The sequence below is a fragment of the Balaenoptera acutorostrata genome, chromosome 3, assembly GCF_949987535.1.
Source record: "Balaenoptera acutorostrata chromosome 3, mBalAcu1.1, whole genome shotgun sequence".
NCBI lineage: Eukaryota > Metazoa > Chordata > Mammalia > Artiodactyla > Balaenopteridae > Balaenoptera > Balaenoptera acutorostrata.
In genome coordinates this window covers 67,915,872-68,149,244 of record NC_080066.1, presented here as the reverse complement: position 1 = coordinate 68,149,244, position 233,373 = coordinate 67,915,872, and the positions used below count along the sequence as shown (strand labels likewise).

The 233,373-nt window shown below is 41.6% G+C and overlaps 1 protein-coding gene across 2 annotated transcripts; it reads left to right on the top strand.

Moving 5' to 3' along the window:
• The first annotated feature begins 112,334 nt into the window (after positions 1-112,334).
• On the top strand, positions 112,335-232,597 carry GLCE (glucuronic acid epimerase). Of its 2 annotated transcripts, XM_057544053.1 has the most exons (5): positions 112,335-112,512; positions 173,664-173,844; positions 218,064-218,662; positions 222,293-222,538; positions 228,622-232,597. In XM_057544053.1, exons 3-5 carry the CDS (start codon positions 218,077-218,079, stop codon positions 229,644-229,646), a joined length of 1,857 nt encoding a protein of 618 aa, XP_057400036.1. In that variant the 5' UTR covers positions 112,335-112,512; positions 173,664-173,844; positions 218,064-218,076; the 3' UTR covers positions 229,647-232,597. The 2 variants fall into 2 exon arrangements, with proteins under 2 accessions (XP_057400036.1, XP_057400035.1); XM_057544052.1 differs by lacking the exon at positions 173,664-173,844.
• The last annotated feature ends 776 nt before the right edge of the window (positions 232,598-233,373 follow it).

The window sequence follows — 233,373 nt, the reverse complement described above, 5'->3', positions numbered from 1 at the left end:
CCTAAGTGTAAAGGGGCCTTGAACTCAAAAAGTGAGAAAACCACTGTGGTTTATCCCCAGCTGTGATGGGTCCATTTCTTGCTCTGACCTCATAGTGCACCACTGTGATGTACTTCACAAAGCCCTATAAGAGAGAAAGCTGGGCCCAGGTTTTTGGTCCTTAGAGCCCAGGAAGCTGCTTTTGGTGACCTGACGGCCTTGGACCTACAGTTAGCTTGTTTTTTCCTTGTTTCTGCCATTTTGTTGATTTTTTTTTCTCTTTTCTCTACTCTTTTTTATTTGTCTCATTTTTCTTTCTACAGTTAGCATAGTGAGTATTGTTGGTATAGTTAGCACAGTTGGTATAGTTAATAGTTTATTAGCGTAGTTAGTGTAGTTAGTACTAGTTAGCACTGTTGGCATAGTGAGTATTGTTGGTATAGTTAATAGTTTATTAGCGTAGTTAGTGTAGTTAGTACTAGTTAGCGCTGTTGGCATAGTGAGTATTGTTGGTATAGTTAATAGTTTATTAGCGTAGTTAGTGTAGTTAGTACTAGTTAGCGCTGTTGGTACAGTTAGCATTGTTAGTTAGCGTTGCTAGGTAGTGCTGTCAGTCAGTGTAGTTAGCAGATCACCATGATGCAGGGCCTCACAGCCAACTCTGCTGACAAGGAGATTCATATTGATGACTTCGAGATCCTCCGCACCATTGGTGAAGGCACCTATGGTAAAGTGAAGTTGGCCTGGCACATTCTAACCGGGACACAGGTGGCTCTCAAGGTCGTCAAGAAAAGGCATCAGAGCTTCTCAAGTGTCCAGGCACTTTTCCGGGACGTGTGCGGTATGAAGGCTCTCGATCACCCCAATATTGTAAAACTGCTGGGGGTGATTGACACAGAGAAGACTTTTTTCGTGGTTATGGAGTACCTCAGTGGGGGGGACATGTACCGCTATTTGAAGACCCATGGCCGTATGACAGAGGTGGAGGCCCGAGGCCTGTTCCGGCAGCTGCTCTCCGCCCTGCAGCACTGCCACCAGAGGGGCATCGTGCACCGGGACCTGAAGCCAATGAACCTCCTCTTTGATTCCAACATGAACATCAAACTTACAGACTTTGGCCTCAGCAACAAGTGTGATGACACTGACCAACTGGACATGATCTGCGGCACAGCCCCTTATGCTGCCCCGGAACTCTTGCTGGGGCAGAGGTACAGCGGCCCTGCGGTGGACGTGTGGAGCCTGGGAGTAGTGCTCTACACCATGGTAACTGGGTCCCAGCCCTTTGTGGGAAAAGACTTCCAGGAGCTGCAGAAGCAAATCCTACGAGGGCGATACCCCATCCCACCTTATCTGTCTTTGGAGATAAGGGATCTATTACAAAAAATGATTGCCCTCAACCCCAGTGACAGAGGCACCTTACCTGACCTCATGAGGCATCCATGGGTCAACATGGGCCAGAAGGAGCCACTCCAGCCACCCTGTGAAAAGGACCTGAAGGTGACAATGGTGAGGACTCTGGGCTTGACTTGCGACCAGATCCAGGACACTGGAACAGGCAGTGTGAGCTCCATGAAACCCAAGGTGGGGGTCTCCATCATAACTGTGAAGCCCTTCTCTTGCGGGGACCTCTGTGGCAGTGAACTTGAGCCTTCTCCAAGCCCTGTGGTGTCCTCCCTGCAAACCAGGTCACTCTACCAGAGAAAAAATGTGCAGCTGCAGGAAGACCAGCAGGCAGGGCAGAAGACCGGTGAGTCTGCCTGTCCCCCACCCAGCCTGGAGTCGAGGACTGCCACCCCCAGCCCAGCCCCCCAGTGTGGCACTGGGACATCCCCCTCCAGCAGCAGCAGGATTGGAGCCCCAGAGGAAACCAGCTGCCCCCTGGGTGTGTCCAACACTGGAAGGTCCTCCCACACTGGGCAGCCTGAGAGTGTGTCCTCATCCACTCTCTCTGGCCACAGCCAGGAAAAGCAAGGGGTGGCTGGGAGAATCTGGAACTTTATTTTGAAACATCTTTGTTGCAAGCTGCCCAGCATGAGGCGTCATAATAAAGTGAGCCCATGTGAACCCCATGGATGACCGAGGCAGGAAGGTCAGGCCGCCGCGCTCCCTGGGGCCCAGTCCAGTGGAAGATGAGTGTGTTCTCTGCACGGCCTTCAGAAGCATCGTATCCAAGACCCTGGCCAGCTCAGAGGATGGTCCGGAGCAGCCCGGGCGACCGAAAACGAGGCCACCGTGGCTGCAGGTCTGCCCCTCAACCCCCACCTGGGTGAAACTTCAGAGACTGGACTGTCATTCCTGGGGCACGTCTCCCCTCCCCTACTCTTCTGTCTTCCGTGTTGGTGGGGGAGGGGGATAGTTCTTGTTCCAAGAACTCCTTGGTTCTTCCAATTCTAGTTAATAAATTTGATGCTCCAGAAAGATGTATCACACTCTGCTTTGCGTCGTCCCTGCACAGAATTGGGGCTGTGCATTTTCCAGTTAGACAAGTGTGTAGCCATGTAGTGCCTGGAGTTAATCAGAACAACTGGTTCCCTGGTTCAATAAGCCCTTGAACACACGGGTAACTGTAGGGCCCGGGAAGGTACATTTTAACCTGATTCTGAGATGATTTGTAGTCACACTTTTTTTTTTTAAGTTTTTTTGAGGGATAATTTACATACAATAAAATTCATCAATTTAAGTGTCCAATAAATACAATGGCATGTTGATAAGTGTGTCCAGTTGTATAACCATCACCATAATCAAAACATGGGACATTTCTATTACCCCCAAAATCTCCCTCATCTCACTTTGCATCAATACCCTCTCTCCACTTGCAGCTCCTGGCAACCACTGATCTGCTTTCGATCACTATAGTTTTTCCTTTTCTAGAATTTCATAAAAATGGAATCATATAATATGTATGTAGTCTTTTCTAACTTCTTTTACTAAACATAATACCTTTGAGATTTATCCATGCTGTTGCATGTTTCAGTAAGTACTTAATTCCTTTTTGTTGCTGAGAAGTGTTCCACTTTCTGGATATACCAAATCTGTTTTTCCACTCAGTTGCTGATGGATGTTAGAGTTATTTCCACTTTTTAGCCATTTTTGACTATGAAAGTCTCTGTGTGGACATATGTTTCCTCTTCTCTTGGGTAAATACTTAGAATTGGGATTGCTGGGTAGTATGGTATGTGCTAAGTTTTATAAACTGTCGAATTATTTTTCCCAAATGACTGTACCACTTTGTATTTCCATCAGCAGTGGAGTTCCAGTTGCTCCACAACCTCATCAACGTTTTTTTCTTTACATCTTTATTGGAGTATAATTGCTTTACAATGTTGTATTAGTTTCTGCTGCATAACAAAGTGAATCAGCTATACATATACATATATCCCATATTCCCTCCCTCTTGAGCCTCCCTCCCACCCTCCCTATCCCATCCCTCTAGGTGGTCACAAAGCACCAAGTCATCAACACTTGATGTTGGCAGTCTTTTTAATTTTAACCATTCTAGTGGGTGTATAGGGATATCTCAATATGCTCTTAATTTGCAGTTCCCTAATTAATTATGATGTTGAAGATATTTTCATGGTCTTATTTGCTGTTTGTATGCCTTCTTTGTAAAGTGTCTGTTCAAATATTTTGTCTGCTCTTTAAATCCAGATATTTTTCTTCTTTTTATTAAATTATAAGAGTTCTTCATATATTCTGGAAACAGGTCCATTACCAGGTGTACATTTTATAAATATATTCTCCCAGTCTGTGGTTTGTCTTTTCATTTACTTAAACTGTCTTTTGAAGAACAAAATTTTGAAATTTTAATGATGTCCAATTTATCAGATTTCTTTCTCTTATTCTTCATGCTTTTTGTGTCCTAACTAAAACCTTTGCCTCACCTAAAGTCATGAGTATTTACTCTTATGTTTTCTCCCGGAAGTTTTATAGTTCTAGCTCTTTATTTAGATCAGTCTCATGGTGAGTTCAACAAGGTCCAGGTTATAAGGTCAATATGCAAAAGTCAATTCTATTTCTATTTACAAACAACAAATAATTAGTATTTGAAAACCTTTAAATAGAATTTTAAGAACCATGAAATACTTAAGGATAAATTTAGCAAAATGTGGGCAAGATCTGTATACTAAAAACTACAAAACATTTCTGAGAAACAGTTTTTTTATATTTCTTGTACTTGAAGTTCATCAAACTTCTTGGACATCTGGGCTTATAGTTACCATCAAATTTGGATAAATTTCAGCCATTCTTTCTTTACATATTTTTTTTCTGTCTCCACTTCTCCTTCCTGTCACTTCAATTACACAGATCTTAGACTGTTTGATATCTCACAGGTTATTGTGAGTATGGTTGTTGTTGTTTTTTCCTCTCAATCTGTGCCTCATTTCAGATAGTTTCTATTGCTATGTCTTCAAGTTCACTCATCTTTTCTTCTGCAGTAACTTATCTATCCTTCCCATCCTAATAAAAGTCCCAGCAGGTTTTTAAAAATAGATATCAAGAAGCTTATTCTAAAATTTATAGGGAAAAACCAAAGGACCTAGAATAGCTATTAATCCTATCCATTGTATTTTTCATTTCTTTTATTGTGTTGTTCTTCTCTAGAAGTTCCATTTGGGTATCTTTTATGTCTTCCATTCCTCTTCTCATCATAGCTGCTTTGTTTTGTTTTTACATTCTCAAGCACATTTATAATGTTTGCTGTAACATCTTTGTCTAAGTCCATCATCTCTGTCATTTCTGGGTCTGTTTCTAATTACTAATTTTCTCCTAGTTATGAATCATATGTTCCTGTTTCTTTACATGCTTGATAATCTTTTACTGGGTGGCAGGTACTGTGAATTGCATGTTGTGTTCTGGATTTTGTGGTATTTCTTTAAATAGTACTGTACTTTGCTCTGGTGCACAGTGACATTGTTTAGGATGATTTGGATACTTTCAAGACTTGCTTTTAACTTCTGTTAGGGTGAGTCCAGAGCAGCCTTTATTGTGGGGCTAATTCAGCCCCAGGGCTAAGGTGCTGCACCTCTGAGGACTCATCCTACTGCCTTGTATATTAGAAGGTCTCTGCACTCTGATGGTGGAACACAAACTATTGCCAGCTCTGTTTGAGCTCCAGGTACTGTGAAGCCTCATGTTTTCTGGTAATTTTCTTTCACATGTGTACAGATTAACACTCAGCCAAAGACTGAGGGGGAACTTTATGCAGATTTCCAGAGCTAGTGAGCCCTCATCCTCCCTTCCTCTTTCTCTTCTTCCTTCAGTCTCTCTTCCTCTCTGCAGTTGCCCTTTTTCTAGTTTTGTGCCTGGCACATTCTAGCTGTCCTGGCTCCCTGATCTCCAATTCCCATCTCCTCAATTCAGTGAGGCTGACACCAGGCAATTGTAAGGCTCACATCAGTGTTTCCTCCCTCAGTACTGACAGTCCTACATGACCTGTTGACCAATGTCTGGAAACCATTGTTTTATATATCTTGCTTATATTTCTAGTTGTTCAAGGTGAGAGAGTAATATGGTTCCTTTTACTCAAGCATAGATTTTTAATAGACGTAATCTGTAAGTAGAAACGAACATGTGAACAAACATATATATTTATTGGGGGGTGTGTGCTCAATATGTTTCCTGATGAGGTAGCAATCAAAAAGTTTAGAAAGTGGTCTAAGATAAAGATTATACAGCTTGGCATGTATGAATTCTTTTGCTGATTGTCCCTTCTTTTATGCATTCATTAAATTGGAATGTTTAAACATCCTCCCCCCAGTCCCTGCAGTCTCCCCTCCCCACCCAGCAAGTGTTGTATCCTACATTTTTTACTAAGCATTGCATGATAACATGTTTCTCTGGGTTATTTAATAGTCCTCATGGGACATCTCTGTGGAATACTGAGGTTTTGTACTATGTTTAAAGTTAATCTGTTAGTCATTATTTTGTTTTGTTATGTTTTACTTGCGGAAGATCTTATATAAGGAGGAATACCTCTAGATATGTTTCTAACTTCAAGAGAATTGGTGAGGTTTTTTTTATACTGTTGAGTTCACTGGAACTAGATCTTATTTGGCTGGTTAATTATCACAAGGTTGCCATGAGTAAATTCAAATTCCTATGCTAAACATAGTTTATAAGTTCAAGTAATCAGACACAGTTTTCTACAAAAAACATTCAAACACATATAGTTTACTATAAGAAACATCCAAAGCCTTAAAGCACCAGTCAACAGTCTTTGGAAGAGAACAATTAAACCCTAGAATGTTGTAGTAAAGCTTCTTGCCCTTTCTTGTAAATAACAATTAAAGCAAATATTTATAAAGCATTGACTTTGTTCTAAATGCTTTTAAGTATATTAATTTATAAGAAACTTGCTTTTATGATGACAGCCTAAGGGAAAAGTTTAGATTTAATTTAAATTTTCTAGTTACTGGTATATAAATATTTGCTGTTTGCTTATTCCTAATCTGTGTAAGCAAAGGGTAACAGCTAACCCACTGCTTTGCATTCTCAAAGCCACTTGAGTCAACAACTTTGTTACCTCAAATTTCTTCCAAGGTTTCTCATTGCAGCTGAAGCACATGGCCTCTGATTTCAACTTTAATCGTATACCGAGGTTTGAGTTAAAGAATTTGTGGTTTATAATTTTTAATTTCTATAGCTTAAGCTTCAATTGTGCTGTTTGAGTTGAGTCTTTTACTCTATCCCATAATAGCTATAGAACCTTGGGCACATTGCTTTGCTTCTATCTCCTCATCTGAAAAATATGGATACTACTAAGTGCCTACCTCATAGGATTGTTGTGAGGATTGGGTGAGAGATCATCTGTACAGCACTTAGAACAAGGGCTGGAGCTTAATAACTGCTCAGTAAATTTAGCAGTAGTAGAAGTCGTACTAATAATAGTAGAGGTGGTAGTAGTGGTAGTAGTAGTAACTGCTCAATAAATTTAATAGTAGTAGCAGAAGTAGTAATAGTAGTAGTAGTAATTGCACCATAAATTTAATAGTAGTAGTAGTACCAGTACTAGTAGTATTTAATGGCTACGTAATGAATGATACAGCGGTTTGCCGTAAATTATTTAACCATGCCCCTACTACTGGACATTTTGTTTATTCCCAATTCTCCACTATCATAAGTAAAGCCGCAATTAATATGCATGAGCACATAGTTTTGTTTTCCCCTTCCTTTGGATGATTTCCTTAAGAGAGTGTCCCAGAAATGGGAGGACTGTCTGGAACACGCTGTCTTGGAGAGAGCGAAAACCTCCACAGTGCCTCCTTCTCCCTCCCACTCTGATGTCTCATTCTCTCCTTTCTTACCCCTGTGTGGGGGAAGGGGGGGGCAGTGACTCTGAGGAAGAAGGGCCAGGGCTCTCTCAGGTGGGCATCCCTTACGGAACCTCTCCTTCCCTCCTGCACCACCACACTACTCAAGTTCAGTGATGTGTGAAATAAAATGTGGTGTCCCTCCTAGGGCCATTTGCATTTTAACAGTGGCTGAGATCTTGAGCCAAAGGAAAAGTGGGCTAATTGTGGCATATGAAACAATAGAGAACAAGCTGGTATGGCCTGAATCCTTTAGGGACAGAGAATCCTTTAAGGATAAAGGATTGTCAGCTCATGAATCCAACATGGTAGATCAGGCCCCGCCGTTTCTGGCCTGCATTGTGGCAGGGGTGTGGGGCAGAACTGGCCAGTCTTCTCCCCATCACGGCACACCGGGAAAATGACAACATTTTTTTGCCACCTCTGGGAGAATGGAGGAAACTTCTTGAGCACAGAGGTGCCCAACTGGATGTACCAATTGCCCTAGAGCTGGCGGGATCAGTATCTCACAAACCTGTCCCATTGCAGGCACAGAGCTGTGGACGCTCAGGCCTCATGGGTCTCCTAGATGCCAGTCTCTGCCCTGTCCCTTCAGTCCTCTGACTCCCCTCCCTGAAATGCTCTTTTCATCTCATCATGCCCTGCTTCAGTACCCTCTCCCTGCCCCCATTCCCTAGCTGGGCATTCCAGATTCTTCACATTCTGGCCTCAGTGCGTATCCAGTCCTACCCGCTGTTGCACCCATTCAAGGATGCTCTGCTCCAGCCGGGCAGTCACATCATGCCCCACAAACTCCAGCCTCCCACCTTTGTCTCATGCTACTCCCTTCTTAGGGTGACTTCCTTCACCTCCCCTTTGAGTCTCACCCCTCTTCCAAGACCTCGCCCAATCCCCACCGTCCCAGGAAGCGGCTCCGTGTGCTCCAGCCTTCCCTGTATATCAGTAGCATTTGCCATCTGATCCACTCACTCAACCCTTGACTCTTTGGTCTCAGTGGTCTTTCCATGTGTGCATGGCTTGTGTCCCCAACTAGGCTGAGCAGACACCGTGAGGCACAGAAGGGCGTGAGTTCAGAGACCAAGGACAGCCATGCTGCCCTGGGATTCATTTACCTTCTGTAAATATAAGGTCCAGCTCCTGGGGTGGTTGTGAGACTTACATTAGACGATGGCTATACAATAACTCGTCTATGCCGTGCACAGGGCCTACCCAGCTCGAGCAGCTCAAGATAGCCATCTTTCCTCTCTACGGCGCTGGTCAGATGGAGGTACTGGGTGAATACGGCTGGCTGACAGTGTGAGTGCCCCTTCAAGCCCCAGGACAAGGTGGCTGGCATCCTGCCCTGTCCCCATCGTGGGCGCTGGCCCCTCAACCCTGCCCTCTCCTCTGCTCGAGTCTGGGATTGTAGATTGCACCTTTCTTTTCTGTGGGTTGGAAGTACTTGGCGTAGAACAAGGTAAAGAAGCTGGTGACAACCATGATGGTGACACCCGTTATAAAGGGCTGGGGGGCTTCCCTGGTGGCGCAGTGGTTGGGAATCTGCCTGCCAATGCAGGGGACGCGGGTTCGAGCCCTGGTCTGGAAAGATCCCACATGCCGCGGAGCAACTAAGCCCGTGAGCCACAACTACTGAGCCTGCGCGTCTGGAGCCTGTGCTCCGCAACGGAAAAGGCCACGACGGTGAGAGGCCCGCGCACCGCGATGAAGAGTGGTCCCTGCTCTCCGCAACTGGAGAAAGCCCTCGCACATAAACGAAGACCCAACACAGCCAAAAATAAATAAATAAATAAATTAAAAATAAAGGGCTAGGCATCCAAGGGGGAGGGCGGCTGGGATGCAGCCGGTGAGGAGAGTGCAGAGGACGAGCAGAGAGGGCCCTTGGAGTCATCTTGTGGATGACAATGAAACAAAGTCGGTGGCAGAAGTTCTCTTCAAAAAGAAGCAGCAAGCAAAGGGGATGGTGGATGAGGATGTTGAAGTGCATCTTGGGGCAGAGGGTGCAACGCAGAGTGAGGACTGAGACAGAGAAAAGACGGGACACAGGACGTCGTATTCAAGATGTGGGAGGACCAGGGGGAAGAATACAAGAGGAAGAGTGGGACCCAGCTGTCAGCTCTGGGGTGAAGGAGGCAACCACGTACCGTATGGAGGGCAGGAAGACGGAGAACTGGGCTCAGGGAGCCTCTCCTGGGGCTGGGAGCCAGCATATCTGGGAGGCCTTGTGTTGGGGCACTTGTGCATGATCGTGTTTAATTTCCAACAAGCCTGGGATAGGCGCCCAACTCACGTGGAGAAACTCAGACCAAGAGAAGTTGTTACCAGCTTAACTGGCAACACTCTTGGAACCCATTTCCTCCTGTTGAGTGTGTGTTTTCCCCTCGTAATCAGACTTGGGAAGGCTTGGAAAAACAAAAACAAGAACAAGAACAAAAAACAACTGTCACTCTATGGAGGGTAGAGAGAGGTAAGCTAAGGGGTCCTGATGGGCTGGGGTATCTAAAGAGGATATAGCAAAGTCACGGGGGGGAGTTGGCAGGGCAGAGTCTGTTTAGCACAGGACTTCACACACACACACACACACACACACACACACACACACACACACGAGTCACCATTATTTTACATTTCGCCCCATCTCTGTCCACACTGCCCTAAAACACTGATGCCCCTGTCCTCAGTCCCTCGCTCTCTCTTTACAGACTTCTACCGGTCTCCCACTCCTCTATACAAACAGCCAACTGTTCATTTAGAACCTAACCTTCCAAAGGGCGTGCAAGCACGTGGAGGAACTTGAACCTCGATTCTAAAATGCCTGAAGGATCCACACGTGTGACTTGTGACCACATGTGGCAAAGGCTTTCTCTCCAGACAAAGGCTTTCTCTCTTTCTTTCCTTCTGCTTGCCCACTGGAGGGCACTGCGGAACCAGCGATCTCGGGAGGTTTTGTTTTGCTGGGAGGGACACTGGTTGCTGAATGGTAGTGAATCAGGAAGAGCCAGGGAAGACCGTGCCCCACCCCAAAGCTCCCGGCCCCAGGCAACACCTCCAGCCCCAGACTTGAGCAGCACCGTGAAGTCCAGAGACTTAGTTTTCTAGATCAGAGTTTCTCTAGCCGCCAGCCCCTTACCCCAACACACAAATGCATGCACAACCCATGCCTCCCAACCCCCTGCCCCCATACACACACACACACACACACCACACACACACACACACACACACACACCTCCCATCCCTGTACCCAGTGTCCGGGTTCTGGGCTTCCCTCTTTTCTGTCTGCAAGGTCAGAACAGGCCTGGCTTGGCTGGAGGGATGGAGTTTGTTGGTCCAGGCTCTGCCACCTCACATTATCATAGGTGGCAGGGTCAAATATGTGGGTATACAGATTACTCAGGCCGTCCGTCTGGATGTTTCCTAGATGCCCAGATGGGGGCCATCCTGCCATCAACCAGAAACAAACGCATCCCGATGGCTGGCTGACTTTTCTCCTTCCACCCAGATGTTGGCAATGCTGTAGGCACATCTGGGCCCAAGATGGCCAAGGTCGACACACACACACACACACACACACACAACACACACACACACACACACACACACACACACAGAACAGAGAGGGAACACAGGCGAACTGCAGATCAGCGGTGGGGCTATCAGCGGTGGGGCTATCAGGGTGTGTGCTGCCCTCCTCCACCAAGCTGTGAGCTCCTGGGGGTCAGGCCTGTGGCCCCATAGCCTCCTGTAGAGGGAGGGGCACGAGTCCTAACCGGCTACCAGCTCCCACCAGGGCAAGGAGTTACTTAAATGGAATCATCCTCGGGAAGGGTCTTCTGCCTGTAACTGTCACTTGTAATCTGGGGAACAAAAGCGCAGGCACAAGCCCACTGAACGAATCGCTTTGCCAGGAGGCTCCACGACGCTGTTCTGCTGTGACGACAGCTCTGGCACAGACAGCAGTGTTAGTGAAACAAACCGTTAGGCCCCGCCCCGGCCAAGCCGCACAAGTGCAGTCCGTTAATACACTGCGAGGCAGCAGCGCTGTGGGGACGGGGCGGGGGGGGGGGGGGGGACGTGGGCGGGATGGAGAAGTGTCACCGCCTGGCAGACAAGGTGGAGGTTAGGGAGGGATTAGCCACACCAGCTGAGACTGGCTCTGGGCAAACTCCCTGGAGATGTGCTGTGGAAAGGCCTTTGCCCTCTGAAGTTGGGGCTCCCGGCTCTGCATTTGCTTCTGCCCCAGTCAGCTGTGTGACCTTGGATCTGCCCTGTGACCTCTCCGAGCTCTCACTTCCTCAATGAACAGATAAAGGATGTGTGTTTAAACGCCTGTACATGCAGAGTCATTTCCAGAAAGATACACAAAAATATATTTTATCTGTTTGCTCTGGGGAGTGGGAATGAAGAGAACGGAAGGAAAGGCTTTTCTTTTTTGGGTTTTAGGGTTCTTTCTTACTTTTTATTTTCTACTCCTCTATCGATTTTGAAGTTTCTATGATAAACATATATTAGTTTTATAGCTTTATTTTTAAAAAGAAACCCAAAGTAGAATGTTAATTTTTAAAAAAATTCAAGTACCAAGTTTTGATATGTTTCTATTCCATCTAACAAAACCCAAACAGTGTATGTGTATCATGCAGGAGACAAATAGATAGAAATGTATTGGAAGACATTGAGAAGGATGGACACCAAACAGTTCACAGTGGTCAACTGTGGAGAAGGCAAAGGCACTTTTGTGGTTTTCTCTGTTCTGTTTCATGTGTTTATGTGTTACCCATGTAATGTTTCACAGCATAGAATTTTTATACCATGCACTTCATATATTACTCGTTTTTTATCTACATGCTTATGGCCTATGTCATTTTTTAAAGAATGAAACAAAATGGAGAGATTGTCTGAGGTGTCTTCTAAAGATCCCTCATATTGATTAGTTCTCGAATGGAAGTGTTTGGGGCATGGCTGGGACTGAGGGAGCCGTCCCTCCAGCTTGGGGGGGCCTCTCGCGGCCTCTTCTGCAGAGTGTGACTGCTACAGTGCCCGTATTCAGAATGCAAAGCTGCCGGCCCTAGATGCTCTAAGTATTCAAATAAAAGGCCCCTTCCAGGCCCAGGGCTGGTCCAGAAAGGCTGCCTCGGGTGCACTGTCTCAGCTAAACAAATACTCATATTAACCAGTCTCCCTGACACACTGATGCGTCTTTTTATGATCTGTCTTTACAATATGATGACTTTCTCCTTTTAAAAATAAGATTAATTCAGACAAGACATTTATTTTATGGGGAAATCCATCCCAGGGGGAAGAAGACTCCAGCTGAAAGGCAGAGATGGCTAGAGAAAGACTTGACTCTCCAGGAAGCTTCCCGCTCCCAACCTCAGCCACATGGCAGTGGCCCCAAATGAGCTGCCCTGATCCTACCCCGGGACAAATGGGGCCACCTGGAATCATCCCAGTTGTGTGAGTGTCACCTCCTGGAGAAAACAGAATAAAATAGGGAGGGAGTTTCAGTGTGGTGGAGGGGAAAGGGTGCATTATTCTTCTGGTAAAAGAAAAAAGTTCTGAGATTCCCCCAAACTTGGTTGGATGTCTGTGTATACAGATTAAGCTTGTCTTTAAAAAACCGTGAAGTACGTCCAAGGGACATGAATTATTTGTCTCTGTGTCTCTGTGCCTGGAATAGCGCTACCATCTAATAGGTGCTTGGCAGTTGTTCGTGAATGTTTCTGTGCTATGATCCCTGTTTCAGCTGGTGGCCTATGAGGTACCCTTGACTCCTCTATCTCCCCATCCTCAGCCTTCAGCCAACCACCAAGCACTGTCAACATGTTTCTCAAATCCATTCCCTCCTGCATCGGCCCAGCCTTGGTTCAGTCCTTCAATCGCCTCTCGCCTGGACTATTACATCTACCTCCTGGCTGTCTTCCTTTCTCCAGTCTCTCCGGGTCTGGTCCATCCTCTGCACTGTTGCAGATCTGATTACACCCCTTCCTGTTGGATAACTGTCCTATCGCAGTCATAGAACTCCTGAGACCGGCACACGGGCCTCCCCGCATGAGCACTCGATTAAGATCTGCAGCCGGTATCGTTACTGGCCCTTCCTCCTGTGTCTTGCCAACATCCCTCTCACCTTCATACTCTAAAAACGCCATATAACTCAGGGTTTCCCCGACCACCGTGCAATTTCACACCTTTAAGCCTTCGCTTCTGCGGCGCCTAACATTTGGAGCCTGCTTCCCCGCCTTCAGATTGAGATCCCAGAACACTTTATCAGCTCATCTGTGAAGACTTCTTTGCTGGTCCCTCTCAGCGCAGAAGAATAGCCTCCTCTGTGTGATTGCATGGGACCTACTTCCACGAGAGCATCTGTCGCAGGCCTTGGCTTCACCTATGCATGTCTGTGAACTCCTTGAGAGCAGGAACAGGGTTTATGCATCTTTGCATCACACCCGTGCCTAGCACATAGTAGGTGATCAAGCGTTGGTGTTGGTGAGCTGTCATAACTCACTTGAACGAACCCCCGTGTCTCCTTCCTTTCCCTACCTGCTCTGCCTGTGCCCCCTCAAGGATGAGCAAACTGCAATATCCCTGCAGGCAGACTGGACCAGCCTTACATGTGGATAGAGTGGGCAGCTGCCTTCAAGGTGCAACTTCAGGGGCCCTAGAAAGATCCCTGCCTCCCCCACCTCCCATCCCTCCCACACTTGCTTCTCTTCTACAAGCGGAGGTCAGGATTAATATAGAAATCCTAACGGCAGAGGTGGGCTCCACCTCCAGCTCCCCCTGTAGAATGAGGAGGTGGGGCTCAGGGTCCCTTGTGCCTCTGGGACACGTCCTTCTCTTCCTCATTCTTCTTTCTTCCTCTAACTCAAAAGAGATGAATGACTTAGAGCCAATGAATCAGAAATAGGGAAAGAAAAAAAAAAAGAGAGAGAGAGAGTAATTTTGCCAAGTTATTATTCAAAGGAGCTCTCTGGGACCAGGAGCAGAGTAGCCCCATCAATCACCCCGCAGAGCTCTGGGGGCCGGCGGGGAGAGATGGCCGCGCTGCGTGTGGATGGCTCAGTGCATGAGTGAGTGGTCCAGCCGGGAGCCTGAGGCCCTCTGCCAGGCACCACGGGAGGGAGGGAGGGAGGCCAGAGGGACACTGAAAGGGGACAGTCAGCCCAAAGCCTGGGGACAAGTCTTACTGACCTGCTTTTCTCGACAGGCCACAGCCCTGGAGCCTGCACTCTGGGCTGGGCCAGCTCTGGGGAAAGCGCCCCTTGGAGCAGAGCAGAGATAGATGGAGGGGGCAGACCTCAAGCCTGGAGCCTGCTCTCCTCAGCTGCTCTCCCCAAGCCTTTGCTTCCCTGAGGGAGGCAGCCGCGACCTCACCCACCAGAAGGGGGACCTACATCACATTCATCCCCGCATCCCAGGGCTTAGCTCAATGCATGCTCCTTGGATAAGTGAATGGATGGATGGATGGATGACAAACTTGTTACAGCACATTGTTTGCTTCTCTTTGTGTTTTTTATTACTTTACTGGAATTTTTCTGCCTAGGTTATTGCTGCTTATTACACTGTAATTATAACCCACTTGGGGGCAGAAGGGAAATCTGATTCCTCTCTGTGCACATGTTCTACATATAGGAAGCCCTTGAAAAATAAGTATAGAAGGAAAGAGGGCAGGAGGGAGGGGCAGAGCCTCTTGAATGGCAGCAGAGCCTCTTGAATGGCATCAGAGCCTCCGTGCATCTCCAAGGTCCCACTACATCATCATCTGGGAGATTGTTGGCCCCCAGGCTCCACATTAGAGCGCATTTTGGTGTTGTTTAGTGGATGAGTTTGTTGAATTCCTGCCGTTCTGGGTGCTGGAGTTGAACAGTGGACAAAAGAGTCAAAGTCCCTGCTCTCAGTTTCCTCATCTGTAAAATGGGAACACCAAGAATAATGGTACCTATTAGATAGAGAAATGGTAAAATGATTAAATAAATAAATGTGCACGAGGTGCTTAAGACAGTGCTCGGCAGGTAGTAAGTTTTAACAGATGCTGGTTATTTCTGTCTTAGTCCGTTGGGACTACTATAGCATGATACCATAGAATGGGGGGCTCATAAACAACAGGATTTATTTCTCACAGTTCAGGAGGCTGCAGTCTGAGATCGGGGGGCCAGTGTGGTCGGGTCCTAGTGAGGACTCTCTTCCAAGTTGCCCCTCTGCCATCAGAAGGGGTCTGCAGCCCTTCGTCTTCAGGTCCTTTATGACCAGACATATGTGGGGGCCTGATAAATGCCCTCCCCTTCCAGGAAGGACCACCCGGCTCCCAGGAGTCCCCACACATCGCCCTGACACGTCCCCGGGGAAGCCCTGGCTAGCTGTGTAGACATCACTGCATCCTTTCCCAAACTGGCTAATCCTGGGCTGCAGGAGACACGGGAAAGATGGGAAGATCAAATCACAGGTGCTCCAGCTTGTTAGGGCTGCATTGTGAACTCGGGGGATAATGTAGGTTCTTTTCTCCCCTGATTGCTTCTGACATCTCCTGCCTGTTTCTCAGATCTGAGTGCTTCGTCGCATTCTGCTCTTGGGCTCTGTCTGTGTGCCTCTTCTCCAGAAGAGGAAAACAGAGAAGTGCTCCTGGGGAATTTCTGTTCAGTGTTGAGGACAAGAAGGCCAGTTTCAGTGAGGCTGTCCCCGCATCACCAGGGGAGCAGGCAAGTGGGGTGGTCTTTAAGGGCAGGAGGCAGGAGGGCCTCAAGAAACAACCTGACTCCCCGGTCCAGGCAATACCGAGGCTAATCTCCCAGGAAGGAAAGCCCCCTCCTCACACCCAAATCTCCCAACAAAATCCTATCAAGTCGGCTGAGGTTTATTATTAGAGAATCACTCACTCATTCATTCATTCATTCATTCATCCACCCCACAAGCACAGTGCCAGGTGACAAGGGCACAAAGTGTGGTGCTAACACAATGAAGTAGATGTCAGCACAGGGCCTCATGAACTGCTGGCATGGCCAAAGGAGAGGGGAATCAAGGTCAGGGTGGGGGTGAGATGTTCCCTGACCTTGACCTTGGAGGAGACATGGGAAGCAGGGGTGGAGGGTTTATCTGTACGCACAAGTCTGGGCATGTGCAAAGGCACAGAGGTGTGACTGTCTAATCTCAGGGTGGCTGGAGGGCAGGTCAGGAACCTAGCCAGGGAGGGAGTGCCCGGTGGAGACAGGCCTGGAGGCTGAGCTATGAGGGGCCAAAGATGTAAAGCAAGGGCATGGCAGGGTCATGTTGGAAAGACCACTGTCCACAGTGTGGACAGTGAAATGAAGGGGAGAGCAAACGCAGGGGGAGCACCTGGTGGAAGGGCACCTGGACTAAGGCAGAGGCGGGGGATGGATTGGGGAACGGGTAAGAGGGGGAGGCAGGGATGAGGGGTGAGGACAAAGCCTTCCCACACCGTACCATTCAAGCCGAGACGCAAACCTGTTCAAAGCAGCCCTAGTAAAAGGAATGTTGATGGTCAGGATGGAAGGGGCAACACCAACTCCAGTTCAGGATGGACCCAAGTCAGGAGTGAGGCTGCCCTTTCCTTTTTTTTTTTTTTTTAACTTTTTTTGACGTGAACCATTTTTTAAAAGTCTTTATTGAATTTGTTACAATATTGCTTCTGTTTTATGTTTTGGTCACGAGGCATGTGGGATCTTAGCTCCCCGACCAGGGATCAAACCCACACCTACTGCATTGGAAGGTGAAGTCTTTTTTTTTTTTTTTTTAATTAATAGCTACTTTATTTATTTATTTATTTATTTATTTATTTAGCTGTGTTGGGTCTTCGTTTCATGCGAGGGCTTTCTCTAGTTGCGGCAAGCGGGGGCCACTCTTCATCGTGGTGCGGGGGCCACTCTTCATCGCGATGAGCGGGCCTCTCACTATCGCAGCCCCTCCTGTTGCGGGGCACAGGCTCCAGAAGCGCAGGCTCAGCAGTTGTGGCTCACAGGCCCAGTTGCTCCGCGGCATGTGGGATCTTCCCAGACCAGGGCTCGAACCCGTGTCCCCTGCATTAGCAGGCAGATTCTCAACCACTGCGCCACCAGGGAAGCCCCCGGAAGGTGAAGTCTTAACCACTGGACCGCCAGGGAAGTCCCTGCCCTTCCCTTCTTGAGGTCCTTTGTGGTCTCTTGACACGTCCTGCTGGGTGTCAGGACTTCTCACCCTGGGCAGTAATCTCTGCATCTCTTACTTCAGATTCTCAAGAGGGAACATCTGAGTGGCTCAGCTCACATGTCCCTGCTGCCAGGCAGTGGATTGGCTGCCTTGGGCTCAGGGTCCACGTCTGGTCCCATCAGCCATGGCTGGGGTTGGGGAAGGGCCTGGACATCATAGGACTACACGATTAGGAGCTGTGACAGGTTCCCCAGAAGGGGTGTGGGCAGGGCAGGCAGTGATCGTGCTTCCTACCGTGACAGCATTTACTTGTGCCTCTATTCGATACTGTGCATTCAGATCCAACCAAAGCCTTTTCACTCTCTTGTGGTCCCAGGTTGTTTCGTCTGTGTGGTTGTCATCTCCAGCTAGCCTGAAAGCTCCCTGAGGCTGGATCCTTTCTCTCCCACCCCTCACATTTCCTACAGAGCACTTGGAAAAGAGCTTAGTAAACAGCAGTAAATAAAGACTTTTTGCCTGATCTTGGATTGCATCCAATGTCATTTTTAATTGTTTTACTATTTACTTAAGATTTGCAATAGGATATTTGTCCCTTTGTCAGGGCCTCGCCCTGTGAACAGCAAGGAACAAGACAACCTGACCCCGACATCCTTCCCTCTTCTCTGCAAACTGACCCCTGATGTTGTTCTGGGCAACCCCAGGTGAAAATAATGACCAGATTAATTAGTCCTGAGAACTCGTGTAGCCATGTGCCTGTTCTCCCCAGTGATGATGAGAATCTGCTGGGGGTTTTGGGAAAGTTTTCATTTTCCTGATAAAAGGAACAGGAGAGGCTGGTGCCCCCTCTATCTCCTGCTTCCTGTCTTGGCCGAGATTCCTGGACATCCAAGGGATCCTATGACCAGGAGGCAGAAAGCAATACACAGGGTGAATGGAGGACAAAGGTAGAGAGCCCTGGGCACTCCAGGCAGTGTCAAGCCTCTGCCCTCACCCACTGCCTTCTTGCTCTAGGACAGGAAGTTTGCTTTCCTCTGCTGTGTCCCCAACTCCTAGAACAGTGCTGGGCATGAGGTCACCTCTCAATAGTTCTCTGTGGATTGAGGGAATGTCTTTATTTTTATAGGCCACTGTTAGGAGTTGTGTTACTTACAACTAAACATATTCCTAACTGATTCAGTATCTGTAAAAATCTGTGTATGCTAAGATTATCAATGGAGTAGGCTGGGTGGACCCACAATCTCAGGTGGCACCCTAAAATTTGAAAAAAGATGCTGTGATGAGCCAGCTGCCTCCCTGGCCCTCAACCTTTCTCTTCCTAGAGTGGGGACCACTTACCCCTCTCCCCCCTCCAACCTGCACTTGCACCCCTCCTTTTCTTCAAGGGAAGGACAGTCACTCATTTTTTTGTGAGTCAGTGTCTTGGTGCTACACATCACCTTCTGACCTTGTCCTGACCCCCAGAGCTGAGGAGGCAAACAGGACCCAGCCCTTCCCAGGCAGGAGACCTGAAAGCCCCACCAAACATTAGAGGGGAGGTGAGCAAAGTGGGGGGAGACTTTAAAGTCATTTCCTGCCCCATGGCTCCAGCCTTGCATTATCCCCGATGTGAGCCATTAACCTGCTAATTACCAACCAATTAGCTCTGGTGATGTTGCTGCTTCCACAGTCTTTATACTCGCCTATGTGCCATCTTCTTGCCCAAACTAAGTTCCTGAGGGTGGTTTCTCCGTATCTCTCATAGTGAGACACCATGGTGTAGTACAGAGTGAAAGTTCAAAAATATCACTGATTGCTTCAATTATCTATTGCTGTGTAATTCACTGCTCCAAAAGTTAATGGCTTAGACAACCATTTTATTGTCTCATGAGTTTGTAGGTTGATTGGGATCGCAGGGTAGCTCTGTTGCCTATGATATCGGCTGGGACTGCAGCCATCTGGGGGCTGGACTGGGCTGGGGCATCCAAGATGGGTCACTCACGTGGCTGGTGCCTTGGAGGTGAGAAATGGAATATTGCCTGCCACATCAGTAAGAAAGGATGTCACAGTCATCAGAGATTGCATGAGCTTGTGAGCCCTGAGGGAACTCAGGAAGGAAACAAAGAATACCTGCCATCTAGCAGCCATCAAACTGCAGTCACTCCCCACGGTGAGCCTTGAGGAAACTCAGGATATGAAAACACAGGACACTGGCCCCAGATAGCTGAGGTGCATATCAAAGGAATGATTTCCATGAGCCCAGACTCTTGCATCTTCCCATGCATAGAAAAGTGCTAAATTTCTTAACTTGAGATATCTGGTTTTCTTTAATTAACAATAATCTTTTCATATTCAGACTACCTGCCTTTTGTTGCAAAACTCCTATATAACCTGGCTCCCCCCTCACCTCCTCGGAGCAGTTCTCTCAGGGTTATTTCAGATGCCGCCTATGTGGCTCGAAGTCCTAAAAATTTCCTCCAAGTAAAACATAACTCTGAACTTTTAGGTTGTGCATATTTTTTAAGTCGACAGAGGGGTGGCTGGAAGGCTGGCCTCAGTTGGGATCGCTGGGCCTCTCTCTCTCTTCCTCTCTTTCTTTCTCTCCTCCCATAGATTCTCAGGGTCTCTCCTTTTCCACCAGCTCTCTCTATACTGTCTCTGTAATGGAGCAGGACCCTATGGGGCCTTCCCGGGACAGGCCTTCCCCCATATCCTCTGCTTTAACTCCTCTCCAGGTACTTCAGTACCTAGATAACAGTATTTAATGTACATTTCCTGAGTTGTTTTACAGATGTGAAGAACGCCCACTAAATGGAAAATGTTAACTACTTGATGGCCCAGGCCTCCCGGAACCTAAGGATTGATAATGTTAACCCCTGTGACAGCGCCCTGTTACCTCACCATCAACCAATCAGAGAATTGTGCATGAGCTGATCACATACCTTGCAACGCCCCTCCCTCACCTGGCCTTCAAAAATGCTTTGCCGGAGCCCCTTAGGGGAGCCTCTTTGGGGAGCTCGGGGTTTTGGGGGGCCTGAGCTGCCCAGAGCATGAGCCACCCATTTCCTTGCATGGCCCTGCAATAAACCTTTCTCTGCTCCAAATTGCGACATTTTGGTTTGGCCTAACATCTCTACAGTACAGAGAGACCAAATTTCTTATACATTGGCTCAAGGCCTCCCCCAGAGCACAAAGGTGGAAGCTTCCAGTGCTTCTTAAGGCTTAGGCCCAGTGTCACTTCCACCATATTTTATTGTTCAAAGCAAGTCACAGACCAGCCCAGATCCAATGTGGAAGGACACCACACAGGGCATGACCATGGGGAGGCCTGGTTCACTGGGAGGTGTCTTCTACACTCTGCCTGCTGACGGAATGCCCAATGGCGTTTCATCGAGGCGGGGTTCTGGTTTTCTAAAGCACCAAGATTGCTACAAAAGACTCAGCTCTCTCTCCCTCAGACTGTCTTTTTATCAAGAATAAGAAACACACGCACACACACAGAGCTCTGGGAACATTGCCATCCTAACCTGTAAAAATAAAAATCTCTAAGAGGGTGAAGTTGTATGTTATGAAGGAGAGATTAAACACTATCATTTTTAGCTGCCTATTTATGAGGTATCTTAAATATATTATTTCATTCAATCCTGATCTTCATCCCCATTTTAGAGATGAAGAAACTGAGGCTCAGAAGTGTTAGGTCATCTGCTCACAGTGGTGGAGCTACATCTGTCTAACCCCAAGACCCTTCCATCATACCAAACAGAATCATTGGAGAATGATGTAATGCTTCTAGTCTGCAGAAACAAGACCCTGAAAGGTGAAATTGGCCAGGGTCCCTCAACCAGGATCCTGATCCCCCCTTGGAAGAAAACAGATACAAAAGCAAGCACAGGGCCTGGTACATAGTAGGTGTCCAGTAAGCACAGGGCCTGGCACACGGTAGATTTTCAGTAACATACGAGCGCCACCTCTCCACCCCAAACCTATTTCTTCCACAGCTCGCCATCATGGGTCCCCAGCAGCAGCCACGACGCTGAGTTGTTGGCATAATTGCAGGCATAACTGATTGACTCTCTGATTAGATGTGAAGTCGGATGGCCGGCTTGGAAGGGCTCTGTCCACTCCACCTCACTCCTTTCCCCGCTCGCATTTCACCCAACAGTCCTGTGCTTTTTGAGCAGTCTGTCCCTGGAAAGCAGAGAAAAGTAACAGATTGACTGTGTGTGGCCAAGTGATTTATTTTTAATGTGACTAAACAAGACACACACCTGCCTATGGAAACGCAATCACACTGAATCATCAGAGACTCAGATGGCCATTTAGGCAAGAAAAAGACAGGAGACAGAGGAGAGAAGGAGAGAGGGGAGCAGAAGAGAGAGGAGGGGAGGAGAGGAGAGGAGAGGAGGTCGGGGCCATCTCCTAAAAGTTATGATTTCAACAGCATCAGTGAAGCACCTCCAATTGGGCCCGGTGTCCCCATTTAGCTTGACTGATGCCAAAAATTTCATAATTAGACTTTCATTCCTCTGGTTTAATCAAACACAGGATGTCCCCCACTAAAGTGTAAATGTAACAGGATCAGTGCATAAAACCACACCAACTATTTCTCAGTGAGAAAGATCTTTTACGAAAGCAGGGTTGTTGTTTTTTTTTTCCTAGGCGGGGATGGGCATTAATGCAAAGTTTACGGGAGTCACCAGTGAGGGAACGAAAGGTCACAGAGGGGAAATTTGGGGGTCCTGGAGACTTCATGGAAGGGTTCTCTCCTTCATGGCTTTTAAAAAAAATTGAAATATAGTTGATTTACAATGTTGTGTTAGCTTCAGGGGTACAGGAAAGTGATTCAGATATATATATGTATAGATATACATATATATTCTTTTGCAGATTCTTTTCCCTTATAGGTTATTACAAAATATTGAGTATAGTTCCCTGTGCTATACAGTAGGTCCTTGCGGGTTATCTATTTTATATACAATAGTGTGTATATATTAATCCCAAACTCCTAATTTATCCCTCCCCCTGCTTCCCCCTTTGGTAACCATAAGTTTGTTTTCTATGTCTGTGAGTCTATTTCTGTTTTGTAAATAAGTTCATTTGTATAATTTTTTTAGATTCGACATATAAGTGATATCATATGATCTTTCACGGCTTTTCTTAATTATAGCAGCTGCCCGTACCGAGCCTTTGCTACGCAGGTGCCGTGGGCACAATCTCACACACGTGTTATTTCCTTCAGTCTTCCCAGCAGCCCTCTCACTCTGCAGGCGAGGGATCCGTGGCCCAGCCTGGCTTGTCCATCTCAGCACTCTAAAGGTAAGCTCTGGATACGGCAGAGTTTCTCATGGGACTCCCAGCACCACCGACAGTGCCTGGGTCTCAGGAGGCACTCAGTGCGTCCCTATCCACAGAGTGAAGGGCCAGGCATGGGACATGATGCAGGCACTCTAAATCCAGAGCCCGTGCTCTTCGCCATTTGCCGTAGCTTTCCCCCAGGTAACCCACTCCCTCCTCCCCACTTCTGGCCAGAGTAGCATGAGAAATTCGTGAACCATGGCCCCGGGGGAGGCTAATGTCCTCCATCATAGCTCCCTCCCCGAGGTCCCTGGGTCAGCCCCGATAACTGGACAGCCAGACCCCTCCACTTTGCACAACTAGTTGTCTCTTTCCAGGTGCTTCCTCTCCCCGGTTCGGCTATAATGCCTTTGAGGGCAGGCACAGCATCTCTGCGGAGACTTATTTGGTGATGGATGTGTACTTTTAGAGTTGTACGAGGAGAGCAACATTGTATCTTTGTGTTTTCTGTTAACCCAGATTGTGGTGGGCTTTCTGATCAGTATGCCTCCTCTTGTTCCTAGCATTGGGTCCAGCAGCAAAGGAGGGAACTGATAAAGTCGTAAGAAAAGAGGGGAGTCCATCAGATTGGTAAATTTTTAAAGATTGATAATACTGTGTGTGGGCAAGGATGGGGGAATGGATACTCATATACTGTTGATGAGGCCTTTTTAGAAGGCAAATCATCAGTAAACAACAGTGGCTTAAAAAAGACAGAAGTTTTATTTTTTTCTCAAAAATCTAAGCTGGTAGGAAGTCCTGAGAAGAAGGGTGGCTTGGCTGCATGGGGTTATCCAGACGCCCAGGTTCTTTCTATACATCACCCCACCATCTCCAAAAGTACTGTCTTCATCGCCTGGTAGAAGCTGGTTCTCACTGCCACCACATCTGATCTCCAAACAGCCTTCTCCATGGAGAAAGAGGAAGCAGGCCGACAGCTTCTTTTAAGAGCATGACCCAGAAATTTCACACAATACTTCCCATTGGCCAGAACTTAGTTACCTGTCCCCATGCAGCAAGGGAGCCTGGGAAATCCATTCTCAAGCTGTGCCCAGCTAAAACTCAGGAGATTCATTGCTAAAGGAAGAAGCGAGAAAATATTTACTGGGGGAAAATAAGCAGTTTTGACACATACAGGAATTACCCAAATTAAAAGTCTACGTATCACCTGATCTGGCAATTCTAGTTCAAAAAAATCTATTCTAAGGAAATATTCACACAAGTACATAAAGATTATGTATAACGATAGGACTGAGGGCTTTCAAATATGTTTGCAAACTCTTTGACACTCCTCCCTTCAAAAGGGCTGGACTTGGTGACTCACTTCTGATGAACAGAATGTGGCAGAGGTAACAGTGTGTGACTTCTGAGGCCAGGTCCTAAAGGGCATTGCTGCTTCTGCTTGCTCGCTCTTGAATAACCCACTCTGGGGGAAACCTGCCACCATGTTGTGAGGACACTCAATCAGCCTCATGGAGAGGGCTTCATGGGGAACTAGGAACTAGGGCTCTGCACCATCAGCTATCATCCGCTTGCCAGCCCTGGAGCGAGTACACCCTCCAGCCTAGTCAAACCTCAGTGACTGTAGCCCTAGCCAACCTTCTGACTGCAACCCAATGTAAAACACTGAGCCGGAAGCCATCCAGCCAAGCAGCGCCCAAATTCCTGTCTGGCAAAAACTGTGAGCCATATTAAATATTTATTATAGTTTTAACCCACAAAGTTTTGGGGTAATGTGTTAGGCAGCAGTAAATAACTAATACAATAGACATTGTTTCCTTGCTTGTAACAGCAAAAAAAGTTAGAAATACCAGAAATGTCTATGATGAGAGGTCAGGGAGGGTGCTTGGAGGCCCCAGATGCACTCCCTGTGGTACACAGTTGTGGATATGTATTGTGTACCCAAAATTCCTTTGTGGAAACATAGTATGTACACAGTTGTGTATATGCATTGTGTACCCAAACTGCCTTTTGTGGACACTTAGTATATACACAGTTGTATATATGCATTGAGTACCCAAAGTTCCTTTGTGGACACACATTATACACACAGTTGTGTACATAGGTGCTGTCCTCCTTGGGAGGGTGCTTGGGCTGATTCAATCAGCCCCTTGGATCATGTGACTCCTATTGTTAAATCAGTCCCCGTAAATCAGGTGACTCCCCATTGATTCAATCAGCATGCTTGTATCACGTGACACCCATATATTAAACTGGCCCCCTAAATCACATGACTCCCCTTGATTAAATCAGCCTTGTTAAATATCCTGACCCCCATTAAATCAATCATCCTTCTTAAATCTCCTGACACCCATTATACCAATCAAGCCCCTTACTTTTCCTGACCCCCATTAAATCAATCTGCCTTCTTAACTCTCCAGACACCCATTAAGTCATTCTACCTTCTTTTTTTTTTTTGGCTGCATTGGGTCTCTGTTGCTGCACGCGGGCTTTCTTCTGGTTGTGGCGGGGGGGGGGGGCTACTCTTCCTCGTGGTGCGCAGGCTTCTCATTGCAGTGGCTTCTCTTGTTGTGGAGCATGGGCTCTAGGCACATAGGCTTCAGTAGTTGTGGCATGCGGGCTCAGTAGTTGTGGCTCGTGGGCTTAGTTGCTCCACGGCATGTGGGGTCTTCCCAGACCAGGGCTCCAACCCGTGTCCCCTGCATTGGCAGGGAGATTCTTAACCACTGAGCCACCAGGGAAGTCCCCATTCTGCCTTCTTAATTCTCCTGTACCCCATTAAATCAATGGTCCTTCTTAATCTCCTGACCACCCTTAAAACAATAAGCTCCCTTAAATCACATGATTGCCTTTGATTCAATCAGTCCCCTTAAATCAGCCCGGGAAGGGTGCTGTCCCCCGTCCCAGGTGCTTGGGTGGAGTATAGTTGATTAACAATGTCATGTTAGTTTCAGCTGTACAGCAAAGTGATTCAGTGATACATATACATGTATCTGTTCTTTTTCAAATTCTTTTCCCATTTAGGTTATTACAGAATAGTGAGCAGAGTTCCCTGTGCTGTATGGTAGGTCCTTGTTGGTTATCTGTTTTAAATATTGTAGTGTGTATATGTCAATCCCAAACTCCCAATTTCTCTTTCCCTTTGGTTAACCTTTGGTAACCATATGTTTGTTTTTGGAGTCTGTGGGTCTGAGTCTGTTTCTGTTTTGTAAATAGGTTCGCTTGTATCATTTTTTTTTGATTCCCCATGTAAGTGCTATCATATGATATTTGTCTTTCTCTGTCTGACTTACTTCACTTAGTATGCCAATTTCCAGGTCCATCCATGTTGCTGCAAATGGCATTATTTCATTCTTTTTAATGGCTGAGTAATATTCCATTTTATGTATGTACCACATCTTCTTTATCCATTCACCTGTCAATGGACATTTAGGTTGCTTCCATGTCTTGGCTATTGTAAACAGCACTGCAATGAACATTGGGTGCATGTATCCTATCAAACCATGGTTTTCTCTGGATACATGCCCAGGCATGGGATTGCTGCATCCTATGGTAGCTCTATTTTTGGTTTTTTTAAGGAACCTCCATACTGTTCTCCATAGTGGCTGTACCAATTAACATTCCCACCAACAGTGTAGGAGGGTTCCCTTTTCTCCACACCCTCTCCAGCATTTATTGTTTGTAGACTGAGGGCTATTCTGACCAGTGCAAGGTGATATCTCATTGTAATTTTGATTTGCATTTCTCTAATAACTAGCAATGTTAAGAATCTTTTCACGTGCCTCTTGGCCATTTGTATGCCTTCTTTGGAGACGTATTTATGCCTTCTGCCCATTTTTTTAAAAAATAAATTTATTTATTTTATTTATTTATTTTTGGCTGCACTGGGTCTTCATTGCTGCTCGCGGGCTTTCTCTAGTTGCAGCAAGCGGGGGCTACTCTTCGTTGTGGTGCGTGGGCTTCTCATTGCGGTGGCTTCTCTTGTTGCAGAGCACGGGCTCTAGGCACATGGGCTTCTGTAGTTGTGGCACGTGGGCTCAGTAGTTGTGGCTCACAGGCTCCAGAGTGCAGGCTCAGCAGCTGTGGCGCACGGGCCCAGCTTCTCCGCGGCATGTGGGATCTTCCCGGACTAGGGCTCAAACCCACATCCCCTGCATTGGCAGGCGGGCTCTCAATCACTGCGCCACCAGGGAAGTGGTGGCACAGTGATTGAGAGCCCGCCTGCCAATCACCCTAACCCTAACCCTAATTTCCACCAGGAAATGCGCCCTGCCCATTTTTTGATTGGGTTGTTTTTTGTTGTTGAGTTGTATGAGCTGTTTTTATATTTTGGAAATTAAGCCCTTGTTGGTCGCATCATTTGCAAATATTTCCCCCCATTCTGTGGGTTGTCTTTTCATTTTGTTTATGGTTTCCTTTGATGTGCAAAAGCTTTTCAGTTTAATTAGGCCCCATTTGTTTATTTTTGTTGTTTTTTCCATTACTCTAGGAGAGTAAAGATATTGCTGCAATTTATGTCAAAGAGTGTTCTGCTTATGTTTTCCTCTAAGAGTTTTATAGTATCAGGTCTTACATGTAGCTCTTTAATCCATTTTGAGTTTGTTTTTGTGAGTGGTATAAGATAGGAATCCAATTTCATTCCTCTACATGTGTTTATCCAGTTTTTCCCAACACCATTTATTGAAGAAACTATCTTTTCCACATTGAGTGCTCTTGGCTCTCTTGTTGAATATAAGTTGACAGTATAAGCTGGGGTTAATTCTGGGCTCTTTATTCTGTTCTTGGTCTATGCGTCTATTTTTGTGCCAGTACCGTACTGTTTTTATTACTGTAGCTTTGTAGTACAGTTTGAAATCAGGAAGTGTGTGACACCTCCAGCTTTGTTCTTTTTCCTCAGGATTACTTTGGCTATTTGGGGGGTCTTCTGTGGTTCCATATAAATTTTAGGATTTTTTTTCTATTTCTGTGAAGAATACGATTGATGTTTTGATGGTGATTGCATTGAATCTATAGATGGTCTTGAGTATTACAGACATTTTAGCAATATTAATTCTTCTGATCCGTGAGCACAGATATTTTTCCATTTGTTTTGTTTTGTTTGATTTCTTTCAGAAGTCTTATAGTTTTTGTTGTACAGATCTTTCACTTCCTTGGTTAAATTTATTCCTAAGCATTTTATTGTTTTGATGCTGTTGTGAATGGGATATTTTTATTTCTTTTTCATATGTTTTATCCTTAGTGTATAGAAACACAACTAATTTCTGTATGTTGATATTGTATCCTGCAACTTTACTGACATCACTGATTAGTTCCAACAGTTTTTTGGTAGAGTCTTTGGGGTGTTCTATATACAGGATCATATCACCTGCATTTCTATATACAGGAAGAATAAGTTTTACTTACTCTTCCCCAATTTGGATGCCTATTATTTCTTTGTCTTGCCTAATTACTCTAACTAGGGCTTCCAATACTATATTGAATAAAAATGGTGAGAGTGGAAATCCTTGTCTTATTTCTGATCTTAAAAGAAAAGCTTTCAATCTTTCTCCATTGAGTATAATGTTAGCTGTGCATTTGTTATACATGACGTTTATCATGTTTAGGTATGTTCCTTCTATACCCAATCTGCTAAGGGTTTTTATCATGAAACGATGTTGTATTTTGTCAAATGGTTTTTCTGCATCTATTGAGATGATCATGTGATTTTTATCTTTCATTTTGTTAATATGTACTGCATTTATTGATCTGCATATGTTGAACCATCCTTGCATACACAGTATAAATCCCACTTGGTCGTGGTGTATAATCCTTCTTAAGTGTTCTTGAATTCAGTTTGCTGCTACTTTGTTGAGACTTTTTGTTCCTATATTCATCAGGGATATTGATCTATAGTTTTCATTTCTTGTGGTGTCCTTACGTGGCTTTGGTTTCAGGGTAACGCTGGCCTCATAGAATGAGTTTGGAAGTATTCCCTTCTCCTCAAATTTTTGTAAGAGTTTGAGGAGGACTGATGTTGAGACATCAGAGAACTCTCTCTCTTGCACACATTGAGGAAAGGCCATATGAGGACATAGCGACAAGGCAGCCCTCTGCAAGCCAGGAAGAGAGTGCTCACTAGAAACCAAATTGGCTGAACCTTGATCTTGGACTTTCAGCTTCCATAACTATGGGAAAATAAATGTCTGTTGTTCAACTTGCCCAGTCTATGGTATTTTGTTATGGCAGCCCCAGAAGACTATTATAGGTAATACTCCCATTTCTTCTCTGTCACCCTCTCTGCACTGAGAGGTCTCAGAAGGCGGAGAGACTTGGTTTTGCTTTTAGTTATGTCCCCAGAACCTAGGGCAGGGCCTGACACACCACTGTGCCCAAATAAATATATAAACATTTGAAATTAGCTATTCATACCTAGCAAAACATACAGTACAAAGTAAAACTGCATAGTTTATTCTGGCCTGTGCAATTAATTCATTTATTGCTTCACATTATTCAGCTTGTCAGTGTTTACTGAACTCCTCCCATGTGCCAGACAGATAAGGGTCAATATATGTTAAGTTTCCTCATGCTAAAATGGACTTGGTGTCCACCTAAATTTGCTGGAACCCTAAAGGAAACCAATTATCCTGCCCTCTGCCCAGGTGTCTGATTGAACTCAGCGTGTCCGTCATAGCCATAGAAATATCACTAGCAGGCAATGCCAGCAGGATTAGATCTGCAAAGTGTTTAAAGTTTAGCAAGAAAGCTTTCCGCAAATGTCAACACTGCCACTCTGTTCCCAGCAAACCAGCATCCCAATCAGCAGGGCTGCCATTTCCGGCTCATTGAGCAATGCTGTAGAAAAGTCCCAACACAATCAAGTTCTCTAGGCAAGAAACACCAGAAGGCAGAAGGGAGGGAAGAGCCATCACAGCTGCCTACTATGTGCAATGTGCGGGACGTGTGGCTTCAGTTATGTCGCCTCCGATCCTCACGATGACACTGACGGATGGAGAGCTGAGGCTCACAGGGGTCACACAGCTCCAGCTGAGGCAGCTGGGGGTCTTCCCTTCAACTTCTTTGAGCAGGAGGGGCTTCAGAGGCCAGTCACAGGATAAAAGGAGAGCCGTGCTCCTCGTGCCCAGGTGTCCTAGGACCCTAATCTTCTCTTCTCCCTCTTCAATTCTTCTCTGAGTCCACATGTAGGGATGTAACGATTTGGGACATTTTGAGCTGAAGGAGGACAATCTTTTCTTTTAAAGGGGGAGCCGTTAGGGTGTTTGCCTATTGGGATGCTGGGATAGCACCTGGTAACTTGATGGGATTTCAAAATGAAGTTACTAATAGAAATTACACACTGGGAATGACACAATTTCCAGAGAAATTGCTGATAGAGAGTGGCTTGTGCTGGGAGATTGGAAATGTTGTTCCAGATTGTCACAGCTGTGTGCAGAAGGAATTGAGGCCAGGCATGGCTGAAATGGTACGGGCGGGGTCCCCTTGCAGACTTGGCTCTGCACAGGAAGTAGAGGCAAGGAGAAGCCAAGGTAAAAGTATAAAACCAGATGCAAAAGACACCGTCCCCACGCTAGCTATCAGACTGTCCCTGGGTGGAGATCCGAAGACATTTCGTCTTGGACACAGGCAGGCAGCCGATCACTAGAGCCCAATTTCTGATTCCTGGGCAGGGGGGGATAGCCTGAGGGCAGCAAGTTCCTAATTTTGATCTCCACACATCCCTCCCTGAGACAGTGTGGAGGATTGCAGGAGAGACACTACCGCAGACGGAGCGGCATGTGCGGGGAGGTCTGGAGTATGGCTGGGGTGAGAGCCCACGTGCTGGAAGGTGGGAGGTGAGGCTAGAGCGGGCAGCAAGCGCCACATTGTGACCCACCTTGTAAGTGACCTTAGTCTCGGGTTACATCTGTCCCACCTCCTTTCAACCTCAGAAGTGCCCTGTTGGGCAGTAGGTTCTATTGTTGCCCTACTAATAAGCCATTTTGAGACGCTCTTTATCCTGACAGCAGTGAGAATGATTGCAGGGTTTTAAATGAGGAGAGTAACACAATCAGATTTGTGAATGTGTGTGTGTGTGTGTTGGGGGGTTGTGAGGATTGCTTAATGATAATTTTTTTGAAGAGCTAACATGTTCATACAGGTCAAAATGTTAAAAGACTGAGAATTCTCCCTTCCACCCCTGCCCTCCTCCCATCCACCCACCCACTGGCCCCTATGACCTAATTTCCCTCCCTAGAAGCAAACCATGTTACCAATTTCTTGTGTGTCTTTTCAGAGATATTTAATGCACATACAAACAGATCTTCTTTGTCTTTTGTTTCTATCATTTTCTCTCTAATCCTTTTTTTATTTTCATTTAATTTTCTGACTTCCCTTATTTCTCTTGCTTTCTCCCTCTGAATTTCTATTTCTTCTCCTTCAGATTTTAGACTTCATTTTAAGCATGAAGGTTAAACAGTTCTCTTTTTTTCTTCCACTTCTTCCCTGAGCCCTGCCAACTCAGGATTCATTTCCTCCTATTATTTCACGACCTCTTCCCTGAGGTCTCTTCACTATGTTTTCTTAATTTTCTGGTTAGAATTTTCATATGTTCCGTGGCAACATTTTTTTGAAGCGCCTTTGCCTGCTGTTGCTTTTTTTTTTCCCCTCCTTTTTTCTTGTCAAATCTCTGTATAGATGATTCATCATTGAAGCTGGTGATTTATTTTTTTCCTTGCCCGTGGACCTCCTGTATGAGAGTGGCCAAGGTTGCCTTCCAGGTGGTCTAAATTTTCCTTATCACCCAGGGTTAATAAAAGCTCACTTAGCCTTGGATTGTCTCCAGCCATTGGTGATGCTTTTTCCAGTGCAAAGTCTCTCCTCCCCTGTTGCCACAGAGACAGACCACTTCCTACAAATATGGCTTGTCTGGGTGATGCCTCATTTAGTCCTGGTCCAGCAGAACTCATGCCACCAGCAAGTGTGCCTGCTTCCTGCTGTTGTAAACAAGGGCTTTCTGTATTGCACCTCCAGGTGTGCCCCTCACCCTGTGGTGAGCGTTTTGCAGGTTGTCCCTGAGACTCTGCAGTAAATTGTCCTCACTCCACCTTCCTCCTATGAGTGCCTCTGCTTTTTTTTTTTTTTTTTTCTCCCTGCGGTACTTGGCTTGCAGGATCCCAGTTCCCCAACCGGGGTTTGAATCCACTGAAAGCATAGAGTCCTAACCACTGGACTGCCAGGGAATTCCCTGAGTGCCTCTGCTTTGGAGGCAACTCTTCTACCTATTTTGTGTTTTAAGCATCTCCTACTTTCACTAAAAATGGAGTTTTTAATGACTCAATTCCTTTTCAGTTTTAGATTATTTCCAGTAAAAGAAAAGGGGATTGCTAACTTTACGCCATCTTCAAATGAGAGGTTCTCAGCTTAGAAAGACCATGTTGGCTGTGGCAATGAGACAGACTGAGGCAGAAAGATGGCAGGCTGGTAGACCAGAAAGGAGATTGCTCCTGCATTGGGAGTTGATGTTGGGGAGGAAGAGAAAGTGGACCCAAGACAGACTTAGGAGGTGCATTGGTAACTTTGACTGGCTGATTACATGTTTGAGTGAGGGTAGGGGGTGTGTATCAGGAGGAGGTGAACTATTTTAGGGCAGGCTGCTGGAAGCTGCTTGTGATGTAACATGGAGCTGGGCTTCCTCTTCTGCAGCTTCCTGCCGAGTTCCAAGCCAACTCTGTTTAGGCTGGGCCCTCTGGGAAGAGAGTAGGAGAGTCCTAATGGGACAATGAGCTTCCCACCCGTTCCCTGGAAGGTCCCCTGCAGATATCTGTATGAAACTCTGATGGAGACCTCCGAGAAGACCTGAGGCAATCAGAAGCAGAGTTCCTTGCCATTCCAAAATTTCTGTCCTATTAACCCAGTCTCCCTGATGATGAGACCTGAAAATAGGGTTTGTAAGATTTTAAAAAAACCTGGGCATAAAATGCTCTGTAAAATTATTGATATCCCAGTGTTTCCGGCCAAGCTCTGACTAAGGAACATAGGTTCCTAACTTCCGGTGGGTGAGGGTGGGAGCCAATTAGAGGTCCTATAGCCCACCCCGTCTCCTGCCTCCAGAAATGCTTTCTCGTTTATCGAAACTGGAAAACATGAACAGAGAGCATTGTCTTTCTCTAGGATTCTCCAAAGCAAAAAAATCAGATTTTTTTCTTTCATCAGAATGTGATAAGTCCTGGGAATTTCCTTTGTTTTTTTCCCTTAATGTGGTCAGGGTTGAGAACCAAGGGCTACACAGTCTCAGAGATGGTCAGAGTTCATTCAAAGTTAGGAATTTGCTGGCCCCAGGCCTGTCCACTCCTATCCAGTAACACAGCTGTCTGCCTGTGTCCGAGATGAAATGTCTCCAGTTCTACTCCCTGGGGACAGATTGATGGCTGTTGACACAATCACCCAGGTAATGTGTCTTTTGTATCTGTTTTTGTTTTTGTGTTTTAGGCTTTTACCTTGGCTCCACCTAGGGTATGTTTCTTGACCTGGCTCACGTGTTACAGCAGGGCTGGCGTCAACACTTTCTGCACACAGTTCAATAACTTAGAGCCTCATTTCCAACCTAAAAAGGCTGTTGCCTGGGGCTTCCCTGGTGGCGCAGTGGTTGAGAATCCGCCTGCCAATGTAGGGGACACGGGTTCGAGCCCTGGTCTGGGAGGATCCCACATGCCGCGGAGCAACTGGGCCCGTGAGCCACAATTACTGAGCCTGCGCATCTGGAGCCTGTGCTCCGCAACAAGAGAGGTCGCGATAATGAGAGGCCCGCGCACCGCGATGAAGAGTGGCCCCCGCTTGCCGCAACTGGAGAAAGCCCTCGCACAGAAACGAAGACCCAACACAGCCATAAATAATAAATAAACTTTAAAAAAAGTATAAGTATAAAAAAAAAAAAAAAAAAAAAAAAAAAAAAAAAAAAAAGGCTGTTGCCTGTTAGCAATTTCTTTGGAAAGTCTTCAGCAGTTCCTAAGCTAGTTATTAAGCCTCATAAGGATTTACTTTAGCAAGAATAATCCTGGAACATTGACTTTCTGCCCCTAAAAATCCCAGGCTGTGCTCTGCTCTACAATGGAATATTATACAATCATTTAAAATGGGGCTTATATAAGACAAGGTGTTTAGGGAGGGTTTTAAAACTTGAGAGAATGCTTACCATATTGTGAAAAAAAGCAGGCTACAAAATTGTATAATTTCAAGTATGTTAAAAACTATGTGTGATAGGGTGAAAAGAGGCTTCTCACCCCGCCCTCCCCACTACCCCACACCCACCCCTATTCCCCTTCCAAGCAATTAAAGCCATATGCTTTTTTGTCAAGTTAATGAAGGATATCTTGTCATCTAACCTTGATAGAGAGGGAGTAAATGTTCTTTCCACCAATAAGGTCAGGGTGTTTGCTCACAGGAAATAGAGTTACAAGTACAGTAGTAGGAAGAATATTAATTTCTTATGTGGGTCAAATATTATTTGTATGGTTGTGGGGGGTTTTTTTCCCCTGGAAGAAATTAATCTTGGGGTAGCAAGGTATGTTCTCTTTTAGATGCACTGTTGGGTAAAGCAGCTGCCATTTACGTGGAAGGCAGCCCCCATTCCCCGCCTCCCACATCTGTACCCCAGAGCACAGTGCTTCCCCTTCCTCCCCTGCACTCCACCTCCCCAGAAAAGCTGCTTCTCCTCCGCTGGACCAGGAGCAGCCGGCAGCATAGGAAAAAGACATGGCCATTCAAAGCCAGAGGCTGGGAGTGCAGGAGGTATAGGAGTCGTTTCAAGAATTCCTCATTTAAAGTGAGAGAGTGGCATGGACATATATACACTACCAAACGTAAAATAGATAGCTAGTGGGAAGCAACCGCGTAGCACAGGGAGATCAGCTTGGTGCTTTGTGACCACCTAGAGGGGTGGGATAGGGAGGGAGACGCAAGAGGGAAGAGGTATGGGGACATATGTATATGTATAACTGATTCACTTGTTATAAAGCAGAAACTAACACACCATTGTAAAACAATTATACTCCAATAAAGATGTTAAAAAAAAAAAAAAAAAAAAGAATTCCTCATCTGTTTGAGGGAGAGAGGTCGTTCCCAGAAGGGGATGAGCTGCATTTCTGAGCAGAAAGAGGTGAAGAGTCAGAGGGGCAACTGGAAGAGAGGAGAGGGGGAAAGAGATCCCAGTAGGAGACCTTGGGGAGGTTCACGTAACAGCCTACTCCACCTTCCCTCCCATCCCCTCCAAATAGGACCGCAGATCTGTTCTCCTTCGGTGCAGAACTGAAATCTTTCTTCAGGTCCCAGGGGCACCTCGGAGAAAGGTTGTCCAAGCCCCTCCCAGGTCGGGGAGCGGAAGCAGCATGGGTCATGCATAGCATATGCCCACTGGGGACACGCAGAGGTAGCAAGTTGATCTCTTGACACCCTCTCCCCAGAAGACCCCAGAAAGAAGGCTTTCACAGGAGTCACAATTACACAAAAGGAAATAGGCTTAAATGCTAACCATGGTTCCCTCTGAATATCTGGATTATGGCTAGCATATCTTCCTGTTTATTTAAGCTTTTCTGAATTTGTCTCTTTTTTTTTCGGTAATAAGAGATAAGTGCTATTTTTACAATCAGGAGGGAAAAAATGTCACGGCCATTTGCCCAGGGAGGTCTCAAGGCTGGAGGTTTCAGGGTAAGAGGCCTGAGGCAGCTTTGCAGGGGTGAGGATATGGAGGTTATGACCATGTCAGGCTGGAAAGAATATTGAGAAGTCATCCAGTCCATTCCCCTGCCTCTGAGATGAAGTTCCTGAACAAGACACAATAGCTGAACCTCTTCCCCATGTCAGAAACTGTCCCTTGCCCCCCTCATCCTTCTGCTCCAGCAGAATCCCCAAAGAGGTTCAACTTCATGGTAAATGTCTTTATCACTCTCATGTTTCCAGCGTTCTCCTAAATAGAAAATAGGGCATGATCTTCCTGCAGAGTCTTTGCTCCCAGGTGGCTCTAGGACCTGCCTGTGGGCAGTGTCCTCTGAGAAGATCCAGTCACCCGAGGGGCAAGTGGAGTCAAGCTGGGCCCCAGGGCAGGGGGAGCCCAGGTGAGGAGGGAGGGAGCACGGTTTGCCCAGGACTCAGCAAGGAGAGCTGCTGGGCCTGGGCGAAGCAGCTGCTTCCCTCGCTTCCTTTTTCATTTCCTTCCTTCCTTTCCTCTGCAATCGCATGAGGTGCTGTGCCAGGCATGTTGAATGGACTCCAACAACAATGGAAGCCTAGGTCTTGGCCCCTGGCTTCCAAGAGGTTATAACCTGGTGAGGAGGGAAGACCCACGCGGGAGTGTTAATTTCCTAGCACAGGTGCCTGACTTCCATAAGCTGTTCCTGGGCCCTATGGCGGGGAGGCGAATACGAAACACACATGGCGATGTGACAGGCCTTGAAGAGCAAGGATGTCGCCTTTTAGGTGGGGTTGCAAGAAGAGGTCTCTGATGAGGCTTAGGTCACACGAAGTGTAGAGCGTTCCAGAGTTCCAGAGATGGAGGGATGGCTATGCTTTTTCTTTGGAGCCATATTATTGCCCCTCCCTCTCACCCCCTCCTCCGATTCTTCCCTGAATAATGCCCCCCCCACACACACACAGATTCCCTGTCCTAATGCCTGGAATTTGTGAATATGTGATTAAATTAAAGATTTTGAGATGGGGAGATTATCCTGGATGATCTGGTTAGGCCCAATGCAAGGATAGGGATCCTTATAAGGGAATCAGGAGGCTCAGACAGAGAGAAAAGATGTAAGGGTGGAAACAGAGGCCAGAGAGGGAAGAAGATGCTGCACTGCTGCGTTTGAAGGTGGAGGAAGGGACCATGAGCCAAGGTGATCCCTGGAAGCTGGAAGAGGTGAGGGAGTGGATTCTCCGCACCACCCCCAAAGCCTCAGGGAGGAATGCAGCCCCGCCAACCCGCCTTAGACGACCAACCTCCTGAACTGTAAGATAGTACATTTGATTTGTTTTAAGCCACTAAGTTTGTGGAGGTTTGTTACTGCAGCAATAGAAAACCAATACAGCCCCTGCAGTCCCTGTAAGGCAATTGTTTGACCTACCTCTAGAAATAAGAAATGCCAACATGTATTTGAAATTAAACAGTAAAAAACAAGGAAAACATATTTGGAATCCATAAAGTTGACTAAGAACTGATTAATATATAAAGAGTTTGATAAGAAAAAGATCCTAAACCAGATTTCTCAAAGAGCAAAGAATATGATGAATGCTGTGTTCAAGGAAAAGGAAGGTGGATGGCTTTGTGCTGAAATGGAAAGATTCTCTCAAATGTGTTATTGGGTGAAAAAGAATAAGCTGCAGGACTATCATACGACCCCATTTGTGTGAAAAACAAAACTGAGTCATCCATATCATATTACATATGTTCTTTTTTACTGGAAGGAATCCCAAGAAAATGTTAGAAAGATTGCCTTTAGGAGAGGAATAGAGGGGAGTGGCATTTAATTTTTTTAATTTCCTGCTGTTTGAATTTTCTAAATTTAAATTATTTTCCAGTTTTATTGAGATATAATTGACATATAACATTGTATTCATTTTAGGTATATAACATGATGATTTGATACATGTATATATTATAAAATGATGAAATAAGTATAGTTAATAATTTTTTTAATGTCAACAAGGCTAATTTGACCAAGGAGATTATAACTAATGTTTGGTTTGTTTCTTGGTACCTCTTTGCATTTAAAAAAAAAAAAAACCCAGCATAGGAGAGGGTGTGGAGAAAAGGGAACCCTCTTGCACTGTTGGTGGGAATGTAAATTGATACAGCCACTATGGAGAACAGTATGGAGGTTCCTTAAAAAACTAAAAATAGAACTACCATACGACCCAGCAATCCCACTACTGGGCATATACCCTGAGAAAACCATAATTCAAAAAGTGTCATGTACCACAATGTTCGTTGAAGCACTATTTACAATAACCAGGACATGGAAGCAACCTAAGTGTCCATCGACAGATGAATGGATAAAGAAGATGTGGCACATATATACAATGGAATATTACTCAGCCATAAAAAGAAATGAAATTGAATTATTTGTAGTGAGGTGGATGGACCTAGAGTCTGTCATACAGAGTGAAGTAAGTCAGAAAGAGAAAAACAAATACCACATGCTAACACATATATATGGAATCTAAAAAAATAAAATGGTTCTGAAGATCCTAGGGGCAGGACAGGAATAAAGATGCAGACGTAGAGAATGGACTTGAGGACATGGGGAGAGGCAAGGGTAAGCTGGGACGAAGTGAGAGAGTGGCATGGACTAATATACACTACCAAATGTAAAATAGATAGCTAGTGGGAAGCAGCCACGTAACACAGGGAGATCAGCTCGGTGCTTTGTGACCACCTAGAGGGGTGGGATAGGGAGGGTGGGAGGGAGACGCAAGAGGGAGGGGATATGGGGATATATGTATATGTATAGTTGCTTCACTTTGTTACAAAGCAGAAACTAACAGAACATTGTAAAGCAATTAAACCCCAATAAAGATGTTAAAAAAAAAAAAAAAAACCCAGCACAATAAAAGGTGGACCACATAGGGAGAAATCTGACAGAGAATCTAGCATAGTATATACTGGGTTGGCCAAAATGTTCGTTCGGGTTTTTCCATAACAGCTTACAGAAAAACCCGAACAAACTTTTTGTTTTTGGCCAACCCAATATGTATTACTTTCTTGCAAACAGGAAGCACTGGGCTGTTCTATAAGGTTTGCTACTCAAGCTTTTCCTTGGGGGACAGTCAAAAGAAGTGTGATAAATCCCCAGGACCTGGGTTACCAAGGCCCTCAGAGCTAAACATGATTGTGTTGTCAGCCTGGTGCCTCTAGAGCTGTGGGGAAAACAGATTTGCATTCATGTCCCGGTGTTGCCACTCCCTAATCCTTCAACCTCTGGGTAAGTCAGAGGTCTTCTCTGGGCCTTTGTCTCTTCATCTGTAAAATCAGGATGATGAGGATGTTCGTTTTCGGGGTTTCTATGAGGCTTAAATAAGACAATGTTTGGGAGAGCCCAGCACAGCGACCAGCCCAGGCAGGAACAGAAGAAAACCAAGTTTTCTCCTCCTTCCTTACCTTTCTTTCCAAGCCTGTCGAGGGCTGAAGGACGCCTTGTTTAACAAGAGAGGTAAGAGCAAGTCTCTGCCTATAAAAGTACAGCAACCTCATAGAGAAAACCAAGTCACGAAGCCACATACCTATTTCCACATTTGTGTGTCCGCCACCAGCTCGCCGTCTTTGCCAAGTCACAGAAGGTTAATAAACTTTGTGAGTTGTTTAGAGCCAAGCAGGCACATTTTGCCTCCTCCCTGACACAACTCTAATGTTGCTGCAGCAGCTGAAATCCCAGGTGTCGTTGGCCCACATGCCTACCACCCGTGACTAGGGTGGGACCGAAACAAGCACACTTAGTTCCCAGGGCCCCTGTAGAGATGCTAGTTTTCTGGTGAATTTGAACAAGAAATGGAGAAATTCAACTTACAGCTGCTCCAAGAGGTAACTGGGACCAACTGTACTGAGCTGATGGGAAAAGCTGATCTCTTGGAATCCCAGGATCTGGAGATTTGAAGGGTCTTCAGGAATCCTCTGCTTGGGTGGCCACCTCTCACCAGAAACCTCTCTGCAACGCCCTGCCCATGGGGGGCAACCCTCCGCATGGTGAGCATGGGTAAGGGGGTGTCCAAACGCTGGAGGCTGCACAGCTTGTCGGTCAGAATCCCCTCCTGTTGTCCAGGCCTACAGGGAGGCTGACTCTTTCTCCTAAGAAGAGTCCCCTCACCTTTTTCTCTATCATTCATCCATTTATTTGTTCTATCCACACATTTTGGTGGAAATCTTTAAGTCCTGGGCTCTGGTCAGTGCAGCAGTGACCATGACACAGACCCTGCCCTCAGGACAAAGTCACAAGGTGTCAACTGAAAGAAAAATGCACAACCTAAGAGTTGAGAGTTATGTTTTATTCAGTAGACAAAACTGAGGACTTAAGCCTGGGACACAGCATCTCAGGTAATTCTGAGGGACGGCTCTGAAGAGGCAAGCAGGGAGCCAGGATACATAGGGGTTTTTGCAACAGGGACCACGTAGTCAGAACATCCAAAAATGACTGTTAATTAAGAGAAACCAGATATCTCAAGTTAAGGAATTTAGTGCTTTTCTATGTATGGGAAGATGCAAGAGTCTGGGCTCACTGACATCATTCCTCTGATGTGCACCTCAGCTATCTGGGGCCAGTATCCTGCGCTTTCTCATCCTGAGTCTCCTCAGGGTGCACCGTCAGGGCAGCTGTAATGTGATGGCTTGATGGCTGCAACATCCTTTGTTTACTGATATGGTAGACAATATTTTTCATTCACAAAGGGGACGGAGGGAGCAGTGAGAAGGTCCTGCAGCATGGGGGATGGCGCCTTGGCTAAAATAGAGACCAGTGGTCACCCAGGACTTCCTGAGCACCAAACATGAGCAAGGCGGTAGGGCTAGAAAGAAGGAGATGGAGTCCAGAGAGATTTATGGCCGGGTGCTTGATTAAATTTGGGGCGTGAGGGAGGGAAGGAGTCAGGGATGATCCAGCTCAGTGGTGATGGTGAGAATGAGGCAGGAGATAGATGGGCCCCAGGCTGAACAGCTGGAGTCTGTCCCCTGCGGACAGATACTCCAAGATGAAGAGGAGGAAGAGCTGAGCCCTGCCCAGATAAGAGACCACATATTTCTCATTCTCAAGGTCAAGGAGACCCTCCCGACTACACATGCACAGAAAGGCTCCTTGGAGGTCAAAAGGGAGGGGGCATCACCTCATAGTAAGTGATGTCAACCTACCCATAGGCCTCTTCGCTGGAATCCATCTTGGCTAAGATTTGCGTGTGCAAACATGGGAGGACCCCGAGATATACCAAATACAGACTCGGAACCAGGCAAAGCAAGATGATTGGCCAAAGGAAACCCAGAAGAAATGCCCCATATAACTGATTCAAACTACCAAAGCAAGATGATTGGCCAAAGGAAACCCAGAAGAAATGCCCCATATAAATGATTCAAACTACCAAAGCAAGATGATTGGCCAAAGGAAACCCAGAAGAAATGCCCCATATAAATGATTCAATCTACCATGAGGCTGAGACTCTCTCTCTGAGCCCCGCCTTGTGTCTATCCACACGTACTCTTTTTCCTCCTAATAAACACTGTGCTTGTTTCACTACTTTCCATCTTTGTGGGAATTCATTTCTGCAAAGCTGACGGGCCAGGGCCTTGTCACCGGCCACTGGTCTAGTGACTAGGATTCAGTGCTCTCATTGCTGCAGCCTGACTTCAGTCTCTGGCTGGGAACCGAAATCCTGCTTCAAGCCGCTGCAGGCAGAGACCACCCGAGATGAAGCACACAAACAGGGAATCAGGTTGGGTGCCACGGGGCTGGAGGAAGTGAGAATGAGTTGGGTTTTAGACATGCGGGGTTCTGGGCCACCTCCAAGTGGACAGGCCCAGAAGCAGCTGGAGCTACGGTTTTATGACACAGGAGTGACATCTGGACTGGCCATGGGGATTCAGTAGTCATCAATAAATGGTTGGTCAAGGAAGGCGGAAGAGACAGCTTGGGAGAGAGAAGACCTAAGACAGCACTGTGAGGCCCCTATACTTGACGGATGGGAGCCCCAGAGTCTGAGAGGAGGGGGCATGGAAAGTAAGGAGGACACACGAAGGAGGGGATATCATGGTGGCCCCATGTCCATACCCCACTTCTTGAGGGCAGTTTCCTTTGAGAAGCTGCCCTTCCTCCTTTGTCTTTCACGTGGTTTGAGTGATTGGGGCGGGAAGGGCTCGGTCCTTAGGCAACTTTGTATCCCAGCCGCCCCTCCTATGATTGGTTTAGGGATGGTGTATCATCTCTCAGTGCCAACAGCAAGGAGGCATGGGGGAAAGGCAGGCTTTGGGGGAAAGAGGAATTCTTCTACCAGAAGAGAGACTCCTCCTTGGCTTGGAAAGAGTAGGGTAAGGATGTGAAGTCAGGCCCCAATGCAGCCATTTAAAATTGTGAGGGGAAAGCCTGGAGCTGCTGGAGGACCTCTAAGTAAGGCCTGAGTTTGAAGCCTAAATTGTAGGTGGCAGGACAGAGAAAGACCAGGTCTTAGATGACATTTTTTGAGCCACTAGATCAAGCTTCACCTGAAGCTAGCCTACTTCTAGGCTTTTCAGTTATGCAAGTCAATCACTTCCTTTTACTGTTTAAGTCAGTTTGAGCAGAGTTTTGTTTCTTTTGCTGCTTGCAAAGCAGAGTCCTAATTAATACACAAGCTGAGGAATAGACCTCCTCAGGTCAGCGGGTGGATCATGGGATGGGAGGGGAGGTGTCAGGATTTCAGAAACTTTGACACTTCTGTGTCCTTGAATCAGTATCACCTACAGAGCCACATCAGTGGATTTTCTATTTTGCAATCTCTTTACAGTTTTTTTTCCCCTCTCCTGCTGTATCACCTCCCTGACAGTACAATTAACACGATTCTAAAGTTGCTTACTCACTAAAAATGAGGTGTTGTTGGAAAATAGGTTAGACTCCCCTTCTCTGTATGTTGCCTGCCCAGATACTGAAGTGCCACCCTCATCAACCAGGGTCAATGGTGTGCAATGGCACGCCCTTGAGTCTCTCCCCAGTCACATCCATCCTCCACGCTGGGGCCGAGTGGGCTCTCTAAAATACACATCCCTGCCTAAAAGACACCAGTACCTCCCATGGCCTGCTGGAATACATTGCAAACCCCTTAGCATGGTGCATGTGGTCACGTACATGGTCTAGATGGTAGGTCCCTTCCTTCTTTGGCTACCTTCACGTGATTCCAGCACTGCACCCACTGTTTGTCATCAAACTGTTTGAACATGCCATGCCTTTCCACGCCTGTGCGCCTGCATGCCCGTTTCCCTCTGCCTGGAGAGATCGTTAATAACACTAGTTCACGTTTGGGGGCCACTTTCCATGGACCAGGCACAGCACGAAATGCTGCACATGGATTGTCTCATTGAATCCTCACAACTTCCCAACGTATAGTGCTATTATCACACCCCCATCGCTCCCAGAGTGTCACCCCTGTCTCCGTGATTCAGACATGGGGGAAGATGCTGGAAAAGCAGACATGGATTCTGGACTGAGGTCAACCCTGGAGTTAGGGAATGGGTGGAGGGTCAATGAGGAAGGTTAGACAAAATATGACTGTCCAGAGGCCAGGTAAGAGTTTGAACATGAAGTGGGGAGAAACAGGTGAGGAGCCAGGGGTGATCTTGGGTGCGAGAAACTCCATCTCATTGGACGCTGGGGCTCCTCCCCACTCAAGCAAGTGTCTCAAGGGACCTAGAGAATCCATATTGGTCAGGCTAGGTCCTCTGGTCTATGTTCTACCCTGGAAGCCACAGGTAATGGCTGTGTCCAGATTTCCTAGACCCTGAAGACTGGAATCTCTAGGATGTCCCTGCCAAGCGTGTCTGTGTGTGTGTGTGTGTGTGTGTGTGTGTGTGTGTGTGTGTGTAGGGGACTATTTGCATCTTTGCGAAGGTTGGGAGCCTGCGTGACAAGTAGGGTGCCCGAAGGCCACTCCTGTCCAAGGTCCCCCCAAGGCACAGTCCCCACCTCCCAAACCTGCCCCCTTTTCTGGTTGGGAGAAGCTCCCCAATTCTCTACTCCAGCTGCTTCCATCTTGCCCCCTCCCAGCCCTCCCTCTCTCAGACAATGCAGGATAATTCCTCCGAAAATGTGTTTTCACAAAACAAAAGCCAGGAAGGGGAGGGGTGTCTTCTGGGTGCTTGGCAACAGCAGCCTGCAGCTCAGGTTCACCCAGCAACACAAAGGCCTCTGGGAACACAACTCGCCAACGCTGGGCTTCCTCCTGTGCTGGGGGCAGTGTCTGCCGCGGGGAGAGCAAGCTCGTGTGAATATCTCTACCATCCCTTCCATTCCTGATTACGTAGTCACTTGATTAATGACCGTCTTCTGTGTTCACCACTTGAGCCTAACCTGCGTGAAGGCAGGATTTTTGTGTCTATTGTGTTCACTTTGGTCCTAGCGCAGGGCCTGGCACACAGTAGTGCTCAGTAAGTGTGGCAGAAAGGAAGGGAGGGAGGGAGGAAGGTGCCGATGTAGAGCCTGAGGGAGGTTATAGGCAGGATAAGAGGAATAGTGCCTGTGATTTCACCTTTATCCCCCACTTTACTCAGAGCCCCTCTGATTTGGTGTCTGTAATCCCTCACCTGGAAGGGAGAGCGTGGGTTTCCTGCATGTGGAAGACCTTGGACAGCTGCCCTCTCTGGCTCCCCTAATGAGAAGCTGCCTGGCTTAGGGGGAAAGTGCACTGGGCAGTCAGGCAGGCTGGGTGTGGATTCCAGCTTAGTGACCTTGGGCAAGTTAAGTAAACTGAAACTACTTACTGTATTAAATGAGCTGCTAGTATGTAAATGTGCCTGACTCCTGCTAGAAGCTCAAGAAATGGAGCTATTATTATTTACATGGCATTTTGTACTTCATTCATTCAACTCATTCTAATGAGCACCTACAGACCCTCCTCTCACAGAGCTTACTTTCAGAAAGTTCTACATGTCTCTTACTTTCTGCTGGGCAAATCTGGGGCACTTCCTTTGCTAAGGGCCAGGGCTGTGGGAATGAAGAAGATGGAGTCCTGTCCACTGAGGGGATCACATCTTCCCCCAAGACATTCTGGCCCCTGGTTTTTCCTTCTCATCTCCTTCTCCAGTGCCCTCCTGGGCGCAGTACACTGTCGCTCTGGAAAGAAAAGGTGCTTCAGTCTCCCCCAGTCCCCTGCCAGGTGTCCTGAGCCTGGAAGCTCCTGCTGTCCTCCCACATCTCCTCACTCAGAGGCAGACAGTAGATGCTCACCACTTTTGTTGTTTGTTTGTTTTGTTTTGTTTGTTTGTCTGGCCGTGTGTGGCAAGAGATGCCCCCTGCTGTGCCCCCTGCTGTGGAAGCGCAGAGTCTTAACCACTGGACCTCGAGGGAAGTCCTTTTTTTGTTTGTTTGGTTTTTGTTTTTTGATGCTCACCACATATTAGTACCCAGAAGGCAGAGGGAGAGGTCAAACTCTTCCCCGGGGTTCCTCTCCCCTGCTGTGAAAACTTCAAATCTTCGCTCCTGGCTCATCTCTGTGTATCCTCTTTTGTATTTCAGTTTCTCCCAGCTGAGAGAAGGCTGAGAAGAGCAAGGGAAATGCAGCCTCACTGAGGAGGCCTCTTTCTGGAAGGGCTTCCCAAGCCCAGACGGGAGAAAGCAATTTGGTACCACACAGGTACTGGTGATGCTGGGCCCCATCCCTCCTCACCCCCACCTTTCCCCCACCCCTCCTTTGTGGGTATTTGAATCTCAAAAAAAAAAAAAAAAAAAAAAGGAGCAATGGGATCTGACAAAAGACTTGTATACAGAATATATAAAGAGCTCCTACAAATCAATAAGGCAAAAAACCCAATAAATATATAGGTAAAAAACTTAGAGTAGCCACTTCACAAAAGAGGATCTCCAAATGGTTAATAAGCATGAAAAGACACTCAGCCTCATTAGCCATCAGGGAAATTTCAATTAGAACTGCACCCAAATGGCGAAAATTAAAAAGAATGACAACGTCAGGTGTTGGTAAGGATGTGGAGCAACTGGAACTCTCCTATGCTGCTGGTGAAAGGGTAAATTAGTACAGCCCGTTTGGAAAACAGTTCAGAAGTGTCACTAAAGATGGACGTATTCATAGTTACCCCAGAAATCCAGAGCCTAGATATGTATCTAACAGAAATTTGTTTATAAATCACCAAAAGTCGTGCACAAGAATGTTTATTGTAGAGCTATTTGTAACAGTCACAAACTTGAAACTACCCAAACTACCCTTAGCAGGGAATGGATAAATTAAATGTAGTAATGTAGACAGCGGACGTGTATGGAACAATGAGAATGAATGAACTCCTGTTACCTGTAACAACGTGTGTGAATCTCACAAACACAAGGTTGAGTGAAAGAAGCCAGACACGTAAGAGTATGTACTATATGATTCCATTAATTTAAAGTTTAGAAACAAGCAAGCCTTAAGTCTATGGTGTCAGCAGTCAGGACAGTGGTTCCCTTTGGGAAGGAGTGGAGGACAAAGGGAGTCTGGGGGTGCTGGTAAAATTGTTTCCTGTTCTGGGTGACAGTTATAAGCTAGGTGCACTTTGCAAAGATTTGAGTTGTACATACTTCATCAAGTTTTGCTCCTTTTGGCAAAAGAGTTTACTCGAAAAAGAGGTGGGAGTGAGGGAAGAGAAGTATGGAAAGACAACATGCCGCCCAAAGTGGTGAGCGGTGGACTCTAGGATGGAGTTGAGTGGTGTTGGTGAGCAGAGCCTTCCCTGGGGAGGGTCCTTGGGATCCACGCCAGGGGGAGGGAGTGAAGGAAGGGGACGGGGCAGAGGGAAAGGTCAGGCTGAGGTTCAGCCCACGACGGCCTCAGCTGACCCTTCGGAGAAGCCCTGGAGCTTTGATCCACCCCTCAGCATTTTCCTGACTTGGACTGCAATGGCCAGATCTTTACACTCTGTCAGTAGCTGGATGTGGGCCATGGGGGGAAAGGAGGGATCTTGGGCAGGTTTCCCTCTGCAGCTGAGGCTCCCCTGAAGGGGCTGAGCGCTGGGCCTGCTACAACCCTCCCAGCAGGTCCCTCACTGAAGGGGCATCTGGGCAGCCCCCACAGGCAGCCTGCCACCTGGGTCGAAAGGATCTTTCGGCCCAGAAAGATTTTCTGAGGCTCTTCAGCTCCAGCACGCCCAGTTTGGTTGAATTCTTCCAGGGCCGCTGCTCGCTCACAGGACGTGCCTGGCACTGCAGCCCGAGGCAGGCTTCCCACACAAGCCCCGAGGCCTGGAGGCGCTGCAGGGTCTTTGCAGTTCCTCTCTCACAACTCAGCAAAACCCTCTCCTTGGCCTGGGTGCCCTCACCCCGGACTCACTTGGTGAAATTCAGCTGTCCTTTAAGACGCAGGAGTCACCTCTTCCAGGAAGCTCTCTGGGATCCCACCCCTTTTCTAGGAAGAGTGGGCCCTTGCCCTTCTGAGCCCCCTCCAAGCATCCTGCCTTTTGTAAACCTCTGATGAAGGTGTTTGAGAGGAAGGTGTTTGAGATGGGGAGATGCCTTATTGATGGCTGTACAGCGGTGACAGTAGTTCTGATGGCTGCCGTTGGCCAGTTCCTCTGATGGGCCTGGCACAGCGCTGTGCACTCACACAGCTGGATTTACTTCATCCACACAACCCTGTGAGGGAAGAGTAGCTGTCCTGTAAAACAGAGGCCACCACGCCCACAATCCCATAATTGCTAAAAATCAGAGTTGGTACACAGACGGGAGTCAGTTTCAAGCCTTGGAGTCCTCTGGAAATGGCAGTTAGGGAAGGAGAAGGGAAGGGAAGGGTGGAGGAAGGAGAGAAGAGGAGAGAGAGGAAGGGAGGGAGGGAAGGAAGGAAAGGAGGGGGGTCCTCTGTCTATGCCCCTGGGGGCAGGCCCACTGGCTGCCTGTTTCCCCGAGCTGTGGAGTCCCCACCCCCTCCCGCAAGCCCTTCCCAGAGCCCTCTCAGCCCCCGGGATCCCGGCCTGGGGAAAATGCAGTTGGTGGAGTTCGCTGGGCCAGGTCTGGAGCAGGAGCGGAGTGAGTGCACAGGTTTAATCCTGATGTTTACTTTCTTGCTGTCCATGCCCAGTTGCTTCCTTTGAAGAACTGCCTTGGGGTTCGTGTTGCAGCATCAAACAGGGATGGAAGATGCAGCTCGCATTAGCAGTTGGGAGCCTCTAAAGCAGCTTAAGTCCCTGGGGGTGCCTGGCACACAGAATCCTGCACTGAGCCTGGAGCACAACAAGGGGCGAGGGGAGGGACTCACAGCCAGACTGGGAGCAGCAGACAGACACACAGGCGACAGACACACAGGCCACAGGCACAGACACACAGGCCACAGGCACAGACACACAGATACGGTCGTGCAGATGTGCCTGAGCGCACACCGCTGCTCACACACACGGGAGCGTACATGGCCCCCAAAGTGCATCCAGACGGCATCCTCACATGCAGGCGTGCATGTCTGTGACAGACATGTCGATAGACATACACGTGCACACGCAATCACTACAGAGACACACTCGGAGGTTTCTGGCAAGGAACGTAATTTTGTCCTTAGCCTCCTGCCAACGAGAGTCTACTGATTCCATCTCTGAAATGTCTCTCCTAATTGTCCCTCTTTCCCACCCTGCCACAGCCCTAGTCCTTTTAACCCCATCCTGGCTGGATCCCTGCCCCTATTCTGGTCCAGCCTTCAGTCCATCCTACACACAAGAGCAGGGGTGGCCTGGGTATCAGGCAAATCTGTCCACATCACTCCCTGCTTAAAACCCTTCAGAGGGCTCCCCTTTCCTACCAGATATAATTCAAATCATTTGGCATCTCATATAAGGCCCTTTGCAATCTAGCTTCAGCTCTTGGCTTGGTGTCCCAGGCACTCAGGCTCCAGCCGGGGAACTCCTGGGAGAAGCTGCCCGTGCCAGCTCTCCACGTGAGAGCTACAGTATGCACTGTAGCTTCTCTGAGCTCAGCCTCCATGGGGGTGAAAGGACCCACGAACGCCTCCGGGCAGAGCTGACAGTATTGGCTGCAGAGATGCATGGAGAGAACTTTGCAGAGTGGCTAATACGCGGTGGGTGCTCCACAAATGATAACTGTGGCTGCCGTTTTTAATTTCTATTTTTATTTTCACTGACGTCCTTCCACTAGTGTTTTCTGATTTTCCGTCCCTCTCACTGCCTACCCAGTTTGGTGCTGGGCTCCCAGAAGTGACTCACTGAAGGTTTGTTGTTGGATTGATCGACTACATGGCTTCTGAAGGCTTGTTTCCAGTCTGAGAATTCAGAGCTGAGGGATGGTCTTCCTCCCTGCCAGCCTTCCCTGAGCCCAGAAACCAAGAGCTGTACAAAGTACGTTCCTCTGCCTGTCTTCCCAAGCTGCACAGATGCTCTGTTTGCAGTTCTGTGAACTGAGCTGAGTCGGGACCTAGTGGGAGGGGAAGAGCTGGGCCTTTCTGCTCCAAAAGGCAGAATCATTGCAGCCAACCCCTCAGCATCTGCAGGCACCCCCAGGATATTGCACAAGTAGCTGGGCTTCCCATAGCAACCTCTGTGGGGGCCTGCTGTCCCTACTTCACCACAGGTCCTCCTGGACTTGTGGGAGAGGTTAGGAAGAGGATGGGGGATGAGGGCCAGACTGCCAGGAAGGTGGCATCACTTTGACATGCAAACACTTCAAGTCCTTTAATCCTCAAAATAACCCTGAGAGGAGCATGCTATTATTGTTCTCATTTTACTGACATGGAAGTAGAGGTCCAGGTTCACCCACCAACAAACAAGAGAACTGGTCTGCAGTCGTATCAGTTTGTACTGATGCACTCAGCATGGGTCAGCACAAGTCAGGATCTCTGGCTGCAAGCAACAGAAACTTTTGTAAACAGGAAAGAATGTATGGAGGGACTGTGGTGCGGTGTCAGCAAAAAGGAAAAGTGAGACACATGATTGGAAAGAACAGGAAGCAGGGCAGCTTCAAGGGTCTGGGTGGGAGGAATGAACAGTCATTTCATCAGAATGAATAAACTTCTGTTTTTAAATCTTTTTGTCTCTCCATTTAGGACTCAGGTTCAGAAGGCCCTGGGTCCAGTGCCACCTGTTGGCTGGGAGAGGGCAGGGGCTGTGATTGACAGGCCTACCAAGCCTATATCCAGTGGGGTAGGGAGAGGTCCCCCAGAAAACTTGGGATGCTGTTTCCAGAAGAAAGGGGAATGAATGCCAGGCAGGCCAAAACCCAAAGTCACCTGACTGTACTACACCATGATGGGGCAAATGATGTCATCCACGCTGTTAAGTGACCTTCTACACCCAATACACACACACACACACACACACACACACACACACACACACACACACACCCCACTCCTATTCTCTTTAGCTTTTAGCCTTGGTTGTTAGAAAGAGCCCTAGTAAACTTCTAACATTCTATATGATTTCCTTATTATGTTTTTATGTTAGTTGTTTATTGCCTGCCTCTCCTGTCCCCTCTAGTGTATAAGACCCAGGAGAGCAGCAATTTTCTCCTATTTGTTCACTGCTGTGTCCTCAGTGCATGAAAGAGTGCCTGGCACATAGTAGGTGCTCAGTAAATGCTGAATGAGTGTGGAAGTACCAAGCATTCCAATAGGCACTCGGGGTGCAGTAGTGAACTGAAAGCAGGATCCTGACCTCACAGAGCTTTAGTCTAGTAACACAGAAACAACAATGCAAATATATAGCAAAAGAATAAAACTAAACTAATGAAAAATTGTAATACATGCTTTAGAGTAAACACGTAAGTGTTAAAAAAAAAAGAAGGTGGAAAATTACTTAAGATATGGCAGTCATGGAAGGACAGAAGGCCTCTCTCAAGCAACATTTAAACAGAAGGCTTCCCTGGTGGCACAGTGCTTGAGAATCTTCCTGCCAATACAGGGGACACGGGTTCGAGCCCTGGTCCAGGAAGACCCCACATGCCGTGGAGTAACTAAGCCCATGTGCCAGGATTACTGAGCCTGAGCTCTAGAGCCTGCAAGCCACAACTACTGAGCCCACATACCACAACTACTGGAGCCCGTGCACCTGGAGCCCGTGCTCTGCAACAGGAGAAGCCACTGCAATGAGAGGCCCGTGCACCGCAACGAAGAGTAGCCCCTGCTCGCCGCAACTGGAGAAAGCCCATGCGCAGTAATGAAGAGCCAATGCAGCCAAAAAAACAAAAAAACCCCATTTAAACAGAGACCTGAAGGATGAGAAGGGGCTGATGGTGAAACGTGTGAAGGCAAATTCTTCCAAGCAATGGAAAGAGCACATGCAAAGGCCCTGAGGCTGGAAAGAATTTGGTATGTTTGGGGCACTGAAATGATAAGACCAGTGTGGCTGGAGCTTAGTAAGCAAGGGCTAGGGGGGATACAGTTTGATGCTGGGGTATGTGCCAGGCACCAGGCCCCCTGGGGCTTTGTGGGACATGACAAGGATTACCCATTGCATTCTGGGGAATCAGTGCTTGACCCCATTTATGATTCAAAGTGATCCCTCTGGCTGCCGGGTGAAGAACACACTAAATCAGGGAGCAATGGACCCGTCAGTAGGCGATGTGGTGGTCCAGACTGGGGCTGAATACAGGTGGCCAAGGACAGAGGACAGTGGGACAGCTTTAAGCCACCTCGCAGTTAAATTGGGTGCTACAGTCAGTCTATACGTCACCCTCCGGGACCCATGCAGTCACCACCCACCCACAGTTCACTCCCAGTCTGTGGGCGATGGATGGTTCCACTGACGATCTGGCTGGGTCCCATGCCTAAGTGACGGGTGACGGATGGGGTTGGAACTGAGTGTTCTGAGCCATGTGGCCAAAGCACTGTGCCAAGGAGGGCTTCGGAGCCAGGAGTTAATTTAAAGAAAGGAGTGGGGGAGCTCAATAACGCTTCCTCCACTGCTCAATTAGTGGAGAGGGCTGTAGGGAGCTGGAGTTTTCAAGATCCCCTTAATCATCTTCTGTCTGCCTGGCAGTGTGCAGGAGTGTGGCAGGGATAATTGCACCTACCCATTAACAAATGCAATTAAGGCTCTGGGGACTCTAGCATCCCCTTCTCCAATTAAACAGCAGATGAGGGGTCCATGGGGGTGGCCTTTGAGATGAATCACTTGCAGCTGAAAACTTAGAGGCAGGAAGTCTGGACAGAGAGGTGATTAGAGTCGATAAAATGATGAGGGGGAAGGAGAGACCCTTGTCCAGTCCCCGCCTGCCCCTGCTTGAAGCCCTCCCTTCAGTTGAATGGATAGACTTTAGGACAAATTAGAAGTTCTGCTTTACCCATAGGAGAGTCCATATTTGGAACCCACCGACCACCACCTCCAGCCAGCTGCTTCCTCTTTGCCAAAGACATACCGACAGAGTGTTTAGATTCTGGTGAATTCCTGGATAATTAATTTTGTGGGAAACAAGGCTGTCTGGCATGTCATTGGCTGTGGAGGCGAGGGGGCGGGGAGGGGGCGGTGTGCTTGGGGGGCGGGGTGCTGAGAGGGCGTGCTGCTATCCTGTGAAGGGGGTGGGGTGGAGGGAAGGGAACTTCCTTTCCCGGCCTCTGCAATATGCCAGGTCTTGTGCTCCCTCCTGTCCTGTAGGCCATCTCCTTTAATTTAATCCAAATCCCACAGCCTCAGAGGGAGGCCATGTTCTCTCTGTTACAGAAGATGGAACAGAAGCTCGGGGAGTTCAAGTGCTTTGTCTAAGATCACAGAACTCGTAGGCGGTGGAGCTGGGATTTGAACCCTGGCCTATGTGACTTCCAAGTCTTCGCTCCTGCCACTATGCCAGGCCACTTTGAAATCTCGACCGCCAAGATCTTGCCCCTGTGTCCCTTCGTGCCCCATGGGATGGACTCAGGGGGACATTTCAGATGTTATTCCCAACTCTCTCCCCCTTTCCCCCCCCCCCCACCCCGGTTAATCCGCTGCGGCTCTGTGGTTCCTGACGGGCCGAGGTAGGAATTGACAGGTGATAAGTCCTGAGGTGCTGACCACCAAGCTCATTTCAAGCTGAAAAAAAACAAAAGAAATCCCCCCTTACCTGAACTGCCTCTCCCAATTCTCTTTATGTGCTTCACCAATTACAACTGCTCTGAATCGTTATGCATGTGCCGATGGCCATTTTCATTTAGCGTCTCCACTGAAGCTCTGGGGCCGAGGGCGTAATTGAAAAGCTCCATATTTGAGTTTGCACAGAGGAGGCTCTGCTCCGCTTGACCATCCTGGTGTAAGGGTCCCCTCTGCAGGGGCCCAGATGAAAGCCAGGAGGGGACAGCCTGCATCTGCCCAGGGAGCCGGCCGCCCCAGGTGAGTGCTGCCATAGCTCTGCTTCTGCCCAAGGGAGCTCAGGGAGGTGAGTAATGTTTCCTAATCCCCAACTCCCCCATCTTATTTCCCTGGGAACTTTCCTTTAGTCTCTGGTTTGCTTTGGATTTTCTCTGTGGCTTCGGTGAGGAGCTGATTCTAGAGAGCAGCCAAAGTCACTGGGTTGGAAGAGTCACCAGGCTGTGTCAACAGGAAAGCCACCTGCCAGTCGCCCTTCCTTTGAGAACTTCCTGAATAACGCCAAGACACCTGCTGCTTTCTGGGGCCTCGAGTCTTCCTGAGCTTAGCACTCTCCCAGGTCTGCGTCATTCACTCCTGACTCAAGGGCAGGGGCCCCAGCTGCAGCCTGGCCCAGGTGAGCAGCCCGTTGCCCTTTTCAGCAGCATCCGGGCATGAGCTGACTGCTCTGCAGAGGGAGGGCTTCTGCAGCCCTCGCCCCGCCTAGGACATTGCTGCGGGTTTAGAAGGGCAACCCGATCCTCTCCCCTCCCCACCCTTCACCTTCCCAAACATCTACCAAATGTCCACCATGAGTCTGGCCGAGTTCCAGGAGCTGAGGACCAAGTGATAAATAAGCCAGTTCTTTATCCCGTTGGAGGGACACGCAGGTAAGCAGTATATAAGAAGTAGAGTGTAAACAGAAGCAGGGGGCAAAGGCCTCCCTCTGAGAGCAGAGGCGGGGATAATTGATTCCGCTGGGGGAGGCTGGCATTTGCATTCAGTCTTTTTTTTTTTTTTTAACATCTTTATTGGAGTATAATTGCTTTACAATGGTGTGTTAGTTTCTGCTTTATATCAGTGAATCAGTTATACATATACATGTCCCCATATCTCTTCCCTCTTGCGTCTCCCTCCCTATCCCACCGCTCTAGGTGGTCACAAAGCACCAAGCTGATCTCCCTGTGCTATGCGGCTGCTTCCCACTAGCTATCTATTTTACATTTGGTAGTGTATATACGTCCATGCCACTCTCACTTTGTCACAAGGCTGACTAGGGCAGGGTAGCACAGGTTTTCCAGAAAGAGGGAAAGCCTGCGCCAAGGCAAGAAAGACACAAAAGATGGCCTGTTGCTGCCATTCTGACTCCTGCTGCCTCCAAGGCCCCGGAATCATCAGGGTTTCACAGAGCCAGCCCCAAAGTGGAGGAATGGCCAGGCCTCTCAGACGGCAGCCCCCGAGCCAGGTGGGCCCGGCGTGCTGTGCCCCCATCTCCTCTCCATAAATTGGAGCTGGGTGGGGAGGCCCCAGACACCTGCGCTGGGGCCAGACTCCAGATTCAGGGAGAGCCCTCAGTCCACACACCTTGGGTAGGAATAGTCTGGCCAAGATTTCTCTAAGCCAGAGGGAGCACACACATGCATGCGCACACACACACACACACACACACACACACACACACAATACTGCGTGGGCCTGGCTCCCCGGATCCTCTCACTGCTCACCCGCCTCCCCTTCCATGAGCAGATTCCCCTTCACACCAAGCTGAGCATCACCAATCGCCTGATGCCAAACAGATGGCGGGAAAGAGCGCTTGTTTCAAGGGGGGATGGGCAGCAAGGTCACTGCTGACAGTGAGGGCTGGGCTGCAGGGCAGTGGAAAGATAATGAGTGGCTTCCCTGTCATCCTGGTGGCTCAGGGCCCTCCTGCCCTGCCACGTATGTTCAGCTGGGAAGCAGAACCCATACGGTTTAGTCTCCCCACACCCACCTTCACAGTTTCCTTCTCTTTCCTCTTTTCACTTTCTTAAATTTGAACCTTCTGCATGCTTCCTTCTCCCCTCTACTCTGTCTTCGTTTTCCTTTGCGGGTGGTGGAGGAGGATGGGGGATGGGGAGTGGCAAGAAGGCACGGGGAGCGAGAAAGGAAAAACCCGGCAGCCCTGACATTTCAGAAGCTGGCCTGATGCTCACAGCTAAGCCGGGTTATACCCCTGTTAGGTTTAAATGATTTCATAGAACGCCAACCTCAGACAAGCTTACTCTGAGACCAAGATAAAATGACGTGAAGCAAGGCCACTTCACAATGTTGTCTAAGACAAAAACAGTCACTCAGTCACCCACCAGATACCTCCTGTCTTGGCCAAAATGAGTGACTGCTACTTCTTTCCCAAGTTCAACTTTCTTTATTCTAGTCTCCCCTCCCCATAGGTGAGATTTACTGAAATAGTCATAGACGTGCCCCACTTTCTGAAACCATCCGATCTAGAGCAACCTCATTTCCTGAGACCCTCTGCCAAGTCACCCCATCAAAGCTCAGTGCCGTGATGGGTTCTATCTAAGACCCTCTAGTCGGCAGAACAACCCCAAGATTCCCCACGGGGACGCTCTCCCTCTCCACAGTGAAGAACGAATTCAGCTGGTTTAACTATAGATGTCTTCCTGGTGGTCTTTGGCTGAAGGGCATCGACAGAATTGGAGGTTCCACCAAGATCCAGTTGAGACCCTCACCACCTTAGACCAGGACCCTCACTCAATGCAGTAACAGTGCACAAATCTTTCGGGGCGTGGGAGGGCCTCCAGGTCCTGGTATTTTTTAAAGCTCCCCAGGTGATTATAATGTGCATCCTGGATTTTGAGCAACTGGGTGACAAGTCACTTCAGGGGACCATAGTGGGCTCAGAAAAGCAATGCCTGTAAAGCAGTGAGCTCAGGCCTTGCACTTGGTACTCAGTTCCTGTGAGCTTCATGTGTTTGCTTCTGTGCCTTATTCATTTTGCTATCCCTCTCAAGTTTTTTAACTTCCCTGAGCCTCAATTTCTTCACGTGCATAATGGGGATAATCTCATAGAGTTATGGTGAGGATGAAATGAGATAGTCCCACATGTAGAATGCCTCACACAGGACCTGGCAGAAACAATTGATATTATCTTTGTAATAACAACTGTTTTTATTACTAGGTCGAAATCTCCCAGAGCAGGCGTCTCAATTGCAGTGTGCACACAGATCACCTGGGCATCTTGTTAAAATCCAGGTATGATTCAGGAGGTCTGGGGTGGGGGGGCGCCTGAGAGCCTGCATTTCTGACAAGCTCCCAGATGGTACGTTGCTGCTGGTCCTGGGACCACACTTGGAATAGCAACGTTCTAGAGGGCAGGGCTTGTGTCTTGGATAACAATATCTCTCGCAGAATCTGGCATGGTTTCCTGCACAGCATAGGGGCCTCATCATTTTTTAAAATGAATGCATCCTCAAGGTGGTGGTAGAAAAGATACTGCGCATAACAGCCTTCCTTGCTCAGAAGATTACACACACACCCACCCCACGCCAGTGAATCTAACCTGGCGTAGGACTGAGATTTCCCAGGGGCCCAACTGCTGTGTTTCAGAAATCAGTGCTCTGAGATGGAACGGCTGTGTGCTAACCTTATAGCCCTGATTAATTCCCTCCCTTTGTTTGCCTCATTATCGTGATTAGGTTCTGCCCGTAGCATAGCAACAGCTAATTGTAGGCTGGTTGCAGAGTGCATAATTCCCCGCTATTAAAATTTTATCGAGGCTTAATTGTGCTCCTTTTTGCAGCAGCGAAGCTTCAAAATTTCAGAAAAGAGGGGATGTGGTTAGTGGGAGCTGATGATTTTTTAATCTTAGCAAGCTCTGTGAAGCCCTGCTCTGAACTAGCATTGACCTTGAGATGGTTTCCCGTGGCCAGAAAGAAGCCCATCATTTATTTATTAACCCTCCAGAAGGTCTGCAAACAATCCCCTGTGGCCAGGCAGAAAGCATATTATGGGTCAAATGCCATTACAGAAAGCCCCAAAGGGTGGGCCGACCGAATGGTTTGGCCACGTGGGCAGTTGGGCGGGAGAGCAGAAGTTTGCATGTGCAAGTGGTACAACGTGTCGCTCCGCAAATGCCGCGCGGCCACCCAGCGGCCTTCCAAAGCCAGCGGCAGAACCGAGAGGCTCTGAAAGCAGTTTTTCCAGGAACTCAAGTGCCAAACTGCCCCAGCCTGTGTGTAGTGGGAGGTGGAAAGAGGTGACCCCGTTAGCAGGTACTTTCTACAAAGGGTTTTCAAACCCACGTGATTACCAGCATCACCGGGAGCTCCTTAGAGCTGCACACTTCTGGGCTCCAGCCCAGACGTATTGATTGGGAATGGGGAGGCGGGCTGAAAATCACTCCACAGGTAGTGCCCATGCTGAGTCACTTTGGGAATCACTTGCCTGCAGCTACAAGGGACTTTGGAAAATGTAAAAAAAAGCAGCAGAACCAGCTGCCACTTGCGTGGGGGGGTGGGTCCACTTACTCTACTTAGCTCAGACTGGAACCATGAAGTCTAACGGTGTGGCATGGCTCTAAGTCAGCGGTTCTGCGACTACAGCATGTATCAGAGCTACCTGGAAGGCTGTTTAAAACACAGATTGCTGGGCCCTACATCCTAGAGTGTATGATCCGTCAGGTCAGGGGTGGGACCGAGCCTTTGCATTTTTAACAAGCTTGGTGGTGAAGCTGCTCTAAGGACCGCACTTTGAGAACCACTAGCCTCAGTGATTCTCCGAATTTGGACCCAATGTGTCTCTGAAAAGGACTCAGTTGTGTTTCTTGGTCCTAATGTTATTGACTGTAGCTTTACATGATGACCGTGCTTGTGTCTTGGACATCTATCTATAACCCAGAAACAGTGGTATTTGTAATCAAGCTTTGGCCTGAGGCATTATGAAGGAGGAGTTGAATCCAGGGTCCTGGATTTAAACACGTGGAATCCAGATGAATCCATACTGTTCTACCATTATTAAGTCAAGCAAGGCTTTTAAAAGGAGGTGAGATTTTTGACACTGCTTAAACGGAAGGCAACGAATTATTTGATGAGCTGACTTCAATCTGGGAAAGGCTTTCCATAGGGTGCAATAATGGAATTGTGGTGAATGAGTGAAAAATAACAATGTGCACGTTTTACAGAGGGGAGATAAATGGGGGGAGGGGCGGTGGTAATGGTAAAAAAGAGTAGGTTTAAAGCAGGGGTTGCGGGACTTCCCTGGTGGTCCAGTGGTAAAGAATCCGCCTTCCAGTGCAGGGGATGCGGGTTCGATCCCTGGTCAGGGAATTAAGATCCCACGTGTCGTGGGGCAACTAAGCCCGTGTGCCACAACTACTGAGCTCGAGAGCCCGTGTGCTGCAATGAAAGATCCCGCATGCCGCAACTAAGACACGATGCAGCCAAAAATAAATTAAATAAATAAATAATAAAGCAGGGGTTGCAACTCAAAAACCTTCAGAGGCCAGACGGATAACAGAAATGAGTGAGGCAGACAAGTCAAATTAGAATCTGTGATTCCGATTTGAATAAGAACATGGAGTGGCAGGGGGACATGGTGAACTGGGAAGACCTGGCCCTTCTAGAAGGGGAGCCCGTTGTTCCCCTTCAGCTCTGCTCTTGCTGTTGTTGCCAGGGAAGAATGTAGGCCCAGGAATGGTTTGCTGTTTTGAATTTCAAGAGAAGCTGGGAGTCTGAATTCTAATATGAAATTTCCCAACTTTAAAAAACCAAGCCCCAGTCAAAACACGTCTGTGGGCTATCAATTTATAACACTAGTTTAAAGAGTTCAGATTCTACTTCCTAGATCCCAATTCATTGGAATGCTTCTGCAGGAACTTGGCACATTTTTTGCTTTTTTAGGGTGAGGGTTAGCTATAAGAAGAGGAAAAGGAAAAGAGTAAGAAGGGGAAGAAAGATGAAGATCAGGGAAAACATTGTAAAAAGAAGGAATCTACTATTAGAAGTGACCTGGGGGTTTATATGGTCCTATCCTCTACATAAAGAATATATCACTTCTACAACATCCCTGGTGTGGTAGACTGTTAATTTGGTGGCCCTTGTGGAGTCCCCTCCCATAGTGACTCTGGGCTTGGCCAATGGGTCATTAGCCAGCATGACGCCGCAAAGCCTTGATAAGTCCTTGCACAGTGGAATGCTTATTCTTGGGATCCAGCTGCCATGTGAAGGCTAGCCATATGGAAAGACCATGTAGAGAGAAAAAGAGGTCCCCACCCTTCAGCCGTCCCTGCCAAGGTGCCAGGCATGTGAATGAAGCCATCTTGAACTGTCTGACTGCAACCACATGAGACCCCAAGAGAGACCAACAGATGGGCTCAACCATCCAGCTGAGCCCCAGGCAACCCAGAGTCATGAGAAATAATAAAATGGTTGTTGTTCTAAGCCACTAAGTTTTGGAGTAAAGCTCTTCCTTGACTTACGATGGATTAAGCATCCTGATAAACCCATCCTAAATTGAGAAGATCATAAATTGAAAATGTGTTTTAAATATATCTAACCTACAAACATCATAGCTTAACCTAGCCTACCTTAAAATTGCTCCGAACACTCACATTAGCCAACAGTTGGGCAAAATCATCTAACACAAAGCCTATTTATAAGAGTGTTGAATATCTCATGTAGTTCGTTGAATACTGTTCTGAGAGTGAAAAACAGAATGGTTGTCTGGGTACAGAATGGTTGTAAGTGTACTGGTTGTTTACCCTCGGGATCTCGGGGCTCACTGGGAGCTGTGGCTCACTGCCACTGCCCAGCTTCACCAGAGAATATCCTACCGTATATTACTAGCCCTGAAAATGATCAGAATTCAAAATGCTAATTAGGTTTCTACTGAATGCGTATCACTCTCCCACCATGGTAAAAGTCGAACCATCATAAGTCAGGGACCATCTGTACTTTGTTATTCAGTGAAAATTAATGGAGACACCTAGTGAGTAGTTGGCCTATGAATCGGATATGATTCTGTGGTAGAATAAAAAATAAATATTTAGTCTTTGTCCCTGGTTCATAGTATAGAACTCCTAAAACCCTTGGAATCCCCTGAATGATAATGTCTTTTGTATGCTAATGAGATGACTGGTAGCTGGGGTCTCAGCATAGCTTCAGGTTGGAGGCTGCTCACCAGGAAGACCAAGGCATGATTAGAAGGTTGGAACTTAGAACCCTAACCCACCCAGCCTCCAAGGAAGGGAGAGGGGCTGGAGACTGAGTTTAATCACCAACGGCCAATGATTTTAGTCAGTTGTGTCTACACACACACCCATACCTAACCCCACGCATCTCTTCCACTTGGCAGTTCCTGAATTCTGTCTTTTCTAATAAACCAGTAAACATGAAGTAAAGTGTTTTCCTGAGTTCTGTGAGGTGTTCTAGCAAATCATCAAACCTGAGGAGGGGGTCATGAGAACCCCCAATAGCTCATTGGTCAGAAGTACAGGTGGCCCAGCACTCATGATTGACATCTAAAGTGGGCACAGTCACGTGGGACTGAGCCCTTAACTCGTGGGGTCTGACGCTAACTCCAAGTAAGAGTGTCAGACTTGAACTGTTGGACACCCAGTTGAGGATTTGAGAATTGTAGAGATTCCGTTTGGCTGGAAGTAGCAGAACGTCTGATAAACAGTGGCCTAAGCAAGTAAGAGATTTATCATGCTCATGTCAGGAGAAATAACCTGTTAATCATTGGTCAGAATCAGCTGCACCAAGGGGGACTAGGGAAGTGCAATTAACTAGGCGCATTCACATCCCCAATGAAATGGGGTTTCGACTAGTAAGGAGGAAGGAGGAATGGGTATATATTTTGCAGTGTTGGCCACAGCCAGCTTCTGCTGGAAAAAGAAATGTGTATTTCACGATTTTCCCTTTCTCTACCAAATGCAGCCATTAAACCAGCCCAGCAGCCTGTACACCCAGCACACATCTATCCCATGCTCCAAGGATGAGGTCTCTATTAATTTAATGGCTCAGCATTTCATATTTGTCTGTCTGTGTTTTGTTTGGGGAGTGGCAAATTAAGCTTAGGGACTGGTTTGTCTTTGCCGGCAGTTTATTTAACACAGGTTCACTGTGGGAATTATAATAATTTCACAAGCCGATAACATCCAGGATAATGTCTCTTAATAAGCCAACAAAGAAATAACACATTCCAAACAAATGACAGATTAATCACACTATTGTTCCAGGCAAGGGGAGATGACAGAAAGTCCAAATTTAGTTCAAGGTGTACCTTTTCTATGAGCTGTGGTTTCTAGGGAGAGCTGGCTTTGTCAGCTGAGAGCTGACATCCAGCTACCAGGGCAAAAATAAAAGTCTCTTGCTGCTAGAGCACGTTACTAGGGAACGGAGGTGCACCAGTGTTGATGGGCAGGCTAGGCTGCTCCAAGTTATCACTCCAGGGACTGTGACAGGGTTTGCGCCACTGCTTAGAAGGAGTACCTCCCTGAGGCAGGAACGGATGTCCCTTCTCTTCCTAAGACTGCCACACGGTTTAACACCTCTGCCGACCAAGAGCAGCCTGGCCACGCAGGAATGAGTGTCTCAAGATCTTTGGAGAGCTAGGCCAGCAAATGGTGGCTTTGCCCAGACTTAAACTCCCCAATACAACACTTGCTATTTATATTCTAAGTGTCCCCTTGCCATAGCTGCTTCTCCACTTGTTCTTACTGATAAGCCCCCAGCAGGGCCCCTCAGCAGCTGAGCTACTAAGTGCTTTATCCACTGACAACAGATAAGATGATGATATCCTGATACAGCTTACTTCATTCTTACATCGAAACCATTTTACTTCTAAAACCAACTTTTTTTTTTTGTCTTTGTCATAAATGGATTAAAACAATTTCACTTAAGTCGTAAACAAGTGGATTGGAAATGATATCAAACCAATACACAACAGTCTGGTTCCAGGTTCGTTTGGTAAGAAGTTGATTGATCTTGAACTTGATTCAGTCCATTGATAACATGATTACTGATAAAAGATCTCAGGGCAGTCAACTTTAGATTTGAAGCAATGGCCATGAGCAGACATTTTCAAATGGGCATACCTTCTGCAAACCTTAGCTGACTTTCAGGATGTGTGGCACAAAAGAAGAGGCCATAGAAGGAGCTAAAAATAAAGTCTGTAGTTCACATAGTTAGCCTGTGGCCATTTCGTGAGTTAGAAGTGGCTTGGTGAGAGTGGGAGAAAAGCAATAAAAGAAAATGAGATTGGAACTCACTCATTTTCTTTCTTTTCAGCAACTTCTTGGAGGGAGGAAATGGAGATGAATAAGACATAAAAATCACAGAACTTAGACTTGGCAATGCTCTTAGAAATAAATTATCTAACCTTTCACCCAATTGCAAATAGTAATAGCTAACATTTATTTACTACATGCCAAATGTTATACAAAATAATTTACTTGATTTTTATTTATTACTTTAGTTTTACCCTTACCACGTCTCTAAAAGGTGGCATGATTTTAATGTCTGTCTTCCAGGCATCAAGTTAAGCAACTTATTCAAGGCCACAGTGAATAAATGGCTGGACCAGAATTCCTGAATATGTACTGCCTTCTCCTTAGTTCTTTCTCTCCCATCCCCTGACAACTCCAGGCTCTTCTAGCTCTCCACTCCTCCAGAGACTGGTTTGTCTTTGCCGGCATTTCTCCTCATTCCTACTTGGAAAGTTTGGTTTCTCAAACATTCCTCCACATATTAAGCTGACATCTGCTTTTCTGGAACTTGCGTCATCTGTCTGCCCACCAAAGTAGTACATAAGCCAGTCCCTCTGTCCTCTGACAATCCTTCCAATATCTGCAGTTGGAGAATCATGCATCCTCTGAGCCTTTTCTTCCCCAGGCTAAATATCTACAGCTACTGTAACCCCGCCCCGTTAGACCTTCCTACATGCTGTGCTTCTTCCTCCGTGTATACTGCACTCAGACTGCAAATTCAAACTTCTACAGACACCAGACTAGTAATGAAAATAAATAGAGCAGGCCAGGTACAGTAAAATCACATGGGCTTCTCCTTCTTTTATTTTCCCACTTTTCATAGAGACACGGACCCTGAAAAGTTTGTCTCTGCAAATTCAACCATCAAAGGCAACTAGCCCTCAGTCTCGCTATTTGGGGACGACAGGGGGTGGTGAGCACTGTGGCAAACTGCGAAGCGAGTGCATGACCGAAAGAAAGCAGACAGTGTTCACTTCTAGCCGGTGCCGTCATAAAGGCGGTGCCAGAGTTTCTGAACTCTTCAAAAGCTGCCAGCAACCTGGGTTTCTACTGGAAAACTTTTGATTTTTATCAGATCAGTTTTCTCTTTCTTTTTTGTTTTTCCTGCAGCGTGCTATAAGCCAAACAAAGTGTGTCTGCAGGCTGGATCCAGCCCCTGGGCTGCTCGTCTACAACTGCTCTTGAGGACAACGGGACCCTCACTTCGCTTGACCTAAACACCATGCTTCTGGGAATGCAGACTAAATTTGCAGGAGCTTTCCTAGCAGCTGTATCACATTATACTTTAAGTTCGCATGGAACTCGTGGCTAAGTGAGTAACTTCAAGTCTTCGTGTACAGGGCTGTCCAGCCTGCCTCTCCAGCCATCTTGTGCAGATTTTTTTTTTTTAATTTATTTATTTTATTTATTTATTTTGGCCGTTTCTGTGCGGGGGCTTTCTCTAGTTGTGGCAAGCGGGGGCCACTCTTCATCGCGGTGCACCGGCCTCTCACTATCGCGGCCTCTCTTGTTGTGGAGCACAGGCTCCAGACGCGCAGGCTCAGTAATTATGGCTCACGGGCTTAGTTGCCCCGCGGCAGGTGGGATCTTCCCAGACCAGGGCTCGAACCCGCGTCCCCTGCATTGGCAGGCAGACTCTCAACCACTGCGCCACCAGGGAAGCCCTGCAATGATATTTTGAACCTCACTGTCTGACTTTGCGTTCCTCCCTGTTGGTCCCCATTCTGTCTTGGAGAGTTTTGTCTATTTCTCCCTGCCTTTGTGTGCAGCTTTGACCAATGCTCCTTCCATGAAATCACCAGCTGGACCCAATACCCGGATGAATTCTGACCCATCTTGAGGGCATTAATTAAAATGTCGGCTAGAAATATGGAGCTCCAAGTCACCCCAAATGTCGCCAATGCGCTAATAACACTCCTTAGCTTCAGAATGGAAGGAAACTAGCCTGTGTTTGGCACCTACTCTGAGCTCAAGCCGGCCAGCTCCCTCCATCCTCACTTCCCACCCACTGTAGAGACCCCTTCTGCAGCTCTGCCCCTGTGGCCAAGGAAGAACCCCCAGGCTTCACCCCATATCACTGAGTCTGAACTCTCAGCTCTGGTCTACAATTCCCAGATTGGTTCCTGATCGAACTGTGTATTTGGCTCTGGGTCTCAGTCTCAGCTCCGGATGTCAGCCCTCGCCTGGCAGCCCAAGGATCAGTGTGGCCCCTGCTCAGCACCCACCCCAGGCACCCAGCCCTTTGCCTGTGCCTGAGACTGAACTCCTGCTTGGCCAGGGGGACACACACTGTGCCAGGCACTGTCCTTGGCACGGCAGCATGCATGATCTCACTTAATGGTGAATCCGCATGCTCCCACTGCCATCTGGCCCACATTTTTCAGTTGGCCCTTTTTGATTATCAGGGAATTTGTATTATTCATGCTCTTCCTGCCTCCTCATTATTGTGAGTAATTGCGAGCAGGGCACCGAGCTGTTCACCAGCCTGCACAAAGCCAGCAGTACATGCTCCCTCGGATTCCTTCTCTTTTTGTGAAAGAGCTCACTATTCTCATCTATAAAATGGGGGTGTTTTTGAGGGATCTATTAATTGATGTTAAGCATTTATAACAGAGCCGGGCATGTCGTGGGCACTCATGAATGTTAGCTTGAAGTAGCAGCAGTTGGAGAACTCATGCTGGTCACCTCCTGATCCAGCCCCCAGGCGCCAAAGAGGGGGCACCCCCTTCCCTAAGGAAATGTCACTAATTCCCTTCCGCCACCAAGCTCAGCAGCAGGCACCCCGAGCTGGTTTTCTGATGAAAGGAAAGGATTGGTTCAAGCCATCCACATGGCCCAGGGGACGGCCTCTGGAAGGCACAGGCCTAACTCCTGCCTCTGCCACTTACTTGTTGGGTAACTCGGGACCAGTTGTTTACTCTCTCTGAGCACAGGTACTCTATCTGTAAAACGTGGGCACTAATATGTAGCTTACAGCATTATGGTGGGCGATCAAATGAGATTTGTAGTGAAATTCTAGGCACATAGTAGGCACTTGATATGGTGATGATGACACAAATACTGAAGCAGACATTGTCTTTGGCCCTTCCCAGCGAGAAAGAGCAGCCTTCCTTTTTTCCTGCCAGGTTTGCAAAAACTGAATTACAAACTTATTGCTTGGTTGTGGTAAAAAAAAAAAAAAAAAAAAAAATCAAACTAACAATACAGGCATTTATAAAATAAAAAGTTGGCGTCTTCTGCACTCCAATTCTACTCTCCTGAGAGAGCCACTGTTAACTGTTTAGGGTATGCCCCTGCTGACATTTTTCTACACACACACACATACATCATTTTTAAAGAAACATCAGGATCATACCATACATACTCTTCTGCAACCTACTTCTTTCTCTAAGCAGAATTTCATGGCCATTTTTCCAAGTCAGAGCATATGGAGCTAGTCCAGTGTTACAGACTTAATTATGTCTCCCAAAATTCATATATTGAAGCCTTAGCCCTCAGTGCCTCAAGATGTGACTGTATTTGGAGATAAGGCCTTTAAAGATGTAGTTAAGTTAAAATGGGTCATTAGTATGGGCCCTAGTCCAATATGACTAGTGTCCTTTTAAGAAGAGGAGATTAGGACACAGACAGAGGCATCAGGCACCTGTACACGTAGGGAGAAGGCAGCCGTCTGCAAGCCAAGGAGAGAAGCTTCAGAAGAAGCCACCCTGCTGACACCTTAATCTTGGACTGCTCTTCTCCAGAACTTTGAGAAAATAAATTTCTGTGGTTTAAGCCATCCATTCTGTGGCATTTATTATGGCAGCACTAGCAAACTTATACATCCAGGCTTTCATAAAATACATAGTATTCCATTTTATAGATGGTACAAAAAATGTGTTTGTTGATGGACTTTCAGGTTGTTTACAATTTTATGGTATTACTAAGAGTGCTTCAGTTAATATCCTAGCAATATGCTTTGTGCACATACGTGAGGATATTTGTAGGCTCTGTTCCCATATGAGGAATGACCAGGTTGGAGAATATGCACATCTCAAGCAATGTACGAATCAGTTGTACCAACTGAAACTCCAATACGGTAGGCAAATTACTGCCTTCCTTTTTACCCCCAAAGCATAATTTCAAGGACTTACATTCTGTGGCCATAAAACATAACTAAACTGACACTCAATAAAATATGACAACTTTGACCTTGGCTTTGCTCGTGCTGACCACTTCTGCCTATGCCAGGACCTTGGCCCCGTCAACCACCTGCAGAAACACACAATTTTCCTGAATGGACAAAGTTCTCACCAGACTTTATAGTCTCTTCATTGTGAAGTCAAACTCGCTAAGAACAAATGGCCATACTAGAAACAGAAGCATTGATTTTAATTTTTTAAGAGTATAATTAGATTTGAATCACACATGGTATATTGGATTTAGGGAGAAAATATTTCCTGACAAGCTGCCAATGTATTTGTTCCTCATCTTTCACCAAATAGAACTGGGGGTTGAAGGCTGCAGAAATAGACACAGGTTGGCTAATGCCATTCCGATAGGCAGTAATTTCGATCTGAGTTGATGTGTCTGACTGGCCTTTTGTTTGGAAAAAAGTAAAAAATGGGAACCATCTTCTGTAGTGAAGATGAACTTGGAGGTGTGACGGTCCAGGTCCTTTTTGGAGAGTGTATTGGAATTTACCCAAATTGCAAGGGGGTTTGCCTTCCCTCTTTTTGCTCTCACTTTTCCATATAATCGATGTGCAAAAGAACTGAGCATTAAAAACATTTGTTTTGTGAATGAGTAAATAAATAGCTGTTAGTACACTTTTTCTATTTCTAATTATTATTAATTTTCTCAATATGTCATGCATACATATCGTTCAAAATTCTGGGCTGACCATCTTGTTGTCCGTGCTCCCTGCTTCTTTTGGTCTCGTTCTGGGCAGGGCTTGTGTTCAGAGCCAACTAAGAGTAACAGCTGCAGTTCATTGGATGCTTACTGGGCACTAGGCATTATATCTGGTACCTAATCCCACTTAATCCTCTTTTGGGGAGGGATTAATAGTGCATTTACAGTTGAAGAAACTGAGGTCAGAGGGGTTAAGTAATTTACTTGCCCAAGGTTACACAGTAAGGATTAAAAGCAAGATTCTTTTCCTGGTCTGTTACCAGAATCTGGACTTGTAATCACTGTACACTTAACCTCTCTGTGCCTCAGTTTCCTCGATCATAGCCTAGAGATAATAATAGGGATTATTTCGTAAAGTTGTTTTGAGGGTGGGAGAGGAGGCAGTAAGGAGTAGAATGGATCCAAAACCGTTGGGAAAAGAATTTGAGGCAGGTCACGGTGAATGTTTAGGGATGAATAGTGTTTCTCAAAGTGTCATCAAGAGCCACCCAGATTAGCATCACTTCAGGTGCTTATTTCACATGCAGATTTTAGGGCCCCTTCCTAGATGTCTTCAAGAGTGGAGTCTGGGAATCTACATTTTTAAACTAGCATCCAGATGATTCTGATGCACATTGAGATTTGAGAATTTCAGGCCCTAGGCTGTGTGTGTGTGTGTGTGTGTGTGTGTGTGTGTGTGTGTGTGTGTGTTGTTACTTGCAGCTCCATCCAGATAGCACTATTGTAGCTCTATACTAAACCCCTCCTCACCTTGCCTCTGTACTCCCCATGTACAAGTCATGTTTTTCTCATCACCAGCATAGTCAGTAATCCATCCAAAAGAGATTCTGAGATTCCAAACCCAGAAATCTGTGTGTATTTCTGACTTCTTTTTGCTGTAAAAAAAAAAAAAAAAAATTTGTGATAGATGGCCCATGAATGATGTGAATCTGTGGTCGGGTGTCTTAAATGTATAGGAACCCATCTAGCCCCTGGTGTAAAGATCACTCCAATGCCCTGTGTTCCTACAGCCATTCTGGTCCCCTGAATTTTGGGGCTAGCTCTGATGAGCCAATACCTTCTACAGACTAAGTAGGTGATGAAAATTTAAGTAAACAATACTCATTAACGTTATGATCATGTGTGGCATCTTCTATTACTAAATGATCCCGGTACACAGATATTATTCACTTAAATAGTCAATCACTGTCAACAAATTGGAAGATGCAGAGAATGAAATTAGCAAAATGAACTATGGATGTAAAGTTCATTTGAAATTCAATTTAGTGACAGCATTAGCTTTCAACAAGTCTGCCCAACTGTTTGAACACCTTCCTTGCACACAGAGTTTTTTAGTAATAAATGCAATTAACCTTTTTACTGTTCAATTGCTGTTGGCCGCAACAATATTATTACATGGCACCTACGGTCTGGGAGTGAAATAATTAAACGATGATGTGGGATGAGGACATCAGGACAGTTCTAGGGCTTTTTCTGGAGCTTCTACTCATGACTTAGGGGTGGGGCAAAAAGAGGGTTCCAGGAGGCGGGGATGGGTGTGCATTTGCACTGAGCCTTCCCCAGGGAGCATCTGATATTGATGCATTGTGTCTGGAGTCAAAGAGAAACCTTCTCAAGACCCATCTCACCCATCTCCAGATTCCTCATTCCCTATTCCACACACAGCAGTGTGCATTCTGCATTTCCGGCCAATTGCCCTGAAAAGCCAGCCCCTCCCCCACTACCTCATTTCCTTTCATGATTCTATGACTCCTTTTATTCAGTCATTCTAGCTGGAGAGTAGGAGTCACCTCGGACTCCTGTCTCCCCCTCCGCTCCCACAGGGCAGTGAGTCACGTCACCCCTTCAAGCCTTCTTCCCTTGGAAGCTGCCTCTATCTCCTGCTGTCTGTGCCTGCGGCTGCCACAAGCAATCTGGGTCCCCATCTCCACTCGTTTCTCACCTCTGCATGGCTACATCCTGGCCGCCAGCCCAGAGTCCACCCTGCATGCCTCTCTCTGCCAAGGCGAACAGACAAGCCCCGACTCAAGATCCTGCAACCACTCCCCACTGCCCCCATGATCAAGCCCGAGCCTCCCGTCCGTCAGTCCTCGGCCGCCCTCACCACCCGCGATGGCCTGGTGGGCACGGCTTCCCCTACCTCCCCTGCGTCTGCTCCCCACCGGTACCCAGATTGCCCTTCAAATTGCCTCTTCCTCACCTCCTAACATGCTCTGCGCTTTCCTGCCCTCACACCTTGCTCCTACCAGCCACTCCATCCGAAAGAAAACAAAAACCTTTTCCATTTCTCTCTCTCAGTAAAATCCTTCTTTCCCAAGGCCCAGCCCAAACCCCACATCTGCCATTAAGCCTTCCCATCTGCACCCCAGCCTCCAGAGATCAGTCTCCTTCAAACAGCTCAAGTGCTTATTGTATGGGGCGCGCCTTTTGATCCTTAATAACTTGCTTTGTGATGTCTCTCCACGCTCTCAGCTGTGTAGTACATTCCCTTGAAAGCAAGGACATGCCTTGTGGTCCCTGCTTCTTGCTTAATGAATGAAGCCATCTCTAAGCCTTCCCTGAAAAAGGATGACACCTGTTTCTTTTGTGTCCTGTTTTCAGGGCTGTCTTGAGGTGGACAATTCAGATGTGCTGAGAGCAGGAAGCCCCGCCTTGGAGCGGCGTGTGGTAGGCGGGCTGATGGGATTTCGGGGATGCAGGCAGAGGATGTGCCCATCTGTGGGCACGGTGCTTGGCCTGGAAAGCTGTCTCTTGTCAACTGTGCCTGAGATATTCTTAGTTCTGAACCACATCCCTGGCTGTTCCAGATCACCCCGTTATTACTCCAGAGCTGCCCCACTGCTGGGGTAGGTGGGGCATGGGCAGTGGCTCCTCCCATCCTCCCTTCACAAGGAGCTGCAGGGAAATAAGTCACATTTAGACATTAGGAAACCTCTGTCCTCTAGCAACTGAGAGCAAAATTCTTCAGGAATCTATGGAGAATCTCCACGAATTCTTGGGATTCTTCTCCAAGAATCCTGAAGGGGGTGGCCCAGATGCTGAGCTTGTCCTTTCTCAGGTCTGAGGGTAGAAAGAAACAGTCTCACTTATCTCTGAGCTATGGCTTTCCTCCCCTTGCTTCCAAAAGCCAAACCGATTCTCTCTCTATTAGCTGGCTGCTACTCATGAAGTTACCATTTATGTGCCCAGCGCTCCACAGTTTACCCCACCTAAGTCTCATGGCAAATCGCTGAAGAAAGTTTGTTCCCATTTTAGAGATGGTAAGTCTGAGGCTGGGAGAAGTTAGCCAACACAGCTGGTAAGCAGAGCCAGGTTAGAAACCAAGCTGAGTCCAAATCCCCCTTTCTAAGCACTACCCTGACCTGACTCCCAACCCAGCATTTCTGAAACCCTTTTTCCTCTGGGAAGCCCCCCTGCCCCCAGCTAAGCTGCCTAAATCATGAGATTGCCCCAATTATCCCTCACTTGTCTCTTTACAGCCTGTTTGAAATGATGGCATCTGGTGCTCCTCCTGACATGTATGGTTATGAATTGTGTGGATTTGGTGATCACAGAGCCATGTTCCCTATGAGCTGGCCCAGCATCTGGGCTGGGGTCAGGTTGTTTACCTCCAAAGGATGAGGCATGAAATGACAGTCTAAGTGGGTTTCAGGTCACTTTGGCCACTGAGCTACCTTCTCCCCCAGCCCGCAAATTTTGGGGGATACTCTTTGAGATAAAGCCAGCAAGGCAGGTTCCTCCCAGGCCCTTTCTTGGTTTGAAGTTTTAGCTTAGCACGTGCTGGGTGCCTTGGTCAAGGAGTTTAATCTCTCATGCCTTGGTTTCCTCCTCTGTAAAATGAAGACATCCTTCCCTACGACATTGTTTGATGTGTAAATGAAATCAAGTATGTTCAACACTTAGCAAAGTATCTAGGATATTGCAGGGTTTCTGCAAATGTTGGTTTCCTTCAGATCCCAAATAAATAACCTGGGAGCCTCAGACTTCCCATTTCTAAAATGGGAACAAACTTTCTTCAGCGATTTGTTGTGGGAGTTAGTTAAGTTATAACTGTGCTTGGGAGAATATGGTCTGAATAATGACCACATCTCAGGCAGCTCTGGCCTGACCTCTGATGAGCAGGATCTCAGCTCTGATCTCAGCTCTTAGCCTCCGTTCCCTACTGCCCCCACCCTGTCTGATCATCCGCACCCCTCATCTGCCCCAGCCTCGACACAGCTCTTCCTGGGAGGCAGAGAGAGAAATGGGAAAAGGAAGACAGGATTAGCCTCCCCACCAGCACCTTGAAGGACACAAAGCCCCCCAGTCCAGAGGATGCCCCCAAACCTCCCTTCCCAGCTCATCTCGCACACTTCTGCTCACACCGATGCAAACAACTTTGTGCTTTGCAGAGAAATGGAGCAGTAATCGGGGAGGCGGGGGCAGTGGGGTCAAGGCAGGGCTTTTTACAAGATGGGAGGCACAATTTTACATTTACTGATGGAAATGGTCAAATAGAGAAAAATTGATGGAGGAGAGTCTTCCACTGAGTCTGGTTTTGCAGTATTATCTGGTTTCCTTCACTCCCCTTAAATTTTAGATTAAAGTTCCCTTTTTCATGTCAGTGACTCCCTTATACTCAATAGAGATGACATGGTCCAGTGGGAAGAGCTTTGGAATTTGGGTTCAAATCTCACTTCTACCTCTTATTGGCTGGGTGGCCTCTCTAGGCCTCCATTTCCTCCTTTCTAAAATGGGAAGAAGAATAATACTTACCTCTCGAATTTGGTGTAAGGATTAAAGGAATAGTGTTTGGCCTGGAGCAGTGTTTAGTAAGAACTCAAAAATGGCCATTGCTCTTGTTACCATTCTCTTACCAAAAAGGTTCTTCCATGTCTTCCTGAGATGCACTGAGTCCCTTGCTATGAGGTAACCATTTCTTTGGCTTCAGTCATGGGTCAAAGTACCAGATCCCGAGATCTGACTGTGTAATTGGAGAGAGAGCTAAAGATAAATCTAGATCTGGAGTTACATTCTCACTCTACGTATTTATCCAGCGGTTCCCTTCTCACAACCACTTTTGTGAAGTTTCAACCTTCAGCTGGAAGAAGTCACAAAAGCATAACTGGTGTTCCCAGGCCTTTAGAACGCCTCTGCTTGAAACTCCAGACTCACCAGGGGGCCACTTTAGTTTTCCTCGAACCCTGGTTCATTTGATGGGCAACAGGAGCAAGCAATGGGTGAACGCCTGCAAAGCTCTATCGGAGCGCCCATGGTCCATCTAGAACAGTGGCTCTCAAACTCTGCTACATACTGGAACCACCTGGGGAGTCCCTACGCCAGAATTCTGATTGACTGGCAGGGGCCAGGGCATAGGGACTTTTAGAACCTCTCCAGATGATTCCGTTGTGCAACAGAGTTGAGAACCACTGGACTAGGAAGCTCGCAAGCCTCCTAAATGGGACGATCTGCCGTCACCTGTGCCACGTCCAGACTAAGCCAGCCCTTCACTGGGGGTCAGGAGACTGGCTCCTTCATTCATTTATTCAAGTATTACCACCTCTGAAAGATGCATCCAGGGCCCTGTCCCTTCCCACATGGGTGAGCTGCCCTCATCTAACACCCCTAGTCCTTGCACTCTTGTACTTGCCCTTCATGGCATTTATCCCTCTGTGAATCACTTGTTTTTCTTCTCCACATCTGTGAATTTCTTGAGTGTAAAGACTAGATCTTCCTTTCTTACTCCCAGTGCCTAAAATGTTTAAGTGAAGGAATGCATGTAGGAATGAATGAATGAGTGAATGAATAAATGAACAAACTATGGGAATCCAACCTTAGTAGGGAGGCATTATAAGAGAGAGCATGGCATCTGGAGAAGACAGATTTCAACTCAGATCCCAGCTCTGTTACTTAGTAGCTGTGCTGCTTTAGGCAGTTTCCTCAATCTCTCTGAACCCCACTTTCCTTATCAGGGGATAAGGATAGTAAATGAGGATAGTAAATTTCTGATAGCGCTGTTGTAAGGAGTAAATTATGCAATGCATCTAATGTGCTTTGCCTGGAACATAGTAAAAGCCCAATAAATGTGAGCTCTTATTAGAATGGGGGGGCGGGGCTGCTATTTGCACCTTCATGGGCATTTGGACGCTGCCTTCATTACCTAATTCTTCTTGATCCTGGGTTTCCTACCCCGTTAAGGAGGGTGTTCCTGGGACAGCCTGGGTGAGCTGGAAGCTCCTTCCTCCGCCCTCTGTGTGTCAGCTCCCTCAGCCTTGGGTGGGGAGCCCCGAGGGGAGCAGTTGCTCTGCCTTTTAACCTCCTTGCTGCTTTGTGTTGATTACAGGGCAGGTGGAAGCAGCTGCTGTGCCTGGACAGCATCTGCTGTGGCCTGTCAGCCCCCGTCAGACTCACCCTGAGGGCAAATAGGGCTCCAGCTGATGAAAAGCTTAGTTGCAGCCTCCGAAGCAGCCCCGCAGCTGCGGTCCTGGCCTTTCTTCTTGTTTCCCATGTGCTTCGGCAGTTCCAGCCCTCCGCACGACGAGGGCTAGAGTCCCGGCACTGAGGTGCTCTTCTCCAAAGATCAAGTGACTGGGCATACGCTATGGCTCCACCTTGAAGCACATCAAAGGCTTGAGCAAAAGCAGGCTGCCCAGGGATGCGGAGGCAGCTGTCTGCTTGATGTGATTCCAGGGTCACTGGAAAAATCCCTGGAGCCCCACATATTTTCCTGCTAGAAAGTTGAAACTCCACCATTAGATACCCAATCTTATGATTTAAAGCAGCGGTTCTCAAAGTGTGGTTCCCCCTCTACCCCAGCAGCAGCAGCAGCACCTGAGAGCTCATTAGAAATGCAAATTCTGGGACTTCCCTGATGGTCCAGTGGGTAAGAGTCTTCACTCCCAATGCAGGGGGCCCGGGGTTCGATCCCTGTTCAGGGAACTAGATCCCACATGCCGCAACTAAAAGATCCTGCATGCCACAACTAAGACCTGGCATAGCCAAATAAATAAATATTTTAAAAAAGGCAAATTCTTAGGTTCCACCCCAGACTCTGAAATCAGGATCTGGGGGAGGGACTATCTGTGTTTAGACTCGGGACAGACTCTTAGCAATGCCTTCTAGCTCTGTGGGAAAATTACTTAATCTCTTCAGCTTTCGTTTGCACCATTATAAAATTCAGATTGTACAGCCAATTCAAAGGGCCGAAGATGAAATAAGATACATGAAGTACTTGCACATACTAAGTGCTTAATGAGTGCTCATATCCTCTCCTCACCCCACCTCACCTCATTTCTCATAGAGAAGTCTAGGTCAAGTGCCACGGTAGGGGAGAGGATCACACAGATGGGGATTTGTGAATCGCAATGGCGTAGACCAGGAGAGAAAGCCTATAGAGGTGGATGGGATGCTGAGACAGAGAAGGAGGAAGAGAAGGCAGAATAAGGAGCTCCCCTCAGACTTCACCCTTCTGGTGCCCTCTGTTTTGCAGGGGCTGGCCCTTCAGGGCAGGGTCCACCTCCAGTGGCCCAGTCTCACCACCATCCTTCCCAGATGCTGGGTGGGGCGGATTCTTTGCTCACCTTTCCCCTACTTGATTCTAACCTCTTTCAGGCACATGACTTACAGATCTAAAGGTTTCCTGCAGGGAGATGACTGGTGGAAATATAGAAATGGGGAACTTTCCTGTAACTCTGGGTCAGCGGGGTTAAGCAGAGAGCCAGCAGTTGATACAGAGGCCACCCTGGGGACCTGACTCTTGCACAGACACTGCCAGGGTCTCCCAAGGAGCCGAAAGGCAGGCAGCTGAGAGCATCTGAAGAGAGGCAGATGTGGCCCTGGAGAAACAGATGTATGTGTCCCAGAGCAGCCTGCTTCCCTTTCTTTTAAAGTCTTCCCATTGCCTCTTGAGCCTTTGATGGGAGGACAAATTAAGATCTCAGTCTCACTAGGCAGGCTCACGTGACGTGGTTCTGGGGTAATGATACCCCAATTTCCCTAGCTTCCCATTGCCAGGAATTCCAGAGCCAATGTTTCATCATTAATTTAAGGCATCCCTATTAGAACTTGCATCTCCATTAAGCTATGTTCTGGCTTGGGTGAGTCAGCCTCTATTCAAACCCCAGCTCTACCATTTGTCAGTAATTATGTTCTGGGTTAAATATTTAACCTCGTCAAGCCTCACTTTCTGCCTTTGTGAAATGGGAACAGTGATTATATATATATAAGTGTATGCATATACTTATGATAATTTCAAGGGTTAAAAATATGCAGTGCTGTTTGGGTTTCTCATGCATGTATTTCTTTAAAGTTTCAAAAAGAGTGTAGGGAGTAAGGACCGAAGAGAATGGTTGAGACCAGGAATGGCTAGCAGGTCTCACATGGGTGGATTTGCAGGCGCCAGCGGAACACTGTTCTATCAGGGCTGTGAAGGATTCCAAGGCGACCCCAGTCTCTGCAGACAGAGTGCGTGACTGAGTGGAAGTATCTGCTCCAATCTGGGCAAGGGACCCAGTCGCACGTGCAACCCACATTTGCCATCTCTGCTCTAGTTGCCCCCTCCCTGAAGGCAAAAAGACAGGCTGTGACTCTTGCAGATACCTGCAGTAGAATTATAGAAGCCATGACCTGGGATCTTCAAAGGCTCACACAGAAAGAGTAACTCAGCCTCTTAATTGAACACCGTCCCCTGGTATCATTTTGGAATGGTGGAGCTGTCCCCAGTCACAGCGCACCTCCTCTTGATCTTCGTGATAAAAGTCCTTGATGTCGACTCGCCAGGAAAGAAAGAGGAGTGCTCTCTCTGTAGTGGCGTTAGGCAGATGTTTGGTGAAGCTGGTTTTGTCAGGGTGGGGTGGGGAGGTGGAGACTAAGAGGTGGGTGAGCATCCCAGGGGAACCCGAACTCCAGCCCCTTGGCTATTTGTCAGACCAACTGTGGCTTTTGTGTGTTTCACAGCTGGCAGTCTGTAAGGCGCACAGGTGTTTTACATTATTAATCAGCTAGATCTTTTTTTCCTTCCTAATAATCTCATCTCCCTCCAAAGCTGTGGAAGCACTTTGAAAAGCTGGGCTGCGGTGTATCCGTGCACAGTGTTTAAGGCAAGGCAGCAGGGTGGGCCCATGGTCCCTTGGGACAGCAGGCACTGTGCCTGGGGCCCATGGGAATTTGAGGGGCCATAAAAAGGTTTTGATTTTAAAATCAGAAGAAAAAATGAATATAATAATAATGAATATAGAATAATGAATCCCACCAGGATTATATTTGTCTTTATACCAATGCAATCATAAAGTATCATTTTTAATATTTTTTATGGGAGAAGTCCACAAAAACATAAGTGCCTAGGGTCCAGGGGGATCATAAAATGCATCCCGGAGTGTGGGGTATGGAAGAGATTTGAATGGGGTTTGGAGACAAAGCTGTGGTCCCACCTCAGACCTGCTGACCCCTTGACCTTGAGCAAATCATTCACCTGGGGTTGCAGTTTTCTCCTGGTTCAGTGCCTACAAGTGCAGGAGAGGACTGAGGGCCCCTCTTCTCCCCTTCCTCTCAGTCCCAGCTCTAGGAGATAACTGTGAACTGTGTGAACACGTGTAAACAGGCACTGGGTATATAAAAGATCAGAATTCTCATTACCTAGAAGGAAGGTGGGCATCCCCTGCACGCTCCGGGGATGAACAGCTCCAGAGGACAGGTGAGTGTTTTCACGACACCCTGACATCCTACCATCCACCAGGCGTCACCATCTGTCCCGTTCCTGAGAAAAAGCAAGTTAGGGAGACGCTGGCGGAGTAAGCTGGGTCTTGCAGTGGTCGTGGGGACTCAGGGAGACAGAAGCCTTCAGGGAACCACACAACTCTGGGCGGAGTGCTGAGCTGCCTTCTGGAATAACCCGGGGAGCAGCGGGGGATGGAGAGGGAGGCAGGAGGGCCTCCAGGTGTGAGGGGCTCGGCCCACCTGCAGACCAGGGGTCGTCCTGCTCGTGCTCTGCGGGGTACCTAGGCTGAGATGAAGATCCGAAGCATCTGGAAATGGAAGGGATTTTTCAAAGGTAGACTTTGGGAGAGTTAGGCCAGAGGAAAATGGGAAAGTTTGATTAGGACCTGCTGTTCTGAGGTGTGTCACAACCCGTTCCTTCTCCCCAGGGGGTCACCATAAAATCCGAATTGCTCACCCCAGCGCTGGGGGTTGAGTCGTGTGTTTTGACGATAACACTAACTGCCAGACAGACCCGGCCTGTGTTCCCATAATCCGTCTGCCTCATTGCTTTTGCTCTTTTCTCCTTCCTTCCTCTCTCCCCCATATCTTTCTTCGCTTTTTCTCCCCTCCCCCCTCCCCTCCCTCTCTCCCTCCCTCTGCTCTGGCCTGATACTCCTCCCCCTTCTCCCCTTTCCCTCTGCTTTCTCCTCACACTCCAGAAAGTGGAGAGAAGCATGCCCACTGGAGAGCTCCCAGCTGTGGGAACCCCAAGCAGGAGGGTCAGGAAGCCTCCCTGAGAACAGTGGAACCCATCTTCTTTCTGATGAGTAGAGCTCTAAATGGCTTAGTCTGACTGCAAAGTTAACCTGACTCTTGCTGGTGGCATTACTAATTTAAATACCGTTTCTTTCCTTCTCCTTACAGGTAAGTGTTTTTTCCTTATCTGTGAGAACAGGCCTCTCCCCAGTGAACGGTGGAGAGGACAGACAGCTGGACGCTAGCCTGCCAGCCCGCAGGACAGGGTCGGCAGGCTGGGGGTGCCTAGCAATGCCAGACCTTTCATCCGCAGGGGCAAACCAAGCCTGGCCTCGAGAAGGAAACCCCTTATTCCTCCTCTGCCCATGCCCTGGGGAGAGAAAAAGAAGGGGATGGCTTAGAAACAGAGGAAGTCCAGGCCTCCCGCAGGGCTGTGTGGGGAAGGGATGGTGGGCTGGGCAAAGGAGGAGGCTGGCAGAGCCCTCTCCACCTCTGAGACCTCCTCACCCAGGGCTGCTCATATACATAGTTTCAAAGCTGCTGTAATTAAGAATCAAAGAGATGGATGTTCAAATCATCAAAGGCCATTTTGAAAGCCTATCTGATGGGCAAAATAGTAAAAGTTTTTTGAAGAGTTTGCCTACTACACAGATGCTCTCAGATCCTCCTGGAAGGAAACGTGCAAGCTTTCTGGAGACACAATTTGGAAATGTGTCACCCAAAATATACCCTTTGATCCAGGCATTTCACTTCTAAATGGATCCTAAGAAACCCATAAATGTCATCAAGAATTACTCACAAAAATGGCCATTGCAATTTTTATTATAGTAGTGAAAAATTGGAGACTTAGAAGAGTGATTAGCTAATTTGTGGTACATTTATTCAATGAAATTCTGAATATCTATTAAAAATGAATATAGATATGGATTAAATGACATGGAAGATATTCATGATATACTATTTAAATGAAAAAGTTGTTTTCTAAGCTGTATGTATATTATGATTTTATCTTTTAACGAAAAAATATAGCATTTACAAGTGTATTAATTATCTATTGATGCATAACAAATTACTCCCAAAACTTTGTGCCTTAAAATAATAAGCATGTGTTGCCTCACAGTTTCTGTGAGTCAGGAATTCAGAAGTGGCTTCTGGTTCATAGTCCCTCATGAGGTTATAGTCAAAATGTCAGCTGGGGCTACGGTCACCTGAAGTCTTTATGCAGATAGAGGATGCTTCCAGGATGGCTCATTCACATGGCTGTTGCCAGGAGGCCTCAGTTTCTCGCCCCACGGATCTCTCCATAGGACAGCTTGAGTATCCTCATGGCATGGGAGCTGGCTTCCCCCAGAGCAGGGGATCCTAGAGAATAGGACAAAGTTCACAATGTCTTTCATACGTACCTCAGTAGTCCCACCTTGTCACTTCTGCAATATTCTATTGATTATGCAAATTAGCCCTATGCATTGTGGGAAGGGACTACACAACAGCATGAATACTAGGAGGCAGGGATCATTGGGTCATCTTGGAGGGCCGTCTACTGCAATGTTTGTACTCATTCAATGAATAGTTTTTCCAGGACATGGAAGCAACCTAAGTGTCCATCAACAGATGAATGGATAAAGAAGATGTGGCACATATATACAATGGAATATTACTCAGCCATAAAAGGAAAAGAAACTGAGTTATTTGTAGTGAGGTGGATGGACCTAGAGTCTGTCATACAGAGTGAAGTAAGTCAGAAAGAGAATAACAAATACCGTATGCCAACACATATATATGGAATCTAAAAAAAAAAAAAGAAAGGTCATGAAGAACCTTGGGGCAAGACGGGAATAAAGATTCAGACCTACTAGAGAAGGGACTTGAGGATAAGGGGAGGGGGAAGAGCTGGGACAAAGTGAGAGAGTGGCATGGACATATATACACTACCAAATGTAAAATAGATAGCTAGTGGGAAGCAGCTGCATAGCACAGGGAGATCAGCTCCGTGCTTTGTAACCACCTAGAGGGGTGGGATAGGGAGGGTGGGAGGGAAGGAGACGCAAGAGGGAAGAGATATGGAGATATATGTATATGTATAACTGATTCACTTTGTTGTGAAGCAGAAACTAACACACCATTGTAAAGCAATTATACTCCAATAAAGATGTTAAAAAAATAAAATAAAATAACATCTACCTAAATAAATAAATAAATAGTTTTTGAGTACCTGCTGAACATCAGACCCTACTGCCTCTGCACTGAGGGTGCACACACAAAAAGAGAGACAAGGCATCTGTTCTACTGGAGATCACATTCTAGGGGAGGGGGAGGGAAGAGATCATAAAGAAATAAGCAAGGTCATTATAAACAGTGATGAGTGAGCGAAGAGGAGTGTGGAGGAGGGGATGTCAGAGAAGCAGGCAGGGGAAGATAAAGAAGAACCTTGTAGGTCATGTACAAATTTAGCTTTCATTCTAAGTTTGATGTAAAGGATGGTTTTAAGCAGAGCAATGACATGATCTGATTTATATTTAAGACTATCCCTTTCGCTTAGTGCAGAGCATGAATTGAGGGGCAAAAGTGGAAGCAGAGAGACCAGTTAGGAGTCTGTAAGAGTACTCTGGTGATGGTTGCTTGGATGATGACACAAGTAATCTCCATGGTACAGTGGGCTTGTGGAGGGTTGGAGAGTAAGACAGGGAGGTACAGAGGTAAAGACAGTGAGATGGAACTGCTTTGGAGAAGTATCATGGGGGAGGGGAATGGAGATGGAGTAGACGCAGGAGGGCTGTAGAGGTTGTGTGGGTTGAATTGTGTCCCCTCTGGAAGTTATGTTGAAGTCCTAACCCCTAGTACCTGTGACTGTTATTTTGAAATTTACATCCTAAGGTGTAAATTAAGATGAGGTCATGCTGGAGTAGGGTGGGCCCTTAATAGAAAACGGTTGGTGTCCTTATAAGAGAGGAGAAGAGACTCAGAAACACCCAGGGAGAATGCCACATGAGGACAGAGGTAGAAACTGGAGAGGCAGCTGCAAGCCAAGGAACGTAAAAGATTGCTAGCCACTACCAGGAGCTAGGAAGAGGCAAGGAAAGATTCTCACCTACAGATTTCGGAGAGAACATGGCCCTGCCAACACCTTGATTTTGGACTTCTAGGCTCCAAAATTATGAGACAATACATTTCTGTTGTTTTAAGCCACCCAGTCTCTGGTACTTTGTTACAGCAGCCATAGGAAACGAATACAGTGGTCTGGGAGGAGATATTTATCTATTTATTTATTATTGAAGTAGAGTTGATTTACAATGTTTTGTTAGTTTTTGGTGTACAGCAAAGTGATTCAGTCTATATATATACATATATATATATATTCTTTTTCAGATTCTTTCTGTTATGGTTTATTACAAGATATTGAATATAGTTCCCTGTGCTATACAGTAGGACCTTGTTTTTTATCTGTTTTATGTATAGTAGTTTGTATCTGCTAATCTCAAACTCCTAATTTATCCCTTCCCCTTTCCCCTTTGGTAACCATAAGTTTGTTTTCTATGTCTGTGAGTATGTTTCTGTTTTGTAAATGAGTTCATTTGTATCATTTTTTAGATTTCACATAGAAGTGATATCATATGATATTTGTCTTTGTCTGACTTCACTTAGTATGATAATCTCTAGGTCCATCCATGTTGCTGCAAATGGCATTATTTTGTTCTTTTGTAAGGCTGAGTAGTACTCCATTGTATAATATGTATGTACCACATCTTCTTTGTCCATTCATCTGTCAATGGACACTTAGGTTGCTTCCATATCCTGGCTATTGTGAATAGTGCTGCTGTGAACATTGGGGTGCACGTATCTTTTTGAATTAGAGTTTTCTCCAGATATATGCCCAAGAGTGGGATTGCTGGATCATATAGTAGTTCTATTTTTAGTTTTTTAAGGAACCTCCATATTGTTTTCCATAGTGGCCGCGCCAATTTACATTCCATGAGGGGAGTTTTAAACAGGGGAGAGGTTGTATGCTACTGGGAATGATGGAGAGAATGAGACCCTGAGGATGCAGGAGTGCTGGGTAATGGCCAGAGTGGAGTCACCAGGAGGAGAGAGAGGATGGCATCCAGTGCCTCAGTGGCTGGAGGGATTGGTTTTTGACAAGAGCAAGTCCACTTCCCCTGAAATAGGAGGGAAGGTGAGGGTGTGTGTACAGATGGAGAGGAAGTTCACAGGCCTGGTGGTGGGAGGATAAGAGAGTTTATGTCTGAGGGAGGGCTTCTATTTGCTCAAAGAAACATGAGGTGAGAAATGTTGGAAAGTGAATTTACTAAAGAAATAAGGTAGGATTTCATTTGGATAGAAAAATGTTTGGAAGAATATCTCATTAAAATGAGATTTGGGGTGATTTTTCCTCTTTCTTTATTTCTAATATATAATTCCTAATTTTCTTCCAGTGAGCCTAGATTAAATATCCAGTAAAAATAATTTTTCAGTTTGCAAAAATCAATGTCCTGGTGCTGAGTTTAAAGCATCAGTCGGCTGTTAATGGGTATATATGCACTTTGGAGATGGGAGATGGGGTGAAAGGGACAAGCTGTCTCCTCACTGGCTGTGTGACTTGACACCAGTGGAAGGCCTCTCAGCTGACCCCTTACACCTGCTAATGCTCCACATGCCAAGTGTTTCCTAAATACTCATGATCGGCCAGTTGGTTTGACTTCTGCCAGCCTTTCCTGCAGCCACATTGAGATGTTCTGTTCCATGGCTCTCAGCCCGGCAATATCTGGACATTCCATTCTATTCTGTTCCTTGCACACAGGGCTGCCCAGCTGAGCAGCTGGAATGCTGCGCTGTCCCTCGCGGGGTGGGAGGCCTCAGCGTCTGGTCATGGCTGATGAGCTTTCATCGTATTTACCATGAGACTCGGGGCTCCCTGGGGAGGAAGAAGTTGCCTTGAAATCCTCCCTTGTAAGCTCTTCGATGAGTAGCTGCTTTTCTCTAAGCTCCTCAGATGAGAACTGTCAGGGGGAGATTTCCTAGCTGAAATCTTTCACTCGCTCTGAAGCACAGCCCAGACACTCCCACACCCGCCTAGCAACTCTGACATCCTTTGCTTCCCAGCCAAGCATTTCACTTACTAGCCATGGGCCCTCAGGGAAATCTCCTCACCCCTTGAGCCTTGGTACCTTCATCTATGAAATTGGGGTAGCAACATCTGAGTTGCAGGTTGCTATTCAGCTGGTACACACCAGTGGAGGTGTTCTGCTTATTAGAACATTCAGATGCATCTGTAGCAGTTGGTGAAAAACCACTGCCCTAAGCCCCTGGATTTCCCTCACTCCCAAACACTCCAGCCACCCGCTTCTGGGACCCTCAGACGTCCATAGCATCAGAAGCCTGAAGGCCATGTCCGACACAACAGGAGCTTCGGACCCAGTTCCAGAGCCGTGGGCAGGGTCAGTTCTGAGAGTTTGGTGTCTGCGCCTTCCTGACTGTTAAATATTTTAGTTATACTCTTGGCTGTGGTGATGCAAGGTAATGCACATGTAGCACCCAGCACATTGTTTCCTGGGGCACCAGAGAAATGGTTATTTTTATAATCCTCATACTTCGCAACAGTGGGCCTCCCAAGTTTGTGTTCCTCAGTCAAATCCCAGCCAAAATTTATCCTCTTTCATGCTTTCACACCACCTTTTTGTCTTCTGTTTCTTTCCCCCATTGCCTTAAAAAAGAAAAAAACACATGTATCTGAAAGAGAGAAACTTCCACTCTGTCCTTTTCCACAAATGTCAGCAAACTAGGAATTAAAGATCCAGGGGGAAGGTGACTTAAGTTGTGGGGTTCCTTGGGTCTTCCAGTCATTGGAATTTCCTCTACCCGTCCAACTGCAGTAAGGCCTCGACTGACTGTAATCCCAAATAACCCTGCTTTGGGTTCCAGGAAACTCGTGCCATTTGTCTACCTTAGCCATGGCTCTGTCACTAACTCATTGCATAACCTTGGACTGGTTACCTAACCCCACTAATCCTTACCTTCCCCAATTGTTAAATGAGGAAGTTCATTTTGTATTTCTTAGCATTGACGATGGAAACTCCAGACATTTGGATAGCAGGCCACAAAGGGGCATCAGTGACCTGCTACCTGGTGACAGCATACCTAGATTACAGATATATTACCCAGGAAGGATGAAATAGCCTGACGAACCCAATCCACAAATACAAGTGAGGAACCCCAATTAAAAGAAAACAGAATTATCAGGAGGGTTTGCTTAGCATTTAATTTGTCCCTATCCTAATGATTTCAGGAAATCAGGTGAAAAAAAGGCAAGACTTGGCCAACAAGCTCAAGGGCCATATGCTTAGATAGCTGTGGCCCACTCATCCATCCATCCATCCATTTATTGTATACCTCATCTTCTTCCAAAAATTATTTGAGGCAGATGTAACAAAACTAAAAGCTATTACTTTGTTATTGTAAGACATACAATACCTTTTACTGTGTTGGAGAGAGGGGAGGGCAGAGGAGGGTAAAAAGAAGAGGAAAGAGAAGGTAAAATGACTGACAAGTAGCTAAGAGGAAAAAAAAACTACCATCCCCATCCAGCAAAGGTCAGTTTACTAAGCAAACAACCCTTTCTATTTCTCTTTGGCTCTGTTCTAAAAAGGCCTCTGCTGAGCAGTATCGATTGGGCAACTAGGCCCCAGTCCCCCTGCCAGGCAGAATCCATCAAGGCTGCACCAGTACTCACTACTCAGGGAGCAGAGTACTGCCCAGATAGAACAGGAGCCCAGCAGGATCTTTGCAGGAGCCAGTTTGAGCCTAAGTGCGTCCCCAAGGAGAGGGGAAACCGCAGTAAGATCAAAGGAAATATGGTGGAGTTGACATTCGCTTCCTTTGGATGCTGTGGCCCAGGACCAGGCCCCCCTCCCTTGTGAGCTGGCCCCGGGGCCTTGCGCCAGGCTCACTGGAAGGACTGTCAATCAGCCAGCCAATCACCTGACCAATAGCTCTGTCTGTGTTGAGCACTTCTCAAGGTGTTCTGGGGAACACAATCCAACTGAGGTGCTTGATCACTGCCTTGAGGCCTTTGTTAGAGAGAAAATGTTGTCACATGTTCTAAAAAGTGAGCCACTCTTGAAAGCTGCCCAGTGACTTTAAATATTAAAGGAAGGAAAGAGGAACAGGGTATGAGTGTCTACACTGACAGACCTTATTAGCAGAGCTGACTCAGTGGTAGGAAGTAAAATTCAAGGGTTCTGAAATAAAAATTTTGGAAAGCAAACTCATCTTCTTCATGAAAAACAGAAGGAAACCAACAGTGCAACGCCATGCCCGAGAGTGGCCCCTGAGGAAGGCAGAATTGGTGTGCTTAAGATTTCTGAGAAAGGAAAGCCCTCTCTCAACAGGGGTCAACAGGGGCCACTCAGAGGGGAGGTGGGATGGAGAAGACGACGGAGGCTCTGGCATATGCGAGGGCAGAGCCGGAAGTATAAAGCATGCTTGGGGCACAGAGTTGTGGCCCACTCTCACTGGAGCCAAGCCTGCTCCACGTTTTGGGCCTGGGAAAAGTTAAGAGTGGGGGCTGTAGGCATGGAATGCTATTAGCTCACGTTTGTATGGTGCTGAATATGTGTATACAGTGTATTAACTGGTGAATTCTCACAATAGTCCTATAAGGTAGGTACCATTCTTCTTCCCTTTTTACAGATAGGGAAGCCAAGGTACAGAGAGGTTAACTAGCCCAAGGTCACCTGGCAAATAAATGGTAGAGCTGACATGTGAACCCAGCATCCTGGGTCCCAGACCCTGAGTTCTTATACACTATGTGATCCTGGCTCCATCAGTATGATCAAGAAAGGGAGCCAGTGTATGAGAAGGTTGATGCTTCCAGGTTGGGACCTTTTGCTTTGAGGTGGAAGCATCCACCTGGCAATTGATGATGCCTCTTGGGGCTTCTGAGAGTGAGGGCTACTGCAGAGACGGGGGCACCTGAGAAGGTGTTCTGGGCTATCTGCCCACCCTCTCCCTATTCTGGGGGAGGGAAGAGTAGACAGTGGAAAGTGACTGTTTTGTTTGATTGGTTGGTTTCTAAGCAGGTCTCCAGGACAAGGTTAAATATATGTATATATGAAAACAAGATGGGAGAGAGAGATAGAAGACAGATATGGATGGAGGATGGAGATATATACCTACAGTCAGCAGCATATAATCCCTCCCCTCTTGGCTAATACAAAGGCAGACGTCTTTATGCTGAGCCGATCAATGACCAGTTAGGCCATTCTTTTCATCCACGAAAAAAATCAATTAGTCAGTCTGAACCAACAAAGAGGAGCAACAGGACAGCCCAAGTGATGAAATCCAGTTCTGGGAAAGCTTATACTGTGTAGTTATTCGTTTAACCTTCAAAACAACCCCGTGATGTAGCTACTACTGTCATATCCATTTCGATAGGCTGACACATTTCCCATTGTCAAAAGCCTTTTAGGTAAGAGAAGAGTCAGGACACCGGGCTTATACATCCCACTTTGCTGCTGATGAGTGTGTGATGTCGAGTCTCAGTCTTTTCCCCTGTAAAATGGGAGTAGGGGTTGAAGTGCGGCATTGCTAAAGCTCCTTGTGCTAAGGCTCTGTGATTCCGGTACTGCCCTCAGGGCCTTGTTTTTCCACTGGCTTCCTGGGCCCAGGCTGGCTGCACAGCTCCTGCCCTCATCTGCCCTTCTCTCAGCAGGCACAGGGTTTTGGCTTCTACCCAAGCTGTGCCCTCTCACCCCATGCCGGGGCCTTCGGTGTGCATCTGTCGTTGCTTTCTGCTTCTTGGCGTGAAGTTGGGAGGGGCTGGCACCCTGTGGTGCCTGGCCAAAAGGCAGGGCTCTTTCCGAGCTGGCTGAGGAGCGGGAAGGAGCATGGCAGATGGCGAGCAGAGCTGCCCCTGCCCCCGGGCCCTGGGTGGCTGTCATCTGCCACCCTCACTCTGGCTGCGGTCTGGGCTGGCGACACCCACCCTGCAGCCCGGCGAGTGGGCCAAGAGCACTGAGACTTGGTTTTCTACTTCGCATCGCTTTTGATTTTTGAGGTGGCATTTTTCATCTTGTTGAATGAGGAAATTCAGATTCTCTTCTGCTTCCGACGCTCCCTGGCACTGAATCAGGATCCAAAGAGGCTCACTGTCTCTCTGCCCTGCTCCCAGGTGTTGGAAGGCCTGTGTGGCAGGGCGGAGTCCACTCCAGGGAGGAGGGGAGACTTGCCACCCGACACGGGTATTGACAGGGCCAGAGGCCTGCCCTTTGGACCTGGGTCAGCCTTTTCCTGCCCCTCTCAGAGATCAGAATGTGAAATGGGGGTGAGACGAAGTAGGTGACCTCAGGAGCTCTTTCCAGGTCTCAAACCTGTTCCTCTACATCCGAGTTGGCATATCACAGCTCATGGGCCAAACCCAACCAGCTGTCTGTTTTCTGCAAATAAAGTTTTATTGGAACACAACCATGCCCATTTGTGGTAGCTGCTTTCATGCTACAGAGTTGAACAGTTACAACAGAGACCATATGTGTCCTACCAGGACTAAAATATTCACTATCTGGCCCTTTACAGAAAAAAGTCTGCCGAGCCTTGCTCCACACAGCAATTGTCGCAGTCGTAGGGGTTAGTTGTTGGAAATGCCCGCTGCTCTCCCTTTAGACAAGGCTGTATAATAATACAGGTGTAATAATAGAGGTCTCTTGTGGCCAGAGGTGTTTCAGACCTCAGAACTGTTCAGAGTTTGGTATATGAATACATACTCTGTAGTGTATTATATATCGCCCTATGGGGTCTGAGGTAGCATGCCATAATCAAACACATTAATGTTTTTCTGTAGTGAAATATATGACTATTCCCACTACGTGGGATAAATAAGATCATCCACAGGTTCCCATCAATTCAGGCTAGGTTCTACCACTCAGTACATCAAGTCAGGTCAGATGTAGCTGCCAAATGACTTACAAAAATCACTTTGGGTTCTCAGAGCCTTAGGGATATCAGAATTGCTGCTAAGGGATTGTGCTGTAATTCTGACACTTTACTGGGCACATGTTGGGGGACAGGCAGTGGCCAGGACCACCGTCCTAGGAGGGCATATGATTATCCTGTCTGGTAGATTAGGAGACTGAGACACAGAGAAGGCATGTGGTCAAGGTTACCCAGCTAGTGAGGGACAGAGCCCAGCCCAGATTTGTCTCTGAATTCTAATCCTAGCCTCTTTTAAGACCCAGATTTAATCCTCCCACCCCCTGCCACCTTTCATGAGGCCTTCCCTGACAAGGCAGGTTTACATTTACCTCTGACTTTACAAATCTTTTCTTTTCTTTTCTTTTCTTTTTTTGTTTGCCTCAAAATCCAGCATGTTATTCTCTGCTGCGTGGTGTGGTTGTGCCTGGTGATGAGATGAGACTCGCCTCGTCTCTCGGAGGGCAGAGTCTGTGAATTCTATCTTTTCTTGTCTTCTCCACGGTGATCAACCCTGGGCTGAGCGCTCAGTACATCTGTGATGATCCACTGTTATTGAAGAAAGTAGCCGACCTGGGCTGTAACTCCACTTCCTGCCCCCAGAGCGGCGTGGAATAGGGGAAGGGGGGAATTTGCTGCTGTGTGTCATGGAGCAGGGCAAACACGAGAGCATACTCTAATGCCTCTCGTGGAACCTTAACACCCCTTAATTGAAGTGGCTAGACTTGGAGATACATAAACGTCGAATTGAAGCATGTGTGTGTCGTGCTTTGTTAACCTGGAAACTGCCACAGGAAAGCTTCAGGCAGAAAATCCAGCTACTGCACACAGACACCTTGATGGTCAAGAACAGTAGGGAGTCAAAGGTGACCGGCCACCGTGGTCGGAGTCAGCAAGGAGGACAAAGACAGAGTCTGCATTTAGGAAAAGCATTTGGGTGAATCTCCTTGCAGACTGCTCCTGTGGGGCTTGGATAATGCTGATGAATATGTGCGTTTTGAAACGATCAGGAGTTAGTCTGATAATCTATCACATATAAAAATGCCTTTGGGGGCAACTAACCCTTTCTCTACTCCTGTGAAGTCCATCCCTTCATGAGGAGGGGGACCTGGTCCATATCCCCACAGTCTTTATCATTGCCAGCCATCATCGTTGCCAGGGTGAGTTACTGAAATGCCTGCTGACGTGTGGAGCTTGGATAAAACTCTGTCTGGGATAAGACCCAAATCCTCATCACCGCCTTCAATGGTCTTGTGGTCCATCCCATTTCAACCTAAGCACTAAGAGACATGGTGGACAAAGCATGGCTTCTGGTGTCTAGTAAACCTGTGCATGGATCCTGACTATGCCCTTGGTAGCTGTCTGGCTTTAAACAAATCACTTACCTTTTCTGAGTTTTAGATTCTCATCTGTAAAAGGGATTATTAGTAGTATCTCTTTCTCAGGGTTGTTGTGAGATATAATGAGATATTCACTGTGAAAATATTTTGTATAATCAAATCTCAAGTCCCTTCCCTTCCTGTCCACTCATTACCCTCCTAAGGCAAATAGTAACCTAGATCAGGGAGGGCCTACATTTGGCACATGTGATGCCCCTGCCCTTCCAGTGCATGTGGCAGGCATCAATAATCAATCACTGCACTGGGCTCTGTAGTCCTTGAATCCTCAACCCACCATTCCAGTCTGCATAACGAGTTAGGACCTAGACCACTTCCTGTACAACTAATATGGTTCATTCCTTGATGGTGGGGCAGTCCCAGTTTTGTGGGTATTGGGAGACCCACTAGGGCTCTATTTACATGAGGAACCAAGGAGTCTCCTGGAAAAGAGTTTATCCTAAGAGAAGAGAGAAGGGAGACACAGAAGTTAGATTTAAGAGTAATGGCCCAGGGTGTGGGGAGTGGGGATGTGGATTCTGCCACTCAGAATGACTTATACCCAGGTCCACTGGTCTAATGTCTGAGCCCTTTTCTGTAGGAAGAGCTACCAAAACATTATAAAAGAACAGCCTTATAATAACAGTCATAGGTGCTAATGGACTCAGATAGCTGCTGCTTTGGGGCCAGCAACTGCTGCCGCAGCAGGAAGAGAAGGAGTGTCTCCAGCCTGGTCACCTATGCTGGGTGTTGGATATAGGCAAGTGTGGAGCATGGGCAAGTTTGGGACATGAGTGGCTTCAAGACAAGTACCCGAGAGTGCCAGCAACAGCAGCAGGGTCCTTGGTGGTGCCCCCGGTGCACCAGGTTTTGGCAGGTACCCTCTGTGGCTGCTGCACAAGGTGACTGAAGGTTTCGGCTCAGCAAGGCAGGGCCGATGAGCAGGCTGGTGTAGGTGCCCTGAGACCCCCATAAACATAGTGTGTCACCCATTGATAACCCTCAGGACTACATGGAAGAAATTTGAGGTGCCTGAGAATACACAGGCAGCCAGACAAACATTTTAAAAATAGTATTCCTAGAGCTTGCCTCCAATCCGGCCCCTGGTGATTTAGCAAACTACAGAGCTGGTGTGTGATCTTGAGCCATCATGCATCTTATATTATTTTCTATTTCTGTCTATAGACACTAGAAACAGTAGCTGGATTTTATGCCTCGTGGTGTCTCAGGTAGTCTCAAGAACAAGCTGGAGTGATAGGAGGCCCTTTAAAAAGGCTGCTCAAGGGAATGAATAAAGGAATCATGGAATGAATTGATGGATGGATAGATGGATGGATGGATGGATGGAGCACCTGGAAGCCAGTATTGGTGGTCCCCTATTACTGATCTTTATTTGCAATTTTTTCCTCCCCACCTCTCTCTCCCTTCCTTCTGCCAATATGTTTCTTACTTCCTTAGTTTTCATCTCCTCCATCTTTGTTTCCATTGTGAGCTTCCTTTCTTATAGTTTCACCCTCCTGAGAGCAGAATGAAAGGCCGGGTCAATTTCCCATCAATTAATTAATTAATTAATTGAGTCAATAGCTGTTTACTGAGCTCCAGCTGTTCCTTCGTCCATTCATGCAGGCACTTGACAAGATGTTTATTGAGCACCAGTGGTGTGTGTGAAGTGGAGCCAGGAGCTAACTGGTGGGGGAGCAGGAAGATCTAAATAAGATCCCTGCTCTCTGGGGATCAACAAACTAAAGACAAAACCAACGGAAACCGGAAGCCACTGAGCTCTGCTGTCCCATCACTCCCACCCTAACTAGTTCCCCACGCTCAGGTTGTGAGGGGCAGTCCACTGGTCATGCTGCTTTGCTTCTTGCCCACTTGCTAGTTGGTCTAACAGTGCTGCCTGCAGTGGCCATGGGATGAATGAGGCATTTACAGAGGCAGCCAGGCCCTCTCTGCTCATTACCCCCCTTCACCCTGCTCCTCTCATTTTCCCAGTGGTCTTGTCTTCAGTCCCTCCTGCTCCTTCCTTGATTTGAATCCTCAGATCTCAGAATTAAAAGAGATCTTGGATGCATGTGTTTTCCCCTTGCGCCTCCCGAGGCCGTTCCCTCTGAGTGATGGGCCTCCTGTCCCAGCTCCACTGTGGCAGATTCATATGTTGAGCGCAAGCTGACCCACTTTGTCTGGACTGCAGAAGTTAGAGCTCAGGATAATCCTGATTCACCTTTTGAGCTGCAACCCGTCAGATATTGGAATTATAGCTATTCCGTGCCTTTTCCGGGTTTTCTTCCTGAGAGTAAATGTTTCCAGTTTTCTCAACTTTTCCAAATTCAAATATGAGCTCTCACAATCCTGAAGAGCTTTCTCTGGGCAGACTCTAGCTTTCCTATAGACCCCTCAAAATGTGCCCTTTCCCCTCAAATTGACTGCTATAAAGAGGTCTGCCCAGCAACTGAGGTCAGCTGGGCTACTGCCTTGTCTTAAGTGACCACTATATTCCTACTGTCAACTACTATTTGCATCCTACTGGCTCTTATTGAACTTACAGCCAACTAAAACTACCAAGTCTTCTTCTTTTTTTTTTTTTAATTTTATTTATTTATTTATTTATTTACTTATGGCTGCATTGGGTCTTCGTTGCTGCGCACAGGCTTTCTCTAGTTGTGGCGAACGGGGGCTACTCTTCGTTGCAGTGCATGGGCTTCTCATTGCGGTGGCTTCTCTTGTAGCAGAGCACAGGCTCTAGGTGGGCGGGCTCAGTAGTTGTGGCTCATGGGCTCTAGAGCGCAGGCCCAGTAGTTGCAGCACATGGGCTTAGTTGCTCCATGGCATGTGGGATCTTCCCGGACCAGGGCTCGAACCCATGTCCCCTGCATTGGCAGGCATATTCTTAACCACTGTGCCACCAGGGAAGCCCTACCAAGTCTTCCTGACTTGATAAAATGAGAGAGTTATATGTTAAAGTTAATATAAACCATAAGAATTATCTAGTAGTCCAAGCCTAATTTTATAGGAAAGGAAACTGAGGTCCAGAGAGGTTAAGTGACTCACAGCTTATGTAGAGTGAGGACAGAATAGGGACGCCTACTGGTCAGGTACTCTTTCTCTTACGTGAGGCTGCCTTCTGATTGCTTGACATTTCAAAAAGGAAGTGGAAAGCATCTTCTGCTTTTAAGTCAGTTTTTCTCATTCAATATTTTGTGCCCTTGGGTTTTTGAACTCAGTGCATGACCTTGCGTTTAGTTCTTTTGGATTTCATCCTACTCATTTCATTCGATCTGTAAAGATAATTTCCGGCCTTGATTTGGTGTTGCATTGCTGTGGCAGGTCTTCCCAGCCTGGTGCTGGAACTTCCCATAGCTCTGGATGCCCTTCGTTCTGTACCTTCTGCCAGCCTGTTCTATTGGAAGCTTGGCAGAAAGACGCATTGCCTGAAGCCAGACTCACCATGAGCTTCCTTCTCCCCTCACCCATCTGCTTGGCTGTTGCCTTCCACAGTGAGTCTCTCTCCTCCTACTTGCCTGTCACTCTGCTATTAGGAGCCCCACAAACCCATTTCAGATTCTACTTCCAGTATGGAATTTGGGGGGAAAGCCACAAGCAGCATTTGTTGTATTTTGGGAACTAGCCTTTCCGGAGAGTCTATATGCTGTAGTGAGAAAAATCCCTGGGCCAGGCACTAGTTCCAACACGTTATGGGCTCAAATTATTTCTCTCTCCTCAGTTGGCACATCTATATAACGAGAGGCAAAGGAAACTCACAGCTAGTGAGCATCTGCTCTGTGCCATCAGCTACGCTAGGGACTTTGTTTACAATTTGCATTTCATTTAATTGTTACCACAAGCCCGCACAGCAGGCAATATCCCCACTTCAAAGATGGGAAAGCTGAGGTCAGAGAAGTTAATCTGACAAGGCACATCCAGTTAGTAAGTGGCAGAACTTCTTCACCCCTGTTCTCTCTCTTGCTCAGTAATTGTAAAAATCAAATAATTTAGTAATGAATGTAAAGCTGCTTTGAAAAGTATAAAGCAGCTCCCAGGAGCTGTTAAATGTAAATGTTAGGGGTATTGTTAAAATGCTACTTTTCCTCACTTGCTCTCTCTCCTTCCCCTTTTCTGTCACTTCCCTAAAGTATAAGCAGCTGCCTTTGGTCCAGACCTATCAAAGAAATGTCATAAAACCATTTTTCAAAATGTCAAAGGCTTGTGTACTTTAGCCCAAAGTAATTAAGCCTTTTTATTTTCTCCAAGTCACAATGTAGAACCCTGGGAGCTTCTAGAATATGCCCTTTCTCCTCCATCCTGAACTGATGGAAATCAAGGCTGAAGGCTGAGCTTGCAGGGGAGTCCACGAGAGCCCTTCAGTGCCACAGAGGCCTGGCCTGACTTTGGCGGGTCTCCAGCCTTGACTACAGAATGCTAAATAATAACAAGGTTGAATTATTTATCCAGGGGCCAAGGACTCATGATGGTGTGGTCCACTGCCAGCAGAGCGCCAGGGGCCCAAGGTCACAGGTGAGTGGATGCCAGAGGCAGGACTGCAATCCTGGTCTCTAGACCAGCCCCCCCAGCCCCACCCTCACCCCCACCTCCACCCATACACACCTCCTAATCAACCCACCTTGTGCACAGCAGGCAGAGAAAGAGCTCAGTGCCCGGAGGGCGACTAACATGTCAATGACATTATAGGGTGTTTACACTGATCTAGATATTTGTGCGTACATTTTCCCATTTCATCTCCACAGCAATGCTTATTTTCTCTATTTTTCCTAATAAAGACATTGACGCTCATTCTCCAGGTCACACAGTTGACCAGGGGTAGAGCCAGAATGAAAGCCCAGGTCTGATATTTCTAGGATACCATGTGGACTTCCTCTTAGAATTCCTCTTACTTGACAATTAGCTTTATTACTTTTAAATTTTTTTAATTTTTAATTTTTTGGCTGTGCCATGCAGCATGCGAGATCTTAGTTCCCCGGCCAGGGATCGAACCCGCGCCCCCTGCAGTGGAAGCGTGGTGTCCCAATCACTGGACCACCAGGGTAGTCCTGACAATTCGTTTTAAAAGCACAGTCTAAGATGCTCGGGTGGTTCCAAGCACAGTCTTGGGGAGCAATAGATTTTTAGCATGGATTTTAAAGTCCTCCATGACCTAGTCTCATTCTAGCTGCTTCTTATTGTAGACACAGTGCTTTCCATCATCAGAATCACCTGAAAACTTTAAAATACGGATTCTTGGATCCCATGTCTGGTTTACTGTCATCATAATATTTGTTGCTGGGACCCAGGAATCTGTTTTTAAGCCTCCCAATTGATTATGATGATAAGTTGGGAATCATCATCTTACAAAAGACTTCTCTTTAGTCCCTTTCCAAATTACCATCTATACTCCCATTTCTGTGACTTGGCTCATTGCCGTGAACCTCACTTAGGCATGCTATTCTCTATTTCTACCCATCATTCTTTTTTTTTTAAATTAATTAATTAATTAATTTATTTTTGGCTGTGTTGGGTCTTCGTTTCTGTGCATGGGCTTTCTCTAGTTGCAGTGAGCGGGGGCCATTCTTCATCGTGGTGCGCAGGCTTCTCACTGTCACGGCCTCTCTTGTTGCGGAGCAGAAGCTCCAGACGCGCAGGCTCAGTAATTGTGGCTCATGGGCCTAGTTGCTCCGCGGCATGTGGGATCCTCCCAGACCAGGGCTCGAACCCGTGTCCCCTGCATGGGCAGGCAGACTCTCAACCACTGCGCCACCAGGGAAGCCCTACCCATCATTCTTTTAACCCAGCTCACGTTCCATCTATAAGGATCTTGACCATCACGGCTTCCAGGAATGGCCCTCTCATCTGTATTCCATGAACACCTTTGGCCCTCAGCCGGCAAATATATGAGGATGTGAGTTTAGACGCTGTAACAGAGACCCAAAATAACAGTTTTGCCTCATTTAACACCTAGAAATATGCTTGTATTCTGTAACAGTGCAAGAATAATCAGTCCAGTGGTGTCTCCAGGGCACCAGGACCCAGACTTCTGCTATCTTCTTGCTCATCCCTAGGATAGTGCCTTTGTTCACGTGGTCCAAGATGGCTCAGCACCACATCCACATCCCAGTCAGTGGGAAAGTGAGATAAGGGAGAGCAGTGACCTAGGAGTTGCACAGAACAATTCTGAGAACATTGCCCTGTCCACAACTTCATCCCATGGCCACACTTAGCTGCAACAAAGGTTGAGAGATTCAACTTCATTCTGCATGAATACATGCTCAGTTAAAACTGGGGATTCTATGAACTGTGTGAGTGAAAGGGGAGAATAGATGTTGGGGAAGAACCTAGCTGGTTGGTAATTTTCTGTTTGTGTCTGTGTTCCCAGCTAGACTATGAACTCCATAAAAACTGGGCCCCTGACTTATCCCTGCTTGTGATCCTTCTGGATGTCTAGCACATGGAAGGCACTAGATGAGTGCCTGTGATTGGCAAGTTAGACTAGAGGGATAGGCAAAGAGCTGGAATTTAAGTCAGATTTTTATTCTAGTCTATGTTCTCCATAATTTAGGGACAGTTTCTTAACCTTTCTGGGCTTCAGTTTCATAGAATCATAAAATTTAGTTGGAAGGCACTTAAGATATTATCTAGTCCAACTGTCTCATTTTATAGATGAAAAAGCTGAAAACCAGAAAGGGTAGTGACTTGTCGAGGACACAAAGATTTGTAAATAGAAGAACCAGAGTTCAGGTCTCCTAGCACTCAACCCAGGCACGGCACTAAGGTATCTCCCCATATTTGGAAAATGGGTGCAAGTGACAAGGAGACCTCTAAGTGTCCTTCCAACTCAGAAACTCTGATGCACATACGCACTCACATTTCTACTCCTCAATCAAATTAAATACAAAACTAGCCCTGAACCACTGCATCCTGCTGAATCTTGCTATGTGCTCCAGCAGCATATACAGTCATTTAAGAGGCAGAAAAGTTCAGAGCTTTGGGTTCTGAGGTCATCTAAGAAGCAAAACTAACTGAGGAAAGCAAGGGAGAGGGACTTGTATGACCCTACCACTTGGGCAATATTCCCTGTGATCTTCTTCCGAGAGGACACTGCTCTGGGTGCCAGGCAGCAGCTGGCCTCAGGGAATTTGGAATCCAGTTTACACACAGTTAAATAGCAGTGGAAGAGGATGTATGTAACATTCCACAGAAGAAATGTCACAAGGCCAACTGGCCATAATAACAATAACAGCTTCCATTTATTGCTCAACTGCAGCATGTGCCCCACTCTGTGATAGGTATTTATTTTATAGGCTTGATCTCGTTAAATTCTCACGACAAGCTTCTGGGATTACTGAAGGTCACGCAGCTGGCAAGTGGTGATTATCAGGGGAGTGGTATGAAGACAATAAAATATGGAGCAGTTCAGGAGAGAAGCCTGTGGATAGAGGATACTGGGAAGGCTCTGCGGGGGAGGAGAGAGTTAAACTGGACCCTGAAGATGGGTGTGATTTGTGGAACAAGAGAAAAGGGGGAAAGTGAGTGCGGGTGGCAAGGCAACAGAAGCACAAAGAACACTGAGTAAACAAGTTCCTAGGGAAGGTGTGGGAATAAGTAAACACAAGGGCAAACAACTGAACCGTGGAACCTTGGGGCTAGGAGTCATGGGGCAGAATGACACACCCAGTGATCATTCTTGGAGAAGGGGTACAAAGTCAGGCTGAAGTCCCATAGCCCACACATGGCCCACTGCATAAGAAAAGAGAAAATAAGGTGACTGGAAGAGTGTAAAGGCAATTTGTGTTGAGTGCCTTATAAAAAAGTATAGATCTTTTCCTCCACAAATCTCACTTCTAGGATTTAACATAAAGAAAGTTTCAGAGACAGTGTGAAAGCTGGAAACAACTAGATGTCTAATAATAGGGGAACTGTTGAATATACTATGGTACACGTATATGACTAAATGTGATGTGGTTTCTACAAAACATACTTTTGAAGGATGTGAAATGATCTCACATAATGTCAAATAAAAAAGCAGAAAGCAAAGCTGTAATGCAAAACTCTTAATTTAAAATTATATATATATACACCTATAACATAAAATCGTGTGTGTGTGTGAATGTGTGTGTACACATACTCACAGAAAAAAAGACTGGAAGGAAAGACACCCAGCATGTTTACTGTGATTATCATTGCTGAGTGAGAGTATGGGTGATTTAATTTTTCTTTAGACTTTCTATATTTACTGAGTTTTGTTCAGTGAACATGCACATTTATAGTAATAAAAATGCTTGTTTCTAATCTTTTTAAAATTTAAAATCCCAGTACTCTGCCATGAAACACTATAATAAACATCTTGCTTTGTCTTTAAAGATAATTCATCATCTCTTCTTCGAGTATGCTGACACTAATATTCCAACCAAATGATTGTTCAGTAATTACTACATCCATAGATTTTTTGAAAGTTCATTGAAACCTGATATTCCCTGGTTCCCATGTAAAGCTTCCAGCTCCATGGCTCCCACTGGATCAGAAACACTAAAGTTTCCCACTAATGTTCTCTGTAGTCATTTAGATAAATAGCCTTCCCCGGAGCCATAAATCCTAAATGAATGACACCCTTATTTCAGGGGACAGGCACAAAAGCCTTTTTCAGACTCAATGATTTATGAATCTGTGGCTTTCAGAATGTCAGGGGTCCTTCATCAATACCTCTAGGGCCTTCCCAGGTAGAGGAACATATCACATCAGATGGAAAGACATTGCTGTACTTGGGTCAATAGTTTTCACCTTTATCCTTTCTGCTTGGGTTGGTTTGGGGGTTTGTTTTTTGTTTTTTTTTTTTCCTTCCGTTGAAATAGTTGGGATATTTGCTGAGTAAGAGAGGCAGTGCATTAAGTATAACTTGATCAGAATCCCAGCCTGCCTTTGCCCTCACTGCTACTGGGGCAACATAAAGGTTAATAACCGAGAGAGACTCCCATGCACTCAACCACAGAGCAGCACCCCATCACCAAGTGACAATGAGGAACTCTCCCTGAATGCCAATGACGGGTGATCAGAGCTTCACCCAAACCAGGCAGACCTCTGCACGAGCTCAGATCTCCACTCATCACCAAGCTGACAGCCTGCAGAGCTCTGTGTGGAACACGCAGCTTGGTCTTTCTGTTTTACCCAACGGAATGATCTATGCTACCAGGACTGAGTGGGAGAGGAGCAGGGAGGGGATAAGGGGAATAAAGTAGGCTTGTCTTTGGCATGTTTGGGCAACAGCTCAAAGTGTCTGTTGGAGACTTGTAAAGAAATATCACGCAATGATCTTGCTTGTCCCTGCTTGCAACTTTCTGGCTCTCAGACAAGGATGGTCCTACCTGAAATAGTTTTCTTTTTGGAGGCGGCGTGACAAATTGGAGCAAGCACATAGCCAGTGTGTGACTTTGGACGAGTCACTCTAGGCCTGTTTTCTCATCCATAGAATGAATGGGTTGGATGAGAAGGGTGGTTTTCAAACTGGGTTCCTCAAGGTCTTACCGTTCCATAGTGGTGCCTCTGAACCTACAAGGGCAGGGAGATGGGGAGGTTAGTGAGGCCAGGCACAGCTCCTTCACATCAGCTTATTGAATTTTATTTTATTTTACTTTTAAATTTTATTTATTTTTGGCTGCATTGGGTCTTCTTTGCTGCACGCGGGCTTTCTCTAGTTGAGTGGGGGCTACTCTTCCTTGCGGTGCGTGGGCTTCTCATTGCAGTGGCTTCTCTTGTTGCGGAGCACAGGCTCCAGACACGCAGGCTCAGCAGTTGTGGCCCACGGGCCCAGCCGCTCCGCAGCATGTGGGATCCTCCCAGACCAGGGCTCGAACCCGTGTCCCCTGCATTGGCAGGCAGATTCTCAACCACTGCGCCACCAGGGAAGCCCTGTAGGCTATTTTTAACTGTGCAGAGCATGGTCTTACATACTAATCTCACTTGATCTTCGCAACGTTGTAAGGTAGTCAGGAGAGACATTACCATCTCTTCCAGTTCCTATTGCTGTATAACAAGCCACCCCAAAATTGGATGGCATAAGACAACCATTTTATTATGTTCAGGGATTCTTTGGGTCAGAATTTCAGACAGGCACAGCAGGAAATGCTTTCTCAGTTCCATGAGGTCCAGGACCTCAGCTGGGAAGACTCAAAGGCTGGAGATGACTGAATGGCCAAGGGCTAGACTCCCCTGGATGTGTCTCCACTCACAGGTCTGTCTGTTGACTGGGACACCTATATATGGCCTTTCTCTGTGGTCTTGTCACATGGCCTAGTTTGTGCTTCCTCATATAATGTAAGCTGAGTTCAAAGAGCTGGTGTTCCACAAGCAAGGCAGAACTGCATGGCTTTTTTATAATCCAGACTCTGAAGTCACACAGTGTTGCTTCTGCTATATTCTATTGGTTGAAGCAGTCCCATGATCAAGGGAAAGAACAAGATGGGACAAGAATCATTATCACACTGTAAGAAGAGATTGTGGAATGAGAGCTAGTATTGTGGCCATGATTAGAGAATATAGTCGGTCAAGCCCTTTTCATTTGAGAGATGAAGAGATAGACAAAGAATTGGTACCCTTCTACTAAGGTCAGAGCTGGAACTAGAACCAAGTCCTTCAGATTTGAGCTCCTTCTACTTTCCCATGCTGCTTTTGGATCTGGGTTTTATCTTTCTGAATTAACAGGTCATTAATTTAGTGAATAGACTGATTCAAACATGAATCCTCATCATTATGGTGCATGACCAGCCAAGGAGAACAATATATTTTAGTGGATGGAACATTTTGGTCTTGTCTCTTCTCAGAAAATTGAAGTGTTATTGTGGTGATCATTCTGCAATATATAGAAATATTGACTCATTTTGTTGTACACCTGAGACTAATATAATGTTGTCATCAATTACACCTCAAAAAAAAAAGAAAATTGGAATGGAAAATGTATATAAATTCCATTAAAATTGAGGTAAAAGGCTGTTTTCCACTCCAGCATCAGGACCATAATTGGTACTTAGAAAAGGGTTGTTTGGTTGTTTTTTTTTAAAAAAGGATCAGCATTTTGTTTTAAATCCTTTCCAGAGTCAAGGCCATATAAACAATTCTTTTAGGTTGCTTTGATGCTTTGATTGTTCCTACTTGGAGTTTACTTCTCTCTTCATCCATTCTCACAACACCTAAGTATATTTACTTCCAATTCACCAATGAGAAAAATGAGAGCTGAGAGACCAAGGGAGAGCTTAGGACACAGGGTAGAGGCTGAGGAAAGAGTTGGACTTTGGGAGAAGTTGTGAAGTAGAAAACTTTTTACCGATCAAGTAACCATTGATTGGGAAGTGGCAATGCCTGGTCCTGTGTTGGACACAGGATCCAGAAACAAGTTAACAACAGTCCCTGCCATTGAGGGCTTCACAGCCCAGAGGAGAAGATATCTAACATAACTAGTGCTAAAGGACCAAAGTGCTGATAGAACACAGAGGAAGCAGCAACAGGCACTGCCTGAGAGATTGGCTGGCTTCTCAGGGGAGATAACATTTAACCTGGACTTGGAGAGTAAGAGCTGCCCAGGCAGAGACTGTGTGGTGGAAGAAGTCCCAAGCATGGGGAATACACATGGGAGGCAGAGAAGAAAGGTTACGATGTGTCTTGAGAAAGGCAGACACCTGTCAGTGTTGGAAGATAGGTGTGAAAGGTGAGTAGACAAGCAGGGGAGGAGACTGGAGCAGTAAGTTGAGGTCACCTTGTAAAGGAGTACCAGTAGCATCCCTAGCTATACCCTTTCTGTGAGCTTCCCCTTCCTTATAGTCCCACTTTGCTCCCACTTCTTTGACCCTGTTCTCTGCCTCTCCACAATTAAAATCTACTCTGGAAAGTGTCTGATATCAGTCATTTACACCATAGTGTAAATGAGATTATTCAAAGCCTATAAGAAGTGAGTTCTTTCTTGGAAAGTTTTATGATTATAAGAAATTTGATTTCAGCTTATAAAATAAAAGGCTGTGTCCCTCTTGTTTGAAAGAATGTTGTGGAGATCCTTCCTGTGACCAATGAACTCTCAGCCCACAGTGAGTGTCTTGTGGGGAAACATCTACCACTCTTCACCAGAGACAGAATCCTGTGTTCAACTAGCCATTGGTCCAACTCAATGTGCCTGTACCATTCCTGGTCATTTTGAGCTCCCCTGTTCTCTGGATGAGAGCTTAATTATCCCAAGAGAAGCTAACCACGTCTCCCAATAAAATACAGTCCAACTCATAACGATCAACCTGCAGAACCTGTATCCTTCACATACAGCAAGGCAAACTCCTAGGCATGGGGCAGAATGTAAATGTTAACAGTCTCATAGCTCATTGCCTATAAAAACTCTTGTATGAGTGTCTAAGTAACAGGCGATTGTCCAGTGCCTGCAGTTAGAGTGATAATTCCACCTCCTACCAGCTGAATGAGATGAGTGCTGATTCTTTGTGTGAGAACATGTGGGTTATAGTGATGTTTGGGGAAAGCCAGACCCTACCAGCGCATTGACACAGTTCGTTCACAGTGCTGCAAGGGAGGAATGAGGATGCTTCCTCGCCGTGACTGGTTTCCTTTCCTTGTTGATTGGTGTCAGGTACAGCCTGACTTCCTGGCTCATCAGTGCCCCTTCTCATCGCCCACCTGTTGCCATCCTTGAAGTCTACTTGACCTGGCATTAGAAGGCAATTGACTGATCATTAAGCTCCATTCTTGCTGCTTTTTCTTGGATTACTCTTTTAACCTCTTATTGTCACCATCTCTCAGCTCCTGACTCCACAGATGGTCTCCTGACTCTTGTCTCACTTCCTGAGCTCTGATTTCCTGATTGCCCACTGTGTGATGGGTTTTTCTCCATGCTCTGCTGTCCTCTGTTGTTGCCAAGGCCACTTTGTATGCTCCTATAAGTACAACTAGACCAGATCGCTCCCTGAGTATTATTACTCCAGGAGACTGACATAGAGTCAGCCATGCTGTAGCTGCCACTTTTGTTCCTCTGACATGTCCCTGGGCCTGGGAAGAAGTTCTTATCTTGTTCTCCCGTGTCCAACCCTCTGCATTGTGCTGCAATCCCAGTCACCAGGTCTGTGTCTTATCCTTTTGCTCAAACCCCTGCCCTGCCTGATTCCTTCCTAAATGCTTCACTTCATTCCTTTGAAATGTAGGCCCTGTCTTACCCTTACTGTGCAAACTGTGCCCTCAAGGGCTGAAGTCCAGTGGGAGCCCCAGTCCTTGGATCCCAAGACTCTCTCTTGTCATGCTCAGCTAATGTCAAGCTATGGCTGCTAATACCACCTTGAAGACCCTGATCTGGACTCTGACCATTTTCCTGTCCATTTCACCTCTGGTCACTGCACTTTGTTTCCCTACACAGAGTTTCTGCTGCCATCTGTTGCTGGTTCTGCCCAGAAACCTGCCATATCTCATCCATTAGGCCAGCTGCTGTGACAACCCCAAATGTCAGTAACTTAACACATAACAGGGTTATTCCTCACTCACATCAGTTCAAGTGTATGACAGTTTACCACACAGTGATTCAGGACCCTCTCCTTCCATCCAGTGGTCCCTCCATCTTCTAGGACCTTGGAATCCTTCACTGGTTCCTCCGTATCCAGCCAGCCAGTAGATGAGGGAGGAGAGATAGCAAAGGATATCTCAGGACATTTTAGGGCCCGGCCAAGAAGTAGTGTTCATTGCTTCTGCTCTGATGAGGCAGCAATGATGAGTTCATTGCTTCTGCTAGAACTAGTGCTTGGCTGTATCTAGAAAATGAAATCTTCCTGTGTGCTGGGAGAAAATAGAATTGTTTGGTGTACAAGTAGCATTGTCTCTGCTACACAGTAGACGCATCTGTCTTCTAAGAGCCCATCGCTCCCACCCCACCCCCAGTTTATCATTCTGTCCAAAGCCTAGAAAGGACTGGACTCCTGAGAAGACATCTCAGCAGTGACAGATATGTAGACCAGGGCTTTTGCCTTCCCATCACCTGAGTAGAAGGTGGATCCCAGTGGGAGGCGGTGGGGCGGTCTACAGAGAACCTCAGGCCCTACATAATCTCACAAATTGGGCTCTTCTAGACAAGTATCAGCCTTTCATTTCTTCCAAGAAATATTCTCTTTTCCCTCCTGGGGACTTGTTCAGAGAAGAGATACTCAAGTGATAGGTGCTTTACAAATACCTAGATGGAGAGAAAAAAATGGCATGAAGAATAATTTAGACAATACAATGTAGATTGCCATGGAAACAATCTTTAGAACACACTAGGGAGAAGGAATCATTGTTAACATGGTTCATATTTTACAGAGATACCCAATCACCAAACTCAATTCCAGACCCTTCAATCATGCTACTTTCAAAATGCTGGGGTTGTTATAACCACAGAGCACATGCTGGTTTTCAGGGACCCCTTTTCCTATTTATCTAATAATCTTTAATGAAGATAATGCTTTAATTAAGGCAACTTACTGTTTCCCCGTTGGTTAATTTAAAAGCAGTGAAAGGTCAAGTTACCAAGTAACATGGTGAGTTTACTGAGCTATTCCAGAAGTATTTTTATTCTGACAGCAGAGGCTTATATGGCGAAAATACATATTTAATTGAAATGTGTGCAAGGAAAATGGGATGTGTATCTTTTGTATTGCATGGAAAGAAAAAGAGAAACCATCCTTAACTACTCAAAAGCAGTTTTTCTTAGATTTTTCTGTCCCAACTAAAGCCCGTAGGTGTGGATGACTCTTGGTCAGTAATAATGATTCAATATGTCTGTTTAAACAAAACCTCTGGGGGATGCTAATGAACAGTTTGTTCCAGGTGCTACTAAAGAAATGTCAGAAGAAGGGCAGTGGTTTTTGAGAGCGAGGCCTCAGAGATGTAGCGTCCCACAGGCCAGATGCTGGGCCTCAACCTTGCAGGCACAGAAATGCAGTGTCTGCCATGGTTTTCTGCCCACTATTCTCACAGGGCTCCATCCCTGCCCATTTCCCAGGCTCCTCACCTTCCTGGGGAAAATTTGGATGTCTTCCTCATTGGAAGACAAACCCATTGTCTTACCTTGTGGTCCCAGGAACCAGCTGAATCACAACTCATGCTCCATGTACCCCGAGGACTTCCGGAGGATGAATTTGTGCTCTCTCCTCTCCTTTCCTTGCCCCTGGTCTTCCTAATACATGACATGTGTGGGATCAGGGAGAAAAGAGCCAATTTGCTTGCCCAAAATAGATGCCAAGTCTTGATAAAACTATGAGATTTCTTTCTTCCTTTCTTCCATTTCTGCCTACAAGTATTTGTTGAGCATGTACTACGTGCTAGGTATTCTCTCTGGTGCCTCCAGTGTTTCTTTTGTGTATCCCTTTCCCCTCTCTGTGACTGCTTTCTGTGTCAGATTTCCTCCTTTCCTCCACCTCTCTGTGACCTCAAAACCTGTTCTCAGGGCAGTTGAGCTATCAGTTGTTTGCACCTTAGTGCTCCTCTTGCTGGAGAAATCAGCATTTGACATTTGATTTTCCATTTGTTGTATCAAATATTCCATGTTCAATAAATTTTAGACATCAGTTTGCAAGCAGGAGAGATAGTTTCAAAGTAGAGGAACTTCTCCAAAACCTTAGGTCCCACCAACTGGTGACCACCCACTTAGAATATGCACGAGGTTGGTGCCTTCATTGGCTCCTTTTTGTGATCACATCAGAGAACGGAATTGACCAATCTCAGAAAAACATGCTAACATTGCTCTTAGGATAAAGCTCCAAATCCTTTTCCTAGCACATAAGACCTTGCCTAATCCAGCCTCCTACTTAACTCTTTAGACTCTTTCTGCACCATTGGAGGAAAGCCACATTGGAATTTCGTCAGATCTTTGTTAGAAATACCATCTAATCTTAGCATGCTTCTGCTTGGAGTGTACTGCTCATCAACCCCTTTCACCATAATAACTCCTATTCCTGCTTCAGGTCTCTTTTTTTTTTTAAAAATAAATTTATTTATATATTTATTATTTTTGGCTGTGTTGGGTCTTTGTTGCTGCATGCGGGCTTTCTCTAGTTGCAGTGAGCCGGGGCTACTCTTCGTTGTGGTACGTGGCCTTCTCATTGCAGTGGCTTCTCTTGTTGCGGAGCACGGGCTCTAGGCATGCAGGCTTCAGTAGTTGTGGCATGCAGGCTCAGTAGTTGTGGCTCACAGGCTCTAGAGTGCAGGCTCAGTAGTTGTGGCACACAGGCTTAGTTGCTCCGCGTCATGTGGGATCTTCCCGGACCAGGGATTGAACCCGTGTCCCCGGCATTGGCAGGCAGATTCTTAACCACTGCGCCACCAGGGAAGTCCCCAGGTCTCATTTTAAATGTTTCTTCTTCTGGGGGGGGCCTTCCCTGACTCCTAGTGAGGCTGGGATTAGGTTCCCTGATACATGATCTCATAGTACCCAATAATTTTCAGAGCACTTATTATGGTTGTGTTCAGTTATTTGTTTCATGGATGTATACCTCATCAACATGACTTCACAGCTGTCGTGTTTATTATTATGTACGAAGCATCTGGCAGAGTGCTGGGCTCATAGTAAATATCTGTAGAACGTACCCACGACCAATCATAAGTACTGTACAGGTACTAATCATAAGTACTTATTAATCTTAAGTACTGTGTCTCTAAGTCAAAATTTCATCAAGAGTTTGCTTACTATTTGGTAATTTAAAAACTGCTTAGGAACTTCCCTGTTGGTCCAGTGGTAAAGAATCCACCTTCCAATGCAAGGGACACAGGTTGGATCCCTGGTCGGGAACAAAGATTCCACATGCTGCAGGGCAACTAGGCCCTTGCACCACAACTACTGAGCTCGTGGGCCTCAACTAGAGAGAGAAAACCCGCATGCCACAACTAGAGAGAAGCCTGGCACCACAATGAAGAGCCCGCGTGCCACAACTAAGACCCAACACAGCCAAAAAAACCAAAAAAACAAAACAAAACAAAAAAAGTGATTAGCTCTGCCCTGCTGAGTGGTTACCTACTGTTTAGGTCCTCTTGTCTTGGGCAGACTCTGTACTTGGATTCTGCCCTCATTGTCTCACACTTGAGCTTTCCCCATTTCAGTCCACCCTGTGAGATCCTACTGGATTAACATTTCCCAAACACTGATTTGACCAGGTGACTCTTCTGCTTAAAAGAGTTGGCTACTGAATAAACTCAGACTTCACCTGACCTTCAAGTCCATCTTTAATCTGATTCTGACCTAAATTTCTGTATTTACTTACTCTCTAAGGTAAATTGTTTGTTCCACCAGATATTTTTATCCACTGACTGTAAGCTTTTGTTTATATTATTTACTCCCCCCAGAAGTGCCACCTTCTCTTCTGTTACCAAACTTCTATCCGACCTAAGAGTACAGCTTATATCCCATGTTCTCTGTAAAACAGTCCCTAGCCACCTGTGTTAGAACCTTTCAGCTGTAAATGATGAGGCCAATCTCAAATTGGTTTAGGTAAAAAACAGAATTTATTGGTTCATGTAATTGATAAGTTCAGAGATAGAGTTTAAATACGACTTTAGGTAAAATATCATCAGTAATCCTTCTCTCCCTTCTGATTCTGCTGATTCTTTTGATCTGCTGATTTCATTCTGAGTTAGTTTTACCAGGGAGTGGGTGACAATATGTTTCACGCGGTAGCCCCATACACTCAAGGCTAAAATCCTACCTGCTTAGCAACCTCAGGAAAAGTGAACTTCTCTTTCTTTAAATTTCCAGCAAAAGTCATAGAGAAGGATGGGTCACATGCCCATCCTGAACCCATTGCTATGGTGCTCTGATTAACCAGGTCTGGGTCACATGTCCACTCCTGGAACCTATGGGTGGAGTAAACCTCTCCAAACTGCTTTAATGGACAGTGGGAGTTGGGTGGCTCCCCAAAGGAAAATTTAGATACCGTTACCAGAAGGGGAACTGCATGGACACCAGGCAGGCAAAAACAACATATATCCATTCTACCACTCCAGATGTAATTGGGCTCTCCTGGCTCTGAATTCCTGTTGCTCTTTTTTGTCTACACTATTTATTTATCACTTAACATCATGGCCTTATTTCCCCATAGTCACTAGACCGTAACCACAGCCTCAAACACCAGTATTCCAAGCAGAAAGAAGAAGGGAGCAGGTGGAGAGAGGACTTTCCTACAAAAAGGAAAGCTTCCCTAGAGACCATCCAGGAAACTTGGATCACCTGGTGAGGAGGCAAGGAAAGCGAGTATCTGGCAAAGGGGAATGGAAGAGCTGAGATTGGATTAGCTCAAACGAGGTTCATTCCTGGAGCTGAGAACTTTGCTGAACAAAAGCAGGGCTCTGTTAGAAAAACGGAAGGGGTGGTGTTCTTGCTGTTGCTTTGGTAGCCAAGAGTAACTGCCCAGGATGCTTTTTCATCAACTTACCTGCTAGCAATTGAGTACTACATGCAAGGCACAGCATGTTTTAGATTCTCATCTCGTTCATATGATTTTTTTTTTTTAATGACAGGAACAGTGGCTTATACTCTGCATTGTCACAATGCCTTGCACTTAGTAGCTATTCAATAAGTATTTGCTGATTAAAAAAATTTGATGGTGAGGAATCGAGAGAAAGGTATAGAATTCAGAGTCTTTCTAGGGCCTTATTGTTCAAAGACTTAATTTTTGCCCTCACTGCTGCAGGAAATGAAAGATCCCACATCTGTGTTGTGGTCATTTGAATGATGGACCTGCAAATGGATCTCAAGTATATCTTCTTAGTTCTAAGTTATCTTCTGGTTAACTTGTAAAGTATTTGACTCTTTGTATATATGGCCCATCTAGATGGTTCTTACAGATGTAAGATGAATTTAGACAGGCAATGTATGTAACTCAGTTAACTGGTCTCCTTTTTATGTCTTTTCCTCATTTTTTACTTAATAGGGAAATTGCTCTCCCACTGAATCTTAATTCACAATGTTAAGACTTCAGAAATATAGTTTTATATGCAAGAAAGAATTTCAATATTCTTGCTGTCAAACATACTCTGCTCTCACATGGGCACTAATGGTGTCAGGATGTCAATTTCATTTTGACAGAATCCCTATAGATGGAATCTTCAACTCTTTATTCTTGGTTAATATGGATGGATAAGAGGATGTTTGAGGTTTTTTCCACCTCTGTTTTCATGGAAATATATACTTTCCCATAAACTTGGATGACAGTAGTATGTTTGTGAAGCACTCTAAGCTTTTGAGGGTGAAAAGTTTCCCTACTGCTCAAGACCTACTATTAACTGCCTCCAAATGGCTCCACGATTGTTGCAATCTCCAATTTGCTCTGATGCTCTTAATAGTCTGAAGGCCTTGGAATCTTTGTTCCCACCAAGAAATGATTTCTTCTGCATTCTTTCGGTGCAGCATCGCTTGAATTTTAGATGTAGCCATTATAGCTACAAATCTGTTGTTCCTTGCTCTTTAGGTAATGTTAGTGCCTGATGTGAGTTTTTAGATATCTGCCCAGGAGTAGGAGTAGACTAAACTACTCTCAACACTTTTGTATTAGCTATCTATTGCTGCATAACAAGTGATGCCAAAAGGAAATGGCTTAAAACAATAGACGAGTAACCTTAAACTAACACAACATTGTATATCAACTATACTTCAATAAAAGAAAAAAAAAACCAGACAGGTATTATCTCACACAGTTTCTGTGTGGAATTTGGGAGAGGCTTAGCTGGGTGGTCCCGGCTCATGAAGTTATGTCAAGGTGTTGGCCTGGGGCTGTAGGCATCTGAAGGCTTAACCGGAGCTGGATTGAGGTTTCCAAGATGGCTCACTCACACAGCTGTTAGCTGGAGGCCTAAGTTTCTTGCCATGTGGGCCTCTGCTTGAATGTCCTTATGGCATGGCAGCTGGCTTCGTCCAGAGTAAGTGATCAAAGAGAGAACCTAAGGAGGAAGCTGCAATGCCTCTTACGACCTAATCTTAGAAGTCATACACTGTCACTTCTGCCATATTCTCTTTGCTAGAAGTGAATCACTCACTAGGTCAATCCCATACTCAAGGGGAAGAGAATTAAGCTCCACCTCTTGAAGGGAGATGTATCAAAAGTTTTGTGGACATATTTATAAACCACTACAACCCTCTTGATTTCCCCCTTTTGTAACTGGGTATCTTCAAAATAAACGAAACTCAGAGGTTTAGCGTGGGGTCAGCAAATGGACAGATGAATACTGTTCCCTCAATCTTGGGGTAATTCATGAAGAATTTCAGCCTTCTAACCTAACCAAATAGGTGCTCCTCCAAAACTTGAAAAGGATGGAGTGGAGGTTGGGTCTGAGAGAGCCAGATTTCTTTTTGCAGATTCTCCAACGATACTGTTTTCTATGCCCCTCATGAATATGCAGCGGCCAGGAGGAAGCTTTCCCCAGCACATGCTCAGAGAGGGGGACACCAGTAAGGATGGAAGGGCTAGAAAGGAACAGGGATAGAAGCGTTGGATTGTACTTACCTGGACTAACAGGTTAGACACAGGCAGCAGATGGTAAGACCTGAATAAGAAGTTAGCTGGTTCTGTTCTGCTGCTGGTTGGCGAAGACCAGCCACAGATGCTGAGTGAGAGTGTGGCTATGAGTAGATGTCAGTCCTGGGATTAAGGAAGCGTCAGAGCCTCCTGCTGAAATCATCCGCAGCACCACTGAGAGATGTACAGGATCCACGGGCAGAATTCTAGGCTTGGATCCTGAAAACAGAAACCATGGTAGTTCTGGCTCCTTGGCAGCTCTTAACATACAATGTGCTGAAGGGTGTACTTGGTACCAGATGGAGAGGTTGCGAGGACAGAGCATGACTGTCAGGCCACAGAGCGAAGCGTCATGCCATAAAGACAGATGGTGAGAGGGGTGCCCCCGTCTGTGGTGGCTTACTGCCTTTTTGGTACTCTTCCTGCCTGTGTACTCTTCACATTGGGCCTCTTTAGGAGCTTCTATTTCCAAAGCATTTTAATTTAGAAGTCAAATGTGAGTGTTCCAAGCTCCAGTCCAGGCTAAGAGTGCTTCATAGCTTTTCTGTTTTCTCACATTTAGAGACACCCAGGTTTCTAATACACTGATTAATAAGGGAGTCATAGAATAGTATAATTTGTGAAACCGGGCATTGGAGAGGAGTTGCCACATAAGGAGAGAGTGGAGTCAAGAACAGAGTTTTCTTTCCACTACATTCCTGCCATTAAGATACCAGTGCAAGAGGAGAGGAGGTGGGAAACAGAAAATACACAGATTTATATTTCAAGCTATAGATCTACTATATATGTCATTACCCTACTAAAGACATTCAGGGGCTCTGCTGCTACCTGCTACCACCTTAGATGCAGGTGAGAGGGGCCTACCTTTAAGGGGCTCTGCTCTGGCCCTTCTCCAGCTGCACTCCTACGTGGGACGGGAATCCATCAAACCAAAGGAATATGCCCACCTGAAGCTGACTTCACCCCTTCAGACCTCGCTCCAGGTATTGGAAGCCAAAATTCTTTACCCCAATGACCATGAGCCCACTTCCAGGGCCTTTGTGGGCTTCCCCCCTAGAGCCTGAAATATAAACTCCTGGACTTGTGGAGTGGCTAAGAAATTATAGTTTTGTAGAGGGAAAAGTGGGAACGGAGCTTGGACATGTGGGCTGGGGTACCCATAGAGTGGGGGGTGAACTGGCTGTGGGAAGAAAAGGGGGGAAGACTGCTCTGTGTGTGGGCCAGCTCTCTCTGTTCCAAGCAGGGAACTCTGAAAAGTCCCAGAACCCTAAGTTCGAACCTGGCCTTCCAAGTTGTTAGGAAAATTTGTCAAAGCAAAAGGATATCTTTTTTAACTTCACAGTTTGTTAGCTTGTTTTATAACTTTTATGAATATTTAGACATTTGATATGTGGAACTCTATGTGTAGCCTTTTGTGGGCCCTACAAATGCTAGGGTTGGCTCTGGCTTCCCATTTGATACAGAATCAAGTTGAATCAACTTGGCCTGGTTTTTAAGGCCTTTTACTATGGGTTCTTCTCTAAACTTACCTTTTATTGCTCTTCTGCAGGAATCCTCTGTAGACCAATCTGGTGAATCCATAGCCAGGCTCGGCCTACATCCTTTCCTCTGTGCTCAGGTTCACTCTATTTTTTTTCTCTGAAAAGCCTCTGTTTCTGCTCTGCATTTGTATGGGCCAACTACTGTTTTAAGACCCAGCCTCATAATCATGTCTCCTCCCTCTGAATTCTTCTAACAGCTTTGTCTGAGCAACTTATTGACACTCAAAGGGTGGAACCATGTGTGGAAACCATTTTTCTTATTACGCACAAGGCATGGCTATAAGATAAGGAGATGCCAATATGCAACAGTTTTCGAATGAGGAAAGAGGATTAAAAAAAAAAAAAATCAGAAGAGTAGCTAGAGAATCTGGAGAAAGTAGTTAGGCAGGTACCAAAGGAGGAGATGGCTGGCATTGTCAAAAGGCTGCAACATGGTCATTGGGAAAGAGCCCCCAAAATAGAAAGAGGAAAGAGGTCTTTTGTGATCACTGAGAGATCAGCCCATTGTGTGGGTGTAAGCAGCATTGCAGTGGGGAAAATAAGAGATGAGAAAGTAAAGACAGCAAATACAGTTTCATGTCTCTTAAGCACTGATTCTGAGAAGAAAGGAGGTAGAGTAGTTTGAAAGGGTGGAGGAGGTTAGTTGTTTTGTTCTGTTCAAAGCATGGAGGAGACTGTGTGGGAGAAAAGAGCTAGATTAGAGGGGAAAATTGATAACAAGGAAACGATAGTTGATTCATCAAAATCTGGGAATGGCTGTGATCCAGTGCACAGGTGCAGGGATTAACCTTGATGAGGAGAAAGGACACTTCTTGCTGTGGGACAAGGAACGAATGAAGGCTATAGGATAGGCATAATAATGAAGAGACTGGGCTTAAGGGTGAAAAAAGTTGGCTGTCATTGTACAGGAAAGGCTAGGAAAGCCCGAATTTTCTGGAGTGGGTTCAGATTTCATACATAGTTGGCCACCATATCTGTGGATTCAACCAATCATGGTATTCAGGGAAAAAAATTCCAGAAAGTTCTAAAAAGTTGCACCAGCAACTATATACATAGTATTTACATTGTATTAGGTATTATAAATAATCCAGAGATGATTTAAAGGATATGGGAGGTAGGTTATATGCAAATACTACAGCCATTTTACATAAGGGAATTGAGCATCCACTATTTTAGTATCTGCAGGGGTCCTGGAACCAATACCCCAGGATACTGAGAGAGGACTGTATTTAAATACCACATTGTTCAGTCATTCCTTTTACATTTATTCAGTGCCCTGCGTGTGCCAGACACTGGGGTCCACAGAGATACAACTTTTCATTTAATTTCGGAACTTGTTATAATGGTGACTGAGATTTACTTTTTACTCTTCTAGAAGGCTTTCAGTAGAAATAAACACGAGTCAGAAGGGTGTCCTTTGTCAGACCAGACGTCCCTAGTAGGGGTTGGGAAAACACTGGCATCTCAACAATGGCTCCCTGTTTGAGGTGGAGAGGGAGGAGAGGCCCCGATGGGGGTAAAACAGGTTTAGACCTGGGTAACCCGAGGAGGGTGCGCCTTCAACCAGGAAGAGGCGAACCTCTTGAGCACTTCAGGCCGCGCGGTAACCGAGGGTAACAGCGCCCCAGTCCACGGCGGTGTGAAAACCACCTTCTTCCCTAACCAGGTATATCTACGGAGGCTGACCAGGACCAGACACAAGCCAAAACTCTCCATCCAAGATACCTTCCCTCTGCCCCTGACTACTTAACGTCACTGCTCCTTTTGCCTAGTTTATTGATGAGGGGCGACGGAAAAGAGAAGCGGTAGGCGAATTACCTTTCCTATTTTACGATTGGTAATATTAGGCTCCAAGTCCCGCCTCCTGCCCCGCCGCAGACAGGCTCTCGCGGTTGTCACTCGATCCTCTGCCACCGCCCCTCGCTGTGGCCCCGCCCCTCGCTGTGGCCCCGCCCCTCGCTGTGGCTAGAATCTCGCGGGAAGAGCGGTGGGCACGGCTGTGGCTCCGTCTCCCGGCTGCGCGCGGAGCGGGAGGGCTCTCCTCACAGAAGCGCTTCCTCGCGGAGGGGTTGGAGCTGCGGCAGACGCAGGCCTGGGCAGCCCCTTCTCTGCCGCCTCCTTCTCTTCCTGAGGGCTCCCCGGTCCTCTTGCCCTCCGACGCTACCCAGGTGAGGAAGCCCGGAGCTCGTCTTCGCTGAGGAGCGGTCGGGGAGCGGGGACACGGAGCAGCCGGGGCAGGCGGGCTCCCGACGGGGGCGGCTCCGCGGGCAGCGCGGCGCTGCCTGGTGGGCGCGAGGCTTGGAGGGGTTCGTGAGTGCGGGGGTCGAGGAGGCGGTGGGGTGGGATCCGGGTGCGGGCGCCCAAGGGCGGTGTAGCGGGTGCCAGGGCTCCTCGGGGTGAGGAGGCGGTTTAATGGGGGTCCGGGGTTTTTTTCCGGGTTGGGGGGGGTTGGTGGCTGGCAGCGTATTGGGTCCCGGGTCTTCGGGGTCGAAGGAGATTTATCAGGATCCTTCGGTTCCTTGAGGTGGTATAGCGCGGTTCCGGGACAAGGGGTCCTTTTATCGCGGTCTCAGGCTCTTTGGGGGCAGAGGATTCAGTTTAGCAAGGTCCTAGGTCTCTGAAGGGGCAGATCCATGGGGTCTTGGGGGTCCTTTGAGCGAGAGTGGGCGTCTCGTTTCGCCTTCCTGGGATAAAGAAGCAGTGTATTGGGGTTCCGTCTGTTTATCGGGGTCTCCGGGCGAGAGGGCTATGTATCTGCGTCCTGCAGGGGCCGGGACCGCCTTGGTGGGCTGCTGGGGGCGGAAGGGTTTACAGCGGAGACCAGCGTCTTTATTGGGGTTTCTGCTTTGCCCAGAGGGGGGCGGTAACTTGGCACGGCCTCCAGTCTTTTCGGGGGCGACTGGGCGAGTTAGCGGGTCCCCGGGAGATCTCGAAGGGAGGGCGCGGCTCTGCAGGCGCTGGGTCGGCTCGGGGCGGGAAGGGGACTCTGGTGACATCCCGAGCCAGCCTAGTACACAGTCTGTGGCTGGTCAGCATCCTGGAACAAATGTCTTTCTAGATGAGATTTACTCAATGCTCAGTTGAAGGATTGATCCGTGTTGTTGCCTAGTTGGAGAAATAGTGGGTTTGTTCTGCAGTTTTCTTCTCTCTGTCCCGGGATCCCTGTGGAGGCGTGCTGGTCTCCCTGCTCTGGGAGCGGGAGAGTGGCAGGCAGCACCTTAAGTGGGCATGTAGACTGTAGATTCTTAAGGAGGCGAGTGTCCTCCGCGTCAGCGTGGAAGCCGCTGAGGATAGGGAAGGCTGTGAGGTTTTGGCTTCCTTTCCTAGGTGGTCTGCTTTGCTGATCCTGCATTATTAGGTCTGTCCTGAAGTCTTGCCCGAGTGTTAGGCAGTCAAGCAGTGCTGGGAAGTGTGTTCTGGCTTCTCTCTGCCCTTTGAAAAGCATTTGTGGAGAGAGGTAACTTCAAGTTCAGCTTCCAAATAACGCATTGGAATTCGAAGTTCCAAAGCTAGAGCTCTGCAGAAACGTCATTTGAGACCTGTAAGCATGGCTAACAGCTCTTTTAGAGAATCCTGCTTAACAATTTTATTGTAAAGGTACACTTAGTCTTGACTCCTATGCATAGTCGTTGGTAACTAGCCCAGACGTAGGTGGAATTCAAATAAAATGACCTGTGTATATGTGTATGTGGGGGTTTTTTTGTTTTTTGTTTTTTATGTTTAAGTCAGAAAGTCTGTTCCTTTGCTTGACAGTTCTCCTGGTTAGATAGCTCCTTTATCATAGAGGCCCGTAAATGAAGTCTGATGTGGCAGGCAGTGGAACCTGTACTCACAGTAATTCTGTAATTTGGGATAAACAGACAAATTTGAGTGTGCCAAAGCAGAGAACTTTGCCTGCCTTATTCTTTTTCTTAGTGACAGTTTTTTTTTTTAATGACATTTCTTTTGATCTTAGAACCAGAAACATTAGTGATAATCTACTTAGTACTTGACTTTTGTAATCATTTTAAAAAACAAGGGAATTCTGCATAGCAATGCATAACTCTCTGAAAAGCTTAAGTTTTTTTGGTTTTTGTTTTGGTTATAAATTCCTGATCAAACCAAAATGCCTGATTGACTTTTGTAAGATAGTTTTGACTATCAAAACTGATCAGTTGAGCAGACATTTGATTGGAACCACAACCAAAAAAACTCTAAGCAGATCTTTTTTCCTTATTATTTTTGAAAGCCAATGAAAAATTAAGCAGATGTCAGTAACTTTTTAAAAAGCAGCTTTCATAATTTCTAAGTAAGCATACTGATCAGTCAAAAAATATTCGATTGTCTGCTAGGTGTCACAGCATGGAGGCACAATGATTCCAGCTCTCATGAAACCTATATCAAGAGAGAGAGAAAGACAACAAGTAAATAAAATAAATACATAAAATAGTTGAGATGCTGATAAGGAAGAAATAAACAGGATAGTTGGGGTTTTGCTCACTGAAAAAAAAAATAACCTCTGAATGATAATATAATTGATGTCTGTCATGTTAACCAGAAACCAGGCAAGATAACGATCTACCTTCTGAAGTAATAAAGATTAAATTATGATCAGTAGAGTTTGAGTGTTAAATATATTTTGACTCTGAGGATTAGCACCTTCTGTTATATAAGCATAAAAAAAGTCTGTAAGGATAAATATCAGACTTTTAAGTGTTCGGGGGATTCTTCAGGAGAGAGTTGCAAAGGCATGGAAGAGAGTTATTAATTATTAATATATGCTTTTATACTATTTGAATTTATTTTAGTGAGCAGACATTACTTAAGGGTAAATTAGAGAAGTCTAAAAATTAAAATTTTGGTCACTATGCAAATTTGTGAAATGTACTCTATTTATAAGGCATTTTGTCAGTGTTGCCACTTCTACTGTGTGTACTAGTGAAGGAAAAATGTATTTCAAGTATGTAAAATTATAGGAATGGGGTGGGGAGAGGAGCACAACAGAATAAGTAAAAGACTGAGGCCCAAGTTAAATCTTAAAACATGGTAAAGATGTTGGATCTTTAATTATACAAAGATAAGTTAATCTTAGGCCTTTCTTATTTCAAATTTGTTTCCCGAGTTGAAAAAGGAAGTTTTTAGACTCCCTAGAGAAGAATAGGTTGGGTTTTTGTGGCGGGGCAGGAGGTGTTTTTATCGTGGCACAGATTTCAGGATGGGATTTCTTTTTGTCAGACATATGGACACCTAATAGTTGTTTTTCTTGTGAGGCATATGAAACAAAAATAGTTTTATAGTTCATTATTACACTGCTGAAAATGACAATACCAGTGTCTTTCGGATTATCATTCAAAATTCTGAAATTATAAATGTGACTTACTAAGCCAATTTCTAGAAAGGAAATCATAAGACATGTATTCCAGGCTTAACTGTGCTGCTAACCATCTGACCTTGGATGATTCCTTAGTCTCTCGGGGCCTCAGTTTCCATATATATAAAATTAAAGAAAGAGAAGTCCCTGTCAGTAATCAACATAAACTCCAATTCCAAGGTTTTTATTGCATAGGTTTTTATGTTGCAGATCTACAGTATTATATGTACAAAAAGGGATAGATGCCATAAGAGTAGCTAGTTCTCAGGGTACAACTAGTTCCATGTAATTTTTATATATCATACCTAATTGTAGAGCCTCTTCTATTTTAAGATATATAGGAAATATTTAATTCAAGAATATACATTCATGAAGGTAAATGATTTCCTTTTGGTAATTTAGCTTTATCTGTTAAAGCATTATTATTTTTGCTTCTGATCCCTGGTTCTGTAATAGAGTATCTATATGATAATGTAATGTCCTTATTTAACTCTGTGTGTAGAATGAGGTCTCTAGTGGTTGACCCGCTTTAATCTATCCTTTACACTGCTGCCAATGTGATTTTTCTAAAATGCAAATATGTTCAGTGCTTTTTTCTTAAAACCCATACTTCTCCCTTACCTACAGTATTTAGTTCTATGGTTACAAGGCCCTTCATCATCGGGCTCATCTCCTGCATTTCTCCCACCATACGTCTCAAGCTCCAACTGTACTAGTAACATCAGTTTACTGAAAGAGCCATACTTTTTCCTGACTCAGAGCCTTCTTATATATTCTCCCTGCTGCTTAGAATGCCTTTCCTTCTCCTGTCTTACTGACAGAGTCTAGTGATTTTTCAAGATACAACTTAAGCGCTATCTGCTTTTTGAATCTTCTGTGTGCTCTGGTCCTCGCTCTTCCAGCCCCACTAGGTTATTCACTCTCTGTATCTTGTTCATTCATATGCTGTAATTATGTACGTCTCTCTCTTCCTGGACTCAAAAGCCGATGTATATTTGTCTTCTTACTTATTGAATATCTATTGCTTAGTTTACACAGTTGGCTCTCATTACAGATTTGAACTCTCAGTGCCAAGATTAATATCTTCATAATGTCTGAGTTAAGCCCAAATCTCAGTCTTGTCCTATTTTTCTAAAACGCTGGGCTTTCTAAATTATCTTATTCTCTTGCCCCTATGACCACAAACTGACATTAGATCTGTAGTTCTTATCCTCATGTTTAAGAAAAGAGACTATCAGCACTGTAGGAGTTAGGGGTTACTCTGTTAAACTTGCAGAAAAGTCATGCAGAATTTTGAGGCAACCGCTAATCCCTGTATCTAAAGTTGTTAGCAGAGTTATGAACTAGTTTGAGTATTTCAGATCTTAGACATCAATGATTTGGTAGATATTTTACCTTGGCTGCTTTCTGTATGGGAAATGATTGTTGCCAGTGTGTATGGGATTTTATATTGGCTTAATAGTTGCTTTACATACATTACCTTTAATTCTCGAAACAAATCCTACAAATATAGTAACTTTCTCAGGGTTATTTATCTACTAAGAAGCAGGCTATGTAGATCCAGGTCTGTCTTACTCCAGATTCTATGCTTTTTCAAAATACTACACTGCTTTCTGAATATGAGTTCTTATTAGTGTATTTAAAATTATTAATAGATATTTTATTCATTTTATAAATTGAAGAAGTAGATTGTGAGGTTTATCCATTCAGCTTTTTCAAAAAAAGCTAAAGTAGAGGATTTGAGATTGATTGGACTTTAGAGACCACTTAATCCAACTCCTACATTTAGCATATGAGGGAACTGACATACACAAGAATAGTTACATGACTTGCTCAAGATCATACAGCTTTGTAGTTGGTTAAGATTTGTTGTTGTTATTAAGCTAGTTATGACCATTGGTGTTGTAAAACCATTATTTGAAAGGAAACCAGGTGCCTGATGTTCCCCCCAGGAAAAAAGCCTGGAGTGGCTTTTAGAAAAGTGATGTTGAGGATCTCAGAGTCTTAAGGACATGGCTCAGAGAAAATCCAGACTCTGGATCATGACACATGGAGACGCCTCAGTGCCTCTTCACTCACGTAGCTCCCTAGTCTTGGTTTCTTTCCTTCCTCTTTTTTCTTTTTAAAAATCTATTCACAGTTTACTAATCTTCTGCCTGCTAAAGTTATTAGCAGCAGCCTGACCAGTAACCATTTACATGCCAACCATGGACTAACTAACAGGGATACAAAAAAGCATAAAATCTAGTCACTGCCTGAAGAGGCTCAGTTTATTGGGAGTGGGAGGCAGTAAGTATTTAATTGCAAGGCAGTATATAAAGATGCCATGAGTGATGCAGCTCCAGGAGCTCAGAAGATAAAGGTGAATGTGGACTGGGCTAGTGGCTGCAGAATTTTCTATGTAGAAAAGATTTGATTTAAGTTAGTCTTTAAATGAGGAATTGGAAGGAAAGACTAGGGAAAAGAATATCTGGCTGTGTGTGTGTGTGTGTGTGTGTGTATTTTTTTTTTTAATCTAACCCTTGTTCACTTCCCTTTAGCTGCAGTGGCCTCCTTGCTGTTTTAGAAGGCCTGGAACATGTTCTTCCAGATATCTGTATGTCTCCCTCCCGTCCTTCTTTCAGTTCTGAATTAAAGTATCACCCCTTTCTGAAAGGCCTTTACTGATACCTTGTTTAAAATTACAGCATCCCTCCTATACATACTCTTCCTATCCCTCTTCCCTGCTTTGTTTCTTTTTTAGTGCTTTTCTGCAGTCCAACACACTGCTTTTATTATCTTTCTAACCCTACTATAATGTAAGATCCATGAGAGCAGGGATTTTTACCCATTTTATTCGGTGGTATATCCCCAGCACCCAGGGGATACAAAGTAGATGCTCACATTTTACCTTTTACAAAGTAGGTACTCACATTTTTGTTAAATGAATAAGACAATCGAACTTTAAAACACAAACTTGAAGATTGTTTGATCTAACCTCTCTCCTTCCTTCCTTCCTTGCTGGCTGGCATGGAGGATGAGGAACTTTCTCTTCTATTTAAAAAAAATTTTGTTTCTAGGACTTAAATTGTGTACAGTGCAGAAATCATAAACAGCTCAATGAATTTCTACGTATGTAAGCATGTGATCACCAACCACACCAAGATATAGAACACTTCTAGGACCTCAGCATCCTTCCTTACTCTCTGCTAGTCAGTACTTCCCAAAGGTAACCACTACTCTGACCGCCATCACAGTAGATTAGCTTTGCTTTTTCTTAAACTTCATATATTGGGTTGGCCAAAAGTTTCGTTCAGTTTTTTCCGTAAGATGGCTCTAGTAGCACTTAGCTGTCTTTAACTTCATTTGAAACAATTTTGTTAGATTTTATGTGACAACTGTATATCAGCATGCCTTTAAATAAAGACATCAAGATTGGTGAATTTTTGTGTAACCATTTTAATACTGAAGATGGAAGAAAAAAAAGCCAACATTTTCAGCCTGTTATGCTTTATTATTTCAAGAAAGGTAGAAACACAACTGAAACACAAAAAAAAGATTTGTGCAGTGTATGGAGAAGGTGCTGTGACTGATCGAACATGTCAGAAGTGGTTTGTGAAGTTTCGTGCTGGAGATTTCTCACTGGACGATGCTCCACGATCAGGTAGACCAGTTGAAGTTGATAGCGATCAAATTGAGACATTAATTGAGAACAGTCAATGTTATCCCACGCAGGAGATAGCCAACGTACTCAAAATATCCAAATCAAGTATTGAAAATCACTACACCAGCTTGGTTATGTTCATCGCTTTGATGTTTGGGATCCACATAAGTTAAGCAAAGAAAACCTTCTCGACTGTATTTCCACATACGGTTCTCTACTTAATGAAAACGTTCCATTTTTAAAACAAATTGTGATGGGCAATGAAAAGTGGATACTGTACAATAATGTGGAATGGAAGAGATAGTGGGACAAGCGAAATGAACCACCACCAACCACACCAAAGGCCGGTTTTCATCCAAAGAAGGTGATGTTGTATATTTGGTGGGATTGGAAGGGAGTCCTCTATTATGAGCTCCTTCCGGAAAACCAAACGATGAATTCCAACAAGTACTGCTCCCAGTTAGACCAACTGAAAGCAGCACTCGATGAAAAGCGTCCAGAATTAGTCAACAGAAAAGGCATAATCTTCCATCAGCATAATACAAGACTGCATGTTTCTTTGATGACCAGGCAAAAACTGTTACAGCTTGGCTGGGAAGTTCTGATTTATCCCCCGTATTCACCAGACATTGCACCTTCGGATTTCCATTTATTTCAGTCTTTACAAAATTCTCTGAATGGAAAAAATTTCAATTCCCTGGAAGACTGTAAAAGGCACCTGGAACAGTTCTTTGCTCAAAAAGCTGGAAAGTTTTGGGAAGATGGAATTATGAAGTTGCCTGAAAAATGGCAGAAGGTAGTGGAACAAAAGGGTGAATAGGTTGTTCTATAAAGTTCTTGGTGAAAATGTAAAATGTGTCTTTTAGTTTTACTTAAAAACTGAAGGCACTTTTTGGCCAACCCAATAAATGGAATCAAATCAATTTTTAAGTTAGCAGAAGTTCATTCTTTTTCATTGCTGTATAGTATTCCATTGTGTGAGTATATATTTTTTATTGTACTATTTATAGACATTTGGGCCATTTCCAGGTTTTAGCTCTTAGGAACAAAGCTGCTAAGAACAATTTTGTACCTGTCTTTTCGTGGGCATAAAGATTCATTTCTTGGCTAAAAAACTAGAAGTTAACCTCATCTTCATATAGATATAGATATATAGATACATATACATAATTCTTAATTCCATGTGGTCCTTAGCACATGATAGATGATCATTAAATGATTGAAGATAAATTATTAACTAATCATGTACTGTGAGATTATCTCAAACTTATTAAAAATATTGGAGAACAGCTTCTGGTCTGTGCTTTTGTTCTTATATCTGACTTAAAACATGTAGCACTTAACTTTATCCAGGCTATACACATTTCTCTTTCCTCTTGATTAGCCTCTTTTTTAAAAATCATGTTCTTTATTAGTTGGTGCCCCTTCTCCAGAAGATGGGAGAAATATGTCCAGAAAAGAGGAAATTCAAATTAATTAATTTTAAGGTGTGAATTTCAAAACTGGTTGGCTATTTTTCTATATTTTCCCAACTTAAAAAAGTCATTTCTTTTTGACAGTTTGGTTCTACTGTACATTATATATATTTTTTTACTATTCTGTACAGTTTGAAATCATTTATACCAATGCATAAGTTATGTTTTGGGATATGTCAAGCAAAGGCTTTCTTTGATGGTCTTAAGAAATTTTAGAAATGGCTTTAGTTGGTGAAGAATGCAAATGAGAACCCCTACAATGATAGAAGAAATCATGAGAAATATTTTTCTAATTCTGGAAAAGTTTTCAGTTCCCTTTTGAAGTGATTTCTAAGCTAAGACTTGAAAGATGAGTAGGAAACAAGGTGGATGAGATGCCCCATAGGGAATGGGGTAAAAGCACTGTAGGTGGGGAGCTGTCTTTGCAGAGAGAGAGCAGGGCAGATTTGGGAATCTGCAGGCAATTCAGGAGGGCTAGAGCAGTGGTTTTCAAGCTATAATGTGAATATGAATCTCCCGGTAGGAGTGGGGCTCATGAGTTTGGAGTTCTAACATGTTCACAGGTGGTAGAGGTGTCGCTGGTTCAAGGATCACACTTTGTAAACCACTGGGCCAGAGCATAGGAAGCAAGTGAGAAGGAAGGAGTGGGGAGTGAAAGCAAGGACCATATCATGGAGGATCTTACAACTAATGTAAGGAATTTGGATTTAAGGCAGTGGTAACCCACTGAAGGGTGCTAAGCCGAATAGTGACCTTGTGAGATTTGTGATTTTCGAGGGGGCAGTAGTGGTGGAAATAATCTTTAGGGGTAAACTCCATCTACATTTGAAACTGTACCGATTAATGTCTGAGCAATGATAGTTTACCCATTCATTAATAATGTTTTTCCCAGTGGCAGATTCAGTTCATTTAAAGGGAAAGTTTGGTTATGTTTATTAATTTAGATGTTATATGTTAGTTTAATCTTTTTTTTCTTCCAGGGATATTATTGCTTATTATATAATAAGTATTATTACAATTTAACTCATAATTACATTTTTAAAAAATTTTTTATTTTTGGCTGTGTTGGGTCTTCGTTTCCGTGTGAGGGCTTTTTTCTCTAGTTGCGGCGAGCGGGGGGCCACTCTTCATCGCGGTGCGCGGGCCTCTCACTGTCGCGGCCTCTCTTGTTGCGGAGCACAAGCTCCAGACGCGCAGGCTTAGTAGTTGTGGCTCACGGGCCTAGTTGCTCCGCGGCATGTGGAATCTTCCGAGACCAGGGCTCGAACCCGCATCCCCTGCATTGGCAGGCAGATTCTCAACCACTGTGCCACCAGAGAAGCCCCCATAATTACATTTTTAACCCTGTTTGATGGGATTTAATTTTTGTCCATGTTGTACCATATGATAGTTCAAAGTCTTCTTTTTTATTGTATTGATTAAAAAATAAGCTAGCTGGTAGTGCTTATTATACAGTAGGAATGATCTTAATGATACATAATAATTTGAGTTAGTTTGTCACCAGCTTTTGTAAATGTTATTAATTAGAAGGCTTTAATTTATTTCAGCTGTTTAAATATCACATCAGTTTTCCAATATTATAAACTTAGGAATGTGTGTGTAGCTTGTTTTTCCCCCCTTATTTTATAAGTTCTAGGAACTCATTTTAAATACGTGGAGAAATACTAAAGACAAAGATCTAATGCCTCAGCTCAAATATAAGCATTGCTAACATTATGGTACACATTCTTCCTCCTTCCATGAATATATTTATTCATTTGTATACTGTTTATTCTCCCACCATGAATTTATATCATAAAGATTTTCGTACTTTGTCAAAATTGTTTCAAAACCAAATTTTTAATAGCAGCATAATATTCTGTTGAACGGATGTGTAATGATTTAACCATTCCCAATTACTGAATATTTTTTTCCTCTGCAGGTAACACTTGAAGAAAATCTTTGTGCATAAATATTTCTCCATACTTGATTATTTTCTTAGGATAGGAATAAAAATGTTGAGTCAAAAGGTAAGATCTTAAAAAAGTTAGGTATTACCACATTACTTTCTAGAAAGGTTATGCCCCTTTACATGCCAATATCAGTATTAGATTTAAAAACCTTTTCTAGGGAATTCCCTGGTTATCCAGTGGTTAAGCCTCCACGCTTCCACTGCAGTGGGCACGGGTTTGATCCCTGGTCGGGAAACTAAGATCCTGCATGCTGTGCGGCACAACCAAAAAAATTAATTAAAAAATTTAAAAAAGAACCCTTTTCTAATTTAATAAGCAAAAATGATCTGACTTTAATTTGTATTTCTTTGATTATAACTGAAGAGCATTGCAAAAATTTTTTTTAAAGTTACATATTAAAAGAAAACCATATGCATTATGTTATAAGGTAAAATGTTTTAACTGGAACTAATGTTTTATTATTGTAGTTTTTTCTTTTAATAGATAAATTAATTTCTTGTATAGTTATTTAAAAAACTGACAAAATTCAAAGACCCAAACAGTTGCCCTAGAGGCAACTACTGTTACCAGTTTCTTATATGTACTTCCAAAGATATTGTAAATCATGTGTGTGTGTGCCAAAACATTAGACGAATTATGGAGAACATTCATTAAAATACTGTCTAGTTCAGTTGTGGCATTGTGTACTAAACTGTGTACTAAAAATTGGAAAGGGTCTAAAAATGATTAGTATCTGGCTACTGGCCCAGAAGGAAGAAAAGCAGGGTCTGGCAGCATTTGGCAGTAATTTTCTATAAGACAAGTGGCCTTAGCTCTTTTTATTATTGGATCGATTCTTTGACAATAGCACTTCTGTTTATAGTACCGATTCTGTAGTTCTATTCCAAAAACGAAAGCCAAGTTTTTGAAAATTAGTTGATGCCTGAAAGAAACTCTTTAAAGTACAAAAGCTATTTGGAGGTATTTAGGAACAAGATACTTTCTTCTTAGGTATTTTAGGATTTCTTTGGCAAGTACAGTTGTATCAGAATTTTCATGACTTTGTTGCTTAACAGAGAAAGTTTGAGCTTGAATAACTATAAATGAAATTCATCATTTCCCTAAACTCTTGTTTACCTAATTCAAAAACCAATCAGCCATGATATAAAATATTTTAAAACATTTTTAAAAGATTTTCATGCTAATAATATAGTAGTAACTTGTCTCATACAATCAAAGATCTTTTTGAGCTTGACTTGGAGGCCACTGCTAAATAAGTAATTTGAACAGTAAGAGTCAGAGGTTTTAATTGGATTCTACAGAGCTTTAATGCTTTAGGGAAAAGATATTTGCTTTGGGGATAGATTTTTTTTTTTAAGCCCATGTTTCCAAAGATAAAATTTGGGGATGACTATTGTTTACTGAATACTAACTCTGTGTGGCCCAGGATAAGTTAGGGGTATTATGAGAGTTCCTATTTGCTGGAATTCATGTCTCCTATTCCAGATTAATTATAGGGCTGTAAAGGCTGCTAAAGAATTTGCACCTAATAGTGGTTGGTAATATATGAGTAGTTTTAAGAAAGAATTTACCAGAGGTGGGAAAAGATCCTCTTGACTTTAAAAAAACATTTAATTTTGAAATAGTTATATATTTATAGGAGAATTGCAAAGTACAAAGAATTCCCATATGCCTTTCACCCAGCTTCCCCTAATGTTAACATCTTATATAACCATGGCAAATTTATCAAAACTAAGAAATTAATCCTGATTTTTTTAAAGGGGAATTCAGCAAACTTTTTTTTTTTGAACACATATTATGTGCAACAGAGTGTTTTAGCTGCTGATACACAATGTTGGGAAAGAAGTAAAGGGTGCAGATAATAATAATAAAATGGTGAGCTTGGTGTTATTCCTGAACAAACTGTCAGATTATTGAACACATATATTTTTGGTACCCGAAAAAGAAGACAGTAATCACTAGGAGCCAGCATGGGTTCACAGAGGACAAGTCATGCCACACTAGCCTCACTTTTTTTCTTATAGGGTATGTAAACTGGTAGGTACATCAGGAGATGCTCTGGCCATAATATATCTAGAATTATAGCTACATTTATTGGATTTTAAATTTTGTGCTGGGTACTGGGTTAAACACTTTACATAGATTGCCTCATTTAGTCCTGTTTTACAAATGAGGAAAGGGGCCCCAAAGGTTATACAGGTAGCATTTGATAGCCTTTTATTATATCTTTGTAGAAAAGATATAGAAATGTAGTTAATAATTGCATAGGCAGGTGGATTTGTAATTGATTAATGAATGGGCTGATGTTAAAATTGAACTGCAGTCCATTCTTAGTGGTGAGCCTCAAGATGCTATCTTCCCCCATGTCCTTTTAAGATGTTTATCATAAGTTATTCTCAAAATTGTGAGGGAGTGCTAGTATGTTATGTGACAGAATCAGGATCCTCCCCAGCCCACTTTATTTTTAATAATTAGAACGGTGGACTGTATCTAAGAAAATATTTGTTATAATAATTTTATTTATTTATTTATTTATTTATTTATTTTTACACTTTAAAAAAATTAATTTATTTTATTAATTTATTTTTAGCTGTGTTGGGTCTTTGTTGCTGCGCACAGGCCCTCTCTAGTTGTGGTGAGTGGGGGCTACTCTTTGTTGCGGTGCACAGGCTTCTCAGTGCGGTGGCCTCTCTTGTTGTGGAGCACAGACTCTAGGCACGCAGGCTTCAGTAGTTGTGGTTCGTGGGCTCCAGAGCGCAGGCTCAGTAGTTGCGGTGCATGGGCTTAGTTGCTCCGCGGCATGTGGGATCTTCCCGGACCAGGGCTCGAACCCATGTCCCCTGCATTGGCAGGCGGATTCCTAACCACTGCGCTGCCAGGGAAGCCCCAGTGGTAACATTTTAAATAACTATAGTACAATATCAAAACCAGGAAATCGACTTTAGTACAGTCCACAGATCTTATTCCCTTTTCACCAGTTTTACATGTGTTCCTTTGTGTGTGTAATTCTTTGCAGTTTTATCAAGTGTAGATTTGTGTAATCACCATCACAATTGAGATACAGTACTATTCCATCACCAGAAAGATCCCCTAACCTCTGGCAACCACTAATCTGTTCTCCATTACTGCTTTGTCATTTCCAGATATTATATAAATGGAATCATACAGTATGTAACCTTTGAGACTGGCTTTTTAAAAACTCTGCATAATTCCTTTGAAATCCATCCAAGTTGTTACATGTATCAATAGTTCCTTTTTATTGCTGAACAGTATCCCATGGTATAAATGTATGAGAGTTTGTTTAATCTTCACCCACTGACGGATAGTTGAGCAGTTTCATTTTTGGCTATTACAAATACAGCTGCTATCAACATTTGTATACAAGTTTTTGTGTGCACATGAGTTTTCATTTCTCTGGAATGAGTGTCTCAGAGTGTAAATTCCAGGGTAGTATGGTAAATATATTTAGGAAAGTGTTAAGTGTATTTTAAGAAACTATCAAACCATTTTCCAGAGTGGTGTACCAATTTATGTTCCTATCAGCATTGTATTAGAGGTCTAGTTTTTCTGTCTTCGTTATTAGCATTTGGTATTGTCACTGTTTTTTATGTTAGGTGTTCTAATAGATATGTAGTGGTATCTCATTATGGTTTTTTTTTTAAAGTTTTACTTGATTTTATTTATTTATTTATTTTACTTTTGGCTGTGTTGGGTCTTCGGTTCGTGCGAGGGCTTTCTCCAGTTGCGGCAAGCGGGGGCCACTCTTCATCGCGGTGCGGGGACCGCTCTTCATCGCGGTGCGCGGGCCTTTCTCTATCGCGGCCCCTCCCGTCGCGGGGCACAGGCTCCAGACGCGCAGGCTCAGCAATTGTGGCTCACGGGCCCAGCTGCTCCGTGGCATGTGGGATCTTCCCAGACCAGGGCTCGAACCCGTGTCCCCTGCATTAGCAGGCAGATTCTCAACCACTGCGCCACCAGGGAAGCCCCCTCATTATGGTTTTAATTTTCATTTCCTGATGACTAATGATGTTGAACTTATCATATTTGCCATCTGTATATCCATTTTGGTGAAATGTCTCTTCATGTTTTCTGCTCATTTTTACTTGAATCTTTGGTTTTTTACTCTTGAATTTTGAGTTATTTATATATTCTAGATATGAGTTATTTGTCATATAGGTGGTTTGCAAATATTTGTCTGTTTTATCTAAGTTGTCAGATTTATTGGCATAAAGTTGTTTATCATGGTTTGTTATCCTTTTAGTATCTGTAGAATCTGTAATGATGTCTCTTCTTTCATTCCTGATATTGGTTATTTGTGTATTTCTCTTTTTCCTGATCATTCTGGTTAGAGGCTTACTAATTTTATTACTCTTCTCAAGAACCAGCTGTCGAGTTCATTGATTTTCTCTATTATTTCTATTTTCTGTTTTGTTGATTTCAGCTCTGATCTTTATTATTTCCTTTCTTCTGTTTACTTTGGGTTTACTTTGCTATTATTTTTCTAGTTTCTAAAAGGTAGAAGCAAGCATTCATTGCTGTCAATTTCTCCTTAAATACCTTTTTAGCACAATCCCACAAATTCTGATGTGTTTTGCTTTTCTTTTCATTCAGTTAATAATTCCTTTTAGTTTACCCCCCTTTTTTTTAAACCCATGAATTATTTAGAAGGGTATTCTTTAATTTCCAGATATTTGAGGATTTGCCTATAATCTTCTTGCTGTTGATATCTAATTTGATTACATTGTGGTCAGAGAACATACTTTGTATGACTTGAATCATTTTTTAATTTATTTAGCCTTGTTTTATTTCTTAGAATATGGTCTCTCTTCATAAGGTCTCTGTGTACTCTTGAGAAATATGTGTATTCTTCTGCTATTGGGTAGTAGTGTGTTTTAGAAATGTCAATCAGATAAAGTTCATTGATAGTGTTGTCAAATCTACTATATCCATGCTTTCATTTCTAGTTTTTGTCTTTTTGCCTATTTATTGCATGTTTTTGAGAGAGAAGTATTGGATAATTGTGGATTTGTCTATTTTCTTATGCAGTTCTATCAGTTTTTGCTTCATGTATTTTGAAGCTCTGTTATTCGGGGCATAAACATTTAGGATTATTATGTTTTTATGATGAAATGACTCACCTATCATTATGAAATGACTGTCTTTATTCCTGGTTATAGTCTTTACTCTAAGAATTTGTCTTACATTTATATAGCCACTACAGCTTTTTTCTGGTATATCTTTTCCCATCCTTTTATTTTTAACCTACTTGTGTCTTTATATTTAAAGAGTTTATTGTAGGCAGCTTCTAGTTGGGTCATGCTTTTAATCCAGTCTGATAATATCTGTCTTTTAAATGGAGTGTCTAGACCATTTACATTTAATATGATCATTGATGTGATTGTTTGAGTCTGTCATCTTGCTATTTGTTTTTTATTTGTCCTATTTGTTCTTTGTTCCTTCATTCCTCTTTTTCCTGTTCTCTTTTGTATTAGTTGAGTATTTTCTACGATTCTGTTTGATCACATCAGTTACCTTATTAGCTATAACTACTTATTTGGTTATTTTAGTGTTTGCTTAGGGTTTATAGTACATAAATGTTTATAGTATACATCTTTATCTGCTTTCAAAGAATATTATACCACTTCATATATAGTATTGAACCTTAGAAAAGTATACTTCCATTTCTCTTTTGTTAGTCTTTATGCTATTGTTATGATACATTTTACTTTTAAATATGTTATAAACCCTCAGTACATTGTTATTTAAGCAGTCAGTTATTTTTAAAAGATTTAAATATTAATATATATTTATCTTTGAAATCACCATATCTAGTGTTCTTCATTCCTTTATGTAGATCCATATTTGTATCAAGATTTTTCTTCTGTCTGAAGGATTTCATTTAACATTTTTGGTAATGTGGGTCTGCTTGTGATGAATTCTTTTCATTTTTGAATGTCTGAAAATGTCTTTATTTTGCCTTCATTTTTGTTTGTTTGTTTTTCTCTTTTTTTAAAATTAATTGTTATTGGTGTATGGTTGCTTTACTTTTGCCTTCATTTTTGAAAGATAATTTTTCTGGGTATAGAATTCTATGTTGATTTTTTTTTTCTTTCAGTACTTTAAAGATGTTGCTCCAGTGTCTTCTCACTTACATTGTTTCTGTGAATCTGGTGTTGTCCTTATTCTTATGCCTCTGTACGTAACATGTCTTTTTTCCTCTAGCTACTTTTAAGATTTTCTCTTTATTAGTAGTTTTGGGCAATTTGATTATGATGTATGTTGATGCAGTTTTGTTGATTTGTGTGTGTGTGTGGTTGGGTTTTGTTGAGCTTGTTTATAAGGCCCTTCTTGGCCTTTATGCTATTGTTATTATGAATTTTATTTTTATATATGCTATAAAACCCCAGCTAGCTTTATAATTTTCATTAAGTTTGAGAAGTTTTGCCATTATTTCTGCAAATTTAAAATATATTTTCCTCCTCCCTTTTGGGGACTCCAGTTACCCATATATTTGGCCACTTGAAGTTCAGTGGTTTACCTATGTTCTTTTTTTTTTTTAATTCCTTTTTTCTCTTTCTTTCTTTTAGATAGTTTCTGTTCCTGTGCCTTCAAGTTCACTAATCTTTTCTTCTGTATTGTCTATTCTGTGCTAATCTCATCTAGTGTATTATTATCTTAATCACTGTACTTTTCATTTCTAAAATTTCTATTTAAAAAATATCTTCCATGTCTCTGCTAAACTTTTTGTACACATGGAATGTGGTTATAACGAAGATTTTAGTGTCCTTCTATCTTAATTCTAATATCTGTGGCAGTTCTGGGTCTTTCAAAAAATCATTGTGGTAAAATACACATAACATAAAATTTACAATTTTAATAATTTTAAATGTACAAATCAGTGAAAGTTAATACACTAACAGTGTTGTGCAGCCATCACCATTATCTAGTCCCAGTCATTTTATAACTTCAAAAAGAAGCTTTGTACCCTTTAAACAATCATTCCCCATTCCCCCTATCCCCTCAGCCCCTGTCAACCATTAATCTACTTTCTGTCTCCATGGATTTGCCAATTCTGGATATTTCATATAATAGAATAATGCAACATGTGTCCTTTTATGTCTTCTTTCGCTTATCACATTGTTTTCGAGGTTTATCCATTTTATACCACATATCACCATGTCATTCCTTTATATGGCTGAACAATACTTCCATGTGTGGATATAACACATTTTGTTTATCTGTTTGTTCATTGATGGGTATTTGAGTTATTTCCACCTTTTGGGTATGGTGAATACTGCTGTTACAAACTTTTTTTGTAAATTTTTTTGTTTAAACACCTATTTTCAATTTTTGGATGTATTTAGTTAGGAATGAAACTGCTGTGTAATATGAAATTATGATTACCTTATTGAGGAATTACTACACCGTTTTCCATAGCAACTATAACATTTTATCTTCTCACCAGTAATGTATGAAGATTTCACTTTCTCTACATCCTAGCTGTTATTTTTGTTTTTGAAATTATAGCCATCCTAGTGGGTATAAAGTGCTGGCTTACTGGTGGGCGGAGGCAGGGTCCTGAAGACTCCGGAGCTGTTGTGCACCCACTGGCAGGTGAAGCCAGGTCCTGGGGTTAGTGCTGGAGTCTGGCTGCAGAGCCCAGGGATCCCAGAGTTCATTTCAGATTGTTGGGGCAGGGGTCCTGACACAGTTGAGTTTGGGGTCTGGGGTGTCCCGAAGCTTGAGTTGGCCTGCAAGTGGACAGGGCCCAACTGGTTCCAGGGTAGAGTCTGCCCTGCTGTGGGTGGGCTGGGTCCACAGGCTGTGGGATCTTAGTTTTCTTGCATCTGTTGTCTGCCCCCTGGTGGGTGAGGTGGGTCTAGAGGTTGGTGCAGGCTTCCTGGAGGGAAGGGACAGTGTCTGCCCACTGATGGGTGGAGCTGGGTCTTGGTCCTCTGGTGGGCAGGGCTGTGTCTAGGGGCATTTCTAGAGGTGGCTGTGAGCTCAGGAAGTCTTTAGGCAGCCTGTCTGCTGATGGGTGGGGCTGGGTCCCTGCCCAGTTACTTGTTTGGCCTGAAGCATCCCAGCACTGGCACCTATAGGCTGTTGGGTGGGGCGAGGTCTTAGCAATAATGAGCCAAGATGGCAGCGTTCATGTGGTAGAATGTTCCGAAATATGACTGCCACCAGTGTCTATGTCCCCAGGGTGAGCCACAGCCATCTCCCACTTCTCCAGGAAATTTGCCAAGACCCGGAGGTAGGTCTGGCTCAGGCTCCTATTAAATAACTGCTTTTGCCCTGGGTCCTGGTGCGTATGAGATTTTGTGTAGGCCCTTTAAAAGTGAAGTCTCTTATTTCCCCTAGTCCTGTGGGGCTCCTGAAATTAAAGCCCTGCTGGCCTTCAAAGCCAAATATTCTTGGGGCTCGTCTTCCCAGTGCAGGACCCCTGGGCTGGGGAGCCTGTTGTGGGGCTCAGAACTCTCCTGTGGGAGAACCTCTGCAATAGAATTATCCTCCAGTTTGTGTGTTGCCCACCTGGGGGGTATGGAATTGATTATATTGTGAGTTCACCCCTCCTACCCACCTGTCTCATTGTGGTTCCTTCTTTATGTCTTAAGTTGTAGAAGACCTTTTCTGGTAGGTTCCATTCTTTTTCATCAATGGTTGTTTTGCAGATAGTTGTGATTTTGGTGTGCTTGTGAGAGGAGGTGAGCTCAGGGTCTTTCTACTCAGCCATCTTTGCCACTCTCCTGTTGGGAGGTCTTTGGTTACTGATTCAATCTCTTGTTATAGTTCTGTTCAGATTTTCTATTTCTTTTTGAGTAAATTTTGGTAGATCATGTCTTTCTAGGAATCCATCCATTTCATCTAGGTTGTCTAATTTGTTCACAATCAGTTGTTCACAGTATTCTCTTATAATCCTGTTTATTTCTTTAAGGTCAGTAGTAATGCCCCATAATAATTTCTAATTTTCATAGTTTGAGTCTTCTCTCTTATTTTCTTAGTTAGTCTAGCTAGAAGTTTGTCGATTTTGTTGATCTTTTCAAGAACCAACTTTTGGTTTTGTTGATTCGCTCTATTGTGTTTCTATCCTGGAAAATGTTCCCCATGGATTTGAGAAGAGTATTCCAGAATGCACTATTCTGCTCTTGTTGAGTGTTCTGTATGTGTCTGTTAGGTCTAGTTGGTTTATTGTGTTGTTCAACAAGTCTTCTATTTTCTTATTGGTTATCTGCCTGGTTTTTCTTTTTGAAAGTGGGATATTTTTTAAAGTTTCCAGCTATTATTATAGAACATTTCTCTCATCTATTTTGTTAATTTTTGCTTCATATATTTTGGAGATATATTGTTAGGTTCACATGTTTACGTTTGACATATTTTCACGTTGGATTTATCCTTTTATCAATGTATGATGTCCTTATTTGTCTCATAACTATTTTTGACTTAAAGTTTATTTTGTCAGATATGAGTATAGCTACCCCAGCTCTCTTCTGGTTGCTGTTTGCATGGACTGTCTTTTTCCATCTTTTCACTATCAACCTATTTATGTCTTTGGATCCAGAGTGAGTCCCTTGTAGACAGTATATAATTGGATCACTTTTTAAAATCTATTCTACCAATCTCTGCTTTTTGATTGAAGAATTAAAATTAAATAAAATAGTTATTTAAAATAACTATTCATAGGTAAGGTCTTCTTTTTAATTAAAAAAACATATCTTTTTTGTTCTTCATTTCCTCCATTACTGCCCTCTTTTGTGTTTAGTTTATTTTTTCTAGTGTCCTATTTTGATTCCCTCTCATTTTATTTTTTGTATATTTTTTAGTTCTTTTCCTTAACCCTGAGGATTAAGGCTATATTGATCTCAAACTTATAAGAAACTAGTTTGGATTCATAACAACATAGCTTCAGTAGTATTCAAAAACTATTCCTATATAGCTCCAACCTCCCTCTTATTGTTATTGTCAAAAATTACTTATTTATACATTGTGTGTCCATTGACCTAGAGTTATAATTATTTTATACATTTGTCTTTTAAATTATATAGGGAAAAAAGGAGTTAAAAATCACAAATACAACAATGCTGGCTTTTTAATTTATCTATGTAGTTATTTTTACTAGAGTTCTTTTTTGTATGGCTTTGAGTTACTGTCTAGTGTCCTTTCATTTCAGCCTGAAGGACTCTGTTTAACATTTCTCATAAGGCAGGTCTACTGGTCATGCTTTTATTTACCTGAGTATGTGTTAGTTTCTTCTTCTTTTTTTGTTTTTTTTGGCTGTACGACGTGGCTTGTGGGATTTAAGTTCCCTGACCAGGGATCAAACGTGGGCCCCAGCAGTGAAAGTGCTGAGTCGTAACCACTGGACTGCCAGGGAATTCCCAGTTTCTTCATTTTTTGAAGGAGAGCTTTGCTGAATATAAAATTTTTCATTGATAGAGTTTTTTGAAAAGCACTTTATATCATCCCACCATGGATTCTGATGAGAAATTAACTGTTATCTTATTGAGGATCCCTTGTATGCGACGTGTTGCGTCTCTCTTACTGCTTTCAAGATTGTCTTTTTGTCTTTAACTTTGGACAGATTATATTGGGTTGGCAGTATGAGGATCTCTTTGAGTTTATCCTGCTTGGAGTTCTTTAAGCTTCTTGAATATGAAGATTTACAGCTTTTATAAAATTAGGCAAGTTTTTGGTTAGTATTTTTTCCTGTATTCTTACTGACCCTTTGCCTTTTTTCTCCCCCCCCCCAGAACTCCCTTTATGTATGCATTGGTATGTAAGATGATATCCCACTGGTTCTGTTCATTTTTCTTCAAAGTTATTGTACTTTTCAGCTCCAGAATTTTTATTTGGTTCTTTTTTATAATTTATATCTCCTTATTAGTATTCTCTAGTTGATGAGATCTCATTCCCTTGGTTTCCTTTAGTTCCTTTTCTGTGATTTCCTTTCATTCTTTGAGCATATTTGAGACAGTTGATTTAAAGTCAGTTAGTCTTAAGGCAATGTACAGATTCAAGGCAATCCCTATCAGAATACCAATGGCATTTTTCACAGAACTAGAACAAAAAATTTTAAAATTTGTATGGAAGCACAAAACACCTTGAATAACTAAAACAATCTGGAGAAAGAAGAACAGAGCTGGAGGAATCATGCTCCCTGACTTCAGGCTATACTCCAAAGCTACAGTAAGTGTGGTACTGGCATAAAATCAGACACATAGATGAGTAACAGGATAGAGAGCCCAGAAATAAACCCACACACTTATGGTTAATTTATCCACAACAAAGGAGGCAAGAATATACAATGGAGAAAAGACAGTCTCTTCAGTAAGTGGTGCTGGGAAAACTGGACAGCTACATGTAAAAGAATGAAATTAAAACATTCTCTAACACTACATACAAAAATGAACTCAAAATGGATTAAAGACCTAAATGTAAGACTAGATACTATAAAACTCCTTGAGGAAAACATAGGTAGAACACTCTTTGATGTAAATTAGAGCAATATTTTTTTTGGATCTGTCTCCTAAAGTAAATGAAATAACAGGAAAAATAAACAAATGGGACCTAATTAAACTTAGAAGCTTTTGCACAGAAAAGGAAACCATTGACAAAACGAAAAGACAACCTACTGAATGGGAAAAAAATATTTACAAATTATGTGACTGATAAGGGATTAATATCCAACATATATAAGCAGCTCAATACAACTCAACATAAAAAAACAAACAACCTGATTTAAAAATGGGCAGAAGAAGAGGAAATGTAGATGGGTGACAGGCATTTGAAGACTCTCAACATTGCTAATCATCAGGGAAATGCAAATCAAAACCACAATGATATATCACCACACACCTGTCAGAATGGCTGTCAACAAATGTTGGCAAGGATGTGGAGAAAAGGGAACCCTCATACACTGTTGGTGGGAATGTCAATTGGTGCAGCCACTGTGGGAAAACAGTATGGAGGATGCTCGAAAAACTAAAAATAGAACTACCATATGACTCAGCAATTCCACTCCTGGGTTTATATCTGAAAAAAACAGCAACAGTAATTCAAAAAGATACATGCACCCCATTGTTCATAGCAGCATTATTTACAATTGCCAAGATATGGCAACAACCTAAGTGTCTATCAACTGATGAATGGATAAAGAAGACGTGGTGTATATGTACAGTGGAATACTACTCAGCCATAAGAAAGAAAGAAGTTTTGCCATTTGCAGCAACATGGATGGACTGGGAGGGCGTTATGCGAAGTGAAATTAAGTCAGACAGAGAGATAAATACTGTATGATACCACTTATATGTGGAATCTAAAAAATACAACAAACTAGTGAATATAACAAAAAAGAAGCAGACTCACAGATATAGAGAACAAACTAATGGTTACCAGGGAAAAAGGGAGAGGCAATATAGGGGTGGAGGAGTGGGAGGTACAAACTGTTGGGTGTAATATAGGCTCAAGGATATATTGCACAAGATGGGGAATATAGCCAATATTTTGTAATAACTGTAAATGGAAAGTAACCTTTAAAAAATTAAAAATTAAAAAAAAGTCAGTTAGTCTAATATGTCTGTCTAATGTTAGCCTTCCTTAAGGACAGTTTCTATTTTTTCCTTTCCTGTGAGTAGACCATACTTTGTTGTTACTTTGCATGCCTCATAATTTTTTGTTGAAAACTGGACATTTTTAATATATGGACATTTTTAATAATGTAATTTTAGAGGACAAAGTCTCCCACCACCCCAGTATTTATTGTTGCTGCTTGTTATGGGTTGTAGTTTTTTGTTTTTTGTTTGTTTGTTTTAAGTGTATTTTTTTAAGGTCTTTTTTTAAAAAATTTATTTATTTATTTATTTATTTATTTATGGCTGTGTTGGGTCTTCGTTTCTGTGCGAGGGCTTTCTCTAGTTGCGGCAAGTGGGGGCCACTCTTCATCGCGGTACGCGGGCCTCTCACTATCGTGGCCTCTCTTGTTGTGGAGCACAGGCTCCAGATGCGCAGGGTCAGCAATCGTGGCTCACGGGCCTAGTCGCTCTGCGGCATGTGGGATCTTCCCAGACCAGGGCTCGAATCCGTTGTCCTGCATTGGCAGGCAGATTCTCAACCACTGTGCCACCAGGGAAGCCCAGTTTTTTGTTTTTTAGTTATTTTTCTAAACTATTTTTGCAAAGAGTATTCTTTGTTGTGTATGGTCATTGACATCTCTGTTCCATTAGTTTAGTGGTCAGCTAGTGATTTGACAGATTTCTCTAAACACCTGGAGCCAAAAAGAAAACAAAAACAATATCCAAACAAACAAAAACTTTTCTTCTGGACTTTGTAGACTGATTTTGAGTTGGGGGTGCTCCTTCAGTGCTTAGTGAGGCTGTTTACAGTTCCTCACTTTTTGCTTACATGGAGCCTAAAAATGAGCAAGAGGTGAAAGCTTAGGATCTTTTTAGCTATATTCTGACATGCATCTAGCCCTGGACATGTGCGTGGCCTTCTAGATTCCCCAGTTCACAGGAGAGCTTTTCACAGCTCTGTCTCCTTCCCTACCGTCTTCCTAGACTTCTTGCTCTGTTGGCTGCTTAACCCCTCTGTTGCCCCAGGTAACCACGGATACGCCTTTAAATGTTTTCAACAGATGCTGTATGGGAGGCCACCTCAGCTCTGAGAGAGTTCCAAGGGTGTGCAAAACACAGACAAGCCCCTGAGCCATTCCTTCAGGAAGCCACCAGACACGTTAAAACCCACAACTATACTTTTTGAGAACAAGGTTTTATTGCCCCATCTGGCACCAGCAAGTCACACCAGTAATGTGGGCTGCTATCCACAAGTCTACCTCTGAGCTGGAGAATGGGGGATGGTAGGCTGCTAAACCAAAATGCCACAATGCTTTTGAACTTTTGAATGTCTTATTGAACTATGTAAACTTTTTTCTTCATAAGCACTCCTGTGGTTGTTGTACATTTTTGATTAATTTCCAGAGTTTAAAAAAGTTGATTCTAACAGTTTTTGCCAGTTTACTTGTTGCCTTAGAGGAGGGATGGATCCTTGAGCTGTCTACTCGTCCATTTTCAGTAATACCACTCCTTCTGGGTCAGTTTTGATTATTCTTCTAATGACAGGTCATCTTTTTCTATCTTATTTTATGCCTGCTAGTCTTTGGATGGCAGAAAGTGTGAATTTTTCTTTTTTGATGCTGGATAGTTTCATGTTAACATATTTTTGTTAGGTTACTTTCTGTCAAGTAACTTGAAAACAGTTTGAGGCTTTCAGTTCTTGCCTTTGTGATTTGTTAGATGGGCCTGGAGCAGTGCTCAAACAAGAGGCAGTATTCTCCACTGCTGAGTCAAGACTTTCATGAGTAGTCCACCCAATCCATGACTTAAGAGTTTTTCCTGTCTGGCTGGTGCGTACAGACACTGTTCCTGACCCCATGTGTGTGCTGGGACTGTTTTGTCTAATCCTTTCAGATGGTTCTTTCCTCATCTTCCAGTAGTTTCCTCACATGCAAGCACTGCTTAGTACTATGCTGAATGCTTGAGAAGAATCCTTTGCAGATACCTGATGTTCTCTCTGTACTTACTGTGTACTTCTCTAGTACTCTATTCTGTTAACTCTAGTTGCCTTGGTCTTTTAGACTTTCAGCTCCATCTTAACTCAAAGAGTGTGCTGTGCTCTGCCTCAGTTCTCCCTCCCTGCACCATGGGTTGGAAACTCTCTCAAGGCAGGAAGGGAAGATGGGGCTAATAATAGGGCTCATCCTTAATTGTTTCTCACTTCAGGGATCACTGCCCTACATAGCCTGATAGCCAATGTCTTGAAACTATTTAATGTATTTTTTTTTTCTATTTTCAGACTAGAGAGTAAATTTGGTCCCTGTTACTCTATTTTGGTTAGAAATGGTAGATTTTAGTTGTTATTTTTTTAACTGTGTCAATACATTTTGACAAGGCAATGAGCCTGACCCCATGTGAACTGAAAATGTGTTTGTACATATATGTTGTTTACTTGTTTGCTGGTAATGAATTCTATTTCAGGGGCTATACATGGACCTGGATTAAATAAAACAGTAGTTCAGAGTTGCAGTTTTGCTAAATACTGACACATTTACAAGAAGGCCTACTATATATAAAAAAAGTTGTTCTGAAATTTGCTCAAAATGAGTTACTCTGCTATGTTTATAATATGTTAATTGTATCCCTTGGGTGTAACACGTTTGAGTATGTTTTTAAAATTATAGCTAAAATAAAGAAGTGAAATTCAAAGTAGATCTTTGCAAAACACTTGAAGTACTTCCATAGAATAGTTTAGAAACCACTGATAATCTAGTTTGAACTTTTTATTTTGCACGTGGAGAAAACAATACCTAGGGAGACTGTTGAGTTGCACAAAGTCATACAACTGTAACAAGAACCCAGTTTTCCCAAATACTTTGTTACTGTTTTTCTGATAAACTATAAGAAAGTTCAGTAACAGTTTTCAGTAATGAATGTCCTGATCAAAGGAGTGGGTATGCTAAATTATTCTATCTTAAAAATCCAACATGTTTCAACAGTGATTAAAATCTAACAGTTTATCTTTTATTTTTGAAAAACCTCAGTGAAAATTCCTTTTATTAAAGAAACAGATTATTTTTTGCCTATGAATTTTGGAGATCGAAAAGACTGAACTTTACAACCTATGTAATGATATATCTGCAGTAAATGTGAATGAAGTAAAAGTGCTCCTTTTGAGGAACTTGTTAAAGGACTGATTTTGAGACCAGTGTGTTTTACTTTATTGAGGAGTCCTAAATTTCTTAATTGAATAAATCTATGCAGCTAAAGTAAATTGCTTTGATTCATGAGAGAATGCTACTATATCACTGCTCTATTTTTAAAATCTGTCTTTAGATCTTTGAATAACATTGGTCTTGCAGAAGCTTTGAATCTTTTTCCTGCTGTTGGTTCTTCTGCTCCTACCTTTCATAAATACACCTCTGTAACAAAAGGATAACTTCAAAACATTTTATACCTGTATTAGTTCTTACTTTATAGTACTGATTAATAAGTCTATTACATTGAATAGTTGCTAGATGCATTGATACACTCATGCCATGGAATTTTTTTAGGTGTATTAGGAAGCATGAAATTCTCTTAAGAATGTTGTAATAGAGTATGTATGTATATGCTTCTCTTATGAATGGGAATGTTATCATTTATTAGTGATAATAGGCAAAACATACCAAAAAAAGACTAGGAACAAAATTAAAACAAAAGAAAAGAATTTTGTCATTTAAGGGGAAGGAAAAGATTTTTTTTTCAAAATTAGTTTTTAGAATGTAGAAGCATTTGTGTGAATACTAACTATATAACATTTAAATAACCACACAACATCTGCATGCAATTGAATTAAAGTATTTACATTTTGCCTACTATAACCTCACTTGTTTTTTGCAGTGTTAATCTTATTATCAGTTTACTAGAATATATTTGTAGGACACAAAAATCAGCTGGGGACTTCCCTGGTGGCGCAGTGGTTAAGAATCCGCCTGCCAATGCAGGGGACACGGGTTCGAGCCCTGGTCTGGGAAGATCCCACATGCCGTGGAGCAACTAAGCCCGTGTGCCACAACTACTGAGCCTGCGCTCTAGAGCCCGCAAGCCACAACTACTGAGCCCACGTACCACAACTACGGAAGCCCGCGCGCCTATAGCCCGTGCTCCGCAACAAGAGAAGCCACCGCAATGAGAAGCCTGCACACCGCAACAAAGAGCAGCCCCCGCTCATTGCAACTAGAGAAAGCCCACGTGCAGCAATGAAGACCCAATGCAGCCAAAACTAAATAAATAAAATAAACAATTAAAAAAAAATCAGCTGTATTTCCTGCCTCCAAAACCAACGACTGTTTACTCTTGGGTTTGTTTTCTTCTATTATTTTTCCTGTGCACTGTTTTTTATCTGTGCATTTAAACAAACAAAAGTATTATTATGCATGTATAATTTTTTATCCTGCTTTTTACCAGTATTCATGAACATTTTTCCATGTGATAAAACATTTTTGAAAACAAGTTTTTTTTGATGTTTGTCCAATATTCCATTGTCTAAATTTATAGTAAATAAGCCATTTCCCTGCTGTTGAACGAGCAATCTCACCAGTGACCAAGGACTGAAAATAAAATATAGCTGTGCTTCCATGGGGAACATTGAACTGAAGTGAACGATTGTAACTTTTCTTTTCTCCTGGTTCCATATGCTCTCTGTCTTTGCTTCTTTCTGCATGCCTGCTTCATTCTTCTTTTTTTCTGCAATGTAGGTCCCTCTGTATACTCATAGTATCTGTTACCTCATAACTTTGGGTTGTACATGGTTTGATCTGCCATGGCATTAACTCCAACTCTGAATATATTTCCTCTTACTTCCAAGATCACTGTATTTAACTTAGTCATTCTCTTTGTGTCATTTTCCAAATTATAGGGAGAGAGACTGTAGCTCATTGGTTTAGGTGAACCAGGTGACTTGGCACATAGGGCTCTACCATCCAGGGGTTGAGCAAGGTGGGTTCTCTAATATGGGAGTGTAAGCTAAGGGGCAATTATTGGTATATTAACTATAGTCTTTTAAGAAAGGCTGACTATATGCTCCTTGAGGGTAGATTCAGTACCTTGCACTTAGTAAGATCTCTGTAAAAAGATTTAAGGGGGCATTTTTGTTTTGTATCTGGTGGTATAGGGATTTTGCATAGTACTTTATTAATATGGGACTTTAGGTATATAAGAAGTTACTCTTTAAACTTGATTATTAAGTTTGTTTCATACAGCTATCTGTGAAAGTTGTGACAGGTATATTAGTTACTACTGTTATAGCCATATAGTTCTGCTTGCTATTGTGACCTTTGGTGTCTGTGTCAATTGACAAGTAAAGTGAACAATGGGAAATGGCTTATTTACTATAAATTTAGACAATGGAATAAGCAGAACCACCAGGCGATATATTTAAGTACATAGTATATTAACATGTGTGTGTATAGTATATGTAGTAGATATACCAGATTGTGTGTGTGTGTGTGTGTGTGTAGTGTAGTGTATAGTGTATGTATTGTATATGCTTATTTTATGAATTTTTTGTGTCAGAGATATATGTACTAGGTATCATTTTATGTTGTGGACACCTATGGTACTTTATATTCCTCTTACTGCATGCTACAGACTGAATGTTTGTGTCTCCCCAAAATTCATATGTTGAAACCTAATCCCCAGGGTGAGGATATTTGGAGGTGGGGCATTTCGGAGGTGATTGGGTCATGAGGGCAGAACCCTCATGAATGGCATTAGTGTCCTTATAGAAGAGACCTCTGAGAGATCCCTCACCCCTGTCTGTCATGTGATGGCAAAAGACCATCAGTGAACCAGGAATCAGACCCTCACCAGACATAGAATCTGCTGGTGCCTTAATCTTGGTCTTCCCACCCTCCTGAACTGTGAGAAATAAATATTTGCTGTTTAAGCCACCCAGTCTGTGGTAGTTTGTTATAGCAACCCGAACAGACCAAGACACTGAATTTAACATATGATTTGTATTTTAAGATGTATGAAACCACTAATTGTTATCCCTCCATTTAAGCTTCATCATGGCAGGGACTATGATTTATTCATTAAAAAAAATCCTCCTATTTCTTTAGGTACATTTAGGAATTTGTCGGATGAATATTCAAAGATTATTTTGTTGGGTCGTTGGTATCCTTTGTATTTAAATCAAAACAAAACAAATTTAAAAACCTTTATTTTCCCTTTTAGGAAACCTAAGGCTTATAATCTGTTTTGTAAAGTTTTTTTAAAAGATAAAATGCAAACTTGTGTGAACTTCATTTTGCTTTTATTTCTGTTGTTAAATTGCCTTGAATGCATTTTACTAAACATTTACTGTTCTCAGTCCAAACCACCTTCCTGGGAGCAAATCTTTTCTTAAGGAAAAATGTCAGGCTAGGGTCAGATAATAATTGTCTTTCCTTTTCTAAACAGCATTAATATCTGTGATGCCATATGTTGTAGTCTGGAAAATGTGGTATTGATGTTGAACTATGATTTTAAATGATATAATTATATATTATAGAATTTACTATTTTAGAAACAAGGTAAATCAATGTGGCAGTTCTTAGGTGGAGTGCTATATTTAGCCATCTGATTAGTCATGGGATTATGAAGAACTATAAAATTTAAATTGTAGTGAAATGTGTTCTGGAGTCATTCATTAAATTTTTTAAAAGTGCTGATTCAGTCAGTACTACATTAGAAAATAATAGAAAGTGTAACTTTAGAATGGTTTCCTTAAGAAGTTTGCTTGCAATCACTTTCTTCATAGACTTCTTTGAGAATATTTTAAAAGTTGCAACCCAGAAGGAAATTTTATGTATAATATCAGGGAGTTCACATATTCCCCAAATCCTTTACTTGGACCCCAAGTTAAATACTCATATTGTAGGTTTTAGGTCTATAACTTGTCTATGAATATAATCTGCTAAATCAGTCACGGTCTCTGGTTCTTGGGCCTCAGTATTGTCATAAGCAAAACAGAATAGTTTGCTTCCTAGCACTTGTTTCTGTTTGGCTTTCTTACATATTCATTTCAACAAATATTTTGAGACTCTACTGAGAATAAATTACTGTGCTAAATGCTAAAGGTATTAAGATGGAGAAGATGGAGTCCTTGGATGTAAAGAGTATATAGGCTGATGGGGAGATAATAAAGATATACAAACAATCCTGAACAAAGAACAGAACTTGGCAAATACCAAAAGGCAGAACATATTTATTGCTTTGAGAGCTCAGGGTGATCAAAGATTAGAAAAGAGGGATCAGAAAAATCTTTACGGAAACAGCATTAGTATAGTTATTAGTTGAACTAGCTATAGTTCTAATCCTGCATAAACCAGCTGCTAACTAACTAGATATGTTTAAAATAAGGAAGTTGGGAGAGAGATTTTCATTGGCCCCTTTCAATATAATCTTGATACTGTGGATAATTCGATATCATCCTTGAAGGAGGGAAATGATTTCATTCACTTAGCAAATGTTTGTATGACCACTTTATGCCAGGCACTCCTGTAGGCCCTGGAAATACATCAGTGAACGAAACAGATAAAATTCCCTACCCTCATAAAACTTACATTTTAGATGGGATGATAAAAAAAGATAAGTAAATATACAGCATGTCAGATGATAAATAATAAAGAGAAAAAATAAAGCAGGGAAGGTGGAGTAGAGCATGGGAGGAGTTGCACTTCAAAGTATGGCTAGGAAAATTCACTGCTGAAGGTGACATTTAAATGACAACATGAAGGCAGTCTGTGAATGAGGTATGCAGACCAATGCAAAGATTCTAGGTCCAGGGAAATAGCAAATGCCAAGTCCTTGAGGCTGGGGCATGCCTGAGGTAGTTACATTCCAAGAAGTCTGTTTGGTGTGGAGTAAAGGAGTAAATGGAGGATGAAGTCAGAGGGTGGTGGTGGTGGATGGATGGTGGTTAGACCAAGCAGGGTCTTATATGATATTTTAAGGACCTATGCTTTTAGTCTAAGTGGTATGTGATATAGAAGGACAGTGGGTGGATTTGAACAGAATAGTGATGTGATTAGACTTTCCTTTTAAAGAATCATTCTGGCTACTGTCTTGAGAATAGACTGAAGAAGGACAAGGGCAGAAACTGTAAAGCCACTTAAGAGGCTTTTGCAATAATCTAGGTGAGAGATGGCAACTTAGACCAAAATGGTAGCAGTGGAAATGGTAAGTAATTGGTATTTTGAAGGTAGAGTCCACAGGAGTTGTTGCGAGGGGGAGAAAGAGGGAGACAGAGTGAAGGAAGGAAGGAGGTTAAGGATGGTACAGAGTGCTTGGCTTGAGCACCTAGAAGAACAGAATTAACCATTTGCTGTGATGGGTAAAACTGGAGAAAAAGATTTGGGGGGAGAAAAGTTTGATTTTGGACAAGGTAAATGTGAGATATCCAGTAGGTGTCTAAGTGGAGAGACTGCTGAATGTATAAGTCTAGAGTTCAAGGGAGATGTATGGGCTAAAGATTTAAGTTTGGGGATTATGTCTAGATGGTGTTTAAAGAAATCAGACCAGATGGCTTCACCAAAGGAGTAAGGATAAATAGGCAAAGGTCCCAGGACAGGTATTTGGGGCACTACAATGTTTAGCCGGTTGAGCTGGTGAAGATCATCCCAAATAGAGGCATAGAAGGTACTAATTTTGGAGAACAGCAAAAATTATAGTGCAGTTTTGGAATTTGAGTTTTACCCCTGTTTGATGTCTTTGTAGCCTTATCCCTTTTGGTAGTACTTAGAATTTACAAGCATTCTCTGTATTTCAGCATCCAGAAAATTTCAGCCCCAAGACTGAAATCAGCAGGGCCTTGGTTTAATATTTCCTAGGACTCATCCTGAACCATTAACAACGATTTTTCTTGAAGCTTCCCAACCACCTCCTCAATTTAGTCATAGCTCTGGGCATGCAGTGCAGAATAATGACACCTCCTTGGTGAACCCTGCATCCCTCCAAGTTTTTCAGGACTATCCAAATCAGAGAAAAATTATAATTATAAAAAATAAGCATAGAGTTTCCACTTCTTTTCCAGTTCTATAATTTGTTTTATCTATTTTATATTACTACATCTAAATTACCTACTAATAACAGTGTTCTTAAAATCTTTTTAAATATTCAAGAGCTCATCTTGGTTCTTAGGTATCTTTTGTAGTCCATCAGCTAGGTGTATTAATTTCAATGTCTGTTTCAGTCAGGCTTCTTTCAGCTCTAAGTATCAGAAAGCCCAGTTCAAACAGCTTCACACAATAAGGAAATTTATAGGTTAATGTTAACTGGAAGTCCAGAAGCACAGTTGGCTTCAGAATTAGTTGGTCAGTACCTTAATGAAGACACCAAAGATTCAGATTCTTTCCATTGTTCCACTCTGCACTCCTTAATGCTGGCTTTATACCAAGCAGGATTCTCTTTGTAGTTGTCTTATGGTTGCCAGGAAGGAACCATATGTTCTACAAATAAGAAACAATCTGGCCTGCTCTTATCAGAAAGGACAAACTTAACCAGAAGCTGCCAGAAAACTTCTTTTCATATCTCATTGGCACAATTTCTCCTCACGTCTGAATCAGTTTCTGGCAGTGGGATAGGCCCATCTTTGAGCTGAAGTCAATTCTCCAGGTTGCTGCCACTTAGAGTCGAATGGCATTGGAATGGATATTGGAGCAGTCACAGTGTCTGCTTTGGTTGTGCCCTAGTGCTCTGAGATTTTTTAATCCATTCTTTTTCTGTTGTACTCCTATAATGAGTCAAAATATGCTAAGTCATCTTTATGGGTATAATTGCCCATGTTAGAGCTTTCTATCACATAAAGCAATATGGCAGTATTAAGCATTTCTGTCTGTAAAAAGAGAAAAAAAAGAGTAGTGAAAAGACTGAAGATAGTTGGCAAATTTGAATCTGTATCTCCTTGTAACCCATAATATTTAACCTCTTTTACTTCCAGGTAATGGACATAGTTACCATTTACATAGAGACTTTAGTGATTTGATTTGTATCTCCTTTCTCTCTTCAAAAGTTGCCTGGAGCATTGTGTTAAAGTAGAAAGTGAACTGGGTCATGATTAAGGTTCTATTTAATTCTAGCTTCACAACTTTCCAGTTATGTGATTATGGACAAATCACTTCATCTCTCAGACCTTCAACTGCCTTCTCTATAAACTGAGATAATAGTACCTGTCTTCTCACCAAGTTGTTCTTATGGGAGTTAAATAAAGTGATGTGATTTTCAGTTCAAGGAATTGAAAAGTATAGAGTAGCATACAATTTTAAATGTCTTAATTATTACATTAATGAAAAAGGGTTAAGGGGAGGAGAACTAAATAACACAGGAGATTCTGGTCCTAAAAAGTAAATAATTGATCTTAGATTCTGTGTATTCAAGACGTATCAGTAGATGATAAGGGATGTGTGTAGCTTTTTTCACATTAGATGCTTAGTGAATAAAATAGGTTTATCATAGAACAGGTATTTGGATACTTGATTCTAGCTAGTGTATCCTACCAGCTACTTTTCAGGTAAGTGTTCCCCAGAATTGTTTACTTCAAATATTTGCTGTGGTTTTTTTTTGTTTAAAGATGTTTTTGAAGATATCAACTATGGAGTAAATTGTAAACTAAAGTGCTTTATGTGGCTTGGAGGGTATGATGGATACATTTATTTATTCCAGTTATCGGCTGTTTTCTCATATGCACTTTGTTGTCTTCCTTTTTGGAACATTATTCTTTATAAGAACCCTGAGGTTTCACACAGAAATGTGGGTGGAGTTTTGTTGTTATTACTAAACAGAGAACTCTAAAAAGCAAAACTTTGTATTTAGAGTTGAATGAAATTAAGATGATGATAAGGAATTTGACTTTTAAAATACTAATTATTTATCATGTCTTAGGTTAATGTACATACTGAACCTGAATGTGTTAATAAACTATAGAGTATTACATAGTTTCTCTTTGTATCTTACTACTATTGGTGAAACAGCATTTGTGCTTCTTCAGTTGATAGCATTCAACTTTTTGTTTTGAGGTAGTTGCTGTTATCGTATTAAATTTGGGGCAGTACCCTTTTCTAAACGAGAAGACCAACCTTACAGTATGTCTTCTTTTACATGGGAGATAATGTGTATTGGCTTACACACATAAGAAGGGAACTAACAAATGTTGACCTTGTTACTATGCACAAGCATACCAAGTACATAACATTTATGTCTCCCAATTTTGTGGATGTTTTTTAGAATTGGTATTATTTTGTCCTTAAATTTATGGTAGAATTCAATGAAGCCAGTTGGGCCTAGATTTCCTTTATGGGAAGATTTAAAACTATAATTTCAAATTCTTTAATAGATAAAGCATTATTTACTTATCTTTTTCTACCTAAGTGAGCTTTGGTAGTTTGTCTTCAAGGAATTTGTCTATTTCATCCGAGTTATTAAATTTATTGACATAAAGTTGTTCATAACAGTCCCTCTTTTTATGTCTGTGATTTCTCTCTCTCATTTCTGATACTGATATTTTGTCCTGCCCGCCCACACCCCACCCACCCCTCCCCAGCTGCAGGTTTATCAATTTTACTGATCTTAAAGAACCAGCTTTTGGTTTCATTGACTTTTTTTTTAATTTTTAATTTAATTTTTTTTTATACAGCAGGTTCTTATTAGTCATCTACTTTATACACATCAGTGTATACATGTCAATCCCAATCTCCCAATTCATCACACCACCACCCCAACCCCCCGCCGCTTTCCCCCCTTAGTGTCCGTATGTTTTTTCTCTACTTCTGTGTCTCAATTTCTGCCCTGCAAACCGGTTCATCTGTACCATTTTCTAGGTTCCACATATATGCGTTAATATACAATATTTGTTTTTCTCTTTCTGACTTACTTCACTGTGTATGACAGTCTCTAGATGCATCCACGTCTCTACAAATGACCCAGTTTCGTTCTTTTCTATGGCTGAATAATATTCCATTGTATATATGTACCACATCCTCTTTATCCATTCATCTGTCGATGGGCATTTAGGTTGCTTCCATGACCTGGCTATTGTAAATAGTGCTGCAGTGAACATTGGGGTGCATGTGTCTTTTTGAATTATGGTTTTCTCTGGGTATATGCACAGTAGTGGGATTGCTGAATCATACGGTAATTCTATTTTTAGTTTTTTAAGGAACCTCCATACTGTTCCCCATAGTGGCTCTATCAATTTACATTCCCACCAACAGTGCAAGAGAGAGCACCCACCCTCTCCAGCGTTTGTTGTTTGTAGATTTTCTGATGATGCCCATTCTAACTGGTGTGAGGTGATACCTCATTGTAGTTTTGATTTGCATTTCTCTAATAATCAGTGATGTTGAGCAGCTTTTCATGTGCTTCATGGCCATCTGTATGTCTTCTTTGGAGAAATGTCTATTTAGGTCTTCTGCCCATTTTTGGATTGGGTTGTTTGTTTTTTTCAAATTGAGCTGCATGAGCTGTTTATATATTTTGGAGGTAATCCTTTGTCCCTTGATTCGTTTGCAAATATTTTCTCCCATTCTGAGGGTTGTCTTTTTGTCTTGTTTATGGTTTCCTTTGCTGTGCAAAAGCTTTGAAGTTTCATTAGGTCCCATTTGTTTATTTTTGTTTTTATTCCCAGTACTCTAGGAGGTGGATCAAAAAAGATCTTGCTGTGATTTATGTCAAAGAGTGTTCTTCCTATGTTTTTCTCTGAGAGTTTTATAGTGTCCAGTCTTACATTTAGGTCTCGAATCCATTTTGAGTTTATTTTTGTGTATGGTGTTAGGGAGTGTTCTAATTTCATTCTTTCACATGTAGCTGTCCAGTTTTCCCAGCACCACTTATTGAAGAGGCTGTCTTTTCTCCATTGTATATCCTTGCCTCCTTTGTCATAGGTTAGTTGACCATAGGTGCGTGGGTTTATCTCTGGGCTTTCTATCCTGTTCCATTGATCTATATTTCTGTTTTTGTGCCAGTACCATATTGTCCTGATGACTGTAGCTTTGTAGTATAGTCTGAAGTCAGGGAGTCTGATTCCTCCAGCTCCGTTTTCTTCCCTCAAGACTGCTTTGGCTATTCGAGGTCTTTTGTGTCTCCATACAAATTTTAAGATTTTGTTCTAGTTCTGTAAAAAATGCCACTGGTAATTTGCTAGGGATTGCATTGAATCTGTAGATTGCTTTGGAGAGTATAGTCATTTTCACAATATTGATTCTTCCAATCCAAGAACATGGTATATCTCTCCATCTGTTGGTATCATCTTTAGTTTCTTTCAGCATTGTCTTATAGTTTTCTGCATATAGGTCTTTTGTCTCCCTAGGTAGGTTTATTCCTAGGTATTTTATTCTTTTTGTTGCAGTGGTAAATGGGAGTGTTTCCTTAATTTCACCTTCAGATTTTTCATCATTAGTGTATAGGAATGCAAGAGATTTCTATGCATTAATTTTGTATCCTGTAACTTTACCAAATTCATTGATTAGCTCTAGTAGTTTTCTGGTGGCATCTTTAGGATTCTCAATTTATAGTATCATGCCATCTGCAAACAGTGACAGTTTTACTTCTTCTTTTCCAATTTGTGTTCCTTTTATTTCTTTTTCTTCTCTGGTTGCCATGGCTAGGACTTCCAAAACTATGTTGAATAATAGTGGTGAGAGTGGACATCCTTGTCTTGTTCCTGATCTTAGAGGAAATGCTTTCAGTTTTTCACCATTGAGAATGGTGTTTGCTGTGGGTTTGTCATATATGGCCTTTAATATGTTGAGGTAGGTTCCCTCTATGCCCACTATGTGGAGAGTTTTTATCATAAATGGGTGTTGAATTTTGTCAAAAGCTTTTTCTGCATCTGTTGAGATGATCACATGGTTTTTATTCTTCAGTTTGTTAATATGGTGTATCACATTGATTGATTTGCGTATATTGAAGAATCCTTGCATCTCTGGGATAAATGCCACTTGATAATGGTGTATGATCCTTTTAATATGTTGTTGGATTCTGTGTGCTAGTATTTTGTTGAGGATTTTTGCATCTATATTCATCAGTGATATTGGTCTGTAATTTTCTTTTTTTGTAGTATCTTTGTCTGGTTTTGGTATCAGGGTGATGGTGGCCTCATAGAATGAGTTTGGGAGTGTTCCTTCCTCTGCAATTTTTTGAAAGAGTTTGAGAAGGATGGGTGTTAGCTCTTCTCTAAATGTTTGGTAGAATTCACCTGTGAAGCCATCTGGTCCTGCACTTTTGTTTGTTGCAAGATTTTTAATCACAGTTTCAATTTCATTCCTTGTGATTGGTCTGTTCATATTTTCTGTTTCTTCCTGGTTCAGTCTTGGAAGGTTATACCTTTCTAAGAATTTGTCCATTTCTTCCAGGTTGTCCATTTTATTGGCATAGAGTTGCTTGTAGTAGTCGCTTAGGATGCTTTGTATTTCTGCAGTGTCCGTTGTAACTTCTTTTTCATTTCTAATTTTATTGATTTGAATTCTTTCCCTCTTTTTCTTGATGAGTCTGGCTAATGGTTTATCAATTTTGTTTATCTTCTCAAAGAATCAGCTTTTAGTTTTATTGATCTTTGCTATTGTTTTCTTTGTTTCTATTTCATTTATTTCTGCTTTGATGTTTATGATTTCTTTCCTTCTGCTAACTTTGGGTTTTGTTTGTTCTTCTTTCTCTAGTTCCTTTAGGTGTAAGGTTAGATTGTTTATTTGAGATGTTTGTTGTTTCTTGAGGTAGGATTGTATAGCTATAAACTTTCCTCTTAGAAGTGCTTTTGCTGCATCCCATAGGTTTTGGATCGTCGTGTTTTCATTGTCATTTGTCTCTAGGTATTTTTTGATTTCTTCAATGATCTCTTGGTTATTTAGTAATGTATTGTTTAGCCTCCATGTGTTTGTGTTTTTTACGTTTTTTTCCCTGTAATTGATTTCTAATCTCATCGCATTGTGGTCAGAAGAGATACTTGATATGATTTCAGTTTTCTTAAATTAATGAGGCTTGATTTGTGACCCAAGATGTGATCTATCCTGGAGAATGTTCCTTGCGCACTTGAGGAGAAAGTGTAATCTGCTGTTTTTGGATGGAATGTCCTATAAATATCAATTAAATCTATCTGGACTGTTGTGTCATTTAAAGCTTCTGTTTTCTTATTTATTTTCATTTTGGATGATCTGTCCATTGGTGTAAGTGAGGTGTTAAAGTCCCCTTCTATTATTGTGTTACTGTCGATTTCCTCTTTTAGAGCTGTTAGCAGTTGCCTTATGTATTGAGGTGCTCCTATGTTTGGTGTATATATATTTATAATTGTTATATCTTCTTGGATTGATCCCTTGATCATTATGTACTGTCCTTCCTTGTCTCTTGTAATATTCTTCATTTTAAAGTTTATTTTATCTAGTATGAGTATTGCTACTCCAGCTTTCTTTTGATTTCCATTTGCATGGAATATCTTGTTCCAACCCCTCACTTTCAGTCTCTATGTGTTCCTACGTCTGAAGTGGGTCTCTTGTAGACAGCATATAGATGGGTCTTGTTTTTGTATCCATTCTGCAAGCCTGTGTCTTTTGCTTGGAGCATTTAATCCATTCATGTTTAAGGTAATTATCGATTTGTATGTTCCTATGACCATTTTCTTAATTGTTTTGGGTTTGTTTTTGTAGGTCCGTTTCTTCTCTTGTCTTTCCCACTTAGAGAAGTTCCTTTAGCATTCGTTGTAGAGCTGGTTTGGTGGTGCTGAATTCTCTTAGCTTTTGCTTGTCTGTAAAGCTTTTGATTTCTCCATTGAATCTGAATGACATCCTTGCCAGGTAGAGTAATCTTGGTTGTAGGTGCTTCCTTTTCATCACTTTAAGTATATCATGCCACTCCCTTCTGGCTTGTAGAGTTTCTGCTGAGAAATCAGCTGTTAACCTTATGGGAGTTCCCTTGTATGTTATTTGTCGTTTTTCCCTTGCTGCTTTCAATAATTTTTCTTTGTCTTTAATTTTTGCCAATTTGATTGAAGTGTCTATGTGTCTCGGCATGTTTCTCCTTGGGTTTCTTCTGTATGGGACTCGCTGCGCTTCCTGGACTTGGGTGACTATTTCCTTTCCCATGTTAGGGAAGTTTTCGACTACAATTTCTTCAAATATTTTCTCAGGTCCTTTCTCTCTCTCTTCTCCTTCTGGGACCCGTATAATGCGAATGTTGTTGCGTTTAATGATGTCTCTTGAGGTCTCTTAGGCTGTCTTCATTTCTTTTCATTCTTTTTTCTTTATTCTGTTCTGCAGCTGTGAATTCCACCATTCTGTCTTCCAGGTCACCTATCCGTTCTTCTGCCTCAGTTATTCTGCTATTGATTCCTTCTAGTGTAGTTTTCATTTCAGTTATTGTATTGTTCATCTCTGTTTGTTTGTTCTTTAGTTCTTATAGATCTTTGTTAAACATTTCTTGCATCTTCTCGATCTTTGCCTCCATTGTTTTTCCGAGGTCCTGGATCATCTTCACTATCATTATTCTGAATTCTTTTTCTGGAAGATTGCCTGTCTCCACTTCATTTAGTTTTTTTTCTGGGGTTTTATCTTGTTCCTTCATCTGGTACATAGCCCTCTGCCTTTTCATCTTGTCTCTCTTTCTTTGAATGTGGTTTTTGTTCCACAGGCTGCAGGATTGTAGTTCTTCTTGCTTCTGCTGTGTGCCCTCTGGTGGATGAGGCTATCTAAGAGGATTGTGGAAGTTTCCTGATGGGAGGGACTGGTGGTCTCATTGACTTCTTAAAACTTTTTTTAAATAGACTTTATTTTTTTAGAGCTTTTTAGTTTTAAGTTCACAGCAAAGTTGAATGTAAAGTACAGAGTTCCAATATACATACCTCCTGGTCCCACACATGCACAGCTTCCCCCACTACCAGCATTCCTCACCAGAGTGCTATATCTATTACAATCAATGAAACTACATAATGTGACACATCGTGATAAAACTACACTGGCATATCATTATCAGTCAAAGTCCATAGTTTACAGTAGGGTTCACTCTTGGTGTTGTACATTCTGTGGGTTTGGACAAGTGTGTAATGACATGTACTTACCATCATACAGAGTAGCTTCATTGCCTTAAAAATCCTGTGCTCTGCCTATTCATCTCTCTCTCTCCCCCCTAAGCCCTGGCAACCACTGATCTTTACTGTCTTCATAGTTTTGCCTTTTCCACAATGTCATAGAGCTGGAATCACAATACGTAGCTGTTGCACTTTGGCTTCCTTTACTTAGTAATATGCATTTAAGGTTCCTCCATGTCTTTTCATAGCTTGATAGCTCATTTCTTTTTAGCGATGGATAATATTCCATTGTATGGATGTACTACAGCTTATCCATTCACCTACTGAAGGACATCTTGGTTGTTTTCAAGTTTTGACAATTATGAATAAGTCTGCTATAAACATCTATGTGCAGGTTTTTGTGTAGACATAAATTTTCAACTCATTTGGGTCAATACCAGGTAGCATGATTGCTGGATTACATGGTAAGAATATGTTTAATTTTATAAAGAAACTGCCAAACTGTCTTCTAGAATGTCTTTACCATTTTGCATTTTACTGATCTCGAAGAACTAGCTTTTGGTCCTAATGACATTTTTCTGTTTTCTAGTTTGTTGTCCTTATGTCTTTATCTTTCCTCCTCCTCCCCAGCTCTTTTTTTTTTTTCCTCTCTTTTTTTTCTTCTGCTTACTTTTCTTACAGAAAAGGAGGGAACACTTTACTTACTTCTTAGGTTTAATTTGTTCTCCTCTTTCTAGTTTCTGAAGGTAGAAGTTTAGGTCATTGATTTCAGACTTTTCTTCTTATCTAAGATTTAGAAGTGTATCATTTAGTTTGCAGATGTTTGGGGATTTTTTAGATGTTGTTCTTATTTTAATTTCTAATTTAATTCCATTGTGGTCAGAGAATATACTTTGTATGACTTGAAATCTTTAAAATGTATTGAGAACGGTTTTATGGCTCAGAATATAGTCTATCTTGAGTAATAGTTCTTTGTATAGTTGAAAAGAATGTGTATTCTGCTGTTGTTGGGTGAAGTGTTCTATAAATGTCAGATAGATCAAGTTGGTTGGTAGTATTATTCAAGTCTGCTATATCCTTACTAATTTTCTGTTCTGTCAGTTATTGAGAGAGGAATGTTGAAATCTCTGACAATAATTGTGGATTTGTCTATTCTTCCTTGCAATTCTGTCAGTTTTTTCTTTATGTATTTTGAAGCTGTTATTAGTTTCAGATTCTTTTATCCACTTGATGAATTGATTCCTTTTTCATGAAATGACCCTATTTATGCTTGGTAGTAGACTTTGCTGTGAAATATGCTTTATCTGATATTAATGTAATTACCCTGCTCTCTTTTTTTTTTTGATGTGAACCATTTTTAAAGTCTTTATTGAATTTGTTACAATATTGCTTCTGTTTTGGTTTTTTGGCTGCGAGGCATGTGAGATCTTAGCTCCCTGACCGGGGATCAAACCCGCACCCCCTGTATTGGAAGGTGAAGTCTTAACCACTGGACCGCCAGGGAAGTCCCACTCTGATCTCTTTTGATTAGTATTAGCCTACAGGATTAGTTACAATCCTTTAATTTTAACCTTTTTATATTTAAGGTGGGTTTCTTGTAGACAGCATTTTATCCAATCCGACAATCTCTCTCTTTCAAACAGGAGTTCAGACTGCTTACATTTAATGTGATTACTGATGTGATTGGGCTTATGTCTGCTATATTGCTATTTGTTTTCTATTTGTCCCATCTGTTCTCTGTTCTTTGCATTTTTTTCTCTTTTCCTGCCTTCTTTTGGATTGAGTACATTTTGGTATTCCATTTTACCTCCATTATTGCTTTATTAACTGTACCTTTTTTTCTTTTCTTTCTTTTTTTAGTGATTGCTGTAGGGTTATAATATGCATCTTTAATTCATCATAGTGTTCCCACAAATAATATTATACCACTTCATGTGTAATGTGTGAGTTTAAGCACAGTATATTTTCATTTCCCTTATCCCATCCTTTGTCCAAATGTTGTCATACATTTTACTTCTGTATATGTTACAAACTCATAATAGATGATTATTATTTTTACTTTAAATAGTTTTCTTTCAAAAACCTTTAAAAATAAGAAAATGTACATTATTCCACAAATTTTCTCATTTAAGTGCTCTTCATTCTTTTGTATAGATTCACATTTTTGTCTAGTATCATTTTTCTTCTGCAAAAATTCTTCCACAACATTTTTTATTGTGTAGGTCTGCTGGTGACACATTCTCTCAGCTTTTATTTGTCTGAAAAAGTATTTCATCAACCTTTCAGAAAGATGTTTTTGCCAGGTACTGAATTTTAGCGTGTCAAGAGTCTCCGGGACTGCCTTCAGATTTGGTCATTCACTAGGAGGACTCTCAGGATTGAGCATATAGTTGTACTCAAGATTTATTACAGCAAAAGGATGCAAAGCCAAATTAGCAAAGGAAAAAAGTGCATGGTTAAAGTCTGGAGGAAACAAAGCACAAGCTTCCAGGAGAGTTCTCCCAGTAGAGTCACAGGGAACATGTTTAATTCCTCCAGCAATGAATTGTGACAGCACTTGCGAAATGTTGTCTAACAGGGAAACTCATTAGAGACTCAGTGCCCAAGGTTTTTATTGAGGACCAGTCACACAGGCATCCTTTCCCTTGCAAGTACCAAAATTCCAGACTCCAGAAGCAAAACTGGTATTTAGCATAAATCATATTGTTATTGTTTGCACAAACACTTTAGGCACAGAAAACGACCCTTATTAGTTAGAGAATGTTGGTAATCTTCCCAAAATCCCAGTTCACAGGCACCAGCCAGGGGCTAACCTTGCAGGCAGCCTTGAGACTGCTATGTTGACTCTTTTCTGCATCCTAGGTTACCTTTTTGTTGTTTGTTTGTTTGCACTTTAGAGATTTTATTTTGTTGTCTTCTGGCTTGCAGACCTTCTGGGGGAAATCTGTGATGATTCTTATCTCTATTCCATTGTATGTGAAGTACCATTTTTCCTCTGACTGCTTTTAAGATTTTTCTTTATCACTGTTTTCAGTAATTTGTTTATGATGTGCCTTACCTGCATGTATGAATGTATGTTTGTGTTTATCCTGCTTTGGATTCCTTGAACTTCTTGGAAATGTGAGTTTGTGGTTTTCACAAATTGAAATTTCCTCAGCTATTTTTTTTTCCAGCACTGCCCCACCTCTTTTGTTTTCATGCTTCAGTTAAACATGTTAGATTGCTTACGGTCACACAGGTTACTGAGACAGGTCATTTGAGGGAAGGGGACATCGTTTTTTACCCTTTATCTCCTCTTTTGAATAGTTTTTTTTCCTGAGTCTTTGGGTTTACTAATCTTTTGCAGTAGCTAATCTGCTATAAATCCTATCGAGTGATATTTTTATTTCAGATAGTGTATTTTTCACCTCTAGAAGTTCCATTTAATTCTTTTTGTATATGGTTCCTTGTCTCATTATGTTCAGGTTTTCTGTTATGTCACTGAGCAAACATATTTATTATAGCTGTTTTAACATCTTCATCTTCTAATTTGATCATCTCTTTCATTTCTGGTTCCGTTAATGTTGACTGTTTTTCTAGTTCCTGGGTCACATTTCATTACTTATTCATAGGTCTAATATTTTTTGATTGTATGCTCATGATTGTGAATTTTGTGGTGTTTGCTGGATTTTGTTGTATTATCTTTAAAGAATGTTGGATTTTTTTCTGGTAAGCTGCTTAGTTACTTGCAGGTAAATTTGATCCTTTTGTGGTTTATTTTTAAGAGTTTTAGGGCAAACCTATAGTAGTCTTCATGGCTAATTTAACCTCACTTCTAAGGCATGGCCCTTCTGGGGTCACTGTTGGCTTCTGTATTCAGCAAGATTTTTCTGCTTTGGATAGTGGGAACTTTAACAGTTCCTGGCCTTTTGTGAGCTCTGAAAATTGTTTATCTTATAGTCTCCTGGTACAGTTGTCCCTTGGTATCTGTGTGCAATTGGTTTCTTGATCCCCGCCAATGCCAATACCATGGATGCTCAAGTTCCTTGTATAAAATAGTATAATTGAAGGAGAGAAACCATATGATCATCTCAATAGATGCAGAGAAAGCTTTTGACAAAATTCAACACCCATTTATGATAAAAGCCCTGCAGAAGGTAGGCATAGAGGGAACTTTCCTCAACATAATAAAGGCCATATATGGCAAACTCACAGCCAACATCATCCTCAATGGTGAAAAACTGAAACCATTTCCACTAAGATCAGGAACAAGACAAGTTTGCCCACTCTCACCACTATTATTCAACATAGTTTTGGAAGTTTTAGCCACAGCAATCAGAGAAGAAAAAGAAATAAAAGGAATCCAAATCGGAAAAGAAGAAGTAAAGCTGTCACTGTTTGCAGATGACATGATACTATACATAGAGAATCCTAAAGATGCTACCAGAAAACTACTAGAGCTAATCAATGAATTTGGTAAAGTAGCAGGATACAAAATTCATGCACAGAAATCTCTTGCATTCCTATACACTAATGATGAAAAATCTGAAAGTGAAATTAAGAAAACACTCCCATTTACCACTGCAACAAAAAGAATAAAATACCTAGGAATAAACCTACCTAAGGAGACAAAAGACCTGTATGCAGAAAATTATAAGACACTGATGAAAGAAATTAAAGATGATACAAATAGATGGAGAGATATACCATGTTCTTGGATTGGAAGAATGAACATAGTGAAAATGACTCTACTACCCAAAGCAATCTACAGATTCAATGCAATCCCTATCAAACTACCAATGGCATTTTTCACAGAACTAGAACAAAAAATTTCACAATTTGTATGGAAACACAAAAGACCCTGAATAGCCAAAGCAATCTTGAGAACGAAAAATGGAGCTGGAGGATTCAGGCTCCCTGACTTCAGACTATACTACAAAGCTAGAGTAATCAAGACAGTATGGTACTGGCACAGAAACAGAAACAGAGATCAATGGAACAGAATAGAAAGCCCAGAGACAAACCCACGCACATATGGTCACCTTATCTTTGATAAAGGAGGCAAGCATATACAGTGGAGAAAAGACAGCCTCTTCAATAAGTGATGCTGGGAAAACTGGACAGGTACATGTAAAAGTATGAAATTAGAACACTCCCTAACACCATACACAAAAATAAACTCAAAATGGATTCGAGACCTAAATGTAAGGCCAGACACTATCAAACTCTTAGAGGAAAACGTAGGCAGAACACTCTATGACATAAATCACAGCAAGATCCTTTTTGACCCAGCTCCTAGAGAAATGGAAATAAAAACAAAAATAAACAAATGGGACCTAATGAAACTTAAAAGCTTTTGCACAGCAAAGGAAACCATAAACAAGACCAAAAGACAACCCTCAGAATGGGAGAAAGTATTTGCAAATGAAGCAACTGATAAAAGATTAATCTCCAAGATTTACAAGCAGCTCATGCAGCTCAATAACAAAAAAACGAACAACCCAATCCAAAACTGGGCTGAAGACCTAAATAGACATTTCTCCAAAGAAGATATGCAGATTGCCAACAAACACATGAAAGAATGCTCAACATCATTAATCATTAGAGCAATGCAAATCAAAACTACAATGAGATATCATCTCACACCGGTCAGAATGGCCATCATCAAAAAATCTAGAAACAATAAATGCTGGAGAGGGTGTGGAGAAAAGGGAACCCTCTTGCACTGTTGGTGGGAATGTAAATTGATACAGCCACTATGGAGAACAGTATGGAAGTTCCTTAAAAAACTAAAAATAGAACTACCATACAACCCAGCAATCCCACTCCTGGGCATATACCCTGAGAAAACCATAATTCAAAAAGAGTCATGTACCAAAATGTTCATTGCAGCTCTATTTACAATAGCCAGGACATGGAAGCAACCTAAGTGTCCATCATCGGATGAATGGATAAAGAAGATGTGGCACATATATACAATGGAATATTACTCAGCCATAAAAAGAAACGAAATTGAGTTATTTGTAGTAAGGTGGATGGAGTTAGAGTCTGTCATACAGAGTGAAATAAGTCAAAAAGAGAAAAATATGCTAACACATATATATGGAGTCTAAGGGAAAAAAAAAAAAGGTCATGAAGAACCTAGTGGCAAGGCGGGAATAAAGACACAGACCTACTAGAGAATGGACTTGAGGATATTGGGAGGGGGAAGGGTAAGATGTGACAAAGTGAGAGAGTGGCATGGACATATATACACTACCAAACGTAAAATAGATAGCCAGTGGGAAGCAACCGTATAGCACAGGGAGATCAGCTCTGTGCTTTGTGACCACCTAGAGGGATGGGATAGGGAGGGAGGGAGGGTGGGAGGGAGGGAGATGCAAGAGGGAAGAGATATGGGAACATATGTATATGTATAACTGATTCACTTTGTTATAAAGCAGAAACTAACACACCATTGTAAAGCAATTATACTCCAATAAAGATGTTAAAAAAATAAAATAAAATAAAATAAAATATTTAAAATAAATAAATTAATTAAAAAAAAATAGCATAGAGTTTGCATATAACCTACGCATTTCTTCCCATATACTTTATAAATCATCTCGAGATTACTTGTAATACCTAATACAATATAAATAGTAGTAAATACAATAGAAATGCTATGTAAATAGTTACCAGTGCAGGAAATTCAAGTTTTGCTTTTTGGAACTTTCTGGAATTTTTTCCCCCACGTATTTTTGATCTGCAGTTCATTGAATTCATGGATGCAGGACCCACAGATACAGAGGGCCGACGGTAATTTTCTTTCCCTAGAGGTTGATTTTGATTTTGCCCTGCCTCTTGGGGTTTCATTCTCCACGTGCGAAAGTTGTTTTGAATCTCTTTCTTTGTGTAGATCTCTCCTCTCAGCTATTCTGCCCCCCCCAGTTCTACTCACCTTGGCCTCCCCAAACTCTGATATGTGTCTTTTCAACTCAGAAAGGTTAGTGGGTTCTTTGGAGGTTACCCTTCTCTACTGTTGTCTGGAAATTACCTCTAGGCATAAAGCTGGAGGGCTGTCTCATTTACTGCACTTTTAGGGCAATAATCTGGGATCACAGTATTGTGCTGCCTTTGTTCAGCATCAGAAAATAGTTGTTTCCTATATTTTTTCTAATTTTTAGTTGTTTACACAGAAGGGTAATTCCAGATCCTCTTTGTTCTTCACATTCAAAGTGGAAATCTCCCTATAAGCACTATACTTCCATTTTCACTATAAACTTCCTTTTTCTAAGGCAACTTTATTTCAGAATATATGCAAAAATGTCAAGCCTCTCCTATTCTTTTCTTAACTGTGTTCAGAAGCTAGCCATGATGAATGTGGTCAGGATCTTAGACTTCAAATTCTGCTCAGGTTCTTGCTGTAGCCATAAAATCTGCTATGCCTTTGAGGAATATATATATCTCATAGTGGATCAGGGCTCTAAATAGGGTGAGGCAAGTGGGGCATTTAGGGTACAAAATTTAAGGAGGTGCTCACTCTCAGGTGCCAGTCCTGCACTTGATCAGCCTTTGGAGTCAGTGCCTCCTTAAATTTTTTTCTCCTACGTACTACCTTGCTTGCCTCACTTTATTTTAGGCTTTGCAGGGGATATTCTAGACAAAGATCATTTTCACTACCTAGGACATTGGTTCCAAATCACTATTAACTCTAGATCATGTATTTCCTTTAGCATAGGTTTGTCTTTTTTTTTTTTTTTTTTTTTTTACCTTCATAGTTAAATTACTTTAACTTCTCTCCAACCACTTATTTTCTTGAAGGAACTGTAATAAAATCTGATGTAACATGTCAGTCCCTTGGTATTGGCTGAGAAATGGAAGAAAGAAAAGAGTATCTGAGGTGGCAAATACTGTTCCACAGAGCCAAACCATGTGTATTGAAGCCTTATCTATTTTTAGGTTAGTCTGTCCTGGCCCTAGAAATGAATGGCTCTCCCCACCTGGGCTAGATTCTGTTAATTCCATGTGTGCTATTACCTACTGGGCTTGCAGCCTTATTTGCAGTTTGAGAGTCCCAAGTAAGCCTGACTTGGCTTCAGAAATGAGTCTTGATTTCTACTAGGAGAAATTTTAATATGGGTCAGAGCCACAGTTATGCTCTGATGATGAGAAAATTGAAGCTTTTGATCTCACATGGAATGTACTCTTTTTGAGTTCTTTTGACTCTTGACCCACAGTTGGATTGCTTTAGGGTGCAGCTGGAATGAAAAAGAAATCCCTCTTTCTTCATCTTAGAATATTAGAGAAGACCAGGAAGAAATACAGATGAAATGAGTCATGGAGCCATTTGTTTATCTGAAACTGAGCTAAGCCTTGGAGAGAAGGGCAGAAAACATTCATTCTTATATTTTCAGTCCAGATTTCCAGGGTTATTCAGATAGGAATCTAGTGTGAGTTCTAGTGGTAGTAAGTGATTTTACCTGGAATGCTTCTGTTAAATGTCTTCCTCTGTCTGGGTGCAGTGGTATTAGGCATCTGTTTGACAGTTCAGAGGTTCTAAAACATTGATCTTGTATGCAGAGAATAAACATTAATCTCATGTTACTACTGCTTTGGATCCTAAATTTTCTTTACTTGATTTTTATTGACTTCTTGGGCTTTTTTTTTCCTTTTTTTTCCTCTAAGAATATTAGCACATTTGTACCATCTTCAAAGCATTTTTATAATAGATTGGAATGTAAAAATCCCCAGTGTTGAAGGAAGATGCTTTTACAGTCAAGTCTTTGTAGACTTATGCAATGGTACCTTTCTTTAATCACTGAGTGAGATAATAGGTCATTATGATAGAAAACAGTGGACTTAGGTTTGGAAGAACTCAGTTATAGTCAAGGTTGAACCACTTACAGCTTTGTGACCTTGAGCAACTCAGTTAATCTCTTCGAGACTGAAAATTTTTTCCATCTGTAAAGTGTAAGTATGTGGGAGGTAGGGGAGGTTGTGATAATATCTGTCTGCTTATTGTACTTGTCAGTATGAAGATCATAAATAAAGATGTGAAAGCACTTTGGAAAATGTATAAAACACTGAATAAAAATGTAAAACTATATTTTTAAAATTTCTTTATCTCAGTTCAATTAAGTCCTCTTCTTTGAGAGACTGTGTAAATATAGTTTCATCTAAATAGTTTATTTCTTTTATCACTGATAGTTTAGAAAAAGGAAGATGAAGAAGATGTAGGTTAAAAAATGGATGGAAATATATGATGGTGTCTTAGGCAAAGGTTATAAGTTACCTATGAGAAAATTTGTAAAATCTCCTTAAAAGGTTTTTGGTTTTTTGGTACTAATAAAATTTGATTGAAATTTTTACTTATCCTCTTTTCTAGTCCTATGTTTTGTAAATCCTTAACAGTTAGATTCTGTGGAATGTTGCGTGTGGATTTTCCAACTTTGGATTATCTATGGAAAGTTATTTTTTTAAATCAGTCTAATTGTTCCTTTTGTCTAGGATGATTCTGGACTACTCTTCCCTTCCTAATTAATATGTAGTGAGGGCAATTCATACTAATTTAATATAAGCCCAGTGTGAGTATAATTAGAGAGTTAAATTCTGTCAGAACGTAATCACAATCAATGTAATATTTTGGTACCTTTGAAATTATTCAAATTACTCCCCTGTATTAGAATGGATCAGTGAGAAAATCCCCTTGGTTGGTTTAGTCTTTCATTAAACAAATAGGAATACAGTGCCTATTATTGCCAGGTACTGTTCTACAACACTATCCAACAGTAAACAAAATAGACAGAAATTCCTGCCCTTATCGAGCTTACATTCTAGTGAAGGGAGACAGATAATAGCAGATTAAATACATAGTATGTCAGATAGCAATAAGTACTGTAGAGAAAAATAAAGCCGGGGTAGGGAATAGGGAGTGTTGGGAGGCGTGGGGATCAGAGGAGCACAGGCCATAGAAAGATGATAACATTTGACCCTAGGCCTGAAGGAGCAATCTATACAGATGAATATCTCAAGGAGGAGCATTCCTGTTTTGAGGTGAAGCAAGTGTGTGGCCCTAAGTGTGTGCCTAGTGTGCTCATGGGCCAAGGAGGAGGCCAGTGTGACTAAAGTGGAGTGAGCTTAGGGGAGAGTAATAGATGAAGTCAGAGGGGTAATGGCATCTAGTTAATGGAACTTTATGAGGACTTTGACTTTTAATCTGAAAAGGGAAGCCATTGGAGACTTTCAGGCAGAGTGATCACATAGCCTGTCTTATTTATTTATTTTTTTAAAGATTACCATTGGTGGGCAAATGGGGGTTTGAGGCAGAAATAGATCATTTAGGAGACTAAATGTGAGCTTGGTAGCAGTGGCGATGGTAATAAATGGTTGGATTCTATATTAAAAGTAAAGCCAACAGGTGTTGCTGATAGATGAGGGATAAGAGGGAGAAGGAGAGAGGAAACAGGGCTAACAGATGATTTTTGGTCTGAGCGACTAGCAGCTTAGAGTTGTCATTCGCTAAGATGGGAAAGACTGTGGGAGAGGAGCAGGTTTGCGGGTGGCGTTGTGGTGAGGTTAATTGGGAGTTCGGTTTTGAAAAGAAATGTCCAAGTAAAAAATGTTGAGTAGGTAGTTGGTTGTACTAGAGGACAATTATGGAGCGAGGAACTGTTTATCTATCTATAAATAATTTTGGGAGTCATCAGTTTGTAGGTGGTACTTAAAGACCTCAGACTGGAGGAGACCACATAGGGAGTAGGTGTAAATGGAAGTACTTTCTGCACCCAGTTTCATACTGTGGCTTTTTCCCCACACCAAGCAATTCTTGGACACCAGCTGGGGGTCCTACAGTTCAGCTCAGGCTTTACTGTCTATCTGGAGATAGTATCAGATTCCGCAGGTTAAGGGCTCAGTTCTACAGGACTACCCTTGCTCCCACTTTAGATGCCAGTCGCAAGCCCAGGTAGTCACCTGTGTTTCTGACCCACCAGCTATAGATCAGGGGTTCCAACACCCTCCTCCTTGGGTTTGGTTAATTTGCTAGTGTGGCTCACAGAATTCAGAGAAACTTTTCACTTACTAGATTACTGGTTTATTACAAAAGGATAGAACTCAGGAACAGCCAGATGGAAGTGATGCATAGAGCAAGGTACAGGGGAAAGGGCACGGAGCTTCCATGTCCCCTCAGAGCATGCCAGTTTCCCCAAATCTCCACGTGTTCACCAATCCGGAAGTTCTCTGAAACACTTCCTGTTGGGTTTTTATAGAGGCTTCATTACATAGGCACAGTCGATTAAATTATTGACGGCTGGCGATTGGTTCAACCTCCAGTGCCTCTTCCCTCTCTGGAGGTCAGGGGATAGGACTGAAAATTCTAACCCTCTAATCACATGGTTTGTTCTCCTGGCAACTAGCCCCCATCTTTAGTGCTTTCCAAGTCACCTTACCTCATTAACATAACAAAAGGCACCTTTTATAGCTCTCATCTGTTAGGAAATTCCAAAATTCCAAGAGTTTTAGGAGCTCTGTGTCAGAAACAGGGACCAATACCAAATACAAATATATATAATATTATTATAAGTCAGAGTATCACAGAAGAGACAGGAGGTCCAAGGACTGAGATCTAGAACACTCTAGAGGGTAGAGAAATGAGGAATCAGCAAAAGAAAATGAATGAGAAAGATGAACACCAGGAGAATGCGGTGTTCTGGGAGCCGTGTATTTCAAGGCAGGAGTTATTGTTTGTGTCAGCTGCTGGTCATAGGTAAAGTAAGAGGAAGACCGAAAATCGGTCATTGTATTTAGCAATGTGGAAGTCAATTGGTGACTTTAATAAGGGCGAGTTTGGCAGGTAGGTAGAGGAAAAAAGCCTGGTTGTTGTGGATACAAGAGAAAATGGGAGGAGATGTGGAGATGGTGAGTACTGACAACACTTCTGAGTTTTATTATAAAGGGGAAGCTATGCATACATGGCATATAGAGTTAAGGGAGGGGCTTTTTTGCTTGTTTAAAATATGAGATGGGAATGACCCAGTAGAGAGGGGATATTTGACAGTGCAGTAGAGAGAAGAGATAATTGCTGGAGCAATTTCCTTGAATAGGTGGGAGAGAATCGGGATCTAGTATATGGGTAGAAGGGTTGGCCCTGGTCAGATCCTATGTTGGAGCATGGACCAGTTTATTCATAATCAGTGATACAATTCCATAATAAAATGATGATCTGTAATCTAGTGTAGGTTAGGAGTCTATTATACTGATATAACTAAAATTATACTATACACAGTGCTAGAGACCTCTTTGACTCTTATGCTACCTGTAAATGTTTGTACACTTTTGAAGTTGGAAGATGAATAATCATCTCTTCCCTCTATGTTCCAGTCTTACTGGATTACCTATAGTTTCCCAAGCTGACCATTATATTTCCTACTTTTATGCTTATAACTCACATTCCTCTCTTTTAAAGAACTTCAGTGCCTGTGCCCTTCCCGACACAAACCCTTTCTTATGTCCCCACATACCCTCACGTGTGTACTTCTGTCAAACAGCCTAAAACACTTTATTACATTTATTTACATGTCTCTCACCCATTACTAGATTATTGTTACCTTGAACCTACTTATTACTCAACTCTTGGTTTCTTCAGTACAGTGTTTTTATTCATTGCTACATGCCTATCTTAGTTACCTATTGCTGCATAATAAATTACATAAAAACTTAGCACAAGATGACGTTTATTATCTCACAGTGGGCCAGGAATGCAGGAATGGCCTAGGTGGGTCTCTTACAAGGCAAAAATCAATGTGTTGGCTGAGCTTGCATTATTCTAAAAGCTTGCTGTGGAAGGATCCACTTCCCAGCTCACTTACATGGTTGTTGGCAGAATTCATTTCCCCGATGGGCTGTTGGCCAGAGGCTTCCTGTGGTTCCTTGCCACATGGACCTCTCCATAGAGCATCTTCCTCCAAGCAAGTACACAAGAGGGCAAAAAAGAGTGCCAGTAAAAAAGAATGCTAGCAAGAAGGACATCACAATTTTATAACCTAATCGCAGACATGACATCCCATCACTTTTGCCATATTCTATTCTTTAGAAGGAAATCACTAGACCGATCCCACACTCAAAGGAATAGGGAATTACACAAGCGTATGAATAGCAGGACGCAGGGATCACTGGAGGTGCATCTTACAAGTCTGCCACTCAGTCCTCAGCTCCTGGTACTATAAAATGCTTAATGTGTTGAGTGAATTAACCTTTTCCCAAGCACCCTCATAACAGGTAGCATACATTTGTAAGAGGGCTGGCCAAGGGTGAGAATTCAGTTTGAGACTATCAAACAATAACTTGCTACTCAGGGATTCTTTTATCCCATGTTCCTGGTGTCATTAATGATGTACTTTTATGAAATAAATTAATATTTAGTGAAAAGGTAAAATCGTTTTATATTTATGAAACCAGAAATTCTATTTAAGAAAATCAGAATATGTGCAGTATATAATTTAATGGGAATTCAAGAAATAGTCTAATAGCAAGCTACATTTGGAGATAATTCAAGCTTCTCAGTCATTGCCAACACACATGTCATTTTATGACCTGGATAGACATAATGATATATCAAAGTCTGTGGGATTAAAGTATAGTTAAATTTGAAACCTACTATAAAATAATCTTTCCTTACAAAAATAAGCTCCTAATAGATTGGAATAAATATCAGATCATGGGTTTTGATTTTTTTTTTTTGCATAGTTTAAATGTTGAAGCAATTTAATCTTTAGAAGAGAATTAAAGAACCTCATCCGAGATTTATAACATGTTAGATATTAGAAATGAATTTTCCTACCTTAACTTTTTACAGATGAAGAAACGGGTACCCAGTGATGTGCCCAAGTTTGCTGGTAGCAGAGCCAATGCCAGATCCCAGGCCTACTGATTCCATTCAGTGCATTGTACCATGCCACATTGCCAATAATAAATCATACTGGAACCACTTAGGGAATCTTTAAAAATACTTATGCCTGTCCCATCCCCAGACATTTTGAGTTAATTGGTATGAGGTGGAACTTGATCCACCTCATTTTTTAAAAGCTCCAAGTTTGGGAACTGTTCCATAAGGAATTAGTGTGCTTAAGCACTTGAAACCAGAGTAAAATCAATAGTATAGACTTCCGTCCATTCTGATTCCTTAATTATATATTTGGCTAGGTTTTATCTGGGCAGTAAGAGAAGTCTTTACATTGAGAAATAGCCAAGAGTTCTGCTAAACAAAGGCTTTCTTAATAAAGCTGTTTTTTTTCACTCACTAGTGTGTATTTTGTAAATGAGATAGCCTGTGATAAAATTATTCTTAATCATGAATAGGAGAACAGTTTTTTGACACTGATCAGGCAAGGAGAAAGTCTTCTGCCATCTGTGTTGTGGCATGCTCTGCTGTTGTTTTAACTAGATAAAATTCTAATTACTGCTAAACAGATTGTTTATGAGGTTGTCTTTAATATTTTAGAGCAAGTGTATAAATATCAAGAAGCAAAGAAATGGTTCCAGATTTAAAACACAAAAGACTTCCTTTGAAGTAAGTTAGTCAGGATTTGACACACTGCGTAGTTTAATAATACATTTCTGTGTATGTCCTTCGTATTGCATGTTGTAAGGAATGTGAAATTTGCAGTCTGGTTATAATCATTCTGTGGGGCTATCATGTACTCTTTGGTACGATGCTGACCAAACGTAACTAGAAAATACTAATTCATGCTGGATAAATGACATTTGTTTCAAAATATCCCTTTTTTTAAACAAGATCTTTCCTTCATAATGACAGGTATGAGAATATGGAGTAGAAGAGTTAAGAATAGGAGATTGTGATCAGATTGAAGCATTTAGGAATTTTAGATCTTTTATTGAAGTTGTGTCAGGGTGATGGCAAAAGGCTGTATATTTGGGTTGCTAGAGTAGAGGTTAAAGGGGATATATTAGCTTTCTATCGCTACCATAGTGAATCACTACAAATTTAGTGGTTTAAACAACAGAAATGTATTATCTTACAGTTCTGTAGGTCGGTAGGACAACACCGGGATCCCACTGGGCTAAAATCAAGATTTCAGCAGGGCGGTGCTCCTTTCTGGAGGCTGTAGGGCAGGTTTCTTTTCCTTGCAGTGGGGGTTTACATGCTAGTTGCCTTGCTGGCTGTTAGATGAGCGCCCTTCCCAGCTCCTAGAGACCACCCTCATTCCTCGGCTTGTGGCCTTCCTTCCTCCACTTTCAAAGCCAGCAACAGCAGGTCAGGTCTCTTTCACACTTCCACTATCTCCTCCTCTTTCTTCAGTCTCATCTCTCTGACCCACCTCCTGTCTTTCTCTTCAACTTCAAAGGACTCATGTGATTAGATTAGACCCACTTGGATAATTCAGGATAATCTCCCCATCTCAATGTCCTTAACCTTAATTATAACTGGAAGTCCTTTTTGCCAAGTAAGGAAAGCTTGGCTGAGGGTGGGAGAGGAAGGGGCAAAGACATCTTTGGAGGACGACTATTCTGCCTGTCAGAAGGGAGTAGGTCACTGAAATCAAGGAAGCCAAGTAACAGTATTGACATAGCTGTTGAAAGTCTTCATTTATCCAAAAAATAATTTTTGAATTATTTGTGCTAGGCATCGCAATAGGCACTGGGCTTATTGTGGTGAATGGACAAGACATGACACAGTCCCTGCCCTTATGTATATAGCAGTATACTTACAAAAACAAGCAAAACAGATATAGCAGTGTTTTATAAAGGATTCTTCACATATTTCATAGTTACATAAAGTCTTTGAAAGCAGGTACTAGTGTTCTTTGTTTTGGCCCTTTCCTCACCCTACCACTACAATAGTGTTCTACATGCTCAATAGGTGGTGTTCACAGAGGCTTTCTTTGTTTTTCCTTTGCATTGTTAGGAACTTGACTTGTCTCTCTTTTCTACTATTTTCTACTCCAAAAGAAGAGAGGAGTTTTGAGTTCAGCAATCCAGACTCAGATGATAGTGTAAGATTTAATCAGATACCTACTGAAGAATTTTTAAAAAGGCATTAAGTATTATCTTGTACTCCATTTTCCTTTTCTTAGTAAAAACACTAAAGTGCTAAAGGCAGCTTTACAAATGTTATCATCGTATTAAGTGGCAAACTTTTGCCTCCCGCCCCCACCCCCCGATTCAACAGCCAGAAAGTAGTTATTTACCTAATTTTTTAAAAAATCAGCAGTTGCTCTAAACCAGTATTCATCAATAAATAGTGAAGAATTGACAACCCAGAAGCACATTAAAGTAAACTTTTCAATATGGCTTTTTTGTGGATGGATAGACTTTTAAAATAACAAAAAAGATGTACTGTCTGTTATTTACTCCTCTTAGAGCTCTCTTCCTCATATACAGTTCCTGTTATGCTCCCACTATGTGCTGGGTGTCAGTTTACTCTTTATGGAAAACCACAGGATTCTTATCAGTTGTTCAGAGACTTCTGAGGACAGTTATTTTTAATTTTTTCAGTGATGGTCAAGGTTACAATTCTGTGTAATGTAGTTTCCAGAAGCAGCAGTGGGGAGCTTTAGTAATAGTGACGGGTTGGAGTAAGTGTATGTGAGATTTATGGATAATATACCCAGGCAGTAATTTCAAAGGAGACCATCACAGAACTTTTTATCAGAACTATTGGTAAGTGGCTAAATATATTTGTTACCCAAGTCTGAGCTACAGAGTGTAAATATCACATGGGGTCTTAGGATACTTTCTAAATTGCAATACATACCAAGCTCTCTATCCAAAATTCCTTCATGATTCTTTGGCAGTTTAACATTATTTATGGATAATTTCTTATCAACATGACTATCCAAACAAATAGCCTAAATATATTTATATAAGATTTCATTCCTGGTCAAAGAAATTTTGGAGTGGTAGATGGAAAATTCATTTGACTTGCCTATATAAAGATGGCTATTATATTATATTTGGGTGATATTAACTTGAGTAAAGGAAGGTGATAGCTAGTTTTATTTTATTGAGGTGGTTTAATGTACTGTAATCTTTAAAAGTTTAATGTACTAGATAATGTTGATTTCTGTGGACTTTTTTTTTTTGATGCCTCAGTGTCTAGGAATGTGTATCCTGTTGGATTTAGTTCATATGTAAAAATTTTTATTAAATAGAAACTTTTGAAGAAAGCTGGAAGTATAACAGTGAATCGTGCAATAATAAAAATGACTGGCGTTCTCTTGATTATTTTACAAAGAGAGGGAAAAAATCCTCCATGGTTTTCAACATTTAAATATAAGAGTGACTTAAAGGTATGCAATGCCATGATAGACAGATGAAATTTACTGGCTTTCTGAAAGCTTTTGACAGGTCCATTGCATCTTTAGAAGTCAGGTTTGAATGATTAAAGTAGCCTTTGTTTAGTACATTGAACAGCTACTGAGAAGATTACATGGAGGAATAAGCATACAGATTTACAGTAGGCATTGTTTTAATGGATGTCAAAACTTAAATGGCCTTACTGAACCATTATAGTGACTGCACACAAATGGCTTCAGTTAGAAAGGGTATGATTCTAGGTGTAAATCATATATTTTTCCAAATGTGTTTCTGGGGAAAATAAAGCTAAATTCTTAAAGCAGGTCATTTCACTTCTAGTTAAATGTAATATTAGAAAAACAAAGGCCTTAAGGCAAAAACTGTTCCTCATAGAGGTTTTTGTTTTCAATTTGAAATTAGCGTGATTGCAGATTGACTTTTTTTAAAAATCCCTGTTTCTTTTCAATAAAGTATAACAATGTGAAATTGTTGCTAAATTTACTAGCATAACTGAGAACAATTATATCCCTAAAAACAAGTAATCATTGTTTCATTTAAATACAAGTAGTTGGCTAAATATGATTTTTTAAAATAACACCTAAGATAAACTTAGGAATCAAATAGATAATATGATAAAGATGTTCAAGAGAGGCAGTACCTTTGTACTTAGATTTTTAAAATTCCTGTATTATGTAGGTTTGAATGTTTTGTGCCATCTGTATGTATAATATAATGGAAGCTTATAGTACTACTATATTAGTTGATGTCAGACAAACTCTTGCAGATGAGTAGAATTAATTCTGAAATATTATGTTATCTGATTTATATCATTGCTTCACTTTATCCTACTTATTCAAATAAAACAATTTTTTCCCTGATAATAAAGGTGGAAACAAATGATTGACCTTTTCATTTTTAAGAATGCTGTCTTTGCAATTGAAGTGGAACTAATCACATTTTTCTCTCCCTGGAATTCTCTGACTATATATCAGTATTTAAAAAAAAAAACTTTAATGAAAGTTTTTTATGATGCCATTAAGTAGATGTTAGGATTTACTCTTCAATTAGGTGGGATTATGATTGTTAGCTGATTAGACTCCTTTGCAGGTGATGCACTGCCTGGAGTAACTGACGTTTAGGCTATTGCTTCCCCAGTGATTCTACATGTCAGGACTGAGCCGAGAAATTTGTCACTTGCTATCTTAAAAGTAGCCAAAATAAACAAGAGGATTTTTACAGACTGTAAAAAGCCAAACTAAATATCCTGGAAAAACTTTGATGACTTAAAGTTTATTTGTTTAAGTATCAGAAATTTATGTTTTTAAATAAACATGCAGTAAAATTGACTTTTTTCTGTGTACAGTTGATGAATTTTAACATGTGTGTGGATTCATGTAACCATCATCACAGTCAGTATCCAGACACTTCCATTAGTTCATAAAACTCCCTTGTGCTATCCCTTTGTAGTTGTACCATCCCACACACATTACCCGTGGCAACCACCCTGTCATTTTAGTTTTGTCTTCTGAAAAATAGCTGTTAAATGGGATCATACAGAATGTAGCCATTTGAGACTATTACACATGCATATACTCAGCATAATGCCTTAAGATTTATCTAAGTTGTTTTGTGTAACAGTATTTCCTTCTTTTTCATTGCTGAGTGGTATTCAGTTGTGTGGTTGTAACACAGTTTGTTTATCCATTCATTATTGAGGACTTTGAGTTGTTTCGAGTTTTTAACTATTTTGCATAGAGATGTTATAAACATTGGTGTACAGGCTTTTGTGTGAATGTGAGTTTTCATTTCTCTTGGGTAAATATATAGTGGTGGGACTGTTGGATCATATGGTAAGTATATAATTTAACTTTATAAGAAATTGCCAAACTTTTCTAAGGTGGCTGTACCATTTTGTATTTTCATCAGCAATGTATGTTAGTTCTAGTTGTTCTGTCTACTTGTTGGCACTTGGTACGGTCAGTCTTTTTAATTTTAGCCATTCTAATACGTTTAGAATGATATCTGATAATAGTTTTAATTTACATTTTCCTAATAGCTAATGATTTTGAATATCTTGCCATGTGCTTTTTTGCTATACACATATTCTCTTTGGTTCAAGTCTTTTGTCCATTTTTTAAAATAATAGAAACTTTATTTGCAATAACTAGATTTACAGAAAAGTTGCAAAGATAATACAGATAGTTCCTGTATATCTCTCATCCAGCTTCCCATGGTAACATTTTACAAAACTAAAACCAAGTGCATTTATCAAAACCAAGAAACCAGCATTGGTACATTAGTCAAATTCTAAATTCTAAACTCATATTTGGCAGATTTTCCACTAGTCTCCTTTTTCTGTTCAGGATCCAGTCCAGGATTCCACACTGCAACTTCCATGTCTGTTTAGTCTCCTATGGTCTGTGGCAGTTTCTCAGTCTTTCCTTGTTTTTCATGACCTTGATAGTTTTGAGTACTAGTACTAGGCAGGTAGGATGTCCCTCAAGTTGTGTTTGTCTGATTTTTTTTCTTATGATTAGACTGAAGTTAAGGGTTTTAAGGAAGAATATCAGAGGTGACAGTGACGTGAAATGCCCTTCCCATCACATTATATCAGGGAGTACATGATTACATAGTGTTTGCTAGGTTTCTCCACTGTAAAGTTATTTTTTTTGCCTTTCCATCTTCTGTTCTTTGGAAGTGAGTCACTAATTCCAAACTGCATTCAAGGGGTTCGGGTGATTAAGCTTCATTTTATGGATGGGAGTGTATTTACATGTATTATTAGGAATTCTTCTGTAAGGAAGTTTGTCCTTTCTCTTCCATTCATTCAGTCATTCATTGAATCATTTATTTCAATATGTGTACTTATTTTATACATTGACTTATAATCCAATACCATGTTATTTATTTTGTTGCTAAAATTTTTCCAGAGTTAACCCTCATGTCTCTTAAACTGTCCCCATCCTTTTTCTTTTTTGAGTACTTTCTTGATTTCTGGTACTGCAGGATGTTCCAGGCTCATCCTGTATTTTCTGTGCCCTGCTCCTAGAGTCAGTCATTTCTCTGAGCTCTGGTTTCTTCTACTAGAGAACTCCGTTTAGAGACTGATGTTTGGGTTATGAGTTTACTCCTTGCTATTGGGTCATCACTGTTTCTAGGGCTTCTTAGAGGACAGAGCTAGGAATTATTCATCTGTATACTAATCCATGTATCTGTACATATCTGTAGTTGTTTCTGTATTTATCCATCTGTATTACGTAATAAGCAGTATATAAGTTTAAGTTCATAACAATGTCTGTGACTTATCCACTACCACAGGGTTTACTCTAGCCTTCTCCCCTTTGTTTATCTGTAACTTCTCTGACAGTGAGAAACCTGGCTCCAGTCATCCATTTACTTATTTGTTCAACCCCAATATACATGTAGTGCAAGTTCAGAATTGTTGACCAGTACCCCCATGAGAAATAAATTTACCAACTAGAGTATGGTGTTAATATACAGGTTCTTTTGTAGTTAGCCTTAAAGTTTCCATTCAAAACACTGTTTCCCAAGGTTACTTAACGTCGGCTCATTTTTCCCCTACCTTGGAAGCATTTATGGGAACCAAGGACAAGAGCCCAAATATTATGACAAAGGATGCTCCCATTGCTCTTATTTCTCAGGAAATTCCAAGAGTTTTACCACAGAGAAGACCGAATATATATGAGAAATATATTTTAGTCATCTGAATAACCAAATGTGTATATTTCCTATCAATCACAATATTGCACATGTGCCTCCACTTTGTAGTCAGCCATTCCCGAATCCCCCAATCCCTGACAATCCCTAATCTCTTTTCATATAGTTTTGCCTTTTCCAGTGTGTCATATGAATGCAGGCATATAATATGTAGCATTTGGATCTGACTTCTTTCAGTTAGCAAAATGCATTAAGATTTATCCATGTCACTGCATGAATCAAATAGTTAATTCATGCAGAGTATTCCATTGTATGGGTGTACCCAGTTGGTTTATCCATTCACCTTGTTGAAATAACTTTCTAGGCCCAAGATGGAGCTGTTCCTGCCCCGGGTGCCACATCAGCAAACTGAAACTTCTCAAGTCCCCTATAAATGCTCCACTTGACCAGAAGGGGTCTATCCAGTCAGCCAATCCCCAAATACCAAGCCAACTCTGGGCCTTCTCACCCCAAACAAACTTGACTTTGTGGCCCAAGCCAATCAGGTATTTTCTACTTTTCTCTTCCTTGTTCTTTATTCTTTATCCTATGAAAGCTTCCTGCCTTCCACCCCATTTTGCAGTTCTAGGAGTAGAGACTGTCTACCTCATGAAGTGTTAAATGTTTGTTTGTATCACCTAAATTGTTTTCTTTAATCATTTTTTCTATCAACCTTTGGATTTCATTAGTGAAACCATCTGGGCCTGGAGAATTCCTTTTTTTGAAAGTCTTTCACTACAGATTCAATTTATTTGATAGTTATGGGACTCTGCAGCTTATCCATATCATTGTAGGTAAGTGTTGGCAGTTTGTGGTTTCAAGGAATTGGTCCATTTAATCTAAGTTGTTGAATTTATGTGCATAGAGTTGTTCACAGTATTTCCTTATTATTCTTTTTTTTTCCCTTATTATTCTTTAAATGCATGTAGGATCTGTTTTGAAATCTCATTTATACTGATATTGAGAATTTGTGTCTTGTCCCTTTTTGTCCTTGTCAGTTGCCTGTATTGCTCTTTTCAAAGAACCAATTTTGGGTTTATTGCGTTTCTGTATTACTTCGTTCTTATCAATTTCATTGATTTTCTGCTCTTTATTATTTCCTTTCTCCTACTTGCTTTTTAATTTGCTTTTCTTTTTCTAGTCTTTTAAAATGAAAGCTTAGATTATTAATTTTAGACTTTTTTCTAATATAAGCATTTTAGTGCTATAACTTATCCTCTAAGTACTGCTTTAGATGCATCCCACAAATTCTGCTAAGTTGTCTTATTTTTTTTGTTCAGTTCAAAATATTTTCTGTTTCCCCCTGAGACTTCCTCTTTGACCCACGGATTACTTATAAGTGTGTTTTAAAATTTCATGCTGCTTAGAGATTATCCTATTATCTTTCTGTTATTAGTATCTAGTTTAATTTTATTATGGTCCAATAACATCCTTTGTATGATTTAAGTTTGTGAAGGTTTGTTTTATGATCCAGTGTATTTGTTTTCTATCAGTGCTGTAACAAATTACCATGAACAGTGGCTTAAACAAATGTATTATCTTATTGTTTGGAGGTCAGAAGTTTGAGTCCAGTTTCACTGAGCTAGATTGCAGGTGTCAGCAAGACCACATTCCTTTCTGGATGCTCTATGGGAGAATTTGTTTCCTTGTTCTTCCCACTTTTTAGAGGTACTCATTTTCCTTGGTTCATGGTTCCTTTCAGCAATGGCCTCACTACCTATGGTATTATATTTAAAGAATGTTTCTTTCTACTATTCTTTTTTGACTTTTAATTGGTGTGTTTAGATCTTTTACATTGAATGTAATTATTGATATATTTGGATGTATGTCATCATTTTCTTTTTTTTTTTTCCATTTGTTGCCTGTTTTTTTGTTTCTCTGTTTTCCCTTTCCTGCCTTCTTTTGGATTATTTGAATTTGTTTGTTTTTTGGTTCAGTATTTCATTATAATTTATTGATTGTGTTTTTTACTGTATCTTTGTATAGTTTTGTGTGTATGTGTGGATTTGTTTTTTTGTTTTTTGTTTTTTTAGTGGTTGCTCTAGGGATTACAGTGTACTTAACTTTTCACAGTCTACTTCTAATCACTATTTTACTACTTCAGTTGGCACATAGAAACTGTGCCACCATACAAGTCCTTTTACTCCCTCCTCCTTTATGAGCAGTTGTTTTATATATATTGTATATAAATTACATATATGTTACAATATACATATTGTATATGTATAAAGCTCCATCAGATAGTGGTTATACATTTTGCTTTCAATTATCAAAAATTTTCAAAGAACTCAAGAGGATAAGAATAGTCTATTATATTTTCTCAGATGTTTAACAGTTGTGTTGCTCTCTCTTCATTTCTGATGTCTCAGAGTTTCCTTATGGTGTCTTTACCGTCTTTTGGAAGAACTTCCTTTAGCAACGCTTTCAAAGCACTTATACTGTCAACACAGTTCTCTTAGTTTTCCTTTATGTCTTTATTTCATCTTCATCTCTGAAGAATATTTTTGCTGGATATAGAATTCTGGGTTGACGGTTTTTTTTCTTTCAGAACTTTAAAAATGTTTCACTTAAGAGAAATCCATAGTCATTTGAGCAATTTTATAGGGGTATAGGTCATGTTAAATTTTTCTGGTTGCTTTCAGAATTTTATCTTCAGTTTTCTAAAGTTTTATTAGTGTGTATCTGGTCATGGATTTCTTTGTATTTATTCTGTTTGGGGGTTTGCTTCTAGAATCTGTAAGTTTATGTCTAAAATTCAGAAACTATTTTCTTAAAATGTTTTATTACTCCAAACTCTTCTCTGTTGTTGGGATTCTAGTGTCACAAATGCTGGACCTGAGGTACTCTTCATTTTTTGTTTTCAATCTTTTTCTCTCTGCTGTTCACATTGGATAATTTCTATTCATGTATATTAAGTTCACTTTTTCTTTTGTCATCTCCAATCTACTATTGAGCTCATCTAGTGAGCTTTTAATTTTGGTTGTTATTTTTTTCACTTCTGAGATTTACATTTGGTTCTTTTTTTATATCTTCTATTTCTTTTCCAAGCCTTTCTATTTTTCCATTTGCTTCAAGAATGTTTGCTCTTACTTGGTGAAGCATTCTATAATAGTTGCTTTAATATTTTCCTCAGATAATTCCAGCATCTGTGTTTTCTTGGTGTAGGCATCTTTTCCAATGCAAGTTGAGATTTTCCTGGGTCTTCAAATGCCAAGTAGTTTTCAATTATACCCTGAACATTTTGACTATTATGTTATGAGACTTTAGGTCTTGTTTAAATCCTATGCAGAATGTTAATATATTTGTTTTAGTGAGCAATCAACCCAGTTAGGTTCAGATTGCAAGTTCCTGTGGGTCGTGATTACAACACTGGTTCAATTTTCAAAGCCTTTGCTGTGCTATTGGGATATGTCCCAAATGTGCACCATTGGCCAGTCGGAACTTGGGTAGTGGTCTATCCCATAGTTCAAGTCTCAAAGTCTGTGTATGCTTTTTTGGGTCAAATCTACACATGTGCTGCTGAAGGATGAGCCCAGGAGTTCATAAACAACTTTGAAACATTGTTTTCGGATTTCCTGGGGCTCCCCTTTACATTCTCTGACCAGAAAGGTAGGGCTTTATTTATCCCTTTCTAATGTGCATTCACTACAACTGTGCCCATAGCCAGGGCCAAGTAGCAGGAGGAAAGATAAAAGAAAAAAAAGCATCAGGGATTCACCACATCCTCTTGGGAACACAGCTCCTCTTATCAAAGAGGAAGGTGTTCCCCTGCCTCAGACATTTAGGTTCATGATGGCCTCCATTGCCACAGGAGGGTAAGCTTGAGAGAATCGAGAAAAAAGGGGGGGAGGGATTTCCATACTTTCTTATGAGTGTTGGAAGATCCCTTTCCTTCTGCTAGTACCAGAACTAGAGGGCTTCTCCTGAATAAGAATTCTTTTTTAAATAATGGATGATATAAGTGGGTATTGCTAAAGCTTTTTACCTCTAGCAAGATCATATCTTAAGACATTTTTTTTAAAGCTTCCCTAATTTATGTTTCAGTGTGGTACTTAAAAGTAGAAGAAGGAGAAATAAGCTTATAGAAAAGTTCACATTTTGATATTTTTCTTCCATATAATTTTCTATACAAACTTAGAATATTTAGATTTTTCTAGGTCAACATAAAATATTTCATTTTAAAAATCAAATACTGAGTCATTGCTAGTTTGACAGTATCATTGAAATTAGATACGTGTGTGTTGAAGACAGGGGCAGAATTTCTTCAAGTTGAATGTGCATGTCTTTTAGAGTATATATGGCTGGATAAGAAAGGGCTTAGATGGTTTTGTTTTGGAATTTTTTCTGTTCATATCTTCGAAGGTATTCAGACTAAAAAAGAATGTTAATGTCTTATTCCATTTGGGCTGCTATAACAAAATAACATAAACTGGGTAGCTTATAAACAATAGAAATTTAGTTCTCACAGTTCTGGAGGCTGGGAAGTTTAAGATGAAGGTGCTGGCAGATTTAGGGTCTAGTGAGGACTTGCTTTCTGGTTCATAGATGACTGTCTTTTTGCTGTGTTCTTACATGAAGGGGTAGGGGAACTCTCTGGGGCCTCTTTTATAAGGGCACTAATCCCATTCATGAGGGCTTTGCAGTGATGACCTAATCACCTCCCAAAGGCCCTACCTTCAAATACCATCACATTGGCGGTTAGGATTTCAACATGAATTTTGAGGTGACACAAACATTCAGTCTATAGCAATCAACTTTTTAATTTTGTAGACCCTGATCAATGTTATTATATAGCCTTTAGGGCAATAAAGAAACTAGTTTGGAAATGAACCTCCAAGGTTTATACTCACAAGAGATAATGTAAAAATATCTTATTTTAGTTAACCGTTATGGGATTTTTCTTAAAGAAACTTTAAGTAATGTATTTTATAAGGCTTTTTTTCAACACAGTCATTTTATTTTCTACCAAATATGTTTTAGAGGGAAAAAACAATTTTATTCATAGAATTTGCTGTCAAGAAAGGTATATACACATTTGAAAGAGAGGAATCAAGGCTATTTTTCTTTTAAAGCTTCCTTTTTTTTATAATTAATAGAAGTTGTATTTTATTTTATTTATTTTATTTATTTATTTTTAACCCCACATTTGTTTATTTTTACTTACTTATTTTTTTGGCTGTGTTGGGTCTTCGTTTCTGTGTGAGGGCTTTCTCTAGTTGTGGCAAGCGGGGGCCACTCTTCATCGCGGTGCGTGGGACTCTCACTATCGCGGCCTCTCTTGTTGCGGAGCACAGGCTGCAGATGCACAGGCTCAGCAGTTGTGGCTCACGGGCCTAGTTGCTCTGCGGCATGTGGGATCCTCCCAGACCAGGGCTCGAACCCGTGTCCCTTGCATTAGCAGGCAGATTCTCAACCACTGTGCTACCAGGGAAGCCCTAAAGCTTCCTTTTTTTAACAACTTGTTATTTTGGAATAATTTTAATAATACAGATAAGTTCTAAAGATAACACAGAGTTTTTGTATATTCTTCACTCAGCTTTCCCTAGTATTAACATCTTATATAACCTTGGTACAATGATCAAAACGAAAGAATCCGCATTGACTACTAAACTATAGACTATTAGAATTTCACTGATTTTTTCTACTAATGTCCTTTTCTAGGATCCCACATTACATTTCTATCCTTCGTCTCCTCTAATTTCTGACAGTTCCCCAGTCTTTCCTTGTCTTTCATCACCTTCACACTTTGGAAAGACAGTTGGTCAGGTATTTTGTAGAATATCATTCAGTTTGGTCTTCTCATAGTTAGACTGAACTTACAGCTTTTGGGAAAGAATACCAGAGAGGTAATGTGTCCTTCTCAGTGCATCGTATCAGGGGTTATATGATGTCACTATGTCTCATTACTGGTGATGTTATTAACCATGATCACTTGATTATGGTGGTGTCTGCCAGATTTCTCCACTGTAAAGTTTCTATTTTTCCCTTAATTATTTTTCCCTTAATTTGAGGGAAAATACTTTGAGGTTACACGAATATCCTATTTCTCCTTAAATTTTTGGCCACTAATTTTAGCATTAATTGGTGGATCTTGCCTGCAGCAATTAATACTCTGATGTTCCGATGGTGATTTTCTATTCCAGTCCTTCCTTCTACATTTATTAATTATAATTCTTCTGTAAGAAAGAGTTTTCCCCCTTCATATTTATTTATTTAATCATTTATATCAGTGTACACTCTTGGATTTTTATTTCATTCTCTGGATTGGAATCAGTACTGTTGTTATTTATTTTGTTGCTCAAATTGTTCCCCTGGGAGCCTTTGAAGTTTGCTTCTGTGTCCTTTCAACACGTCTTCTCTCTTTTTTTTAAAGCAGTTTCTTACTTTCTGGCTCCACAAGATACTCCAGGCTCATCTTGTTTTCCCTGACCCAGGCCTGGAATCATCCACTTCTCCAAGGAGCCCAGGTCCATCTTATTGGAGAAAAGTATTTAGAGACCAACATCTGGGCACTAGATTGCTACTGAAGGGTCACTACTTCTACGCCTTTCAGAGGTCAGAGCTAGGAAGTGTATGCATGTATACACACATCTATGTTTATTTCTGTATATACTATCTATCTGTATATACATGAAACAAATTAGTTCATATTGATACCTCCAATTCCAGTCTAACATTGTAGGGACTATTCTAGCATTCTGCTTTTGCTTATTTGTAATTTCTTTCCCTCACAGCGAGAAACCTGACTCTTATTATCTACAACATATTTATGTATTTGCTATACAAGTATAATAGTTTCAGAATTGCTAACCCATACTCCTGTGAGAAACAAATTTACCAAATAGAATACAGTATTTGTATGCATATCGTTTAATCTTTATTTTCACACTACCTAGCTCTTTTCCAAAGTTAGTTAAGTCAGGTCTTTTCTTCCATATCTCCTTCAGTCTGCTATGTCATTCATTTGTAATGCAGTTAGATTCATTTGTCACAGTTTGTATTCCATTTTTGGTTCCCTGACACACTTTTTTTTTTTTTTTTTAATGTATATCCAGTAAAATTCACTCTTTGTGTTATACAGTTCTCTGGGTTTTGAGAAATGCATAGAGTCATGTATCTAGCAACAACAGTTCATCACTTCACAGATTCCCTTGTGTTGTGAGTCCCTTTGTAGTCAACTCCTCTTACTACCCCAAACCTTGGCAACCACTGATGTGTTTCCTGTGCCTTCAGTTAGCCTTAATATGTAGCTTCTTAGGACTGGCTTTTTTCACTTAAAAATGCATTTAATATTCATCCATCTGTTGCATAAATCATTGGTTTGTTCTCTTTTTATTGCCAAGTAGCATTCTTTTATATTACCACAATTTGTTTATCCATTTACCTATTGAGGGACATCTGGTTGTTTTCAGCTTTGGGCAGTTGTGAGTAAAGGTACTACAGACATTTACATAAAGATTTTTTTGTGTTTGATTTTTTTTGTCGTTGTTTTTTCACTTGGGTAAATATCTAGGAGTGGGCTTATGGACCTTATTTTAAATATGTACTTAACTTTATAAGCCACTTGCCAACCTTTTTTCCAAGTGGCTGTACAGTTTTGCATTCTACCACCAGTGTATGAAAGTTTCTACTCTGCATCTTTGTCATCACTTTGGTATTGTCAGTTTGTTTTTTTCTGTTCTAATACTGTGTTGTGGTATCTCGTGGTTTTAATTTTCATTTCCCCAGTGACTAATGATGTTGATATGCCATCCATATGTTTGTGGATGGGCAGCTGGTCTCTCTTATTTCTCTTAATTTTCTCCTTTTATGATCAAGTGGGTGGATAGTATCTTTTCCAATATATTTTTTATTGTAGTGGTTGCCATCATCTCTGAATATTTGGCTATATTTTATAATATGCACATTTCCATATACGAGTTTTGGTTTTCTGTACTTATTACAATGGAATGAATGTATAGTTTTTATATAGCTGAATATTTGAATGATAATTTCATTGTTGTCCAAAGCTAGATTACTTTATAAGAATGCATTCATAGGTTACATCTGTGGCTAAAAAGACTTGTAGGGCAAGTTAAAGTGCAATAAACTCTGCTAGTGCTAATGATTGGCTTTGGATTGACAAATGTCACTTTAGAAAAAGAAATATTAGAATATTAGGTGAGATCTTTTCCCCTTTGACTATCAAATAAACAAACCTGATATTTTCTTGGAATGTCTGTCAATATGTGAAACTTTTGGTATATTCTCAAAACTAATCAGTTAGTGTTAGGTGAAAGAGATTAGAAATGCAGGTTTTACAGAAATATAGATCAGTGGAACAGGATAGAAAGCCCAGAGATGAACCCACGCACCTATGGTCAACTAATCTATGACAAAGGAGGCAAAAATATACAATGGAGAAAAGACAGCCTCTTCAATAAGTGGTGCTGGGAAAACTGCGCAGCTACATGTAAAAGAATGAAATTAGAACACTCCCTAACACCATACACAAAAATAAACTCAAAATGGATTAAAGACCTAAATGTAAGGCCAGACACTATAAAACTCTTAGAGGAAAACATAGACAGAACACTCTGACATAAATCATAGCAACATCTTTTTTGACCCACCTCCTAGGGTAATGAAAATAAAAACAAAAATAAACAAATGGGACCTAATTAAACTTAAAAGCTTTTGTACAGCTAGGGAAACCATAAATAAGACCCCTCAGAATGGGAGAAGATATTTACAAATGAAGCAACTGACAAAGGATTAATTTCCAAAATATACAAGCAGCTGGTATAGCTTAATATCAGAAAAACAAACAACCCAGTCAAAAAATGGGCAGAAGATCTAAATAGACATTTCTCCAAAGAAGACATACAGATGGCCAACAAACACATGAAAATATGCTCAACATCACTAATTATTAGAGAATTGCAAATCAAAACTACAATGAGGTATCACCTCACACCAGTTAGAATGGGCATCATCAGAAAATCTACAAACGACAAATGCTGGAGAGGGTGTGGAGAAAAGGGAACCCTATACTGTTGATGGGAATGTAAATTGATTCAGCCACTATGGAAAACAGTATGGAGGTTCTTCAAAAAACTAAAAATAGAACTACCATATGACCCAACAATCCCACTACTGGGCATATACCCAGAGAAAACCATAATTCAAAAAAACCATGGACCCCCAATGTTCATAGCAGCACTATTTACAATAGCCAGGACATGGAAGCAACCTAAATGTCCATCAACAGAGGAATGGATAAAGAAGATGTGGTACATGTATACAGTGGAATATTACTCAGCCATAAAAATGAATGAAATTGGGTCATTTGTAGAGATGTGGATGGACCTAGAGAGTGTCATACAGAGTGAAATAAGTCAGAAAGAGAAAAGCAAATATCGTATAATAACGCATTTATGTGGAATCTAGAAAAATGGTACAGATGATCTTATTTGCAAAGTAGAAATAGAGACACAGACATAGAGAACAAATGTTTGGATACCAAGGGGGAATGAGGTGGGGTGGGAGGAATTGGGAGACTGGGATTGACACATATACATTATTGATACTATTTATAAAGGAGACAACTGATGGAAACATACTGTATAGCACAGGGACCTCTACCTAATGCACTGTGGTAACCTAAATGGGAGGGAAGTCCAAAAGGGAGGGGATATCTGTATGTGTATGGCTGATTCATTTTGTTGAGCAGTGGAGGCTAACACAACATTGTAAGGCAACCATACTCCAATAAAAATTAATTTAAAAAATATGTATGTTTTAAACTTGGGCCACTTTACATAAACATTTATATTGACTGACAGCTTAAAAATATATTAATATATTGCTTCATTGATCTGAATTAATAAAAATGTGTGGAATACTCATAACCTACTTTCTGTCATTTCAAAGACTACTGCTGAAAAACCTGAAATTCAGTAACTGAGTTCTTGGCTTACATTTAGCTTTTATCAGAATGGAATAAAGTCATATCAAGTTTTAATTTTTAAACTTGAGTGAGTGGTTTTTTAGCTTTAGTGAGTGATTTTTACCCTATTTGAGTTTTATATTTACTCTTTCTGTTTTGTAAAGACCTATACTTGATCTTTTAGAATATGTGCAGGGACACCATATTGTTTAAATAGATTTTTCTGTTTGCTGTTTAAACTCCTCTTAAGAACTTAATATATTGCATAAAATATATGCTTAAATTTGGAAAATGCTATATGCCTTAAAGGATAGCATTTCTGTCACATTGTTTGGGTAATTATGATTGATTCTCTTGATACAGATTCTAGTTAACTGAGTAAGTTATCCCATATTCCAGTAGGAGAAAGCCAGCCAAGAAGTATTTTATTTACATAGATTCTGAAAATGATGTTAGGATTAGAAGTTATTACAAATGAGAGGATGACTTCCTTGTATGCTTTAGAATGAGCACATCTCTTTAAATATGGTATTTGACAGTATGATTACATCACTGATATTTCTAGTGGCTAAACCAGGGTGGTTGTTGTTCTTATGATGATGACAGTCTTTGAATTTAAACCTGCAAGTTTTAAATTGGAAAGTGCAGATCTTTCTATGGTGGCTGCTCTCATCACTGTACATAACTTATATTCTTGTATCTTCAAGGCTCTCTTTGTAAATAAGATACAAATAAGACAAACAGTGTTTTCCTAGCCCTGTGAAAGGGGAAAAAAGTACTATTGTGATTTATAGGAAAATTTCTCACCACAATTCCCGGCTCACAGCTCCCAAAACCCTTGGAATTTCCTGAGCAATAAGAGCGGGATAATATTTGGTCTCCTGTCCTGAGTTCCTGAAAACACTTCAGGGAAGGTGACTTTTGGTTTTCACCCAAGGATGAAGACTGGTTGCCTGTAGAACCAACCACGTGATTAGAGGGTTGGAACTTTCAGTCTCACCCCTGACCTCCAGGGAGAGGGGCTGGAGGTTGAATCAGTCACCAATGGCCAATGATTTAATCAAGCATGCCTATGTAATGAAGCCTCCATAAAAACCCAAAAGGAGAGAGTTCAGAGAGCTTCCAAGTTGGTGAACATGTGGAGATTTAGAGGGAGTGGTGAGCTCAGAGAGAGCATGGAAGCTCTACTCCCTTTCCCCATACCTTGCGCTACTCATCCTTTCCATCTGAATGTTTATCTGTATCCTTCATCATATCCTTTTATAATAAACTGGCAATCCAGTAAGTAAAGTGTTTCTTTGAGTTCAGTGAGCCATCCTAGCAAATTAATCAAACCTGAGAAAGGGGTTGTGTGAACCTCTGATTTATAGCCAGTCAGTCAGAAGTACAGGTAACAATCTGGACCTGATTGGCCTCTGAAGTAGAGGGCCATCTTGTGGGACTGAGCCCACCTGTGGAATTTTATTCTGTCTCCAGCTAGATAGTCGGAATTGAGTTGAATTCTTGGATGCCCTGCTGGTCCTGAGAATTGCTTGATTGTATGTAGGGGAACCCCCCTCCTCTCTCTCTCTCTCTCTCTCTCTCTCTCTCTCTCTCTCTCTCTCTCTCTCTCTCTCACACACACACACACACACACTGGAATTGGTCTCAGAACACCAGAAGAGTGTATATATATATATATATATATATATATATATTTTTTTTTTTTTTTTAGGGGTTTGATGGCAGCCTACTTCCTTATTATATTTAGAAGGCTAGGAAGGTGAACTTTGTGACTTCAGTTGAGTATACTTTAGAGTCTGAGACTATTAAGTAGCAACTACAAGTAGTTGTGCTTGTGTGTCAGTTGACAATATCAGTTTTACCTTCCAGTGTTGAAATCAGCATTCCAAAATTGCAAAATTGAGGAAGGATGGAGTTTAGCTTCTTCTGAGCAGCTGTTCTTTGGTTGACTCCAAGTCAGGCACTTGTTTTCCATATTATTTAATTTAATCCTCACAGTTAGCCTACATGGTATGTCCACATTTCACAAATAGAGAAAATTTATCCAAGGTAACAACAGCTAGTAGTGGCACAGTTAGAATCTGAACTTTTGTTTTCTGGCCTAAAAATCTACACGCTTGTCCACTACACTATACTGCTTCTCCTAAGATTAGAAAAGTAATGCAAATTATTAGAAAATCTTTCTAAACTTTTAAGCCTCTGGGAGGGAAATTAATAATTAGATAAGACTGAGATTATCTCAACCTTATATAGTGTTTTCTTCAACCTCAAGGGGCTTCACTTTTGGAAAGCCTATTTTACACATGTTATATGAAAGAACCGCCAGCATAATACTCATTAATGCTAATCACATGACTGAGTCGCCAGTTGATGTCTCAGGAAGGATTCTCTAATGATATTAATGATAATAGCTTTCTTGAAAATAAAAATCATCTATAAATCAAACAACACATGCCTGCAGTGGTGTTAGCAGTAAAAATATTCATCTCAAAAATTCAAGACTGGGCTTCCCTGGTGGTGCAGTGGTTAAGAATCCTCCTGCCAATGCAGGGGACACGGGTTCGAGCCCTGGTCTGGGAAGATCCCACATGCCGCAGAGCAACTAAGCCCGTGAGGCACAACTACTGAGCCTGCGCGTCTAGAGCCCGTGATCCGCAACAAGAGAGGCCGCGATAGTGAGAGGCTCATGCACCACGATGAAGAGTAGCCCCCGCTCGCCACAACTAGAGAAAGCCCGTGCACAGAAACGAAAACCCAACACAGCCAAAAATAAATACATAAATAAATTAATTTATTTTAAAAAAATTCAAGACATTTGCAGTAACTTTTTCTTTTTTTAATTAATTAGTTAATTTATGTATTTATTTTTGGCTGCGTTGGGTCTTTGCTGCTGCGCACGGGCTTTCTCTAGCTGCGGTGAGTGGGGGCTACTCTTCGTTGCGGTGTGCGGGCTTCTCATTGCAGTGGCCTCTCTTGTTGCAGAGCACGGGCTCTAGGCGTGCAGGCTTCAGTAGTTGTGGCACATGGATTTAAGTAGTTGTGGCTCGCAGGCTCTAAAGCACAGTCTCAGTAGTTGCGGCGTGCAGGCTTAGTTGCTCCACGGCATGTGGGATCTTCCTGGACCAGGGTGCAAACCCGTGTCCCCTGCATTGGCAGGCGGATTCTTAACCACTGCGCCACCAGGGAAGTCCCTGCAGTAACTTTTTAATAGTCTAATTAAACTCTTAGAAAAATGATTCGTAGTATAACATTTGCAATCAAAGTGTTGTATAGCTGCAAATAATGCTTTAAACTATTTTGTCAATAAGCTCATTTTATGGTAGATCAATAAATTCCATTTGCACATTGATTAAACTGTCTTTATCCTAATGGTATTTTACCCTTGTAGTAATGTCATGCTGTCAGAATTAACAACTATATGTAGAATTGCTGTAAGAGTTTTCCTTAACATTTTTGTTACGTTAGTGGTCTTATTGTACACTTAATGTAAATTTATATATAGGCAAGTCACTAGTTATTTAGTATTTATTTCTAGCATATTAAAATTCTCAATAAATATAGAAAACATTTCAAGTATGATAAAACTGCATGGAAAATTGTTTCAATATATATATTCTCAGCTCTAGGATTCTTACATCAGAAATTATGTCAGTACTAAACCTAACTTAAAAGGTATAGTTGGTCTACTTTTCTTTTCTGGCTCTTAACTGATAAATACTGATTTTCATTTCGTATTTTGTTTTTAGAATGGGCAGCCCAACACAACTATGCTGATGAAGTTAGGTGCTTCAAGTACTATATATACCTATAGTAGTACACCATATGTAAAAAGTATGATTCTTACCACTAGAAGTAAAAGACTACAACATTAGCCAAATATATTTTAAGCTTTTTTTTTGCAGGATGGTAGGGAAGGGTTAGACTATTTAGTTCTCTCTAGGACTTGGCATAATGCAGAGTAAACCCTGAGTTATGGGAATGCCTGCAGTACACTAGGCATCCCTACATCAGCTCTCATGGAATTCCCTGTCTTCTTAGTCAGGATTTATGTTCTTTACCACAGAGTTTAGCACTTAATTATACATGGTCTTATATTCTAAATAATTTGTTTGTTAATGATGATTATAAGGTTTTAAGGAGCAGTTGTTATGCCTCTTGTTTTTACATCCCAGTGCCTAATAAATGTTCAATAAATATTTATTGATCAGGTCATCATATATAAAGCATAATATTATTTTGTGGAGTAGTAAAGGTTTTGAAACTTAGGTAGACATTAGGTTGAAAGTGTGTGGCTTCCTGTGAAGTATGTTTAAATTTTGAACTTTGACTTACGTTTTTTATTATTAAAGACTCTTTCTCTCACTTTTTAAAAATTTAGTATGATTATTTTGTATGTGCCTGGCATTGATCGAAACACTTTACATACATTAACTCATTTAATCCTACCCTATGAAGTAGTTATTCTTTAAATCCATATGGTATATGAGGAAAATGAGATGTAAGCAAGTTAAATAACTTTCTTAGAGCCACAGTTAGTAAGTGATAGAGCCGAGACTCAAACTGAGAAGGAACAGTTAAAAGCCTACATCCTTACCTATGCTATACAGCTTCCCAGTATTATATATGTGAATTTTCAGATTTTGTCTAACTTAAGGCTCTAAATTCATCAAACTTCAGCCTCCTGCAAACACATACACACACATACCCTATTTCAATTCCTCGTTATTAGGGAGAGTAATAGACTATCTTGTGGTCATGGCATTTTCTATCACTAACATGCTTATCATTAGTTGAGTTGGATAAAGATGTGTCTTTTGTTCCAAACTATTGACATTTTAGAACCATTACATGAGTAATAAACATGATTTTGGCAAAGTTCCAAACACTGCTGTTGTTGGAAGTGTCATGCTAGATAGAGTTATGAGTACTGTATTAAGGTAGACATTGCAAATAGAATATTTTTGCAAATATCTCATAAACCTCCCGGTCTGTATAAGCCTTGCCTGTCTCACAAATGTACAGTTGCAGAAGTTGGGAAAATCTGAGGCAATAATATAGTCAATTGGTCACTGTTTAAATGTAGCATTTTTACTTTTTTGTCCATAGTGTTTATTGCAAAACAGCATAGGAACAATGGGTCTTCAGGGTAAAGCTAAATTGCCAGCAGGAAAGTTTATACTAAAATAAATCCCAACTCCTTAGTGAAAATCAAAATATGGCTATATAGAAACATTATAAGGACTTCATGTTCATGCATATTCCTAATCTGTAAATCAGGACTCTTAATATAGATTTCTGTCTATGGCCAGAGTAAGCCTGCTAAGTAATTAGTATTTTCTTGAGTAGATTTCAGTAGACAAATATATATATATATATAAAATTTTTATTTTATAAATACATAAATATATATACATATATATCAATACATACATACACATACATGTATACAATTATTGCCTACTTAAGTCAATGGTGACTAATTGTTTAAATATAATTTGAGTCATTGGACCCTATGTGAGCAAGAAATAAATTTGTTTTGCTAAGTCACTAAGAGTGTAGGGAATATTTGTTACTGTCCCAGGCCTTGAATATCCTGACTAAGCTAATTCATATGTTCTATACAAAGGGTATCCAATTAATCATTAGAGACCCCTATTTATATAAAATGATACTTTGGAGAGAGAACACAGAATTAGTGAAGCCCTATAACACACCAAGTCACTAGTCATTGACTGCTCATTGTAGAGTTGATGCTAGAGTAGGTATGTCAGTGGAAGCTTCTGAAAACACAACATTCACTAGAATGAACTCTTAGATAATCAAATCAGGGGAGTCATCAACTTATTTTTTCATGACAGTAAAAAAAAAAAACCAGTGTAATCTTTTGTAAGCAAAAGCTTTGGGCCAAACATAAGCCCTGCAAGAAGCATTCTTCTACAAAGAATGTAGAAGGCAGAAAATAAAAGTTAGAGACAAAATAAAGTAAAAACAAAAGTACGAAAGAGAGTATCAACAAAATCAGTACTTCTAATAAAAGTGATAACCCTCTGGAGGACTAATGAAGAAAAAAAGAAAAAGGCATAAATTTCCAATTTCAAGAATGAGAAAGGGACATCTTAGCAGGTCCTACAGACATTAAAAAAGATAATAAGAGAATTTAAAAAGTAACTTTATGCTAGAAGATGTGAAAATTTAGATGAAATGGACAAATTCTTAGAAATGGACAAAATTTAGATGAAATGGACAAATTTAGATGAAATGGGCAAATTAACAGTTTGCTAAAACTTTACAGAAAATTAAAAATTTGAATAGTTCCATATTTATTAGTGAAATTGAGTCTGTAATTTGGAACTTTCCCACAAAGAAATTTTTAGGTCCAGGTGGCTTCACAAATACATTTTTCCAAGAAATTTTCAGAAAAAAATAACATCAATATTACTAAAACTCAGAGAATAAGAAGAAAATATTTCCCAACCCGTTTTGAGGCTTACATAACCTTAATATCAACACCTGATAAAGACATCATAAGAAAGGAAAATTTCAAGTCCACTTCTCTTGGGAACATGGGTGAACAAATTCTAAAAATATTAGCAAATCAAATCTAGATAGATAGATAAAGAAATAGATGTCATGACCAAGTTGAATTTACTATAGGAGCGTAAGCTTGTTATAACATTCAGAACTCAATGAATGTAACTGACTAAATTAATAGAAAAAGAGAGAGAGAATTACATCATCTCAATTGGTTTTGTCAAATAGTATTTGATAAAATTTACCCACTTATGATTTTTTTAAAATGCTTATAGCAAACTACTCCTTCCTTAATCTGATAGGGTGTTTTATTCGCCTCCCCTGCAAACCTCCAGCAAGTATCACATATAGTGGCAAAACGTTTAAGGCATTTATATTGCAATCAGGAATAAAACAAAGATCGCTGGGGCTTCCCTGGTGGCGCAGTGGTTGAGAGTCTGCCTGCCAATGCAGGGGACATGGGTTCGAGCCCTGGTCTGGGAAGATCCCACATGACGCGGAGCAACTAGGCCCGTGAGCCACAACTACTGAGCCTGCGCGTCTGGAGCCTGTGCTCCGCAACGAGAGGCCGCGATAATGAGAGGCCCGCGCACCACGATGAAGAGTGGCCGCCACTTGCCACAACTAGAGAAAGCCCTCACGCAGAAACGAAGACCCAACACAGCCATAAATAATTAAATAAATAAATAAATAAATAAAACAAAGATCCCTGCCATAAGCACGTGTATCACCATTATATTGGAGATCCTAGACCTGGGCTATCCAGTACCATATTTGGCAATTTAAATTTTAATTAGTTAAAATTATAGATCATCAGTCACACTGGCCACCTGTCTGGTTCTCAGTAGGCACATGTGACTAGTGGCTACTATATACCACAAATATAGAACACTTCCATTATCACAGAAAGTTCTATTGGATAGTGCTGACCTAGGCAGTACAGTAAGGGAGGAAGCATAATGATTAGAAAGAGAGAAATAAAACTGCAATTATTTACAGATGACATGATTGTTACAAAGAAAATTCGAAAGAATCTACAAACTGATAGAATTAAAAAGTGAATTTTAATATTTCAAGGTTGCCAGATACATGATTGGTATACAAAATCAATTTTAGGCCTGTATACTAACAATAAACAAAAAGTAAAAAATTTTAAATAATACCATATTAGTATACAAAAACATCAAATACACAAAATTAATCAAACAAAAGACCTCTATACTGAAAAATTTAAGACATTATTAGGAAAAATTAAGACAAAAAAATAGAAGAAGATATCAGTTCATGGATTGAAAGAGTTAGTGTTGTGTGATTTCAGTTCTCCTCACATAGATTCAGTGTAGTCTCAAGCAAAATCCCTGAAGATTTGTTTGTTAGGTTTTGAAATTGACAAGCTGATTCTTAAATTATAAAAATGCAAAGGGCCAAGAATAGCCAAGATAGTCTTGAAGAATAACAAAACTGGAGGATTTTTACTACAGGATATCAAGACCTTTTATAAAGCTACAATAGTAAAGACAGCATGGTTCTGGCACGAGAAAAGACAAATAAGCCAGTGAAACAAAATGGAGCCAACGGATGCACAGATATATAGTGACTTGATTTATATCAAAGATAACATTGCAGTGCAGAGAGAAAGGGACATTCTTTTCAATAAATTGTACTAGGTCAATTAGATACCCATGTGGGGGAACAAAAGATGAATCTTGACCTCAAATCATATAAAGAATCAAAAGATAAATTATAGATATGCAAAGTAAAACAATAAAGCTTCTGGAAGAAAACCTTATCTTTGTGACCCTGAAGTAGGCAAAGAATCTTTTTTTTTTTTTTTTTTTTTTTTTAATTTTATAGCTACTTTATTTATTTATTTATTTATTTTTTTGGCTGTGTTGGGTCTTCGGTTCGTGCGAGGGCTTTCTCTGGTTACGGCAAGCGGGGGCCACTCTTCATCGCGGTGCGGGGACCGCTCTTCATCGCGGTGCGCGGGCCTCTCACTATCGCAGCCCCTCCCGTTGCGGGGCACAGGCTCCAGACGCGCAGGCTCAGTAGTTGTGGCTCACGGGCCCAGGTGCTCCGTGGCATGTGGGATCTTCCCAGACCAGGGCTCGAACCCGTGTCCCCTGCATTAGCAGGCAGATTCTCAACCACTGCGCCACCAGGGAAGCCCTGCAAAGAATCTTAAACTGAATACATATAGCGTTAACAATAAAAGGAAAAAATGATACATTGAACTGCATTAAAATTAAGAAAGTCTGTTCATTAAAAGACACCATTAAGAATGAAAAGGCAAGCCACAGAGTGGGAAAGGGTATTTGCAATTTGCATTACATATACCTGATTAAAAGACTGACGATACCAAATGTTGGTGAGATTATGTTGCATCTGCAACACATTTTCCAGAATTGGTGGGAATATAAATTGCTTTAACCACTCTGGTTAATACCTTTAAAAATTGTTTTTTTACTAAAGCTTAACTTACTCATACTCAAAACCACATGACCTTACAATTTCACTCGTAGGTGTATACCCAGTAGAAATGCTAATATATGTTCACTAAAACACATGTATAAGAGTGTTCATAGAACAGTAGTCACATAGCCAAAAACTGGAAATAGTCTAGGTGTTCAACAACAACAAACTGGATAACTAAATAGTGGTACATTTGTACAATGGAATACTATACAACAATGAGAAGAAATGAAGTATTGCAGTACACAACTATGTGGATGAATCTCAGGGACATAATGATCCGTGGAAAAACCCAGTCACAAGAGTATACATTTTATATCATTCCAGTTATATAAAGTTTAAAAACAGGAAAAAATGATTTATTGTGTTAGAAGACAGGAGAGTTGTTACTTTAGGAAGAAGGGTTTTGACAGGGGAATAACATGAGGCAACCTTCTCTGTAGCTGGTTAAGGAAGTTCTGTTCTACTGATAGTTTGCTATAAATATTTAATAAATTCATCACTGGATAAATCTTATTAAATGCTTCTATTTGATAAAATCTATTGAGATGATATGGTTTTTCTCTCTTTTTTCTGTTAATTTGAATTCCGAGTATTAAACCAACCTTGTGTTCTTATAGTATATTTCTTGATCTGGATATGGTTACATGGGTGCATTCACTTTATGAAAATTAATCAATGTGTATTACATTGTATGTATTACATTGTGATTAAAAGCTTATTTTAAAAGTTTAATATTTAAAAAATTAAAAGTATATTTGGAATGATGGCCAAAGTTTTCATGTTGTTTATAGCACAAGAAGAGACAAAGAAAAATTTACATTTCCATGGAAGATTATCCTTTTCAGTCATGCTTGAGTTAAATGTACTCTTTAGAAGAACTATATTTTATGAGGTAGTTGAGTAATTAACACTTGCCCCTGTGAAGTCAGCTACAAATGAAGTGAAGCTTTTTAAGTTGCAGCAAAACAATGGCATAATAATTAAATGAAACTTATTAGTGGTAAGAACTGACTTCTCAATTTTACTTCTCCTTTCCTAGTTGTTGTTTTTCAGATATTAGGTAAAAGTCAATCCAGGATAATGATCTCTGAGAGAAGAGAAATGAGGTGATCCTACAGTGTTTCCAAGCCACAGTGCAGAGAGAGGGAACCTTAACAGCCCAGGAGTCTCATAGGATTGAGTTTGGGGTTCAGCTATGTGGCAAGAAAGTTAAAGGAGAAGCCTGCAGAAATGTAGAGTTCCAGAGACCTATAGAGGGCCCCTTCAAGTCTTTGGCTAAATATCAATCTGTGCATACATGTGAAATAACTACGAAACACCAGGAAAAGAACCACTGGAAAGAGTAGGAAGAAGAATCCTCAGAGATTACAGAGAGTAAGGTGGCCCTACCAGCCAGAGTGGAAAGACCTCCTAATAGACAGGCATTGGGTAAAGTTGTAAGGGTATTGCCCTAGACTAGAAGCTACTCTGGCCCTACCTAACAAAGTTTAAAAGTAAGCCTTGAAATGATCAAACCATATCCAAGTAACTTAACTACACACAGGACAAAGCTCAAAAACACTTAAAAGAATGCAAAAAAATCCATACCATGTAATGCAATCCCATTTCTGGGTATTTATCCAAAATCATTGAAATCAGGATCTTGAAGAGATGTTTACACTTCTATGTTAATTGAAGCATTATTCAATAGCCAAGAGGTGGAAGCAACCCAAATGTTCATCAGTAGATGAATGAATAAAGAAAATGGTGGTATATACGTACAGCGGGATATTACTTAGCCTCAAAAAAGAAGGAATTCTGTCATGCAGCAACATGGGAGAACCTTGAGGACGTTATGCTAAGTGAAATAAGCCAGTCACAGAAGGACAAATACTGCATGATTCCACTTGTGTGAGGTATCTAAAATAGTCAAACTCATAGAAGCAGAAAGTAGAATAGTGGTTGCCAGGGGCAGGAGGGAAGAGGAAATGGGGAGTTGCTGTTCAATGAGTATAAATTTCAGTTATGAAAGATGAAAAAGTTCTAGAGATCACCTGTACAACATTAAGCTTGTAGTTAACAGTGCTGTACACTTAAAAATTTGTTGAGGGTAAATAAATAATTAAATAAATTGCACAGATTCATTTGTTCATTCATTTTTGCTATAAATACTGTTTTCTGCTTTTTAAAAATATGCTACATATCCATATAGTGAAGCACAAAAGATAAATATATCCATAACAAATCTGAAAAAAATATCCAATACCCAACAATACAAAATAATGTCTTTATCCTAAAAAATTTACCAGACATGCAAAGAAGCAGGAAAGTATGACCCATAACTGGGACAAAATCAACCAATAAGAAAAGAGAAAGAAATGACACATATGATTGAATTAGCAGGCAAGGATATTAAAGCAGCAATTATAAGTATACTCCATATGTTCAGGAAGGTAGAGGGAAACATGAACATGCCAAGAAGAGACATGGAAGTTATTTTTAAAAAGAGAAACCCAAATAGAACTTCTAGAGATGAAAAATACAATATCTGAAATGAAAAATACAGCAGATTGCAGGAGAACAAGATTAGTTAAAACCCAAAGACATAGCAATAGCAATTACCTAAAATGAAACACCAAGAGAAAAAAATACTTGGGGGAAAAAAAAAAGAAGAAAACTGACAGTACCAATGAGCTATGGGACAATATCAAGCAGTTTAACTTAAGTGTAACAAGTTTCAGAAGGAGATAGGGAGACAGAAAGACTATTTCAAGAAGTAATGGGCAAATATTTACCAAGTTTGTTGAAAACTATAAACCCAAAGATTGTAGAAGTTCACAAATCTCTAAGCAGAAGAACCAGGCACAAAAATTGTTGAAACTAATAACAAAAATCTTGAAAAAATCCTTAAAAACAGCTGGGGGTGGGGGGTGGGGAATCACCTTAAATAACAGACAAGCGAATATATAAAAATTACTGCAGGCTTCTTGTCAGAAATGAAACATGCCAGAAGTGGCATCCTTAACGTGCTGGAAATAAAAAATTTAAAAACAAACAAAAAACCCCACTCAACTTAGAACTCTGTACCTGACAAAAAAGATTTTCCCAAAATGAAGGCAAAATAAAGACTTTGGGGGATAAACAAAGCTTAGAGAATTTGTCACCAGCACACCTGCACTGTAAGAAATGTTAAAAGTAGTTCTTCAGGAAGAAAGAAAATGATATCAAATGGAAATTTACATCTATGAAAAGAAATGAGGAGCACTGTAAAGAGTAAACATGTAGGTGGATATAAAAGCCTCTTTCCCCTCATTTAAGAAATTTTTTTCTCTTTTTATTCATTTATTTATTTATTTATTTATTTTTGGCTGTGTTGGGTCTTCGTTTCTGTGCGAGGGCTTTCTCTGGTTGTGGCGAGCAGGGGCCACTCTTCATCGCGGTGCGTGGGCCTCTCACTATCGTGGCCTTTCTTGTTGAGGAGCACAGGCTCCAGACGCGCAGGCTCAGTAATTGTGGCTCACGGCCTAGTTGCTCCGCGGCATGTGGGATCTTCCCAGACCAGGGCTCGAACTCGTGTCCCCTGCATTGGCAGGCAGATTCTCAACCACTGTGCCACCAGGGAAGCCCAAGAAATTTTTTTCTTAAAGATAATTGTTTAAATCAAGAATAACAATATATTGTGGTATTTACAGTGGAAGTGGAAGAAATAAAGAGGTATGGCTGATAAGTCAGTGGTAGAGAAAATGGAATCATAAAAAAATACTCAGAAAATGGCAGGAAAAAAAGAAAAGCAAGGCCCACTGGCCTTCAAAGACAAATGGTCTGAGGGCTCATCTTCCTGGTACAGGACCCCAGGCCTGGGGATCCCAACATGGGCCTCTTGGGAGACCCAGAGGGCTGTGGGAAGTAGAGACTCCACTTTTTTTTTTTTTTTTAATTTATTTATTTATTTATTTTTGGCTGTGTTGGGTCTTCGTTTCTGTGCGAGGGCTTTCTCTAGTTGCGGCAAGCGGGGGCCACTCTTCATCGTGGTGCGCGGGCCTCTCACCATCGCGGCCTCTCTTGTTGCGGGGCACAGGCTCCAGACGCGCAGGCTCAGTAGTTGTGGCTCACGGGCCTAGTTGCTCCGCGGCATGTGGGATCTTCCCAGACCAGGGCTCGAACCCGTGTCCCCTGCATTGGCAGGCAGATTCTCAACCACTGCGCCACCAGGGTAGCCCGGGACTCCACTCTTAAAGTGTGTACACAAAAATCTCACACACTCCGGGACCCAAGGCAGAAGTAATTTTAAAGGAGCCGGGGTCAGACCCACAGACTGATCTTCGAGAGTTTCCCACAGAGGCAGGAGGCAGCTGGAGCTCACCCTAAGGACATAGACACTGGTGGCTGCCATTTTTGGAAGCTTGTTCTACTACAGGGACACTGGTGCTAATGAGCACCATTTTGTAATCCTCTCTCTAACTTATTAGACTCAAGACCTAGCCCCATCCCTGCTCACCAGCCTGTAGGTACCAGTACTGGGACACCTCAAGCCAAGCAACTAGCTGAACACAGCCACGCCCACCAGCAGGCAGGCTGCCTTAAGATCCCCTGAGCCCAGAGCTGCCCCTGACATGGCCCTGTACACCAGAGGGCCCAGGACCTGGCCCCACAGACCAGTGCACAGGCAGTAGACCCAGGACCCCCAAAGCCCTGCAGCCAGAGACCCCAGGACCCAGCTCTGCCCACCAGTGGACAGGCATAGCGCCAGAACCCCCTTGGCCCTGGCCCTGCCCACCAGTGGGTAGATACCAGCCCCAGGACCACTGAAGCCTGCTGTGGAAGGACCCAGCCTATCTACCAGTAGGCCAACACCAGCTCTGAGATACTTTGGCCTCCTCAGCCAGCTGCCCCAGGATCCAGCCCCCCTCACTAGCAGGCCAACACAAGCTTCAGGACACCCCGGACCCCATAGCCAGCTGTGTCAGGAACTGGCCCCATCCACCAGCAGTCCAACACCAGCTTTGGGACCCCTGGGCCCTGCAGCCAGAGACCCTAGGACCCAGCTTTGCTGGCCAGTGGGCCGGCACTATCCCCAAGGCCCAGGTTCACCCACTGGTGGGCAGGCACCAGCCCTGGGATCTCCTGGACCCCAACTCTGCCCACCAGCAGGCTGACGCTGGCCCCGGGACCACTGCCCTATAGTCTGCCTTGTCAGAACCCTTCCAACACATCAGGAGGCCAGCACCAACTCTGAGAGACCTCCTAGGTCCCAGCCCTGCCCACCAGCAGGCCAACTCCAGCTTCAGGACACCTTGGGCCCCTTAGCCAGCAGCGCAAGGATACAGCTCCACCCACAAACAAACTGACACCAGTGTTGGGAACCCTAGGGCCCTGCTCCACTCACCAACGAGCTGGCACTAGCCCAGGAACACCCAGGCCCCAGCCCTGCCTACCAGTAGTCAGACACCAGCTCTGAGATACCTTGGACCAACCGGCCCAAGATCCAGCCTCACTCACCAGCAGGCCAGCATGAGCTTTGAGACACCCTGGAATCTGCAACCACCCACCCAGGGACCTGGCTCTGCCTACCAGTGAGCCAGCACTGACCCTCGGGCACCCTGGAAAACAGCCTCCTTGTGACCCAGCCCTGCCAACCAGCAGCCAGCAGCCTCTGTTCAAGGCAGGACCTGGCAGCCAACCAGACCAGGGGCCAGCCATGCATACCAGACTGCCCACAGTAGTCAGCCCATTACAACAGAAGGACCCACATAGCCCACATAGGGGGCACACCTAGAGCATATAGCCCTGGTGACCAGAGGGGAGTATGCTGCTGGTATGCATAGGACATCTCCTAAAAAGACCACTTCTCCAAGATTGGGAAACATAACCAACCTACCAGGTACATAGAAATAAAAACAGAAAATTAGGCAAAATGAGGCAACAGAGGAACATGTTCCAAATGAAGGAACAAGATAAAACCCCAGAAGAACTGAGTGAAGTGGAGATAGGCAGTGTACCCAATGAAGAATTCAAGGTAATGATCATAAAGATGACCAATAAACGCAGGAGAAGAATGTACGAACAGAGTGAGGAGTTAGAAGTTTTTAACAAAGAGAAGATATAAAGAGGAGGATGAAGAACACAATAACTGAAATAAAAAGTACATTAGAAGGAATCAACGGTAGATTAAATGATGCAGAGGAACAGGTTAGCAAACTGGAAGAAGGAGTAGTGGAAATCACTGAAGCTGAACAGAAAAAGAGTAAAAAGAAATGAGGAGAGTTTAAGAGACCTCTGAAATAACATCAAATGTACTAACATTTGCATTAGAGGGGTCCCACAAGAAGAGAGAGAAAAAGGGACAGAGAATATAAAGACATAATAGCTGAAAACTTCCCTAACCTGGGAAAGGAAATAGACATCCATGCCTAGGAAGCACAGAGTTGATCCAAACAGGATCAACCTAAAGAGGACCACACCAAGACACATTATAATTTAAATGGTAAAAATTAAAGAGAGAATATTAAAAGCAACAAGGAAAAAGCAAGTCTTGTACAAGGGAACTCCTATAAGGCTATCAGCTGACTTTTCAGCAGAAACTCTACAGACCAGAAGGAGTGGCACAATATATTTAAAGTGATGAAAGGGAAAATCCTACAGCCAAGAATACTCTACCCAAGAAGGCTTTCATTCAGATTTAATGGAGAGATCAGAAATTTTACAGACAAAGCAAAAGCTAAAAGAGTTCAGCACCACCAAACCAACTTTACAAGAAATGTTAAAGGGGCTTCTCTAAGCAAAAAAGAAAAGGCCACAACTAGAAAGTTGAAAGGTAAAAGCTCATCAGTAAAAGCAAATACATGGTGAAGATAGTAAATCAACCACATACAAAGCTAGTAGGAAGGTTAAAAGACAAAAGTAGTAAATGTATATCTGCAATAAGTAGTTAAGGATACACAAAACAAAGAGATGTAAAATATGTCAAAAATAATAATTGGGCAGGGAGGGGAGTAAAAATGCAGAGTTGTCTAAATACCTTTGAATTTAAGAGATTAGCAACTAAAATAATCACATAGATAGCTATATATAAACCTCATGGTAACCAAACACCAAAAATCTATGATAGATACACACACACACAAAAAAAAAATAGAAAAGAATCCAAATATAATACTAAAGAGAGTCATCAAATAACAAGGGAAGAGAACAAAAGAAGAAGAAAAGAACAAAAAGAACTACAGAAACAACCCCAAAACAATTTACAAAATGGCAATAAGTACATATATATCTATCAGTAATTACTTTAAATGTAAATGAACTAAATGCTCCAATCAAAAGACCTAGACTGGCTGAATGGATTCAAAAACAAGGTCCAACTAGATGCTGCCTCCAGGAGACTCATCTCAGTTCTAAATACAAACACAGGTTCAAAGTGAAGGGATGGAAGGTGATACTGTAAGTAAATGGCAGGCAAAAGAAAGTGAATGTAGCCATACTCATATCAGACACCAAAGACTTCAAGCCATAAAAGGTAACAGGAGGCAAAGATGGGCATAATATAATGATAAAGGGAACAATCCATAAAGAAGACACCTAACATAGGAGCACCAAAATATATAAAGCAATTATTAACAAACCAAAAGGGAGAAATTGACAGTAAGGCAATAGTAGGGGACTATAACACCCCACTTACATCAGTAGATAGCTCATCCAGACAGAACGTCAATAAGGAAACACTGGCCTAAATGACACATTAACAAAGTAGAGGACAAAAATCATATCATCTCAGTAGATGCAGAAAAAGCATTTGACAGAATTCAACACCCATTTATGATATATATCTTTATATATGCTTATGAGCTTTTCCCATTTAGGATATATATGTGTTTCATTTTTTCATATACACCTTTGGATGGAGTAAAACAGAATATTGTCTGAGTGATCATAGTTTCCTTTTATTTGCAGGAAAATAACGTATTTCTAATTATTTAAGCTAGAGGACAACTTCCTGTATGTAGCTAGTATGTTGATGGGTCAAGACAATAGTTTCAGTCTGGTAGAATATGGTTGAATATAGTCATTAGCAGCTCTGGACTGATCCAGCTGTAATATTATATTCTAAATAATCAGTGATACTTCTAGGTAACAGCACCTTAAATGAAATACATAATATTATGTTATATTACAAAATGTTTTTCCAGGAAAACAGATCTTGATTTGTCACTTGGTACAATGGGATTTGTGTAACTACATAAATCCTCTTTGTGTGTGTGTGTATATGTGTACACTCATGTGCCCATTTTCCTTCCTTCCTCCTAGGTTTATTTGTAGTGAAAATAGAAATTGCTGTACTTGTATCTTATTCTGCCATTGTCTTAAAGATTTCAAATACTTAACAAAAAAAAATTGAAGCATTGCTCTCTAAATGTTTTTAATTGTTGCAGAGCTTGGGATCCTTTGCACTTCCCAAACTAGCTACTTCTCCTTACAGGGAAAAAATAACTCCATGTTTAGGCTAGCAAAGTAGAATTTGGGGTGGGAATTATATCCATAGAAATGTATTCAAATGTATTCCAAGAATAATTAGACCATTATATGGAAAGAAAAAAACCAAAAAACAAAAACCCAGTATTGTCCTAGGTACTTCAGGAGGGGGAAAAAATCCATTTACACATGGTTTCTCTCCTTAAGGAGTTTATTTTCTGATATAAATGCAACAGCGAGGGCATATAAAATTCATCCCGAGAGAGTTAAAAGCTTTAGGTTAGTCTAAAATCATAGACTAATTGTTAGTGTTTCTGTTTGAGTAGAGGATGTACTATTTGGGGAGGCAGAGCAGACAGTAAGGAATGAGGCAGAGAATATACAAATGAGTAATAATTTCCTAATAATGTAAAGAAATAATTTATTTGGCATTATTAAATATTGTAGAATATCCATATTTAGGTATTTTAGGGTAATTTCTCATTTTCCAGGAAAGGCTGAAGGAAGTTATACTGGCTTAGAATTTGATGAGTCACCTTAAAGGGTTCCTTATAGAAAAGGAGTTCCTTATGTTCAAGTTGGGCATATTTAACTTTAGGGTACTCTATAACCTCCAAGAGTTTTAGTTTCTAAAATATATGAAAAACATGTAAAAGATTCCATATGACCCCCAAAAATCTTGAAACCACCAAATTCCTATGACCTCTGTAGTTACTTCTTCTGACTAAAGTGGAGAACGAGAAATAAAAGTTTCACGGACTTTATGTTTGTTCTTAGTTTATAAACAAAGTCCCTTTGTTTGATTTTTGCATTCAGACTGTAAATTTACACCAAGAAACTGCTAGAAGAATTTAGTTTTCAGTCAAGAAATAGACATCAATAACTTGCTTGAACACCCTTCCCCTTCCTTTCTCCAGGCGATAGTAAAGAGGTAGAAAACATTGGTGCCATGTCTTCAAATTTAGTGTATAATGTTAAGCTTCTTTTTAAATTCACTCTGCTTCCTAGAGATGGAGTTTTAGCACTAACAAAAAAGAATGCTCTCTATCCTTATTATAAATGTGCGTCACAGAGAAGCTCGATTTATAACCCAGATTCCTATTGGATTGTTTGGAGGCCATAGCTGCTTTGTTTTCGACTTTATAGAGACGGGAAGATTTGTGTGTCATCTTAATTTCTTATTCCTTAATCAACACTTGCCACATTTTGAAACCTAAAGCTTATGAGATGTGGGATAATACTTTAAATTCTGTTTTAAAGGAGCAATTTTTTAAAAATATGAAGCAGTGTATGGGCTATATGATGGGGCTTGTTGCAGGAACAGTGTATGTATATATATATGAAGTATACATGATATACACCTACATATGTGGAGGAAAAGATTTTGATTTGGGAAGAAAAACAGAAGATACAATTTTATCTTTGCCAAATATTTATAATTCAAGTTTCACCTTTGTAAATAATTCTAGTGCCAAGATCTGAGACTGTTTATTTAAATGTCACTGAAAACTTAGTTTCAACCCTTAGTAAATGTATAGAAATGTATTTCTACACATTAAAAAATTCTATTTTCTATACATTTTATTTCTACTTCAGTCACCTTATTTATTTAGGTAAGTGGAATTTCTGTGTAATTCACATTCATCTCAAATTGTAAAACCCACAGTGTATCTATACCCCTTGCTTAGCATGCAGAAGGGTCTTAAGTACGAGTTAAATGAAAGTTCCTACGGTGCTGAAGTTAATTTAATTTGGTAACCTTCCTATTTGCTTAGAAAATTGTATATCTAGGAAATCTTAGCTTAAATCTTATTTAATTCACATTTATTGCTGATAAAATTTATGTTCCTTACCAATATATCATTCTGTGGAAAGGCAGATTGTATTGTTTCATTCATTCATTCATTCTTTCATTTATAGCTGCACTGGGTCTTCGTTGCTGCGCGCGTGGGCCTTCTCCAGTTTTGGAGAACAGGGGCCACTCCTCGTTGCAGTGCGTGGGTTTCTCGTTGCGGTAGCTTCTCTAGTTGCAGAGCACGGGCTCTAGGCGCGTGGGCTTCAGTAGTTGTGGCACGCGGGCTTCAGTAGTTGTGGCTCACGGGCTTAGTTGCTCTGCGGCATGTGGGATCTTCCCGGACCAGGGCTCAAACCCATGTCCCCTGCATTGGCAGGCGGATTCACAGCCACTGCGCCACCAGGGAAGCCCTGTACTGTTTCTTGATTGCTGTTCTTATCAACTTTTCTGAGATGATAAAAATTACAGAAGCTTAGAGAAAGTTGTTCTTTTCAGGGAACACATGTACTTCTCTTTTTTTGAGATTGCTTATTTGAGAAAATGTTAATATACCATATAATAGATATTTAACAAATATGTGTTGATTGAATGGACTGATACAGATAGATGAAGATTACTCTTTATTGACTTAAAAAGAGAAATACCACTTCATCCATAGATATTTTCCTTTGTTTGCCTACTATGTGGTAGGAACCAAATTGTCCAATTAATCTTACAACTACTTTATGAAGTAGAAGGTATTATCTCAGCTTTACAGATGAGAAAATTGAGATTTGGAAAGCTTACCTAACTAGTCCAGCATTGTCTAGCTTACCAGTATTCAAATTTAGGCCTATCAGGCTCAAAATTTCAGAATTTTTCCAAAATATACTATCTCTTTTTGCTTATTTCACCTATTTTATTAGTTTCTTCTATATTTTCATAACATTTATTGCTCAAAAGACCAATGGCAATGCATTTATTCTTGACTAATTTTACAAGTTGTTTTAAAAGTCAGATTTATTAAGGTATAATTTACATACAATAAAATGCACCCCTTTAAAATATTTATTTATTTATTTATTTATTTATTTATTTATTTATTTATTTATCTGTGGCTGCTCCACATGCTTCTTAGTTGCGGCATGCGGTGTGTGGACTCTTAGTTGCAGCATGCATGTGGGATCTCGTTCCCTGACCAGGGGTCAAACCCGGGCCCCCTGCATTGGGAGCGCAGAGTCTTACCCACTGGACCACCAGGGAAGTCCCTAAAATGCACCCCCTTTTTTTTTTTAAATTTTTATTTATTTATTTATGGCTGTGTTGGGTCTTAGTTTCTGTGCGAGGGATTTCTCCAGTTGCGGCAAGCGGGGGCCACTCTTCATCGCGGTGCGCGGGCCTCTCACTATCGCAGCCTCTCTTGTTGCGGAGCACAGGCTCCAGGCGCGCAGGCTCAGTAATTGTGGCTCACGGGCCTAGCTGCTCCACGGCATGTGGGATCTTCCCAGACCAGGGGTCGAACCTGGGCTCCCTGCATTGGGAGCGCAGAGTCTTACCCACTGGACCACCAGGGAAGTCCCTAAAATGCACCCCTTTTAAAGTGTACAGTTAGATGAGTTGACAGATGTATATACTCATGTATATATAGCAATCAAAATCAAAATGGAATTTAAACATTTCCATTACCCCCCAAAAGTCCCTCATGCCCCTTTATAGTCATTCCCTTTCTGCCACTACTGATCTTTTATCCCTATAACTTTTTTTTCCAGAATGTCATATAAATTGAATCATATTAAGTAACCTTTTGTGTCTGGCTTCTTACTCTTAGCAAATGCTTTTAAGGTTCATCCATGTTGCTGCCGATATCAGGTTTCAGTTTATTGCTGAGTTGTATTCCATTGTATAGATGAACCACAGTTTATTTGCCCAGTCATCAGTTGATGAACATTTGGTTTGTTTCCAGTTTGGGATTATTGTGAATAAACTGCTATACATTCATGTTTATAACCTGTTTAGTTTTAGAATATCTGGGTTAATATGGCATTATCTTGAGGACATGGCATTCTGTTGAGTGACTAGTTCATGGATTCCTTAGTCTTAAATAATCTAAAATATGAGCCCTCTATTAGAAATTAGGAATGAAGAAACTTGTTGACTATTTTCAATGAAAATTTGGAGGGTAGTATGTGACATTTAGGACATACATTTTTTGTTGTTTAATTTAGCATGCTGTAGTAGTAGAAAGATAAATAATACAAAGTGGAGTACAATGAAAATTAGTGTAATGGCAAACACTGGACTAAGAGTTTAAAAATTGGGTTCTAGTCATTTAAAATATCTGGTTTCAATCTCCAGTTTTCTCTCTTATTAGACTTCTAACACTTTGTGACTTTGAGCAAATTAGTAACATCTCTGCAAGAAAAATGGGGCTAACATTTCCACATTTTTAAATATATACATTATCTCATTTAGTCCTAAAGATCACCATATGAGGTACCTATGAGGTATATAGTACTAGTGGTATTTTACTGGTGAGTAAACTGTGATTCACAGAAGTGAAGCAACTGGCAATGGTGGTTGAGTCAACATTTGACTCCTTACGGTTTCCTTCTGGAAAATGGAGATAATACTCACTTTGTAGTTAATGAGAATCAAATGTGATTATATTAATAAGACTCAAAACTGCTAGTCTCTTGCTTTCCCTGCCCCCCCCCTTTAAATTGAAGTATAGTTGATTTACAGTGTTGTGTTTCTGGTGTACAGCAAGGTGATTCACTTATACATATGTATAGATTCTTTTCCATTATGGTTTATTACAGGATATTGAATATATTTCCCTGTGCTGTACAGAAGGACTTTGTTGTTTATTTATTTTATATATAGTAGTTTGTATGTTCTCCTTGCCTTTTTATAAAGGTCCCCCTTTCCTTGTCTCCTGCCCAGCTATTCTGTTATTTATTATGAGAATTTAAAACGTGGGAGCTAACCTTACCATGTTTTCTCTTTTAATTGCAAAAGATTATACAATGTCAGCGGGCTGGTATATTAGATTTTTCTTTTTATCATAAACGTTAGAAAAACATTAAGTTGACTAGCAAATAGAATTTCACCATATAGTCTAACAACCTGACAGATTGTTCTCACATGATTCCAGTTAGCACGTTCTCCAATCATTTTTTCCAATGTGATGCTTTCTGCATTGCTTTGTGCAGTAGCTCAAAACTGCATTCTGCTACTTCTGTGTCAACCGTCAACCCAGTAATTACTCATATTTGAAAATCAGCTTGGGCACTGATTTCTTCCACATACAGCTTCTTCTGCATGGCCAAGGCTCTTATCTTTATGCCCTATGATTGTTTAAAATTACTGTAAGCAAGCAACTTGATGAACCTTTCCCCTTCTGTCATTCCTGTTTTGCAGGATTGCACCAATCTTGATAAAAACTTATTATCAGCAGCTATTCTGTAGAACCTCTTAGGATAGTTCTACCAATTTGTGCTGTAAAGTCCTCCTGTGCATGAGCCATGACGAGTAAACACATCATTAGGTTTTCTTTCTCTTGGCTTTCTTAATGAGGGGAGAAATCTTACACAGCTGAAGAAGCCTGGGATTCCTTTCTGAACTGATATATTTACATAGCATATGCTTAGTTTGACACTTGCTTAGAAGAAGCAGAGAGCTTTTTTAGTTAAGTACTGTATAATACTTGAAAGAACATTTTAGCTACGCTGTAGCTGTTCAGCTTTTCTGGATACAAAGCTGCTCTCTGCTCTTTAAAAAATATTCCTAGCCTAGTTCTTTATATTATTGCTTTCAGTGCTAGAGAGAATTAAGCTGAATACATTTGGGAGCTCTTTTCAGAAACAAATTTTAGTTTCAGAAGCTGCTGCATAATGCTAGTAGTTTAAAATGTCTGCACAAACCAAGGGCAACTCATTCTGCTCTTATCTAGTTGGTGAGAAAATAAATAGTGATTTGGAGCCAGATAATATGCTGTTGTGGTCTGATATAAAGAACCTACACTTGGAAGCCAGATAAATCTAGGTTTAAATCCCATTATGTGGTTGCTAACAATTTTTCTTCAGCAGAGTTAAATTTTCTTCGGCACTGTTTCCTCAACTGTATGGTAGTGATAAGAAGAGCTCCTTCTTAGGGTTTGATTTCAGTAACTGAAAGTATGTATAGCACCTGGCAGATGGTAAGACACTCTAAATATTTCCTTTCCCTGTAATCTTTCCCCTACACCCTCAAAAAAAGAATAACTTCCTTTATCACTCAAATGTGACTTGTTGTTGCTAACCTAAATATGTCTCCTGAAGGTTTGAGATAGATGAAGATAGCAGAGTTGACCTACTCATGGAGTGCTGGTAATGATTTTCAGCACAAACTCTGGACTATGGGAAGACTAGGTTAGTTTGAAAATGTACATGGCTATAAACACTGTGACTAGATACAGACCTCCCGCGTGACTAACGCACATTCCAATTTAATATTTATGGAGTACCTACTACAGTGGATCTGGATAAGACATTCTACTGAGAGATGTGCTCGTTTGCCCTTCTGTCTTTCCTCTTCTTTCTGGACTACAACACAGACATGACGGCTGAAGCTTCAGTAACTTTCTTGGGCCATAGTGTGATGTAGAAAGATAGAAAGTGCCTAGGTCCTTGACCATGTAGCTGTATATTAGCTCTAGACTGCCTAATTCTGGGTTTCTTTTGCATAAGTGAAAAATATCAATGGGTGGAACATATAAGGGTTTGTTTCTGGTGTCTGTTACTAGCAGCAGAACCTAATCCAAACTGATTCAGATAGCAGTCTGGATATAGGCATCTGACTCCTTCTAAACCCACCTCTAGTCACCACTAAAATATCTAAAAATAGTACACCAGCACTTAAACATAGAAGAGGCACGTTCATATACCTGAAATATAGAAATGTCAAGAAATTTCTATTAGAAATAACCTAGATATTCCCACTGAAAGCAACTAGAGCTCTTTGAAGAATGGCTGTTTCAGGTCTTTGGTAGAAAGTGTACGTGATGAACCTGGGATGCCTTTTCATAGAAGGAAGCTCTCAGAAACTACTTGGGTTGTGTCAAAAGGATTTAGGAATCAACTTGAAGAGATTTGCACTGGCTAAAGATGGGATAATTTGAGCATCAAGAAGTAGTAACTGTGGGGGGCTTCCCTGGTGGCACAGTGGTTGAGAGTCTGCCTGCCAATGCAGGGGACGCGGGTTCGAGCCCTGGTCTGGGAGGATCCCACATGCCGCGGAGCAACTCGGCCCGTGAGCCACAATTGCTGAGCCTGCGCGTCTGGAGCCTGTGCTCGGCAGCGAGAGGCCGCGATGGTGAGAGGCCCGCGCACCGCGATGAAGAGTGGCCCCCGCACCGCGATGAAGAGTGGCCCCCGCTTGCCACAACTAGAGAAAGCCCTTGCACAGAAACGAGGACCCAACAAAGCCATACATACATACATACATACATAAATAAAAAGAATGTAAGCAGACAAGAATAGCATTAAAAAAAAAATAAAGAAGTAGTAACTGTGGTGGATTGAAACATATCAAGTATGTTTAAAATTAATGAATTCAGATGTTACCTTTAAAAAGTCATTGTTTATTTTTAGAGGTTATTAGGGAGTCAATTCATTATTTCAAAAATTGGTAAAGGAAAGATTCAAGCATTAATTCTGGCTTTCCTGTACAAACTGTATAGGGATAACCAAATAGCTGCTAAGGGCAAGATTTTCTTTAACAGAAATATTTCAGCTACTACATTAAGAAAGGCCGATAGAATTATAATATCACCGTTTTGCAGCCCCCCTAATGAAAGAATTTTCAGTGGTTGCTAAAGCCATTTGATGGATTGCTAATGCAGAACTTTATAATGACTAGATCAGGCTGACAACACCTGAACATACAGATTAATCCTAACAGAAAAAAAAAAAAGAGAGACTACCAGACATATATTTCCTGATGAAAGTTCACACCTCTACCATAAAGTATTCTTGCTGAAAAATCAAACCCTACTTTTGTCAAGCTGTGGAATCAGCTACTGGTTTATACGAAGTACCCAGGGATGGAATCAGAGTAACACATTGCAGCCACTAAAAGAGAGGAAGGTAGCACTCAATACGAGGCAAAAGCATACTCTTGATATCACAGGTTATTTCAATAACAAGGAAATTTCAGAAATTGGTTTTTATGCTTGGAAATTTAAAAAATTGTGGAGTCTTTGGATTAAGACATGGAAAATGAGTTTACAAGACAGTGGACTGAGGTGAATAGGAGAAAATATTTGCAAATCATATATCTGATAAGGGATTAAAATCCAGAATATATAGAGAACTACTAAAACTCAACAATAAAAAAAAAAATTCAAAAATGGGGGACTTCCCAGTGGTCCCTGGTGGCTAAAGCTCTGCGCTGGCTTCCACTGCAGGGGGTGTGGGTCCGATCCCTGGTCGGGGAATTAGAATCCTGCATGCCGGCGCAGCCCGGATTAAAAAAAAAAGCCAAAGATGGGCAAGGGACTTGAAAAAACATTTCTTCAAAGAAGATATACAAATAGCCAATAAGCACATGAAAAGATGCCCAACATCACTAATCATTAGGGAAATGCAAATCAAAACTACAATGAGATACTCACACACATTAGGATGGTTTTATTTAAAAAAATAAAATAAAAAATAACAAGTGTTGGCGAGGATGTGGAGAAATTGGAACCCTGTGCACTTTTGGTGAGGATGTTAATGTGTTACAATCTCTGTGGAAAACAGTATGGAGATTCCTGAAAAACTTAAAAATGGACTTTCCATATGATCCAGCAATTCCATTTTGGGATTTATGTCCAAAAGAATTGAAAACAGGGTCTCAAAAAGATATTTGTACACCCATGTTCATAGTAGCATTATTCACAGCAGCAACCAAAGTGCCCATCAACTGATGAATGAATAAGCGAAATGTGGTATATACCTATAATGAAATATTATTCGGCCTTAAAAAGGAAGGAAATTTGACATATGCTACAACATGGATGAAACTTGGGTTCATTATGCTAAGTGAAATAGGTCAGTCACAAAAAGATAAATACTATATGATTCCACTTATATGAGATACTTAGACTAGTCAAAATCATAGATGCAGAAAGTGTGGTTGCCAGGGGCTGGTGGGGAGAGAGGAATAGGGAAATGTTATTGTTTAATGGGTATGAGTTTCAGTTTTACAAGATGGGAAGAGTTATGGTGATGAATGGTAGTGATGGCCACACAACATTGTGAATGTATTTAACACCACGTAACTGTACACTTAAAAATGGTTAAGGTAGTAAATTTTATGTTACTTGCATTTTACCACCCAAGAAAAAAAATTGGAAAAAAAATGTGCACTTCTACACTCTGGGCTAATAGAAGACACCAGGTGGTCTCAGGTCTCCTTGCAAATAGAGCACAGACAGAACCACAAGTATACCTTCCCCTAACTCCTGAGTTCTATTTTGAGTTTTTATTTATACAATTAACATATTCTTCATTAGATGGTTCTCCTTTTAAAAAATTTTTTTATTGAAGTATAGTTGATTTATAATGTGTTAATTGCTGCTGTATACATGGTTCTCCTTTATCTCTATAGTTTGAAGTTTTTCATTTTTGTTTTGTTTTTTCCTTTCATGACAATGGAAATGTTTATAAGAGAATGGAAAGCAGAAGTATTGGTTTAAGTTGCTTCTAAGCAGATTTGTGTTGAGTAACCAAGCAGATAAATTTGAGCTTTGATGTCTTGGGTAATTTTCATTCTGAGAGTTATTACAAGTAATCTATATCAAAGATTCTATTTTCTTATCAGAAATTAAGCTAAGTAGAAAAAAAAAAGTTAAAGCATTTATATTCCGGGTTTTTCTTTGTTTCTCTTTTCTTCCCCCCCCCCCCACCAGCTAATAAAAATGCAATCATGGAATAAAAAATTTTTATCTTAAGATTTCTACTTTCTTATACCTGAACTAATGTTAGTTACTAATTTTAGTTTAGTAATTAGTTCTTATACTAATGTTAGTTACTCTTATAAATACTGCCACTGTGAGGTTTTTAGGACACCCATACATTATTTTCAAAGCCTCAAATTAACATGGACTGATGAAACTGTTATTAAGCTCCATTTTTATCTCTGGAGAAAGGTTTTGCTTCAACAAGCTATCCCAGAACATCATTATAATTATTGGCAAAATGAAGCGTTGTAATGAATTTGTAAGCTGTTGCTAGATTTGTAGGGCCAGTGGGAATCCTATTTTCAAGAGCTTAATTATTCTAATCCACCTGCAGACCAGGTAGCTTTACTGGGCTATGTATACATAAATATCATAATTATGACTTCCCTTTCTATTCTTTTCTGATAGTAACATGGTTTGTAATTATACTGTTAGATTTGAAGAAAATTCAAAAATAACAGTAGCTTCATTTAGAAATGCTAATACGTTTTTAAAATAACTAGATAACGCTTTCTAAAATTGTACTCTACCTATGTAAACTGTTGATTCAAGGTCACAATTCAGCTTTATCTAGAATAAGATCTGTTAATGTCTGAGTTCAATTCACAATCTGGTAACCTGCTATAAATTAGAGTATCTCCTGGGAAAGGGTGGTATTCAGCTTCTGAAATAAAATATATATCAGCTCAAAGATACCCTGTGAACATCAGAGCACAGGGTTTGGAGTTCAAATCTCTAGTGAACCATCAAATAATCACATGACCTAGGGTAAATTACTTAACATCACAGAGCCTCAGTTTCATCATCTGTAAAATAGAAATATAATTTTTAATCTTAAATTCTCAGCTATCTTGGCTTTGTCCTTGTCCTCTGTTTTAATGAATCCCTTGTGGGCTATTATACCTTAGTCTCTTCATCTGTAAAATGTGAATAATATAATGTACTATAAACCCCCTGCTCAGTTTCTTTGGGATGTTTGCCTAGGAATATAATCTCATTTGAAGCATTGTGAGCCACTTGTATCAAAGATTATTTTAACTTTGGTTTTTTTTTTTAATGGACTAGCAGAATTACCTTTTCATTTTGTCCTTTATTTTCAGTAGTTGCTAGGGAATACTACTTGCTTGCATTACTGGAAGAGTCCTGACCACCAAAAGTATTAGGCAGTTCTCCTTTGAGTTGGAGCTATCACAGAATACTTAAACATTTGACTGTGTAATTTAAATCTTGGTCTATCAGGCAGTAAACAGATGGAACATTACTAACAGCAGTACTTAAATTATAAATCCGTTTTAAAGAGTTGGCCAATATACAGCATCACAATCCATATTCTGTTATGTCAGTTATGTTCATTTTTATTTGGATTATGATTTCAGAATACCCAAGTATGGGGAAGGAAACAAAATTGTCTATTTCAAATGTCTGTTATTTTTTAAAATTGCATGCTTAACAGTGTTCATTCATTAAATATTTATTGAATGCCTACTTGAACCAGGCACATTTCTAGGCATTGGGGATGCCGCAATGACCCGGAGAAGCAAAATCGCAACCCTTGTGGAACTTACATTCTAGTGGATTGGAGAGGGCTTATAATCTGAATATGTATAATATCAAGTAGTGATAAATGCTATGAAGAAAAATAAAGCCAAGTAAGGACCTAGAGAATGATGGGGTGAGAGCTGCTATTTAGGATAGGGTGGTCAGAGAGGGCCTCTCTAATAAACTGACCCTTAAGCAGTGACCTGAAGAAGTAAGGGAGCAAGCCAAGTGGATACTGGGGAAACAGGTTGCCAAGCAGAGGGAATGGCAAATGCAAACACCCTGATTTCGGAGCATGCTTGACTGTAAGTCTACTCATTCCACCTGGAAGCTTTCACTTAAAACGTTACTGTGTTTCATAACACATTCTACATAACTTTTTTTTTTTTTTTTTTTACAGTTTGTGTATCATTGCGTTATTGTTTCTTATGCCCGTGTTTCCTACCAATCTGGCCTTTAGGGACAGGGATTGTGCCTTACCTGCCACATGTTAGCTGCCGAATAGATACTGATTGAACCAGTCAGTTTGATTTTCTATTGAGCAACTACTATTCCTTCTATTTAGTTGCTACCAAAGGATTATAAGAATATAAATTGTTAGATATATAAATAAAAAAGAGAAAATAATGGGCAAGCAGGCATTGGTCTACATTATTCAGAGGAAAGAAAAAGCCAATAATTTCTTTCACTGAAATCTATTACAAATTTATTTGAAGGTTGTTCTTAACTGAAATACGACCTTCATATTTTAAAAACTCATGGTGATATCCACAGTTTTAATGTTTACTGAATTACTCAGGAAAATGAATTTGAAAAGTAAGGTATCAGGAAAATTTCTTTGAATTGCACATCATTTTAGAAGAGAACAGTTTGCTCTCCCAAAGGAAAACTAAGTTATATTTTGCTTTACTTAATTTTTAACTGTTTGTGCAAAGAACTTATTCCACAGTTTCTTTATGATGTTTACTGAATGTTATTTCTGTTGTAAATCTCTAAAGTTACTAAAACTAAATTTTATTGGATTATGTTTCTAATGAAATAAATCTTTAGGATCAGCAATACATGAGCTTTCAAGGTTTTTGAATTTATTTATTTACTTTTTTTTTTTTTTCCTTTAACTTGAAAGGTTAATCTAGTTCATGGATGTAGCAAAAGCTTTAAAATGAGTAGGAAGCTTATCACCACTCAGAAAACCCTGGTTTTAGCTTTTAAAGTTACTATCATTTATACTTAGCAAAATGTCAATGTAATTTACTTTTTGAAATTTGAAAGTTTCTATAGTCAGTTTTCTATAATATGAAAAACATAATAAAATTATTGTACTTACCTTTAGATAAGCCTGTTTGGTAGTTTGTACTGCATGTCAATACTCAGAGTTTTCTTTCTCTCCATCCTCCCCTCCAAAAAATGTCAGTGCCTATTTTGAAAACTAAGAATTTTAACTAAAAATTTATATTTCTTTCTTTAAATATTTTAACAAAAGTGACTTTGACCTTCTTAATTTTCTTTTTTTATGGTTTAAAAACACACTAAACATATTCATGGAAAATTAGAAAATCATACTGTATGTGCTGTTCTGTAACCTCCTTTTTTCAGTTAACAACCTCCATATGTCCTTCCATCTTTCCTTCTTACCAAGTCCATAGTCAGATTTCCCAGCTTAGGACCAAGTCTCACATCTGGTTGTTATATTTCTTAAGTCTCTTTTCAAAAAGTCTAACCGAGTCTCCTTTTTCTTTTCATACCACTAATTTATTAAGGAGATGGGGCCAACTCTCCTGCAGGATGTCTCACCTTCTTGATGTACTGGTTGCATCTGCACTTAACTTGTTCCTCTTTCCCTTGTATTTCCTGTTAACTAGAAATTAAATCGTAGGGCCAGAGAGATCCAAGTTAAACATTTTTGGCTGGGATATACAATAGGTTATGTACTTTTTATTTTAACTCATCAAGAGACACAACATCTGCATGAGTCATCATTAATGAGACTGAATTTGACCACTGAATTAGGGTGCTGACTGATCCCTTCATTGTAGAGTTTCACCTTTTTCTCCTTGTGACTAGGAAATAATGTATTTGGTGTTACTTTGCACAGTATGAATCACTAAATCCCTGTCAAACATATGCCTGAATATAACACTTGCCTAAATTAGTAATTTCATGAGGAATTGCATAATACTAATTTTCTGATTTTAATTTTTTTCTTCCACATTATTAGCCACCCTTTTTCTGTAAAATAGAATTCTTTGTCATCTGGGGCTGTTGGTGTGTTCTCCGGCAAAGATAGATAAATAAATTCTTTCATTTAGTTACCAATTTTCGTCAGAAGATGATTTAAGTATTTTTTCTGGGTATCTCCTTTTTTGAATATCATTATAGACTCATGGATCTTTATTGATTCAGTGTGTTTCAGTCAACGTCAGTCATAATTCTCACAGCTTTGACTTAATGGGGAAAGGGACCTTTCAGACTGATTTCTCTAAGAAGCCCTGATTGCTTTTATTATTTTTTTTTCCTGATTGCTTTTAGTAAGGAATGGTATCAGATAACAAAATCTGGACATAAAGGTTATTGAAAGTTTTTAATTTTGACTTTTCTTTATTTTCCCATCACATGCCTCATCATAATGGTAGCCTACTAGTTCCATAAGCAGGTTTACTCTCTTTTGGGTCATGGAGGAAGGGCACATCTCAAAGGGGGGACAAAAGCTTTATATTTCTGTTTTAACTGGTCTAAATGTTAGTATAGCTGATGGATGATTCAAATGTTGGCACATAAATGTTTTTAACGGAGGGCTTTTTTTGTTTGTTTGTTTAAACATCACTTAGGGGCTTCCTTGGTGGCGCAGTGGTTAAGAATCCGCCTGCCAATGCAGGGAACACGGGTTCGAGCCCTGGTCCGGGAAGATCCCACATGCCGCGGAGCAACTAAGCCCGTGCGCCACAACTACTGAGCCTATGCTCTAGAGCCCGCGAGCCACAACTACTGAGCCCGAGCGTCACAACTACTGAAGCCTGCACGCCTAGAGCCCATGCTCTGCAACAAGAGAAGCCACCCAGTGAGAAGCCCGCGCACCGCAATGAAGAGTAGCCTCTGCTCACCGCAACTAGAGAAAAGCCCGCGCGCAGCAACAAAGACCCAACACAGCCAAAAATAAAAATAAATAAATAAAATTAAAACAAAGAACATCACGTAGTATTATCAATTTACCCATGCTACTATATAAGGAAATCCTCAACTTATAAATATATGACTTCTGAAGGTTTGCTTTTACCACACTTTTTTTTTTTTAGTGTTCAACACATTTTCTCATAGTAATAATACAGATGATAAAACATATTATTGGATTCCAGCTCTTACAATCTGTGTATGATTTCCAAGTTGTACCAGACCCATATCTTTGCCTCCCTTCCCTCCTGATGCCCCACTGAAATAAAATGTGTAGAAATAAGAAATGAAGAAGCCAATAACAATAAATAGGAAGATTACCATAGGGTGATAATTAAACAGATTTCCGGATCTCTGTTCCAGTACTAGAAGGCATGGCTGTACCCTCTCCTTCCTTCCCCTTATCTCTCTCACCCCTGCACTTGAACTATAGATAGCTGGCATGAACCCCAGCCAGAACACCAGCCAGATTTTCTTTAGAGAAATTGGGAAAAGCGAAGGCTTCTAAGAGTACGAGTTATGTCCCCAGGACAAAAGAAAAAGTCATCTTCATTCTGGTATTTAGAGGGCCTGCTGGCTACCCACCCACACACCCTAAAGGAACACTGTCACTCCGCCTGTACCCAACCCACACAGAGCCCCTCTCAGGAGAACAATCTAGCCAAAAATCAGGCCATCTTCACAATAACAGAGGAAATCTGTGTTGGCTAATGAGTCATTCAAGCCTAAAGATGAATGAGTAAACAAAGATCACAGGCGTGTGAAGAAAGCTAACACCATGAAAGAGACTAAAATAACCAGAAAAATGACCACTAAAGAAAACAGAGATAATCAGAGAGAACTTTACAAAAACAGAACTCTAACATACTCAGAGCTGCAAGAAGATACTACATCCATTAAACAAGAATAAGAGAACACAAGGTTTCAGGTTGAAAGGGCACACCAAGTGCTGAAATAGTGAATCAGATATCATACTGTAACACATTCTCGCAAAACTGCAGAATTCCTAGGGTAAACACAAGATCCAGAGGGAAGTCATGTACAAAATGACAAGTATCAGACTGAAGTCAAACCTCTACATCAGTAGCCCGTAATGCTTTAAGAAAGTAAAACATTGCCTACAGCATTTAGAAAGAAAATAATATGCAGCCCAAGGATTCTATATCCTGCCAAACTATTAATCAAAGGTGAGAGCAGAATAAAGTTGCTTTCAGACATGCAAGGACTCAGGGTTTACCTCCTCTTGGAATTAAAAGAAATGAGCTTTTAATTGAAAAACACCATCAACTTTCTTGAAAAACAGAAAATCATTGTGTAATTTTTCATTAAACGTTTTCATTTTACGGTTTGATTTTTTTTAATCTCATTGCTGCCAGAAGGGTTTATTGACAGGAAAAGGGAGAAGGAGGATTACAACCATAAAATAAGTAGTTTTGGATTTACACCATAAAATAAATTACAGAGCTACTGTAGCAAACAGCAGTAAGCCTACTCTCTTTACTCTCAGTGGGCAGAGATATTCCATACATTGCACATGTAACTAACCCATAATTTTCCATGTTTCCCACCCCAGCAACAAGCATTCCAGGACTACCTACAGTACAATCACAACTGGTTGGTACACCACATGGCCAGTAGGGACAACAGCATCAAATTCTTCTCCCATCATGACTGGAAAGACAGGCTCTGGCTTATATTTAAAAGTATCATTCTGACTGCTATGTTGAGAATAGACTTTGGGGTAGAATAGTAGAGCAAGGGTAAAAGCAGGGAGAGCAGGTTAGACATCACTGTAATATTCCAAGTGAAATATGGCAGTGGCTCTGATGTGTTGGTAACTTGTGTAGTTGGTGAAAAGTGATTAGATTCTGGGTATAATTTGAAGATAGGGACAACAGGATTTCCTGACTGGTTGGATATGGGGTGAACAAGAAAGGAGTCAATATTTCTGGTCTGAGCGGTAAAGGAGGAACAGATTGAAGGGAAAGATTAGGGATTAAATTTTGAATGTTATGTTTCAGAAGTCCATTTGACCTTCAAATAAAGATGTCAGTTATTGATACTTGGATTGGCACATAGGTATATGTGCCTGCAGTTCTGAAGAAAGGTCTGGCCTGGAGATAGAATTTTGGGAAAAGTCAACAAATAAATTGTATTTAAAGCCGTGAGATTGGGTGAGATCACCTGGGAGTGAATAGAGATACAGAAGAGGTGTGAGGACTGGGACCCTAAGGCATTTCAACGTTAAGGTTCAGAGAGATGAGAAGGAATGATCAAAGATGACTAGGAGGAGCATACAGTTGGGGTATAAGGAGAACCAAGAAAGAATGGTGCCCTGGAAGTCCTGGGAAGAAAGTGTTTCAGGAAGGAAAGAGTCGTTTACTATTTTATGCTGCTGAGAAGTAACATAGGATGAGCACTAAAAATTCATTGTTGGATTTGGCAACATGGATGTCAGTGTTGACCTTGACATGACCTGTTATATTTTTTTCAAACAGCTACTCAGTTGTTAGGACAAAAATATGTATTAAGTTGTTTGAGCCCAACTACTTCACAAATGGAAGTAATAGGTATTTTTTTTTGACCTAGGGGCTTCATGTAAAAATTATTAAGAATCCAAGGGAGCCACAAACAGAGAAAGATTGGGAATCTTTGCTTTAGAGGATCGTGCTAACTGAGCATTTTAAGAGGGGGAAGCACCTCTTGCCTTTTCTTTGTCTCTGCTGAAAAGTTTGAGTTAGCAATTTAAAATCTGATCAGATTACATTCAGTTAATAAAATTGCCCTAATGTGGTGGTTCAGTATAAAAAAGTAAATCTTACCCTATAAAATGTCAGTAAGTACATCTTTGTGTGAATTTTTCTTCTTGCCTCCATAGGTATGGTCTGAATATGCGTTGCTTGGCAGCTCGGGTCAACTATAAGACTTTGATTGTCATCTGCGCACTCTTCACTTTGGTCACAGTACTTTTGTGGAATAAGTGTTCCAGCGACAAAGCGATCCAGTTTCCACGGCACCCGAGTAGTGGCTTCAGAGTGGATGCGTTAGAAAAAAGAGCAGCAGGGTCTGAGAGCAACAACAACGATGTGAACCACATGGCCAAGCACTCTGAGGAGGCATTCCCTCAGGAACAGCAGAAAGCGCCCCCTGTTGTTGGGGGCTTCAATAGCAATGGGGGAAGCAAGGTGTTAGGGCTCAAATATGAAGAAATTGACTGTCTCATAAATGATGAACACACAATTAAAGGGAGACGAGAGGGGAATGAAGTCTTTCTTCCATTCACCTGGGTAGAGAAATATTTTGACGTTTACGGAAAGGTGGTTCAGTACGATGGCTATGATCGGTTTGAATTCTCTCATAGCTATTCCAAAGTCTATGCACAGAGAGCCCCTTATCACCCTGATGGTGTATTTATGTCCTTTGAAGGCTACAATGTGGAAGTCCGAGACAGAGTCAAGTGCATAAGTGGGGTTGAAGGTTGGTATCCATCTACTCCACTGCATTTTTCTGTCCTGATTGTGTTGAGGAATAAGAGACTGTGTTAATTATGTAGCAAGTACTTACATAGCTTACTATCAAGAGACCTTTCATCACTCTGACTTAGCAGGGAGGAACAGGTTAAACCTGAACTTTCTAGATGGTGTGATTTAAGGGCTACAATAAGATCATACCTGATTAAATAGGATTATGCCATTAACCTGCCCCAGAAACTAAAATTATCATCAGTAAAGTCAAGGCACAGCATCTCCAGAAATTTTGCATTAAAATATACAGTTATTATCCTGTACGGTTATTATCCTAATAACCTATCGTAATAGGTTATTATCATATCCTATGAGAGGAGATGGGAAAGAGAGACAGACCATCCAGTGGACCCATCAGTGTACCAAGTCTTATTACCAGATTAGCCAGGTATCATCCCTGGATGGAGGTTTACAGTTCTCAGAACAAGATAATACATAATACCATTTTCTCTGAACTTCATGAACTCCTATAGTCTATTACATATTGTCTCTCATTGTCTTTAAAACCTGGGGGTTCCTTATGGGTATAATTAATACATTTTGGAATTTGTATTTCAAACCTAGGATTGATCAGAAAGCCATATTGAATTTGACTTTAAAGTATATCATTTAATCAGAGGAAAGAACTTAGTGTGTTTTAAGATTGCTTAGTTAGGGTTTTATTTCATTTTTCTCATTTTGTTATAGAAAGTGATTTTAATATCTTAATACTTTAATTTTTGTAATATCTTTACTGAATGTTTAGGAGAAGGAAGGGGGCAAATTCACTTATATTCTTACCATTCAAGATAATTGTTACCATTTTTGTATATTCTCAGAAGGTCTTTATACCTAGGTATAAGTTTTAACATAGTTATAATGATATTTATTGTGCAGTGTTCAGGAGGGTAATAGTTTTTTAGAGGCTTGAAAGATATCCATCGCCAAACATTTGTTTTTTTCCAGTAATTTTTAAAAGTGTATAAGCTTAATAGGTGCTTAGATGCTAAAGAAAAAGTAAAAAGCAACCATAGCCACTGTTAATGTTTTGATGTCCTTTCCAGTCTTTTTGTTGTTTTTGTAGATACACATTTTTAAACAAATTAGAATCATGCTATATAGTCAATTTTGTATTCTTTTTTCGTTCAACATATTATGATTATTTTCTCTTGTTATTGAATATTTTAATCATTAATATTCATAATAAGGACATGCCATAATAATGTATGGAACCTTTCTCTTTAGCTGGACATTTAGGTCATTTCCACTTTTTTGCCATTATGCATAATGGTGTAGATATTCATAGTTAATCATTTGCTGGTTTAATTATATTCTCAGAGTAGTTCCCTAGGAAATAAATTACCATGTCAAATAGTATCAGTAAATCTATTTTACCAAACTACTTTCCAAGAAGGTTGACCCTATTCACGCTTCCAATAGCAGAGTATAAGGGTGCTTCTGTCACCCAACTCCTGCCATCATGAAAGTTTATTTTTTAATCTGTTGTTTACAAAGGGATCTCATAATTTGCTTTCTGTAGCAATTAGTGAGGTCAGATATCTTTTTCATATGCTTTTAACCGTTATAGAATGGGCTTGATGTTCTTTCCCCCTTTTTCAATGTGATTAATGTTGTTTTTTAGCAAAATATATTTGTGAGACCTTTTATATATATAGCAAGGGTGGTAGCACCTTGTTGCATTTGTTAAAGATATTTTCTTTAATTTGGCTGTCTCCATTTTATTTATGATTTGTTAGTTTTAGAAATTTTTAGTTCTGTTTACTAAACTTAGGGTTTTTTTTTTTAATTCTTCCTTTTATGCTTAGAAAATCATTTGCCATGCCATGATCAGCTGTTCATCTGTATTTTCTCTAATAGTTTTATGGGGTTTTTTTTATATTTAACTTTTTAGTCCAGCTAAACTGATTTATAGTTTGACAAATGGTACAAGGTCAGGGCCTAATTTTAGATTTTTTTTCCCTTAACGTTTATTGAATAATCTCTTTTCCCCGCTGATCAATGATTCAATCTTTATCATTATAGTAAAATATTTTGAAACTAGAGTATGTTTCTAAATCTTTACTAGAGTATGTTTCTGGCCTACTATTCTGTTCCATTGATCAGTCTATCAATTCTTAGGCCAATTGCACATTACTGTAGTTATTACCCATCAAATGAGATAGTATAAACCTTCCTTTTATTAAGTGAAAATAATTCTGTTTGAATTTTGAAAAAAAAAATCTACCCTTGGAGAAAGAATATTGAAGTTAAAAAGCTTATCTGTAGCCTAGGTTTCTTAGCCTATATGGTCTCTAATTTCTTAAACTATTTTGAAACTACATCAAAACACATATAGTTTTGTAGGTTCCCAGTTTCTGCCATGCCCATCTGTTGCTTGTTAATTTATTTTAGGACTACAAATAGGAGTTTATCTCTCAACACATACACCATGATGCAATAATACAGTATTCTGTACAGTGTGGTATTATTGTATTTCCCATGTAGGAAATTACTAAAATAAACACTAATGCCAACCATTTAAAAGTTTTGCTTAGAACTTTACAAGAGGTAATCCATTAATGAATTTATCAAGAATCTATGGTTAGGGCTTCCCTGGTGGCGCAGTGGTTGGGAGTCTGCCTGCTAATGCGGGGGACACGGGTTCGAGCCCTGGTCTGGGAGGATCCCACATGCCGCGGAGCGGCTGGGCCCGTGAGCCACAACTACTGAGCCTGCGCGTCTGGAGCCTATGCCCCGCAACGGGAGGGGCTGCGATGGTGAAAGGCCCGCGCACCGCGATGAAGAGCGGTCCCTGCACCGCGATGAAGAGTGGCCCCCACTTGCCGTAACTAGAGAAAGCCCTCGCACGAACCGAAGACCCAACACAGCCAAAAATAAATAAATAAATAAATAAAGTAGCTATAAAATTAAAAAAAAAAAAAAAGAATCTATGGTTAAATATACAACTTTAATTCATTCTTTTAAAAAAATACTCTTTGTTCTCAAGAATTACATTTTGATGTGAAGAATATGAAAAAGAATTGCAAACTGTGTTTATACTTTAAGTTGCCTAGTCATAGCTGGCTTCTTAAGCAAATACTTTTAACCATCAGATGATAAAAGTTACTAGACCACATCTTGACACCGGAGAGAAAGATTAGTATGTAATTAACTTGACTGTTAAGTACAGATGTTAAGAAAATTTCAGGTTTAATATTCTAGAATAAAGCTGGTAACATTAACTATATGTATTTAAATTGTGTAAAACTTGAATGTATGAAACAGAATTATGAAATATGACATCTGTAGCTATGAGCAAAAGTAGCACACATTAACAATTAGTCCTTAAAAAGATGATCTACAACATTGCATTGCTGTCTGTCAACAAATAATGAATGAGAGTGAATGAGCATTTAGTTCTGTTTTTCATTTCTGGTTAATTTGGTACTCGTTTTTAGTAATTATGAAAACAGTGTAATAAGGAAGCTTAAAAGTTGCTGATAACCCTATAACTCCCCCAGAAGTAAAACAGTGAAGAGTGATATTCAGAATAGGATTATGAATGTCTGCAGATAGTTATTTATTTTGTTTCTCTGTTTTATAGGTGTACCTCTATCTACACAATGGGGACCTCAAGGCTATTTCTACCCAATCCAGATTGCACAGTATGGGTTAAGTCATTACAGCAAGAATCTAACTGAGAAACCCCCTCACATAGAGGTATATGAAACAGCAGAAGACAGGGACAAAAATAGCAAGCCCAATGACTGGACCGTGCCAAAGGGCTGCTTTATGGCCAGTGTGGCTGATAAGTCTAGATTCACCAATGTTAAACAGTTCACTGCTCCAGGTGAGTGATGTGTTTTTATATGTGTTTGCTAATTTTATGTCGATTTATGGCACCTGATACTCCCTTAAAACTGTTTTTATGGTTTTTAAAAAACACATTAACAGACGCTTGATATTTACATATATGAAGAAACAAATAGTGTCATCCAAGTGAAATCTAAAAAAGGATCAGCTAAAAAATTTAAGGTTATATAAGGAATATTTACTGCATGAAGAGCCAAGCCACAAGAACCAGGTTACTGCATGATGTCTTTCTCCTTCCAGGGAACCAGATCCCACAGGAATAAAGTTTCTCAGTTTATTTTAATGTTTCAGCACAGTACTCATCCTTTAATTTTTAAACTATTTTGCATTAAGGTAGAAATTTTTCTTTATAGCGAGAGCCATCCTTTCCTTTGCCTATTTTTTACCAGTAGCTTTTTATTTTTTCAAAGTTATATAGCATTACCAACCAGGCCTGCTTTCTATATTGAATTTTGTTAATGTACTAGATTGTTTCGAACTTCATATAAAGCCATTTCATTAATAAAATCTTTTATAAAATCAAATTAACTTTATGCACCATTTCCCCTTTTACTAAGACGGTCCCATTAATTGGGATGTAATGTATTTCTCTCCACTAATCAATATCCATGAGAATTAATGAGTTCATTACTTAAAAAGACAATAGAATAATTTTAGTTAGCACCTCAGGCTTAATTTTCTGCCAGGGAAATGTTGTCAAGAACAGAACTCATCCTCCCTCCCACCAACCTTGCCAGTTGGTAAATAAAAAGAAAAGGTTATAAGACCTTTTCTGTATTCTGTCCTTGTCCTTTACTGATGACTGTGTAATTCACAGACCTTGAAAACAGCAGTACAAATCTACTCATTCTAGATGGCCTTAAGTAATGGATTTATGAGGGCTTAATGCAATGCAAATAAAGGGTGGTGACCTTTACTTTTTATTCTGTGACTAAAACTTCTTTTATCCTATGGCATTCTGTGATATTCCAGTACATAGAGCATCTTTGCTTATTGTAAAACAACAGGCTTGGCTGGGTGAGAAAGTACATGGAGATGTTTAAGAATATTTAGCTTATGATTTATAGCGGGAAATTATTAGACTAAAAAGGACATTTGATTTTGGTTGCATCTAGAGGGCTTATTTTCACACTGATTAATAATGTAGTCTGGATTAGGGTGGAAAACAGCAGCCCTCATCTCGATCTCCTCAAGTGCTGGGAGGTTTTCTAGAACCATCTCTTGAACTCTGCCCTATTCAGAGCAATAGATTTCATTGTGCACTTTTGGGTACCCTGGTTAATACAAACAATAGGTCTCCTCATACTAAGTGAAGGGCCTTCACTTTAGCCCTTCATTCTGCAGCCAGCAACCGGAGATGAAACTACTTCCCAAGGTGGGTTTAAGCATATGGAGAAGAGAACTGTCTGGGACAGACATTCTGCCAGTGGCACACTAGCTACTCACAATTGGAACTCTCTGTTGGTAGGAGTGTGCTGCCTCAGAATGTGGTGCTTGTTTTGATATCTTGGATGTGTCTGGAGTTGCGTTTGATACAAGTATATGAGGGAGAGTTAGTTGGAGTTGTTGCTCAGAGCAGGAGAAGGAAATCAAAAAGGTGAGACGTTTATTGAAATGTAGGAATGGGAAATGAGGCTTTTTAGATGAAATAGTCTTCTTGGGAGATAAATTCAGAAAATCATTGATGAGAAGAAATTGGAACTTGTGCATTAAAGCATAGGCCTAAGTGAAGTGAGGCTCTGGAAGACCAGAGGCTACATGCTGTTGGTCTTTTTCCTTTTTGGCCTTGAATTTTTTTCCCTGAAAGGAAATAAGATTATCTAGAGGGAAAAACCATAACATGGGTCTGTAGCATATTTTTTATTGTTTTGTTTGTTGAAGAATGTTTTTTTTCCTTCTACCTAATTTTAAAATTGAATGAATTGAAACTTTATACCTGTCCTGCTTTATTAAATTAGCTTTCCCTTTCCCAGGCACTCTCTTCACTTCATTTCCATGACCTCACTTTCCCCTCTCTGTGTAGCCATTCCTTCTGAGGCTTCTTATGAACTTTTCTTCTGCCTGACCCTTGTCTCTCTGTTCCTTGAGGTTCTGAGTAAGGCCTCTTCTCACTCCACATAGTAAACCTGTTGATTAATAACAGTTCATGTTATGTGTGGAAACATTAATTTAAAGACTATTCTTAAGTGTTTATCATCCTTTGTTGCCTAAAATACATTTATATGTACCACATATACCAAAAATAGACACTTATAGTGACTCCTGGGAATAACCGGTCAGAGAGAAGAGTCATGGATTTCAAGCGACAGGAAGCTCGAAACTTTCTATTAGTAGATTTAAAGCACAGGTCTCCAGATAGCTTAGGACTCTCCAGTAGAGCTCAAAATTTTGCCTGCTATATTTCCAAAGTGGTTGCCACAACCACAGTCATGTCCCAGTTGCTACCATTCAGACCCTTCTGAGTGACGTAGACAGGATATTTAACCTCTCTGTACATCTATAAAATAGGAATTAAAAGACCTGTCTCATATGATTGTGGATTGATTTAAATTGGGGATTGTGACTTCTTTGTCACTTCTCCTCTGTGGCTCAATAACCCCCTCTGGTGGTGTTAAATGACATCATTCATTACTGAGTTCTTTGAACTACATAATCTGTTACATTGAAACATAAGGTGATTGATTGAACTATATCATTTCATTAGATTTGTATACATAAAGTGAAAATTAGAATGGAATTCTGAGAAGAAAATATAATTCTTCAACTTTCTCCCATTTGGACTTCTGAAGATGGTGGTGAGAATGGATGCCATAGTTAACAGTGTTGTCTGATTAATGAGGCATTACCATAAGAATAAAAAAATAAGTAGCACTCAAGATAGCCTCTGCTGAATATAATTTAATCTTGAGTAATTCATAAGTCAATTCAGAATCCTGCGAAACATCCTGAAACATCAAGTATGTTGTACTGAGCATCAGATTCCATTTACTGTAGATACAGGAAAATGCCAGCTAAGAGAGAGGTTGCATGTTGACATTTCTCCAGATAAAATGGATTTTTACTGTGTTAGATATATACGTCTGAAATCACTTTTTAAAAAGTCACTCAAAACATCATACATCTAGCAAGATGTTCTCATTCTCAGTACAACTTCCATAATTGTCTATTCCATCAAATGAAGTAATTAAGAGCCTTGGGTCAATTATATCCACACTGGTAGAGTCCAGTGTTGGAAGAGTTAAATGATCAGCTCAACATGGTGATAATACTGTCCAGGCTAATCACACTGTATACACTATCATCAGTTCACATTTCCAATCATTGCTCCAATAAGGAGCACCCAAGATTTCCTCAAGGACGCCTTAAAGTAGATCTGATTCTATAGCTATGTTTAAGAGAAATAATTCTTCCACTGGTTATTCTCATGAGGATGGTATTTCCAATATCATGTCTTTTTCATAATCTTTGAGCTTAGAGCCAGGAACCCTGGTTTCTAGTCCCTGCTCTACCACTAGTTAGCATTTGGCTTTGGGCAAACCTTTTACCCTTGCAAAGCCTCCATATCTTCATCTCTAAAATGAAAGCAGTAATTCCTGCTCTACCAGCCTCAGAAGGTTATTGTAAGGATCGAATGAGATAATACCTGTGAATGTGTTTTTAAGATTTAAGCTCTGGTGGTGCAGTGGTTAAGAATCCGCCTGCCAATGCAGGGGACATGGGTTCGAGCCCTGTTCCGGGAAGATCCCACATACCACTGAGCAACTAAGCCCGTGTGCCACAACTACTGAGCCCACGTGCCACAACTGCTGAAGCCCACGTGCCTAGAGCCTGTGCTCCACAACAAGAGAAGCCACTGAAGTGGAAAAAAAAGCCCGCGCACCACAACGAAGAGTAGCCCCCGTTCATCGCAACTAGAGAAAGCCCACGTGCAGCAATGAAGGCCAACGCAGCCCAAATAAATAAATTAATTAAATAAATTTTAAAAAGATTTAAGCTCTGTATAGACCAAGATATTCACATTTACCTTTAATGTTATAAAATTTGTACTACATATATTTTTGTTGTTTTTCTTCCTCTTTTTCTTCTTCTTCCTCTTCCTTGTCTTCTTCCTGCTGCTGCTACTGTTTGGTTTTAATATGCTCAGTTTCTTTTCTTGGTAGAAGTCAACTTTCTGAGAGTCAGCCATCATCGTACTGTAGACATGCAAGAGAAATTTCCTATTTGATGATCTGCCAAATAAAACAGCTCTGCTATTTTATCAGCCTCTGAAACCATTGGCTTCAGAATCATCATCATCATCATCATCATCATCATCATCATCATTTTATACTATGTTCCAAGCCACTGTCCTTTTTTTTTAATCCTCACAGTTACCTTGCAAAGTAATATTATTTCTACTTAACACGTGAAGAAACTGAGGCTCAAATAGGTGTATCTTGTTGAACATCTCAAAGCTAGTAAGTGGTGAAGTGAGAATCCAAACAAAGTTTGTTGGTTTTAACTCCAGAGCCTCCCCCAGTATTCCTCACTTTTTGTTGACTACATGAGCCGATTGCTTAATTTCCAGAATTTATTCACAATTCCAATGAATATCTGAAAACAAACCTATCATTTTCAACATCGATTGGTGATTCAGAGCATGTATCATACAGCCAGACTAGACAACCTGTGTTCAACTCTTTGTACCTTAGGCAAGTTACTTAACTTCTGTGTCTCTGTTCATCATTCATAAAGTAAGAGTAATAATAGCACTACTCTTGTAAGTGTTATAATGACTAAATGAGTTAATATGTGTAAAGCACTTAGAACATAGTAAATGCTTACTAAATTTTTTTTTTTTTTAAAGAAATTCACGTTCTTTTATTTATTTATTTATGACTGTGTTGAGTCTTCGTTTCTGTGCGAGGGCTTTCTCCAGTTGCGGCGAGCGGGGGCCACTCTTCATCGCGGTGCGCGGGCCTCTCACTGTCGCAGCCTCTCTTGTTGCGGAGCACAGGCTCCAGACGCGCAGGCTCAGTAATTGTGGCTCACGGGCCCAGTTGCTCCGTGGCATGTGGGATCTTCCCAGACCAGGGCTCGAACCCGTGTCCCCTGCATTGGCAGGCAGATTCTCAACCACTGCGCCACCAGGGAAGCCCCTTACTAAATATTAAGTAAATAAAAATTCTTTAGGGAATTCCCTGGTGGTCCAGTGGTTAGGACTCCATGCTTCCACAGCTGGTGGCCCAGGTTCTATTCCTGGTTGGTGAGCTGAGATCCCGCAAGCCACGCAGCACAGCCAAAAAAAAAAAAATTTTTTTTTAATTCATGTCTAACCGTTCTTTTCTTCTAGGCTCTTTCTTGTAATATTATGTGCTGAGCCAGCTTTTGGCTATATTTCTTCTTTTTGTAGAATGGGTATACTAGACAGTCATTGATTATTGGTCAGCCAGTATTTGATCTAGAAAAGGCAGTTTGACCACAGTACCTTAGCTATCTGCTAAGGCCATTAACCCCTCTAATGTAAAGTAGACAGGCCAAAAGGTAAGAGCTTTGCCCTGATGCTCACAAGCCATCACGGACTCAACAGTTGTCATCTGTTTATGGTTAACTTAGTAAAAATAAAAATTTTTTTAAAAATCTGACATATAAAATATTGAAGTGGGCTTCCCTGGTGGCGCAGTGGTTGAGAATCTGCCTGCCAATGCAGGGGACACGGGTTCGAGCCCTGGTCTGGGAAGATCCCACATGCCGCGGAGCAACTAGGCCCGTGAGCCACGATTACTGAGCCTGCGCGTCTGGAGCCTGTGCTCCGCAACAAGAGAGGCCGCGATAGTGAGAGGCCCGCGCACCGCGATGAAGAGTGGCCCCCGCTCACCGCAACTAGAGAAAGCCCTCGCACAGAAACGAAGACCCAACGCAGCCATAAATAAATAAATAAATAAAGCTAGGCTTAAAAAAAAAAAATTGAAGTATTAATTTTGTATGGGCAGTGATTGTCAAGGATGAATTGCAGGTAACTTTTAAATACAAAGAGCTTCTATTCTAACCAGTATTTTTTGGTATATTTTCCCCCTACAGAAACCAGTGATGGTGTATCCTTGCAACTGGGGAACACAAAAGATTTTATTATTTCATTTGACCTCAAGTTCTTAACAAACGGAAGTGTGTCTGTGGTTCTGGAGACCACAGAAAAGAATCAGCTCTTCACTGTACATTATGTCTCAAATACCCAGCTAATTGCTTTTAAAGAAAGAGACATATACTATGGCATTGGGCCCAGAACTTCATGGAGCACGGTTACCAGGGACCTGGTCACTGACCTCCGGAAAGGAGTGGGTCTTTCCAACACAAAAGCTGTCAAGCCAACCAAAATAATGCCCAAGAAGGTAGTTAGGTTGATTGCAAAAGGGAAAGGCTTCCTCGACAACATTACCATCTCTACCACAGCCCACATGGCCGCATTCTTTGCTGCCAGTGATTGGTTGGTGAGGAACCAGGATGAGAAAGGTGGCTGGCCAATTATGGTGACCCGTAAGTTAGGGGAAGGGTTCAAGTCTTTAGAGCCAGGGTGGTACTCTGCCATGGCCCAAGGGCAAGCCATTTCTACATTAGTCAGGGCCTATCTCTTAACAAAAGACCATGTATTCCTCAATTCAGCTTTAAGGGCAACAGCCCCTTACAAATTTCTATCAGAGCAGCATGGAGTTAAAGCTGTGTTTATGAATAAACATGACTGGTATGAAGAATATCCAACCACACCTAGCTCTTTTGTTTTAAATGGCTTTATGTATTCTTTAATTGGGCTATATGACTTAAAAGAAACTGCAGGGGAAAAACTCGGGAAAGAAGCGAGGTCCTTGTATGAGCGTGGCATGGAATCCCTTAAAGCCATGCTCCCCTTGTACGACACTGGCTCAGGAACCATCTATGACCTCCGGCACTTCATGCTTGGCATTGCCCCCAACCTGGCCCGCTGGGACTATCACACCACCCACATCAATCAACTGCAGCTACTCAGCACCATTGATGAGTCCCCAGTCTTCAAAGAATTTGTCAAGAGGTGGAAAAGCTACCTTAAAGGCAGCAGGGCAAAGCACAACTAGAGCTCAGAACCAAAATCATATTTCAGCTTCTGCTGTACACAAAAACTATGGGCTCTCTGTTAGCAGAGCATAGGCACATTTTAAAAGGTTGTATACTAGGTTTTTGTGGATTACATCAAAGTGATAAATGATCCTTAAAACCAGTCTTCTGAGGTAATTGCATTCCATGAGTTGGGTGTTTAGAAATGGAGGTGGCATTTGGAGCAGAAAAGTGTTTAGTCAATGGGTGAATGAAAATGTTTAACTTGGCCTTGCTTATCACCCTATACAGATAGTTCCACAGATAGTCCAGTCCTCTCGGTTTGGGAAAGACAATGGTAAGTAGCTCTTACTGGCCAACTGCCCAGCACTTGCCTGCAAACTTAGTATGGGGCTCTTTTAAAATGTGGTTATTTATGTTTATGTTGAAAGCAGACTTTAAAAAAATAATGTGCTGTAATACAGTAAATATGTACTTGTAGCCTGAATAGTGGACTGTGCAACTTTAAAAATGATGTTTCTTTTCTATATATTAATTTTTTGGGAGTGAATGAACATTTGTTGGATTTGTTCAATTTGTTATATATGGAGAATATTTTGAATTTATGGTTTTCTTGAAACGTGTAAATTAAAAACACAACCAGTGTTCAGGCTTCACAGTTATATAATGTAAGCACAACTAAAATGAAACTTGTTGACTGCACAAGAAATTACAGAAATGTTATCTGTTTTATGAAACTTGATCTACAATCAGTAAAGGTTTGATAATCATTCTATCCCTCCTCTACCCCCATTGTGGTGGTTTCTTTTTGTCACTATCTAGAATTTTGTATTTCATTTCAGACTATGCTAGAGAGTTTTTTCTATGTTGGGGGGACATTTGGGAATTTTTGTTATAAACCTAAATTTGGGGAGGAGGTAGTAATTTTGATAAGTCCACTACCATTGTCTTTTTAAGATTTTTTTTCCCCTTTAAAGAAAATTACTAGGTCAGATATTATAAGGTTTTGTAGCAGGTTTTTTTTTTTTTCTACTTAGATCATTCTTGGTCGACAACTTTCCAAACTATTGCCTTTTGTGCATCAGTGTTTTTCCTTTGCAATTTTAACTTTAAATTATTTCAGCTATTGGATAAAAGTGATGCTACTGAATTAGCTGTACATGTGTAATCAGACCTTTATTTTGGTTTTATACCTCACATAAATAGGTATCATAGCCCTCTACCCTGGGTAGTGTCTGCTATAAGACTTCAGGCAGTAGGTCAGAACTGAAGGAGGCTGATTTTGCTGTCTTTGTTTTAGTGTATGACAATACACTAAATCAATACAATAACTTATACAGAATGGAAACATGAGACCCCATATTTTCAGGGGACTGAGTCTGACACACACCGTGCAGTTTGTGTGTGACCTGTATGAAATGCACATCAAGAGCCAGGTGGGCACCTGCCTGCACACTACATCTTGATTGAACTCAGCCTACCAACACCACTTAGAAACCAGACAATACATACATATCTATGTACAAAATATATGTATCAGTGGCAAAGGGGGCAGGAATGAAGATCTACAACTGAAGACAATATTAAACTGGCCATGGAAAAGTAAGTTTAAACTCCCAATTTATGTGACCACAAGTCGATTTTGCCCACAACAAAACAGTTGTGGGTTATTAGGTTTCCCCCTAGCTGTTGACCTTTGTAGTTCTTATCCATTAGGTGTCTCAACAAGAATATCTGGACTCCTGCTTTTTTTATTTCAGGGCTCAAAAATAAACCTTCTCCAATCTGGAAATCGTTTTTACTCCATCGTATTTGTTATTATTTAGAGCAGTCCAGACTTCTGCCTTGTGTTTGCATATTGGTACTTCAGATTGAGGGAATCAATGAAAACAGTATGGTACTGCTTCTGTGACAAATATCAGTGCCTTAACAATGTGGCTGTCTTTTTCCACTGAAAAAAGAAAGACATTTTGATCTAGAAATGGCATTGCTATTTCATTGCTGTTGGTTTCACACTGCCTTCCACGTTGCAACAGCAACTCGATTTTTCCTGTGATCCCAGAATTTTCAAAGAGGGTGAGTTGACCCTGTAGCAGCACTGGCTGTACAAACCAGTGGTTCTCAAACTAATGCCTCAGAATCACCTGGGAGCTTTCTGAAATACAGATTCCAGATATTCAGTAAATCTGCCTGTGAAGCATAAGTGTTCAGGTAATTCTGATGCAAGTGAACCGGGGGGTGTATGTGGAGAAACACTGCCCAAGACCATCCATCACACTTTTCTTCCTAAACACCTGTGGAGTTTTCTAGGATTTTAAATCATGCAAAATGTTTATTTAGTCTGAGCTTTGCGAGAATGGGGAAGGTATTTTAAAGTTTTGTTTTATTTCTTTAAATTTTTCTTTGTTCCAAGAATGTGGGTATTAGTTGTTTACACTTACCCTGAGTTAGCTTTGATATTAAATTAAACCTATTGCCACTTCAGTTATAAAACCAGCCAAAAGTTTCCAGATGAAGGTCAGGTTTGACCCTTTCAGAGTTATTGTACATAAAGGCTTCATCCAAAAACCATCCAGTGTATGTGAGCAAGTACAAAAATGACACACAAGCACAACTCTACAGATGTGGCAGACCTTTTTCTTTGTCGGTGTGCAAACTTTCACTGAAAGCTGCTATTTTCATCCTCCTTTTAATTGTTTTTCTTGTTTCTCTTCCATTGTACATGTGGGTTATAGACCATGTGTTAAATATGCAATAAAGTGTTTACTGGATGCCCTTCTGAAGGGTAGTCCTTTGTAAAGCTGTACAGACTTTGCAGTTTAAGCACAATGTGCACATGTTAGTTTTATATACAGCAAAACTTGATTTTTTGCAGATGAAAAGGTATTTTGTTTCTATACAAAGTAAATCGATTGTTTGTGCTTAATGTAAAGCAGCTTTATATAATTGTAAAATAAAGTTTTTATCTTAAAAGGAACATACCTGGATGTTTCTCTTTCTTCTCTGATTATTCTAAGATTACTTGAGCCCAGCAAGCATATTTCTGACCATTTTCTGTTCAGCTGGTGACAACTAGTCAGGCAACAAATGTTCATTAAAGGTGTGTCAGGCCCTTTAAGACAAAGTGGGGAATATCATATGGACCTTCATCCTAAGGAGGTTTAGTCTATAGGGGGAACACAATGTCCACAAAACAGTTTCAGAAAAATAAAATGCCAAATTGTGTGGTCAGTCAGGGTAGGTGTTACAGAGGAGATAGCCTAAGCAGGGGCTTCAGGCCTAGGTACCAGGTGGAAGAAGAAGAAGGGGTAACGTGAGCAAAAGCAAGGTGCTGTGACAGTTGTGAGGACGCCCTTTCCCATGCTAATTCAGGCTGGTAACCACTTTTGTCTGATTCCGATTTATTTGAAAGTTTGTTCTTGCTGTATTTCCCATACATAACCTCTTCTCCAGAACAAAAAGCATTATTTAATCTCCGCCCCCTCTTCCTCTCAGAAAGTAATGATTTTACTTTCCCTAATATGTATGAAACCAGAGACTAGTCTGGCTTCCTGTTATGTTTCATTGCACATTATTTTTTAGATTATAAATGTTCTGCACCATTTCTATAATGGAATTCCAGTTGATCACCAATCAACTTTTTCTACCTGATGAGTGCACATACTTTGACAGGCTGCTAATCAACATTGTTGTCATCTCTTCTTTCTCTCATCCTCAGTTGGGAAACAGCCATAAGACTGCAAGCAA

Excerpts from the sequence above, each read along its gene's own strand:
- GLCE (XM_057544052.1), top strand. The coding sequence starts at position 218,077 with ATGCGTTGCTTGGCAGCTCGGGTCAACTATAAGACTTTGATTGTCATC. Across the intron at positions 218,663-222,292 it reads GTGCATAAGTGGGGTTGAAG|GTGTACCTCTATCTACACAA; the intron begins GTTGGTATCCAT and ends TCTGTTTTATAG. Across the intron at positions 222,539-228,621 it reads TAAACAGTTCACTGCTCCAG|AAACCAGTGATGGTGTATCC; the intron begins GTGAGTGATGTG and ends TTCCCCCTACAG.